The following is a 288,358-nucleotide window of genomic DNA, read 5'->3' as shown; positions in this document are numbered from 1 at the left end:
TACTACTAATAATAATAATAATAATAATAATAATAATAATAATAATAATAATAATAATGCAAATAAAGCTTCTTATCTCTAAAATCTGTTTTCCTCACTTTTTGTCCACCAATTACACTCTCCCTATTTTTCTTTCCATCATATTCTTTATCACAACCTTAATTAGATAATTTCCAATAGATCTTCAGTTTCCTGGTTATTAGCCATCGAAGCTGTGTTTGAATTCAGTGAAATCAAGACGTTTCACTGAAAGCAATTGATGGAGGAACTTAACCGATCTTTTAACCAAATGTGACACGCCGATACGCGACTGCCAGAGCTTACCACGCATATGAAATATGATATGCAGATCGGTGTTTCTAGAGTTATTTCTCATCGAAGTAGAGGTTTGGGCTTCTTTGAGTAAAAACCTCAAATTTGATAGCCAATATAGAACCAAATGTTTAAATACAATGGCATTTCACACGCATTTTAGTTCTACCGTATTCTTTAATCGATAAAACTATAGTCAACTGTACTACTTTCCCCCCACTTCCTCTATTTTTATAGTCGACACGTTTTCCTTCATATCATCCGCTTTCTTCTTTTCTAAACATTTATTTTCATCCAAATTTTCCCACCTTTTCCTCATATTTACTAATATCCAGAGCCGGACTTAGGTTTGATGTGGCTCTAAGCAATTAAAGATAATGGAGCCCTTTATACCACGTATCTCTATCTATCTTTTGTCAGGGACAAATTGCCACTGTACTTGTGTCAGGGTTGGCAAAAACCATGGTTTTTATTGAAAAAAAAACGGTTTTTTGGTTTAAACCCTTTTTTTTGGTTTAAACCAGGTTTTTCTGGTTTAAATAATTTGCTCTATGTATTCATATTACATGTGGACAGAAATAAGTTTGTTTCGCCTTGGTGGTATTATGCAACAACAGGGTTATGCTGGAAGGGGTCACATAAGCTAAAAGCGAAATCCAAATCGCTTCACGGCTTATATCCGAGAGAAATTGTCCTCCATTTGAACTCGAAACCGGGACTAATTGGCCACAAATACGATATGTCTGCCGACTCACTTACGAAGGACTTCTGATAAAAATACATAGTACTGTTCTTTACATACTTGTTAATATAATTGTCAAGTCATTTCAGAAGGACAAAAAGATAAATAATTCCACAAGTGAAACCATTATACAGAATTACATATGGACAATTTCAAAATACTGTCGAGTACAGAACTAATTTAGTCCAAGTTAGTTCACTACGACTTTTATTAGTTCAAGTTAAAGAAATACGACTTAATTTGCATATCAGTAAGAAAAGTGAATAAAGATACTAATTATTTGAGTCAACTTTGGCTCTGACCATTTATACATAAATAGATACCAAAGATGCCTCTCGTGGGATTTGTATGAACCCCCAAAAAGTACAGCATTTCATGTATTTTATCAATAGTAAACATTATTAAAACGAAACAATATTTAGAATTTTTCTTTTTATTGTAATTGCATGACAATAATAACAAACTACAAAAAATCTTCATAAACTTATAAAAAACAAAAGTTGCTTTTGTAGTATAATCTCTTTAAGTAATGAATGGGGAATTTAGGTCTGAATATAATACATACGGGGGTGAAACGTTTTACCTCACAAATGTGTGTTCATCAAGATTTTACGAAAACTTACACTTTTACGAACATTTTTCGTTTTTTTCGGTTTAAACCACCTTTGTTTAAACCAGCCAACCCTGATTTGTGTGTATCCTATATTGTCCGTGTAACCAGTCCACAAAGAACGTAGGTACCCTATATGCAGTAAATAAGTAAACTAGTGATACGTATTTTAGAGAGCAGGCTAGCAGAAGAGGTCTCATTACTTGCATCGCAGGAGTTTACAGAATACAAAAGACTGTTACTGTATGTAGGCTTTATTTTACTTTTTATATTATACTAGCATAATACCCGTTCTTCGCACGGGGAGAATACATTTCATTTTGAACATAAAGGGTTGAATTTGGATTTAAACGGCATTGGAAGTGTCACTGTTCGTGTCAGGGACTTCGGAAACTATGTATTCGACACTAATATTGGTCATTTTCTATCATTTTAAAAAAATCTTCCCCTCTCCACGTTGTGGAGCTGAACTTGGATTTAAATCGGATCGGAAGTGTCACTGTTTACCTCAGCGATCCCCGAAAACTATCGATTCGACACTAATATCGGTCATTTTCGATCATTTTTAAATATCCTCCCCTCCCTTTCCCCTAAGTTTTCCCGTCAAAGTGAAATGATAAAAGCCATCCCAGGCCCGAACCTCATCTATGTAGAAAATTTGATCGAGATTGGTCGTGTGGTTCAAGAAGTACGAACTCACGTACATAGTGACTCTACGCAATTGAATAGATTTTGAAAATGCACAGTCGGTTTTTCCCTTTAAATTTTTTGGGGCCCTAAGCTATAGCTTACTTACCTTATACGTAAATCGGACATTGCTAATATCCTGTTAAATATGAAAATAGTAAAGAAAAAAACTTTGAAAGTACTGTTAATATTAACTATGTGTATATGTGTGTTTGTGAATATTTATGGAAGTATGTTTTCATTTTTTTAATTGTATATATGTCTTTTGAAGAGCTGTAATAGGCCTTCTATCCAATTTTCTTATAAAACACACAGCATGATAATCCGTTGCTAAGTTACCGTAAGGCTTCTTGCTGCTCTTACAGAACACAAGAACTTTCTAAGTTGGAAGGTTTCTTTAACAAAAAACTGTAAAGTAATATAAGCGGTAAAATCTTCTACCGTATAGATTTATGTATTTTTATTATTATTTTCCTGTAAAACTCAGTAGATTTATGAGCTCTTAAAATCTTAGCATAGGCCTACACTATTGTAAGCATATGCCCAAGGATGCAAAGAAAGACAAAAAATTCAATTCAATTTCTGAAATTAGTTAATCACGAAGCTATGAAGAAAGTGATAATGCATCTATCTATAAGAAAGCATTGATTTTGTTTCTTATCATTTAAAAGAAAAGGAAACAATATTGTTTTAATTCTCCGTTCAGTTATAAGATTTTACGTTCAATCAGGCAACACAAATTGAAATGTGGCTCTTTTGTTTATATTATGAGCAGTACAATCAGGGTTGCCAATTGCTGATAGACCAAAATCCGTACTCGAAGTACAAAAATTTACTATATTTCAGTTTGAAGAAAAGTATGTCTGTTGTTTATTAACTTGAATATTACTATTAAAGGAACACCAAATTCATACATACCTCACAGACAAGAAGACCTATACATCACAGAAGCATATAGCTTTGATGCACTGATAGTGGGAAAAAACTATGTATATATCGCACACCCGGTGTATATAAATGTAGTATCTTAATGTACAGAATTTTTGGGGGAGTTTGTGGCAAATTTGGATAAGTGGCAGTTGATACCAAATCATTTTTTTTTCTTATAATGCCATATCCGAGTACGTCTCATTGTGGGTCTACAAGCTTTCGAAGTTGCCAGCTTGCATGTGTTTCTCAGTCATATTAAAGCAAAGCGCCTGAAATGTCCATCAACGCGTGGAAGAGTGTTACAACTCTAAAAATGGAAATTTTGAGTTATAATCGCTCAAAAGAGAATAGAGAGAGAGAGAGAGAGAAGCGAGCTCTACCTGGTAGTATTTTTGCATAAAGGTAACTAAACAAATTAATCCCTAGATGGCGGAAATACCAGTTCCAAGGAGCGATTTTGATAGAATAACAAACTTTAAAAATCATGTTCCCACAAATGTGTAATTTTGGCTTGTAATAGTCTTCCATCGGGTGTGCGATATTAAAATGCTAGAAAAGTTTATATGTTTGTGACCAATCCTTTCGACAATGAGAACTCGTAAACCACAAGTGCTCGAAACGTGTCATTTCCGCTGGGCGATTACAAATTTTATGTAGATTTGGCAGTTCTTATTTATTTTTTTAAAAGTATTTTTCTATTCCACATTTTAGGCGTCCTTTTGGCCCTATTAGTTTAATATTGCAATTAGGTTGATACCCTTGTGAAAGGCAACCGGTAGAGTAACTACGTATAGCGGGTTGATGGACATTTCAGGCGCTTTGCTTTAATCTAAATGATGAAACCTATTGCAATCTGGCAACTTCGAAGGCTTGTAGACCCACAATAAGGCGCATTCGGATATGGAATTATAAGGGGAAAAAATGATTTGGTATCAACTATCACTTATCCAAGTTTGCCACAAACTCCCCCCAGAATTTTATATATTAAAATACTATATGTATATGTTTGTCTGTAGCAATTCACTCCCTTTGAGAGCTCCTTCGTGGCTAAGCGGTTAGCGTACGCGCCTTTGGCGTGGAAGACCCGGGTTCGATTCCCGGTTGGAGCGCATGTGGTTCAGATTCCATGTTAATCAGTAGGTCCCTCTCCTATAGCCTCTCTGCTGAAAGGGACATTAAACTCAAAATCAACTCAATTCAACTCAACTCACTCCCTTTGAGAGTCGTCCTGTTAGTGCAGATTCAGCTAGTACTGAAATAAGATAACAAAAGAAAACGGTTCAAACCGTATTACGATGCTTCCAATACCGTTAACCATACTGAAGTTCTTTGGATAGCATAGCATTTAAGAAGTGGTGTTTACGATGGTACAGTATTGTTTGTTGTTTCGTTGTCTATTCTAACATTTTCATGCGTAACACCACAAGAAGGCAACAAGGTCCCTACAGAAGAGAGAAGATCCAATTTTCTTTAATGAATTTTGAGCAACATTCTACTTCTTAAGCTAACAGAACTTCTTTTTGTAACTGTAAATGTTTGTAACATCTAGTGGATAATAATAATTAAAAAAAAAAAAAAAACTATTTCGTAATAGCGAAAAGTACTTGTCACTATAATTATCATTTTGGGCACTAAAACACAATGTAATATTATTATTTTCAAAAGACCCAAAATTCCAAATTTGTAGCTGCTTCAAATCAGATTAACTTTTCTAATTTTCATTAAATTAAGATATTTTTAATAAAAATCTATAATTTAAATATTGGAATTTTTAATTAATATAACTTAAATATTGGATATAATCATTCAACGATATACTCTATTTACATGGTTTGAAGTAAAAGAATTGATGGATATTTTATGTAAATTACTGTGGAAGTGACGGTATGTTAATGTTGTGTTTTGCACTATCTTCTTTTACAACATTCACGCAATTCTTTCATATTTGTATTCTGGCAACACTGCCAATCCTTGTGTGAAAAAAAAAGCACACACATATGTGTAATACATTAGCATTTCCTTGACATCTCTGAGCCATGTATGCATAATCCATGCACAAGTGGGTGGAATAATTTTATAACTTTCTTCATATTATTTATTTGTCGTATTTTATTTGCTGAAAAACTGACAATTCCCATATATAGAGACCAAAAGTTGTATTTCCTTTACAGTAGTCTGTCTGTATGCCTCCCCCTGCGTTTTCTATTATGACTATTTTCCGCTCTTAATTCAACAAGCCCCAGACCGACCGTCCGCCTACAACTGTTATATGTGAGCAGTCAGTTAGGCACTAGAATGCACACAGTTACACTTCCAGAGTTCAAACACTCTGCAAGGTCTCCAGGGTTAGAAGGTCATGGGTCCCTCTCTCATTATCAATGTCAAAATAAGAAACAGAAAAGAAAAAAAAATAGACTAGATATATCTAGTCTAACCTTCATTTGATATTCATTATCAAATGTTATAGTAAAAATGAAAAATAAAAATAATTAGAATAGTAGCACTTTTTTAAAAAATCCAGAACTCTGTGCGGCTAAATGGCTCGTTTCTTTCTCTTTGGTGTGGGAGACTGGATTTTATTCCCAACAGGAGAACATCTGGCAGATTCCTGCCTTACGTAAGTTTGGTGCGAAACAGACTCGCACCTTTATAAATACTACACTAACAGAAATTACTACTTTACACAGGAATAACAGTGAATCTGAAAGGGAAAGGGGACACAAGCCGTTCCCAGTGCCTACCTTTGCCCATTGTAATATTTTAGGAAGTGCAGGGACGCCGTAGATATTGCCTGAAATTGGAGATGGCATCATCTCACGTTTCCCCTCATTTTTACCCCCGATTTTTAAAACTCAACATACACATAAACACTTGGATTTGAAGCTATAACATGTAAGGAATTGCAAACTGCTATCAAATAACTACAATAAAATTTCGTACTGTACAATGTACCATAGGAAAGCCTTTGGTAATATCCCGCCTTCGATATCTCGCATTAGTTATTTCCGAATTGCAATCCAATCCTTCAAAGCACGTAACGCTACGTAGAGTTCCCGTAGTTGAAACAGGAACGCACCCACGGATGAGTCTAAACAAACCAGGGCTGGATTAATCTATCTGGAGGCCTGGGGCTAAAAAAAAAAAAAAAAAAAAAAAAAAATGTTGCTCTGCTGACTTCACCTAATACATTTCTGTGAAAGTACAGTAGAAAAGTTAAGGGAATATTTTTTATATTTTTGGCCATATTTTATTTTTGAATGATGATTGTATCTTCATTATTCTTTTTAGATAGCCAGTTGAGATTTTGATCAGAGTGAAGAACCCTGTTCACCTGGAGGCCCGGGGTTATAGCCCCCTAAGATCTCCCTTACTCCCGCCCTGAAACAAATTATTACGCAAACAGTGTAATCTGTTAAATATTTCGGATCCCAAGCTTATCATTGGGGAACTCTCTAAAATATTAATATGTTCTCCACACTGAAGGATCAATCAAAATGCATCTATTACTATTACAAACCTTAGAATTTTGATTTTTCATTTAACTTCAGTTTTTTAAATATCTATTTTACACAATACATTTTGTTTTTCGAATTTAAAGTTGATTTCTGTTTGTTTAGAGTTTAATATCCCATTTTAGCATTAAAGCTAGAGACATTTCAATAGAGCTGAACGTGGGATCCGATAAAAACAATGTTAAACTTGAGTTGAGTTGATTTTGAGCTTGACGTCCCTTTCAGCACAGCAGCGAGGGTATATGAGACGGGACCTACTGATTAACGTAGAATCCGAACCACATGAACTCCCGCCGGGAATTGAATCCGGGTCTCCTACACCAATGGTGAGTACTCTAACCGTTTAGCCATGAAGAAGCTCACAATGTTAAACTCCAAATAAGCAAACACAAAAAATGAATTTCAAGGCTAATACAGTATTTATCGGAATCTGAGGGGGGGGGGACTCTGGAAGACAAAGTGTGTCAGTAGTCCCTATTACTTTTGATTCACGAACCGCCACTGTTAAAAAATAAAAAAAAACTCAACCGGATAATTTACACCTAAAACTAGTACATAGTTATCTTATTCAATTACTGTATGTTAAAAGACAACTAGCGCCTAGCTGTCTCTCTTATTCCTTGAGTACTCGGCCTTGGAGTACATCATGTGACTACAGACAGAGACTCTCCTCCGACAAGTTTCGAGAAAAAACCAGCGTGAAATGTGTGCTTACAATGCGGCAGCAGGCATTTCTTTAAGATGAGACCCGAAAGACGCTGAAATCACTTTACTTTCTCCACCTTCTAAAATCATTTGGTTCTCCTCCCTTCTTGTCTTCATTACACACACATATAAGCTGGCATATATAATGATTCTATTTTCTCTGATGCTTCCCCCTTCTTCTCTCAGAACCCTTATACGGTATCTGTAGTCTTGACTCAGTCGCTGATTGGTCGGTAAGTTTAAAAAAAAAATGAATGAAGAAGAATTGTATGACTGCCTGTTTTGAAATCCAAAAGAAACAAATGACAAGTCAGTATCATAGATTGTATTCTGTTATTTAGTATTCTATTGGCGCGTCCTCCCTCACAAAAAAAAAAAAAAAAAAAAAAAGGATGAATTGAAATGCATGGTTATATACATACATTTTTTCCTTTCTTTTAAAAGGCCATTTAAAAGGATAATTTTATATGCTGTTACCTCGTACAAATAGACAGATAGATTTCCGCTAGGAGATATCTTTGTTTAAATTTCTTCCTCTCCCTATTAATAATATGATATCTTATGTGTTTGTTTGCTGCATACATAAAAACACAACTGAATTCTACTGACACATTTAAGTGAATGGTTTAATGAAACGATTGAATTTTAGTGTATCCAGATAAACTATAGACTTAAATGTATCAACATATGACTGTTAGATCTGGAATTGTGCCAACTTATGCACTTCACTACATCATCGTCAATTGATAATATTTAAATAAAACTACAATTTACTAACTTTTAGAAAATGAAATGAAATATTTCGAGTTTTACTTTCCATGATGATGCCGCCAAGCTATAGGAGAGGGTGATGATGAGAAATGAATGAAATTGTTGTAATGAAGAAAGTGGGAGGAAAACGGAGAATCTCGAGGAAGCCCAAGCACACGCTGTTTGTCCACCATGTCCTGCTCATTTAGCGGGACCTGGGATCGAACCAAGGAGCCCATGCACCAGAGCTGAACTTTCTACCACTGAACCACCGGAGCTCTACTAACTTTTTAAAATTAAACGCAGTATTATAATTAAATTTGTATTGAAAACAATGTGTAGTACATTTACACCTTGGAATAGCTGACCGCTTTATTTATTCATGTCTTCCCTTTTATATATATATATATATATATATATATATATATATATATATATATATATATATATACAGAAAGGATATACAGAGTCGGAGACAGAATTTTCTGGCGGGATGTGCACCAATAACTACCAGTACATTTGAATTAAATTTGTTTTTTATAAATGCTTTTATCATCTGTGGTGTGTGGTGTGAATGAGGAATTATCCTGGAAATACTCAGTGTCTTGTTTCAAGAATCAAACCCACCACGACTTCCCAAATACAAAGCCAACTGAGCCATGGTCGTTTTGTATCAATATAATTTTCAGTATATAATTAGCTTGCTGCTTTAGATCAGGAATTTCTTTAATCATGGACACTTGGAATATAATGGACACTTGTATCGTACAGAATCCTTATGAAAGTGTTGCTATTTTTACTGTCAGCTTCACATTTTAGATACTGTATATTTGCAATGAAGGGGGTGCACCCTACCTAAATCCGACCTTATAACCGCAGCAGCATTTCAGGTTTTCTTTTGAGAGTGGAGCGGAAGAAGACTCTCGAATAAGTAAAATTTCATATTTTTAATTACTTTATTACTATATACGTGATGTATGTTCGAAGTAATTGTCCCTGATATAGAAGGAGTTGTAAAAAATATTGTGCTTGTAATATGTTGTATTCTGAAACTTCAGGAGTATGTGTGTGCCAAAGTACAGGGCAATGTCATTGATACTGGTTATGTTCTCTGTGCTTTTCAGAACACAAGTGCGTCCGGATTGTGGAAATGAAGAAAACTGAAGTGTGTGTAGTTACCAAATATCTCCAGATGAAAGGCCTAGCACCGATAAATATATACGCTATCATCAGTGTGTTGGGTGATAGTATCTCCGCTACCTGTAATTTAAAAAAAAAAATGGTCACGTGAATCCCGTTGTGACAGGCCAAGAAGCAGTGAACAAGCCGTGGAGCAATAGAGAAACGCTATCATTTTTTTCAGGGTGTAACAGCTCTCGAACTGGTAGATTAAGTGGATTTCTGTAATGAGTGTCTGTGGAGAAATAAATTTTATTCTATATCAGGGACAATGTTGAAACACCCCTCGTATATATGAATCAAAAGTCCGGGGCCCATAGGTCAATTCCATTATGAATAAAGATAGGAAAAAGTGGAAAGAAGAAGAAAATGTTGGAAATAATGTTTTTCGATCTAAAATGATGTTATTTTTCCTATCGCACCAGCCGTGTGGGGCACCCAATGTTAAATGAAACAACGTTTCCAGTTTAACTAGCTGCTCGAAGAGAACGTGAGGGCATCGCAAAAATGACACAGGGGACGTGTTTATTGTCGTGTGAGGAATCGTTTCGAAGCAGTGCTATATTGTTGGTACGGTGAGGGTCCCAAAGAAGAGCCTGCTGAACTTCTAACGCTGCTTCTTCATGGACACAGGACACCTTAACAGTCTGTAGCCCAAATGGCTGCCGCGACTGAAAAGAAAATCATTTTAGATTGAAAAAAAACACATTTTTCCAACAACTTTCTTTTTCCGTTTTTGATATATTTTGGATATATATATACCCCTGAAGGCCCAAAAGACGCCCCTGTAGCACGGTTATCCTGTAGGAGTTCAATGTAAATGCTCGTGTCTGGAAATACACATGTTGATAGTTTTCTTGTTCCTTCCCATAATCCCATCGCACAAATTCTTTCATAAGCATCTCGATTGGGACACTCGATCGAAAAAGTGTAAAAGTTTTTTCAGGCCAGCCATCGTCAGTGAGGTTTTCCCGGGTTTTTCTTATTCAGACCAAGGAAATGCCAGGATAGTACCTAACATATAGGATTCAGACTAATTCCTTCCTCTCCTTTCCTCGGATAGTGTGGTGGCCTAGGGATACGTGACAGGCTACCATGGCTATAGATGCCGAAATTAGAAATCTAATTCCTAATCCTAATCTTTCATAAGCATAAACTTTCGTTAATCATCCGTCTCCTTTAGCCTAAAGAGGCACCAAATTAATCGACATTTCACCTATTTTTACCTACAATTAAACATACTGAATAATAATAATAATAATAATAATAATAATAATAATAATAATAATAATAATAATAATAATAATAATAATAATAATAATAATAATAATAATAATACCAGATAACACCTATAAATGTTATTAAGAAGTTCCTCATCACCATTTCTTGCTTATTTTTCAAAAAGAAAATACTATTACAGAAATCAAAACATATTATTAATAATTTCTCTGCGTAAGTTTCTGTCGAGTTCAAAATATTACTCAGTAAACTAGTCAATGGTTTTGAAACGTTTTCTTTGAAAGTAATAATGACTTTCCTTCACTCTCCTTGATATTTGAAGATTTCTTGTTTGGACGTGGTGTACTGATGTATTATTTGCATACATAGGGCTTGCTGCATATTTTGGTATGTATCTAAACAGATTTACGTTCATTCTAGTATTAGATAGTTTCTACAGTAGATCACGGCTCGGGAAGTTAAAAGTATGCACTCTACGTAAAGCGTCTTGAGAATTTTAGACCAGATATCTGAGTATACAATGGAGTCAACGACACGTGGCGGAGTCTACTACATGCGACTAGTGTCGTCATTTACCACATTAATTGGGAAGTTTCACTGAATACACATCATACCATGACAATTAACTTACGTAGTACTTCTGAAAATGCCTTCATGCTTTCATACGTACTTGCTTTTCGCTTGAATCTACTTGTAAGAATATTTTATTTCAACCAATTGCGTAGTGAAGAACGGTAAGCAGCTTTTAATGCTTCATCCGAAACTACAAAACATAATTGCTTAATTATCCTCCCTCCCTCTCGAAGAATGTTAAGTTACATGTAACAGCTCGTATGATAACAATAGTTTCATAATCCACCAAAGATTCCCCCATGACTCACCAATAGATCACGACCCCCAGGTTGAAAATCATCTTCTTAGAATGTAACACATATTAAATTTAACACTTCATCTTCAAAGTGATGTGTCTTGGAATATTAATAACTCATAACGAAAATAAATATCTTGGATTACTCTTTTGAGTAATTTATGTAACGTCAAGTGATACCTACTTCCGTATAAAAACAAGAAACACCTGCAAACGCTTGCCTGGAATGGAATGAATGTAGTAGTTAAGTTACTTTTATGCATTCTCATCAGGTAGAGAGTATATGGAATGGTATGGAGGTTTATTTAGCATCTATCATGTTACTCAATATTTTCAGCATGACTCTTCGAGCTTTCACTTGCCGTTATTACCCAATACTTTCAAGGACGATTCTTTGCTGCCTTGACCTCCAATTATTATCAACATATCCGCGCTTAATTATAACTTATGAAGCTCGCTTTTAAATTGGCTTGCAATTAGATATATAGTACAATAACACTGTGCATATTTTTTTTCCTAGTTAAATCATTATCCCTGGTAGCATTTGACCGAAAAAAAGACGATTAAATCACATATAACAACATTGTAACGAGTTGTTCACTTCCGATAATATACGATAGTGAGTTTAATAGAGACATACCCTCTATTTTCTTACCACAAAAAGTATACGTATATCGATTTCTGTCTAGGCTAGTCGTGTCATGTTAAAACAGAGGTTGGAAGTAGTGAATACATCAAAAAGATCGTTTTCCTTTCTTTTCCCTCACAATGATTGCCAGTAATGAAAATACCAATAATATTATTTTCCTTTCTCTCTTCCTTCCACCCCCAAAGGAGATTGGAAGTAATGAAAGACTAATAACATCGTTTATTTCTTTTCCCTCCTCAGTGATTGGAAGCAATCAAAACACCATTAAAATCATTTTCCTGGCTTTTTATTCTCTCTACTCCCCCATAGTGATTTTAAGTAATGAGAATACCATTACGATTATTTTTCTTTTTTTCTATTTTTCCTGCAGTGATTAGAAGTAACGAAAATAACAGTAAAATAATTTTCTTTCTTTCTTTCCCCCCAAAGTGATTGGAAGTAACATGTTTTCCTTTTTTCTTTTTGTTCTTCCTATTCCTCACAGTGGTTGAAAGTAACGAAAACACTATTATTTTCCTGTCTTTCTATTTTCCCTACAGTGATTAAAAGTAACAAAAATACCAACAAAATTATTTTCTTTCTTTCTTTCTCTCCCTCCCCAAAGTGATTGGAAGTAACAAACTTTTCTTTCTTTTTGTTCTCCCTACTCCTCACAGTGATTGAAAGTAACGAAAACATTATGTTTTCCTTTCTTTTTATTTTCCCTACTGTGATTAGGAGTAACTAAAATACCAATAAAATTATTTTCTTTCTTTCCCCCCAAAGTGATTGGAAGTAACATGTTTTCCTTCCTTTTTGTTCTCCCTACTCTTCACAGTGATTGAAAGTAACGAAAACACCATTATTTTCCTTTCTTTCTTCTCTTTCTACAGTGATCAGCAGTAACGAAAATACTAGTAAGATATATATATATATATATATATATATATATATATATATATATATATATATATATATATATATATATATATATATATATATATATTACTTTCTTACTCTCCACACTGATTTTAAGTAATTTGAACGCCAATAACACTGGTTTTCTTTCTCCCTTAGAGTAAGTGGAGTTAATGCAAACATCAACAAGATTTTTGTTTGGATAAGGAGGTAAACCAAACTTTGAATATGCCTCACTTATTTGGAACACTTCCGTGAAAACACGTAGATAAAAAAATAGAGCAGATACAAAGCAAATCCATACGTTTTCGCACATAGAAAAGGACAGGACACTACGCAAAATACGAACCGTATGACAATTTAATTGATAACCTTACACTTCAGACACTCGAACAAAGGCAGACACTGAACGACCTCCTTTGCTTACATAGATTTTTACACAACAAAATAGACTGTACAGACATAATTGCAATCCTCAAAACACGCCAGGGAAATCGTGGACTTTTCTACTGCAAGAAACCACGTGCAAATGCACTATATATGTCAACTTCATTTGTCCTACTTACAATAAAATCAGTAAGAGTTATGAAGATGTAGATATATTTCATTGTTCTGATTCTTCTGAAAAGTCATTATAAAAACTAATGTTGCGTATTTTGTATTAAAAAATGTTTAAATAAAAATTATTATTTTATATTCAAGAATCAGCATCATTATAATTTAATTTTTGTATTCAAGTTTCACATTATAATCTAACATTATGTATTCAAGGTTTCTAAGTAGACACTATAATTGGACAATAATGCCCGTTGTATTAATAAATAAATAAATTACTAAATTCTTTCTTTCTATTTCCCTCTCACACAGGAAGTAATAAAAACATCACTTAGGTTATATTTGTTCTTTTTCCGATCTAACACTTTACACTTTTGTCTCTTCTGTTTTCATGAAAGCTTGCAATCAATATAGTTTACCAACTTCTATTGATTTGACTTTCTTATAATTTTTTTTGTTATCTTATCATTGATAGCAATACAGTTTATCATGTCCTAGATTCAACGTTCCCACAAAGAAAGGAGGTCATATGACGAAAAATACATTATTGAAATTTCTGGCAGAGCGGGGAAAATTTGAGGCACTCATGATTTTAGATTTTCCCTGGAAGGGGGACTTGTAATACACCTGGACTATAGTACTACGAAAGTTTACAAAATATTAGGGGTGGACTAGGTGGGCAAAATATTAGGGGAACAAAAAAACTGAAAATTTCATCTCACTTTCGTTTCCATCTTCAGAAGGTATAGGCTACTGGCAGAATCCTTGTTCTTCGCACGGGGAGAATACGATTCATTTTGGAAACAAAAGGGTTGAATTTGGATTTGAACGATATCGGAAGTATCACTGTTCGTCTCAGCGACCCCGGAAATTATGGATTCGACACTAATATCGGTCATTTTAGATCATTTTTAAATATCTCTCCCCTCCTCCTCTCCTAAGTTTCACCGTCAAAATGAAACAATAAAAACCATTTCAGGCCCGAACCTCATCTATATTGAAAATTTGAACGACATCGGTCTGGTGGTTCAAGAGGTACGAAATCACATACACAGTGACACGTAGACATTTTTATATATATACATAGATAGATGTATACTGTCTGAATGATTACTAACGTGTATTTTTTTTAATTCAAATTAAGTTCAATGGTTGCTAATTATGTTGTCAATCAGTAATTGCTAAATTATAGAGAAACATGACAAAATTAAGCAGTTTAGTGACTCATTTCATTTAAATAATTATTGATATAATTCTTATATCAACAGCATTTCTTGGAGATTATGTATTGCTGTAATTTTAACAGTAATATGATGACAGTGTGTTTTGTCAGTGTTTCTTATTTAATTTTACTATAATGCTCTACAATAATATTTTCTTGTGCAGCAATAATATTGTAAATATCTCTTGTTTGAAATCACGTGGCAACATTGCGAAAAAAGTTCTTTTTTTTTAAAAAAAAATCGCTTTATTTGTCTTCAGTGATTCTACAATATTTGGTTTGGAACTTCTTGAACTTTCGCTTGGGGGACATGGATCACATGACATACTTTACCTCGCTTGCCTCACTCACTCACACTCTCAGAAAGCGGTTGCAGCCCAGAGAAAAGATTTACCTGGAAACAGCTATAGTAGGCCTACAACAAAAACTCGCTAAAGATTTATTTCGTCAACAAATTTGGGATAAAGAGAACAGGTATTTAGTATAGATACACTCATTCATGTTTTCCAGGTCCATGACATTCCCAAGCTCTTGAGAAGTGGCAGTTTGTTATGTAATTTTACAGGTTCTTTAAGGTGAGTTATAGGAATACCTTTCTTTTTTTCTTTTTTGCTCCCTCCTCTCTTTTTTTCAGATGACCCAGGAACACTTTCGCCTTCGTCAAAAGACCCTCTCTCAACAAGCCGGTGCTCTTTAGTCAAGTGTTGTAGACTCACGAGTCGCAAAATCCACTATTCGTTAATGGTAAAAGTACCAGATGGTAACGTATACAAGAACTTTTGCGCTCTTTAAATAAATCACATATATCTCCTAAACTTATACAGAACATTTACTTACATATTTTTCTTTCTTTTGTGTTGTTTGAACGAAGCGTTCACTGTGAGTTATGCAGACAAGTTTTAATAAACAATTATCTCCCCTCTCATTTCTTTCACACAAACCTCACCATCTAACTACGCTACGTTCTTGTCTCTCAATAACACTATCAAAATGTCCAATTATAATTAAGTATTCTCCATCATTTCTTCTTTCTCGTTGAAATTTCTTCTGTTTTGCCATTTTTGTTCAATTCTTCTATCATGCGCCAGAGATGGTCTCTTGGCAATGCGGGCTCGCGCTAGCAAATCTGTAGCCTATTTAACTCACTGAGGTTCGCACTCGCTAAGGGCTTGGGTCACTATTGTCAATGAGGCTCGTGTTTCTACGGACTCATAGTTTGGCTCGCTATTCACTTATAGCGCTCGTCCTGGCACGTGCTTATGCTCAATTAATAAGCCCAAATGCCGGACTCAGTTTGGTACGCGCCACTATGAATCAGCATTATATTAATCACATTTCTTTTCAGGTCATTGTAACCCTGCGTAGCGTTGTCCCTAACGCTCTCGTCTTTGGTGTGAGCGGTCCTGGGTTCGATTCCCGGTGGGGACACTCGGTCGGAAGATATCTAGAAGCATTTTCAGGTCAGCTATCTTAAGTAAGATTTTTCTCATTCTCACTAGGCAAATGCTGGGATGGTACCTAACATACAGGTCTCAGGCCACTTCCTTCCTTCCCTTTCCTTGGATAGTGTGATCGCTGAGGGACAATATCCCTCACACGTGACCACGTACTGTGACGGTTAATCTTGAATGATGGTTTCCGCACTCACGAACTGCACCATTTGTGGTTTGGGATTTATGTTAATAGCAGACTCCATTCTCCATAAGCTCCGTATTGCATAAAGAAACTCTACAAGCTCAAGAACTATACAATTATAGCTTCAATACGCATGCATAATCACTTGCACATGTCAGCACTCACGATGATTTCCTCTATTATCCGTTCCTGCTTACCTCTAATAGGAGATGAACAATATAATACATATCTTTCCGCTGTTCAAAACTGTGATTGGTTAGGTGCATCGCTCCTAGTTTTGCATGGAATACTTGCACCAAGAGGAAGGGGGCAGGATCGAATAAGGTTTAAAAAAGAGAAAAAAGAAGAGACTCTGAAGCTGCTTTTCATCATTACGACACATCGCTTGTGTTTCAGCACAACACTAGCGGAAGCAGGACTGACCTCAGCCAAGCATCTTACCTGTACACAGTTGGATTATCTCCATAATCTTACCACTACCTTAGCTTAAGTGTAATGCTATTGTTGTTTTCATTAAGCATACTCGATTAGAGTATTATCAGATAATCTGTATTGCATGTTTATCACTTTTAACAATGAAGTCGTAGTTTTATATGCTTGTTCACAGTGAAAGTAATGACTAAAAGTGGAGAACTTCTTTAAGGGGGAGTACAATGTACAAATCAGCTTGCTTATCGCGATTTTTTAAAGGTAAGGCAGAACAGATAATGCGACAGCATCGAGGAGGAAATCCTTTACAGAGGCAGGATTGATCATGGAATTCACTAAATCCAGCATTATCCAACATTATCTTTCGATCATTTTATTTCACGTATATTTTTCGCAAGTTGTAGAGTCTGAAAAGTGAGATGGTTCAACACTTAAGGTCCCAGATGACACGCCCCATGCTCGTTATATATAAACGCCTAATAGTGCATTAAATTTACATAAACAATTATACATACTACTTCATTCTTAGTTTTAGTTCCTTTAAACGGTCTTTTTATAAACATGTTTAAAGAAATAAAGTACACTTTCTTTTTTTCTTGTCCTCTTTTCTGCAGAGTAATTATTCTTTTGCTTCACAGATGGTTCTATAATTAACTTTTCCTTAAGCAAACATGTCTTTCGACATTTATCACCAAAGAAAATTATCCTTGTCATCTCTTATCTAGTTGTTGGAACTCCCACACGACGTACACATATTCACATTTTTGTGCTTAGTTATCTCTTGTTACAAAGCCTACCACTTCCTCGCAGCCTCAAGATTTTAATAGTTAGTAGTACCATATATAAAGATTCCGAACCCATTCAATGATCTTTTACAAAAATTCTGATAAGTAAACTTTTCCACAGTCCGAAAATAGATATAGCAAAACTGAGCGAGCGGCTGCCTAAAACGAACCTTGATTTCAAGGAAATCCACGGGAAAAAGTGAGGGGGAATGCGGGGGAACGTCTTACTCCACTTCCAAAAAATATATAAGGCGTCCTCCCACTTCCTAAAAAATTACAAAGGCCATAGATAGGCACGGGGAACGGCGTTAGGGCGTGCGTCCGACTATCTTTTCAGACATTGTAGTGATTATGAGACCTTCTTACAATCAATATGTTTTCTTTCTTGACTTACATACGACTACAATTCGAATGTTGATTATTGAAATAACAGAAATCACTCTCAAAACTAAACATTTAGCTAATTATAAATTTCGCTACTCGTTTACCTAACTATAAATTTTGGTACAAGTTTAACTAATTAAAAGTTTCGCGAATGTTTCTAAGTCATTACGAGTTTCGCTAAACGGGTAGCTAATTAAAGACTTCGCTAAGACGTTAGCTATTTAAATGTTCCACAAAATAATTAGCTAATTAATAGTTTCTCTACACGTTTAGCTAATTGAAAATTTTACTATCATTTAGCTAATTAAATGTTCCACAAATGTTTATTAGCTCATGAAGAATGTCAATAAACGTTTAGCCTATCAAACATTTTTCTTAAAATAACTAATTATACGTTTCGTTGTTATTCAAACATCATTACTTTCTTCCAACAACAATTGATAGTATTCCAATTAATATTATTTTGTTCAAAATTCAGATAATAAGTTTTCGACAAATGCGTTGTTCGAATGTTGTGATTGAGCTTAACAGAACATTCGGTACTGAAAACTACCACACCTTCTATTCCAACTCAGTGGCGGCTCCAAGTACATCATCAAATAAAGAATAAAGAATTCAAGTACTTCGTCACATGAAGAATTTGGACACATTCGTTTATCCATACGCAGTAATGGACGAATTACAATACATTTACATTATTCCCTTAAAACTCGAATCAAACTACCTAGAAGTTTTGAACAACTCAAAACCGAACAATATCAGCAAAGTCGCCGCCTAAACACAAATTCAGAAAAAGGTTATTTTGAAATTCGGCATTCTTTTACGAAATGCATACGTAGAAATTTGAAGAGAAAAACTAGCAGTGTCATAGTGTACACCACGTAAAGGATTTGGTTTTGTTTTTGGTAAACCAAACTCCTTAGCAAGCTAAATTTTACAAAGTCTAAGGTTAAATATATCATTTTACCTCAAATTAAATGAAGTATAATTTAAGATGAATGAATACTTGGAAACATAATATATTTAAGTGTTTTTAGATTTTAAGTAGAAAGTAATTTAGTTTTATTTTAGTGCTATATTTCAGTGTTTTGCATCCTGAGCATTATACTAACCCGCTCATCTTAGTAGCATTGGGGGTAGTCTATCAAGCAAGGATTATATGTATAACCACTCTCATGGGAATAAAATACTAATCAGAAACTGATTTTTTGGTTATCCATATCTTCGAATCAACAGGATGGATCATCTCCATTAACACACCCAATTTCTAACTTTTGACCGTGTACACCCTGGCCTAAATTGATGATGATCCGTCAAGTAGTTCCTCAGATTTTTTGTCTCCCAAATAAATACGTAAAAAAGTTTTTTGATAAACCAGACTCCTTAAAAATCACTAGATATGCTGGAAATGACGGGTATTTTCTGAAGATGTGCATAGCAGAGATGCCCATCCTCATGCCCCTTCCTACCCTCACTCATCCGGTACTTTCTGACTCCTTACGTGAAGATTCTGGCTCATTAGCACCATATGAAGTCAGCCTGTTTTCTATTTCAAGGAATATTAATTGGCGTGTGGGTAATGAATCTGTAGTTTCATATGCACAATTCCTAATCTTAATTCTTACCAGTTTCCTCTACTCCAGCTCATATCCCTCTTTGAGCCTCAGAGGAAAGGAACTGGCCACCCTATTCTGCTTAACTAGTTTAGTGGCATCACCCAGCTACACATTAGGGCATATGGGATAGAACATGTGTTTGGGTAGAATACTCTGACCGACAGATAATAATAGTTCTGACTTCCAATCCCTTCTCGCTCGGGATAATTTTTCTATCCCTTTCCAACAATTTCAATGACGCTTTCTTGTGAATGCACGCTTTACCTCCAGTTGAACTGATATGACAGTTCGTATTTCTTCTACACATTCAGCCTGAAAATCTTCGACCAACAGTGGAACAGGAATGTGTTACTATTTGGTCTAGGAATTAATTCGTGCGGGTGGACAAGAGATGGCGCAACGAACGGAGCGTCCCACAGTTCCGTGTATCCACACATGTGTTGCAAACCCCTGTCATCGCGTATCGTTCGTAGTATAGGGCAGTGGATTAAAGCGTCAACAACACCAGTTTGTAGTTAAGTGAACATGGCGCAATTTGTGCCTGATAAAGTGTTTTTGCGGGGTGTCCTGCTGCATTACTTTAACATGCAGAAAAGTGCGACTGAAAGTCATCGTATTTTGGTGGAACTGTATGGTGACCATGCTCTAGCTGAGCGAACGTGTCAGAAGTGGTTTGCACGGTTTAGAAGTGGTGATTTCGGCTTGGCAGACCAAGAGCGAGCTGGACAGCCAAAAAAATTTCAAGACGAAGAATTGCTCGAGCAGGATTCGTGTCAAACGCAGGAACAACTTGCAGCAGCATTAGGCGTTGATCAAACAACAGTCTCCAAACGCTTGAAAGCCATGGGAATGATTCAAAAGATGTCACATTGGGTTCCACATGAATTGAAAGACAGAGACGTTGAAAGACGAAAAACCATTTGCGAATTGCTGGTTCAACGACAGAGCAGAAAGGGGTTTCTGCATCGAATTATTACGGGTGATGAGAAGTGGATCCATTACGAGAACCCTAAACGAAAAAAGGCCTGGGTGAAACCAGGTGAACCAGGTCCATCACAACCAAAACGAGATATTCACTGTGCAAAGGTTATGCTGTGCATATGGTGGGATATGAAAGGTGTGGTGTACTATGAGCTGCTGCAACCGGGTGAAACTATGAATGGAGAACGTTATCGACGACAATTAATGCGTTTGAAGCAAGCTCTGGCCAGAACACGACCAGAATGGGAGAACAGACATGATAAACTTATTGTTCAACATGATAACGCTCGCCCACATGTCGCAAAACCGGTCAAAACCTATTTAGAAAATGTCGGATGGGAAGTTTTACCCCACCCGGCGTATTCACCAGACGTTGCTCCTTCGGACTACTACTTGTTCGATTGCATGAACAACGATTTGATTGGACAGCGGTTTACTTCTTCACAAGATATCGAAACACGGGTCTCTGACTGGATCGCTTCCAAGGATGAGGACTTCTTTCGCCACGGAATCCGTACATTGCCTGACAGATGGGCGAAAGTGGTGGCTAGCGACGGACAATATTTTTCTTAAGGTATTTATGTATTTTGTGTTTGTACTACAGCTTCAATGTGTGCGTACCAACCGCACGAATTAATTCCTAGACCAAATACTTGATGTTCGTATGCATAAAAGCTAATGCAGTAGGTCTTCATTAGATTATGCGAGAACTCATTTACTGAAAAATCGAGAAATAAAACCTACATTCGGAAGAAAGAAAAGAAACACAGCTTAACTTAGAAGCGTTTCAGTGGAGTTTCGGATCATTGTATTTCACGTCCTTTTAAAAGGCCTCATCACAGCGACATTAAAATATAGCTAATTTTACAGTAATTATGTGATTTCTTCAAATAGATAAAAGATAATCGAAAAGTGGAATAAGAGCTCGCTAAACAATATTATTTTACATGAGATACTGTTGTCATGACTCACTTATCTGCTTTCGATTTCCAGCCATTTAGAAAATCGGCATTTATATTCGTGTTTATAAATGGCTGCAAACGGAAAGCTACTATAGATATACCACATTGACTTGACACCTAGTCTTCCGTACTAAGCGCTGCTATTGGCTGAAGGAGTTCCATCCCCTTTTAGTGCAGTCGCTTGGTACAAATTTCAATAAGAATATTTCTTTTCTGGATACCAGAATAAAATTTGGCATAGTTATTTAGATGGAAATACACAATAAAAAACCACCGGGACACAAGTCATAGGAGCTTCTATAAAAGTAGGGGAGGGGGATAATGATTGCAATTAAGTTCTTTGGCAGTAGGGTGATAAATAGAAAGTAAAGGGAGCATTTACTAAATTATTGCGTTGAATTATTGCGTATTAAGATAGAATATAGTGTCCCCGGTGGATGAGTGGCTTTACTCGTCGCCTTGCAGTCAAGGGGTTCCGAGTGCGATTCCCGGTGGGGACACAAGCGGTTCGGACCCTTCGTTAAACTGTAGGAGCCGTCCTTAGAACGTCATCTTCATCCCATGGAAGGCAATGGCAAGACCACCATGGATTCACCTTGCCCAGGGACCTTCGGGCCAACTACCTGCCCTCGGACAGAACATTCATCATCATTCATCATCATCAAGTAGAATATTAAAAATAAAATTATATGTACAAAAGTGTGTTTCAAATCTATTCTTTTTTATTTCGAAAATTGCTAAAATAAGGATGTAACCTTAATGAGTATTCCTTCCTTCCTTTCTTTTTTAAAAGAAATTGCGAACAATTTTAAAGAGTACTATATTTTAATCGTTCTGTACTAGAGATGGAATGCTTGTCTAAGTCTCATCTATCAATAACTCACTCATTGTATACATTGTCCATCACAAGAGCATAAGGCGGTACACTGCATGTTCAAGCTTTGACATTTGCATTTGTTCATACACATTGTTTTGCAGTGGCAGCAGGTTAATTCCGAACATTTCATTGATACTTCTGGAAGAACTGTCCATAATGGTGTAAGCCATCGTGGGGAATCTGACACTTTCCATCCCCAGTCGGTAACATCAGGAATATCAGGCTGACGCTGTAGACACTGTCTCCAAACACTGGCTTGAAACATTGTTCTTTTCAAGTGATATCTTAGTATCTTCTTTTTAGTATCTTATAGTAGTAGTATAAAGCATCTTCAGTAGGGGGTATATTTTAAAGGGATCTATTCTTCTGTGTGAAAAGTATTCTTCTGCATCCATTGACTGTTTTTGTTGCGCTGATTGTGTCATTCAGAAGCACTGTAAAATACTGTATCATATCAAAATCATCATCAGATAAGTTGAATGAGGTTGACAATCGAATAAAGACGCCCGTTAGTTCTGGCAGTGTCTTCCACACATTCCAAGCTTTAGTTTTACTAACCCCATGAAAAGAAGATACTGTGTCACAACCCGTGTATGCATGAAAAAACGGCAATGCTTCACAAGTTTCAGGACATAAATTTTGTAACATTTCACAGAGTGAAAACTGTTTTTTGTTTTTCCCAACACCGTAAATAAAGTACAAGTTCTGCAAATCGAGAGCCTGCAACTCCTTCAGGGCCGCTGCAGCAATTATTATTACATCTGAATCTACTGTTGAAATTACAACATTTTTGTGGACACATAAAACTGTATCTTTCACATGTAGAAGAATTGTTGTATCTGCTTCTTCATGTGAACAAGGAGACAGTTGGTTGTTGTTATGGTAGGATCCTACGCAAATTATGAGGTCTTCATCAGTGCAATAACAACCTTACAACCAACTTCTACTGATTCAATTTCAGAAGCAAGTTAAGTGGAAAAGTTGCTTTTTATTTTCATCAACTTGCAAACATTTCCTGGATACTCTTGGGGATGGTGTTGTTCTTTTGATTAACATTTTTTTCTCCAGAACCTCGTTTCAAACGAGTGTCAGCCTTACGACTTCTTGCCAAGTATCTGTCAAATCAAATTTCTGCAGGTGATATTCTACGGCAGGTCGAAATATTTTGGTTGCAAATACTCCAAACGTGTTAGATGAACCTGGAGTAAGAGAATGTACAAGGGCAACACCATCTATAACAATAGCTAGCAAAATGAAATACTACAGTCACTGTCATGATCCTCACAAACATCTGAAGATAAACAGGTAATGATGTCAGACTTTCTTGATGGTTTGCGAAGTTTGCCGAACTCGCTAATAGAGGGAGGATATGGGTGAGTTTCGTGAGAAAAAAATGTTGTACCGTCAGGTTGACTAATCTGACTCGCTACATATAATTTGCATAATATATTTGCGTCCTTTCTAAGGACTGTTGTTCGCATTTGAAGTTTAGTCATTCTGTTGTTAAATAAGACCCTAAATTACGCCTTTTAATTTCTGTATGAATTGATGTTTTCCCTTCAATCAACCTCTCTTGTACAAAATTTTCATACAGACATCTTCCAAGATTCCTGGCTTCTCTGACCGACTTCTCTGTATCTTTTGTTGCACATATTTTGCTAACTGTTGTTGTTAATATATCTTCTTCAAATGGGTTACCATAGTTTCTAAAGGAAGCTACAACATCTAAAACGTGTTCCTTATATCTCTTTTCAAAAGCTTTGCTGCTTTCCTTATGCTGTCATTTTCATGATCTGCATCTTCTTCACCATCGAAAACTGAAAACTGTTCTTCAAAGTCAGATATCATTTTTACAACATCTGGCCCTGCAACCATCCATTTCAAAAATGCAGCAGGTTTGTCAAAAAGTCCTACTGCTTCACCAATTCCTTTAACTTGTTTGTTATTTTGCTCATGCAAATGGTCATCCGCCATTGTTGAAAATGCTCGATTGCTCTTCTGACTTACGAATTTGCCTTTCATGAATTCTTTATATATAAACAGATGGCGCATCTCCAGTTCTTTCAGTGTTTTGATGAAAACTGGCAACCTGCGGGCATAGTTTGTGTGATCTAAAACAAACATCCAGGGACATATATCTTCCAGAATAGTTTTGAATTGTACAAAATTTCCTTCACGCACACTTTGTAAGAAAGCGAGCAATAGAATCTGTAGTTCCAAAGTTATTGACCAGAAAATAGATTGCGGAGATTCTTCATTGCGTAGATTACACCATTCGTTAAAATCTAAATATGACATTCCTTCAGAGACATTGATATATTTATATGCTTCGTATGCTTCTGTTTTCAAAATATATAGTGCAGCCACTGTTACTTGGTGAGCACAGCGAGCGCGCTTGACATGAAAGCACGATAGAAGCGATTCAGCTCGTCCAGTTGATATTACTCTAGCATCAACTAATATACCAGTCCACGAGATTGCTGAGATTACTTAAACAACATGAGATTACTTAAAAACACATAGTTAAGACTTAACTACAATAATACTTTTGGATATAAGGTCTGAACACGTCATTCAAAATTTTAAAAACGATTTTTTCGTTGTTATTACAGTAAATAACATGTTTAATTTTGCATTAAAATGGATGTAAATATGCCATAATTCTTTATATTTGTAAATCTATTACCTTAATATTTTTAAAAGCGCCTTATTTGAATTTAGCATGCCAATGAACATATAAACTGGCCCGAAGAACGGGAAATTGGAGTATTTTCAGTTTGTGCCACCATTTTGGACGCCATCTTGAATTCTGTCCGACGGGGTTATCATCGGTTTTGTGTCCCGGCGGATTTTCATTCAACATGTTATAATTAATAAATGTGCCAAGTTTCATACTGGTATCCAGAATAGAAATATTTTTGTGCCAAGCGACTGCACTATTTCGTTATCCGCTCTGTCGTTTAGCAACAGCTGAACCCTTATTGGGTCAACGCGTTGATGTGTCTAGGGTGTGAGTTTTAGTTCCCATTTTTGAAACGGATCAAGACATTTTGGCAGCACTATAGGTAACTCCTGATAACGGTACCTCATGCAAAATAATATTGTCAAGGGTGCTCTTGATCCACATTTCGATTACATTTTATATATTTGAAGCAGGGGTGGACTGGCCATAATCAAGTACCGGCCCGATGGCCGCTGCGCCCTCCTCACATCAGTGCCTTTGCGCCTTCCGCGGGAGGGGCTAAGACCCGTCTTAGCCTCGGGAAGGCGCACAGTTTCCTCTCTGAACACAATTTTAAAAAAAGCTACATAATTATTTTATAAATTTGCTAGCCTTTGGCCAGCCAGGGCTCCACCCCAGAGCCTGGTATTTGCTCGGCCTGTGGCCTCGCTCTTTCTCTTTCTGGGAATGCTATTAATGATATTAGATTTACCTCTAAATATATAGATTTGACTCTAATATCGGTCATTTTGGATTATTTTTATATATCAACCCTCCCACCCCCACTGCTCCGCCCCCAGTTCCCGTCTTTACTCGGCCTACGGCCTTGCCCTTTAGCCGAGTTTGGGTGTTTGTATATCTTTCTTTGGGCTTCTCCAGGAAATTCAGATATTTTTGGAAGAATCCCAGAAACGACTTGAGGTGTACTTGGAACAAAACCCAAGCATCCGTCTTGAAGCTATTAGGATAACTCGATGGAGAAGTAAAAGCAACGCTGCTGTAAAAATATTTGAACACTTTCATTACTGGGCACCCGACCAAGGATGCCAGACCAAGAAAATCAAAACCAGTATATGTGGAACTCGTAGCAGCTTTAAGTGTGATTGGCAACTCGCAAGAATTCAATTTCAAAGTCAGACATGATGCAATGTCTCTCATTCAAAAGTTGTGCTCCTTTGAGACTATCATTGTGGCTATGATTTTTTTTTTAATTGATTTTTCAGCATACCACACCTTTATCAGACTACTTGCAAACAAAAAACTTAGACTATGTCCAAGCATGGCGCCTGATATCCTCAACTCAAAATAGGTTGAAAGAAGCTAGGGCTCAGTTTGACAAAGTCTACGAAGCAGCAGAACACTTTGCAACAGAAATGTCAAATAGTATTGAAGGACTCATTACTGATGTTCCTAGTCTAGAACAAGTTATTATAGAAACAGAATTGCCTGAGGTAAGATGTAGAAAAAGAAAGAAAATGGCAGGGGAACCAGCTTCTGATGAAGTAATTGAAGACTGTAAATACAGATTTGAAGTAACCGTTTTCAACTATGTTCTAGACCAAATTTCTAACAGCATGCAGGAACGATTTGCTGAAAATCAAAGCTTGTACTTAGATTCAGAGTGCTTTGATCCTAAGAAGTTCAAGAGTTTAAGTCTGGCTTCGTTGTCACTGAAAAGAATCACAGAATTAATTCCTAATTGTGAAGAGGGGAAACTTAAAGAAGAGCTTCTTTCGTTTTCATCAATGTGGGAATAGTTTTCAAAATCCCCTTATGAGAACCAAGAAAAGAATCGAGAAGCTGTTGAGGTTCATACGATTGAAGATTCGATTGAAGAGGACAAGTTTTCTGAAGATTTCATGGAGAATGACGAGGAATATTTGGGGCCGACTGACGATATTGTGGCTTTAAGGTCTATAAAATGTGATGGAGTGAAGTGCAATTCTTGCTTTAAGTGCGCCTTCGATGTGATTCTGCAGTACAATATATACTCAAGACTCTACACAGAATTATTCAAAGTTTATAAGTATCTCCTTACATTACAGACAACATAAGTGTCGTGTGAGCGAGCATTTTCAAAGCTCAGATACATAAAAACAAGACTCCGTTCAAGGCTTACAGGTGAAATCTGGAATCATTGTTCTTGGTGAACTCAGAAAGAAACATTCTGACCAACATAAACAACAATCTTATTATTGACAAAATGTGTGAGAAAAGCAAGGAGATGCGAAGGCTCCTTCAAGCATAAAGCAGTGACTTTACTTCCATTTTCCAGTTTTGTTTTTGAATTTCTTTTTTCGCTAGGTAGGTATATAATTCTAAATTTACTTTTGTTAATTTGTAATAAATGTTTCATGTATACGTTTTATCAATGATTTTAAAAATAGATGAAAAATAAGTTAATGTTATGATGAACATAGCTTTAAAAGGACAGAAGTATGCAAAATAGCATAAGCCCCAAACTTAACTCAAATCTTCAGTTATAATTAGGCTGTTAACAAATGTAGCCGAAGAATTTAAACAATTGGTGTGATTTTTGTAGTCTCAGTTAAAGTGTGCAGATTTATATAGACCTAATATATTTAGTACTCAAAGTCTCTGTATTTGTTTATGAAAATATTGAATTTGTATAATTCTATCGTGATTAACTACAATAGCTACTTAATCCTTTGTTGTTTTTTGTGTACTAATTTTCCGGGGAAAGCCCCCCGGCACTTCCTTTTATTAGGAGGGGGTATTCCATATACGCGAAAGCCTCGGATGGACGGCGCCCTCCCAGAGTATGTGACCGCGCCCTTTTTACATAGCCAGTCCACCCCTGATTTGAAGATATCACATAATTATTGCAAAATTAGCGGTATTTTAATTTCGCAGTGATTAAAAGAAGAAGAAAGACTGGCCTGTAGCTAAATCCTCATATCTGAAATTCTATACACTGGAAGCATATATTGCAAGTCATGCTCCCAGGGGCGTCATTTAGGACGGGCAGGAGGGGCAATTGTCCCGCCCCAAGAGTTTAAGAAATACATATGCTTTAATCGGTTGGTTACTAATATACTAGTACAAAACGTGAAAGTCTTATATCGATTGTGCTCCTGCCCCCCAAGCGAAGTCTGAAATGACGCCCCTGCATGCTTCTCTATTTACCCGTCACTCAAATTTTCGTTCCAGTGCACTCGAAAATATCGGAATTCTACAATCTACACTGTTTCCAGACAGCTAGCATAGTATCATGCCTCAATTTTATCTATTTTACTAGAGGAATGAGTATTAAAGTCATCTTGGTGGTGGGATGGGACGTTAAACTCCCACAACTGCGCAACCTACTTAGAAACAGATGGCAAACTCTGCAAACTTCACTGTATATTTCAAAACAGTTTCATGTACGTTCGTATTATCACGCTACTAAACACTACAGCAAACAAAATGAACAACGCCGGAATTTTGATGTTGCGTAATATGAGTTACGTATGTATATATCTATCTGTGTCTGACTGAAGTCTATTCATAGGTCAGATAGTCCCTAAGCCGCTTCTTAAATAATGTAAGCGCATGTATGATCGTGTGTAAATAACTAGGGAGGGACATGTTGGTATTAACACATTCAAGTTAACACACAAACGATTTAACGGCAAACCGAGATTGTATGTCTACAGCACGACCTTGGATAGAAATGAATGTATCGGAGAATGCACATATATATTGTTGTTAGAAATGAGCCGTCGAAAAAGAATTTATACGATGTGCACGAATATCAAAGTCACGATTAGGCCTATTTATTTATTTATTTGAGGTAAGTCGAAGAGATTAGTAGTGGACATTCAGAAGATTAGAGAATCTTCTCAATTTCAGCAAATGATCAGCTGATGATGGAAGTATTTCAATGATAATATTATATTCAGTTACAGGAGTCATTCTAACATAAAACAATCAAGTTTTTACATATATTTTTTAAAAGAAATATTTACACCAAACTCTCATAATACTAATCCATGAAAAACCATGATGTGAAAGTCGTCTCCTTGTATCATTACATCTTTTACTACAGCATTCAGAATAGCTATTTTTTCTTTACTTTAAAAGCAACGAATGAACACGAGTGCCGTTGGTTTACGTGGTCGTGTGTTCGATTCAAGATGGGAGTATAGATTTTCTCGAAATATCATTAAAACCAGGCGTGCCCTTCAAGCGGGTTTTTGGACGTACCTTGTGCAAATGAAAATATTTCATGGGGGCATAATTTTCAATTCAAAATGATATAATGAAACTGGATAGAGAAATAAAGGTACATTTCGAGAACAGAATGTGAATTTTAGGGGAAAGAATACTAAATTTGGGGAGAATGGCAAATTTGTGAGGTTACGCTCAACCCACTGGGGTGAGATGCAGATTCCTGACTAGAACTAAGGGGTGTGGGTATGAGTAATGTGGACACATCTGTTGTTATATAATGCTTAACGCCAATTTAACCTTTTGAAAGTGAGCTTATATTACTACGTGCGGTTCGCTTTTACTTTATATTTTGAAATGTCCAAATTTTGCGGGGGAGAATACGTAAGTTTTATTGAATATATCTGAAAGGAATATTACATTTTTTAAAAAAAATATCATATATATTTCAATTCAATTTGCTATGCTCAATAGAGCGCTTACCTCTCTCTGGTGCGTGGGGTTCCTGGTACGATTTTTTCGAAAGCCCGATGTGAAAAACATTTAAAAAAAAAAAACGACAGAATCATATCAATATCTCAACAAGTCACAGGCACACATCATGCGTCAAAATTTAGAAATGTCCTCAAGAAGTTCTGTTGTATATTTTGAAAGTGTTTTGTATAATTTGACGTCCCACCATATAATATGTTCTTGTTAGGCGTAAATTGGAAGGTTGAAAATTTTCTTAAAATTCCATGTGTCCAGCTTAATTCAGGACAGTCAGCAACTCCACTTAGCATATACATTTTTGACATCTGAGCTAAGAAAACAAGTGCTAAAAATGTTCAAAAAGTCATCCCAAACAATTCAGTCGTTTTCTCAGTAAGTGGTGACGTACACTGTCTTTTTTATTTTTATATAGAGAGATTACAGTAACCAATTACACAAACTTATATATAACCATAGTTAATTTTTACGTTAATTACGAGCAAAACTTGAAAACAAATTCAACCTTTCACCTCTTCAAGTCTCCCATACTTCCTCTCATGAGTCATGAATGCTATTTTCAACTAAGGCTATCTGCCGACAATAATTTGTTGTACTTCAGTTGCTTTTAATTATATCAAAAACAAAACTACAAGTAAAAGCAGTGGCGTACGCATAGAGGGGAGCCTCGTTTAGCTATCGTAATAGTGTTTATTCTTTTCCTAGAGTACCACACTTCTGTGTAGTATTAACTTTCAACAGGGAACACATTTTGGGACATGATGTCAACAATATAAGTCAAATATAAAAAGAAATACTGATGCAGCGTGAATTGCTCAAGTTAAAATTTCCATTCACTCGAACCTCTTTGAGCTGTCAGAAACAAACAGGAATTTGAATCAAAATATTATACAGGGTGTTCAGTAACAATACAAAAACTATACTTCAACGTGTGCTTACTGAGAATGCGAAACAGCAATGGGGTAAAAATGTATATAAAATTCGACACAGGTAGTTAAACACAGATCATCCACTGATTTCCAATCAATCCTTCTTAGATGCTTAATATGGCACATAAAGTTAAATTCGGTAAAGAAATTCGATATTCTGAGGCGTTATACGGGATGAGGCAAAAAGATGTTAACATTAAATGGGTGTTCTTTTTGTTTTGCAGATTAAACCATGGCCTGTCGAAATTCCATTAAGGAATAAAGGAAAATAGCTGCCTGGATGGAGGTTTTCCAGTCCCCAAGCATCGTACAAGAAAAATTCACGGCCTGGACCGGACAATTGTGTCATCTGGGAGACCGAACACCCGCAGGAAGTTCGCGGCACATGCGGGATTTCCCCAAGGTGAAAGTTTGTTGTGCAGTGAGCAAATTTGAGTGATTGGACCCCCTTTAAAAAAAAAAAAAAGAAGAAGAAGAAGAAGAAGAAGGGACCATCAGGGGAGAAAATGGTCTTGCCATGCTCAGCACGTTCATGGGGTAGGACGCCTCACTTGCCATTCTCCAGAGAGGCTATTTTCAGCAAGACGGTACTCATGCCCATTACAGTGAGATGGTTCGGGATTACCTGAACGTTCGGTAAACTTTGGATTGGTAGAGGTGGTCCTGTATCATGGCCAGCACGTTTCCCCGATCTGACGCCATGTGATTTTTGGTCGTGGGGCAAGGTCAAGGATCGTATGTATGACAGGAAACCAACTTGAACGATATGTTGTACCGCATCACTCAGGTCATTGCTACTATCCCTGCCCAAATGGCCCAGAGAGCCATACAATCAACAATGAACAGACTCCATAAGTGTATTGAACGGGATGGGTGCCAAATTGAATCCCCGTAACCAAGTCCCTGCCTTGTAATTTCACGTGAATAAACTCTCATTTAATATTGACATCTTTTTGTCTCATCCTATACAGTAGAATTCATAAACTAATAATGATAAGTTTGAAGGAGCCGCGAAAACGCAGGAGAGTAAGTGCCCATGCGAATACACTATAGTTTGATGATTTAGTGCTGTCACCTTCAGTATGAAAGTACCGGGTTAGATTTTTGGTGAGGGCACGTACGGTTTAGATCTCACGTCGATCTAAATCCACGTTTCATATAATCTCATGCTGATGAGGGTTGTTACACTGTTAATAGTAGCCAGGAAGTGGGATGAACAGTTACACCAGTTTTTCCCTGTATGAAACAGTTTCATTAAGAGGCCTCATCCCGGCAAAATTAAAATACCGCTAATTTTACAGCAATTAAGTGATATCTTCAAGTAGATAAAAGATAATCAAAATGTGGAACAACAGCGCCCTAGACAATATTATTTTGCGTGAGGTACCAACCGTTATCACAAGTCACCTAGTGGCTTTATATTTTCAGCTGTTTAGAAACGCGAAAATAAATGCCGATGTTCAAAATAGCTCGAAATCGAAAGCAGATAAGTGAGTCGTGATAACGGTATCTCATGTAAAATGATATTGTCTAGGGCGCTCTTGTTCAACATTTCGACTATCTTTTATCTATTTGAAGATATCACATAATTACTGTAAAATTAGCGATATTTTAATTTCGCCGGGATGAAGACTCTTCACAGTAGTCTATTTAACCTTGAGTTTTCTTTTGTTTTACGTTCTTATGCAACACCGCGGCGATGAAGGATGGGTCTTACTATTAATGTGGATTCCGAAGCACGACAGGGGCTTTTAATCCACTGCAGTTGGCAGGTCTGCAGACTTCCATGCAAGATTAACCCTCACAGCACAAGCCATTTTTCACCCAACACTATCTCCCATTTGTGCCCATTGTCGAGATTTGTCGACAACCTCTGACGTCGACATTTGTGAGGTTTCGGAACCTCTGGAGCTGAAATAAAAATCGGGGTAAAGGGTACAACTTTTTCTAGTGTCGGTTGGTATCACTGCCTACGATTAGGTGAGCGACATCCCGCTCCGTGTCACTTGGTGTGTATTTTGTAAGAGATATAAAAAATAGAAACAAATATTTCGAAAAAATAATTTGGGCAGAAATGGGTTAAAGGATCAGACTATCGGCCCTGCCTTAGTAATATTTGGAACTACGCTAGTAAGTAAATAGCCAAACTTTGGAAACCATTTCGGAGGAAAGGTAGCAAATGCCTACATACCTTATCGACATTTGCCAGTTAAAATTAAGCTAAGGACTGTAAAAGTCTAATTCAGGATGGTTGCTTACATGGTTCGAGAATCCAGCATCATTTGATTTGAATCGAGAATAAACCATTTTCTTATTCACATTTACTAAAGGAAGGGTTTGGGAGGGGGAGCAAGGTGGCTCAGTGGTAGTACGTGGTTCCATTCCCAGACAAATAAATTTGTAGGGGACAACATCGTGTCAATGGGTTTTCTCGGGTTGCTCCTGTTTCCTCCCAACTTTCTTAATTTACCAATTTTCCCATCATCATTCACTTCCTTTAATCAAAATCATTGTCCCCTTAGTCTAACGAGCGTAATCTTGGGACGTTAAACTGAAAGATTGTTTTACTACAGGAATTGTTTAAACTATTGGCCTTTTTTTGTATGGTTAGGACTTCCCGCTGATCTAGTGTCTAGCGTGCGCGGTTTTGGTGCACGGTGTCCCAGGTTTAATTTTCAGTAGGACAACCTCAAAATTTGAACACATTACAGTCTTTCGGATTCCACCTTAAACTATAGGTTCTCGATGCTGAAAAGAACGCTTAAATTCAATATAACCGAAATTTCTCTAGTTTTAAATGGCTGGATTGCAATTTAGCGTTCTGTTCGGCAGCAAGCCAAACAGTGGTCCCGAATCTCTCGTGCCAAAGATGTACGTTAACCACATAGCCACAAGGAAACTTTTTTTTTTTTTTTTAAGTTTTATACCTTATTGTTTGTGTCCATATTGACTACACGTTTCTAGACTTCCAGACTATGCTATGTATAAGTGTCGGTTGTCTTATAGAACGGCTTTCTACGTCTGTCTGTCGACAGGTATCAGAGCGAAAACGGCAAGAGGTATCAAGATGCGGATATTTTGCAATCGATTCAGCGTCCCAATGATAGGTTTCATCTTCTCTGTTAACTCTTTATTCAAACCGGAAGCGGTTCAAATTAGTCCTTTCCGGTTTCAACGTTTATCGCCAAAGAACGTACACGATAACACATAGGAAGAAGCGGGTTTTTGTAAGCGATTCAGACAACATATCACGACTGTTCACAGCACTTTACCAAAACCGGAAGTGGTTCAAATTTACTATTACTTCCGGTTTCAATATTGTTTTCCGGAAAGCAACTGTTTCTTGCAATTCATTCAGCGTTCCAAGACTAGGTTTCATCTCCTCCGTTGAAGCTCTTTTCAAACCGGAAGTGGTTTTGAAATTTGCCATTTCCGGTTTCAACGTTTAATCTCCACAGAACAAACATGGTAATAAAAATAGCAAAAAACGTTTCGTGCCAACGATTCTGCGTTTCGAGACAATATATCATGACTATTCACAACACTCTACCAAAACCGCAAGTGTTCAAATTTCCTTTTATTTCGGGTTTCAATACTAATTTCCATACAGCAAAAACGGCAAAATATATTAAGAAGTGGCTTTTATCGAATCGACTCAGTGTCCCAAGAATAGGTTCTGTTTTCTTCCTTAATTGTTTATTCAAACCGGATGAGGTTGATATAAACGGTTTTTGGTTTTAACCTTTATAGCTATAAAACAAAAACAGTAATGGATAGCGAGTCTTTTTGATATGTATTCAGTGCCCGATGAACAGGTTCTATCTTTGACCCTATTACTCTGTTGTAATCTATTTATACATGCACTACTTCAAGTATTCCAAAATCGCATAATTTGGAAGTCTTAGTTTCAAATTATGAAATGATACTCACTTGATATATTATTGTTGCGTTTCTCATATAATTGATGTATTTTTTTAAGTTAAAGGGCAACACTGTTCAAGAAACTACCAGAAATAGGATTAGTCTTGAGAGCAGAAAGGGGAAAAACGATTGTGAGGTGAAGGCAACCAAATGATAGAAACACCACAGCAGAACAGACCTGCTACACCTCAAATACGATGAAAAAAGAAAGAAAAGAAAAGAAAAAAGAGAAAGAAAAGAAAAGACTACTCTTTTTCTCTTTTTCCCTTTCTTCTTTCATAAACACTGATAAATCCTCTCTCTCTCTCAAATCTTCCGTATGAAAAGAATGTAGCTGTCGCTCAGAGTTAAAAAACCACAAAAATTATCAATGCAGTCAAGCGGGAAGGCAACTAGTATAGAAGAAGGGCTGTACATCTCCTTGTCCATCCGATTACAATCTTGCCCTTGTTAGTCTATTTACGAAGGCGCAGGTGTTTGAGGAGGTGAAGATATAATACTGGACAGGAATGCATGACCACAGCGGGTGCGGCGCAAGCATTCTTTCTGATTAGTTAGTGTGGTGGTACTTCATATAATTATTTCCCGGCGCGTAATTAACAGCCGAAAAAGAAAGAAAAATGTGTTTAAACGAGAAGCTAAATTTTAAATTCCAAACAGAGCGGGGAATATGGTCAAAGGCCTGTTATATAATATATTCAGGTGTAACATTTTACAGCATAGTAGTATTACTAGTAGTAGTGCTAGTAACATTAATATCATAGTAATAGTCCTTGTAACGAAACTGGTAACGTGCAAGGCTCTAGCATGCGTGATTTCTGGTTCGATTCCGGTAGGCGCGGATCCAAATGGGGGCTATAGGGGCTTTAGCCCGCCTTTGACGCTCAGGTATTCACTGGATAAAATGGGTTTCAATCCTGCTTACACTGGATAAAGCTGCAAACTATGGTTAGCCCCTCCCTAGATCATATCCTGGATCCGCCACTGTATATGTATATATATATATCAGTGATAAGAAGCGATGTGTCTGTCGACCACTTCTGAAAAATTATGTGTCGAAAAATTAAATTCGTCTAGCTGCTCTTAACAGAAAATAATAATTAAAACTGTATTATCGGTTATGGTAAATTACAAATTGAACGTATTTTAAACTCACACGACATATATTGGAAACTGCTAAAGTTCAGATTTCGACGACCAAAACCGAAAGAGTGAGCTTCGATTCCCCATCACACCATATGTGATAAAAATAGGTTCAAACTTTACCTCTGTTTATACTGTTAAAAGTGTATTTCCTTTCTATCAAATAAATCAAAGACTGAAATAGAGACTAAGGGTACTCTACGCATACATTTATACCAGCTTTACATTTTCAGTAAGCATCGCTTATCTACTGTACACTAGAATATATGTGCAGCATAAGAGTGCACAGAAAGGCCACCAAGTCATAACTGGGGTCATTCCACGTTAAAAGGTGCTAAATTTTTAATGCTCTGTGTTATTGGATAGGATTTTGCAACTTGTCTTGAATATGCAATTTCCTTCTTTCTCTCTCTCTCTCTCTCTCTCTCTCTCTTTCGTGCTCATGTGCAAGATCTTAGAGCATCAGCTTGTATTCAAAGAATATGTGTCTGAATCCAAAGTAGAAAAAAAAAAGCTGTATTCCGGGTTGTATTGAATCGAAACATGCCTCAGGGACAAAACTTCCTCAGCTCATTCTGCATCAGACAGGCAGAAGAAATCTAGAAATGACTATAATTTTACATCAGATGCTTACATCTGATGTAAAATTATCTCTCAAGAACGTCCAATATTCAGTCTATTTTCTTACTCCAGTTCCCTAATTTCCAATTTTTCATATACTCTTAAAAAATAAAATAGAAAGAAATTGACCACCCTCTTTACCGAAATCTTTACTGAAATGTTTACTATGCTACTATTTATTATAGTTCTGTTACGCAAAGAAGCTAGTTACAGCCATTTCTAATGGAATGCTCTATGATATCAAAATTAACTGCTCACTTTGTCAGTAAAGGAAGAAGGGGAGGAAGTTAGCTGCTCACTTTGTGAGCAAAGGAAGAAGGGAAGGAAGTTAGCTGCTCACTTTGTGAGTAAAGGGAGAGGGGAAGGAAGTTAGCTGCTCACTTTGTCAGTAAAGGAAGAAGGGAAGGAAGTTAGCTGCTCACTTTGTCAGTAAAGGAAGAAGGGAAGGAAGTTAGCTGCTCACTTTGTCAGTAAAGGAAGAAGAGAAGGAAGTTAGCTGCTCAGTTTGGGAGCAAAGGAAGCGGGGAAGGAAGATAGCTACTCACTTTGTGAGTAAAGCAAGCGGGGAAGGAAGTTAGCTGCTCAGGTTGTGAGCAAAGGAAGTTAGCTGCTCACTTTGTGAGTAAAGCAAGCGGGCAAGGAAGATAGCTACTCAGGTTGTGAGCAAAGGAAGAGGGGAAGGAAGTTACCTGGTCCCTCTGTGAGTAAAAGAAGAGGGGAAGGGAGTTAGCTGCTCACTTTGTGAGTAAACCCAACTGAAAGAGGGGAAGGAGTTGGCAGATAACCAGACATCGATAAAAGACAAGGTAACAGGCGAACAAGAACATTGATTGCATAATCCATGGTTTTGCAAACATTGTTCTCGTAGATCTATGACTAGACGCTATATGAGACTAAGACCTACAACTTACCGTGTATCCAAACCACATGAGATTTCACCAGGAATTGAACCCGGGTCTCAGAAGGGCAATTACCTCCCTCCTGCAGCCTTAAATCATGCTGCATTGGAAATGATTATGGTACAGTTAAAGGATTCTGGCATCTGACAGATGGCTGAAAGTGCTGTAAATAAAATGATGGGAAACGTTCGCTAATCACTGCGGTATTATTTTACGCTGTTTCTAGGCAACCAAAGAAACTCACCACGGTGTTGTCAGTATTTGAATGTTAAGTGTTCTAACAAATATTACAATACTATTATTTTTGTTATTTGCTCACTGTCATATTACTAGGATTATAGAATTATGAGCTGTTCAGCTTTCTAACTCTTTAACTGCCACAATGTATTAGCAAAAACTATATCCCTGGGGCCAAAACGTAATTTTGATTTTTCTTATTTTATTTGAACCGATTCTGCGTACTGCCTATATAATCTTCGAAAACAAACAAGTGTGAGGCATCCATAAGTGCCACGCGGCACAAATTTATAAAAACAGTGAGGCATAGCCTCGTTGATGCCTCATGGCGGTTAAAGGGCTAAGTTTGCACAGCTTCTGTCTCCATTGTTGAAGAGCCTTTGGCAACAGCGTTTCCCACGGAGCCATATGTTTTGTTCAACTGTCAAAAGTCAGCTTTTCTTGGAGCTGCGAATCCCCCCCCCCCGAAAAAAATCTTCGATTTTACTCAAAAAAGTTTACAGAATTTTCGCAGTACTATTTTAAACCCCTGTAACCTAAAATCCCCCCTCCAAGAATATTCTGAAATCATCACTGGTTTAGAATGTAGAAAATGATTCACAGAGGTTTATAACCCCCTCATTCTTGAGCAAGTCCTAGATCCGATCCTGCATGAAAGAAAGGAAAGAGCTTAAAACTAATTCTAGATCAAACATTGGTTGTAGATATTTTTCAACTGAATCACTCTCAACGTCTTTTTTTTTTTTTTTTTTTTTTTTTTTTTTTTTGTGGTGTTAAAGTGAATGGAACAATAAGTGTATTTATCTGTCTGTCTGTGTTTGTATATGTCCATATGAGTATTAAAATTGCGCTATTGTACGATTCGCAAGAGTCGAGAAGAGGACCTATACAATTAACTGTTTCTTTCTTCCTTTGATCCAGAGCACGGCGCCAGACACATCATTCCAAGATACTACAGAACAATATGAAGAGAGAGAGCAGGCAATATGTAACATTTATCTTCAGGTCAAAAGTCTCTGGCATCGTTCCAGATAAGAAAATAATACACTTTGTACGTATAATACACTTAAAAAGCAAATAAAAGTTCTGTTAATTCATACGTGTTGCCCTGTGATGTTCTCGTACTCTTTATCTTCATCGCAGGTCCACAATAAAGATACGAATATCACATACCCAACTAGGAAGGAAATGAAATCATACAGGTGCACGACACCAATATAAATCATATAAGGTTTTTCTTGCTGATATTAATTCGAAATAATTTTTATCAGCAACAACCCTAATCATAAAGTTAGCAAAGCACGTGTCAGCTGGCAAGTAACAACCCACTCTCACCGGTACATGAACAAAAATATCACTATCTATGGAGTACACAGGTGGGGTTTACGACCACCTGCTCACAAGAGGAAACAGGTCTGGCGATCTGTTGTTTTGAATATCTGGCTCTGATTCTTTGAAACTGAGAATACGGTGTTCTTACCATTATGATGCGAAATCCAGGAGGAGATGGGAAGATTACAAAGTTTCCCCTAGTAATAAGTTACTGGGGAGTGAATATTGTCAAAAGTCTGCAAATTAATTACCAATATACAGTATACCATATGCAATTTTACGACAGTTAGCGCAGGAATCCCTAATCTTCCTACAAAGTTTAGATGTTAAAAAATGTGAATTCTGTATGGTGAAGCATTCTGGAAGTGTGGAAATAATCGTTTGTGGAATAACTTCATCGGATTGTAAATTCTGATTAAATATGGATCTACGACAATCGTAAATAGTCAGGACAGTGATTGGATTGTAATCAATGTCCAGAACAATGTCTCAAGCCACCCCTAGACTTGCAGAATGTGCTCCTGCTGTTATGGTGGGTGTGATTCATCATGTCGAAGCAAAACCATCACGGCGGAATGTTATAGTTCTCAATTCCATGAAATGCAGCTTAAATATGTCCGCAAGCAATAGACAATAGACATGATGTCCTCATATTGCACAATAATTCATGCCCACGTACCACTCAAGGGACGTTACAGACTCTCCGCAAGTAAGTCTGAAAACCCTCCTAAAACATTGTATTCTGCTGACCTCGACGTAGCTGATCTGCTGAACTTTCTGACTACTACCTCTTTCGGTATTTCGGTCACTTCTTGAAGGAACTCTGGTAGTTATTGGTGTACCCCCGTCTGAAAATTCTGAATCCGACCCTGGCTACGTGTATTCCCAAGAGTAATTAAAACAAATGAATCGAAAAATTAAATGAGATATGAGTCTCTCTTTTCATGAAATAACATAGTTTTAATGTTATTTCATGTGTGGAAGCCAGAAAGGAGCAGATGATGATAAGCCGGATGATCTTTGCATTTCAACTGGTTCATGCAACTGGTTCACATATGACTAACGTATTGAAGTAAGCATGCTTCAGAACGTAATTCAGAGATTGAACCCATAATAATAATAATAATAATAATAATAATAATAATAATAATAATAATAATAATAATAATAATGCAGATGATAGGTAACAAAGTGCCTGGGATGAGTGACTACCGTGTCTTAGATATGGTGATTCGAGTTCCATTTGTAAAATTTGAAAAATGAAAAGAGAAGGATCCCGGTGGTGGTTGCTTGTAGCGCCAGGTTTTGTAATAATAAAAAAAAATGAGATGGCGGGTTTTGGGTTTATATTTTGTTTGTTACTATTTATTCCCTGTGCACCACCGTTAAAGTTTCCGTTCCCCGAACTAACATGGTTTATGACTCGATAAGGATAGGTTTTACGGTTAGGAAATCCTATCTCCCCGCGGTGTCCCAGGGCTTTAGGAAAATAAGATTCCTCTAAAACCGTGTAAGCAAATGAAACTTGATATTATTTGCATACGTATCCTGAATTTACATGCTGCAACGCTGAAAGAGAATTTTGCTCTAATGTTTGGTTTGAGTGGACGAACTAGACTAACTTTCACTTTCTAAGTGGACTGAATAATAATGGTAGTAATAAGAATAATACCAGAAAATAAACGAATAATCTAGAATTTAGAATTTAGTTGAAAATTCTGAAAATTAGTTTAATCCCCACTATAGTTGAGAAATGCTAATATTGCTTAATTTGCCTAACAGATTCTTTGGAAACCAATGATATGCTTGAGGTTTGGGATACAATTTGTTTATGAAAGAAAAAGCTTACGAATTTGATTAACAATGTAATAAAAGTTTTAATGAGCAAATGAAAACAATAACAAAAAAAAATGTTTTCTAAAAAAATTAAGCAAGCTGAAGGTTAATATTGAATTTTGGGTTTTCTGACAACAAATGTTCAGAATAAGGCATAAGGCCTTAACACAAAAAAAAATCAATTTAAGTAAATTACATTGAACTATGTAGTGAATGAATTGTTATAATTAACCTGATAATAATAAACAATCTGTGGAATTGATGTTTATAACCAGTGCTAGATGCAATTTTACATTGTTTACATTTTATATAGAGCTTTCCTGATTTACATAGATATCATACCAAACTGGTTAAATTACAATTTTGCATTTGAAAAATACCTAATTATTTGACATCATATGCTAAGTATATAGTTTACGTTGATCAGCTGATATGTTTTGACTATAACCTTTTTAATATTTACGAGATTAAGATATTACATAGCTAGACGGAATTTTGAATATAATAACCTATATTTTATTCGGGTGAAAACTAAGTATTGAAATGATTTAAAATGAGTTAAACTAGTTGAAGTAAGTGGAAATGAGTTGAAGTAACTTGAACTAAAATAAAATAAATTGAGAAACAAGTCATGACTTTGATTTGAGATTTGTGGGAAGTATGAAAGAAACATAGAATGATTTAAAGGAGTTAAGTAAACCTACTGCCTGACTGTTAACCATTTCTAATTATTTAAATTAATAACTGAGAATGAGAATAAGTGCAATAAATATGCAATTTGACATTTACCTAACAAGCATACACTATTAAGTACATAAAATCAATGAGCGTAGCATTATCATTTCGTTATGCATAAAGGCTACATATATATATACTCATATTAACACAAGTAGAAAATTAATGGACACAAACATATATATATATATATATATATATATATATATATATATATATATAAAATCATAAGTAAATACATGCATACACACATAAAAATCAAATAACACATGAATATAAATAATAAATGTCAAGACGTCTCTCGAGATTTCTTTAATCTGAATATATTGAGTTTTTCGTGATTTTTTCTTTATCACTAATAGGATTGGTATACGGCCGGACATTTTTATGTATTCCTCTATGTTTGTTCGTCTAGTTTATGCGCATAAACGTCTGATCGCTCGATTGTTAGAGGATCAGACTGACGTAATAATTGCGGCTTTATTTAGCCTACTTCGTATTTTTCATCCGTATTTTACCTGACTGTACTAATGTCGGTTCCGCTTTATTTATGGATTACGTATCTCTAACCAAGAAAATGATTAATTGCGAGACTAGTCGCATATACATCATAGTTACTAATTAATCCTTTAGCTCTCTTACGTAACATATTTTTGATGACTCATTACAATATTATTTATTAGAGTTTTACTAGTATATAGATTGAAATAGACTCATTTAGTACATTCACTTCTATGCAAAATTACTTTACAATCACTATAATCTTTGGACAATTGAAGCAATGTCTTGAATATATTTTCTAGGAATATCTATTATGTCTTGTTCAAAATTATTTTAAAGTTTTCATATTACATGTACATAGCGCAGATGATGCATTTTTACTTCATACAAATTTCCATATGTTAAAGTAAATACTTCTTTTATCGTTAAAGGTCTACAACCCGTCATTCGATCTACTTTTAAATTAACTTTCTTTATATGTTATCAAAAAAATTTAAGTGACAAATAGAGTAATGACCTAAACTAGTATAAAAACAACGACATATTTACTAAAGTTACAGAATGTATATATATAAGTATCATTAAAAAAAAAAGTATTTCTATTTTAATAAGCCTTGCTCAAAAAGAAAAAAAAAATTCTAATTGTTTAGCAATTACAGTTTGAGTTGGAAAATTTTTTCTCCACGCGGTGTAAATACATTAACAGTTTTTAAATAGTTCCGACTTTATATTGCGAACGTCTTGCATTTTATTCAATGACGAAAATTTCCCTTTTGGAATCAACAAAAAATAATTTGGATGGGTCCTACCTTTCGCCGTACACACTGCTCTCACCACTAAGCTCACCACTAAGCTCAGCACACACATACAGATGTCCCTGCGTTTACTGGCTTCCTTCTTTCGTGCGAAGTGTCCTGGATTCGGAGTTCCTCTCTTCGATTCCCGCTGCGTCCTCCTCTCAAACTGGAAGGGGCGTCGCTCTTGGGCGTCTCCTGATCCATCAAGGTGGGGCTTTTGTTGGTCCATTTCTGATAGGATGCACTCTCACTAAAAGCACTTTCAGACGTCACACTGCACCAACATCACTCTCGGTGTTAAAAGTGTAGTGTTACACGGATAAACAGTGTTTATTGTTTTTAAGCATTGTGTATAATACTTCAAAAACTGATTATGTATGATTAAAACTAGTTCAAGTGCTTTCGGTGCGTATGTAGGTTATTTTAATTGTCTGTAATAGCTCGTGATTACGTTTATAAGTACGAAACTCTGTCACTCAAAAACAATGTTTGTAGGCGTTTCGCGATCTATATATACATATATATTAGCAGCGTTACAAAGTTTATATATATATGTTTATATATATAAATATATTTTGAAGAAGATCAATGTGTAGGTTACTATGCTAAGGAAAGATTGTAATTTCGTACACTCGGCTTCGGTAAGTTTAGCCGCACATTGTTATTGTGAACTTAACTTTTGATTATGAATGTAGTGTGTGTGTAAGTTCCGGGTATGTTTTTGTGTTGCGGTGGTACGCTGTTTCCCGGTGAAGAATTATTTTACGACTGACTTGGAGTTTTGAATTTTTAACCTGCCGAACTTTTTGGATACGCCTCTAACGGTGTCTTCGATTTCGTCTCTGCTCTCTTATTCGTTAAGTTATTTTGGTGTCCTAAATTTTGATTTTCTTGGTCTCCGCCTAGTTACGGTGTTCTGGCGTCGTTTCTCTAACGTACGTGCTTCCTTCAAATTTCACATGTTATATCGAAAATTTTTATGAGAGTTGATTTGGCACCTAGTCGTCTCGTGCGTGGTTTTGGACCATTTCACAGTTTTATGTTAAAATTTTATTTTGGTTCTGAGTGGCGACATATGGTCTATGCTGTGATTTTGACAAATTCGCAGAGATTATATTTTTACTTGGATTCTATTCAACGTGTTAGGACTTTATTATTTTTTTCAATTTCACAAAAAGATGCTAAAAGCTGTTCTGTTCTTCTTTCTTGGGTTCACGCCGGGTACTCTGTTGTGTGTGGTTTTCTACGTGTGTGGCTTAGGCAGTGGTATTGAGAGACAATGGAAGGGTCTTTCAACTGTCCTCGCCGCACGGACAGGTATACAGAAAAAAAATAAAACATCTTACTTCTCGGATAGTAAGGGAAAATAAAGAGAATGTTCTTTGGCTCTTTAAACAAACAAAAATGAAAATGAAAATTATATTCACTAATGTCCATAATTATACGCAAAATTGAATTTAAAAGATTTATTTAAAAATTAAATAAAAATGGTAATGATGCAACTGTCACACATTTATACAGCAGGTCTTGTCTCATGTAGCCTCAGCTCTAATGAGGGGCGTGCTTCAATCATAAGGAACAATACGTTACCGACAATTGAGCAGCTCCAATAATGCTAGCGGGAGCAAAGTGGTAGAGCGTTCACTTCTCGTGCGTGGGATTCCTAGTTCGATCCTAGCTCGCGCCGAATGGACTTTGTGGTGGACAAACACCATGTACGTCGATTTTTCTCAGGGTTCTTCCGTTTACTCTCACTTTCTTCATACCACCACTTCATTCATTCTCATCATCACCGCCTTCTTCTGCCTAAACGCCATAATAGTGTTATGTAAAATTAAAAGATTTTATTTTTCCAATGCTAGCAAGACTCGAACGACAAGGTAGATCTTGCTTTGCGAAGTCCTCCGCACTGGTCTGGCAGTGTTGCCAACCAATTTTTTGAAATATCAGAAAAATTCTTATCCAAAATCCAGGAAAAATCCAGGAGATACAACTTAATATCTAAAGATGTTAATTAGGATGATGATGATTATTATTATTATTATTATTTTTTACAAAGCAAACAGTGAACCCATCAATGATTATACTTACCAATAAAAGGCTAATCATTTATCTGCATACATGTCAATATTGACTCTGCTGGTCAGAGAGCAATTCACAGGGGATCCTAGCATGAGTTGTTAGAAGTGAGACTTCTTGTGTGCAGCAATCCTTGCAAAGTTTGGGTATCAAGTCTATCTGTTTCCCTTTCATCAAATTTATGTTTGAAAACACTTTTTTTTTTTTTTTTTTTTTTTTTACAGTGACACTTGAGGAAGGCAGAGCAAAGACATAACGAATGTGGATAAATTCGGAAATATTAACTGGTTCGACTATCTACTTTTTTTTACTAACAAGCATCGGAGAAGTCATTTAGGGTGGCGGAGAGGGGCAATTGCCCTCCCTGAGTTGGAGATTTATAATGATTCTATCAATAGAATAGTAGTGAATCTATTGCGAAATTTTACTTATATCAAAGGGTCTAATCCCCCTAAGCAAAATCTGAAATGACGCTCCTGATAAGCGTCCAAAAATCTTAAACAGAAACTTCATTTTCAGTTTACAAATCTTTGTTTCGCAATAACCGCCATTCTGTGTCTACTTGTTGCAATTTACTCTATTCTATATCATTAGGAAAGTCAGCTACGAGAGGGGCAATTGATTGTGCCGATTTCTTTATCTCATTTGATAAGCTAAACATCTCTAAATGTTTCATGACGGGATCATGAAGCGTATCTCTCCCTCGAGTTGAGTTGGGTTTAACGTTCCTTTCAACAGCGAGGCTATATGAGACGTGGACCTACTAATTAACGTGGAATCCGAACCACATAAGGTCCCACCGGGAATTGAACCCAGTTATTCCACGCCAAAATCGTGTACTCTAACCGCTTAACCACGGAGGAGCTTATATCTCTTTCGAATTTGATGTACTGCTTCAATATATAATTCAAGACTCCTGAGTTTAAAATCTTGCAGTCCATAATTTGGGAGATTTTTTTGATGCCATGGATAGGGAAACTTTTGCTGCAAAGTACATTTCATCTGCAGATAAGAATTCCTTTTGGTTTCTAAAGTCTACATTTTCTAAGAGCTTTCGGATCATGCGCGAAACCAGGAGTTTTCAACATTTTTTAAAGAAAAATCAGTAGACCAGGAGATAACTTGAAAAACCAGGAAATCTCCTGGAATATCAGGAGATCTGGCAACCTGGTCTCCTGCTTCACACTTATATACTGTGTATATAGAGCTTTATAAGTAGCCTCGTGGGCGGAGGTGCGCGGCAGACATGAAATTTTGATCCGCATGTCGTGAACGAACAACATTCTGCCGTCTCATAGGGTTTTCAAAATAAGCAGGAAATGGGTTCACTCAACGCCTGAAAGTGTAGTACTGCCGAAGTGCCTAAGTTCAAAATCTTAGGTTACCAAACTAGATAGCATTACGTCTTTCATGAGCGTAGTTCTGCATTCGATTCTGGGTGAAAAAATTTACAGTTCCCACATAATGCTGTGGACTTTCCCATAGGCATATATCATCGATATTCAAAAGAGACTATTAAACTCCAAATACACAAAAACCCTCTGTAAATGTAGAGGGCATTGAATTTTGCTCCATTGGAAAACTATCGAAATGCAGCTACATTTGGAAGATAATTATATTTCTCTATTTGACTGATTCAAAATGTTATATCGTATTATTCCACTTGTCTCCAATGATTGTGTAACTCAGCACCATGAAATGAAATGATTTTTTTCAGTTTAACTTCCCACGAATATGTCCTTTAAGCTTAGGCAGACGATGATCAAAGGAAGTGAATGATAATGGAAAATTTTGTGGAATGAGAAAGTGGGAGGAAAAAGGGAGTATCCTGTGAAAACCCACAGATATAATGTTGTCCATCAAACTTACTAGGCTGGGGATCGAACCACGGATCGAGCACACCAAAGGTAAGCGCTCTACCAGTGAGCCACCGTGTCCCGTAACTCAGCTCCAAACAGAAAAAAATGTGCTATTTCTAAGAAGTAGAAGACAAGCTAAAAATGTATTTATTTCTGTCACTTTGCATAATTTATTCACCCTCCATTTTTTATCTACTTATTAAAATGCTAGGTTTATATAGGCCTATTTGTGGTCAAGAAAAGTTTCTATGTTTGAGGGCAATACTTTCAACGATCATATCTCGAAAACCACAAGTGTTAGAAACGTTTCACTGGTCGATTCCAAATTTAGTGTAAATTTGCCAGTTCTTATTCAAATTAAAAAAGAAAAAAAACTTTGTCTTTATTTTTCTATTCCACATTTTAGGCGTCCTTTTGACCTTATTAGTTTAATATTGCAATTAGGTTGATACCCTTGTGAAAGGCAACCAATACAGGAACTAGGCCTATATAGCGGGTTAATGGACATTTCAGGGGCTTTGCTTTAATTTGAATGACAAAACCCATTGTAAGCTGGCAACTTTGAAGCATTGTGGACCACAATAAGGTATACTCGGATATGGAAATATAAGAAAAAAATATTTGCATTTGATATCATCTATCACGTGCCTAAATTTGCCACAAACTCACCCTAACATTCTATATTTTAAAATACTACATTTATATGTCCGTCTATAGCAATCCGCTCCCTTTGAGAGTCTTCCTGTCCTTTACTTGAGTTCATTAAGGGACTTCAAGAGATATAGTGACAAGTGGGGAGGAGATTTACGCTCACATTAGAACTGTGCGCTGTATAAATAGCGCAGGTTAAGCTAGTAATTAATTAGGCCTAATTATATCCTATGCTTGGAGCTTATTAAAAGCGACTCACGACAGTCTAATTTCTATCAATGGTACAGCGCTCCCCTTTGGCCTGTGAGGTCAGTAATTCGATTCTAGATCCTCTCAAAGTGAGCTTAGTGGTGGACAAACACCATGTGTGTGTGTGTCTGTGTGTGTGTTCTCTCGATTCCTTCCACTTTCTTCATTCCATCATTATTATACATCTCACAATCGCCGTTTCTCTTAGCCTTGGTGCATAAGCGTTGGATGTTAAATTTTAAGAAAAAAGTCTAATTTCTTATACTTTACCCTCTGAAAACAAGAAGCAGGAGTGAAGTGTTAGTGGCCGAGACCGAGAAACTGAATGCAGTTTTCAGCTACCACTGAAGTTGCTCATGACCACAGAAGTTTCTATAAACATCCCCATCCCGTATAAATCATGGAATGCCATGATAGTCAGTACTAATTACAATACTAATTTATTATTATTATTATTTTAACAATCAAACCGAAATTTCCTGTGCTAAAATCGAGGAAAAACAAAATAATGTCTTTTTCTCTGCTCTAGATGCGTTCATAAGTGTTCCGGTTCGATCCTGGGTGGAGGAAGGAAGATGATCCAAGCACCGTGAAGTAATTGTTGATCTACTTGTGTTTAAAAATGTAGCGGGCTCGGACGTCAGTTCGAGCGTCAGAAATTGTACGATGAGAACCAATATATACTTAACCATAGATTACATCATTCACCCAGATAAGCCATCTAAATAAGGCCCGCCCACAGGAATGAGCGAACACAATTATAACGCGAGCCACCAACAGTGTTAGGTCAACAGTCTTAAGAGCATTACCAAAGACACCGTGCTTACAACCTAAAATTATATTAGGACGAGGATTTAAAAAAAAAAAATAATAAAAGCTTACTGATTTGTCTCTTTACAACAATAAAGCTATACGAGACAGAATCTACTATGTATTAAAAATCAGATCCGAACAACAATTTTGTCATTTATGTATTCGAATTATGCTCTCATTCAGGGGCGGATTCAGGATTGACTTCTGGGGAACGGTGGATTGTAATACTGCTATTTAGAGCTACTTTTAAGAGCTCCACAACTCTGGAATGGGTTTTATTTATACATAAAATAAGGAACACTCCTCTTCGGGAGGAAGGGGGGCGATTGCAACGATCGCCTCCCCCTGGATCCGCCGCTGCTCTCATCAAGCTACGAACAAAGGTCCATGAAATGTGTAGTTTCACATACAGTTATTTCTTGTATGTTAAAGCAAACGGATGATTAATTAAAGTGGATAGTTATGGTATAATTGGTGGAATGAGAATGTGGGAGGAGAGAAAGGATGAGAAAAGTTCACGGACACTATGCTCACCAGCATGAACTCACGTGGTCTGGGATCGAACTGCGGACAAGCGTCGAATGAGAGGCCAGCGCACTAGTATACTATATTACTAACGTCTTCCCTTTCTCCGCACAGAAAGGAATAAATATGTTAATGCTAAATCTATTAAAACATAACACATTCCGTACAAAAGCGGTGGGTCGGGTCTCTTTTGAGTCCGGCCCCTCCCACTTGAGTGATCTCGTATCTTCATAGTTTCTGGCCTGAATTATTTCCTGTAGCTCCAAAGAGACCTTTACATTTTCAACTCTTGGATTTTTCTTTATGTTAAGGCCAACTAATATCAAAGCATATAAAGACCTTGAAAATAATAATAATAATAATAAAATAATATCACTTACCTCTAAAGCACTGCTAATAGTAACTAATGCGTTTATTGTCAATACGAACAGCAGGAACAGCGACAAAGATGACAGTGTTGACGAATTGTTATTGAAGTTCATCTTAGTTGACACTTTCAATGATCTTTTATTAGTATTTTTACTATGTTCATGCCTCCGATTTGGACTAGATATATCTTGTAGAAGCCTATTGCTGTTGTTACAAGTCCCCGGCGAAAAATTAACCATGTTCCACGGAGAGAGAGAGGGGGGGGGTCACAAAATCACGCAACACTGCTGCAGCGGGGACTTAAACTTAAAAAATAACTGTACCAAACAGAAGTAGTAACAAATGAGAAACACAACTCGCACTTGCGATGAAAACACAAAATGATAAAAAGCACACAAAAAAGGAACACCAAGCACTCGTGATATTTTTCTTTCTATCTTCCAGGTAAAAATAATAAATATATGTATTTTTTTAAAAAAATAAAAAGTGTATTACGGTTTTTCTATACCGTAAATTCCTTCTTACGTGATCACATTAGTTCTTCTTTCTTGATTTCTGATCGGAAATAAAACCATTAAAAAAATACAATTTGCGACAGAAAATGAACTGAAAACCAAGAAAAAATGAAGAAACGTTTCTTTTTTTGTAAATAATTAACAAGGCGGGGTGGACAAATGGTGACTTTCTTTCTTAGTTAACATTGGCCAGCGGCCACTCCTCGGGTGCACGTGTTTCTTCTTACCACTCTCGCTTTCTGACACAAAATGCCTATCCCACACTACTACCTAAGCCAAGCCTGCCGCTGCTCCGTTGCTGGCTGAGGAGAAGTGGTACACGCCTTCAAACTTCCTTCACCAGAGTCCACCACTACCACGCTCACTCAGTCTCAAAGATCAGCGTTGATCGTCTCTTTTGTGTGTCGAAGCAAAAGCACACCAACTCTTTTGCTACACCAGAGTGCGCCACGGTACTACTATTACGATCATAATATTCCGTTCTTTCTTTTCTCTCTTTCTGTCTGGCAGTCAGTGGTAAAAGTCAGTCGACAAGGAGAAAATGAGAGAGAGAGAGACAGAGAAGAAATAAAAAAGAAAAAAAAAACTTCTCTCCCGGCCCGCCAAGCTAACAGAAGAAACTTCCCACCTACGACATTAGTTGATCGCTTTTGCAACCACGGCGACATCTGTACCAACTTAAAAGAACTAAGACGACTATGATGTTTTGGTTACTCTCTCAGTTTCTGCTTTCAAATCGCACATCGCTTGTATTGCTGTTGATTGGAATAAATTTTTCAAAGAACAGTTCATATAGTCACCACATCTCAGAATCGCTTAAGAGATATGTATTGTAGTATATAGTTCAAGTGATAAAGCAGTACTTTTTTTTTCAGATATGTTAGAGGGAGAAAGTTCCCCCTAAACTTCTGGACTTTCCCCCCAAATTTTTAAAGATATAGGTCTAGTATGTAGGTAATGGATATGATCCCTCCTAGAACTTGATTTCCCCCCCCTCTCCTCCTGAAGGAGACTCAATTAAAGGAAGAAAAATGTTTGCCACATCCTGATGTAACTGGGGTACTTGTTGTTGGTAAGTAAAAATGGATATCTACCCCCTCAATGGTTCATGACACACACATCTAAAAATTCTCCTACTGACTTGTACCCTCCCCAAAAATCAGCACAGCGTTCCCCGCTAATCTAGTTTTTAGGGTGGGCTTATTTGGTACACCGAGTCCCGGATTCGATTCCCGATGCAAACGGTCCCCGATTTTATCCCTGGTGAGAGTGGTCCCGGGTTCGATTCTGGCAGGGACACTCATTCAAAAAGATATAAAAATCTTTTCAGGCTAGTCATCCTGAGTGAGGTTTATCCTAGGTTTTTCCCTTCACACCAAACAAATGTCGGGATCATACGAGTATGTACCTAAAATTAAAAAAGAAGTCTCAAGTCGCTTCCATCCTTCTCCATTCCTTTTTGTCTATCTTCATTTCCTCGGGTAATGTGATCTCTGAGGATCGTCATCCCTCCTCTGTGGCGAGCAAATATAGCTGTAGATGATGAAAGCCTAAAAATCTATATATTAAAATGCTAGGTTTAAATGTTTGTGATCAAGAAAAATGATGTTTGTGGACGTTTATATGTTTGTGGCCAATCCTTTTGACAGTGAGTTCTCGGGCACAGGCTCTAGAAAGATGCCGTTTCCACTGATCGATTTCAAATTTTGTATAGATTGTTCAGTTCTAATTTAATATTTCTTTTTTTTTTTTTTTAAAAAAAAAAGCATGGCCGTTATTTCTTTATTATATTTTTAGGGGTACACTGGAAGTGTTGAAATTTAAAAATAATCCTACGAGTTATATCTACCAACACCACATATTTGCATATGGGAGTAGTATATCTCTCAGGCGTTTGTTTCATGCCCAAATGATAACAAAAAAACGAAGAATAACCATTTCTCCAAGCTAAGATGAATTTTTATTGTTTGGAGTGTTTTGCCCAATGAACATCATATATCACTAACATAATTAATTGTGTGTGTAATGTATTTGCTTATTATATACTGCATGCAAGATGAAAGAAAACACTGATCATATATGAATTAGAAACTCCAACCAGAAGTAGGCTAAAATCTTGCAAATGGTGCGAAATATTGAAAAAGTAATCGAAAAAAATTCCCCCTTTATGGTACTACTTGCCGATTTTTATCAAGATGTATTTCACTTGTGTTCGTAAATTGACATGTACAGGTGTTGTGAGGAATTCCAAGGAGATTCATGCTCATATGATGCGCTGTGTAGATATCGCAGGTTCAGCGAGTTTATATATTAAAATGCTAGATTTAAATTTATGTTTGTGGCCAAGAAAAGTTTATATGTTTGTCTCAATCCTTTCGACAATGAGATCTCGAAAACCACAAGTGCTAGAAACGTGAAGTTTTCACTGGTCGATTCCAAATTTTGTGCATATTGTTCAGTTCTAATTGAATATTTAAACAAACAAACAAACAAAAAAAAACATCGTTATTTCTTTATTACAGTTTTTAGCGGTACACTCGAAGTGCTGAAATTTTAAAAATGCAAAGCATCATATCCTACGAGTTAAAGATTCCAATACCATAAATTTGTATACAGAAGTAGTATATCTCTCAGGCGTTTGTTGGATGCCCAAATGATAATGATAATGAGGGCCCACATGAGCTTTAGGGGGCCCTTCCCCCCAGTATCGGCACCCTTGGCGTAGAGCATCACTATTAAGGATAACATGGCACACAGCATACTGTGGTAGTTGAATACCATCTTTATCAATGAACATAAAACCATACCTGATGTAATCTTCATTAAACAATTTTTTCTTTGAATTGGAAGCTGCCATTTTCTTCACATATGTACTGACACAAACGAGAAGTTACAAAGTCAATACAACATTCACAACACCAAAATAAACTTCTCAGATCAGAACTTCAAAATAAGCAATGAAGGCTTTTGGTATATTAATTGATACCAATAGTGCAGAAAATAAACACTAGATATTGTTCTGCTCTCTTTACCCACAACTCTTCGTATTTAAAACTGTTTTAACTGTCGCAAGGGTTGTCAGTATGTTTGAAAGTACAAAAAAAATTAAAAGCGATATTTAAGCAATTTATAACTGAATTACAAGGAGTCAAGAATGTATCCTAAATTACGATTTTTATTATGGTTATTGAACTTATAAATATTATACCTATCTACAGTAAATGATGAAACAAAGAGGTGTAACGTTAAATATCGTACAAAATGAAAATAACTATTAAGAACTGTGGTTTCATAAAGACCAAGTTTGATAATAATAATAGTACCGTTAGCGTACGCACTTTTGGTGTAGGAGACCCGACTTTGATTCCCAGCGGGATATCTGGTTCGGAACCCATGTTAACCTGTAGGTCTACGTCTCATATAATTTTGCTGTTGAAAGGGACACTAAACTAAATAAAATAAAAGAACAAAAATAATAACAATAATCTATATATTAAAATGCTAGGTTTAAATGTTTGCGGTCAAGGAAAGTTTATATGTTTGTGACCAATCCTTCGACAATGAGATCGTTTTCGCGGGTTGATTCCAAATTTTGTGTAGATTTGCCAGTTCTCATTCAAATTTTACAAAAAAATAGTCTTTATTTTTCTATTCCACATTTTAGGCGTCGTTTTGACTCCATTAGTTTAATATTGCTACTTGGACGTTGGGGGTTGATATCCTCATGAAAAGCAACCAGCAGCGGAGCAACGTATAGCGGGTTGAAGGACATTTCAGGAGTTTTACTTTAATCTGAATGACAAAATATATTGCAAACTGGAAACTTCGAAGGCTTGTGGCCCACAATGAGGCGTACTCGGATATGAAATTAGAGATAAAATATTTACTTTGGTATAATTTTCACTTATCCAAGTTTGGCACAAACTCACTCCAAGATTCTATATTAAAATATTCCATTTATATGTTTGTCTATAGGAATTCACTCCGTTTGAGAGTCTTCCTGTCCTTTACTTGTGTCCATAAAGGGACTTGCGCAGATACAATGAGAAGGGAGAAGGAGAGTCACACTCATAATAGAACTGTGCGCTGTGTAAATACTACTACTACTACTGCTACTACTACTGCTACTACAACAACAACAACAACTACTACTACTACTACTACAACTACTACTACTGCTGCTACTACTACTACTACAACAACAACAACAACTACTACTACTACTATTACTACTACTACTACTACTACTACTACTAATAATAATAATAATAACACTGTACTACAATGGTATGCAGAAGTCTTGCTGGAAATAAGTGTAAACTCGTGAGAATACATATTATTATTATTATAGAAGATTTGAGAATTCAAAGGTGTATGTGAAGTCGCAGAACGGGGAAGCCAAAAACGACATATGACCCACGAGCAAAACGGATGGTGGAGAGGAGGCGTGATTTATGAAAGGTGGCGACAGGAAAACAAGGTTGTGAACCACTATCTTAGACAAATAAACAAAACTTTTAATCCATATTAGCTCCTCTTCTGCTCCCTTTTAAATAAATACAATCAATGTTGTTTAAAGACTTGAACAGTTTGTATTACTTTTATCAAATTTTACAACGACTCACCAAAGGTAGTCGTTAACCCTGGTTCAGTTATATCTTCAGTGGCGATAATCGTTTTCACCTTAAAATATCTTCTGAAGTTATATTCACTAGTATGCTCAACTTTTCTACTGAAATTACAAGTCCATGATGAATATTAAATAATTTATTCTTTGATTCCCTTTTAATGTATATTCACACCAACTGACTTGCAATCAAACATGTTAACTGAGTATCTATAAACAACGACATAGCAACCAACTAGACAATAATGTATATTTCTTATATATTAAAACATTCTTCTTTTATTATTTTTAATTAACATTATAACAGGTATAGTGCTTGTGTAAAAGCACTTTCTGCCCGAGATATATGTAATTATGGACCGATACAAAGTATCTCGTTATATAAAATGTCGCCCGATAAAGGGACTAAATATAAAAGTTACAAGGGAGCTTGACTTTTATATTTAAGAACCACTGATCCGTTTATAATAATGACATGATAATAATTGTGTTCTCTACATTTTGATCGCCCTTCATATATAACTTCATTAAGTTTCCTTCATATAAATACATTTATAATAAAACTTTTATTCCATTATTATTTATCTTTTATCATTAAAAATGTCGTCGCTTACTAATACAATCAACGAAGGATGCGAAATCAAAAGCGTAAGAGATAATTACATTTTAAAACACAAATTACAATGATCAACGATTTCATTCATCATTAAAAACGGTCATGGAAAAAAAAATGTTTGCTCTTTCCAGGGCGCATTATATAACAATTACGTAAGATGGTATTTTAAAGTATACATCATATCAACAAGGCGTCATGATACAAAAGAATCTTATCCAAGTATCATATAAGGTGACACATGAGTACAGTCGTCGGATAATTAGCTTAATAGAATGAACCTTCTACTGAATATAATCTTTGACAATAAAGTTTCAACATAAATCAATATAATATAAATAACCTTTGTTTTTAATCAATAACAACACAACGATTCGCCAAAGGTAGATATAATAATCTATGCTCGAGTGAACGAAAAGAATGAATTAAATTTATTTTCACACATAAATATTCATAAGAATCAATAGCTGATATGGGTTTAACCCCTACCACATCAACTGCAATCAGTTTAGATTCGTACTTGTATATGCTTCCAATAAAGTACATTGTACCGCACAATCATGATTATGTCCCGCATTATTATTCTGTACATGAATTGCGTCATTGTTTTGATTTTGATACGAAGTGCCATCTCTTAAACTACGATTACGTCTATCACTAGGGTTTACAGTATTTCTAGAATTTTGCCACGTATTTCGTCTGTTTTTGAATCTACTTTGGTTAAATGGTCTGACATAATTATTGTCACGATTAGTTAGGTTAGGTGTGTTCCCATCATATCTTTGCCTATTCTGATTGTTCTGATTGTTTAAATTTACTCGATTTAGGTTATGTTCCGTATCGTCTATATTACGGATATTTAGATTCCGGACTGGTACTGATCTAAAGTTATCTGAATTGTTTTTAATTTTGCCTATTCCCGCTTGATGATTCTGTGCCTGGTATTGCGTTTCATAACATTGAACAAGCATCAATAGATGATTAAAACTCATGCATTGCGTAGAAAACAGGATTTGTTGTAATTTAAACGGTAGTAGATTTCGAATAGATGCGATCACTCTAGATTCAGATTGTAGTGGATTTACGATTTTTAATTCATTATACGTATTCACAACAAAATCAACAACAGATTTGTGCAAGCGAGGATTAAAAGGTTGATTTCTAATCGTAGCGTCTCTGTTTGCAAGTAGAAAGTCATTCTCATAATTTGCAATCAGCGCTGCCTTGAATTCCTCATATGTGTTGACGTGTTCCCGTACCGCTTTAAACCATAAAGAACACGGTGGAAGTAATAAATGAGGGATTAGTTTCATATATTGAGATTTATCTATACACATTATACTGCATTCGTCCTGAAATTTTTCTAGGAAAGAAGTAACATTTTCATTACATCTACCACTAAACTTACTCATAGCACGTATTTCGCTCATTTTTACACTTAACTTTACATTTCTTTCACCGTTTCGTGTTCGTGTTGAGTGAAAATTTCTACCTACTGCGTTATGTGTGGTTCCACCATCTCTTTTCCGCCCATCTGTATTCCTTGGTTGAATTCTTTCCAAAATAATATCCTCATCGGATGGGTTACTTGAAGAAGAGATAACGCAAGGTCCACGTCGATCTACTGCGGGTGAATGCGAGGTCGTCTCTTGTGAATGAGGGAACTCCAATCGATCATTAACCATGTTGTTGTTGTATGCGTTGTCTTTAATCTGTAACGTCCTAATTTCCTCCTGTAAGGTAGATATCAATTGTGTATTTGCACGTATTTGGTTAGAATTATCTGTCACCTGAATCTTTTGCTGACGAACAGAAGATTCGATTACTTCAAAATCTTTTTTTATAATATTAACTTCTTGGATTACATGATTGTAATTATCCTTGCAATCTTCAGATAATCTTTTTAACTTCTCGTCGAATTGTAACGTGATATCTGTCACAGCTTGTATTACAGATTGTTTCGCTTCTTCGGACTTTTGTTCTAATCGTCTACCCAATTCTTCATACTGTGTTTTTAATCGTCCATTCAATTCTTCGGATTTTTGCTGTACCGTTTGTTTTAACTCTTTGGACATCTGAGTTAAATTTTGTTCTAGTCGTTGTCCCTGTCGCTGTAATGCTAGTAGAATTCTTTCTTCTAATGTCAACATTCCGGGTGCAATAGGAGCTATATTCTGCCCGTTGTTAGCATCTTCAACAGTTTCATTCTCTACTGTCTCACCAATCATGATTTTTCTTGTAATTACTCTACCACTTCTAAGAATAGTTGAATTCGTATTCATGAACCTTCTTACTAAGGTAAATTCACCCTTACTTAGACTTCGGGATATGAATTTACAAGAGTCCCGGGTGAGGTAAACCAAAAATTTTACAACGACTCACCAAAGGTAGTCGTTAACCCTGGTTCAGTTATATCTTCAGTGGCGATAATCGTTTTCACCTTAAAATATCTTCTGAAGTTATATTCACTAGTATGCTCAACTTTTCTACTGAAATTACAAGTCCATAATGAATATTAAATAATTTATTCTTTGATTCCCTTTTAATGTATATTCACACCAACTGACTTGCAATCAAACATGTTAACTGAGTATCTATAAACAACGACATAGCAACCAACTAGACAATAATGTATATTTCTTATATATTAAAACATTCTTCTTTTATTATTTTTAATTAACATTATAACAGGTATAGTGCTTGTGTAAAAGCACTTTCTGCCTGAGATATATGTAATTATGGACCGATACAAAGTATCTCGTTATAAATTCCAACTTTCCATTTGTATAGATTTAATTACTTACACAAAAAAAGTAAACGGGAACAATAACCAAATATAGCACATTAATTTAAAAACATGTGAAATAGTGATTTTTAGAACCGCTGCTATGTTTCTTGATAAAACATTCATCTTATCTCTATTTAACGAAACTGAAACCAACGTAATGCATACTCTTTGGTATTCATTCGATTAGGACAAAATATTATACATGTATGTCACTTCTAATCTTATCATCTGATTACGATATCGATTACATAAAAATATTGCTGGTATTTCTTCAAGGGAATGTTGGCTTTTAATGTGGATCATATGACTGGTTTACAAATATCACTATATACACAGTTCATTTAGAAAATATATTCCGAATAGCCGAATCACTGTTATAGCCTACGTGCTTTTTGTAGGTGTAGCCCTGTGTTCGGTATCTAGAGTAGAATATACTGAGAACAGAGGATGAAAACTCATTAATATTACAATATACTTAATCACAACCTAGCAACTGTAAATAAGACATAATCGAGTCCCTATATAAAGTATGTATATACCTTTGATGAATCTTTGATCTATTCTGCTCTGCTTCTTGTTTCACGTAGTTAGACCAATTAGAAAATAAGACACTGAAATTTGAAAATAACTCTTTTAAAACCAATGATAATAATAATAATAATAATAATAATAATAATAATAATAATAATAATAATAATAATAATAATAATAATAATAATAAATACTTTTGGTACCTATAGTTCTTTTTGTGAGCCCTTAAAAATCGTAAATGGCGTACGTAAAAACGTAGGTTACATAACGTAAATCTTTTAGTTTCTGGGCTTAAGGCTGGTGTAAAGGGACAAGTTTTGCCAATAGATGTCACTACAGTCTTCGTATCTCTCTCATGTATTTTTTTACCTTTCACGAAAATTCACGATTTCTCTTACAAATTTCAAGCTAGAGGTTTCAAATTTTTTAGAGAAGGAACTTCATAACCTATCGAAGGCAACAATCCGTGTCGATTTTTTATTTACAATTTTCTTCATTGTTGAAACAGTTATATTGTTAAAGGTTTGGATATCCCTTTCAACAAACAAACCATTTCAACAATGACGTCTAGAGAGATAGGAAGACTGTAGTGACATCTATCGGCAAAATTTGTCCTTTAAACTACCTTAAAGTACGACTATATAGGCTATAACATCCTGCAGCAAACGTACTGTATAACTGAAAACGTATGTTTTATAATACTGTCGGTATAAGTGTTCCATCTATACGTACTTTCCGTATGACTGTATATAGGCGGTAAGGATCTCATACAGATGAACCTATATAACATATAGCTGACGTATGTAATATATGGAAGGCTGTCAAATGTCACATCCTGCAGCTACATGATGTAACATCTAAGTGGGTAAAATACAGTACGTATTTAGCATATGGATGTTTATGCTCCATACATATTTCCGTACTAAACATATGGATTCCACACATTTGTACAATACCGCTGTCCGGATAACGGATTTTACTCAGTGTACAGTACACAATATATTTCAGATCAGTCGCGAATCCAGGGGACGATTGGGGCGATCGCTCCCTCCCAGAAGAAGAAATTTTCTTATTTTATATATATAAATAAAACAGAGTTTGGAGCTCATAGAAGTAGCTCTAAGTAGCAGTATTACAACCCACCGCCCCCCCCAGAAGTCCGTCCTGGATCCGCCCCTGTTTCAGACGGGCAAGGAATGGGTTATTCGTCTCTTATGCTTCTTGTTTATCCTTTTTAGAATCAATACATTTAATTAACAGAGCAATAGCAACCAGAATCAAAATTATTTATATCATCACTATCATAAAAGTAAGTTATTTCTCTCTTTTGAAAAGTATGCGTGTTCTCATATTCTATGGTTTGCACTGAAGACATTCTAACCTACACGCAATGTTTATATTCATAATCTTAATTAATACGGGAGTTAAAACCCAGTAATACTCTCTTCTCCGTGCGCCATTGGGAATGAGGAACAACCTTTAGACAAATATTTGAGCTTGAAGTTAAGGATCGCGCTATGGGAATTTGAAGATCACTCCTTTTCAACCTTTCTTGATGACCAAATTACCTTCTACCACAAATGAAGATTGAAAGAAACCTTTTGGTAAAGTTTCCAAGTAGTTCGTCTCCTTTTCTGTCCTTCAATTTCTTTCCACTTCTTTCTGCAAAGATCTGAAAATAGCCATTTTTGCTTCATTTCTTCAGGAAGACAGCTTTCGACGCCATCTATCTTCATACTTATCACACTAACTTTTGAACTTCCTCATTTCTAAGATATCACTCATACGTATCAGAGGTGCCCATCCCCCCCAAAGCTGATGGCGCACTCCCCCCAATAAACTAATAATCTCTTTCCTCCTCAAAACTCAAGTCCTCTAAAAACAATTGCCCAGTGTAGCAGTAGTTTTTATAGTACTAGTAATTGTTATTTTTGTTGTTGTTTTTATTTCCTGTAGTAGTATTATAGAATGCTTGTAGTAGTAGTAGGGGCAGTAGTAATTATAAAAATGGCATTACTTTTATTAGTAGTCTTGGTAGTGTACAATACTAAATATGTTCTATAAGGATATTGAAGGGTATAAAAACTTCTACACACTGTGTATGGCACAGGTATTTTTTTTTTTTTTTACAATTAGTAGTATTATTTTTTTCTTTACAAAATATTGATATAATTCCCTTGTACATGAAAAGTAAGACGCAAGTTACAAGTTATTGAGTTTGATACAAAAGAAAATGTTATCCTCGAAATTAGCCTACAAAAAGAAGTGATATCTAACAAAAAACATTAGTGTAAAAGAGCCAAGTACGAGTAGCCTTAAAAAGAATTGAAATCACAAAAATAGGCGCCAAGTTCTGGTGGACAACAGTTACAAACACTCACTGGCTCACTTCAAATTTAGATTTGAAACTTGGCTGTTGTCTGTATGGTTACCACTAGCTCACAATTATGTCAAACTACTTTATAATTTTCAACAGACAACATAGGCAAGTTTCAAATCTAAATTTGAAAGTGATTCCTTGAGTGTTTGTAACTGTTGTTCACCAGAACTTGGCGCCATCCTTTCATATAGCAACTTGCGCGGTACTTCATTCATAGAGTTTCTAAGCAGGGGGTAGGGGGATTCATTCTCGAGATTAAAAAAAAAAAATCGCATCGTGTTCCAATGTTATTCTGACGACAGCAAAATTACTTATTCGACATTAGAGTAAAATTGTTCCCCAATTTTTTTATTCCCCCCAATTTTTTTCTCGATGGCACAACTTGCGCCATTCATCCCTCCTGTGGGCAGCCCTTCTCTCTTAAAACAAACCAACCTTTCCTTTCATACGACTACTTGCGCGGTACTTCATTCATCGAGTATCGAAGCAGGGGGTACGGAGGTTCACCCCGGAAAATTTTTGAAAATTAGCTTCTCAAAATTGTGTTTTAATGCTATTCCGACAGTAAAATTGCTAGTTCGAAAGTAGAGTAAAATCCCCCCCAAAATTTTTCTCAATGGCGCACCTTGCGCCATACATCCCCCCTGTGGGCGGCCCTGATACGTATAATAGATAAATGTTAAGTATCTTCATCTTCAATGGAGCGTGGTTAGCTATTTGTCGGTTCCAAAAGCTATTGACAAGTATATATATTTTTTAAAAAAGATAATTCAGTACTCAAATTAGTAATTTTGCAAAATAAATAAATAAATAAATAAAGCCGTACAGATTAAGAACACGACAAGTAAAACAGGTGGCGTGTGTAAGATTGCCACCAGGGTTCATTGGTTTAACTCAAAGTGATTTTAACCGAATGATTTTATATATATATATATATATATATATATATATATATATATGCTTTAAATCAGATCTGGAACACTAATCGAATGTAAGTTCGAAAGTCGCTGCTAATTGGTATGATGATAGAATTTTAGTAATCGACCATAGGAAGCTTAAACGAATTATATCGTTTTTTAACATTACAATAATGGCCCAAGAATTCTGAGAATGTACTTATTTAATAATTTCATATTGCAGGGGTGCCCACAGAGGGGGGATATGACGCAAACTGCGTCATTGAAATATTTGGGGGGGTCAAAAATCTATATAAATATGTTTGAGGCGGTGTAAAAAATAATCGAAAAGAAAATTTTATTCATGGAAGAGCACTTACGGATAAACAATTGGGGGGGCGTCATGGACATAAGGGGGGTGGGCACCACTGCATATTGTACGGAAAGTTTGAGCAGAAAGCTTGAATCCATTAAACAGTAAAAATTCACAATTTTTATTTCAGATTTCTATTATGCCAATACACATCATACCTTCTCTTCGTAAATGGAATGTTTACGTATATATGTGGGTAGTATATATAAGCTGTAAAATATTATTTTGCAAGATACATTTATAAACTATACCTAAATGTGTAGTGGGTTCTTCCTCACCTTTCCACATAATTCTCATTGAGATTCAGGCATTTGTCTCACCGTTGTACCAATTAGGGATAGCTGCAAAATACCGGTTCCGGTGGAACCGGTTCTTGAAGATCCGATTTTCAGAATCGGTTCCGGCACCAGTTTCAGACCTGGATCCGAAAACCCGGTTCCAGAACCGGGTCTTAGGAACCGGTTCCAGCCTGGATTCGAAAATCCGATTCCAGAAGCGGATCTTAGGAACAGGTTCCACATCTGGATCCGAAAGCCCCCAAAAACCCGCAAAGGAGGCACAAAGTTCACCTTCAAAACACTACAAAGAGGACCACGCGTTTGTGCCCTCCCCGCCCAGACTCGCTTGTGCACCGCAGAAAAAAGTTTTGGTCCACCAGTGGGTGTTTAGCCAAATGAGTTTGCCAGTTACCTAGTTTGTTTAGTCAAATGAGACAAGCGGCCGCTGATTGGGCGCCTGCCTGTCGCTTCCACCATTTCATCTAGCACACTGTTCACAGCCTGCCAGCCGCTCGTGTTTAGCGTAGGGATAGCCACCGGAACCGGTTCTAGATCTGGATCCGAAAACCCGGTTCCGGAACCGGATCTTGGGAACAGGTTCCAGACCGATCCGGAAAACCGGTTCCGGAACTGGATCTTCTAGAACCGGATCCGTTCAGAGTCGGAAACCGGTTTCACTAGAAACCGGTTCTGGCCATCCCTAGTACCAAGTTGATGAAGCTCTTTGCAAAAAATCCATCCAACACAAGACCTTCCATACAACATAAGACAATGTCAGACAATCAGTTTATTTAAGAAGTCTTTCGAGCAGATCCTCCATAAGTCTATCAAGGCTTACTAACATCTAAAATGCTGATTTTTATTGTTTCTACCTTTTATTTGTTCTTTTTGTTCACTAAATGAATGTGACTATATTATTTAGTTATTTGTTATAATCCATGTGTGCCGGTGATGTGATGCATGTGTGTATGTGTGTGTGTATGTGTGTGTGTATGTGTGTGATTGGGAGGGTTTTATATATTTTATGATTATTGTTGTATTATAAATCATGATCATTGCATGGTCAAGCGGGAGACAAAGCGTGATTAGCCTTAACTTCGCCATGTAAAATAAGACTAAATAAATAAATAAATAGAAACTAGTGATGGGCAAAACCGGTTTTTATAAAAACCGAAAACCGGTTTCTATAAAAACCGAAACCCGAAAAACCGACATTTCGGTTTTCTCCAAAACCGGTTCGGTTTTCACCAAAACCGATTTCGGTTTTCTCCAAAACCGGTTCGGTTTTCACCGAAACTGGTTTCGGTGAAAACTTTTAGAAAACACATAAACTATTTCTCTGGAAATGGATTCGGTTTCCGGAGAACAACGAAACACCATTCTGGTCAGAAATAGAACAAATTTTGAAGAAAACCGAAACCGGACCAGGTAATAAACCGAACCGGTTTTGGAGAAAACCGATAACCGGTTTCGGTGAAAAACCGAATCGGTTTTGAAGAAAACCGAAACCGGTTTCGGTGAAAAACCGGTTTTTGTGCCCACCACTAATAGAAACTCAGGGCTCTGGCTATTTTGCATTCCCCTCACATTTCGCTTCAGTCCTTCATCTGTTTTGAAACGTTCACCTTGCAATGCAGCCTATAACATCGAGAAAAGATGGAAGTACCTGGACACTAAATTGAGGCTGTACGCATTCCCATCCTAATTCTTGATTTTTGTGTCTTGTTTGCATGCGAGTGGGGATGGGTATTATCGTCAAAAACAAGAGACCAGGTTGCTTATGCCTGGCTTATGCCAGGTTACGTTTTTCTGAAAAAAAAACACAATAAGTAATAAACAACTAGAAAAGACAATTCAAAAGGAATCAGTAAGGACCTGGTTGTGGTAAAGCGATTTTGACTGAGAAACTGATTAAAATATTTTCCTGAAAGTTCATCAAGGTCATATTTAGCCCCTTGTGGGTTCAGACATTCAACATTAAGGACATTTGGTGCCTTATGAGTTCGGAAATCCAAAATCAAGGTCATATTTGGGCCTTTTAATTCCACGAAAGATGAAAGTAGCTTCCCTTGCCGTACAACGTTTGACTGGTGGTACCACTGAGGAAACAAAGAACAATCTGTAAGAACTTTATGCACAGGAATCAAACGTGGAATATTCCAAACCTGACGTGATGCATTGTTTTAACTTGAAATAATATGTCTTCTCATGTAGCATTGCAATACAATACATTGTAATATCCATTGGTAATTTCATCTTTTATACTTACAGGTTCCAGTATTCCATGTGTCTATCAGTATTAGGGAAAATTTGGAAGAGGGAGCAGCACGATCAGCATGAGCTATTGCTGATGTTAAGGAGAATAACATTCCACATGCAACTGCTGCAAAGAGGCATAATGTACTAAGAAACACTCTACAAAAAGGGAGGAATCTCTCTAGGATAAGGGACTGGCATTAAATCCAAATGGTGCCTTAACACGTACCATTTGATCTGGGATGAGACGGGAGCATCTCGACATGTTCGCGGCACCTCAACGCGGAAAGCGGTAGCCATTGAATGATAGAGGTAGGCAGAGCCGGGAATGATCAATCCTCGTTGGGTTCGCCTGGGACTCCCGGATTGGGATGGACTCTACCGGCCTGCGGTCAATAGCTAGTGTTCGCACTGGTGAGAGGTGAACTTGCCTTCTAATGCTCGGACACCATGCCTGCAGACCATGGAAAGACCTGACTCGCTAGCAGGACCAACTCGACCAGTAGGATAAACTGGTAAGTACTCAGGACTTCGGTCTGGACGTGCAGTTCTCGTATCCGAGTCCCTGGATGTGAGACTGGAGTTACATCGCTAAAACAAAGCAAGGTCGAGGAACAAACCGTGAAGGTGCACTTCTGCACGAGGATAACCGTAGTCCAAGATAGAGGAAGTCATAACTTGGATGGTAGTAGGTAACAGTCTATTAAATTAGGCCGCAGGACGTACTTTTGACGTATAAACCACTCCACCTCTAATGTATTAGAAAATAAGAATACATTTTATCCATATGCCACAAGCTTCTTTTTGTTTAGCACCCAGATTACAATAGCATTAAGCACTACTGAAAATTGCGTTTTTATTCTATTCCAGTCCATGCGTACAGTTATGGGGTCAAATTATAATTACATTATTTGAAAAAGAACTTCCTAGTTTGAGTGTAAATTTAATTGAGAAATGAATGAAAACTTACATCAATGAGTACATATCATGAAAGAGAATTCCTTCAAGTGTGGGATCCATTTGTGACCCTGTACACGTCGAGACGATATTCCACTTGAAAAACTTCTTTTCTTGAAAGACTTTAGCCAATGATGGATAGTTTTTGCTGTAGGTGGTTCACCACTATACTGACATCTAAAATTACGTTGCACTATTATAACTGACTCAGTTTTCACAAGCCAAATAACATACTGCACTTTCTGTTGCGAAGTACACATTGTTTCTGAATTGCTCTGCACTGCACGCCTGCCTGGACTGAACTGAGGAAACAGAGGGAAAAAAAACAACACTGGTGCCGTCTCAAGGTCAAGCAGACCTGCCAAATGCAGAGGAGCCAAACTTGGAGAGTTGATGAATCAAACACCACAAACTAGGAGAGTATATGTCACTTTGTACAGATTCTAGGACACGTAAAACTAGGAAGTTATTTGTGGAACACACTGTAGAGTATTATTATAGTCTAATTAGAATTAGATTAGAAAACTGCTTGGAGAACTGTTAATATTAAAGGAAATACTTCGAACTTTGTTAGCAGACCACTATGAGTATTTAGATAGCTTACAACTTAAATATAAACTGAAATATAGTTGTCATTAGTAAGATTTGAAGCTTTCCTGGCGGCGTATATTATAAAGTTCTTCTCGGGCAATCAGCCAGGTGAAAACTGGTGGATAGGCCAACGTTTCGAGAGCTGTCATCGTTCTCGTCATCAGGGCAATTATGTAGAGATCAGCGGATATAAGTAATATATACTCTGGGCTGGAGAAAATGCTGGTTCCTGATTGGCTGAAAATGCTGGTTCCTGATTGGCTGGTTCAATTTGAAAAACTGGAGCTGTGATTGGCTGGCTAAGTTCCGTAGTCCGTGCTATTGATTGACTGAGGGTTATCTGAATGTTTGTGTGTCGTTTTCTTTGCTGGCCAATCACAGCTCCAGTTTTTCAAATTGAACCAGCCAATCAGGAACCAGCATTTTCAGCCAATCAGGAACCAGCATTTTCTCCAGCCCAGAGTATATATTACTTATATCCGCTGATCTCTACATAATTGCCCTGATGACGAGAACGATGACAGCTCTCGAAACGTTGGCCTATCCACCAGTTTTCACCTGGCTGATTGCCCGAGAAGAACTTTATAATAGTTGTCATTGTAGGAACTAATTCTGTAACGCAGTGCCAAAGTAGCAATAATAATTTTCAAATAATTGAGAGATATCTATGAATAAACAATCAAACTGTCATATCTAAAAATACTTGAAATGTCATCCAGTCATAACTGTGTAGTGTGTCTTTATGCAAGTACATTATTAAAAACGGCATGAGAAAATGAAAACAGATAAAAAAATATGGAGACAAGAAATTTAGAAATTTTTGGTGAATTCTATTACTTCATAATAATAATAAAAAATTAATTAATGATCATTTGATTTGATTTGATTTTGAGATTAGCGTCCCTTTCATCAGCGAGACCATATGAAACATTGATCTACAGCTTAGCGTAGGATCCGAACCATATGAGCTCCTGCCTGGAAGCAAACCCGGGTTTGCTACGCCGAAGGCGCTCATTAATATTAATAATAACACTACCCAACAAATAAAAACCTTTTTATACCTCCGCGATTAAAATAGGTGATTCTTAAGGAAACGGTCACGCTGATTTCGAAAATCACCATAAGGATGCCCTGTCACGTCAGGTTCAAAAGATATGAACAGATTTATTATTCTCATTATATACAGCATAACCACGATTATCCGACACAGTTTTCGGGATATTTCTCAACCCCTATTTAACCGATTTACAAAAAATGTTAAGTGTAATCTTCTAGGGCTATCTAGTTGTGTCTCCCAAAATTTGAAACAGATCGGTTGAATAGAGGATGAGAAAAGCCCGAAAACTTTGTCGGATAATCTAGGTTCTACTGCATTATACGTACATTAAAACGTTTCGGTACAGATTGTTATATGATCACGCCATTTTTTTTTTTTTTTTCATCAAACCAGTAACGTCTGTACAGAAACACACATTCTCCTCCATAGCTAAATAATGTGCAAAGGATTGATGTGTCGAAACTCAGAAACTTTTGTACCAGGAGCAAGTAATTTCCATTGCTTGAGCCTGGAAGTTCGGATGCTTCTTTCGACAAATTTAAGTTACGTGCTAAATCATTTAAGTCTTCCTGCTCTATTAAACGTATATCATTGTCAGCATGTATTGATTTAGTCCGGATCTTTTAACGTAGAAGCCACTGGTTCCGGTGAAACGTCAGGTTCATTCCAGTCATCTTCTATCACTGTCCATGTGTCAGAGGGCACAGGTATTGCTAAATCGTCACTGTGAGACACAGGTCGTATGGCCGAAGGAATATCAGGATACTGGATGACATGTTTACTTTTTCTACACATGCCGGAGATCTTAGCCATGCACACTGAGAGAAATGCATACTCCAGTCGGCATGTAAATGCTGTTTTTACCAGGTTACGCGCGTCACCTCATTAAGTAATGTTGTTTCATCCGTAGTACGATCTACACCACCGTCCAGCGAAAATTTTGTATTGGGGGACCACCATTTCAAATCTAGAATTAACGCCATACCCATTCCGACGGTGGTAACTTACGTATATAATGTTGTTACCACCTTCCCACGATTGTTCCCTCCTGCTTCTTTCTAAATCTGTGACTCCCTACCTTATGAGAGTAATAGCTTTTAACACGAAACCAATCATGTGAATAAAATTATCCAATCACAGCGAGTCTAGTTCGACGCCGAACTCCAGACTTGGCATGGTGTTCCTACTTGCTATACTTTTATACATGAAATTACATTACTTAAGGAGCGCACCCGCGTAAATACGAGTATCCACACGGAAATCCTAGTCCTTTTTTTCTCAGTGCAGAAGTAGCAGTCATTAAGGTGGTTTATTGGTATCCTCCACCCGATCGGTACAGCGAATAGTGATGAGCAAATGCAAGACCAAGACCAAGACCCGGGTGGTCTTAGTCTTGGTCTTGGTCTTGGTCTTGTTCTTGCACATGCGGTCTTGGTCTTGGTCTTGCACTGGAACCCTCGGTCTTGGTCTTGCACACCCAGTCTTGGTCTTGCTTGCAAGAGTCTTGCAAGTTTTGCTTTTAAGAAATCTATGCTTGTCATAAGTCAATTTTACTCTGGATATAAGGGAAAATAAATCCTACATTGCGTCAATGGTGAGGGAAATACAGTGTATGTTTCTAAATGTAATATATTTTACCTTCGTGTAAGTGTGATGATACTGTACAACATAGGCGATGGCCTTTACTTTTTTTTTTTTAATGGGTAATCACGCTTCATTACTTATAAGATAAATCACAACATTTCGTAATATTTTTATATGTTTTAACAGATCCAATACTCCACTGGTTCCCAAACTGGGGAGGCTACCCCTGACAGTGCGCATGAAAGAAAACCAAGACGGCACAAATACCATAAATTGCAAAATTATTTTTACACTCTAAAGGCGTCAGATTTTTTTTTTATTTACAATCACGATTAGCTCATCTTTGTATTGAACAAACTCCCAATTAAATATTGAAATTTTGTTTTACTGATTCTAATATGTACTGTATGGGACAGAAACAAGGACATTACGCAAAAATAATGAAACAATTAGACTTTCGAAATGTGGGCATGGAGAAAAAGGAGCGAATCAGCTGGGTTGAACGGAAAACGAATACGAAGGTTTTAGAAATATTAGCAGTAGGGAAGAAAAGAATAATTTTAGATGTAATGAAGAGGAGGACATTGGCTGAGGAGGAACTGTATTATGAGGGACGTGCTAGAGGGAGGGGGCGAAGGAGATTGTAGTTGAAGAAAGATATTAAGACAGAAAATTGCTACGTTAAGACGAAGAGACTAACTGAGGACCACAGTCATCGAAGCTTCTCAGCTGCAGCAAGTGACCTGCCAATAATGGCAGAATAGCTATTATTATGTCGATGATGATATGTTTTGCAATATTGACCAAAAAAGAGAGAAAAAATTAAAATAATAATAATTAAACCTTTTAATATTTTAGAATATGAAATGAAATTAAATTTGTGAGTTTTACGTCCCACGATTATGCCGGCTAGGTTAAAGGAGACAGTGATGATGAAAAATAAATGAAAATGGTGGAAAGAAGAAAGTGGGAGGAAACGGGAGAACCCCGAGGAAACCCACGCACACGTTGTTTGCCCACCACAAAGTTTACTTGGCGGGGGCTGGGATCGAACGCGGGACCCCAAACACCAGAGCTGAACGCTCTACCACTTTTTTTTTTAACTTCCTGGCTTATTTTCTACTGCAACTACTGTTCAGGACTACTAGACACGACAGGGACACGAACACAGAAACATCGAGGACAGTTAAAATTCCACCCTTGCTACTACAGAGGGACTCGAACCCCCAATGGGCTTCACCTAACAATCATCAGCCTAACGCCTCAGACCGCTCGGCTACACCCACCGGCTTCCACTGAGCCACCACGGCCCCAATATTTTAGAATAATTTGAGTGAAAACTGAAAACGACTCAACTGTCTATGTCTTTTGTGTAAATTCAATTTATATAAATACTTTTGACCTACATTAGAAATACATAATAACGGCATAAAACTTCAAGTTATGTGAAATAAGTACGAAATCACTCTCAGTTGTGAATATAGATTATTTATTGTTGTATAATGTTATATCGTTGAATCTTAGATATGCCGTATACCTAAGGGGGCTATAAGTTATATTGATAAACAATTATTCAACGTGTAAGCATCCACCTATGAAATCAAACTTGCGGTCACATGCGCTAAGTTTCTGTCAATGTCATGAAAATGTTATTTCAGTATTAATTTTATAAGTACGCATTAAAAATTTCCAACGGATGCTTGAACCTCAGAGCCAAGGCCATACCCATGTAGTCGGCACCTATGGTGTACGGAATTGCCGATGTCCAATACTACATTTCTTTAGTTTTGGAAGAAGAACACCACTAATATGTTTTGAAATGAAATGAAATATCTAGTTTAACGTCCCACGATTATTACACTGAGGCTAAGGGAAACAGTGATGATGAGAAATGGTGAAATGAAGAAAGTACGAGGAAACGGGAAAACCCACGCACAAGGTGTGTTTGTTCACCAAAGAAGCTCACATAGCGCAAGCTGCAATCGAACCAGGGCTCCATGTACCAGAGGTGAACGCTCTACCACTGAGCCACCGTGGCCATAACATTTTCTAGTTTATTTTTACTTATCCACTTCTTATGGACACAACTATTGTTCGTATGATTTCCCAAAATCAATCATGGGCCGTCGTGAATGATCAAATGATGACCAAAGTAAATCAGACACTGAAGTTATTATATCTTGTAACAATTCATAGAATTATGCTTTCGGTCGTCTCGTGAACAACCGATTCAAAAAACGACATACTGTAGCTATATGTTACAGGAGCAGATCGACTCACATGGATTGCATAAACTTCTGGGAACATATTCACTCCGGCGGTATTTTTACTGGAGCCAAGAAGTTCACGTGAAAGATGTAATGATTTCCCCCTTCCTTTTTACATTCTATAAAAAATTAAGTAGTACCATACTTGTGCAAGACTCTTGCGCAAGGGTCTTGGTCTTGGTCTTGGTCTTGCAGGTATGGTCTTGGTCTTGGTCTTGGTCTTGCACCCCTTGGTCTTGGTCTTGGTCTTGCATCGGGATTCCTGGTCTTGGTCTTGGTCTTGGTCTTGCATGCAAGACTCTTGGAAAAACTGCAAGACCAAGACTCTTGCGCTCATCACTAACAGCGAAAACGGGTGCACTATTTGAAATGAATTTTTGAACACAATACTTGAGCTGACAGGTTTTTATCAGTTCACTTTGATAAAAATGCATATTCTTAAGCAGTGGTTCTCAACTTAATTCCTATGACGACCCCTATTTTGTCACACTCTCTTGCTGGCTGGTTTGTAATAAGTTTGTGTGGTATTTTTAATATACCTATTCTGGAGACCTCACAATATCGATAGATTTCTATAATAGAGAATCCATCTATTTCTGTAATAGAAGAATCCATTTCTTGTATATAATGGATACAGCAACTTCCCTAAAAAACGAATGGATTAAAACCAAATTTTGTCTGGTTCATTCATTTTTCAGTTATCTTCGCGACCTCCAGAAACCCTCTCGCGATCCTCTTAGGGGTCGCAACTTCCAGGTTGAGAAACCATGTTCTAAAGGAATTTAAATTGGGTCAATCCATTTCAAATCCCCCAGGCAATGTTGCTCAACATTTTTTATTTTCCTGTTTTTTTTATAGTGAGTTCCCTATAGGTAGATAGTCACAAAACACTGTTTGAAAAAAATTATTTGCCATAGTTTCTTTTTCTGGCAGCTATTTTTAAAATGGATGTTTTTATATCATCGTTTTTTATCATCACTCTTTCCTTTTTCCCAATTCTGAACGGTTTGTATTTTATTTGGGTGTTTCCATATTTTTGGACCACCCTGTATATTATTTCTAGTTTTAAATCAGTTTTCATTATAAATATAAGGTAGGCGTAAATAACAAAATATAAGTTAATTGTTTTGGGGAAAACTATTTCTTCAAGTAATGAATTAAACAAGTCCTAGTTTGCTATCTTGGCACTGCACGAGCGTGCAGAAAGGTAGCGCTTTTACTGAAATTCACTGTTCTATTACTCTAAATGTAGTTGAGTCTCAGTCAATTTTTTGTGAGATATTCCTATTTGTACAAAGAACACTCTATAAAATTTTCAGTTATTTTCATTCAGTCCCTTTTTAGATATTGACCTGAGTAAATTGCCGCTTTAAGGTATTCGGCCATTTTGGAAAAGTTCTTAAAAAAAAAGGAGTGAATTTTCAGGACTGAAACTTAACTTATACTGCAGGTACTTACATAAGTATTCAACACAGAGACAACATATCATTAGTGAGTCTCCTTTTCTTTATAAAACTAATGGTCTTCAAAATTAACGATTGATACATTTTTTTTCGAGGAGTTTTTCCAGTAAAGAATTTGACTGACTCTCTTGCATGATACAAAAATTAAAATAATGTATACCTTTCATTTCAGGCTGAACACACTGGTTTTTGAATTATTGTGATATCTTTAAAGATAGCTTGGCAATTAAAGTTTCCGGAAACCACGTTTTTTATTAAAATTTACCCAACCTCCATTTTAAAATTGGCTGCCAGAAAAAAACTATGGCATGTAAATTTTTTTCAGTGTTTTGTGACTATCTACCTATAGGGAAGTCACTATAAAAAAAATCAGGAAAATAAAAAATGTTGAGCGACAATTTTGTTTAAAATTGGGCGATTTGAAATGAATTGACCCAATTTCTCGCAAGCAATAATGCCATAAATTTATTCTTGCCGTACGAAGAACGATGCTTTACATAAGCAGCCCCTAGGCTGAAGAATAAGCTCATTTGTCTCTCTAACATCACCTAAAGTGTTGTATTGTGTATTGCACTTCGCCTCATATTTCATGCTTATTGACATTTTGAAATGTTTTGTATTATTATTTCTATTCTTATATTTCACGCACATTTTTCAATGCACGTTTTCACGTATTTCTAATTATTGTGTTATTTTGTATATTTAACCTTGTTTTTTCACCTCAACAAATGTTAAGGATCAAAGTTCCTTAAGTCACCATGTTACATTCATTTTGACAATTTGAAGTTAATAAATATTTCATGAAACACTTAGCCCAACAACAGTAAACTTAGCCTATTTTATCACTGCACCTCATTCCTAACAGAGGGCATAACCCTCTTAAAGGTGGCTAGCCTTTCTGGCTAACATGAAAAAAAATGCTTTACATATTTTTAAACAATAAACTGAACTCTCCTATTCGTGATATTAGTAAACTCATTTTTACGTAGCATTGTTAAAAGATAAATTTATATATCAATAATATAGTAAGGAGAATATGTTTTTGCTGTTATTGTAACGTATCTTTTAAAGTAGAATTGTTTATAATTTTAAACGCCTCTTTTTCTTTTTAAACTAATCTTCTTCTTCGGTTGCATTTTGTCTCAGAAGACTCATTCGTTATCAAATGTCACTTCAGCGCCATCGATTTCGTCATTAGCGACCTCTCAAGGTGATTTTCTCTCGTATGAAACGCGGAAGAAGAAGATTCAAGTAGACTCCTTCTAATAGCAATTAATTTATTCCAGTTACTCGCCTGTACGCCTAATTTCAATGCTACTGCTAGCATAATGTTAATACAATAGAGTAACTATGCTTTCAAACATTAAGAAAATAATATTTAAAGTTCTATCGACACGGTAAAAACTAAAAATTGCTTTAAAAACATCCAAAGAACACTTATACAGGATGGTAAGAAACTATATGAACAAATTTCGGGAATTGATTCCCGACACCGAAACCAGTAAAAAAAAAAAAAAAAAAAAAAAAGTCCTCTGGAACTTCGGTAAGTGAGGGGTAGTTTTGGCGACAAAAGGTGCCGAAAGCGTAGGGAAATGAATTTCAGAGGGCTATAATTCGAAAACAACTCAACGTAGAGAGTGCGGTTTAGATTATGACACTCGAGGTCATACCTGCTCGATTGAAAAATGTATGTTTCAAACCTCCGCAAGATGTGTGCGACAGATTCCCCAAAGGAAGGTAGGGTTTATTTGCTAGGTTATATAGAATCCCTACGTTCCTTTGGGGAATCCCTCGCACACATCTTGCGGAGGCTTGAAAAGTACAATTTTCAATCGAGCAGGTATGACTTCGAGTGTCATGTTTTAAACCGCACTCTCTACGTTGTTTTCGAATTACAGCCCTCTGAAATTCATTTTACTACGCTTTCGGCATCTTATATCGCCGAAACCATCCCTCACTGACTAAAGTGCCACAGGTAGTGTTGTAAATAAAAAAAAACCGTTCGTATTTTTTCTGAAATGTTTTTTTTTAAAAAACATTGCCTCTCGTTTTTTTTTCTAAATTTCGTTTTTTTTAAATAGTCATTTGTAATGCATCTTACGTCTATTTAAGTATGAAATATTTTTATGTAGGTGTAATCACCGTAAAATGCAACATAAATTAAACGCTAGATACTAATACGCTACAAATATTTTACAATTTACATGAATACCATACCTATTAACAATTCAGGTTTCAGCAGTTTTCATCACTATCAACTAAGAAATAAAAGTAGAAATGAAATTTTCTTTTTTCGTGAAAGCAGGTCTAAAAAATAATTTACGAAAATGTCACGAACAATATAAAATTCAAATAACTTGTCTAAAGGTAAAAACTAATACTAATTTCCCTAATAGTATTTTTCCAAATATCATATATAAATAATCTGTCGACTAGATATATATGATATGCAGAGCCGGCCCTACCATACCTGTAACACGTGCATTTGCATGGAGCAGCAAGTTTGGAGGGTCCGGCAAAATCTGTTATAAGTAGAGACCGGATGTTTACGCACTAAAAACTTAGGCACTAAATAGGTAGGCAAATAGGCACTTAAAATTTTAAAAAATAAACAGTAAAATACGCACTAAATGTAACTCGAAATAATGAAGATAAATACTCAATACAATTTAAAAAATAGATTCGTCATAAATAGTGTTCAAAGAATGTAGCAACATAACTGTTTGTTAATGTCTTCTTTCATTCTATATGTAAAGAACGAAGCTTGATATGTATTTCATATTATATATATATATATATATATATATATATATATATATATATATATATATATATGAGAGAGAGAGAGAGAGATTGTAATGTACCATGTGCTTGTGTTATTTACAGTATATAAGTTATATATATTTCCCAATTAAATCTTATTTCAAAGAAAATGCATAGAATACGCAACTTTAGACACTGAAGCAATTATTTAGGCAGTGAGGGGCAAAATAGGCAAAATGAAGTTGGCTTAAATCAAAACTATAATCCACGATGTAAACTTTAAAACGTTATTTTTGATCATATCTTTAGCATTAAAGAACATTAAAGAACATTTTGCCTAACATCCGGTCTCTAGTTATAAGTATATTATTTAAATTAAATATTTCTTGTTGCAAACAGACTTCATGATGATAGTAGTTACATTTACTAAGCTGACCTATTTGAATATTACATTCATAAATTATATTTAGGTTGCATTAGTTTAAGGTTACATGGACAATGCTAAAGCAAATGGTCGAATCAATCCGAGCACAAATTGCTTGATTGTTTTCAAATGCAAGAATTCAATTCTTGAATAGTAGTGAATATCTGTTCCATTTAGTAAGTTATCACAGTTCTGATATGACAACTAGTCTTGTTTTTGTCAGAAACAAGTTCCTTATCATTGAAGATAGAAACAAGTTTTTTTTTTTTAATGTTAACAGATGTAGAAGAAAAATCAAGAAATTAAGATAAAAGAACTAGTTGCACTGTAATTGCAAACCGATACATTGAGATTGAAGCTCGATATTGAACTCTATAAAAAAGATTACCATCTTTCTTCTGCAGGTGTGTTTGCTTTATCCTTCACTAACATAATAGATTAATATTTAAAGAAAAAAAGCAGACACAACGGGATTGCATTTTTTGTAAGTATTTAAGCCTTTCTGAGTGCTACTACACTTACCCTCCCTTCGTTGTTCATGCTGGAGTAGCATACTTAAAATCATGACTTTTAAGATTTGTTCTTTCTGGAGAAAGGGGGAGGCGGCAACTTATGAAATTGCATGGGGCGACAAATTGCCTAGGCCTGGCCGTGTGTATGATGATGAAAGTTAGTAATTGATAATAATGGCACTTCTTGTATATATATATATATATATATATATATATATATATATATATATACAAGACATGAATATAGGATGACTCAATTTGAAGTAATGCAGGGAGTTTCAAAATTAATATTAGGGTTTTGAAACTTTGTAGTACCTATTACAATTAACTTACAATTATAAATATTATATCAAATGAAAGAGCAACTCAAACAGTTTTGTACGCACGCATGTGCAAAGACTTAAATCCCCGATATTCATTTTGAAACACCCTGCATTTCTCACCAACAGTGTTGGAACTTAGATGTAAAAAGGAGAGAAAATTTTCCTTATAAAGTTATTGTTTGCAACAAAGATATTATTATTAGTCGAGACTATAAGTACAACAACAACACGGGTTAGTAGTCAAAAAAAGTAATCAAATGTACACTACGTGGCCAAAGTGGCACACACGGGTGTGTCACGTTTTTAATCCGCTCCTGTGTGGACACTAATTAAGATATCTGGATATTATTCTTGCCAAATATGGTTGGACCATAGTTTATCATATTAATTTCTTTTTCTTCTAGTGTCGAATTTCCTTCTCAAAGTTCACCCGTCAAAAATTCGAGAATTTTCTAATTTCGAATTTCCTTTCCTTCTTTTTTCCCTGTAGCTTCTTTCGTTGTAGAAAGACCTTAAGAGTTGCCAGATAGATACCTCGGATGGATACCTAACTGTTGACATCAATTGGGCGGGCTGTTGCCAATTAGGGAAATTAAAACTTCCCTAAATTTGGGCAAAAAATTCGAGATTTTTGTTTATAAATCCGTACCTATACGTCCGAGTGCAAGTCAACTCACTCCAATCGAACATTTGTCCTTACTTAATAAACGCAAGCACATATCGTTACAATGGGGTAATTAGGGGGCGCACAAAAAATTCGTATTTAGGTTCTAACCCTTGATTTTTCTAGTTTTTCCCTTTTATGTTTACCGTAATATATTTTTGGTAATTAGAAGCTTTGTTCCTTAAATACCGCCATAATACTTGTTGGATACATTAGTGGTGTACCAATGTTTAATTTAAGAAGTTTGTGTCTGTCTGGTAGCAGTGTTGCCAGCTACAGAAAATATTAATTCCAGATTTTAGGGGGAAATTTTGGGAAAATTATCTGTTTTGTCTCTATTATTTCCCACTTGTTGGTTACATCGGAACAAACGTACCAGTATCTGGAAGTCTCGTCTTTGTCCCACACAACGCACTATAGAAAGTTTCAATAGGATAATTAGGGGAAGTACAGTTGAGGTTTACAGTAGACCTTGTTTTCTAATTGGAAAGCTAATTGTGATTTTTTAAAGGTAGAATGAGATATTTTTTATTGCCATGCTTCTTTATTAGATATTGTCACAACACTTGTAGGATACTTGTAGGATATTGTCACAATACTTGTAGGATATATTAGAGAGATACCAAAGCTTATTTTAAGATAGTTTGTGTGTGCGTGTGTCTGGTAGTAGTGTTGCCAGCTACAGAAAATTTTAATTCCAAATTTTAGGGCAAATTAAAAAAATCCCTTTTTGGTTTCTATTATTTCCCTCTTGTTGGCTACACTCGAACAAAACGTACCAGTGTCTAAAGGCTTCGTCCTTAGCCTACACAGCGCACCATAAAAAGTTTCACTAGAATAATTAGGAAAAGTACAGTTGAGGTTTATAATAAACCATGTTCTGGAAATGATAAGAAAATAGTGAATTTTTGAGGTAGAATGAGATAATTTTTTTTTAAATTTCATGCTCACTTTGTTAGATATCGCCATGATACTTGTAGGATACTTGGAGTACTAAGGTTTAATTTCAGATAGTTTTTGTCTGTCTGATGGCAGTGTTTCCAGCCAAAACAATTAATTCCCTATTTTAGGTGAGAAATTCGGAAAATTTATCTTTTCCCCTCTATTATTACCCTCTTGCTCGCTCCATTGAAACAAACGTACCACTACCTGAAAGCTTCCTCTTTTCCCTACACAACGCACCATAAAAAGTTTCAGTAGGATAGTTAGAGAAGCTGTAACCCCGGCATATCTGTTGATTTTTGCTTCTGAGGCGTAAAAAAGTGTCAAAATTTCATGTGTATGATGTCAGAGAATTTTTTCTTTCCTTGTTTGAATGGAAGTCAGCGACTTCAGGATTTCACTGTACCTTGTCAACACACCAAAGATTTTTTTTTTAGGTGTCTTGAACCCATATAGCACCAGTGGTGCTAGATACAAAAAAAAAAAAAAAAAGAAGAAGAAAAAGAAAAAAGAAAGAAAAAGAAATTCGGTTATGGAATTTTTTGTAAATTTCGACCCCTACATTTACGTCAATAATTTCCCACCCGTTGGCATCAGTGCAATGTAATTTACACCAAACAATAGCCACATCCATTTTTTTTTTTAAATAAGTCACTAACTGAAAATGTAGGAAAACGCCAAAAATGACCTGGGTCCGAAAGGAATAATCATACAATTTTGCTCGTATAGGTACAAAGAAACAAACGATTTGTACGTTACGAGGACTTCGACTCAAGTTCTGTTGATTATTTCAATAATCTGCAACATAAATCAATAAATAATAGTTGTCAGAAAAAAACAGACATTTGAAAAAAAACATGAAAAAGAACAATGTTTTTTATTAAAAAAAACTTCACAGAAAAAAAAAACAGTTTTTTTTACAACACTAGCCACAGGACTTCTGTGCTGGTTTCGGCGTCGGGAATCAGCTCCCGAAGTTTGTTCAAATAGTTTCTTACCATCCTCTATTTTAAACTTTTATATATATATAAAGTAAATTCATTTGTGTCCTAACAAACGTAAAATAATTTGTGTCCTCTTCGATGTATTTTCGTGCCACAAGTTCGTGTATTACGAAAATCATCAGATACTGAATATCAATGATTCTCAAGGTATGGTACAGAAACTATTTTGAACAGTACACATGTGTAGTGCCCAGGGGTATCACTTGAGGAGGGCAGGAGGGGGCAATTGCCCCTCCTGAGTTAAAGAAATACATATATTTTAATAAATTCAATTGTATAGTAATATACCAATAAATAAAAATATGAAACTCTCATAGAGTGGAGTATCTTGCCTCCTCTCAAGCAAAATCTCAAATGACGCTGCTCACAGTGCCGAAGAGAAATGGCAAATGTACTATATATTTATACTATGACAATATATAAAGACTATGACAATACCTAGGTATATATGCTAATTGGCAAATATGACAATATATATGCCAATTCTCGAAGCATAGGCCTCTACATACCTCAATGAACACAACAGCTCCGCAAACAAGTAGTACAACCCTAAAAATTAATAGGACAGTAGCAAGATTTTAGTAACAACATAAAGTAGTAATTATACAAAGCGCCATCTTTTAATATTGTAATGTTAACGGGTAGAGTCAATGATGGACCGAGAGATATTCCTTCACCAATTTTATTATAAAATTAATTGTTTTGTGTCTACAAAAGTTCTTACAACAAAATCTCTTTATAATGACCAAGGTTTATAATGTTCTGTACGGGTAACCCCTTAGCTTCATAGCAGCCTCCAGGGTTGTTCAAGGATTCGGTTTAGGAAACCTCAGCTCATGGCAGCCTTCACGAGGTATGGTTATGTGTAAGGTGAACTCCTTAGCTTCATAGCAGCCTGCAGGGTTTAGGATAGGTTGCAATCAGTTGGTCGACTGATGATGCCAGGTCCCTCGGTGGTCTCGCTTTTATGTGTCCTCCTCGGGTGGCTCGTCCTCCTTCGGATCCTTTCGTGTGCTCCGTCTTCTTTCGGTTTCCTTCGTGTCTTTGTGAATCGTCTGCTTCTTGTAAAGAATGGTGCGTGTCGTCATACATGTGCTTTTGTTGTGATGTGGGGATCCTTACAATATTACCAATGAGTGCCCACGCTTGTATAAATAAATCACAGCGTCTCGGGTCTTGTACCTACTTTTTATTATTATTATTTTAACAAATCTAATAGATAAGTTGTTCTTAAACTTGAGTCCTAGTGCTATTACCTATTTGAGCTTTGTATTGAACAAACCTCAAACTCAATATTGAGATTTCATTTTTGAGAAATATTGGCCAAAAAAGGACACAGAAAAATCTAATGGTTACTGAGCACATTAAAAAAATCTCCTCTAGTCCTCCGGAATACTCCTCTAGTCGACTCCTATAATTATACCAATACAAATCCTCGAATCAATACTATCAGACTAGCTTGCATTAGACTATAGCAGGGCTAGCAAGGGATGGTCTCTGAAGTTTCTTACCACATGCAGAGGGACAATACAGCCCCTACTTTAGTACTACTGTTACAGACCATGGTCATTCTGTCTTACACCATTAATTAAATTGCCACTGAAGATACACCAAGAAAAGCCTTGGCACGTAAGTAGTGGGAACGTCACTGCAAGCTGTCAGAGACCTTCTCTTGTTGGCTCTGCTATAATAAGTTTAATTAAAGTAAGTTTCATTTTGTACTTCAGTTTCATACTCTATGTTTCATTTTGTCCTTTGTAAAGCATGGTTAAGTACCGTACGTGTCCGTTTGTCCAGTGACAATTTTGAAATTCAAAGGAGAGCTACAGCTCCAAAGTCCTGAATGTGAAGCTTAAAACAATAATCATGCCTGTTGTGCTGTATGGTCGCGAAACATGGTCGCTTATACTCTGAGGGAAGAATGCAGACTAAAAGTATTTGAGAATAAAATTATGAGACGAATATTCGGACTCAAGAGGAACGGGAATGGCGAAAACTTCATAACGAGGAATTGCACAATTAAACTGTTTACCAGACTATTGCTAGCGTCATCAAGTCTAGGAGGCTCAGCTGAGCAGGTCATGTAGCCAAAATGAAAGAAAGTAGGAACATTTTCGAAGTGCTGACTGGAAATCCAATCGAAAAACGACCACTAGGAAGGCTTAGACGCATATGAGATGACAATGTTAAGATGGATCTCTCAGAAATAGAAATACAAAGTAGAAACTAGATCCAGTTGGCTAAGGACAGAAATCAATGGAGAGATTTTGTGAACGTGGCATTGAAACTCCTGGTACCATAGGCCATAGAGTAACTTTCTTGGTGAGTATTTGGAGACCATCTTATTGTTGCAGGACTTCCTATTTTTAACATTGCTGTTCTTTGACTTGTTAATTGTTAATTATTCCCTTTAAATTGTTCTCGCTGTATCTAGACGTGAAAAATAATTAATTCATTAATTAATAATATCCGCTGATTACGCTTTAGTAAAATATTCTTTAAAAATTAAGACATTTGGATTTAGATTTCTGGCCTTTCGGCATCTATGGCCATTTAGCCCGTCATGACGTCCCTCGGCGAGCACACTGTCCGGGAAAAGGGAAGGAAGTAAGGATTGGGGAAGGAAGGAATTGTCTGGGACCTATATGTTAGGTACCACCCCGGCATTTGCCTGGTGTTAATGGGGAAACCCCAGGAAAACCTCATTCAGAATGGCTGGCCTGAAAAAGCGTTCTACACCTTTTTGACCGAGTGCCCCCACCGGGAATCATTAAGACATTTGTACAAATTTTGATAGCTTTGTGGAATTTATTTTCTTGTTTTAAAGCTCGATTGTCCCGCCCGTCCCCCCGAGAAAGAAGGTTAGGCTATCTATAAATCCAGAGATGTATGGTGAGAGTTGATAAGGTGAGCATGATAAACCCGTGACAGCAGAAAACTATATAGTGTCACGCCGTGGAAAATCAGCGCCCGGGGCGAGAGTATACGACGGCGCCCCCTTACATATGAGTGAGGTCGACAGACCAGCTGCGAATCGCCACCATGGTTGGCGCGAAACGAAGCGTAAGAAAATTTTCAAAAATAAACCCTGCATTTCTTTCATTTTGAGCACTTTCTATTACTTTTTCCTTCCCTTTTCCATTTACCTTCCATTTCTTTTTTTCAAATATTTGACCCCCTTACTTCGGCGTCCGGGGCCGTCGCCCCGCTCGCCTCCTGACGGCACGGCACTGACTATATAGGAAGCTATTACAAAAAAACACTGCTATCATCTGAATAAACAACGATCTCTTTAGCTCCCCTATCCTTTGACGTTTATAAGAGAGAGAAACTTCAGAATTTACAAAGATGGTAGTAGACAGTATGACGTAGTCTGTGTGAAAAAATATATTAGTCATCGCTTGTAGGGCCTGTTAATAATTTTCCGCCTCGTGAACTTCTGCATCACATTATTAGGTCATCACTGCCCTCTTTCAGACAAGATGTAAATATTGTATATATAGTGGCTTTCTGTGCGAGCTGACCTTCAAGTATCGTTTATAATGGAAGGTCAATTGCTCTAATGCAAATCTGGTCGTTTTGCACACGTGCAATCTATGAATATGAATGAGAAAAGAAATAAAACTTGTAAGGGTTACTTTTTCAGACTTCTGAATCTTTCTCTCATCGTCCATTACATACAGCCATGGCACGCGCTAACAAGTAAGTCTTAACAGCTAGAAGACAAAGATGATGCAGAAGTGAATACACTTTGATTGGGATGCTTTTAAAGTATCATTAGCTTCTATTGCAGCTGCTTTTTGTGAGTGGGAGAGCTTTGTTGGATAGACCTATGACAACTCTGTGATAATGTCAACTAGTCGTGTTGGAAGATGTACTGTAGACCTCTCTTGGGAAAGTCCATAGTTTTTTTAATAGATTATATAAATACAAAATATTAGTTTCTTTCATGGAATGAGGGAATCTTTTATTACTATTTTTTGTATCAGTGATAATGGAAGATGATTGATTGCCCCATTAATCTTAAGCCATCTTGTAAAGCCACTTAAGGTAGTCCAAATCAGTGATGATTTCAGATAACCCCCCTGAGGAGGAATTTTCAGTCCATAATGTATGATCAGTAATACTGCGAAAATAATAGCAGCACATGTTGAGCACGAACGGAGATTCTGCTGAGGGATATTTCGTAGCTTTTGGGAAAAATCCCCGCGAGTCTATCTGAAATCTTTACTGGTCCATTTAGTTCTACTTAGTCATTTTCAGAGTGTGCGATAATAATAGATCAGGTTTATTCTAATAATCTTGAATTAAATACTATCCCGTAAGAAAACCTTCAGAACGGATTGCTTGGCCTATTTTTCAATACAGTCCCGTTTCAGAACTACGTACTTTTCCCAGCCTTTGTTCTGATCCCGGTTTTATACGATTTTTGGGCCGGGGAAAATTCCAACAACCCTGATACGCGTTCACAGATATCGACTTGTCTGCTGGAGGGCCATCGCGAACATGATGCTGAACATGTTCGATGGGTGACGCATCAGGCGGCCGTGCAGGCCAGAGAAGCAACGGCATCAGCTGTTACTCAAAGAAGGTTTGCACATTATCGAATACATGTGGCTAGGCATTGTCCTGCCGAAATATGGCAACCGGATTTATCAGAAAGATGAATACGACCATGCTATCTAGAACTTCCCTGATGTAGTGGTCACTGACGCGTACTGGTCGAGATAGTCTGTTGTATCTAATGGTGCCTCACATCATCACCCCTGTGATGTTTGAGAATGCACACTGAGAAACTGCAAACAGCATGATAGCGTCTGACTCATGACTGACCAAAATTTTTGATTCACCTCAGAGTTTCAAAATCTTTGACAATCTATCTGTGTGGGATTGTCATAGGCAGTGTGCTTTCATTTTCTTTAGTTCACTTTTAGAAGAAAAGTTTTAGACTTTTACTTCACTTTTAGGAGAAGAAGACTTATATTTCTTCTTTTGCAAACGGGAATAATGCCTTTCTTTATCAGAGCAACAAAAGCGTTGCACAACACACATACATTTATCCTTTGACATATCAAACAGGAGACAGTGTTTTAATTCTTCATAGAAACGATATGTTTTAGTCCTTATATTCGAAATCCTTTTACCTCAATTGAAACTCACTGGGAAAAAAAATTAATGTAGAATTTTCTTTAAGATAATATTGCTTTTTCTCAAAACTTTTGCGATCTACCCAACACTCAGCGGAGATCGACTGTTTGGCCACTCATATAGACCTATGTGGCAATCTCTAGGACAGCTTGAAGCGGGAATCGTTCTGAAACACAATTTGACTGTCACTGAGTAATTCAACGACGCTGTTCACGCACCCATTATATCATCAGAAGTTTGCTTGTGATTCTGGATTAATAGAAGCCTATATACAAAGGCATACGCCAATCCATCGTTCAGCAGATGCTGTCAAATAGTCGACACAGGTAGGCCAACTCTCTCCATCTCCATTAATGTGATCCAGCGTCATCGAACTAAGATTGTTCACGTCACTGTAAATTGTCACGGCCATGTAGATAAGGTATCTATCTCCCATGGTGTGGCTCCTTGTGCCGTCTTTTGTCCGGTCGTTGCTATGCGTGGTTCTCTTCTATCCATTCTACCGCACATACAGATCATTGTAGGACACTTTAGCACACTCTTTTCACAAGAAGAAAGTGATCAAATCAGGATACGTCGGTTTACACCCCCACCAGGGAGTGATGAGCCCCTAGCTTCTGCTATTTTGCCCGTTGCAATATGTAGTATTTTATAGAGATGATTTATGTGAGCAGTGAACATATCCCCGCAGCAACATCGAAGGAGTCAGTGAAAATTGTTTGCATTCAGTCAGTCCATGTTCTTTTAAGATGACTTCTCTAATCGTATTTGAAAATTAATAATAAAATTAAATAAAAATCACCTTATTGGTTGACTAAAATCTCAGGTACACTAAATTATATTGATGAGCTTTGATCAATCAGAGATGTCATTACTTGTTTCTACAGAGAAATATTCCTTATCATTCTGTTTTCAGAAGTTTAGAAACATTTTTAGTTTATAATGATCTTATCTTTGCCCTAAAATTTGTCAATGCTCAAGCAGTATTCCGACAATGCAATGTAACATACAGAGTGAGAGGATGATTTGATTTCTTATCCGTAGGGAACTTTTCTCACTAGCTTTTATTCTTCGAAATGCCATCTAAGTTTGTATTTTTACATTTAAATCCGCTCTTTATTTCATTTCTTGAATAGTGGGTACTTTGAGAAATACAGGCAAAGGTACAAAGAAGAAGAAGAATGTATTTGTAGATAGGATGATAAAATACAGGGTGGTCCAGAAGTAGGTATACACTCCTGCATTGATCAAGTACAGTCCTGCATTCTAGCTTATAGATTTATTTCCTTCGGCTGTTCTGGGCTTAAGATATAAGCATAAAGACATTAAGAACAAATAATAAAGAAACTAAGTCTACATCATGGATGACAATAAGAAATTATATTAAAAACAAATGAGTTGATCAGTACGGGACTGTATACCTACTTTCGGGCCATCCTGTATAACAGCTACAACCAAAACAGGAGACCAATTCATAATTTTTGGTAAAGAAAATGGAAGCAAACAGGAAAGTTCTAATATCTTAGAAGAAAATAAGTTCGAAACAATTCTGCACATTTCCGTTGCTTGCAAGTCACACTTTAGAGTATAATTGCTATCCTTGCTTGCATTATATATAGGTAGTAACAAATAGATACGCTAAACAATAAAAATCACACCAAATAACCAAAAACCAACTGTTTCCCTTCAATTCACTTTCCCGCATTTCAGCTGACAATGTCAGCATTCAAAAGACTCTACGTTTGGAAGGTAGTACAGAGGATCAAGCAGCTCAACAGTTGCACAACATTGTGTGGTTTGAACGCCACAAATCAGAGTTCAGACAAATACCCCAAAGACATGGTAATAACACTAAGCGAGTTGCCTAGTTGATTCTTTGGAATGTAATTTAATTCATTCAAATTAAATTATAGATGCAAATTATTTATGCTTGTTAATGTCCAAATGTTAATCTTAAAATATCTTTAGTAAGGATATTGCATAATAACAGTCTTAGAACAACCAAACAATTGCATGGTTACTTTTCTGTCCCGTGCGTAACGGTGAGTCGAAAAAGAAATCATACTGTGAAGCTAATTAAATTCTATTTTCCAATTTAAAAATATAATGTACAGTAAGGAGAACGAATGTAGAACATAAGTGATAGCATATAAAATGAAAATGCCATAAATCGCAGAGAATGTCCAATGAAATTGAGGTTGTCAAATGAGCTTTTTGTCTGAGTCCCGTGCGTAACGCTTAATTTTGGTTTATAACTCAAATTTGCAATTGTTTTGAGTGTTTAATTTTATTTAACTATGCACTAACAATTTCCCCCCTAATTTTGACATACTTTTTATTTTATTTGAAAATACATTTTTGTTTAGAAAAGCAGTTTTTGTGTACAAATGTCACGTGCGTCACGCTGAGAATCGCCCACTTGTGTTGGAAAACACAAATTTTATAATTTTAACTTTATTCTCTCTAAATTTACCTTCTTCTTCCCTTGTATGGAGTCATTCAGTAGGTTTAACGCCCCAAATATGACCCCCCCCTTCGTAACTGTTACCAATAAAAGATGTATGTGATTGAGCGTCTTTTTTATTTTTGCACATGTACAGTAGACATGCATTGGCTGACGCCTTGCTTAACTTGGCAACACTGTTATTATAGGTCGTTATGTGTTGGATAAACACATACATTCAGGCACGTATCATAAGAACAGTTTGCTGTATGCTGTTTCTCTTTCTTTTGCTCTGAATATATATGATACGTGTGTGTAAGCTTAACAGAAGGAACCAGTCATATTGTTTAGGAGAATGAATCACATTCGAAACTTTATTGGTCAGCAAATCTTGAACTGTGAGTCTCCTTTACAAACAGAGCATGTAAGAAAGCCTTAATACTAACAATAAGAAAAATGCATGTGTATATGACATATGGCCCGTGGCTTGCACAGACTTCCCAAACGCACAATGCGTGTCATACGAGATTCGTTATCAGAAATAAGTATGACGACATCAACACGATGTGAGGGCTGTGCTGTGAACATATAGACGAAAAAAGTCCCACCATCGCAGGCTTTGAAAGATTTATTACTACATACATACTTGCAAGCGTGTAACATTTTAGCGTCGACAGGGTGTGGTGTTTTTTTTTTCTGTATCTAAATTACTACATACAATTCTATATCACTTGAGCTGTACTTCATTTCATGACAGTACAAAGATATAATAACAATGCTTCCACCAAAAACTACGCATTGTCTTCCAGACGATTTTTTTTAAATGTAACTGATGAATACTATAGTAATTTGTGGGTTTTTGAAATTCGAAGAACAGAAAACAGATTACATCATCGATTTATGCATAAAATAAGAAGAAGAAGTTGAAACAGGCTGTTGCTCCCTCTTGACCCAAGTGGTTAATACAAGTGCTTTGTGTGTGTGCGTAGTTTTGAGTTCGATTCCCCGTGAGTTTATCGTCACGGTATAAAACGTCTTTCCATCTGCGTAATTTACTAGCTCTGGTACTGGTTAGTGTTAAGTATATTATTTGAAATTAGGCTATATACAAAAATTTAAGAGACCAAACTTTTTTTTCTCGAATAAGTACAAGTCTGCTGAAAACTGATTCCATTACATACAATGTTGTGTACGAGCTTCATTAGATTGCTATTTATAATTATTCGCATTATTTATTAAGTACAAGTTTGTACTATAGATAGGTTCAATTACAAAATACACGAAAAAAACACGAAAAAAACAAAATCGTATATTTTTTTCCATTTAGTAAAAGCTTCCCCTGAAAATACGTTCTATTAAAAAAAAATAATAATTCTTTTTTTTCCCACTAGGTTCAGATCAGTGTTTCTTCCAGACATGTATTTTGGGGGGGCACTGCCCCCGGAAGAGACCAAAATAATACGTCTATAAATAGAATAGTACCAGCAGTGCTCCCCGGAATACTAAGTGTGCCCCCCCCTGAACAGCTTTTCTGAAAGAACGACTGGTTTAGATGCAAGCCATTTATGACAAGGATAAGTGTTTTTTTTTTTAACACAAAATACATATGCCCTTATGTAGCGTATAGTTTGTGAAAGTCATTCCTCTTTCCTTTACAAAATACAGTCTTTTAAAATATATGAACAACTATTTTAACCGTTTAGAGTGCAAGGCTTTTAAGGAAAACAAGGCTTTGTTGAGTTTTCTCTCACTACTCGGAAGTGTCATATATATGTTTTGCTACATAAAACATTTTACAGGACAATGCACATGATTGCATCCCCCCTCCCCCATTAAACTCAACTTTCCGCTGAAGACGAGTTCCGATACGTAAAATATTTTATAAGAGCTAGGGTGACCAGACATACTCTTTTTAAGAGTATTATACTCTTTTTGAGGTTCATATACTCTATACTCTTTTTTCTTCCTAAAAATATCGAATTATACTCTTTTGTGGTATTTTCAATTTCATTTAACGTTTAATGCATTTTCCCATTGAAAATCGCATTTCTTTCCTGTAAAAACTCGGACGTTGACAACAATGTTTAGTACTTCGTAGTAGCAGACCCGCTGCGCTGTACTGCGTTTCTCGTCCTCATTGCATTTGTAGAGTTGCCAGATTTTCTTTTTGCAAAAGAAAAAATAATAATATAACTAAACTGTTTTTATTAGTTAGTACTAAAACTATAATAAAGACAACAAAATTAAAGTGATCGATTTATCCAAACTTTCAACGTTTTAATTATTAAATTGTTAATTAAATTGATTGAGTACCTGGAATGATTTATATTTTCGGAATTTATATCTGGTATTCCTACAGTTCATGGCACGGGGTTTTGTTTTCCCTTCAAAGTGAGTTCCCAGTTCTTGGTAGTGGGAATCGCACAGTGATTATTATTCTAATTAACGTGCGTACGTACACTCAATCAATTATATTATTCGAGGATTGGAAGGATTTATTTTATTAGCAATGTCGCGAGGAAAATGTCAGTATAATCAAGCATTTGAAATAAGCTATCCTAGCTTTAAAAGGGCCCGCAGTAACGATGTTTATAAAGCATGGTGCACTAAATGTAAGAAGGAGTTCTCTATAAAAAATAAAGGGAAATATGATATAGAACAACATATGAAATCTAAGTCGCACACTGAATGCTCATCAACTTCCGAAGCAGGTAAGTTGGATAGTTTATTCACCACAGAATCTTCAGAAGAGCTAGATTTAATTCGACTAGAACTTGTGTGGTCATACCATAATGTTAAACATAACCACTCTTTTAGAAGCATGGATTGCACTAGCAAACTTTTGAAATCAACAGTGAATAAAAAATTTGCATGTGCGAGAACGAAAACGGAGGCTTTAACAAATGTGGTGGGAGTGTGGTCAGAAAATATTTTAAGTTATAGTGTTAAAAAGACTCCTTTCGTTGTTGTTGCTTGTGATGCTTCCAATCGTAAAGCAACCAAACTCATGCCTGTTGTAGTGCGGTTCTGTGAAGTAGATACTGATATTACTGTAAAAACACGTCTTCTAAAAATTCATAGCATATCAAATGAAACCTCGGAAACTGGTCGAACGTATTAATGGATACATTCGTCAGTTTTGTTTGGAAGATAAGGTCATCGGTTTTGTAGCTGATAATGCACCAGTAAATTTTGGAAGCATAAAAAATAAAACAGGAAACGTGCAAAGCGAACTAGAGTGCAGGTTGAAGGAAAATGTTTTGCCTATCGGGTGTGGGACTCATATCCTTCACAATGGAATTTCTGTGGCGTGTTCGAGAGTAATAGTACCGATCGATGTTGAGAATTTGGTTTTTAAAATATACAACCATTTCAGTATTTTTACTGTAAGGACAGAAAATTTGAAAAAAACTTTTGTGAGTTCATTGGCTGTCATTATGAGGGTCTTTTGTATCACTCAAAGACGAGATTCTTGTCTCTGCTTTCATGTGTAGAAAAAATTATACGTGAGTATGAACCACTTAACGGGTACCTTTTGAGTGATGAAAATGCTCCAATAGCTATAGTCAATTTCTTTCGAGACGAAACAAGTAGGTTGTGGCTGTATTTCCTGCATGCTCAGCTAATCTTGTTCACTGAAACAATTACAAAAATTTAGAGGGAGGATATAACAGCGACTGAATGAACTTCTGAGGAAATACAAAGATAAAATAGAATTCAACAAAACTTTTTTCCGTTTTCTGCTAGAAATTTACTTACGAAACTTGTAAAAGAAGGGAATATAAAAGAGGAATATGTCTACTCAGTGTCAAGAAGGTTTTACTTTGAAGTGATAACATACTTAGAGATGTGGTCACAACGTTTTTTCGGAAAAGTAAACAAGATGAAACATTTACTACTTAACACATCAGTTACCTATGAAGAATTTCAGGAGTCGTTTGCATATTTCTATGAGCAGGTAAAACATGTAGACAGTTCGTTGGAATTCAGTGATAATGATATTTTTGACACTTACTGTGCAATATCCAGATGTGTTAAAGAACACCTTGAACAATGGGAAGAGAAAAGAGAGACAATGATGGGCAAATTGAAAATAGTGTACAAAGATTTATTGCGGACTGGGTCAAATTTAAAGGTGATTGTGCCACTCGTGCAATTCTTGTTTATTTTACCGGGCACTAATGTTGATTGCGAGAGGCTCTTCAGTGCTATTAACACTTACTGGAGAGAGGAAAGTAGTCAATTCACAGTGTCGGCACTGGAACAAGTGATGAAAGTGAAGTTCAATATAAGCATGACCTGTGAAGAGTTCAGACTAGCAATAAAGGATGACATTAACTTACTCAAGAAAGCAATGGATAAAATACTGTAATTCATATTGTCTTCATACTTACTGTCATTTTTTTATATACTCTTTTGGATTTAAAAAATCTGGTCACCCTATATAAAACAATACACAAGATTGCATTTTCCTCCCATTAAACGTAACTTTCCGCTGAAAACGAGTTCTGTTACTTAAACATTTTACAAGATGATACAAAAAATTGCATTTTCCTCCCAGCTTCTCGGAGTTCTGTTACATAAAACATTTTATAAGAAAAATGAAATGATTTTACGTCCCACGGTTATGCCGGTTAGACTAAAGGAGACGGTGATTATGAGAAATGAATGAAATGGCGGAATGAAGAAAGTAACCTTCATTTCTCGGTTCTGAAAGTGGGAGTAAACCGTTGCAATTACTTACATATATTTGCAAGAACTCCCTTATTGGGTTATTTCCAAATGCAACTATTGCTCTAAGAATCTTACTAACTATTCCTGTAAGTGTAGCTTCAGCAGAAAGAAGTTTCTCCAAGTTGAAACTTATAAAGAACTACCTACGATCAACGATGACGCAAGAGCGTCTTGTAGGCCTTTCTATGATATCTATTGAATGTGATGTTCTGTGTGAGCTTGACACTGATACTTTAATTAAAGACTTTGAAGAGAAAAAGGCACGAAAAGTTAACTTTACTTAGTATTGTAAACAAGTCAAAGGACAATTTGCATTAAAACTGTATAAAGATATAAAATTATATTACTGGTTGTATTATTTGTATTACGAAATCTTTGTACAATGCTGTTACAAAATATATTTGTATGTTCTTTTGTTCATATATGTGTTCTCTTTCGCAGTTAACAAGGTTGTTTATGTATATATGTGTAAATAAATGCTGTATCGCATCATCAATCTTAATTTTATATAAATCGTTGTTTCTTGAATCGTTCTGTAAATTTCTAATCAGTGACGTAGAATATTTTGCATGCTCACGTGTAAATAATTGTTTCGTATATCGTTAACCAAAACTTACTCTGTGTATTTAACTGACAAAAGTTAAGATCTTACTCAGTTTGATAATTGATTCTTATAGTTATAGTTATAGAGTTCAAGGAGTTATCCTTTAAAAGCAGCTATCTGTAAGGTAGCATAGCAAATTTAAACTCAGTAATACCAATGGGTTGTAGGGGGCGCCATATGGATTCTTTGCCCGGGTGATATTTTCCCCTTCCGCCGGCACTGCATATATATATATATATATATATATATATATATATATATATATATATATATATATATATATATATATATATATATATATATGGCTAGCTCGGGCTCCCGAAATCCCCACGTTTGCACGGTCTACGGCCTCGCATCTCCACATCTCCTATGTATCACTTTTGCATCAAGAGTGAATCTTCCAATTCCAAGAACCTAAAATCTGAGATTATAGGTACAAAAAAAAAAAAAAAAAAAAAGGCCCATTTAACTTCTTCACGGATATGGCATCAAATGATGCTACACATTTATCGGGAAAATAATGTACTGTACTTTAGTGCACTGAAGTAGTTAGTATCCATTCCTGCACATTGGCAATGCTTGTTTGCCAGGGTGAATTGTTGACGCGCCACTCGATGGCTGGACCAATCATAACGTGTATAAAATTTTGGCGCGGTTCAGAGACCTGTTTGTTTAATCACGCTGTGTGTCACTGCGGTTTTGATTCTTTTTTTCACGAAAAATAGTACGAACTGAAGGTAAGTACAAATTATATTCTGAAGCACTAGTATCTTCTTTTTCAAATTGTTGTGTATGTACTTACTGTATGTCATTATGTCGATCCTTTCGAAAATTATGAGCCAATTAAAAAATGATGGTATTTACGTGATAGTTATTTTGAAACTGAAAATAATTTCTAGCGAAAATTATGTAACAATATATATTTGAAACAATCGCAGAGGTACATGAAATGTAGCCTGAATTTGTAACACGGGAGGGGGTTTGCCTATGAATCACAATAAAGCATTAGTCATATGTGCTTACGACTTTTCTCCACAATAATCACATAGAAACATGAGAATGAGGAAAGGACGGATGGGAGGGGTGTTCTGGGGAGTCCAAACTCCTGAAACCTAAACTTTATTTGAGAAGTGAGTCTGATTTTAGGGATCATTTTACATACCGGTATACCGTAATTTACCCTCATATTAAAATTGCCTTGCGCCAATGATCTTTGCTGCAGTTCTTGGTTCACGGTAGTTCATCACACCGCAAAATTAGATTATCATAACAGATTACAAGAAATAAAATATTTATTTTTATTAGGTTAAATTCTACACAAGTTTTGGCAGTATTTTGCTCAGTGGCGGATCTAGCTCGGGGCCGGGGAGCTAGGCTGCCCCTCTTCTCTTTGGCTAAACATTAAATCAAGTTATTATTCATATATTTTTTCAAGTATTATATTAGAAAATAGTATATAGGTGATGATGTGTCACATGCTCGAATAGTCTGCAATACCCCCTTCCAACTTTTGGACTTCCAGATTCGCTAATGAAATTTGCTACACATGTATTAGTATACGGAATAATCGTATGTTTTCCTACTTGTATTTGAATATTCATTTATTTTTTACAGCATCTCCATGGCTCAAGGGTTGAGGCAGGGTGAAATTACTCCATCCATCAAACTAAAAATTCCATCAAACTCCGAGGCCAGCTTCTGCAGTATTGATGAAATTGACTATCCGCCCAACGATGAGAGTTATCACACTTCTGAGGAAGATCTTCTTCATTCACGTAAAGATGACAGAGATCCTAATGTCTCTGAAGTGAGTGACTCCCAGATCGATCAAGGACACGAGAGAAGTGCATACCCTATTGTCTTATGCAGGTGCCCAGCCAGAAGATGAGGTACAATGATGGGACTGTAAGGAAAAGTGTCTTACTCAAATGCCTAGGTCATTCGCTATTCTGAGTACAACAGATTTAATGGGGGCGTAGATCTAATGTACAGAATGATTGCACATTATTCTCATGGATTCGAAAACAAGAAGTGGTACCTGAGAGTGTCCTTTCATCTCCACTGTAGCATCTTTAACGCTTGGATATGCTACAGAGAAGTGTCTAATGTTCCATTACTTGAATTCAAAGCCGCTATTGTTTCGACACTCATATATCTTGGAACGAACAATGATAAGAAACGAGGGTGTCCACCAATCGAAGAGGAACCTCAACCAAAGAAGAAAAAATCTTCAAAGCACCAAATCCACTCCGATAGGATGGTATAAATCATTTTCCACTAAAAGTGAGGGTCAATCAGACTCCTAGATGCCATGACCGATTATGCTGCAAGAGAACCAAGTACATTTGCAAGAAATGTGATGAACCTGTGTGTCTGGATTGCATGGTGAACTTTCACACAGGACAGTGAAGTAAAAAGACTATGCACGAGTATCGGTTATGTAGTACTCTTGTGTTCCTTTTCAGTGAAGCCATTTTTCTATACAAATGGATTGTGTTCTGTGTCATCGTTATGTAGCTGATTTTTTTTTTTAAATTGTAATATCCCTAGTAAATGTATTTTTTCCCAATGTAAATAACTTTATTATTTATGTGGTCACATTCTAAGGACTTCATCATCTACATCCCATGGAAGGAAATGGCAAACTATTATGGATTAACTTTGCTCAGGGACCATCGGATCTAAAACTTGCCGTTGGGCAGAATACCACATCATCATCAACACTTAAGAGGAACATTGAATATTATTTCATTTTGTTCCAGGGATGTGGCATCACTTGATGCCAGGTCAAATATTCCTCAATTGCACGCTGGCAACAAGTGATGTCAGGTCCCTGGGACCCACTAGGACCCTCACAGAACAAAACGAATATTTTTCTGACTTATACGTCTAATCATTAACCTGAGTACAAAATGCCGATTTTTCTTCACACCTAAATCATATAGCGTGCACAAAGAGGTTAAATAACAGGGAATTTCTTCATTCTCCATTGGACTCCCTAAAAATTAAAAATATTTACTTTTGGAAATGTTATTGTTAGTCCCGAAAAGCTACAATCATGCCAAAATTTAATCATTGTAGCCCTACAGGAAGTACCCAATTATTTTAGGGTGTAGAAAATGTCCCATATGAATAACATGAGGAAGATTTTTCAGTTCCCCACGAAACCACTCTAAAGTTGGAAATTTTTATTTTTAGCGATTTTGTTAAATAATCCCATTGAAAATGTACAAGCATACCGAATTTCAAGTTTTTATTCCAATTCCAAGTTCCTAAAACATGAGACTATAGGTCCAAAAAAATGCCTATTTAAATAACATGGAGAATGTCTTCAACTCCCTTTTAGACCCCTTAAAAATTTAAAAATATTCACTTTTGGCAATTTTTCTGTGGGTTAATCCCGGAAGGCTACAATCATTCCAAATTTTATCATTCTAATCCTACCGGAAGTGCCTAAACATTTTAGGGTGTAAAAGATGTCCCATATAAATAACATGGGAAAGATTTTTCAGTTCTACATAAAACCACTCTAAATTCGAAAATTTTATTTTTGGTGATTTACTTAGGTAACGCTAACGAAAACATACAAGCATACTGAATTTCAAGTTTTCATTCCATTTCCAAGTACCTAAAATAAAGAGTCCATTTAAATAACATAGGAAATTTCTTCATCCCTCCTTTAGACCCCCTAAAAATTATAAATATTCACTTTTGGCAAGTTTTCTGTGGGTTAGTTCCGGAAAGCTACAATCATGCCAAATTTCAACTTTCCACGTCAACCGGAAGTACCCCTTATTTTATGTTAGTTCATGTAGTTTTATATATAGTTAGTTGTATATATATTCTACATGTATGTATACATTCTATGGCAATCAATGGTTTAGTAACCGAAATCAAATATGATAGATACTAAAGAAATGTCCATAAGGAAATGCCAAAGTACAGCTTAGTATCTTGAGCATAAGAGAAATTACTCTCACACGGAAGGATAACAAAAAATTAAAAAAGAAAGAAAGAAAGAAAAAGAATAGTTAAGAAGGGGGAAGAGCTTGCATAAGCCGTGTTTCTTCTCATGCTGTGCGTGTCTTAGAGTAATTATCTCCATGAGCACACTTGCACCCATCTATCCACCCACACTAAAGAAAGAAAGAAAAAAAAACTAGACAGACGTGGATTTTTTTTTGGTCTTCAGTAAATTTGTATTTGTAGCATCTGTTCTTTCATTTTCTTTTTCTTTTTTTACGTCTCAAATTCAACGATACAATCGAGAGAGAGAGAGAGAGAGAAAAGTAGAAAAACAAAGAAGCGTTTGGTAAATGAAAAGGTAGTAAGTATTTTCCCAATTTCCTAAGCTCCGTTATGATGCATGGTTGTTTGTATAAATCCTAGAGAAATCCTTGCAAAAACATTTAAAAAAATATTTCTTCAAAAAGTCTGCCGCGGGAAAATAAATTTACCCCCAAATAATAATAATAATAAATTTGAGTGTGATCCCTTAAAAATAATCAACTAATAGAATTACAAAATAAAAGTTAAACGAAAATAAACATAATAATCATTACAAAGCAAGGGAAATCAGTTTTTTGAGTAACACTAATCAGTGACGTAGCTTGGGGAATTTGGGGGAGAGGCGATGTATAACTTTATGACCCTGTTTCTTTGGATAATTGGTTCGAAAATCTAGACCATATACTTATTTTTAAATACTTTGCTGAAGTTATTATGCCTCTTTCCCCTTGTGTTCTTTCACAACACATTCTAACTAGTAAAACATTGTATATTGCATTTGATCGCTTTAATATAGTGTTGTCCATATTATTTTTCCACTTCTTGAAAGTATTTGATTTCAACCAACGCTAAGTATGAAACACTGTCTATCACACACACATCTCTTACGCTGTCTATCACACATATACAGAAGCAGATATATACAGCACATATATACATACACATACATACATACTAGGGTGGAACGAAAAAGTCGAAGTTGTCCAATTAAATAGCACTAAGTGTCAAAAGTTGTGTATTGACTAGTATAACATTCGTGAATTTTTTCATAATTTTTGTACTTCATTCCCCGCAAGAGCCTTAAATGTTTGCAATTTTTTATGAAAATTTGATTTTTTTGTTGAAAATATTGGTTTTCTTTTTTTAAAAGCTGCCCAATGAAATCAAACTAAGTGACAAGAATTGCATAATGACTTGACTACACCATTCATGATTTTTAAATTAATTTGCATCTTCATTCCTTACAAGGGCCTGAAATTTTGCAGTTTTTATGGTATATTCTAAGGCATATTCTAGAACTTTAGATGGCGCAACAGTGGGTATTCAAAAATTTTCGGGAACTATAGGAAAAAAAGTTTAACCAATTGTGAGGATTTACCAATCGTTAATTTTCAAGGAGACCATGGGCCAAATACCTTTTGTACCCTAGTTCAGTATTCCAATAATACGCTATACTACTCAGGATTACATTGACCTAATCAACTGGCAGGAACGTCAAGTAACCGATCCACCTCTGACGAGCCATTTGTCGCAGGAGGATCTACAGAAATGAGTAACAGAAGATTCATCTGTCTTTCAGCCTGATTTCCTCTTGCCATGTCATACCCAAGCAGTCGAGAGGGGCGTTAAAACTGATACCGAAGCTTCGTCTGAAGTGTGTGGTGTCTTAGCTTGAGACGGATTTTTCAGAGCAAGACTTTTGGATAGATCATGCCCTCATTCAAAACAATATCTGAATACAAACCAAGGAGTTAAAGAAATAATTTCCAAAGGTAGGATGAATGGGGTGAGCGGAATTCTACATGCAGCCACCTCCTTGTGGTGAGTTCTGTGAACCTGCAAGTTAAATTTACATAATGTGTCTTAATATTACCCTCAATGTATTTTTAGATAATACTGTGAAACTGCACTTTGAAACTTGTTGTAAGTAACGAAGATGAAGGAAAAAGATTTAAAAATCATACTAGTCACGCACAAGGCTTGACATCTAGAATAGTAGGATATTATTTGATAGTTCTTGGAAATTGTCAGTGTCTTCAATGAATTTTGAGATTTACCATATAAATTCGAAAACTTTAAGGCCCTTGCAGGCAATAAGATAAAGCACGAAAATTGTTTCAAAACCGTGGGTGTTATGGTAGTGAACACAATTCTTTCTTAAGCTAGTGTGAAGTGAATTGGTAGATTTTAAAACTTTTTTAAAATTCTATGTTAAATTTCGAAATTTCCCATAAAAACTGCAAAATTTTAGACCCTTGCGGGGAATGAAGATGCAAATTATTTTAAAAATCATGAATGGCGTAGTCTATCCACTCATTAAGCAACTTTTGTCACCGAGTTCGATTTCATTGGGCAGATTTTTTTTTTAAAAAATCAATATTTTCAAAAAATTCAAATTTTTATAAAAAAATGCAAAATTTTAAGACCCTTGAGAAGAATGAAGATGAAGCACAAAAATTATGAAAAAATTCATGAATGTTATACTAGTCAAGACACAATTTTTGACACCTATTGCTATTTCGTTGGACAACTTTTTATAATCGACCCGCATTTCGCTCCGCCCTAATGCATACATAAATGCATACTATACACATAACAACTTATAGGAAATCTTATTATATACTGAAATGCCTTATTGAATTTACTTAAAAGCAAAATAATATTTTCCTAATGATAACTTATGAAAACATAACTGTTCAAAACTGTTTAACTGTTTTTTTTTACTGTATTCTAAAGAAATAAACTCACAACAGAAACAACCTGTGCTCCTGTTACGAAACCTCATGAAAAGGGGAACCTATTTTCATTTACTGATATACTAATACAAAAACATAACATTAAAAATGTAAAACTCCATATTTGGTGTATTTACAAATAATAATTTAGTCATGGTTGATCATCAAAATAGATATTTATATAGTAATAAGATAAGCTTGCTAGTGTCTTAAACTTTTACATTAGGGGCTACAGATACATAGTACTACTAATCAAGTTCTCGATCATCTTTCCTTTCTAAAACATAACATAAAATTTGTCCGGAACAAAAGGAGTTTGCATTTCACACGTGCGTCCTCTCATAACACTTACACCGTCACAAATCCAGGGGTGGATCCAGGACGGACTTCTGGAGGGGGCGGTGGGTTGTAATACTGCTACTTTGAGCTACTTTTAAGAGCTCCAAACTCTGGGATGTGTTTTATTTATATATACTAAAATAAGAAAGTTTGCTTTTCTGGCGGGATTGCCCCGTTCGCCCCCGCACCCCCCGCCGTGGATCCGCCACTGCACAAATCTAAGAGCCACAATATTCGGTAAGTGCTTCTAAATTAAATAAGGCATTTAAGGCCACTTTCGATGTCAGGAACATTCCTGATTTCTGAAAGTGTTTCAATTTTACAAAATACTGGTTTACATTATTTTACACATCTTACACACAAATACACTCACCAAATTGTTTAGTGATGCTTGCCATTAGCACCACGCATTTCGTCAGTAGTATCACTCAATTTCGCAGCTATATTAAATTTGGTGATACGGTTATTATAGCTAGAACGGAAGAGGGACTACGGATGATTGACAAAATAGTTGACACTGAAAACTATAAGGAATGAAAATTAACATCGAAAAATTGAAGGTCATTAGAATATCCCGTGGAAACGTGACCTTACGGGTCAGAATAGAACAAAGAGAACTTGAAGAAGTCGATAATTTCAAGTATTTGGGAAGTATTTTGACGAAAGACGGTTACTGCACCAAAGAGATCAGGTCAAGAATTGCCATAGCCAAAGAAGCATTCAATAAGAAAAAAATCACTCTTAATCAATCATCGATTGATTCCTTGTTCTATAATTTAGTACTCTTATACTTACATTTTCTAGGAAATATTCGCTACAGTACTTTATTTTCTAATACGATTTTTATAAATGATTTATCGATTAATTTTCTTGTCAAATAGACTTTGGAGTTCCCAATAAATTTAGTTTAGCAATTTATAATTACGAGAGTAATAATTCTGTTTTCATTTTGTAACAATAAGTTACTACTACTACTACTACTACTACTACTACTACTACTACTACTACTACTACTACTAATAATAATAATAATAATAATAATAATAATAATAATAATAATAATAATAAATGCACGATTGAGTCAAAACTGGCGAAGAGCAACATTTTGCCATTGAAAGAAGGGAACTTACGGACAAATATTTGAGAATTTTTGTGCACTAGTAGCATGGATTCCTGCAAAATTGTCGATGCCGCCCATGAATTTACGAAACATCAATATAGTAATTATAGTAGTAGTAGTAGTATAATTAAAGTATTTAAATAGTAGTATAACATAAGCATACCTATGTTATCAATAATATAATTAATATTTAATGCTATGAATATTTCCATGAAATTTAACGCAACATTTATAAAAGAACTAATGTAATTGGTGACATATACAAGTTCGAGCTAAGATGTAAGTCATTCAACGAAATGAAAATTGTAATTTAACGAATCTCATAGGTATATAATTTAGGCTAAAGGAGACAGGTGATCAATTAAATTGAATAAATATGACACATTATTGGAATGAGAATGTGGGAGGAAACGAAAGAATCCACACAAAACCCACCACCGATGCTGTCCACCATCATCTCACATAATCTAGGATCGAACCAGAGGCTGGCGCTCTACCAGTCACCATGATCCCTAATCTCTACTACGACTCATACAATCATGGATACGATAATAATAAAACACATATGCACAAAGAGAGTAAGTGTATGTCATTTCAAGGCTATAATAACATCTTTAAAAGGAATGGCTACACCAAACTTCTGTATTTAATGTTTTGACAGTTGTCTTCCAACATTTTTAAAAAGCAAGTTCTTTAATATACATAGCATTTGCGGTTAACGCATAACAGTTGAGTTTCGTATAGGATCTAAACCGCAAAGTTTAAAAGCGCAATCACCAACCATACAATACGAAAATGCAATACAAGACAGAACATAAATAGCCGTATTTTTTTTTTTATTTCATATTACATCATACATGAAATACATTCATGTAGGTGTATGTTTCTAACGCACAGTTTAAAATAAACACTAATATTTCCTTATATGTATATAATACAAGAGCTTAAGATCACACTTGGTGTCTGTTTTCTTCATATGATGTCTCTTTAAATCATATTTATACCAGGAATCCCCATGAGGAGGGTCATGATGTCAATCGGTTATTCCTAGTCCGTTGCCGATGTTGCGTAACTCTTCCCAATTGTCTCCAGACTTCGGGGTGAATGCCAAACCATCAACCATATGTTTTCCCAGCGGCTACCCACCGAAGTACTGACCAGATCCGGCAGTATTTCACTTCGACTTCGATTATCTCACAAATCAAGAATCGGCAGATCAGTGTGCTTAGAGCGTTAACTCACACGTTCGTGAATAGCTGTAGATCAGGCCGATATTTGCGGACAGGTCATAGGGTCAGACCCAAGGCGGTGAATTTCTAGGTGCGACATATTAAAAAAATAATTAAAAAAAAAAACTCGAGAAAAAGGGAGAAAAATCGAAATTGTTCACGAGAAAAAAGTTAAAGGGTGATCCATACTGAAAAATAATGTTAGAACTACAGCGCGATCGAGTTTTCTCATTACGACGACACTGGCGCTAGAAGGAACTGAGACTATTGCTTACTGGCTGCCGGCATGCATTTCCATTTGGTTCGATACATCCGTTCAAGTTGCTGGTAGCTCAATGTAAAAGGCCGCATTGCTTGGGCCTATACTGAATACGAACGAATACGAATACGAGGATGGGCGTAAAATTTTCTTGCACCCGGAGGAGTAAAACACCTAAATGCATAAACAACTATCGATTTGTGGGTAGACGTATGACAAATAAGTCAGGTATTTTAAACTACCCTATCCCCTGCGTTATAGGCTACGGTATAAATATACTTAGATTCCATGGAATTGACGAATTACATGAAGGTGAAAAGTTGTGTGACAAATATAATAGTTAAGTATTTTGCCTGTCTGCAGGTTCTAGTCATCCGCATACATGACCTTGTTAATGATCTACTCTTCATCTTGAAATCTTTAATTTCCATTAACGTTTCCTTTATTAAGCATTCACTTGGAGTGACATACTACATTCTTATCTGACCTCCTCTCTCAATCCCTACACTATTGGTTTCTCCATGATTCAAGCGCAAGCTCCATCTTTGTCCTATGTACAGATTACGAATGAGTTGTCAATCCCTCCAGTTGATTCCGATTTTTAAAGTATTTTCAGAAGTTTGGTCCAATTCATCCGGACCAAAGCTTTTTAGCCAGTCGATGAAACAGAAGCACAACTCCCTCACGTCAAGAACTCGTTCTGATATAACCCTAATCAATCAAATAGCATCTCTGATGCGTTCTCCTTTCCGAAATCCAAACTGATTTTCCTCCAACATTTCTTCTATCTTACTTTCCAACCGCCTGTTCAGTATGAGCGTGGTATTTGCAGTTTGAAAAAAAAAGGCTAAAGGTTCTATGATCACTGCATTTCTTTCCCTGTTTTTTTTAAATCAGATAATGCAATCATTGTAACATCTAGAAAATTGTTTGGTCATTCTCCACTCAGGTAAATCTTGTTAATAAATACAGTCAATACTTTGATTGCATTGTCTCCTAATCCCTTGAGCTAGTCCGATGATATATCATCGCCTTCAGTGGCCTTCCTCCTCCTTCGCATGTCTTTGATGGCCTGTACTATTTCACTTTTCCATATACTAGGTCCTTTTTCTTGTTCATCCACCTCTTCCTCTGCTTCGATCGCAATATCTCTTGGCCGGTCGTATAGATCCTTTATGTATTCCTCCCAGATCGTAAGGGTTCGTTATTGGTCAGTGGCTGCTTGACCTAGTTGATCTTCGATTTCAAATGTAGACATATTTTTGTTAGCTTCCAATATCAATTCCTATGATTTTTGATACATCAGATCGTACCTTCCGCGACTTTGGAGTTACGTTAAGCTTTCTGTACTCTTTGACGTCCATGTTTCTCGCCCACGCCCTTCTACATCCCTTTATCTTTTTAAGCATCGAGATATTCTTGGTAATTGTCTTCATTGTACCAATGTTCTTGCTGAGATATAACTTTTTCCTAGCTATTTTCTACACTGTCTACATATCGTCCATTGCATAGTTATTTTTCTTCAATTTCTTCTTTCATATCACCGACGTTCGAAATTCAATTTTCGAATTATTCTCCCATTTTTCTTGACTGACTATAACAAGATTTGCAAGTGAACAAAAGTCGCGTCAGTGGCACGGTGGCTAAATGATGGAGCAATTACTTCTGGTACTCTCGTTCAATCTCAGACCATGTGAATTTGTAGTGGACGACATTGTGTGCATGGAGTTATCGAGATTCTCCGGTATCCTCCCATATTGTCATTCTACCAGTTCTCTCATAATCATTCACTCTTCAGGCCCATCTTATCGGGAGCTCAAGTCCTACTGAAGTGCATGGCCACATTGATAACTGTCCTTGAAGCTTTTGTTAAAAAAAAAAAAAAAAAAAACTTTTAACATCGCACGATTATGAACCAAGATTAAGGGAGACGGTGATGATGATGGTGAAATGAAGAAATTGGGGAAAACAGAACCCCGAGAAAATTCATGCACACGGTTTTTGTTTTCTACAAAGCCCACTTGGCAGGAGCTAAGATAGAACCAGGAACCTTACGTGCAAACGTTTAGTGGTCTACCATTGAGCCACTGCGGTTCTTTGAAGTTTCTGAGTTCGTTATCTCTGTCACAAGGGTTAAAGAATAAAACAGAATAAGATGACCAAGGAGACAAAAGGTTGGTTGGAACGATTTTTTTTAATAAAGCAGTAGAGCGCTCTGCTTTACTGCGAGAGATCCTGGTTCGGCAGGTTCGATCCCGGGGCGTCAAAGTTTGTGTGGACAACGTTGTGTCTGTTGGTTTTCTCAAGGTTCTTCACCTTTTCTCACACATTTTCATTCCACCAATTGTTTATAATAATCATTCAGTTTCATCACCCACCAGTCTGTTTTAGGGTAGAATGCATAACATTTCGTGAAATTTCAAGATTTTATATCATTTTTCATAAACCTTTGTCGATGAAGTTCACGAGTCAGAAGAACATATGTTTCAAACAATTTGCATTAACATTATCTGTTAGCTGGTAGAAAAAAAGGCACTTTAGCTTGTATGTAACAGTACTGTACATTATGGTAAGAAAAAATCATTACAACGTAATTGTTTTTCCTGTCTTGTTATGTGGTAGAGGAATAAAAAAAAAAACAACACTGAAGCGAAACAAAATTTGCGTAATACGGAGAAGTACCTAATAAACTAAACTCATCATGAGCGAAACAAAGGTTAGGTAAGAGTGAATGAATTCCGTTACGGGGGAAAAATGCCAGAACAAGAAAAAAACCATATATAGTATACGCACAATTACTAGAGGGTTAAGTTAACGATGTAAAGGCAAGTCAATAAATCAATTCGAAATTACATATGTGAGAAGTTTACGACTCGTGTTCAGAACTTATAATGTTTACTACTCAGATAACGCCAAATCAAGAAGAAAAGGATTTTCAGAAATTATTTTGCAAGCGACCAGCCAACCATGTTAGAAAACAATAATAATAATATATATATAGTAGTAAAATGCTAAGCGGCAAAGCTGGTAGGCTATTTACAAAAATGGGACACGAGAGACAGTTTTTCCCCTCTATTTTGTGAAAACAAATTACAGTTCTAAAAATACCTACTAAATTGTTTATAGAATATTAACATTTTCCTCTCAGGGGTGTCGATTGAGCTTCAGAAATCCATACTTCTTAATCGATTGTATACTAATATATTAATAAAAAACGAAATACGTATGTTGGCGAAGCGTCTTGCCTCCCTCTTCCTCGCAAAATCTGAAATGACACTATTCTTTCCACTGGGTCAAACTGAACATTAACGTGTGCAATACCGAGCTGTGTGTGGTTTTACACGAATGTTTCCAGGGAAAGTAGTTATATTTCCAAAGAAATGTTCATATTCGTCTAGGTGAAGTCTGAATTCTCCAGCGGGGAGAATTATGCAAACCTCATCATCATCATCAATTGGAACTCTCCTTCCATTTGCACTCTCGTTTGTTATTTCTTCCCCTATTCTAACACTTACTTGTTGGTTCATGTATAAGTTTCTTATGAGTCTTCGATATTTCCATTCCAACCCAACCTTGTTTAGGACTCCCAACAACGATTCCCAATTCGCAGTCAAAAGCCTTTTCTAGATCAGTTGTACAGCGGGGGACACTTCTAAATGGTACAGCCATATGGAGATTTACGGCTAAGGTGTACCATTTAGAAGTGTCCCCCGCTGTACAACATACACCTCTTTTCCTTTTTCTATAAACTTTTCACTGACTACCCTTAATAATCCAATTGCGTCTCTTGTGCTCTTGCCTCTCCTGAACCCGCACTATTCCTCCTCAACTTTTTTTTATTTGTTCTTCCATATAACCTTCTATTTAAAATTCGAAGCAAGAGTTTAGCTGCGTGAGATATAAGACTAATAGTTCTATAACCCTCACATCTCTTTGGGTTCGATTTCTTAGCCATCGGTATAATGATCGTCTTCATTAAGTCTTCTGGCCGCTCTCCTGTTTCATATATTTCATTGCAAAGTCGTAATAATTCTTTCTTGCCCTTGTCTCTCATATTCTTAATGAGTTTGATTGGTATATTATCTATCCCGGTTGCCTTTTCATTCCTAATCTTGGATATACCTTTTTCAAACTCACCCCGAAGAATACTAAATCCTTTATCATCCTCGCCTACTTCATCTTCTACTTTAATATCTATTCCACATGGTCTATTATACTTCATATAAGTCTTCAACACATTTTTTCCATCTTCCTAAGACTGCACTTCTCTCGCTGACTACCTTCCCATTTTTATTTTCTACCACCATCGTAATACCTCCTTATTTCATCCGAAGTTTCATAGATTTCACCTTCTCGTACATTTCCTCATATTTCTTAACTCTATCTAATTCTTCTATGTCCTCGCATTTTCGTTTGTAAAACTCTTCCCTTGCTCTGTCTTTTCCCCTTCGCAACTCATTGTTTAACTTCCTGTACATCTTTCTTCCTTCTTCTGTATCAACCTGTTTCCACGTCTCCCTTTCCCTCATTTTCCGCAACATCTGTTTTGTATGTAACACTGATCACAATTTAAAAATGATTGTTTAATTAACCGTTACCAGTATAAGTTATAAAACAAATTGTACTGACGCCATTACAAACTCTGCATAAATACAGTATATCTAGCATTTTCATCGTCCTTCGCTCTCTTTCCATCCCATTTTGTCGATCTCCTTTCTTTTCCTTACAATATCTTCGTAATTCCAGTGTTCAGAGCTATTTTTTGATACCCATATTGTAGAGAAAGAAAAAAAAAATCAGCTTAGGCATAATGTGGGCTGACGTCTATCATATTGTCTTTCTTGTGACGTCACCTATTCTATTTTACTTGATTGTCACCATGATTACAACGATACCTCATTTATTGAAATCGGTTCCGGTGTTTGAGTTCCACAATGTAACTAATGGATATAGATACATACAAACATATATATGTACCCATATACGGACATATCAAACACATTGCCCTCCATGAATTAAAAGGAAAAAATATACACTGAAGTTTCACTGTAAGATACTGTAGCCAAACCACAACGAATTACACAGACCTGCATTATTTCGGTTATGTCATGTTTTTCAACATTGGACGATGGATTCCTATGTATCTTGGTGAGCTTAATCCAAAAATAATCTTAGTTTTTGTCCATCATGTCAGAATTGTTTGCAAATCGTAAGTGTCACAATGTGTTATGTGTCTAAAAGCATCACAAATATGAAACGTATGGACAGATATCAGGACATAGGAAATGTTGCCATCTGTTTGTTTATGATAACAACGAATCGTTTTCAACGTAAACCGGCAGATGCAGCACTTGCATAATTAAACTACAACTGTTAGTGTGCACTACAGCTGTTAGTGCTGGTGCAACCGTGTATCTCGCGTATTTCGGTGTACAAGCAAGACACCGAAACAAAACTCGGGCACCCCATTGTGTTTGCTATACATGTGTTGAAGGACTAAGACGGTGGTTAACGGGAGAACAACAGGCTTTTAGATTTCGGGTTCCGATGGTATGGCGCGAGCCACAAAAACACAGTGCTGATTGTGGCATTTGTTCAACCAATGTTTACGGTTTCAATATCAAGACTAAAAGAAACATTGTCTCTCCAAAGTGCCATCGGCGTCATGTCCTGTCCCTCATATTCCAGACGTGCCCGTGCTAGTGCAACCAGAACGTTTGCCTGATGTAGATGGTTCCGAAAATGAAATCGCCGACGAGAACAACAACTCTTTCGAACCTGGCACGTCTGAACCACAACCATTGACATAATCGGAACTGAACGATGTAATTCGCGACTTACATCTCACCAAACAGGGGGCAGAACTACTTCGTTCCAGGCGAAAAAACGAAATTGCTAGCAATTGGAACTTCGTTGTCCTGGTTCAGGCACAGAGAACAACAATTTCTTCCAGATTTGTCGAAAGGAGGAGACAGCATTCTGCAATGATGTGTGTGGACTGTTTCAGACATTCAACGTTCCGTACGAAAGCACTAATTGGAGACTATTCATTTATTCGTAGAAACGAAATCTAACAGTTTGCCTGCTTGACAACGAAAACAGGTATGCGTTAATACCCATGGGACATTCTGTACACTTACAAGAACGTTACGAAAATTTACTATTTGTTCTCCAGAAAATGAAGTATGACGATTATCAATGGGTCATGTGTGGCGATTTTAAGGTAATATCGATTATACAACTATGCCATTAAGTCGCATATTTGTGATATTTTTCGACATATACTAGATTTGGTACATTGGCATTTGCAAACAAGTCTGACGGGATGGAAACAAACTAAGGTCCTTTTTGGATTAAGCGCATCAATATACATAGGAATCCATAATCAAATGTTGAAAAAAAGAACCATTGCAGGCTAGTGTTATTGGTAAATCTTTTGTCATGATATCGTTCCTAATTGTTAATCTTCACCCACATCCTTTCGTTTCTATCCAGCGTGTGTGAATTAGTTATTGATATTGGGAAGAAGGGGGATAAAATGGCCTGATGGTGCTAATAAGCAACTCTAGAAGTGGATGCATATGAATGTAAAGCATAAAGGTTGACTCAGACTAGCACTTGTAACATGTTAACAGTCGAACACCTGAGTTCTCAGTGAAAGCACCAACGGCCATCACTTAATGAAAATGAAAAGAAGTCTTGACACTTATGTACCTAGAAGAATTTCCAAATTGAATAAAGTGTTGTAGGATCCAATTACACAACGCTGTTCATCTCATCACTCACGAACTTGAACTCACGATCAAGTTGATATAATGTAATTATAGTTTTGTGTGTGTAGTTTTTCGAGGCAGAGATTTGACTGGAGAGTTCGTATTATAATCACTTCCTTCTCCATCATTGACGTGAAGTTAGTGTCGTGCTTGCTGTTATTATGCTCAGAATCAGAAATATCCACTTTCTCAAACCTGGTATCGGAACCCTTCTAGTGACAACAGTATTTGTAAATGCGTCGTAGAATCTGTTGCAGTGTTTGAACATTTTGAAGTGTTTGAATTAGGCCTTTCGTAAAGAAATATTAATTAAAATAAAATGTCTTCAAACTTTCGGAGTTGAGACAAAACAACATATGATATTCCTAAACTTATCTCTTTACCACCAACACCAGAAGTTTCGAAGTCTTGCCTTTGGACGAGTAAATACTTATAGCATAACAAACAGTGATCGATATCTGCTTGTCTTTCAAGAGAAACCTTTACCATATTTATTCCACGTTCTAGTCATTGCAGGGATCGCTATGGAGTTACTAGGGAGTCGAGGACCAACGTAGTTCGGGAAGTCAACTTGGGCCAGCTTACATGCCCGTTCTTGATTAAACTTGGCTTAAGTGTCATCTGAACTTTCACCAATTAGCTTAGCGACGCGGAAAACTATGGATTCAACATTAATGTCGTTCATTTTGGACATATCACTTTCTCACCCTCATGTCGATGGGGGTGAACTTACCCTTAAGCGATATCGATAGTGTCACTATTCATCTCAACGATTTCAAAAACTATTGGTCCAATAGGGCCTACACCCACTATTTTATGTCACATCCTCATACCACTTAGGAATGCTAGGAGTGTCTTGTCCTCACAGTATGGTATCGGTAATGTCACTATTCATATCAGCAACCCCGAAAACATGGATTCAACAATAATTTCTTTTTTTTTTTTATTACCACTTTCCACCTTCTAGGAGTGCTAAAGGTGTCTTACCCTCAATGTATAAGTTTCTAGATTGTCACTGTAAGCCATATGTTTCTAGATTGTAAACCATAGTTCTAAACGATGTATTTAGTAACCACTCTTTTAACTTACATTCAGTAACGTATTTTCTGAAATAGCACTTTTTTAGTCTCCATCTGTGTATGATTTTCAACTCGACCAGCCGAGTACTTTTCGCCGCAGCGAAGTGCAATTGTTACATTCATTATTCCCTGGAAAGCTTCTATTGCAGTCGAATGAATTAGGATCACCCAAGTGGGCCTTTTAAGATTGTAATGTTTGTACGTACGTATGTACGTTACTCCACACGAACACTCTTAAACGAAAGAGTTTTTTACATTTTTTTGCAATAGATAACTAGAACGATTATTTCGGCCGAGGTCGTTAGTGGATCCAGTCCGTTAACCGCGTCTCCAAGGGTAACCGTGACTTTAACTGTGACTATCCATATCCTATGCATTCAAAAGTATATGTTCTTCGTAACTCACGCAAACATCAACACATGTAGGAATTACGGGTTGCATAATCATCTAGACGAAAATAGTTATTCTTAACTTCTATTGGTTGTCTCTTGTAGCGTAGTTGCTAACGCTCTCGCCTTCGGTGCAAGCGTTCCCGGTTTCGATCCCGTTGGGGGCACTCAGTCGAAACAGTGTAAAAAGCTTTTTCAGGCCAGCCATCCTGAATGAGGCTTTTCTGGGTTTTCCTCATTCACACCAGGCAAATGCCGGAATAGTACCTAACAGATTCCAGGCCGCTTCCTTCCTTCCCTTTCCCCGAATAGTGTGCTCGCCGAGGGACGTCATCCCTCATATGTGACGAGCTAAATGGCTATATATGCCGAAACCCCAGAAATCTAAAACCTAAATCCTAAATCTTAATCTCTATTAATTATAAACGTAGGTGTAATCATTCATAAATGTACTTTTTGTGTGATCTTTACTGACTATAGCACAGTTGATTTTTATTGTGTTAGATGAGGCGATAAGGGGAGGCAAACTCCCTTTGGCCTAGGGGCGGAATAACATTAAAATCTGGCCTTGTATATGAACAGTATAAGACGTTTACAAATGCATAGATGACTTCATGTGTAGCGTCAACATTCAAATTCACCTCCGAAAATAAACTGAAGAGTATAAGGATAAATTGCAAGTGACAATTATAGGCACAATGCAATAGTTAAACTAGACAACAGTGATGTGGTAGTTGTGTGAGTAGAAGAGGCCAAAAATGAATAGTTTCGGTCAATCTCTCATTTCGGAACACAAGTAGAAGATTAAAAAATAGCTACATAAAAGAACAAACAGCAATGAAATTTGATAATATATTCTCACAGTTCTAACACTGACATTGGTTGGGAGTATAAAAAATTAAGTATCCCCAAATGAAAGCTTCATTTGGCTTCTTTGTGGAGATCAAAATTTGACTGAGGGGCAAATCTTCCTCAGGACATTGATAATTCGTACCTTGCTTCTATCCACCAACGTTCTGTGAGAAATTCGAGTACATATATACCTATACCTGAAAGATAGTTTACCAAAATACAACTTTCTTCTTGACACGTGAACTACGGTTGAAATGTTTTTTTTTTTTCTAAAGTGCAATTTCATTCCCATCTGAAGATGAGCGGCCCGCACAAGGTAATGCCTTTTCTTGGGCCATGAGTAGTTATTTGTAGTTTCATTTGGAGATGGGTAACATGATTGATTTATTTATTGACATGTTTGGCTGTTTACAATACAAAATTACAAAATACAAAAATACTGAACAATACAAAATAAAACAAAAAAATCTTCCTACGACAAGGAATGGTGTTCTGAAGTGCTGAAAAGTTTATTGACTATATGGTAATAGTTCAGAGAAGAAATCAGTGAGGATGGTGAATTTGCTGAGCAGATCTGGGGCGGTTTTCAGCTTTGGCATGTTGGTGCATACTATTTTGGTCAGATTTAAATCCTTCAGAAGTTGAAGAAATTCTTTAATAGTTTGGATGATGTCTTCAGAGGATGTTATAATCAGGAGACGTCTTCGTTGTTGAAGCTGCGATAATGTATTTTATCGTAGGCTCAGGTCTTGTAGCAGTGATGTTTCGAAGAGATGCTGAATGTGAGATTGTGCTTGCTGGTGATGTTTTCCTTTTGGCTTGTAGAAGTTGTTGTATTCACGAACACCCAGAATAATTATCAGGATGAGCACATTTCGCTGGTGTGTCTCTAGTCTTCTTTTCGCGTTGGTACGTCCAATATGAGTCGGTGTACTTAACGCACAAAGGCACAGCTTGGCAAGTTGCTTGCGAATGCTCAAATCTTTGGCATTGGAAGCATTGCAAGTAATGTTTCTTTGTAGTGGTTCTGTTACTTTCTCCGAACTTTCCGGGTCTCCGAACTTTCATGTGGAGCAATAAGTCTTCTTTGAAGATTCAAGTAGCTTGTTAAATCTTCTTCAATGTAATCAAGAATAGTGGGATGGAGACGTTCCCTTCCCCGCCTTCATGATTGGCATTTGTGAAACGGACAATATTGGGTAATCCTTCTCCTTGAGTGCTGTTGTGATGTCTTCAATGCTGGTATCAATCGGTAGGTGGCGAATAACCGTTTTGATGGTCTCAATTTCGGTGGCATGAACGACTTTGTAATTTTCTTGAAGCTGTCACTTAATTTTTGTGTATCCTATCATGAATAGTAAAGTAACTTCTTTGCTGAAATCTTTAGCTATTAATTGTTGTAATTCACAGACCCGGATTATATATAAATCATATATGGAAATCAAGTTTTGATCGCGTCTGAGGCAATCTTCATATCATCTATTTTCTCACCCCTCGCAAGTTCAGTGTTTGGAGTGGAAGCTTTTTCTATGTTATCAGTGGCTTTTGAAAGGACCTCATAGGATTTTATGTTGGTATACACGCACAGGCGTTTGAGATGACCTCAGCTTTCTCCTTCATTTGAGTGGCATATTGTAGTTCGTTGTAAGAACAAATGATTTGGAAGACTAATCTTCCTTCTTCTTCTCTTACTTGTTGGCAGTTGCATAGAATCGTGTTTTGGGACAGTGTCACAATCAAGGTTGAAAGGAGTTATTAACAATTTATATTAACACACGTAAGAAGAAGACATGAGAATTAAATTAATATAGCCAAAACAGCTACTTTGTAAGCAAAAATAACTAGTAAGGGAAAAGAGTTTATTTGCATTGATAATAGGTACAAAAATGCACTAAAAACTTTGGAGAGACAAGGCTTTATTTCTAATAATTTGCTTCCTTTCTTAAGTCATGACGCATTGGACATCTATGTTGCGTCGTAATCTTACAATTGTGTTCCATTTTGATATTCTAGTAACATTTTGATTTCTTCTATTTTTTTTTATTATTATTCTCTTCTCTTAATCAACAATCCTTTCTTCAAATCTTTTCGTACCTTTTTTTTCTCTCCCTCAGTCAAATATGCTTAGTTTAATCATTTTTAAGGGGAACTTTACTGACTTCTGACACTTCCCATTTTCTTTGGTGCTTCACAGTTATCTTAATTTCGGTAATAGCGCTACCAAGCTTTTCTTTTTTTCCTTTTGCTAAAAATAAGGGATATCTTACAGCATTTATAGATGACTAAAAATTATTGAATACAAAACATTTCATTACACAAACCAGCTATGAAATTACTGGCGCAAATCCCGGAAAAATGATGGGGACAGGTCCCTTCCAATCTTGGAGCTGGGGGGACTGCCCCCCCCAAATAATCCGATTTAAAATGTGATTTTGGAGGAGAAATGTGATGATTTGTGTCCAATTGCCACAAAGGAAAGTGAGATGAAATTGATGAACTCCCAGAATAAGCCTCAAGTCTGCCTGCCTTCGATGATTCATTCCCGTTCTGCCTAAAGGCCCTCCAGCACTTTGTAGAAAATATTTTGAATGATCTTATCTTTAGGCAGAACGGGAATTCCCGTTCTACCTACTTCCTTAAGGAGGGATTTCTTAAGGAAATGCAGCACCGAAAAAATGCTTGACTCCTAGTTCTTTTTATGCAGATTGAAACTCATGTATATAATGGCTTTAATAACGAAAGCAGAGACAATTTCCAAGCTGTTAAAAGCCAAGGAAAATTCTGACGAGATGGAAAAATACAAGAAACAGAATCATAGGGGAATATATTGGATGTACCAGTGCACACCCTGTATGATTATTTTTCCCTTCAACTGTCATATATTCTAAACTGTTATCTGTAATTTTTCAATTTGCTGAAATAAATTTTTTTAAAATAATGAAAACCTAATAAAACCAATATAATAAAAGGGTAGATTGGCTTTAATTACTTTCACACACACTCATATGAAAAGTTCTGGGTACTTCTATTTATTATACATATATTACATTTGAAATACTTTCAACATATTACTGTAAGACTATTCATTTACATTACAAAAAGTAACTGTGATGTTATTTGATTTTTTGAAGACTTTCATTATTACGCTAGGTAGCATATAACAGTTTTTTGAGTGTTGTATAAATATTTACTTATTTTAATTCTGAAATATTGATCAACTTTTTTAAAGTAAAGATCAAAATATGAAATATATAGCTACTTACTAAAACAGTGTTACGTGTTTTATTGGGTGTTCAGTATTTTAAAAAAAAGTGTTATTTCACTAAAGTGAAGAATTACACATTTTACATGCTTGAAAGTTGAGGAAAATAATAATCATCCTTTTATTAGGTCGCGTCTATGGTTCTGTCCCTTGAATGTTGTCCATTCTGTCAGAATTTTCCTTGGTTTTGTCCTGTTAGATATTTTCCTGCGTTCGTAATAATCTGTTTAGGAATTCTTACAGATTCTGTAAGAAGAATAGCTATATCTTCTAATTTCATCATAAATTTAGATGTTATTTTATTTATTCTTCTCGAAAAAAATGACTAAGATACACTTCTGTTATTAGCAGTGTTATTTGTATCTATTTTACAAAAGATGAGTATGATTTTAAAAAAAAAATACCTGCAAGGAAATGGAAAATTGACTCTTTGCAAGAAAACGATTTGACATTGTAACTGAAACGAACACAACAATAACTTACCTTGGTCTAATGTCAAGTCATTTCACAGCAAAAATTTATTCGGATTTTCACTAACTTATTTCTAGCATACTAAGGCTCGCAGTATTTAAAATATACTACAGTTTATATGCTCAAGATATGTTTGGTCATATTTTTAAGCAAACAATGTAAGATGATCCACAAGGCGGCCCTTAAGAAAGTCTTAGTCCCCTACATCACAACTCCTTTTTCGGTATCACCTTATCAGCTGATTTGTATTCTGTATGTAGCAGCAATACAAAATATCAATATCACATATTGAAATACTTGTATGTTTTAGTAGACTTTCAATCAAATCAAAAGGTCAGATAATCGGAAAGGGAAAAGAATTTGTGAGATTTTATTTGCCACTTTTGAAGGTGATTGCCTACTGGGTTCACTAGTAGCAAATCAGCGCTCAGAACATGAAGTTTCTATGTTAATGTTGGAGTTAGGAAAGAAGCCGAAGGAACCGAAGCTTAAATATAGGCGAGTTGAACAGAAAATCAAATCATTCAGAAGGCTGGAATCACGTGTAATAGGCTTAGTGGCTTACATAGATGTGGTTGCATACTGTTTACATTTAGAACAGCGATGATGAGATCTTTATTTAAATTGTATTGGCTATATTAACGATATATGGTATTTAGTATTGTTAGTATTTACATTGACAGTATAAATGAAATGAAATGAAATCTTTAAGTTTTACGTCCCACGATAATGCCGGCTAGGCTAAAGGAGATGGTGATGATGAGAAATGAATGAAATAGTGGAAAGTGGGAGGAAACGGTAGAACACCGAGAAAAACCACGCACACGGTCTTTGTCCACCACAAACCTCACCTGGCTCGAGCTGGGATCGAACCATGGACCCCATGCACCAGAGGTGAACGCTCTACCCCTGAGCCATCGCGGCCCCATTTTTTTGACAATATAAGTAAGACGTATTGCGTGTAGTGCAGAATCATGTATAGAGGACAAAGCACCTGATCATATATAGAGGTGATGCCGAAAAAAGAGCTGTGATGTAGAAGACAAAGGCTCTTTTCAGAAAAAGAAAACAGACGGAATTATGCATCCTCTTGCATTGTGTGTTTAATATATGGCCAAACATATCTTGAGGATGTGAACTACCTCTCTTAACTGTAAAAGGATGTGAACTGTAAAAGGAGATAGCACTTTTACGTACTGCGAGCCTTAGGATGGTGGAAATGAACTACTGGAAAACTGAATAAAATTTTGTTGTGAAATGACTTGATATTAGACCGAAATAAGTTTATTTTATGTTCGTTTCAGTTACAATGTCAAACGACTTTCTTGTAACTGAGTCAATTAATTTTCCATTTCTCTGTAAGTATTAAAAAATCACATTTTTACTAAAGTAGACGTGAATAACGCTGCTAATAACAGAACTGTACCTAGTCATTTTCCCGAGAAGAACAAGTAGAATAACATCTAAAATATATGATGAAATTTGAAGAAATAGTTATTCTTCTTACAGAATCTATTAGAATTACTAAAGAAAAATTCCCTAGAAAAGATCCCTCACTGCACAGAATTCTCCGTCTCGATGGATTATGCAGAACGGGAATTCCCGTTCTGCCTAAAGATAAGATCATTGAAAATATTTTCTACAAAGTGCTGAATGGCCTTTAGGGAAGACACCATTGTGAAGCTATATCTATCTAAGCCGAGTAGTTAAGAAGAGGGGATGCTGACTGGATTCTTCAATGAGTTCGCCTTCTTACATATTTATAAATGTCTTCCATTTTGTCAACAAATCATTGGAAAATGTGTTTACACTGTTTTGTGTCTGCTCTTACACCCCTTAGGCATCTGACAATCACTATTTTTTTTTTAAAGTCCCATTGTTCATTACATTTCATGCATATCCATCTGTCTATCTTATCAGACAAGAATTAGCCGATCATATTCATGACAGGAAGCAAAGAAAAATGAGTAAACATAAATGAATTTCAAGTTATTTTTTATAGCCAGTCTTCTGTCTTCTTAGACTCATCTTCTGGAATTCAGCTGAAAGCAAGGTTTAACTACAAAACAAATACTGTACATTGTTTACATGACTTGTCTTTTGTGAGTTCTGGTAGCAAGTAAAGGGAAGGAACGTCAATATTGGAATTTGAACATCGAAGACGTTTAACGAAATTTGATTATTATTGAAAACGAAACGTTGCAGAAAATGGCAATTCTTTAACCTATTTACCAATGACGTTTAATATAATATTTTGCATTATGTTTCATTACTCGTTAATGATTTATAAGAAGAGTGATCAACATGTCGACCGCGGTCTACTAGTCGACCGGCAATTCGTAAGAGGTAGCCCGTAGTGTTCTGTGCCGTGATGCCAATCTGGAACTTTACCGAGCGAAGTAGCTCAAGTGATAGAGTGTTGGCTTCGCACTCGGAAAGTCGTGAGTTCGATTTCCGCTGCCGACCATCCTAACTGGATTTTTCCAGGGTTTTCTTCAGTCCTACCAGGCAAATGCCAAGATAGTACTTACTAAACAGGCTCTGGCCAATACCTTTCCAAATTCTTTCCATGGTTATTGTTGTTGTTAGATATCCAGTATAGAGTGGCCTCTGAGCTGTATCTGATGATTGTTAAATAAATAAAATTCTACCTCGAGAGGTACAAATTCCCATTTTACTCTCGAATTTCCCGCGTTCTATACTAATTACAAAATTTCCGAAAACTTATAAAGTAAGAAAATTGACAGTAGGCGAGACCGGGACTGGTTGGCAGCAGGGACTGGTTGACGAACTGCATATAACTCCTAATTAACATAATGAGCTGTTGCTGTTATCATAAAAGAGCGACCTATGGATGCAGTTGCCACCTTCATACGGAATTTGTAACTTACAGATAATGGCGTCTATTAGATAAAGAGTGTTTTTACTATTTTGAAGTATTTTTTCAGTTCTCCGTTACAATGTCACAGAATCGTCACTACTTGGAATACAGAGGTAAGTAATATGGCATTAGTTAGATCTGAACTTTATTTTTATGGATATTCAAACATTAAAACGAAAATGCCAAACAACTGCTAAGTAATTACGACTTTGTTGCAGAACATGTGCTTGGGGTTAGTTGGCGTATAGCATTTAGGGCTGGTTCGCAAGTGTGCTAGCCAACCCCGTGTGAAATTTTATTTTACTTTACTTTTATTGTTACATTGTTTGTTTTATTGTTAAGTTGTTTACAATTCTATCAATCTTTTACTTCAATGTTATAGAATAACATGCACGTATCGGATTACTGTCAAAATTTAGATTTTCAGATAGAACTGGATTTCGGACTCTGAATTTTGTGAATAGGCCTAATTCTCAGGATCAAGAATAATTTGTATGTGCTCTTTTCATACAAATATATAGGTCTAGCTATTGCTTTTTCTTTCTTTGTGAAAAGTTGGAAATAAACTACGTTTCTCGATAATTCAGTTAAAAACTATCTTAGTTTTTCTTAGCTACTTTGTGAACAGCAAGAAACAATGTTTCTAGATAGTTCAGTTATTTTAATTACCTTTTGAAATAATATGAAGAATTAGCCTACATCACATCCTATTAAAACTGGTGTGGTTTGATAATCTTGTAGCTTTCAATGTCATGACAACCAAGCTAGAATAAAAGAAATAAGTTTTCATATTTCATAATGCTGATTCTTTTAAATGTTGTGAATAGAAGTTATTTCAAACTTCAAATAGCCTACTTCATTGCAATATATATATAATAGAATTTAGGAAAAATCACGTTTATTATTAATAAATTCAATTTTTGTTTGTGTTTTGCTACATTTAGAAAGTATGCCAACTAGCCCCACAATACTAGCAAACCAGCCCCTTACAAGAGGTCGGTTGGAATACCCCATTTTAAAAGAAAGAAAAAAATATTTCTCGAAAACCGTAAGCAACAAAGCAAAAACAAAAATTGGATTCATTAGAGGAAACATTGGTCTGTCCGTACACATCTATTACATTGCAATCACATCTGCTCATTAAAAAAAAAAAAAAAAAAAAAAGTTTGCCTATTAGCCCCGGTCTCCCCTACTGTATGTTGCTTTCTTCAATATTTGCGTCAATTATTCGTAAATTCCGATATTCCAAGTTTATCACCTTGTTAATGAGTAAATATTTTCCTTAATTTAAAAGAGACTATTGATGGAAATAAATACATTTTGGTGTCAGAATTTAGTATTTGCATCACACTTTAGTGCCATTGTCTCCCACTGAACGTAACGAGACTGGGCAAAATTTATTCTCCAGGCATTTTATGTGGAACGCTTTAGAAATTAACTATTTCTACTTTAGTATTTTACTTTGTTCCGTTATTTTTTTTAAAAAATCCAGAGCACAATTTACTTCCTAGCCGCCCCTTTTTTATATTTACAAGTTACTACGTAAATGTCTTTCACATTAGAATGTACTTTGCTGTACCAAAAAGAAAAGAAAAGAAAGCACTGGTAGTTATTAAAGGATGCCTACCATCAGTCCAGGAGTCAGTGAAATAAATATATGAAAAATCCCATAAATGCTGCCAATCTCGAAAAGACTTCTTTTCATCTCGAGTAGAGACATTATTGTTTTTTAAAAATGGGATTCTTCCCACAGCTTGGCATCATTGGCTCTGTGGCATGTAAAATTTGGGGGGACATCAAAGAAAATGATTTAAATGGTACTACCTAGCCCAACTTGTTTATTAACTTTGATTCCATTTGTTACTTTCTGCTTATCTTCACGGAACCCCTGAGGTATAACATTGTTATAATTGTTTCACAGCCTGAATATTATATTCTAAATTAATATAATTATTCTGTCGTTAGTAAATAAATTAAATTAGAATAAAATATGGAATATTTTGTACTTCAAAATATTGGAGAAGACCACGCAAGCAATTTGCACATTTAAAACTGTTATGTCTATTTAAATGTAAAATAAAAACTGCATTTGCCTTAAATCTAATTATTTCAAAATAGAGTAAATTGTAGTGTAAACAGCGAGCCAAAGGCTTGGGTGTAATAATTAAAAACTTGTAACGCAGAAACGGCTACAAGAGAATTGTAGTACACTAAGTAATTTATTCTGTAATGTGTAAAACGAGACACTCGGACTTATTCATAAACTAATCAGGCTCCAGCTTCCTACATCATACATCCGTCTTATCTTTAACTTTCTCTCAGGTCGTCTTACTTATGTTGCCATCAACGAACATCTCTCTCATCCTATATTCTTACTATCCGGAGTTCCACAGGGTTCTGCCCTCTCCCCGCTGTTGTACATTCTGTTTGTTGCTGACATGCCACGTCTCCCCGAACAAGTCTATTCTTTCCAGTACGCAGATGATACTGCCTTTCTCGCCCTAGGAACATCCATCCAGCATATAAATAATATCCTACAAACAGCCATCACAGATTTCAGCTTTTGGTGCCGGAAGTGGAAACTCACCATCAACGCTACAAAAACACAGGCTATCATCTTTCTACCGCCAAAGAAAACAACTAAGGTTCGCCGCAATCGCCGTTGCCTATCTCTTCACGTGGACCAGGTTCCACTACGGGCTACTAAGGCAGTCACCTACCTAGGCATCACATTCGACACACACCTTACCTGGACGCAACATCTTAAAACAGTTGTGACCAAAGCGCATAATCGTCTGAACTTACTTAAACGTCTCGTAGGAACGACATGGGGTCTCAAATCACACACAGTCTTAAACACCTATAAAGTATTTCTCCGTCCTAGTCTCACCTATGGTTTCACAGCTTGGATTGCAGCATCAGACAGATTCTACAACAAACTTCTTATTCTCGAACGTCATGCTCTCCGCATTGCATTTCGCATAAAATTACCTAGCCCCACACAAGACTTGTATCAACGCACTACTTTTCCTACCTTGCAATACCATCTTGAGTCCCTTCGACTCTCCTACATACGACGCCGATTCCAAACCCAACATCCACTACTTTTCGATACAATGCACTACATAGCCCTACCTCCCACACCCACACGGTATCTTCACACGTCATTATCTCTTCTATTTACATTATACCATTACACGCTTCCTCCTGATGATCCCTCACTCTTGCTTCTGAACGATTACGTCACTCATGTTCATTTACCTCTCATTTTTCCATCATTTCATGCACAGTAATTTTCTCATACTAACTTGGGTTCATCATGTCTCTCATCATAGCCTAGAGTCCCCCTAGGCAAGAAGATAACTGCATTCGTCCACTAATATGTTCCTATGTGTTGTCCTGTGCTTGCACCTCATCTCATACTTCATCCTCATTAATTATATTACTATACTACTGCGTTATTATCACCTAGTTTCTATTCTCCTGATTATGTTTATTGTATATGTTACCTAAATAGTGTTCCTCATGTATTGTAATGTTGATCTTTGTTCATATTCATCTTTCATAACAGCTATGTATGTATGTTTATGTTGTCTATATGTATTTGTCTCTTTCTTCACCTAATGTTAAGGAACGCAAAGTTCCTTAAGTCCATTCCTACTATGGAAGAAATTCAATAAAGCACTTAGACCAACCAGAGATTCACAATCCTCAATTCCTTCACATCACTTCCCTAAAAGAGGGCGTAACCCTCTCAAAGGTAGCTAGCCTCAGCTAGCAATGTAAAAAAAAAAAAAAACGAGACAGTAAACAAAATCATGTCTTCTCAAATCTTTTCAGGCAATGATATATGGAGTAAGAAGTCTGTTTTTCTGCATATTATACACAAGAGCTGTGGATAGCGCTATTGGAATGAAGAAAGTGAAAGGAAACGGGAGAATCCCGAGCAAATCCACTCACACGGTGTTTGTTCATCACAAAATTCCCTTTGCATGAGTTTGAATCGAACCAAAGACACCATGCATCAGAGGACAACGCTCTACCACTGAATCACCGCGGACCCTGGGGGCTCTATTGTTTAGCTTGTAACGATTAAATTATTCTTATTTTATACACTACATTCAGCCCACTAACTAACTAACTAACTCTATGGCCTATGGAATCCGGAGGTTCAGTGCCGCGTTCACAAAAGCTCTCCACTGACTTCTATCCTTAGCTAATTGCATCCAGTTTCTACTTTGTATTCCTATCTCTGCGAGATCCATCTTAATATTGTCCTCCCATCTGCGCCTAGGTCTTCCTAATGGTCGTTTTCCTATGGGTCTACCAGTCAAGACTTTGAAAGCGTTTCTACTTTCTTCCATTCTAGCTACATGACCTGCCCACCTAAGCCTCCTAGACTTGACGACCCTAACAATGTTGGGTAAACCGTATAAACTATGTAGTTCCTCGTTATGAAGCTTCCGCCACTCCCCATTCTCGTTCCTCTTGGGTCCGAATATTCTTCTCAGGATCCTGTTCTCAAATACTTTCAGTCTATGTTCTTCTCTCAGAGTAAGCGACCATGTTTCACAACCATACAGAACAACAGGCATGATTATCGTTTTATATATTTTAAGCTTCAAATTCCTCGACAGAATTCGCGACGACAAGAGATTTTGAACCGAATAGTAACACGAATTCCCTGCTTTTAGTCGACATTTAATTTCTTCGTGAATATGATTTTCGTCTGTTAATATTGATCCTAAATATTTGAAAGTATCCACATTCAGCCCACAGTTCGCGTAATTTTTAAGATATGTCAACACGAGCAAATTACATTAAATCAGACACACCTTGTATTACTATTACCTTTTATTTCTTTTCACATCTCCATTAATAGTAATTTTCTTTTTCGGTTGTCATAGATATTTTAAATAAACAGCTATATGCTGTTACAGTAACTATGAGTACAGATTATACATATAAAACCAACATATATTTTCAGTTACTAAGATTAAACCTTATTTCTTTTTATTTAGAATCAACAACATATATATTTTTTCTTCTTCTGCTACCCTACAGGTTGTGTACTTTTAAGCACCGTTGCCCAAAACCAAGATACAAAATAAAAGAAATTCACAAAAGGAGATATACAATATCGTTGTAAGCTATAGACCTAAAGTTCTTTTTTTAAAACTTTAGTTACTTCGGATTATTGACATTAGAAAATACAAGAAGTATCCAAGTCACTGTCAGTAGAAGCATGTGTGTCACTGTTAGGAGTTCGTGAGTTATCGTTATGAGAAGGGATTAACAACAGTAGATAAAATCTGCTATTTAATATTGTGTTTTCTGTTACATACCGTATACGATACATAAACACACAATCTATTCTAGTAGAATAAAAACTGTCACTTGTATTATTTGTAGCGACGAAAGACATACTTCTTAGCGCCCCCAAAAATTCATTTTTCGGTTTTCTCGAAAACTACGCATGCTATTTTATCCTCAAGCATTCAAGCATTCGAAGTGATCAGCTCGACTGTGATATATTTTATCTTTGGACAATATTTTAGTTAAACATAAATTAAAATTTAAGATTGGGCTAATTAATATATTTTCAGGATATAATTAACCGTACTATGTATTGTTGCCGTGCTATTGTAATAATGAAGAGCTTAAGAAAGGTACACTTCAGTATTAACTTCTTGTCAGTAACTGGCATGGTTGTAGAGCGTTTACTTCTAGGTTTACAAAGAAATGTATTTTCCTCCATTTTTTTTTTTTTTTTTTTGAAAACTACACATAAGCTTTCATACTCATGCTTTCATATAATTTTGTTCGGCCCAATAAGATCAATTAATATCTATATGTCTAGTGTTCGAACTTTTTGTTTTTCGTTAACTGCTAATAATATTGAAAAAAAAATATTGTTCTCCTAGCCAACAATCTCTATTCTCCTGGTAGAGCTCCCTCGTGGCTAAGCGGTTAGCGTACGCGCCTTTGGCGTGGGAGACCCGGGTTCAATTCTTGGCAGGAGCTCATGTGGTTCGGATTCCACGTTTAATCAGTAGGTCCACGTCTCATATAGCCTCGCTGCTGAACGGGACGCTAAACTAAAATCACCTCACCTCTATTCTCCTGGTGGAGATCAATATGCGGGAAGAGGAGGTATTTTAATTCCCGAATCTTTTGGTCTGTGAAGGAACATTGTCTATTGTTTCCTATTTTGCTGACAAACTAGTGAAAATGTGTGATAGTATCCAATTACATCTCACAGCACAATGTTTTGACCATTAAGTCTTATTATACCTAGAACTGAGTCCACTGACATGGTTCGCCATATTTCGTCTGGTTATTTCTATTTAAATCACTTTAGGGTGGCTGACTCTTCTACTAGAGCATTCTGCCAGTAACATTGCTTGTAGATTCTACACGTTTTAGCAAGGTTATTATCTCCATACTTACTATCCAGTGGTCGAAGTAAGACGGTATGCGATGATATGCCATACCGCCTCTGGTTTATCAGTGAAGAAGGCATACCATCTCTGGTTTTTCAATGATGAAAATATACCGTCACTGGAAAGTATATGCTAAATACTTTCAATAAATCCATTTGTATACACAGTAATTGACTAATAGCTTTGCACGTAAAAAAAAAAAAAAATGTATTTCTTATGTAGTAATAGTTTTTAAGTTGTCAACACCTCATTTTTATTATCTTTTTCCTACCTTTTGTTTTTAAAATGAGGAGTCTTCAAAGAAATTCACCTAGTTTATATTTTGATGTGCCATATTGAATTGTTTTTTTGTTATTTATGTGTGTGTGTGTGTGTATCTTCTTGCCTTAAAGGATACAAATGCCGTGTTTAGAGCATGGGTAGATTTAAGGGTTGTCTGCTGTGTGGGTGAATCTTCCGGTGGTTTGATTTGGTCGTACCTTTCAGTCGCGTGGAGGGTCCGGTAATTTTCCCGCAGGAAATTGTTAATATCCTCATTCGGTTTTTGAGCATTTCCATGTTTAATTGTCTATAATACAACGTAAAGAAATATTTTTAATTTTCTTACAAAGTTCTTGGCGAGGATCAAAATCTCTCCATCTCTCCCCCCTCCCCCCCGTTATACAGAGAGGCTCTCCAACGGTTTTCAGAAATTATGTAAATATAAATGCAATCTTTTAGGCAACATACCCTCACTGGGTTTCAATATTTCGATAGCCGGTATGTCTAGTTAAAATCGTAATAAAACATACCTCCTCTGTTTTTTTTTTTTTTTTTTTTACTTCGAACACTGCCACTATCTTCTGGAAACGACACAATAAGAAGGGTTTTATGGAGGAACTTTATTTTATTCTTCAGATAAATTCTTTGTAGTTAACAATATCTTCTCTAGATGGCAGCAAATGCTTTCTGAGTTGCACAAAGCCATCTATTGAGTAGCAGTACAACTATTCTTGCTGCTTTCGTTGCAGATGAAATAAGTTGCCTCTTACGATTTAACAATAACTTTCGTTACCATGGCGTAGTATCGTTTTTGACCGCTTATTTAGGTTCTATAACAGGTATTTAAGCCGGTTTTTCTTTATTGGTCAAGCCAAGGATAGAGCAAAGAACACCCCAGATGCGCTTTGGAACCGGATGGTCAACTTGGCGGTGCCAAGTGGGGATGGAGGGACGCGACTCTTTTTCTTAAGGCAAATTAAAAAAAAATCACGCCTTTAGTTTCCAAGATATCAGATTGAAACTTTGCATACGGATTGTGTGCACCTTTGAGTATTTCTCAAAATGTTTTGAGATCCGTACGTGAAACCGGGCCCGGGCCCGGTTCCGAGAGAATACATTTTTTAGAAAAAAATCCGCCCCCCCTCCCGATTTTTCTGGTTCAGGTGTATGATACGGACATGTGAGTGGAACCGTTATAAAGGGTTTGTTATACTGAAGAAAATGGCGTTTGAACCATGACTCTAGGCTAAATAATAATGCGCAGTAAAGGGCGTGGGTGGATAAGTATAGTGAAATGGCCCCAGATGAATCTTGGGACAACAAGTGGGTGGTATATAAGTATACCACCCAAAATACATTAATCCCTCACGTTTCAAACCACAACTATCATTGGTCCTTCAGAAATGGCGCCAAATCAAAAAAGTGGGATTAATTTATTTCTCAAGAATGGCTATATCGATTTTGTTCAAACTTAAATGTATTTATAGGCGTATAAAAGGGATTTGTCTGAAAAAATTAACAGCTCCCCCCGACCATTCCCCCCTCAAAAAATTCGATTCGATATTTTGAATCCTTTTTGACCTATGATGGTAGCACAATTATGAAAAAAAATAATTTTAGATGTCGCTTTATCCCTACACTCACACACACACACACACACACACACACACACATATATATATATATATATATATATATATATATATATATATATATATATATATATATATATATATATATTCAAAATTGTAACGGGTACGCCATAGTCAAAATTAGCCAAAACCAACCATACTACACTTATGTGCCGCTGTTGTGCCATCAGTTGTAGCTCAGAATACTTATTAAATGAATGCAACCAAATGGGGATGAAACTGATGCACAACACGGCGCTTAACTGTAAAATTGTGGTTGAATTTAAATAAAATTCAAATGTTTCTAATTTGAAAAATGACTAGTTGTGGGAAAGAGGTGAGAGAGAGAAAAGATATAGTTAAGAAATAAAGGAAGAGCACTAGCCTGATAATTCCAACGAGGCTGGCGTCGTCCTGGTCATCTGTAACGATGAAGGGTTTGCCCTGGAGGAACCTGGATGTTCTGGTAACAGCCAACAACTGGAACTGAATCCTGCTGGACTGCTAGGGGCGTCGAACTCTCTCTCCGATACTTCTCTGCAATAATGTGTCTTTAGGATGTCCTCTTACATCTTCATTCCACTAGTCTCAACTGGCAAACTCAAAACATGTCTGCGGCGATGAACCGGCAGAATGGTATCCTCGGGACATGGAGCTGGATGTTCTCCAACGGTGCGATCCTTTTCTCTGGTCGATCATGCACCTTCCTCAACTTCGCGTCGAATACCCCTTGTTGTGTCCTCCGCGGTTTTGTTCGGCTGAAGAATGATGACTTCGGAGTTCAAAGAATCGGGAAGTATCAGGCTATGCTTGAAGGTATGCGGAAAGGCAATGAGGAAACTAGTCGTGTTTATTAACAAATATGCATTTACAAAAGCTGTCTGAGAATGTACAATCTTGATCAAAGTTTTCTTCCGATGAATTTTCAAAAGTTCATGATTCTGTCGTTGATAAATGCAATTTAATAAAATAATAGAAATTAGCGAATTAAGTTAGGAGTTTACACCATTATCTCATGGTCACTTCACATCTAATACACAGTTACTTCACACTTGAAAGGGGGCAGTTGCAAAACGAACAACTATTGATGTAACTTTAACATATTTGCTATGTGACTCTCAACGAACAACATTTGAACAAATTTGTCAAGAATGTATGGAGATGTGCAAAGAAAATGGTCTTGAAATTCCAGAGCCAGAAAAGATATAGAAAGTTTCTCGTGGAAATGAACTAGACATCTGCCATCGAAATATGACAAAGTTGTTCTTCCTGCTTCTTCCTCCTGCGTTTTATGGGCATTGCACCATTGTCTTCGTATAGCAGCATTGTCAATAGTCACGAGTGATTTGGGAATTGCAGATTTGCCATAAATACCCTGCTTGTGGATTCCTCTTCTGACTGTTTTGATGCTAACAGGGTTTGTAAGCAGAGTATTCAACTCAGCTGTAACTTTTGGCGCTGGGGCGATCTTCTGTTTGGTCACGATCCTACCCAATGTGCGTCTGTCTTTGTCACGCAGCACACACTAGCACCCACTCTGGTGTTTCACTAATGCGGTTTTTTTCTGAAACACTCGAAGGCAGTCATTATCTTCGAGACTGTGCCTTTTGGTACAGGTACACCAAACATTTCTGCTACATTCGTCAAGGAAGCTTCCATCATACGCACGCCCACAATTTGCCCTCTTTGAAACTCTGTCAACTCAGACACGATTCACGATAACCTGCACGGACCCATCGCTGAACTCTAATTGGCCCATCTGTTCGATTGTTCAGGTTGTATTCCTCAGAGGATGCACCGGTGACCATAGCGACACTTTCCATTCAGGCGCAAATCATGTTTAAAATGGCTACCTCTTTTCTACAGGTTTTTCCATATTTTTGTCCATCCCATATATATGAATCAAAAATTGATTCAAACAAATTTAAATATTGTCTGAATCAATTTTTCATTCATTGAACACGGCCCCTCAAAATTTTCTTGGGCCCTTCATTGGCCCCTCCTGAAAAAAAATCTAGCTACGCTACTGCATAAACACCATCTTATATTTATTTGGGTAAGTGTCCTGTAAAGACGTAGTGATGGAGTATCATGAATGACAGATGTCTAGACCTTATGCTGCTAGACATGAAACTCTTGAAAAAAGCGAACTTTTGAATTCTGATTTTAGTAATGGATAGCTAGAATGATTAAGTTCGTTAATGGAAACCATTCGTTAATATCTTCACGGTGACAGAGATTTTAAGAGTATCTATCCATATCCCATTCATTCTTAAGTATACGCTTAGTGTGATCCTCTTTATCGTCTTTAGCAGTTAATAATAATAATAATAATAATAATAATAATAATAATAATAATAATAATAATAATAATAATTATTATTATTATTATTATTATTATTATTATTATTATTATTATTATTATTATTATTATTATTATTCGCCTCTTTCTTTTTCTTCTCTTGTTTTTAATGTTCCAATACAGATATTAATCTGCGATTACCATTGGTTCATACAATTCTTTCCGCATACTTCCTGTTAAGACAAATCTATTTTTGTATAGAATTATTCTCATTGTACTATATATTGTCTTTGTATTCACAATAAAATTCTCGAAAGTAATCCTAATCCAGAATCTAAAATTGTAGTTGATTTTTTCACGGCTCATGCGTACTTTGGAGCTCCCAAAGCTCCCATATCGTCAACGCAACGCAAATTTGTATTAGCTTGCGATAATAGATATAGCAGTTATAATTGATTTTTTTTTACAAGTTTTGCGTTGTGAACACTCCGCAATTTTTGCGAACGCTAGATCCTTTCTATTTCAACTGTACCCTTGCCGTTGCTATTGTCGATGTATATTTTGCCCTAACTTCCCTGAAAGAGGAGGAGCAATTTCAATTATTGAATGTGGACAGCATTACCACAATGAATTATTTCACGAACTTCGTTGTGCACTGTCCTGTTCGCCATTCTAAGTAGCCTGCGATTTTCACTCGTCAAGATCAAACAACTGAATGACAAATTGGCAAAACAACCGAGAGCAAAGGAAGAGTTTCATCAGTAAGAGGTTGGCGCAGTTGGGACCGAAGTATGTTTCACATATTTTCCGAGGGTACATTTGAAATAAAAAGGCTCTAGTACGGAATAAGACCATAATGTTTTATTATTATTACTCAGCGGTTTGTGATTGCCCAATTTTAATGGAATTTGGTTTACCATAACTCCTCTATATATTTATCTTTTTCGTTTGTCCGTCTAGGAGACAAGAAGTCTCGAAAATTACTTGATCAATCACCACAAAATTTGGTCAGTATGTAGAGGTCGAAAGCTATGAATCGAGCCGATGTTCCAACCGAAAGTGAAAGCGGGAATTAACCATTTCCGATTTTAATAATGATCGCTATACAGCAAACACAGTAATAGATGAAGATAAATGGTTTTCTGTAATCGATTATATGTCTCAAAAAATTTATTGGGCCGTGATTAGAGTCATACTAAGGGTCTTTAGTATGACGATAATCACGCGTCAGAACGACTCTGAATACAACTGATTCTGTCTCTACTTTAATTTCTCTACTAAAACGAAAGTGACAGAAATCAATCACTTCTGGTTTTAATATAGAGTCAAAACGGTAATAGATAGTGCGTAGCGGTTTTCTGCAATCAATTAGGCGTCCCAAGAATATATTCCATCTCAGCTCTAACTGTTGTATTAGAAGCGGAAGTGGCAATATATATATATATATATATATATATATATATATATATATATATATATATATATATATATATATATATATATTGCAAATTTTAATACAACTTATCCTCATATTGAATTTGGACCCCCCTGAAAACCTCTGGACTCCCGAATTAAATTCCTGAGTACGTGAATTGATACAATAATGGCCTACTTAACTACTGTCAGCAATTAGCTTTATAAAATAATTGAATGTTAGAATTGAAATAAGAACATTTCTGATAATAATTAAAAAAAAATAGTCATGAAAAGAAGGGTACAAAACAGGCCGCTAACCAGCCCAAAAATGTAGGGAGACCCGGCTGCCCTAACAGCACAATTACATAGCATATGCCTATAATGTTCCCTCAGCTACTTAGCAATGTGTCCAGTATGTGCCTTATATATATCTGAGAGAGAAATCACATGGATGGCAAGTGATAGTCACAACCAATGTCCGCCCCTAGGCATATGCCTGACACGTACCTGGGGAACGTGCCTAGTATGTTCTACGTATGCTCCCCATGCCGTAAGCGAAAATGAACCACAAAATTACTCACTCAAAATATGTTAAATTTCCTATATGCGTAATGTGTTTACATTAAGCTGAGTCTAAAAATCACTTTAAAAAAGTAAAAAAAAAAATAAAATAAAATAAAATAAATAACCCAGGGTGGGTGCGAACCACCAACCTTTGAATTACTAACCGCGTGCTCTTCCCACTATTTATATATATATATAAACTTCCTGACTTATTTTCTACTGCAACCACTTTTCAGAAATACTAGACACGACAGGGACACGAACAGAGAAACGTCGAGGACAGTTAAAATTCCACCCTTGCTACTACAGAGGGTCTCGAACCCCCAATGGGCTTCACCTCGCGATCATCAGCCTAACGCCTCAGACCGCTCGGCTACACCCACCGGCAACTTGGCCACAGAAGCGATGAAGAGAACGTTGATTCTAGAGGGATAAATTGTTGAGGTCTTTCGAATTTGGCTAATCAGAGTGCTCCTTTAACCACGTGTATTCGACGATAACTGTTTGGGATGACATAAAATCTGCTCGCCATGTAATTTTATAATAAAATGACACACGTTTTATTATTTTCAGATATTTGAATACTCGGACGTTTCAATACTTGAACTATCAAATCTTCATGAATAATAATAGTAATAATAATAAACTAATAATAATTATTATTATCTCGTAGAAGATTAAAAGCTAGGAGCTAATTATCGCTCAGTTCATACCATTACAGGCAGAAATGTGACATTTGGCAAGAATATTTTGGTTTTGTTTAATGTTGCCCACGAGAAGAGGAATTTTTCATCTCGTTTCTAAAACAAACAAAAGGAAATGAGAATTAACAATTTACATTCGAGACGGGACAAGGCTAATTCAAATTATCGTCTCGCTTTGGAGATGAGAATTGAGACAAGACAAAAAGTATCGTAAACATTTCTTGTCTTGTCTCGATTCTCGAAATAGTGTATGTCCATTCTTTAAGTAACAATTGCTCTGTAGACTAAATCTTATAGGCTTTTTGTTACTTTGTATTTCAGAGCTCATTCAACTATGGTCTGTGTAGATATTTTTGTAGCAAAGGTTTTATAATTACCTCTGCATATACTAAAAATTAGTTTATTATATGCCTTACTGTTGAATGATATTCAGTTATTTTTACTACAGTTATTTTCTTTAAAACATACAGTAGAATACTTTTTACATGAAACTTTAATGTTTGACTCTCTTCCACCCAGCTCCCGCCTAGTGGGCATTGTGCTGAACAAACACCCTGTGTATAGGTTTTCTCCGGGTTCCGCTTCCTCCCACTTTCTTTATTCCAATATTTCTTTCATTTTCATCATTGACGTCTTCTGTAGCTTAGCCGGCATAACCATTAATTAAAAACTAATTTTCTTACGGCTCTTGTGAGGTCTGTATCCACACTTTCTACATGAAATTTGCCTCGAAACTCTCGGTTATAACATTTAGCTAGTTGTAGGAACGTATGCAGAGGATATGTTCTGATCGTAATTACACTTCTCTCCAATCCCAGCTATTTTGTAACTTCTGCCTAACGCTACGAGCGAATTTACAGATTTTAATACAGTGTGTCCTCATACAGAATTTGTTTTCAATATTATTATTATTATTATTATTATTATTATTATTATTATTATTATTATTATTATTATTATTATTATTATTATTATTATTATTATTATTGTATATTTGAGACATTAAACATTGGACATTAAACGTAAAGATTTCATTTTCAAGCTGTTAACCCAAGCCAATCCGAATCGAAATATTTTGTATTGCTCATTAACGTTTTTTCACAAAAAATATGTAGAAAAAAACATTGGGAATCGTAATTCCATTCAAAAGTGAAACAACAGACTCATAATACCTTAACCTAAAACGAAACCATTACATTGCGTTTGGAACTTTTCCAAAATATATACGGATATTCTGAAAAGTGGCAATATAGTGTCTATTTTCAAACAAAACTAAACCAAATTACGGTTCGTTTTCTGAAATAAACGGACGCATTCTGTTTCAAGTTTAAACCGAACCCAAACCAGTTAACCCAGATGTGGGGTGGGTCAATGAAACCTTGACCCACAACCTACTGACCCAGCACCCACCGTGACCCACGACCGACCATCCACCTGACCTACTCAGACCCATGACCCACCGTGACCTACTATGGCCCACCACCCACTATGACCCACTTCGACCCACCATCCACCATAAACCATTGACTCACCAAATCACATCGTCATCAACTGTGACATGATCCACGGCCTCTTTACCGACTAAAGAGTTTATACTTGTAATACAATCAGGTTGTGAAATTCTAACAATTCGGAGTTTGAATTTCTACCGTCAATCGCTCAAGCACCGCTCTTACAATAACGATGGATCTGACCTTTACGATATAAAATGGTAAAGTGTTTGTCATGGGTAAAATTCCGAAGAATTTCAATTAAATGATCATGGTCTAATTATTTCCTTGTTGAATTATCGATACTTTTAAGTGGGAAAACGGATGAAATTTTTAAGTCCCAATTCAAGGTCAGTAAACCAACGTACAGAAGCTTATATTAGAAATATTATGTCTATTTTTCTCACAATAATAATAATAATAATAATAATAATAATAATAATAATAATAATAATAATAATAATAATAATAATATAGAAGACAAATTCTGTATGAGGACACACTGTATTAAAATCTGTAAAATCGCCTGTAACGTTAGGCAGAAGTTACAAAATACCCGGGATTGGACAGATAGGGATGCGCTCGAGTCGAGACATGTCTCGAATCTCGACTCGACTCGACTCGAATTCGAGTCGAGATTCGAGTCGAGACACTCTTTGTAAAATTCGAGACGAGTCGAGACAAACGTATTTCTCGACTCGAATTTTCGAGTCGAGACTCGAGTCGAGTCGAGACAGCTGGTAAAAATCTCGACTCGACTCGAATGTCTCGAAAATCTTTCTATAATTTTTAATAATATTTTGAAGAAAGTACTCGCTCAGAAACACTCGGCACGAGAATTTTGGAAACTGCAGGACTTGTCAGGTGTTCGAAGAGTGCTGTGGTGATTGTCTTCAACAAGTGGCGAAACCAAGAGGAAAAGACGTCCAAATGTCGAGGGGTTGGGCGCCCCCTACTTCATTAAAGATGTGGAGAATAAGAACGAGGACAGAAAAAGAGAAAGAGAACACTGACCGTTGGGAATTATCCCTTGTTGAAGCGATGGTTGGAGTAATAAAACCAGTTAGTATTTCCGCTGTTGTATTGTTGATTTCACAGAAATGTTCAAAAATAAGCAAAACGTGACTCTGCACAAGATGTTTACTTACCCATAGTTTTATTATTGTCAACTGAACCCTGAGTGTCTGGGATGTTTCTGTCCCTTCTCACTTTACAACTTGAGAGGGGAGGGGGTATTATCACCAGGGTACCACTAGTAGTACACCGCTAAAAGAAATGCTTTAGTGCTGCATCGGAAGCGGCATGTTTTGTATATATTTCTTAAAATGTTATCCATTCATAAAGTATAAATTCCCCCACCCTCCCCTCATTCTGTTTCCAATACAGAGAACCGACTCTTTAAATGAAGAACGAACCCTGAACCTTCCCGGAAATGCTAAAATGATTGATGCGTACAAATAAGAAATCTGTGGATGAATCAGAAAATGCAGATACATGAGAAGATACTTGATGCAGTGCAGTCCAACACATGTAAATAGATTTGAAGTGTTCATATTTGTGTATGTATACGTGTGTATGTGCTTGTTTCTGAGTATTTATATGCGCGTGTGTCTCGTAATTGTTATATTAATATCCACTGGATTAAGTGAAAGTATAAAATGGATTTGATGACTGCCAAATTGACGTCACATTGATAAGTCATTATTTTTTAATATTAATAATATTAAATTAGATTATAGTTTAGCGTCGTTTTTAGGAGCAAAGCTCTACAAGACGTGAACGTACAGCTTAATGTCGGATTTGAAACACATGAGCTCCTACCATGAATCAAACCTCGTTCGAGAATGGCGCATCGCTAACAACATAGCAACGGGGAGCTAAACATTTAGTAATATGTATATTAAGTTGTAAAATTATATTCGTTTAATTTTCACTAATATAATCTTCACAATGTAAAGCATTCGCTAGACACGTTATCTTGTTTAAAAACAAAAAGCCTATCTCTTATGTTTCCGTCTCGGGGTTGGAATGCGGGATAATAGAAATCCGAAAGAGATGTTTTTATTATATTTTGTACAGTAGATCTGCTCCTTCATAATCTCCGTGTTTGATAAGAATGAACCTCCCTGGCTCACGAAAATGTATACGTAATATAACAAACCATTCACATTAAATGCCAGACTAATATAGCAAACATTGAAGATGTTCCCCTTCGGCCGTTCATGTTTGGAGGTACACAATTTCGCAACTCAGTGGATACGATGTGGATGTATTCAAAGTCCACTGATTTACCCATCAAATTTAAATTTTATAAAAATATTATCAGTGAATACTAATCTGAGGAGAACTATTTTTTTTTTTTTAATTCGAACGCAAAAGCAGTTTTTTTTTTCCCACCAGGTCTCGGTAATCATCCGGTACGAAAACTGAAGTTTGTACAAGTGTTTGAGAAAGGGGTCCTCCAGGAGTGTTATTTATGGGGTAATTCCTGCGTTTGTTATATACATATATAGATATAAATATAGATATACTGTATACATATAAAGATAAGTAGGAGCGGGTCTTTAAAATTAGTTCGGAAAGATAATATGAAAATCTGGTATAATTTCCAAGAATCTATCTAGTCTAATATAAATAAAATAAACAGTTTGTTTGTGAGTTTGTCTGTCTGTATGCGGCCTGGGGACCAGACGAGTGGACCGAGAGTTACCAAATTTTGGTCAGGGGTACCTTGGCCTAGGCCCGAGATCAAGACGAAAAGTTGTTTTCAAATTTCGAACCAGGGGAGTCTCATGGGGAGGCGTTTACCGGAACCGGCTTGGGAACCAGACAAATTGACCGAGAGTTACCAAATTTTAGTCACGAATACCTTGGTCCAGGCTCCAGACCAGAGTTAAACGATTTTGTCAAAATTCGAACCAGGGGGGTCTCAGGGGTTGTTTACCGGGACATGTAAAAGTAGTAGAAAATAACAGATATGAGTGTTGAATTCATAGTTTTCGCGGTCGCTGAAATCAATGGTGAAACTCCGATCGCATTAACTTCCAAATTCATGCTATGCGGCACCGGGTCGGGGGTCAACGGGAAGGGGGAGTTGAGATATCGAGACATATAAAAGTAATCCACAATGACCGATATTAGTGTCAAATCCATAGTTTTCGCGGTCTCTGAGATCAATAGTGACACTTCCATTAGCGATGATTTGCAAATTCAGCTACAATCGCATGTGGGCCGGGAGTCAGCGGGGAGGGGGGAAAACCGAGACAAGTAAAAGTAATCCAAAATGACCGATATTAGTGTCAAATCCATACTTTCGCGGTTGCTGAGATGAATGGTGACACTTTCATTAGTGATCACTTGCAAATTCAGCTACCATTGTATGCGGGCCGGGAGTAAGCGGGGGCGGGGATACCGAAACATGTAAAAGTAATACAAAATGACCAATATTAGTGTCAAATCCATAGTTTTCGTGATCGCTGAGAACAATGGTGACACTTCCATTAGCGATATTTGCAAATTCAGATACCATTGTATGCGGGCCGAGAATCAGCGGGGGGGGGGGGATATACCGAGAGATGTAAAAGTAATCCACAATGACCGATATTAGTGTCAAATCCATAGTTTTTGCGGTCGCTGAGATCAATGGTGACACTTTCATTAGTGATCACTTGCTAATTCAGCTACCATTGTATGTGGGCCGGGAGTCAGCGGGGGGGGGGGATACCGAAACATGTAAAAGTAATTCACAATGACCGATATTAGTGTCAAATCCATAGTTTTCGCGGTCGCTGAGATGAATGGTGACACTTTCATTAGTGATCACTTGCTAATTCAGCTACCATTGTATGTGGGCCGGGAGTCAGCGGGGGGTGGGGATACCGAAACATGTAAAAGTAATCCACAATGACCGATATTAGTGTCAAATCCATAGTTTTCGCAGTCGCTGAGATGAATGGTGACACTTTCATTAGTGATCACTTGCAAATTCAGCTACCATTGTATGCGGACCGAGAATCAGCGGGGAGGGGAGGATATACCGAGACATGTAAAAGTAATCCAAAATGATCGATTTAGTCTCAGATCCATAGTTTTCGCGGTCGCGGAAATGAGGGTAATACTTCCACAGGCCTTGACTTCCATGCGAAGAATGGGTATATTTATCTAATATATATCTACATCTATCTATCTATCTATCTATCTATCTATATGTATATATATATATATATATATATATATATATATATATATATATATATATATATATATATATATATATATATATATATATATATATATATATATATATTGATCAAAAAAATTAGGGAATCAGATGAAAACACATGTAAAACTTCTTACGAATAATGTGAGAACACTGTATCTTGTCCAGTTCAGATTAAAATCCTGAAGGCCCAACGTGCAAACGAACCGTTTGAAACATCTGTGCACGTGATCAGTGACGTGGCTCTAACAGATATAATTTTGTAGTGTGGCGCTGCCAATACATTCCAGCTCCAGGATACCTTTGTTTTCATTGTGTTTAGTGCGTCACAAATCTACGTAGTGAAATTGCGCAACAACGTGATTTGCCAGAATCGTTGGCATGGCGAGCTGTCGGCAGGTTGGAAGCTGGTCAGTTACAGCGGGAGGTGTCACATGCCATAGGAGTGGCACAAAGTGTGATTTCCCGATTGTGGAATCGATTACAAACAACTGGAAGTGTTCGAAGAAGACAAAGACAGAGCAGTCCACTAGCAACCAAAGCCAGAGACGATCGTTATCTCTTGTTAACAGCCCGTCAAAACCGGCGTCAGAATACAACTCTGCTCCCGCAAGCCTTCCGAACAACAACAGGACGCACAATATCCACTCAAACGGTCCGCAATCGCCTTCGAGAAGGTGGTCTCTACGCACGTAGGCCTATGGTGTGTGTCCCATTAACTGCACGACACCGTGTTGATCGAAGAGCGAAGGTAGAGGAACATCGTGGGTTGGGACGCAATGAATGGGGCAATGTTTTGTTCTCTGACGAATCTCGATTCAGTGTGGAGCCTGATAATCGACGTGTTTTCATCTGGAGAGATTGTGGAACACGACAGAATGCCATGTTTGTGCGAGAAAGATCCCAGTATCATGGTGGTGGACTGATGGTGTGGGCAGGAATCAGCATTGGTGAGCGTACTGAGCTCCACATCATCCGAAATGGCTCTTTGACGGCTCTCAGATATAGGGATGAGATTATGAAAACTCTTGCTCTTCCCTATGCTGGTGCCATTGGTGATTCATTCCTTTTCATGGATGACAATACTCGTCCTCACAGAGCTCGGTTAGTGGATGAGATGCTGGATGCTGAGGGTATCGCTCGGATGAAGTGGCTAGCATGCTCTCCGGATCTCATTCCAATTGAGCATGTCTGGAATATGCATGGCAACGAATTGCCGCTAGGCCAGTAAATCCATTAACCATTCCAGAGCTGGAAGTCGCTCTTCTGGATGAGTGTCACAACATTCCCCAAGAACTCATCGATAATCTGATTGAATCCATGCCACGCAGGTGCGAGGCTCTGTTGGCTATTCGAAGTGATCATATGACATATTAAGGAACAATCAGTGTTGTTGCCTTGCCTGTTTGTGAGCAGTTCGAGAGGTACACACATATAACCGTCTTGTGTCATGAGCGATGTGAACAAGGTTTTCCGTGCCCCAACACCAGTATGTGCCCCATTTTTCTAGTGTATCTTAAAGCATTCCTTTTTGTAAGATATATATGAGTCAAACACAAGCTTATTCATACACTATCTTAAGGTCTTGTGTGATGTTTCAGCTGAACCCCTAATTTTTTTGAGAATTATATACAGTATAGTGGCGGATCCAGGATATGATCAAGGGAGGGGCTAAACCATAGTTTGCAGTTTTATCCAGTGTAAAGCAGGATTGAAGCCCATTTTATGCAGTGTATACTTGAGTGTGAAGAGAGGGGGGCGATAGCCCCCTTGGATCCGCCTCTGTGTGTATATATGTATATATATCTACCTATATATACATACATGATCTAAAATGGCCTCGAATCCATACTCGCTGAGATGAACAGAAGATGCCGTTTAAATCCACAAATTCAGCCCCATTAGTACTCTAAGGGGGATGGTGACATGTAAAGATAATTGAAAATTATCGGTATTAATGTCAAATTCATAGTTTTGGGGCTTCACAACTTCATTGGGGACAGTTTTGGTGCCCTTTGCGTCCAAAATGAAACGTATTCTCTCCGTGCGAAGAACGGATATTCTGCTAGTCTGTAATAATAACTAACGGAAGTTTCACTTAATATATTTCTCGCTGCTCAAATTTACTCACTTGTGCGGTATATGTGTGTAAAGTAGAACTAAAACCTGTTGCTTTAAGTATTTTTCCGTTAGCGAAATACATTGCATATATAGTAGGACGTCGATAATCCTAACGTCAAAAATCCGAACGCGGTCCCTAGAAGCTTTTTACATTTTGTCTTAACGCGAGAAACAAACAATATCGTGTCCATCGACGTTATGTGAAGTCAGTGTTTTTACAAAAGTTCATTTATATGTAATTGTTCGTCATGTATTTTTATTTTTTTTATTAGGCCTATAAATTTTAAGTGTGACTTACAAGAACAGTGTTATTTAGAGTACAAGCAGGTTCTTCAGAAACATTAAATGTAAGTAGCCTTACGTACGGTATTGTAATTACTGTATGTACTGAATAACCACTGTATCGATAGAAGAACATACCGTACAGTATATGTAAGCCTAAATGGCATTTTCTTGGTCATTTTCGAAAATCCGAACAATTTGAAAATCCGAACTACCTGTGGTCCCAATTAGTTCGAATTTTCGACTTCCCACTGTATATGTTGCAGACATGTTACAGCAAGTAAGATTACTAGCATCAGACCAACAAATAGTTTTTAAACTATATTTTCCTGTTTTTGCCAATATTTCCGAACAAATGATTTTTTTTCTAATGGTTTCAAAATTTCCGGAATTTTACATACAACAATGAAGATATCTCTATGAAATATGTTTGATTTAACATATTAACTAAAATGATTCTGTGATTAGCAAAAATGATGATTCTGATAATACCCAAATTTTCCGTTTTTTCCCCAGCTCGGGAAAACCGTAAAAAACTGTTTTTTTAACCCAAAATTTCTGTTTTTTTCACAGACCTTTACAACACTAGTCTGAACACACGGTGCACCGAACACTCCTACCGATGGCGAATGTTAACACCACGACATCGGCAACTACAACTGAAATGAATACGTTACCATCGCCACTAGAGCTTGGCACAATGGCAGAGCGTTGCATTATCTGATGAATCCCGATATCATCTTCATCATGACGATGTGAGGGTGCGAATCCGTCGTGTTCCAAGGGAACAGCTCCTTGACATCTGTACTGGGGGGCGGAGACAAACTGGCTGCGGCTTAATTATTATCTGGGGAACATTCAGGTGAGCATCCATGTGTCTATTGGAGCTCGAGGAAGGCACCATGACGACCGAGGCGTCACACGCTGCTTGCAGACTACGTACATCCCTTCATGACGGCCATGTTTCTCATCGGTAGTGGCATTTTTCGACAAGATAATGCACCATGTCACAAGGCCAGGAGTGTGATGGAGTGGTTCGAGGAACACAGGAGCGAGTTCCAAGTGCAAACTCTCCGGATCTGAACCCAATCGATCACATCTGGGATGTGATTGAACGTGACCTGAGGGCGCATCACCCCCTCCCCGGAATTTACGGGAATTAGATGACCTGTGTGTGCATATGTGGTGCCAACTCTCTCCAGCGACCCACCGAGGAACATTGCGACCACGCCAAGACGCGTTGCCGTTGTTATTCGTGCCAAAAGGTGGACATACTAATAATTAGGTAGGTAGTCATAATGGTCTGGCTGATGTGTGTGTATATTTTAACTCATATATTTTGTCTCGACTCGAATTTCGAGACGTCTCGACTCGAATTCGAGTCGAGTCGAGACAGAGACTGTCGAGTCGAGACACGAGTCGAGACAGCAACATATTTTCGAGTCGAGACACGAGTCGAGTCAACATTTTCTCGAGTCGAGTCGAGACAGACTTAAATCTCGACTCGACTCGACTCGAATGCATCCCTATGGACAGAAGTGTCATGACCATCAGGACATACCCTCTGCATACGTTCCTACAACTAGCTAAATGTTATAACGGAAAGTTTCGAGGTAAATTTCATGTAGAAAGTAGGGATACAGAACTCACAAGAGCCATAAGATAATTAGTTTTTAAGTAATGGTTATGCCGGCTAAGCTACAGAAGACGTCAATGATGAGAATGAAAGAAATATTATAATAAAGAAAGTGGGAGGAAGCGGAACCCGGAGAAAACCTACACACAGGGTGTTTGTTCAGCACAATGCGCACTAGGCGGGAGCTGGGTGGAAGAGAGTCAGCCATTAAATTAACATTTCAGTAATAATAATAATAATAATAATAATAATAATAATAATAATAATAATAATAATAATAATAATAATAATAATAATAATAATAATAATAATAAATAATGGTATTAAAAGTTTTAAAGTTGCCCTAAAATTTGGCAAAACTTAGTTAAACGTAGGGATTTCGGAGAAGGGGTTCCGTACCTTCAAGACACACCTCTGCAACTACCCACTTTTTAAACAAAAGCTTTCCACTAAAGTTTCATGTAAAAAGTATTCTACTGTATGTTTTAAGGAAAATAACTGTAATAAAAATAACTGAATATCACTCAAAAGTAGAGATGCAAGGGCTCGAAAAAAAACCGGATTTTTTGGAAAAAAAACTCGGTTTTTTCTGCTTCGCTTTTTTGCTTGGGAAATTTTGGGCTTTTTTCAAAATACTGCTTTAAATTGATAAAACAGACTTTGTATCGCTTCTCTATAACACAAAAAATCATTTAATTAGTGGTTGATGCTGATAATAATATAAAACTTCGAAAATAAACTATGAATTTTGAAAAGATATTTCAAACAATTTTTCTTCAACATATTTACATTATGAATTCCACAGGATTAACCAATGTATATAATAAGAATTTTTTAACCTCCTATATACAAAAGTAAGCAGAGTTGGCAAGAACCGTGGTTGTTTTTGAAAATGCCAAAAATCCGTTTTTGGGGGGATGTTTAAACCAGGCTTTTTTAGTTTAAACCAGGCTTTTTTGATTTAGATTTTTTGCTTTATGTATTTATATTACATATTCACAGAAATAAGTTTGTTTCGCCTTGGTGTTATTATGCAACAGCGGCGTTATGCCGGAAGAACTCCCATAAGCTTAAAGAAGTCCGGTCAGTAAATTTCTTAAATTGAGAATCTCCCGCCCTAGCCATTGGGAAAATCCCGTCATTACTTGAAATGTAAGACAATAACGGGAAAATTCTGTTATTGCTTTGCATGTAAAATTTAAAGGTCAACGTACCATAATCAGTACGCAGAAACTGAGGTATTAAATTACAAATTTAGTACGTAGATATCATTGAAAGTCCAATCCAAGCTAATGTTGGAAGCTACGTAGGCAATCGATAAATTTTGCCAATTTCTATCAATATATTTAAGCAATCTTGGCTTCTTTATAAAACAACACGCATTTAGGCATGCAGAAATATACAATTTGGTTTGTTTCGTATATTTAGGCTTAACATCCTTACGAAATACCGAGGTTATCAAGGAGAAGACTTTCGCTTAAACTGACATCCGAACCGCTACTTGGGTTACGCATGAAAGAAGGTTTGTGGTTCGACCGAGAATTGAACATGGGACACCTTGATTAAAAGGTGAAAGGGAAATAAAACTATTGCAGGTGGTTTGATATCTGGAAACGTCACCATGAAGTTCACACGATTCGCATTTTTCATTCTTTTTATTTTTGTGGTTTAAACCAGTTATTAAAAAAAAAAGTTGATGTAAACCAGCCAACCCTAAAAGTGAACACTTCTTTTAAAAGAATACACAAATAACTAGCAAACTAGTATGTAGTATTTTTACTTCAAAATATTCCATACCCTCTTTTTGAAACAAAATAAAATTAAAATAAAACATAAGAGAAATACTTAGATTTATATGATACACTTAAAGGCTGCACATCTAGAGCTTTTGGTTCTGTATATTCTTGAAATTCTACAGTTAAGTTTTATAGAACCACCATTACAGTTTACCCAATCCTCAAGTTTTCTGAATTTCTAACAAGAGGGATTCAACATATCATTACGGAACCCCCCCCCCCAAAAAAAAGGACTACGGAATATATTTAAGTTAAGCTAAATACAACTGCACAACAAACATGACTGAGTGATTAGCTTTTGCGCTTCTATCGGGAAGTCCGGGATTCAACCAGCATTCGACCATTCTGACAAAGCTTTTCTTCATTCCATCTGTGAATGTAGAAATAGTGCGTATACTGTGAGTTGGCCGACTTCCTTTCTTATTGTTTTTAAATCGTTATTATTACTAGTTACCAGCAGTGACGGTTTTGCGAAGGTTAGGGGAGCGGTCTTTCGGACTGAAGCCCGTTCCCCAAAGTTACGGAATGTCTGCAACAAACGAAATATCTATTATTTATGCCTTTACTCATAAACTTTAAGCTCCCGTCAAATAAAAATTACGAATGTTTAAAAAAACTAAACATTATTAAGAAAAACCCTTCCCAAAATACTTTTCTAAATCCGCCACTGATTCTCAGTATAAAATGATTTTTAAAGTTATATCCGGAAGATTATTGCTAAACAATTAAACGAAACGAAATATTAGATATGCCTGTACTCATAAACTTCAAGCACCTCCCAAATAAAATTAGGACTTTTTAGGAAACGAAACAATCAGTAAAACCCCTCCTAAAGTACTTTTCTAAATCCGCTACTGATTATTTGTATAAAGTGGTATTCAAGGTTGTGTCCGGAAAATTATTGCTAAATCACTTCACAGCTACAGTATAACATAAATGTGGAAGTACGGTTTGACGGATATATTGAAAAACGTACGCTTTGACCTATAAATAGAAAAATGAACAAGTTTAACTTTTGCGCTAGAAGCTAGAGTACTAAAAGCTCTTAGAAATGAAACACGGATGACAAACTAGAGAAGAAAAAAGATGTCGATAACTCAAAAGTTAAAATAAAGTTAAATAGCCTCTAAAATTACCATCAAATACTACATTCTTCATGTTAGCTTTAATTCGAGAAACATGTGCTCCATCCATCTTGATGGTGAATTTCAGAGCGAAATATCACATTCAGGTCATGGAATTCTTATCTAACTATAGAATATACTATAAGAAGGCTATTTAGATAGAAAAATCATGAAGTTGAAAAAAGCCAAAATTTCCAAAATTCTCGTTTTTTTCCCAAAAAAGCCGGCTTTTTATGTGAAAAAAACCATCGATTCAAAAAAGCCGGCTTTTTTGCATCTCTACTCAAAAGTAAGGCATATAATAAACTAATTTTTAGGATATGCAGTGGTAATTATAAAATCTTTGCTACAAAAATACCTACACAGACCATAATTCAATGAGCTCTGAAATACAAAGTAACAAAAAGCCTATAAGATTCAGCCTACAGAGCAATTGTTACTTAAAGAATGGGCATGCACTATTTCGAGAATCAAGAAAAGACGAGAAATGTTCACGATACTTTTTGTCTTGTCTCAATTCTCATCTCCAAAGCAAGACGATAATTTGAGTTAGCCTTGTCTCGTCTCGAATGTAAAATGTTAATTCTCATTTCCTTTTGTTTGTTTTAGAAACGAGATGAAAAATTCCTCTTCTCATGGGCAACATTAAACAAAACCAAAATATTCTTGCCAAATGTCACCTTTCTGTTTGTAATGGTATGAACTGAGTGATAATTAGCTCCTAGCTTTTAATCTTCTACGAGATAATAATTATTATTATTAGTTTATTATTATTACTATTATTATTCATGAAGATTTGATAGTTCAAGTATTGAAACATCCAAGTATTCAAATATCTAAATATAATAAAACGTGTGCCATTGTCGATCAATCGCCATCAAAAATTCTAAAGTAAAAAATACCCGACATGGATTCGAACCACGAACCTCCAGATTACTGATCTAGGGCCTTGACCACTGAACCACGATCACTACGCAGAAAAAAGTTCGTCTTTAGGCTCGTTACTTTAGGTTTCTTTGCCTCCGCTTGCAAAGTTGTATTTCTTCGTTTCAGAACGTATTTCTTTTATGATGATATAAGTGAATAATCTGTTGAAAAGTTTATATTAATAACTTGAGTTGTTCTTAAACCTTTGGTTCACAAGTTTGTTTCTTCTCCACACGAAACCACAGATATGACTGATTTAATTCTCATACTATGCATTTGTTTCAAAGCAGTCGCCATTACCTGATCAATGATTTATATCCGCCACGATACACTGGAACTAAGTTACAAGAGATTTACGTCCTATCTGAACGGCGCATCCACCGAGTCAACTTTTGGAATATCCCATTAAGTTAGCTTTCAACGTAGCTAAAGAAATGTATGTAATGAGTACATAGAGTTCTCCGTAGCAGAATGGATGAAGTCATGGTTCGATGACTAAAAGGTTCGTGGTTCGAAACCCGTGTCGGAAGTTTCAGATTTTTTAAAATTCTTAATTCCTAAGTTCTCAAGATCTTTCTCTGCCTTCGTAATCATCTGATGCTCTAAAAAGAGTTCTCCATCTTAATTCGACAACTGCGTAATGTGATCCTCGTAGTTCGAAACCTTCTGTTTCACAAAATCTCAATTTTCGTCATAATACGAATGCTGTCCGATTATTTTTCCCCAATTCTAAATCTGTGTATATAAATCATCCCTCTCTGTCTCCATACTTGAATCTCTCCCTCTCTTTCAGGAACTCATATGGCTTGAGATCAAACCTTCGACTCTTGAAACCAAATGTAAGCTCTCTAGCAATGTGCTATCGTAACTCTATAGGTTTTTTGCTAAAAGCAATGTCTTTTAGATTTTATTCGGGGGGGGGGGGGATTCTCCGCCGACATAAGATTTTCACTTTTTTTTACTAGTGTATTACTATACATTTGATCAAACAATACATATTTATGAAGCTCAAGGGAGGGGGAATTACACCCTCCTGACCCTCCCAAATGACCCCTGGAACATTTGCTTGCAATTACTGAAAAGATATGAAATGGACCATTGAATAACATTCATTTCTGTCAGTAGATATTTTAGAGCTCTGTGCGTGCATTACATACTTTAGGAAGCACAAAACCTACTGCCGTTATTGGCAATTTCCATAGATTCCTTAGGGAGCATCTTACTAGCTTGTAGTCTTTAAAGAAGGGAAAGAATGAAACTAAAGGTTTTTATAAAGCTCTGGGAACATTGTGCGACTTTTTTAAAATTTAGGCTCTTAAAAATATTCCAGAACAAACGAATGTAAAAGACTGTTGTAAACTTGATTCCTGTTTCTTTTTCAGCTGAATGGAAAGAGTGTACTACGTCACACTCACTGCTTTAGACAAGGAGAAGTGGAGGAGGGGAGGAGTTGTATTGAATACTAGAAGCAACTAATCGATTGAGACATGTATTTCTGGTTGCATAAGGAAACGGGGCAAAAGCTTATTATTAATTTGAATTTTTGTAACAATTTCTATGCCGCGAACTGTACATAGTTGCAAATATCAATTAGGTGTAACAACTACCTAAAACTGTAGGTAGGTGAAGTACATACTTAGCACATGAATATCATATGTGCCAAGTGTCGGATACCTAAAAAGCAGCTGGGACAATTAAATGGCACATGTCTAGCACATCTTGTGCTGTTAGGGTGAAGTTAGGGGAAACGATCCAACCATATTATAGTTCATCACCATATTATAGTTCTTTTGCAAGCCTACCGTGAAAATTTTAGGGAGCCAGCAAAAATTTAGGGGGCCCAGCCTCCTAGACCTCCCTGAATATAAGCCTGGTAAAAAATATGTCTGTATATTCCAGAAATATTATTATTATTATTATTATTATTATTATTATTATTATTATTATTATTATTATTATTATTATTATAACTAGGGCAAAAATATACTTCACTACCAATTTCTGTTTTAATTTAGGACCTGATTATTTTCTCTTTAGTGCCTCTGCAGCTTCTTTTTGATGTACCGTACCCAAAGCCATTTTAAGAACAAATCCGTTTTGACTTGCAGAAATTCACTCTACTTACGACCATTGGATTAAACATGGTTTGCCCAAATCCAATTGGAAAATCGTAACTTTTGTTAAGAATAGTATAAAATTTTCCACACAATATCAAAATTCAAGGACTTTTAGATATGTAAATGAGCCTTCCTACTAGACTACAATATAAATAATCTGTGAAAATACAGACTACAATTGCAATAAAATACTTGCACTGAACGTGACGATCCTACAACTGCTGAGAATCAAGGTCGTGTTTACGCATGTTCAACCGGCTATATTCACAAGGTTGCCAGGCTTAACTTCAAAATTATTGCATTTTTGAGAATTTTGATGAGTTATGTGACCAATATCTCTTTGATTCGGAAGGAAAATCAAGACTCATATTTCGTAAGATCAGTGCCGGATCTACGAAATATTGCGCCCGAGGCAAAAACATTTTTCTGGCGTCCCCTTCCTCCCAAGTCTACATACCTTATTATTAGGGATTGGAACAAATCTTAGGTTAAAATATATATTTTTTTTAAAAGTATACTGCTTTGGAAAAGTTTAAATCATTTGTCATTTGGCCTTTTATAACTTTTACTGAAATGTGTTTCCACGTGACCGATTTTAGATAGGGAGGATATACTGTATATGTAATACAGCTATGCAAAAAACAAAATTTCTGTTCGGCGAACCCCATCAGTAGCGTACGCAGGAATTTATTTCGGGAAGGGTCCAACTTCAATATGAGAGTATTTTATATTAAAATGCCTAAAATTAGGCTAAATTTAGACAAAAGTCAAAATTTCGGGAGGGGGGATCCGGACCCCCATGACTCACCCCCTGCGTACGTCCCTGAACCCCATGATACGGATTCGATGTATTTTGTTACACAGATTCCAAATTTCGAAACCACAGGAAGATCAATCGTGTCAATTTTATGTTATGGGCGAAAAACTTGAGCGGTTTTGAATAGGGAAGATACACGTTTTTCGCCCATATCATAAAATTGACACGATCGATCCTCTTGTGGTTTCGAAATTTGGATTCTGTGTATCAAAATACATCGAATATATGCCCTGGAATCCGCTGCACATATTATTATTATTATTATTATTATTATTATTATTATTATTATTATTATTATTATTATTATTATTATTATTATTATTATTGCATAGCTGTATTATGTGTATCCTCCCTCCAAAATCACTCAAGTTTTTCACCCGTAACAAACAATTGACACGATCGATCTTCCTGGATTTCGAAATTTGGATTCTGTGTAACAAAATGCATTGAGTCCATAGCCTGGGGCCCGGTAATTTATTTGTGTAGCTGTGTTATCGATAAAACCTTCTTTTTATCTTTTTCAACACCGTGTGCGTGGGTTTTCTCGGGGTTCTCCCGTTTCCTCCCACTTTCTTCATTCCACCATTTCATTCATTACTCATTATCACCGTCTCCTTTAGCCTAACCGGCATAATCGTGGGACGTAAAACTCAAAATTCAATTTCCATTCCATTCCATTTTTCTCTTTTTCTGTTCGAATGCATTATTGAAGTTCTTTGTCCACTCCATTGTCTAAATTGAGGGAGGTCAGAAGCACTTCCATTGCACAACAAATTTGTTATGGGAACCGAATTTTCATGATTTGGTATTTTTTTTTTCATATACTTTCTTCCAATTTTCAAACCCAGAACTTACTGATTTTGATATGGCGTTAGAATACGAAGATGTAATCTCTTTGGAGTCAGAAAATAACTTATAAGGAAAGCCAAAAAGAGTATTTTAACTTTTTGAATACACGAGCCAGGATGTGCTGGGTTTTGTCCCCATTTTGTACTACATATGGTGAATTAATCGCCTTCTTTCTCTGGTTGTATAAGAAAAGTCTATGTTGTCTGGATTCAATGACGAAACCATTAAATTTTGTACGAAATAATGCTTTTTGTTTGTCTGAAATTTCGATTGGACAAGTACTAGGATCTTCAATGCACATATCAACTATTAAAATGAAATGAAATCTTTAAGTTTTACGTCCCACGGTTATTCCGGTTAGGCTAAAGGAGACGGTGATGATGAGAGATGAGTGAAATAGTGGAATGAAGAAAGTAGGAGGAAACGCGAGAACCCAGAGAAAACCCGCGAGCACGTGTTTGTCCACCACAAAGTCCACACGGCGCGAGCTGGGATTGAACCAGGAACCCCAAGCACCGGAGGTGAACACTCTACCACTGAGCCACCGGCTCCCCCATGTCAACTATTCTTCTTGAGTCTTGTCGTAATTTCTTATTGTGGTATTTGACTATGCGCAGCAACTGTGAGAACAGTGTGCTCCTCTGGTTCAGAAGAGCCGTCACTATCATGGCAAGAAAACAATTTAGGAAGATTGTCTTTATTTTTTACAATACTTTGAAATGCTCAATCAGTCATTTTCAGATTTTTCCATATTTTTGGAAGAGGAATCATCGAAGCTGCGAGAGTCATCCTTTTTGTCTAACCACTTTTTCATTGTCATTTCATACACCTTATTTCTTCCTCTCTTAGTTTCTTTTCTTTTTTTTTTCTACTCTCATTGCCAGAGTTTCATTTTTCAAGACACCGGACGTTTCGTGGACGTTTCTGTAACCCACAACACAAAAAACAGTTGTCACTTTCTTTATACCCAGTCACTGATTTTTCAATTCAGTCACTTCATTCAAAAATTTTAGAAAAATCAAAAGCGACTATAATACACCATCTAAGACTTTATATACCGGTATACTTTTTTTCTATATTTTTTATATTCCTTTCTTAATTGTGAAATAGTAACGTTTATATATTAAAATATAATTAAAAATGTGTTTAGCATATTCAGCTACCTTTATTATCTTGATTAAATAAAAATAGAATCGATTACATTTGACAAAATTTAATCATTACGCGTCAAAAAGTAATATCAACCAATTAAGAAAGGAAAGCATGTCTTTTCGGCAGTTTTCACAAGACCGATTGATTTATTTTTGGCCTGACAAAGTATATATTTATTGAACTAATTCCAGTGAACAAAGTTAATGAATGTTAAAAACGTGCCTATACGAATGTTAAAAACGTGGGTTTTCTCGGGGTTCCCCATTTCCTCCCACTTTCTTCATTCCACCAATCATCCCATCATCGTTCATATGGCCTGAGCCAACTTTCCAGAATTAATCTTGCATCGAAATAGCGCCCTTACATACTCTCAACCAGCTGCGCCCCGGGGCTAATACCACGAAATGCCCCCTCTAGATCCGGCCCTGCGTAAGATACATTTTTGTTTCTGATTCAGTGAATTAAGAATTATGTCGACTACAAAAAGCAAGGAAAACTTATTTCTATCTTTTATATGTTAATGGATTATCCTTCTGCTTTGCTGTAAGATGTGTAAAATCACATTTGACGGCAAATTGAAGTGTACAGGACCATACTACAGAAATTACAAGCTTGTTTCACGGATTCCGGAAAAAGGGGCGCTGTTTATTAAAAAAAAAAAAAAAGGAGCAAATATAAAACAAAGAGTATCAAGCATCAGGGAGGAAACAGGAAAAATATGTAGGAATTACACAAGCAACTGAAGTTTTCTAAACCAATTTTTCCGACTACGTCTGAATGAAAACAAAAATATATTGTGGCTGAAATATTGTGACAGCAAGAGGCGTAACCAGAGGACTAGAGTCCCCTCACACATAAGAAATGATATTGTAAAGTTTGTCTTATTAAACTATGTTTTGGTAGATGAAAAAAAAAAAAGTTTCTTGCTATTTAAATTTCTTCACGCGTAAATGCGGAGCGATACGAAAGTGAAACAATTATGATTTTAACTACATTTTTTGATTCAAGGAATCAAGATCGCATTGATTTCATGAGAATAGCCGAGGAAGGGGGGGGGGAGGACAGGGAGCAGGCTTCTCCCAGGAGCAATGCTAAAAGATATAAATAACGTCATGCTCCCCCCCCCCCTGTGTATGCTATACGCTTAGTATAACAGAAATAAAAGTGTGTAATTTAATATTTGATAATATCGATGCCTACCTCTAAACTACTATTACTACACAGATACTAAAATTTAAAGGTGTAGACTCCGCCACGTGTCTTAAAAATAAAAGAGAAGTTTGCACCTTGTCTTAAAAATAAAAAGGGGGTCCGCAACTCTGAACTAATTGGGAAGCACTAAAATAATTTTTAATCATTGTGTGTATTAATAATAAAAAGTCGAATTTATTATTTTAATTGCTACTGGTGAATATTTGCTACTGAATTTTGGAGCCAGACATTCAGGCCACTGACTCTGATATCTCTGTGGAATTTTTACAGATTTTCAAACTATTATTATTATTATTATTATTATTATTATTATTATTATTATTATTATTATTATTATTATTATTATTATTATTATTATTTTGTGAACGTTAAGCTGTTTATTATTAGTAGGGTTACAAGAAGTAGGATGCTATGTCAACAAGTGCATGGAATTGAGTGCTCTGCTTGCCTCACAGGGCCTCTCTTATCATGGGGTCCCTCGAAAATTTTAAATTTTAAGCTACAAATTGATACTTCATTGAAAAATCATAAGAAAAACAACTTTCGTTGGACGAAGTTTATCTTGTGGGGCACCGTTTACGAAGTGGACCTTTTAACTGTGAATTTTATCTGACTATAAAGAATTCAGAAGTCAATAATGATAACTGTTCAACTGTGAATTTTATCTAACTATAAAAAAAAAAAAAAAAATCAGAAATCAATTGTGGCAGCTTCGTAAACGGTGCATTACACGACAGATTTCCCATAATCCTTTCAATGGTGTATAAAATTTCGTACTGTGCAATTTAATTCTTTGGATGCCCTTGGGGCCTCATGATAGGATTGCAAATGATCGATATTTTACCGTATGATCGGTATTTTTGTTAGATCTAACTACATATTTCAAAGTTTAAAATACAATTATTCATCTGTTTTGAGGATTATGAGAGCAGTGTTTCTTCCAGACATGTTTTTGGGGGCACTGCCCTCCCGAAGATCTGAGAGTGTCCCCCCGAAGGAGACCAAAATAATACGTCTATCATATAATAATAAATAAAATAGTACCAGCAGTGTCCCCCCGGAATACCACATGTGACCCCCGGAACACTTTTTCTGAAAGAACGACTGTATGCGAGGGTGTTGTAATTTAATTTTTCAAATTTGTCAACCCTAGTGACTAGAGACTTTAAGATTTAAAATGCTTGTAAGCTATAACCATGTTTACCAGCAGTTGATAATAACGATGCAAAAACAACACTACACTAAGACGGCTCAATGAATATTACAAGAGTTGCATAATATTTGCTGCAAAACGTTGAAAATTTTACAATCACTTTTTTACCCAATCTAGAAAATTTTACAATCTAGTTTCTACTTAATCTACGTTTACCAAAAACATAGAACAAACAGAATATCCTTTATGTGTACCGAGTGTTTCAGATTAAATGCCCATTGCCTTATAAATCAGGAAAATATGAGCGCGTATCGAATGAAATATTCTGCTTGTCTCTATCGTAGGATTCCGCCGTATCTTTTCAAAATTTTAAATAACAAGGTATGTAATGTTCCATAAATCAATGGTTCTCAAAGTAGGGTCTCAGAACCCCAGGGGGTCCGCGACACCTAAAATTGAAATATGTTGTAATAAAATGGAACTCACAGCTGTTATGCAAGAAGTGTTTTTAAGATTAAGAACCTACAGCTGTGGGCAGTACAAGTACAAAACAATAACTATTCATCATTTCCAGTGCTCCAGGATTCCATTGATTTTTCAGGTGAAAAACTCTGCTGAAATGCACAAAACACTTGTAGGACACTTGAGAGCACTAGCTACAAGTTTTTGAGAATATTTTCCTGTCTCACAACCTGGTAATGGTTGGATTGAAAATCCTTTCACTAATATAGAAATCCATGAAATACAAGGTATGAATCTCTTTAACACAGAACAGGTTCCGCAGAACACTTTCAGAATGAACAAGGGGTCCGCGTTATAGGAAAGTATGAGAATCACTGATTCTATATCATTGAAAAACAAACAAATTTTGTAGAAAAAAAAAATTCGCGGGTGCATCGTTTACGAAATAGCCACCATTTAATTGTGAATTCCTGAACTGTAAAATAAAACGTCCAATGGTTGTAAATCACCAACGGTTGGAGATAAAAGGATGAAACGAAAGTAAGGTAGAGACATTTCAGAAGGTGCATCGAATTGAGTGCTCTGCTTGACCCCAGTGCAGAGGCACACCCATGGGCTCATTCGGGTTTGAACCTCCCAATACTTTATAACTAAACATACATTTTTACACTTTCTTCATAAAACTATAATTATTTATCAGGGAAATTATTTATGTAGCATGAAAATTTGATCATGCACTTCCTTTGTACTCTTTCTCTTATAAAATAATCTAGCCTTATCATATTTCATTTCTCAAAATCCTTTCACTGATGTATCAAATTACATACTATGCAATTTAATGTTTTGAATGCCCCTGGACCCATGATAGGAGACCTAGTGGTACAAACATACCACTATTTGATGCGCCTTCAACCTTTTCCTATCTTACTTTTTTTTTATGATGAGGATTGTAGACCACGAATACTTAGAATATTACAGATGATGAACTATTACAGATTTTGACTTTATTTATTTGAGATGTAGGTACGACTTTGTTTTTAGTGCGTTGTAACTTAACGAATATAAATTTATTCTTACTGTCAATCTTAGAGATGATGAATTTTATAAACGTGCGAGATGCGGGTCCATCCCAATTGAGCACATTTTTAAAAAAATAGTACCAAAAAATGTGCTTCATAAAATACAAAATTTTTTTAAAAAAAATGTGCTCTTGAAATTAGTAGACTAATTTGGGTGGGGCTAGCATCACATTTTCTCAACAAACTTTTAACACCAGCAGCTCCTGCACAGAATTGTGAGATATCCAAGAGCCGGGAAAAGAAAAAGTATACACATTCTTATCTGAAAACATGACAAGTGGTAAATAAGTAAGTCAACAACAACATTCAATATTGCACTACCAACACTGAAACACTAACAGACCACTTGGATACTGCTTTTGGTCTTCTGTAGATACCAAGCCCCTCAACAAGTAACCAATCAGGATAAAAGTTGTAATGACAAGAAATTCAAGGTTACACAACACACTCTGCTGGACGGGAGAAGAATCTACTCGTAGAGGCGCGGCTATCACATAGATTTTTCGTCTGCTACAAAACTTACAACAGCAGAAGAAACAGCTATGGAAAAGATAGTGGAATGTGTTCCGAATTTTTCAGAAGGGCGTAACAAAAAGGTAAAGTAACAAGTTATTTTTCATTTTGTAGTAAATTCATAGCATGTTTAAGTTATAATATATTAATGCAACGATTATTGCTAAAGTGTTGTTCTAAAACTACTAACAATTAGTTCTGAATTAAAATTCACCTCTGAAAGTATTCATAAAGTATCACTAACATAAAGTATCAAAACATTTACCACCTGTTATGTTTGTATAAAATTAAAATAGAAGGTTTAATATTGTTACATTAGTCTTCCCTGTGCTGTGTGCGTGTCGCTATGTGAACGAGTGAAGTAATATCGCAGATGTTATCTGTTGTATATCACGTGAGTATACTGTACGTCAGAAAAACGTCATATCAGGAAGTTGCTGCTGTAAAGCTCTTTTTTTTAATGCTTTTTAAAAATGATGTCAACTTTTTAAAGTGAAATCATCAAGGACTTCGCGTTAAAAGTTCAAGATCTTTTTATATGTAATAAGTTTGACAAGTGCAGCAGAAGGATCTAAATTTTTAGCGCTGGAGAGATCTTGAACTACACCCCCATGAAAAACAAAAATATTTACATGATGCTATTACCTTAACCAACCAGTGACGGCTTTTCAGAGAAGCTGCATTAGTAAAAATTAAACTTTTAATCGCTTTAACCAAAGGGAAAAGAACTTACATATTGTTCTAATTAGTATACAAGAAATAATACAGTAAAACCTGTCTTAAGCGGAATCGAGTGGGACTGGCAAAAATTTCCGTTAAAGTCAGGTTTCCGCTTAATGGAGGTAAATGTTGCCTTTAAAAAAATACATGCTTATAACGGACATACAGAGAAAATATTGTACGTACGTTGTACGTACCTTTTTTCAATTACAGTACTTCTTTTTTCTACGAATTAACACACAAAAAGTTTAAAATTAATACAAAATATGCTATGCATATGCTTTCTTTATTTTTCCCAGTAGTCAAGCAGAGTTTTCTTGATACATTGCTGCTTGGCTGCTCGACTTTCCGCACACACTTTAGCCTGAGAAATTACACTAAGTAAATCAGAGTAATTTTTTTTTCGCAAGGCAAATTGTTGCAGTTCCTTTAAACTTCTGAGAGCATCTTGACGTCTTTATTCTACACTCTTTTTCGAATTCGGTACCGTATTCGTCTTCTTCTTCCATCTCGTCTTCACCTTTCCGACTTTCCATATGATTCTTGATAAAGGTGAGGGGATTAAGGACAAATTGTGGGGGTGAATATGAGTAGTGGTTGGGGAAGGTCAACAATGCCCAGAAAGATTTAACAAAAGAACGACGAATTTATCACAGACATGTAATATATATATTTACCCTCTTATAGAATGTAATGTATATATTTACCCTCTTACAAAGTTCTAAACGCTGCAGTCTGGAACTCAGAATTTTCCGTTAAAGGTTTATTTTGCTTTCCGTTGTCCGCATAACGCAGTTTCCGCTTAATGAAGGGACTTTTACACGTTTTGCACTCTAAAATTCATGGGACCATGAAATATTTCCGTTTAAGACAGTTTTCCGTTTAATAAAGGGTCCGTTGAAGGCAGGTTTTACTGTATAAGGGTCGTGGTAGCTTAGTACGAGAGCGCAATAAATCTGGTTCGTGTGGTCACTGGTTCGATCCCAGTTCGTGCCAAGTAGTCTTTTGGAGAAAGAAAAACACTATGTGCTGATTTTTTTCGTGGTTCTTTTCTTTCCTACAACATTCTTCAATCCACCATTTATCATCATTATAGTCTCTCTCTCAGCCTCCGTGCATATCGTGGGACTTTAAACTGTTTTTTGAAAGAATTAGTAGATTAGACAATTTCCTCCCTTATTTTCAAGAGATTAAAGTTTAATACTTTTCTATGTGACTTCCTTCAAGAGGCGCCACTGAATGTGGCCTCCTGCTGAAAAAAAAAGCACAACTATAGATATGTCTACATTCCTGTGGTTGAATCAAGAGTAGGACCCATAAAATGCTTCGTGTGGAGTAATGTGCTGGATGAGCAAAAATGATGAAAAACGACTGAAAGCTTTCGAAATGTGTGAGTGGAGAAGAATGAAGAAAATTAGCTGAGTCGAGCAGAAAACGAATGAAAGAGTGTTAGAAATGGTGGGGGAGAAAAGAACAATTTTGGGTGTTATTAAGAAAGGAAGAGAAACTGTTTGGGACATTGGCTAAGAAGAAACAGTATCATGAGGGACATTTTAGAGGGTATGGTGGCAGGAGAGAGAGAGAGGGGGGGCGAAGGAGACTACAATTAATGGACAATACCAAAACATAGAAATCGTACGTGAAGACGAAGAGGTTAGTGGAAGATCGTGGAGAATGAAAGCTTCTCAGTTGCAGCAAGTGACCTGCCAATAATGCTAGAATATCTATGATGATGATGATGATATTCCTATGGAGATGCAAATGACGGTTAGTCAAAAGTGTGAGTGTAGGGATAGTTTTGGAAACTATCTAGGGCGTTGGTCACGACCTAATACTTGGCTCGACCGTTGAGATTATAATCACAAGTGACAATCCTATGCAGGAAACCTTCTTGGTTATTTAATAGGCCTACGTTCAGAGAATTGTATACCTCCAGATGACGATTCTTAATGGTCGGTGTCAGTAACTTGAGTGACATTCATGAGTTCAATTTTTTTCATCTTACCGATTTCTTCATCAACAACAGTCGTATGATGTATGCAACTCGTCCTCAATTACTCACTGCCTTTGAATATGTGATCCCGGGTTTGATTCCTGGCGTGAGTGCCTTGAAATTTGAATGCATTATAGCGGTTTGGATTTCATTTTAAAACAGTGGTTCTCAACCTAATTCCTATCACGACCCCCATTTTATCACATCCTATTGCCAGCGACCTCCTTATAATTTCTGGTTTGTAATAAGTTTGTATGGGAGTTTTAATATACCTATTGCGGAGAGCTCGCGATATCCATCTATTTCTATAATAGTAGAATCCATTTCTTGTATACAGTGGACACAGTACGGTAACTTCCCTAAAAGCGAATGGATTAAAACGAAATTTGATAAGTTCATTCATATTACAAATATCGAGTCCGATCCACCTTTCTTGTTTCTAAATGGAGGCCGTGTGAAAATCTTAAAATTTCATAATTCCATTTATTTTGAGTCACATGATAAAAAATAAAGTAATTTCCACTTTTTGTTAAAAAGCATGGACAGTTGTTTAAAAAGTTATCGATTATTTTAATTTTCAATAGAGCGCCACTCTCAGTTCCCTCATATTGTTGTGAATTTGGTACATTGTTGTGTATGCATTCAGTATCACCAAAAACTGTAAAAAAAACAAATTGTTTACATTTAAAATTTAGGAAACAAATAAAACCCCCACACCAAAAATATACCTTCATTGGGGCTAGCTTATTGAAAAAAAAAAGACTATTTGCACACACATATATGTGTACAATTCTGCAAAGAAAACAAAGGATCCTAAACAAAAGCAATCCCTTTTATTGCCGACATAATAACTTGTCCATTGTTGATTTGTCAACAAACACAACACAGCTATTGCGGATTAGTGTTTCAAATGCACCGCCCGCTGGAGTCACTCTTCTCTCGGAGCGAGAGGAGTGACTCCAGCGGGCGGTGTTCAAATGTTAATTGTATTTCATTATGCAGGTTTAGTTGCATTTGTATTTTTCTGTTTTTTCAATATGCACATTAGTTTCATATGGTACCTCTTTCATTTAAATTGATTTAAAAAAAAAAAAAACTGCACCTGCTGAAAATGTTTAGTAGGCTAGATCTATTTTTTGTTGTTCTTAACAGCATTTATAAAAATATAAATATGCTATCAGAACAAAATTCAAAATTATATTTAAAATATTTTCCTGTATTAGATTCAAATTACATTTATCTCTTCCGCTTATCTTTGTGCCCCCATGAAAGCCTCTCGCGATCGCCTAGGGGTCGTGACCTCCAGGTTGAGAAAGCCTGCCGTAAAATTAGAGATGCAAGGGACGAAAAAAAACGGCTCTTTTTTAAAAAATCGGTTTTTTCTGCTTCGCTTTTTTGCTTGGGAAATTTTGGGCTTTTTCCAATATTTTGATTTAAATTGATAAAGCAGACTTTGTTTCGCTTCTCTACAGCACAAAAACTCATTTAATTAGTGGTTGATGTAGGTAATAATATAAAACCTAAAATAAACCATGAATTTCGAAAAGATTTTTTTAAAATTCTTAACAAACACCGTATTTACATTATGAATTCCTAAGGATTAACCAATAGATGTAATAATTTTTTAACCTCTTATACACAAAAGTAAGTGCTTTTATTTTTTTTTAAATGATACACAAATAACTAGCAAAATTGTATGTAGTATTTTTACTTCAAAATATCACACACACTTTTTTTGAAACAAATAAAACATGAGAGAAATACATTTATATGATAATCTTAAAGGCTGCACATCAAGAGCTTGGTTTCGGGTGGTTCTACACATTCTTGAAACTTTTAAGTTTTAACTTTTTTACATTGTATGGATATTTCGAACAAATGTTTCATTCATTGATCACATACGTAATAATCTGTTACCACCTATCAGGTGCTTCGGATCTGCAAAATCGGTAAAATTCCGAATTCTATAATGCACTGACTGTTCCTTAAGCTTGTTTAGAATCAGGCAAGTACCGAATTTTGTGTTCATGGATCATATGCGTAATAGACCGTTCAACTGATCGTGTGGTTTCCTAGGCTTATAACCACCATCACGGTTTACCCAGTCCTGAAGGTTTCTGAATTTTTAACGACAGGAATTCAACTTTTTTGTTAAAAAATAAAATAAAAAACTATGGAATACATTTAAGAAGAGTGGAAAGAATCAATCACTGTTTCAATTCACAAGAAAGGCGACAAAACTTATTGTAATAATTAGCGAGGCATTTCTCTTAACATTATATTAACAAGATTGATTCTATACGCAGATGAAATTATTGGAGATTTAGACGAAATGGATCAACTATCGACCAGATATTTACTATTCGATAAATACTCGAAAAGAAATGGGAATATATTACCCAGTACATCAGCTGTTTATTGATTTTAAAAAGGTTTACGACTCGGATAGGAGGGAAGTATTGTACAATTCTTACAGAATTCGGAATACCGAAAAAGCTAGTTAGATTCATTAAAATGTGTTTAAATAAATCCCAGAGTAAAGTCCGAATAGAAAAATTCTTATCAATGAGCTTCAACGTCGAGAATGGTCTGAATCAAGGAGATGCGTTATCGCCATTATTATTCAGCATTGTTCCGGAGTACGCTATAAGGAAAATTAAAAGATAGCAACCAGGCCCTAGATATGAACGGTATTCACCAGGTTATGGCGTATGCTGATGTAAATTTAATAGGGGATGATACGAGAACAATAGAAAGAAATGCATAGGCCTTACTAAACGCTTGCTGCGACATTGGTTTAGAAGTAAATGCAGAGAAAACTAAATACTGTACATAGAAGTTCACCGGGATCGTAAAACGGCAAATTGTGGATGCGTTAAAATATCGATTAATACTTTCGACAAAGTGGATACTTTCAAATATCTAGGATCAATATTACCAGACCAAAATCATATCTACAAAGAAATTAAATGTCGACTGAAATCAGGAAGTTCGTGTTATTATTCAGTTCAAAATATTTTGTCGTCGCGAATTTTGTCGAGGAATTTAAAGCTTAAAATATATAAAACGATAATCATGTCTGTTGTGTTTTATGGTTGTGAAACATGGTCGCTTAAGATGAGGGAAGAACGCAGACTGAAAGTATTTGAAAATAAAATCCTGAGATGAATATTCGGACACAAGAGGAACGGGAATGGGGGAAACTTCATAACGAAAAACTGCAGAATGTGTATGGTTTACTAAACATCGTTACGGTCATCAAGTCTAGGAGGCTCAGGTGGGCAGATCATGCAGCCAGAATGGAAGAAGGTAGGAACTCTTTCAAAGTTTTAACTGGAAATCCAATCGGAAAATGTCCATTAGGAAAACCTAGGGGCAGATGGGAGGAGAATATTAAGATGGATCTCGCGAAAATAGGAATACAAAGTAGAAACTGGATCCAGTTGGCTAAGGATAAAAGTTAGTGGAGAGCTTTTGTGAACGCGGCATTGAACCTTATGCAGGTGTCCAAGGACTTTTGACTCACCCTGTATTTAAGTTAAGCGCAACTGCACAACAACGATGAGTGAGTGGTTAGTTTTTGCACTTCTATCGAGAAGTCTGGGATTCAACCCCGAATTCGAGCATTTTGACAAAAGTTTTTCTTAATTCCATCTGTGAATGTAGAGATAGTGCATGTACTGTGAATCCTGGCCGACTTCCTTTATCGCTTTTAAATCGTTGTTATTACTAATTACCAGCAGTGACGGATTTGCGAATTGGGTTAAGGTGGGGATGTCTTACAGATCGAAGCCTGTACCCCGAAATTACGGAATTTCTAGAACAATAGAAATATTTGTTATGCCTTTACTCAAACTTGAAGCTCTCCTCAAACAAAAATTAGGTATTTTTAGAAAAACTAAACATTAATATGGAAAAACCCTCTCAAAATATTTTTTCTAAATCCGCCACTGATTATCAGTATAAAATGTATCCGGAAGATTATTGCTGAATACAAACAAAACGAAATATTGGTTATGCCTATACTCATAAACTTCAAGCTCCTCCCAAATAAAAATTAGGAAATCTTAGAAAAAACAAACATTAAGCAGGGAAAAGGATAGGAATGGCGAAAGAAGCCTTTAAAAGAAAGAAAAGTCTGTTTTGTGGGACCTTGAACAAAGAGTTGAGAAAAAGACTCATAAAATGCTTCGTGTGGAGTGTTGTACTGTATGGGGCGGAAACGTGGACATTACGTAAAGGTGATGAAAATCGACTTGAAGCCTTCGAAATGTGGGTGTGGAGAAGAATGGAAAGAATTAGTTGGGTCGAGCGGAAAACGAATGAGAGAGTGTTAGAAATGGTGGGTGAGAAAAGAACACTTTTAGATATTATTAGGAAGAGGAAGAGAAACTGGTTGGGACATTGCCTAAGAAGAGATTGTATCATGAGGGACGTCCTAGAGGGTATGGTGGCGGGAAAGAGAGGGAGGGGGCGAAGGAGACTACAATTAATGGATGATATTAAAACAGAAAGATCATACGCGAAGACGAAAAGGTTAGCGGAGGACCGTGGAGCATGGAAGCTTCTCAGCTGCGGCAAGTGACCTGCCAATAAAGGCAGAATACTTATGATGATGATGATGATGATATTCACACTATATATTTTGCGCTGTTGTATTGTACTGCATTCAAAACTGTATTGCATTCTTCTTCACAATACATACGTATATATACACAAATTATATTATAATTTTATACTCAAATAATAAACTAGTAAACTCATAATCTACATTTTAAAAGCACAAAGCACCAATGTTCCCAAATAGGAACATGACGTATGTCATACATGCAAAACGGTTTTTGTAAATAAAAGCACATGAAACTCTAAATTAACTTCAATTTAAAAGAAAACAATGAAACTTTTATTAGACATTTACTTCCTTCTTAATTCGGCAGGTAAACGGTTAATACTAGCTGAAATGACAGGTCTTCGTACGGGACGGAATGCGATAATGGAAAACACGTATTTGAAAGGTATACTTGTATTCCTTCCGCCTCCCCTTTAGGATGAGCATTTTCATCGAAGTGAAATGATACAACCCAGATCGCCTCAAGTAGGGATGACAGACATCCCGGTTTTCAGTGAAAGAATTAACTGTCCCGATAAAGGCTTTCGGGATTGAAAAAAAAAACAACCTCCATGAACTAGAATGTCTCGCCTAAAAACGGAAGGTTTGCGGAAGATTTATGTAGCCAATTAGTTTTACTGAACAAACAACAGGGAGTTCGAAATCACATCCATTCTTTCGTCCTATGGGTTGTTTAGCTTCCAGACGGGGCGAAAAGGATTGAAAAAAAAATAAATAAGAGGAGACATATGTTATGTGAATAATTTCTTGAATATTATTTTTAATAATAGAAAAGTATTTTTCCCTGTCGTTGGGTTTAACGACTATTTTACACTTTAATCGGCAGCGTAGAACTGCTTTAATATCAGCAATGGCGATACTGCTCTAAGTCGCTGCATGCTAACCGCATTTAAACTGTTTATTTTGTCCTGTCTGCCGTCTTCTTAGGCATAATTTCTTCTGTAGGGATAAATATTTCTAAAGATGCTGTGGACGCATTCAATAATTTCGGATTTTATTTTTTCCTTTATCTGATAAAATTTTCAGGCTAAAATTTCGTAACAACTTACTCCAGCATAAGAAGTGGCAGTTAAACACGTAAAGATGTGTGTCTTGTTTAATTTTGATACTGGATTTTGTTTTCTACGAAACTTTTGGAGAGGCTGCTTAAGTCTTTCAAGAGATTTAGTTATTGTTTATTGTTCTGAGTTTAGCGTAAATGTATTTTTTCTTGCTAAATGCTAACTTTGTATTGCTTTTAGGACAATGTTTCTGACTCAGCTGATGCTGCAAAAAGAGAATAGTATCTCTTCAATAATAAATAGGAGGGTGTCGTAAATGATTCCATGTCAGAAGGGCCCGGACAAAAGGGCGAGGACAGAAAGGCCCGAGTCAAAACGGCCCACGTCAAAAGGGCCCGGGTCAAAAGGGCCCCGCGTCAAAAGGGCCCCGGTCAAAAGGGCCCCGCGTCAAAAGGGCCCGGGTCAAAAGGGCCCCACGTCAAAAGGGCCCCGCGTCAAAAGGGCCCGGGTCAAAAGGGCCCCGCGTCAAAAGAGCCCGGGTCAAAAGGGCCCCGCGTCAAAAGGGCCCGGGTCAAAAGGGCCCGTGTCAAAAGGGCTTCGCGTCAAAAGGGCCCGGGTCAAAAGGGCCCCGGTCATAAGGGCCCCACGTCAAAAGGGCCCCGCGTCAAAAGGGCCCGGGTCAAAAGGGCCCCGCGTCAAAAGAGCCCGGGTCAAAAGGGCCCCGCGTCAAAAGGGCCTTGCGTCAAAACTGCCCGGGTGAAAAGGGCCCTGCGACAAAAGGGCCCGGGTCAAAAGGGCACCGCAACAAAAGGGCCTGAGTCTAAAGGGCCTCTCCCTCAAAACGGCCCCGCGAGAAAAGGGTCCGAGTCAAAAGAGCCTCATGTCAAAAGGGTCCCGCGAAAAAGGGCTTGAGTGGAAAGAGCCCGGGTAGAAATAGTTCCACGGCCAGAAAGCCTGAAATCAAAACAGAAGTGGAAATCAAAGATGCACGAGTGGATAGTGCCACCTTAGTAAGTAGAAGTGATTGTCTAATAGAAGGGAGAATATCAGTGGTTATTAGAGACAGAAAGGAAACTTGAATGGTGATCTTAATTTTGTTTGGTTGCTGTTTGTTCTGCAACAATCCCTATCGCTTAAGTCGTTTCTCGATGAAAGTTTGCTTTCAACCGCGTCTCTCTGAGTTTGTAGACGTGGAAGACCCGGGTTCGATTCCCGGCGGGATCTCATGTGGTTCGAATTCCACGTTAATCAGTAGGTCCACATCTCATACAGCCTCGCTGCTGAAAGGGATGCTAAAGTGAAAATCATATCATATCATATCTCTAAGTTTGTAGACCTAGCCCAATCAGACTATCTATTAATGACTGTTCCCTTAGTTCTAAAATTCAATTTCTGCCCCTGAATCAAAGTAGAAAAATACGTATTATATGAATAATATTATCTTGAAAACGTTTCTTTAATTTTGGTGTAAGAACATACATGTGGATCTCCATACAGGGTTAGTCAAAAGTATTGGGACAGAACAATAATAACGACACGCGTGGACGGGGGAAAATCAAATGTTGCAATTGGTGTTATTGCAAAAACTGCATTGGCTTGGAGTGTGTTCACCGTGGAAGCCATTTTGAATTACACTATATTGCGGATCGTCAATTTTTTAATGGAAAAGGCTATGATCTTACACTTCAGTTTAGGCTTTATATTTCCACAAATGTGAAGGTGAACTCATTTTTGACACATTACCATTTGTTTATGAGACAGGGTGACATATGTATCTAATAGAAAAAAAAGTATCATGAGAGGGCAGTAACAAAGAGACAAATGGACAAAGGAAAAGTAAATGTTACAGGTTGGTATTGGTGTTAAAACTGCGTTAAATGATCATGGCACCCAACTTGAATTCCGCATATTATATACCATAAAATATTTTCAAATAGACAAAGGTACTTGTGTCATATAAATTTAGGCTAGAATCTGGCTACAAACGATAATCTGAATTAGGGATGCGCACGAGACAAGATTTGAGGCTGTCTCGTCTCAAAAATGTACTGTAAATGTGATGTCTCGACTCGAAAAATGTGCATTTTTCTATTGGAAGAGCTGTCTCGACTCGGATATTCTCAGGAAAATTCTGTCTCGACTCGTCTCTTGCGCATTCCTTACTGAGTCGACTTTTGACCGATCTCTATTCATTTACGCGATAGTGTGTGCTAAGTTTGACATTTGTTTCTAGTAGAAGAAAGTATTTAGACAGGTAACTAATAAATAGTACTTCATTGTGTTCTTAACGTTTCTGTTCGTTTGCTTACGTTTGTAAAATATTGAGAAGTTACCACGTATGTATAACATATTTTAATAGTAAGTATATTTGTTATTAATTGTTACTTTACGACTATAAATCAATAGAATGCTTTAATGTGCAGTTTCGAATATTTGGTAGAGCTCAACAACGTCGTTCAAATAGTAGTGGGTGATAACGATGTTTCTTCTGGTCAGTGTGTTGTACCATGCAGAGTTAATACGGGAAGGATATAATGGTAGAATTGCTAGAAAGAAACCATGTATACCCAAATTAAGAAATATAAGATACTTAAATTTTCCAGAGCTTTTGAAAATAAACTCAAAAACTGGTGGGAATGTTTTTTTCGGCGAATTTAAGTTAAACCTGCATGAATATGATGGTAGAATAATAGTGTTTTGACAAGTAAATACAGAAATAAATGTCAAGAACTTCCAGCCTGCTTTAAAATACAGAAGAAATATATATCTTAACGTTCTTAGAAGGACTTCTAATTTTATCAAGATATTGATCCCAAACAAAGTATATGTTGTAAAGAAAAGATTGCTTTAAAACTGCCCAAAAGTTCGCTAAACCCCACCACACAGTACCGGCTTTAATCCCATTGAGAATCTTTGGAGCGAATTGCAACGTAAGGTCAATATATACGAGTTACGGTGAAAGAAGGTTTGAGAAAAGCATTACATACAGATTGGAACAATATTTCCCCACACTACACCAAGAAAATTGTAACAACGATGCAGAAATGCTTAAGGAAAGTTATAAATCATTGTGTGTTTGCTATTAAATACTAACTGTATTAACTTGGAGGAATAAAATAATTTTAGAGGACATTTTATAGTAGTTTTTTAATAATATCTGAATATTTATGTGATCAACAGTGTCCACATCCCCATTCAATGTTGTTTTTACAACAGCACACACTTGCAACATTTGCTTTTCCTCCTCCACATTATTATTTTATTGTCCTGATACTTTTGTCTACTACACACTAATGTCAAACATAGCACACTTTCCTCGTAAAAGAATGAGGATTGGTAAAGAATGAATCATATTCTCGTTTGTAGGAAAATTCAATCCTAAATTGATGTGCTAAACATACTCCTTTCCATTTAAAAATATTATGTGATATCCAATATGGCGAATCTAGGATGGCTGTCATTATGTCCACGCCCTCACTCAGTGTAGTTTTCGCATCAACCTGCAACCTTTTACTTTTCTACGTCTACGTGTCTCTTTGCCTGTCCAGATACTTTGGTCTACTAGATACAAATGTCAAACGTAGCACCCTATCTCGCAAACGAATGAAGATAAATTTTAAAAAATGAGTTCTTCTTCTCATCCGTGGGAACATTCTAGCCTAAATTGATGTGTCAAACCCACCTCTTTCCATTCAAAAGATATTGAGTGATATCAAATATCGCAGAATCCACCATCTGCAATATTTACTTTACCTCCGTCCACGCGTGTCGTTATTACTGGTCTGTCGTAACATTTTTACTAACCCTATATTTTTTCCACATGTATGTTCTTTCAACACAAATAAACAGGTATGTCCACGTAATATTTTTCATCTAATAAGTATTTTTATACTTCTGAAGTTTTGCAGGCTATATCTCAGATTTCTTGACATGGGGCCTTTTTGTTAGGGGAACCTTTTGACCAGGGTCCTTTTGACTCAGGCCCTTATGACTGGAGCCCTTTTGACTAAGGCCTTTCTGTCCTCGCCCTTTTGTTCGGGCCCTTCTGACGTGACACCGGTTATAGGATAGGAAGAGATCATATACAGAGGTACAACAGTTATTTAATGCTACATTTTCCGACCATAACCCAATTTCGAAGTCAACTGCCTAAGAGACCATTAAATGTTTTGCAGAAAGGTACCGCATGCGATCAGGAAGGCCGAAACAATGTAGCAATTTGGCAGTTTCTTTTAATTTACAATCTTTTGTGGAAATTCCGCATTCATTGATAACCAGAGTTGCTAACAAGCTAGGTGTTTCCCAGAGTTCAGCGCAATGAATTTTTGTACACTATGCTCTTTATGTAAAGTCATTCTGAAGTATGATTAGTACCATACTAAAGAGTTCGATTAACATATGTTAATTGCAGTAGTCAAACCTTTAGTATGACGCTAATCATACGTCAAAACGACTCTGCATAAGGCGGTATAAATTGAAACCCTAGGAGAATGCGTTTAATGCATGAAATAACGGAAGACGACTTTGATCACCGCATTGAGTTTTGCGAAGTAATGATATGAAATATCGATGACAGCAATATTGTCGTAAATGACATGGTATTCTCTGGTAACTTTCAGACTGTCAGTTTAACGTCCCACATTATGCCCTTTAGGATGACGATGATTAAAGCAAGTGAATGATGATGAAAGAACGGGTGAAATCAAAAGGAAACGAGGGTACCCCGGGAAAACTCACCTATACAATATTGTCCACCACAACCTTACTTGGTCGGGAATCGAACCAGTAGTCCTACACACCAGAGCTAAGCGTTCTACCACTGAACCACCGTGCCCCTTCCTCCGGTATTCTTTGATGAAGTGATATTTACCTTATATGGTCTGGTGAACCGAAAAAATTATCACTATTGGAGCGATGAAAACCCACATTGATGGGATGTTATTTCGAAGAACAGAAGTGCAGAAGCTACTGACAGAAATAAACTACATTCTTAATTAGAAATATTACGAATGATATAAGAGATATGTTAAATTAAAAGTAGGAATGCAAAATATTTTTTGAATACGAACTGTGGTTTAATTAGGAATACAGCTGGTAAATAATAATATTGGACTACAAAGGTATTCAGAAGTCTTGCTAGAGAAAATATAAATACATTGAGATTATTATTATTATTATTATTATTATTATTATTATTATTATTATTATTATTATTATTATTATTATTATCGAATTGAAAATTCAATGGTGTATCTAAAATCAGGTAAAAGATCAGAAAAAGTACGTGTAGCCAACAAGCGGTAAGAAATGTGTGAAGTATTAAGGGCTTGCATTGAGGGTGCCAGGTAAACATGATTGGGAGCCACTGATATACGATATTGCATTGAGGACGACCCCTTCTGTACACGTCGTTCTTTGTCTAGGCCTTACTGACATGGAATCAAATAAAAAATAATGAAACAAGTATATTATAAACAAAAAACTATTATATATATTTTCTCCACTAAATCTCATCAAATTATATATATAGATATATATAATATTAACAACTTGACTTCGGTGAACATTACATTATTCTTATTATATATTAACGGTGCTAACCTAACACGAAGCCTTATAATAGGGATTTAAAAACAGCTGAAAGACAAATGACAAACATTACAAACAAATAGCATTTGTTTGTATTTTCTGTTGCATCTGATCAGATTTTATACGTATATAATTATTTTACATTACAGTATATTTTTTGAACAACTTGACTTTGATTAACATTACACTATGATCATTATATTTTAGAAGTACCAATCTTGCATAAAGCCTTACAGTAAGATAAAAAGAGTGAAAAAAGATATTACTAACAAAAAGTATTTTTGAGATAAACATATTACATTTATTATATTTGAAAAGTACTTACTTAACATGAATCCTTAGAAAAAAAATCTTCATATCTTGTCGATTAAATTGGGTCTAAAAGGGCCAGTGTCACTTGTTGGCAAAAAAAAAATGAGATGTTCGTCAAATTTTAACGCCTATAAATGGATATTTTCTTTTGCAAGAAAAGCAAATGTTAATATGAATAGTATATATACTCCAAACTACTTTGTGTTGACATTAGCCCTTTTAGTCCCAAGTCGCAGATATATAAAGTATGTGAACTTACATTGAAAAATTCTGGCTACTTTAATGTTTTGAAATTCTTCCAACTTATATTGGACATAAGTTTATTATCATTTTTGCTTAACTTTCCAAATGCCAAATACGATTGACATTTGTCTCAAACTGCTTGCGTGGATTGCAAATTAAAATTGTGAACCAAGCCACGAAGATATTTCTCTAAAAGTCTTTGAGTATACTCCTGTACAATTGTACGTACTCGACTTGCAGTTACTCTGTATTTTTTTCTGCCGGTGGTCAATACTTGTCTAGCAACTTCTATTAATTTGATCAACAGAGTGCTCCTTTAACCGTGTATATTCGACGATAACCGTTTACGATAAGATAAAATTCGTTGCGCCATATAATTTTATGATAAAATTACGCGCATCTCTTTACTTTATTTCATAGTTCTATCATATTCACTTTTTAATATTCGGCGACAGTTGCCATCGAAATTCATAGTTATACGCAAAATAATAATAATAATAATAATAATAATAATAATAATAATAATAATAATATAATAAATAATAATAATAATAATAATAATAATAATAATAATAATAATAACAGAATTACAATATCAATTACATAAACAATACCTTCGAATAAAGAAAAAAATAACTGTCACGCTGGGATTCGAACCCGAGTCACTGAAATGGCAGTTCTCTGCTTTCACACTTGATACAAAGATAATAAAGTAAACTAGTAGCTATGTTACATAAACATAGCACACACTATTTCTACACGTGTTGATGCAATTCAAAGAATGCGAAAATAATGTCTGCCGGCTTTTCTTCTTTAGAAATTAGAAGTCACGGTGAGGAAGAATTGCAGTAATATAAATCGGGACCAGTTAAAAACAATGAGGTAGCCTCATCTTGAAGAACGCTTCGCGATATTTTCCTCATTGACGAAGGTCTATATCACTTGTTTTTGAGTTAAAGAAGGAAACCTCGAGTAAGTCATTGTGACATTCATAAGGAACACCTCCTTATACGAGTATTAGTACGGGTATTTTGTGTATAGTCTTACATGCAATGCTTTTAACTAGTTAATAGTTTAGGCGGAAGATGAAGTGACGAGGTGGGTAAGTTTTTAACGCATTGAACTTATATTCGGCGGACCCGCGTTCAAATCCCGGTCATTTTCTAACTTTTTCAAATGTTTCAATTTCAATTTCAATACATACTCAGTGTGACAACCAAGATTTTCTCTCCTCCAGAAAGAAAAAAAAATATTGGAATGAGGAGAATTGGAGAAGGTCTCTCAATGAAGGCAATCATTTACTAACTTATTTCCAGCAGTTGCTCTAGATTTGATATTTTCGTCTACTTTCAAGCATTTTCTGATTTATGTGTGATCAGTGCTTTTATTTCTTTGAATATACAGTATATAGTGAAATAATACATTACATACACAACAATATTGAGATTAACATATGATGTTCATTGGACAACACGCTCTAAACCAGAGAGGTTCATCTCAGAATGGAGAAATGTTTCGTGCGTCATCTACTCACAATTTTACTTGCATAAAGACTGGATTCAGTGCTACCAACTGTTGTCAGTGCCGAGAAAAGTTACGTGTAAATTGGGTTGCATCTGTCCAGGCGTTCTATCAACTGCAAATTACCTGGACCCCAAGTTATGGAATTAGAGCACTTAGGGTGGAGAGACTTTTGTTGTTGGGTGTACATAGATTTTCCTAACACGAGTAACACAATCTGCTATTGATCTAAATTATTCCAAGTATTTTTTCCTCTTTCTCTTTCTTTCCTTCTTTCCTTTTATTTCTTACTCCCGAATTTTGCGCCACCTTACTTCGGCAGCCAGGGTCGTTGCCCCGCTCACCCGCACCATGACACGGCACTGATCAATACCTACCTCCAACACTTTTCTCTGTTCACATGAATCGTAACTGGGCTGTTGTAATAACTTTGACTAACACTGTATACAGATATACATGTACGTTCATTCAACACAAAGCAGGTGGTGTCCACTGAATACTTTTAATCTAATAAAACGCTATATCTCAGGCTTTTTTGATGTGAGGCCCTTTGATCGCGGGGTCCTTTTGACTCGGGGCCCCTTTTGGCTCAGGGCCTTTTTGACTCGCGCCCTTTTGACGGGGACCCTTTTGACCCGGCATCTTTGGACGCAGGGCCCTTTTGACTCGGGCCCCTATGACCGGGGCCCTTTTGACCCGGGCCCTTTTGACTCGGGCCCTTATGACCGGGGCCCTTTTGACGCGGTGCCGTTTTGACTCAGGCCCTTATAACCGGGGCCCTTCTGACGCGGGGCCCTTTTGACTCGGACCCTTATGACCGGGGCCCTTTTGACTCGGGCCCTTTTGTCGCGGGGCCCTTTTGACCCGGGCCCTTTTGATGCGGGGCCCTTTTGACGTGGGGCCCTTATGACCGGGGCCCTTTTGACGTGGGGCCCTTTTGACTCGGGCCCTTATGACCGGGGCCCTTTTGACGTGGGGCCGTTTTGACTCGGGCCTTTTTGTCCTCGCCCTTTTGTCCGGGCCCTTCTGACGTGACACCGTCGTAAATAGAGCAATATTTAGGACCTGTTAAACACAACAAATCGGAATTCGGAATAAGGGACCCCAGGCCGTTCTTCTTATATTATCGTTTTTTCATTCTTTATACAGCCCTTGTAGGATTTCATTTGTGTTAACTATGTAAAGTATGAACTGGAAAATTGTGAGTAGTAAGCGGGGAAAGACAGGCAATTAATTGACTCTGAATAGTGTGAGGGTGGCGTCCCGGTTTTTCGTTTAGAAAATCTGGCAACCCTAGCCTCAAGTGCTATAACTTTGTTCCATTTGAAACTGCAGCTATTATTCTTTATGAAAAATTCAAATAAATTCCTTAGTTCTCCACGTAAGAGCGCATTTTATACAAAGTGTAATGATGAAAATTCAGATTAATTTAACTGTTACGTCAAAAATAAATAAATAAATGGTTCAACACTTCAGTAATTTTATGAAAATAAATAAAATTTCAAAATCAAAATATAGAAATTGTCTCCTTCTTCTTGTTAGAAGCGGAATTTTCGAAAACACTGGAAGAGGTGTCCATTTTTTTTTAAATGAGGATTTTTTATTTCGAGTTACATCTCACTAACTTGAGGGGCTTTAATGTTCACTATTTTTGGCATAAGTTTTAAACTCCTTTTCAACCAATAGGAGGCAAATTTTAATCATAGTGACAATCACATTACTTTTTTCCTTTAAGTAGTAATTCCAGGTAGAAAATGTTCCAAAATTCATTTCAAGCAAGTCAACGATGTGTTGTTATTTGTTGAAGCTTAGCGTTCCTTTTCAGCACCAAGGCTAAGTGAGACATGGACATACACTTTAAGATGGAATCCAAGCACTAGAATTAATTCAAATGTCAATACCCTCTCACTGAGAATTGAACCCGGGATTCTGTACACCATAGGCGCGTGTCACTCTTGGGAACGTCGTCCCGTGTTCAATTCCCGGTGGGAGAACATATTGAACGCATTGCGGTGCTTCGGAATCCACCTTAAACTGCAGGTTTTAATATCATATAACCTTGCTGCTGTATCATCATCATCATCATAGGTATTCTGCCATTATTGGAAGGTCACTTGCTGCTACCGAGATGCTTCCATGCTGCATGGTCTTCAGCTAACCTCTTCGTTTTCACGTACGATTTCTCTGTTTTGATATCGTTTATTAATTATAGTCACCATCGCCACCTCTCTCTCTTTCCAGCCACTATACCCTCTAGTACATTCCTCATCATACAGTTTCTTCTTAGGTAATGTCCCAACCAGTTTCTCTTTCTCTTCTTAATAATATCTAGAATTGTTCTTCTTTCCCCCATTATTTCTAAAACCCTCTCGTTCTTTTCCGTCCCATCCAGCTAATTCTCTCCATTCTTCTCCACACCCACATTTAGAAAGCTTCCAGTCGTTTTTCACCATTTTTGCGTAATATTCATGTTTCTGATCCATATAGTACAATACTCCACACGAAGAATTTTGTAAGTCTTTTTCTCAACTCTTTATTCATGGTTCTATAAAATAGTACAAGTATTTTCTCCCTTCTTTCGCCATTTCTATCCTTGCTTTTATTTCACGTTCACACTTCATATCATTACTAATAATACTACCCAGTTATCGAAAACTAGTCACCTATTCTATTTTCTCCCCTCCTACTTCTGTATTTGACACCTTCGTTTCAATAACCATCGTTTTGTCTTTCTCACATTTATTTTAATCCATATTCTTCACAGCCCTTCCTCAAGTTTTCTAACATTTAATTGATTTTCTCTTCAGATTCTGCAACAAGCACCATGTCATCTGCGTACTTAATCATTCTACCATATACATCTATTCATTCTACCTCTATATCATCCGCAAACGTAATTATTCCCCAATATACACGTAATCGTTGTATCTCCTACTGAAATGGCGTCTTCATTTTGAAGACTTTTTCACTATCTCTTCTCTTTGAAAGTTAATTAATGTTTTCGAGAGACAACATCCCTGTTGAACTCTCCTTCCAATTCCACTCCTCACTTTCATTTCCTCCCCTATTCTAAGATTTACTTGTTGGTTCATGCATAAATTTCTTATAAGTCTTCCATATTTCCAATCCAACCCAATCTTCTTCAGAACCTCCAACAACAATTCCCAATTCATGCAGTCAAAAGCCTTTTCTAGATCAATAAATACCACATACATCTGTTTCCCTTTTTCTATAAACCTTTCACCAATCACCCTTAATAATCCAATGGTATCTCTTGTGCCCTTACCTATCCTGAACCCGAATTGTTTCCTCTCAGCTTCTTCATTTGTTCTTCCATACAACTTTCTGTTCAGAATTCGAAGCAAAGTTTTTGCTGCATGAGATATAAGACTAATAGTTCTATAATCCTCACAACTCTTTGGGTTCGATTTCTTAGCCATCTGTATCATGATCGTCTTCAGGAAATCTTTTGGCCACTCTCTTGTTCCATATATTTCATTATTGCACAGTCGGAACTATTCTTTCTTGTCCCATTGACTACTGTCCCATATTCTTAATGAATTCGATTGATATATTATTCATCCTGGTTGCCTTTCCATTCCTAATCTCGGATCGGACGCTAAATTTCATCGCTCAAGATCAAAATTATGGATGGATTTTGTGTATTGTGCAAGTGATGGATAAATCTCAAACTGAAGGACATGCAGATAATAAAACTGAAAGATTAGTTAGTGACTTGGGTTTACTTCATTAATAAGACCTACATTTTATTGTAATGTAATGAGTTTTAATAATTCTTCGAATCCTCGCACATTCTTGCATTCATGACGATTTAACGCAGAGAGGATGATGTATTTCATTTAATACGCCTTTGCCAAGCGTTGAAAATGTATATATCGAATCTGTACGTATAAACTATTACGGAAGCTGAAGATTTCCATCGGGAAATTAGAATAAAGTTTAGTAGCGACACGAGATCTTATTATGAATATAGTCAGCATTTGATAAAAAAAAATGTTGACCTGAGCTCTGATAACAGAAGAATGCCTTTTCTTTACATAAGATAACAGGGGGGTTAAAAACACTTTACGTCACATCTGGTGGAAGTAGTAGGAAACGCGTCAAGAAGTAGAAAAATCTGATTAAGCATTAATATTAAATGAGGATCACTTCAAAAGTTTTTTAATTTGGAGTCTTTTGGATAAATTTGTCTTATAAATGTTAAAGGCGATTCAATCTTCAGTAATAGTACACTTGCGTAGTCTCTGTTTTTAAGAGTCAAAATCCTAATGCCGCTCTGTGGCAGATCAAGCCCGGGTCCGCGGGGCCTATGGCCCCCACCAGCTTTTTAAATGACAAAAGTAATTGAAGCTGTTATTTATATATATTTTTCAAAGTTTATAGTAAATTCATGATACATCTATCTAGTCTGCGTTCTGGCTATCCCTTCCCCCAGTTTTTACCTTCTAGATTCGCCACTGGTGCTACTCTTCTGTGAGAATCGTGTTGAAAAATTGGATTATTCCAATTCAACTTCGTCCTCTGAAAGAAAACTTTCAAATGTTTTTAGAGCTTTTTAAGGCAACCAAATGAGGTGGGCATGTAGAATGATTAATTGTTGTTGGCATAGAAATCCTGATCTCTTAGAGAAGAGATAGTAGGTGGTATTAAAGAGATAATGTATGAGCAGATTATTTATTGCTCGGAACATCTTTTGATAAATAGCTACGATTAGACTAGTGTTAACGGAAGATCGTTACGTATCGGTACATGACTTTCTTCACTGCTCGCAGGGCTGTAGTCGAGGGTATACGCCGTATACCCTCTGCTTAATTTTAGATATTAGAGTGTACCTTCTGCTTCAAACTCGTATAGTACTTTCTATTTTCGTCTCGTTTATATTTATTTAAGGAACAAAAACACAAAATTGTTACTTTTAGGATGAAGGGATAGATCGATGTAAAATGGTGCATTTTTGTTCTGAGAAGATATCAAAGTGTTTTGAAGGTCGATGGCTGTGACATTTTAAGAGTTTAAAATTTTATTCCCTGCTGAAGAGAACCAAACTTGTGGGATCTTTTTTAAACTAAGGTGTGCATATTTTCAATATCACGCCAATCTTACACGTAAGTTTGAGCAATATAGAAACTATTAATTGAAACAATATTTTCATGTCTTAATGATTTTATAGAGTTAAATTTGGCCACAATTTCCTTACTTTTTTGGCACATCGGCAGCCTTTTTTTTTTTCATTCCTTCTGGGAATGAGTTGGTTCCTTCTCCATGCCTACACTCATTTATGTTGTTAACAGTATGATTTAAGTAAGGAGTGTCATCAAGAAAATAGCATGAAATGCTTTTAGAATATAAAACAGTAATGTATCCTTTACATTTTAATGAAATTAGTACCAAATTTCACAAAATTAAATCCCCACGTTAAGCGGGTTTGCATATCCAAGCTCCTAACTATGAAAACATTTACGCTCACTCCAACCTCAATCATTTCACGAATTCAACCTGTTTTACGTATGTTATTAGGACATAACATCGATTGTGATTTATTCTAAAAACACTTTTATACATTGCAAGAGCTGTAACGTCCAAATATTTACTGAGAACTCATAGTCGTATCTGAATAAACAAAAGCGAGTATGAAACAGTAAACTGCTTTCACAAAAGGCAAAAGAAGATGTGCAAAGGCATACAAAACGGTCGAGTGGTTTGGATCGATACACTATTAATCACATGTTTGTGTGTTCAAACCCGGTAGCAAGTTGTTTCTTTTTTAAGTGTCTTCCTATTTTCATCCGGAGGCTGAACATATTTCTTTGAGTAACTCATTGAAAACTTCTTTTGTTTCAAATTTGATTAGAACGGAACATTATATGAATTGCGAATCTTAAATCCATAGCTTGAAAAGAAAATGAAGTATACTCACTACTCCATTATCCTCTGATTTGTAACGAAAAACTATTTATAAACAATGGTGACTTCAGAAAATTATCCTCGGGGGGAATTTCAATATTCGGGTGGATTGCAAACATTGGTAGTCCACATTGAGCACGATCGAATATATGGTCCTGAAGGCGGAAATTTCTTAGCTCGAGAGGGGTCTCAAATTCTCCCTCAGATCACGTCCTCAAAGCATCATTGCTTAAAAGCTTTTCGTAACAAATATAATATTACACTTGTTCCTCGTTCTACATTTAGAATTGGTAAAATCATAACTTATAGAGGATTATAATAAAAGCATAAAAATTACAATACCAATCATGTATAAATTATCCTGTAAGTTACCAACTTTGGGTCAGATTAAAAGTCAAATATTTCTTTTCGGATTGCACTTAGAAGTAAGTCCTCTCTATATAATCCTGATTGGAAAGCCATGTATAATTCTAATTAATTAATCAATATTTATACAAATATTTTTTTTATTTTACTATTACTATTCAATATTATATACACTTCATTTCCAAAATCAAAATCTCGAAAATGTATATTGTACGAGTGCAGATTCGCAAATAAATGATTATTTATCATATATTCGAAATTCTATTTAATCGAATCCGACAAGAACACAGACAGAACAGGTGAAAAAAAAGAGAGAAAAATTGGCGGGGACTCGAACTTAGTTCGAATGGTGCTTTATAAGCCGAACGCCTTAGACCACTCGGCTATGGTAACAACTAGTGATTGTAGTAAAGGCTTCGAGTAGTAGTCTTATTATAGAATAACATTTTCTATTGCCTAAAATTTAAACCTAATTTACTTTGATATAATATATCTATTAATTTGTTTCATGAACACGTTTTCGTTACTTTGATGAATGATATATGTTGTTGATATAGATTCTATTACACGTTCTTTCGTAAATATTATAGAAGTATCAGGGTTATTTATGATCTTTTATGGAAATTGACTGGCGCATGCGCAGTACACAGACAGTTCAATTGGAAGGCAAAAAGGAAACGCTAACACACTGTTAGAATGTTTCATCGCTGTGAAGTATAAAGAACAGCTAAAATGTATTTTACGCTTGAAATTGCGTAAAGAATCACCAGGTTAATGTTTGTCCAAGTTCTCATTGATGAACTGGACTCATGAAAAATAATTAATATTGTCATTACTGCAGAATATGAAGAATAAAGAACGTAAATTACACCACATTGTTCTGGAATTCGAACTTAGCTAAGGAAGGGACAATAAACAAAATGTGATTTATTCATTCGAATTGAGATAATTCAGTGAAACTAGAAATTACACAATAAAAAGGAAAAACATCGTTACAAAGACAATAATACTTTTATCCGACATGTGGAATGAAGTTATTAATTAACTGAAATGAAAGTAATATTGGGCATGATATAGAGTAAGGAAAAAAAGTAAATGTATTCTTAGAAACGTTCAAAGTAAATTCACAAATACTTTTTCAAGATATACTACTCTTCCTTTACGTTTTAACGAACTAATAAGTAAACAAGAAAAGGAAAAGAATGAAGAACGAAAGTATTGCTCTTGAAAAAATATAATAAATAAATGAAACTTAAATAAATGTTTACACAAAAAATAACACACTAGTACTTCGTGTAATCACCTCCAGAGTCAATAACTTCTTGAAGTCTGGAGGGAATACTAGATACAAGTCTCGAGCAATATGACGGTGTGTCACGAAAATGTTGCCCACAGTTCCATAACATGATTTTGAAGAAACGTTTGGTCTCTGTCTTCACGTCTCTCTTCCCATTCTTGCACCATGTAGACCCACAGATGTTCAATTGGGTTCAAATCTGGGGATAGAGGGGGCCACTCAATACAAATTAACTCTGGATGTTCACTTAGCCACTCTCGTGTTTGCCGGGAAGTGTGAACCAGAGATGGGCATTTTTGCTAACCCTCACTCACCCTCACCCTCAATTGACTCCCTCACCCTCACCCTCAGCCACCCTCACCCTCAGTTGGCTCCCTCAAAGTCATCCTCATCCACCCTCACCCTCAGTTGACTACCTCACCCTCACCCTCAGGCACCCTCACCCTCAGTTGATTCCCTCATATTCGCCCTCAGCCACCCTCGCCCTCAGTCGACTTCTTCACCCTCACCCTCAGGCACCCTTACCCTCAATCGACACTTTCACCCTCACCCTCAGCCACCCTCACCCTCAATCGACATGTTCACCCTCACCCTCAGCCACCCTCACCCTCAGTTGATCCCCTCACCCTCACCCTCAGACACCCTCACCCTCAATAGTCTCTTTCACCCTCACCCTCAGGCACCCTCACCCTCAATCGACACTTTCACCCTCACCCTCAGCCACCCTCACCCTCAATCGACATGTTCACCCTCACCCTCAGCCACCCTCACCCTCAGTTGATTCCCTCATATTCGCCCTCAGCCACCCTCACCCTCAGTCGACTCCTTCACCCTCACCCTCAGACACCCTCACCCTCAATCGACTCCCTCACCCTCACCCTCAGCCACCCTCACCCTCAATCGTCTCCCTCACACACACCCTCAGCCACCCTCACCCTCAATCGACTTCCTCACCCTCAGCCACCCTCACCCTCAACCGACTCCCTCACCCTCAGCCACCCTCACCCTCAATCGATTCCCTCACCCTCAATCGACTTCCTCACCCTCAGCCACCCTCTATCAACTCCCTCACACAGTTTCTTTCATGTACTAAATAAACAATAAGTAAGGGTTAATATGATTCTTATTCAAATGATTGAAATTTATCTATTGTAATATACGTAGATATACATTATATCTACGGTATAATATTATTTATATTTCAGTAAACAAATATATATATAGTACATTTTGTGAAACAGTCACATATATCATGTTTAAACATCTGATAAACGTAAAAAAATATCTATTTCATCACACACTTCTACACCTAGCACTCAATTTTCGACAACGACAAACACACTCAATGTTACCAGAACACAGAACAGGAACTGGAGACCACAGTTTAGCACTATATATATATATTTTTTTTTTAAAAGGAAGAAGTCCGTAAGTTCAATATCTTAGTCAAATCTTTTCGGAATTAGTGATAAAAAATTGAAATAAGAATATAATACCAGCGAATAAATATAAAGGGAAATAGAACGGATTTACTAAATAAACTTAGAATTTATATTTCATATACTTGTATATATATATATATATATATATATATATATATATATATATATATATATATATATATATATATATATATATATATATATACAGTGTGCGAATTACATAATCTATATTGGGTGGGATAAAATTAGGCCACAGGACATAGTCTGAAGGTTCAAATTTCAAAATGAGACAATAAATGCCTTACCCCCCATATATATGTAAGTGTGTGTGTGTGTGTGTGACATCTGTAATAAATAAGAGATTTATTAATTTAATAAATCTACCGACAATAACTATGCACATATATATTGTCTGACATACACACACCCCACTAAACCTTTCCGAACGTATTTTAATGTTGTACTTACTCTTGTCCCCGTAGCTCTCTAAGGTTTATTTAGTTAATAATTCGCCTCGAGCGATAGCCATGATCACAAGCATATGTTAATTTTTCCACTCATATTGAAAGCTTCCACTTTGCATTAATACCTACAGGTTGCGAAAAGAAACCTACTTCAGTCTTGTGAAAACCACTAAAATTATCAGTTAAACCGGACATTTTTTTTAAAAAAAGAAAATCTAGATATTAGCCTATCAAATAAGAAATGGATTGTTGCTGGTCCCGATTTCTCACATCAAGGTCAAATCGAAGGCCAAATATTTAAAATCTCTCAATTCAAATTTCGAGCTTGTGCTTCTACTTCCCGCTAAAGCTGTGCTCATCACGACTTTTTTTCTCCAAATATCGATTCCGTGATGGGCACAGGAAGTCAACACCTAAAAATTACTTTACTGTTAGGTTGAAGATGAGTTGATTCACTATGGGCTACGTTATTCAAATAAAGTAAAACATTACACTGAAGTTTTTCAGACAACATTAATTGCGTGGACAGCAAACTGTACAGCGAAAAGATGGAAAAATGAAGGGTTAACTTAAAAAAAAAAAAAAAAAAAAAAACGCTTCAGTTCAAATGCTTATACAGACACGGACAATGACACGGAGAACCAGTCGTATTAACAAATGCTGAAACAAATCGTGAATTATTCGCTTATTCACCTAAAAATCACCTTCATTAACATGTCTGCTCACTAGGAGCGTATCCCCCAGCGTGTACGTTAACATATACTTACGAGAGAATACCTATATCTCAGATTTTGAGTACAGTTTCAAAAGTTCATTTCCGTAAACTGTAAAAGCAGTGATTACTATGCTAATTATTACAAAATTAAATGCAACTTTTGAGTTGCATACACACAACCTACTAGGGAATGAAGGCCATGTGCTAACAGCGAGTACACTGGAAAATGAAATAACATGTTATAACAAAAATTAAAATAAGATGATAATCGATACAAATATAGAGGATGAATATGACATATCCGAACTTCGCCAAGTATGGTAGAAGAAGCTATTTGTTTACTTCTTCTTGGCCAACCGCTAATAACATTTATAAATCTATAAGTGGCTTTGTTATACGCAATTAGTACATTCAAATTCACAAACAATGACGAACGGAAGGGTACGAAGGTACAGTTGCAAGTAACAACCGTAGTCATAATAATATAGTTCTACCAAACAACGTTGAAAATAGTGGGTAATTAGGTGGTAAGTAGAAATGACCAAAACTGAACAGTTTACATCGATCATTTCGAAATACAGCCGGAAGATTAAATTTACAAGAAATAACAAAAATCAGTGAAATTTGGAGTTATACTAAGCATAGTTTGAGGGGGAAAGCGAGCATCCCCGGTGGGGATACTTCAGCTGATTTCTTTGGGGGGGGAACAAAATGTGATTGAGAGGGAAAATCCCCCTCATTCCCCCGGTAATTCGCACCCTGTATATATATATATATATATATATATATATATATATATATAATGGCCATTTTGCACTGTGATCGCTCGCGCTCGGGTTCACCAAGACAAGAAAGAATATCAAAGGGTCGCGGACATAAGCTCACTGGATATAAGCTCACTGGATATAAGCTCACTACTAATAATATAATTACATTATAAGATAATTCATGCAATAAAGAATACAATAATGATAACTAAATACATTTATAGGTTAACTAATTTAATTGCAAAGGAAAACAAACCTGAATAATAAAATATTTAAAAAAAAACAACTGAAAAGTGGCAAACAGAAAATATGACAAAAATGAAAACCAGATTTTGAATGTTAATATGAAGAAGATTTTGAATATTAAAAAATAAATTGAAAACGGATTTGGGCAAACAAAAGAGTACTACTTCCTTTTACTGAAGAAAGTAATCCAACCCCCTGCTCTATGCTGAAACTTTCGGTGCAGGAAATTTTGCAGCACAGGAATATTGGTAAACGAAATTTTGGTGAAAGGGTGTCTCCTTATTATGTTTTTTTTTTTAACTATGGCTGAAATCAACTCAGAAATATAACATTTTCCTTTAGAAAGAAATGAAATGAAATCTTTTAAGTTTTACGTCCCACGATTATGCCAGTTAGGCTAAAGAAGACGGATGAATAACAAATGAAATGGTGGAATGAAGAAAGTGGGAGAACCACGAGGATACCCACGCACAAGGTAGTTGTCCACCACAAGGTTTACTTGGCGGGGACTGGGATGGAACCCGGGATCCAAGCACCAGAGGTGAAAAATCTACCACTGTGCTACCGCTCTCCCCGTTTAAAAAAACGTATGATGAGTATGAAGAGGTAATAAAGCCTAGACTTTGACTAGTAGTAGACCTAATTCAGTAGAAAATAGAGCTACTAATGCTATATATCAGTTGTCATAGAATAAAATAATAAGGATGTTGCAGGGTTTAACGTGTTAAAAGTGAGTTGACTTTGAGGAACTTGTAATAAAATGCTCCAGATATTTAAACCTGGGCTTTGACTACTTGTAGGCCTACTTTCTCAATAGAAAGTAGGCCATATAACTAACGTCATATAGGAGTTATCAGACATCAGAATAAAATATTAAGAATGTTGCAGAGTTCAAGGCTGTTATTATACTTGCAGACCAATGCTCATCAAATGAATCTCTTTCTTATTTTATTTATTAAGAACAAAACAACTTATTAACCAAAAGAAAAACCTTTGTGTTAGTAAATAAGAAAGAGATTTCTTTGAGTGTTAGGCTGCAAACACGACGACAGCACTAAGAAGCAAGGCCTAAATACATCTGAGTATGATGAATTCGTATAAAAAAATCACAAACCAGAATCATGAATCCCGTTAAGTAACCAGATTCTATTATGTAAGTATGCATGCCTAATCATGAAAATATTTTAATGCAGTGATGAATTGTCCGACCTATAAGAAAAAATTGGTTCCAAAACTTCCAGGGCAAAAATTACGCCTACTGTAGCCCATGCTTAATACATTAAACTTGCAACATCCCTATTTAATTCTGATATCTGATAACTGCTATACAACATTAGTAGCTCTGCTTTCTACTGAATTATTAGGCCTATTTGTAATTGTGGTCAATGTCTAGATTTTAATATCCAGGGTATTTTGTTACAAGTTCCCCAAGGTCTGTCCACGTCTAATACAACGCAATTCCCCAATTTTTTTTTTTTACACCTGATAAGTGATATAAGATACTAGCTCCATTTTCCGGTTAGGAAGTAGCCAACGCCTAAATTTTAATACTCGGTGAAAAAAAAATGAAATGAAATTTTTGAGTTTTACGTCCCACGGTTATGCCGGTTAGACTAAAGGAGACGGTGATGATGAGTAATGAATGAAATGGGGGAATGAAGAAAGTGGGAGGAAACGGGAGAACCCCGAGAAAACCCACGCACACGGTGTTTGTCCACCACAAAGTTCACTTGGCGGGAGCAGGGGTTGTTAATACTCGGTGGATTTTATTAAAAGTCCCTGAAGGGAGCTTATGTTTGCTATCGGTGAGCCGTTGTCCGCCCCTGTAATATAAGACTACACTGAGAAAAAAAAATGTAGGTGGCATACTTAAAAACGTAGGTTACATTCGTAATTCCTGTAGTTTCTGGACTTAACGTACAACCGTATATAACATCCTGCAGCAAACGTATAGCTGAAAAAGTATGTATTATACGTACTGTCTGCACAAGTGCAATGACGTCATTCGTGTGACGTTATCTGCAGTAACAAGTATATACGGAGGTAATATCTAGCTTTGTGACGTCAGGGTCGTATGTAGCATGTGGGTTAATAATGACGACATACACTGACTATCAGGACGGAGCATGATTTCAAGAAGTATGCAATATACGTTCTGTACGTATGTTTCTTGCGTTCAACCCCGAGACAGCATCTATATTGTACTTGTGCCCCATACGTACGACTAGATACAGTATACGTATTGTACGTATGTATTATACAGATTTTCCTTATGTCGCACACAGCTTGTCCAGATACAGCATACAGAATATCCGTATGCACCATACAGAGTGCATATATGTAGCTTACAGACTGTCTGCATGCAGCATATAGATTATACGTATGTCGCGTACAGGTTGGCCATATGTAATGTATAGATTGGATGTATATAGCTAATAGGTTGTCCATATGAAATATACAGATTTTACCTGTATCGAATACGTATTGCCTTCTTGTAATGTATGGATCGGACATATGCAGGATCTAGAGTGTACGTATAGTGCACCATTATTAAAGTGCTGCAACATACTGCAAAGTGCATGATACATTCTTACTGTAATGTTGTCAAATATTGTTTTACTCTGTATGAAAACAAAAATAGCTTAAAATATGGTTGATCTCCTTTGTGCCAATAATAATAAAATTAACAATACTACACTTTTCAAATCTTAGTTTGGAGCAGTGAAACTGTCCAAAGAAATGTATTTACCTGCAGGGTGTCCTATAAGTTTGGGCTTCCTGCTAATTCGTTGGAAAGCTACTGCAAAGTCAAGTGTTGAAAAGTGACACAAGCGTTAATTTTAAAATTATGGGCACAAAGCAGGGGCGGATCCAGGACGGACTTCTGGGGGGGGGCGGTCGGCGGTAATACTGCTACTTTTAAGAGCTCCAAACTTGTTATGGATGGGTTTATTTATATATAAAATAAGAAAGTTTCCTCTTGTGGGGGGGGGCGATCGCCCCGATCGCCCCCCTCTGGATCCGCCCCTGGCACAAAGGAGGTTAACCATATATTAAACTATTTTCGTTTCCATACAGAGTAAATCAATATGTGACATATTACTGTAAGAATTTATCATATGGTTTGCAGTTAGTTAGTTGCAGCACCTCAATAATAATGCAAAATGCACAGCCTTATACAATCCTATATTCAAACTCAAACAAGATTTACGTACAATCATTTATTAAGCTGTTATCATCCATTGCTTGTACGATATAAAGATTATTTTACCTCATTCTTTTCCTTAATAGTATCTTCTACTAAAGTGCAGTTGTTACCACAAGAGGCCTGAATAGAATTTTCCAGAAATAACTTCTCTGTACATTTTAATTAACAGTTTTTTTTTTTTTTTTTTTTTAAATGTCGCAATAATTAAAAGTGTGGTGTCAGCCGGAAACGCATTCGCTTACAATATTATTCCTACTCAGTACTCGCCATTAAAAATGAAACACCAAGAAGGAGACTGGGTAGATGCGCCAAAGTTCCCAGGCCGATACCTAATAGTAAGTGCAGAATACTCTTAAACGTTCGCTGTATTCGCTGTGTGACAACGTGGTGACAGCGGAGGCGTTGTGCAGCCATCGACTAAACATATTTATTCTTCCCTGCTATAGACATTCTGCAAATTTGGACTTTCCTGGATGCATCCTTCTTAGTGCAACATTTTAAGGAAAGAGCAATTTAACAGTCTCATACATTGCTTAAAGAAAGAGCAATGATTCTCAGAATTACTCGGAAGATATATATACACAATAATTTAAAACGGTTATTTCAAACTTTGCAATTCAAAGCACGAAAAGAACTATAGATAAAGGAACACTGATTTTAGCCAAATAGTAATTAGTAAACTCAATCACACTCAGTACCATTAGTTGCTTGGTGTTATCCGTAAGTCAGAGATCACGGTATCTCATTTCGTATAGATTTTTGCATTTGTTTAACGCCAGAAATGTATTTTATCGCTAATTGAACCCAGTACCATATATATACCGACAGGACGTACCTTAGTCACAAGGTGACATGAGTGAAACACTAAACTATTCGATTGACACCTGCGGCCTTGTCAACACTAGAGAAAGTTACAAAGTGATTAAGTAAATACGGAACATAGTTCATACAAAGTATAGCGATGTATGAAGTCTCCGTTTCATACGACTTGGATAAAGGATACATCTGAAATAGCAACAAAGAAATATATAAAGATTTCTCTGGATAATTTGGATTAGTCCAGAATTCGAACACACACACGCTGGTAAGTCCAACATTTTTTTTTTTTTTTTTAACTTCTTTCTTCGGATTCCCAATAAAGTTGACTACTGAAAAGCTGAGTTATAGATTCTGTATTAAAACAACACCTTCGCTAGACATGTTCAGTATACACATTGTCTTACATACAGAACAATACATTAGTTATTAATGCATGTCTGAAATAATAGTGCTTCGTATAGAATTTTACTTCATCCAATCGCAATAGCACAAAGATAAAAAATATTGCTAGGGATAATGTTCTTATTACAGAGAAAAAGAATTAAAATGACTTAACATTAACAATCATTTTCTTTAAACAGAGATAATATTTTATTATAATTTATGGAAGAAAGAAATAATTTGTAGTACAGTATCTTTATTAGGGTTATATATTCGTACAAAATAATGTAAGTACAACTGAGTCTGTCTTCAGAAAGGGCGTACTTTTAGCCACAACCTACACTGCTTCTTTTGACTGTCTTTCAAGCAGAATCCTGGTTTGATGCACGAAATACCTGCAACAAAAATCAGAAAATATTTAAAATGTTATATTCAGTGTGCTTAATTTGGTTGTACTTAACAATACAAAGTATCTTAACATTTTTGAGATTAAATGGACAAAATCTGTTAGGTCAGGTATGGACTTTTGGGTTGCACGTAGAAAAACTATGAAGTGTTTATTGATGCTGAACAACAACTCAAAATGTATTACCATTCAAAAGTAAGTGGGTACCTCAATGGTGTTCGGGCTACCATGGGGTACCTAATGTCTGTATTTTTTAGATATATGAAAATATATGTCTCTAAAATGTAAGGAACTGACATCTGTTTACCGAAAACCTCAACTCGGTAAGCCTTATGGATATCGAGATATGGGAAAATAAAGAGCGACACTACAGAACTGTGGAGTTTGCGTACTAGATGGTGCAGTTTCGGAAACGTAATTACGAGGGCTTACAACAACCTCAAAAGTAGTTTCAATTAAATACACTACACACACGCCCTGATGGGGGTTTTCGGGTACCATGATATTCCCAGAACTCTCATTTCTAAATATTCTAAAATATGTCTTAATAACGTTTTAAAGAACGTTAGAGGTGTGTGTTTACCGAAACCGCAAGTCGGTACGCCTAACAGTTACCGAAATATGGTGAAATAAAAAGCGACACCATAGGTACGTGGAGCTTGCATATTAGACAGTACAATTTAGAAAATTAATTAAAATATGACTATCAAGATATTGTCAAATAAAGGGAGGATCCATATAGTTATGGGGTTTTCGTGTTAGGTGGTAAAATTTCCGAAACCGGTCATGTAAAGTTAATAAGCATCAGTAGCAATTTCATCTTAAAATAATTAGGTATTTCCATGGAGTTTAAGAACATCATGGGGTCTACCAAGATTAAATTTTAAAAGTTTTGTAAAATATATTTTGACATTTGTAAAGAGTATTAGAAATATGTATTTACCTAAAAGTTCCAGCTAGTACATCTAGCAGCTAGAGAGACACCATACAATAAAAGCGTACTAGATCTTGAAATTTCAGAAAACAATTATTGATCCTAACAAAAGTTAAATAAGATGGTACTTATATGGGTTAAGTGAGAACCTCAGACTCGTCAGTACAATTTCGATCGAAAGATTAATTCAGCTCTAAATTTTCTTTGGACAATTCCAAGCGTTCATCGGGCTCTGAAATAAAGTGAACATTTTTTGTCAATATCTAATATAGCAAGCGAGATATAAGGAATTATGTATTTTATGACGTCGTAAAAATAGAGACCCACATGGATTTGTACTTTTGAGTATTTGCTGTAAGAAGAAGAAATTTCAGAAAACAACCGTATATACCTTAATAGACAATTAAATGGGCGGGGGCACAGTGGCTTAGTGGTAGAGTGCTTACCTCTGGTGTATTGGGTTCTTGGTTCGATCCACGGCCAAGTCAGTTTGTAGTGGACATCGTATTCGTGGGTTTTCTCGGGGTACTCTCCTCCCACCTTTGCATTCCATCAATTCTGTCAACAACATTCACTTGCTTTAATCATAATCTCCCTGAGACTAAAATGCATAATCGTGGGTCGCTACACTGAAATATTTCCTTTTATTTAATTTTAAAATTAAATAGGGAGTTAAGTATGATCGTATTTCTATGGGTTAAGTGAATACTCCAATAGTTTCTGCAAAAAAAAAGATTAGTTAAATACCCTACCACTAAGCTACTGTGTCCCCGCCCACTGAATTGTCTATTAAGGTATATACAGTAGTTTTCTGAATTTTTTTCTTTTAGGAAAGACCCAAAAGTACAAATCCATAAAGATCTCTATTTTCACGTCATAAAATATATAATTCCTTATATCTTATTTACTATCTTAGATATTGACAGCGAATTTTCATTCTTTTGCACAGCTCGATGAACCCTTGGAATTGCCTGAAGAAAACCTAGGACTGAACTAATCTTTCGATCGAAATTGTACTGAGGTACTGATTTAACCCATAGAAGTACCATCTTATTTAATTTTGTTGCGACCAATAATTGTTTCCGAAATTTCAAGCTTTTATTTCACAGTGTTTCTCCAGATGTTAGATGTACTAGCTGGAAGTTTTGGGTAAATACATATTTCAAATACTGTTTACAAATGTCAGATTATATTTTCAAAAGCTTTTAAAATTTAATTTTGGTAGACTCCATGATGTTCTAACACCCCATGAAGATATCTAATTACTTTAAGATGAAATTGCTACTGGTGTTTATTAACTTTCCATGACCGATTTCGGAAATTTTAGCATCTAACACGAAAACCCCTTAACTGTGTTGGTCCTCCCTTTATTTGACAACATCTTGATAGCCGTTAGTCATATTTTAATTCAATTTCCGAATTGTAGCGTCAAGTATGCAAGCCCCACATACCTATAGTTTATTTTCCCATACCTCGGTATCCATAAGGCTTACCGAGTTGCAGTTTTCAGTAAAAAAAAAAAAAAAATCAGTTCTTTACATTTTAGAGACATGTATTTCCATATATCTAAAACGCAGAAATTAAGTACCGCATTGGAACTCCATTGGAGTACTCACTTACTTTTGCATAGCAGGGTAAAAACGCCAGTGGTTCTCACTTTAAGGTTGAAAACATACTATTTTGTCTCTTCTCTGAGCATCGTGAATCTGTCGGAGCTGTACCATAGTTGGAAAGACTCACTGATCCTTCCTATAATGACCATGTAGTTAGAATTAAAAAAGGAGTAGCCGTTGGAGGAAAAACAATATTTTAAAATCCTTGCACCAGTAGTCGTCACCTTAAAATCAAAATGTTCCAGTAGTAGTCAGGATTTTCTACCAGTGTTCGTCACTCAAATAACTTGACATAATTTATTCAAAAACGCACTGTGTATCAGTTTAGGGTTAAGAATACAATATAAAGTAGTAAGCTTAATAACTTTGCATCACTTTTAGCACTCAAGAAATAAAATAAAAACGTTTTTACATACTTTTTAAAGCAATTTCAGAGAGAAAAATGTCAACTGAATTCAAAAGTTAACTGTATATCACTTCCACGTTAAGAGTACAATATTAAATACTATGTTTAATAACTATACGTCACTTTAAACTCTCAAGAATGAAAATAAACGTTTGTACATACATTTTAAAAACAATCTGAGAAACAAAATAAGTTAACTGAATTCAAAATTTAATTATACATCACCTTAAGCTTGAGAATACACTATAAAATACAGAGATTAATAAAAAATGAAATCTTTAAGTTTAACGTCCCACGATTATGCCGGTTAGGCTACAGGAGACGGAGATAATGAGAAATGAGTGAAATGGTGGAATGAAGAAAGTGGGAGGAAACGGGAGAACCCCGAGAAAACCCACGAGCACGGTGTTTGTCCACTACAAAGTCCACACGGCGCGAGTTGGGATCGAACCAGGGACCCCAAACACCGGAGGTTAACACTCTACCACTGAGCCACCGCGCCCCCCTGAGATTAATAATAATGCATTACTGAAGAATGAAAACAAAAATGTTTTAGCTACCTATATTGTATTTACATGTTACCGGTATTTCTCATTAACTTTTTTTTTTTTTTTTTTGATACCTCATGATCAAGTGTAGGGATGCGCAAGAGAAAAGATTTGAGATTGTCTCCTCTCGAAAAGGTGCCACGAAAGTTATGTCTCGTCTCGAAAACTGGATCCGTTTCTATTGGAAGAGCTCTATCTCGTCTCGAATTTCGTAACAAAAATTCTGTCTCGTCTTGTCTCGTGCGCATCCCTAATCAGGTCCATAGCCAAAAACTTCATTTCGGAGGGGGTTCGATAGGGCTTTGGGATATCCGAATTTAGATATAGATAATCGATATTGACAAACTATCGAAACTTGTTCGAAATATCGAAAAATACAGCAATATCGAAATATAAACAATATCAAAAATCGAAAATATAGAAATATGAAAGAGATCAAAAATATGGATATATCGATCAAAAATGGATATATGATCTTGGAATACGATTTGGTGGAATAATGAGGGAGAAAAATAATCATTGATTAAATATTAAATTGAAAAGAAATAAGAGCCTGACGCTCAAATACTTATCTATCCGGCACCCATCTTGATCCCCATAAAATATCATGAAGTGCTTGATTGATTCTAAACCCAATAATAGTAATAGTAATTTAACAACAAACACAGAATATATAATTTACGCACCTTGAAATGTAGAAATTAATGATAGTAATCCCCAGCTTTCCAATAGACGTTTGATTTCTCCAAATGAAGATTCGGATATCTTGTTTCTTCTCAAGCAATAATGGGTTACAATAATCAGTTGCAGTCCAAAGCCAAGTCACTAAGTTAAGCATGAAAATAAAGAATTCATTAGTTAGATGCATACAAAATCCTACGCATATAAATCCGAATCTACTTGTATTAAATTGTAAATTTAAACAAACTAAATTATACTACTTACTTTGGAAAGCGTCTCCAAATATAATGTTTTCATTCTAAAGTGAAGGAATTTTTAAAATCGGATGACCCGTTTGCGCTGTACACTCGCTATGCGTCCAATGTGAAATGAAAATGCAACATTGCCATTTACCTGGACCCACAACGTAAGTGAGTGAAGTTACTGTCTTTTACGCTAACATGTCGATGGCCAGCCCCCGTTTCAAACAGTAACTTCATTCACTTATGTTGTGGGTCCAGGTAAATGACAACGTTGCATTTTCATTTAAAATTGGGTGCATAAAGAGTATACAGCACAAACATCTCGTCCGATTTTTTTTAAAAAGTGTTCACTTTAGATTGAAAACGTCATATTTCGAGATGTTTTTCCTCTTACATTTTGTTGTAACTCTGATAATAACAGAGTTATCCTATGTCAGGGAACGTTTGAGACATCCTGTATACATCATAAGAAGTTCCTTTCTAAATTCTACACGGATGTGGTTTCATTGAATGTGAGGTGGGTGATACACATTAGGCCTTTTGGGAGTACGTCACACGGACGACCGTAATTTTGTGTTCAAAATTTTTATGAATTGATGGGATATGTGATACATATGGCCACGGACTAGAATTTTCTCAGTATGTCAAATATGCAATCAGATTTCATGCAGCTTAATTTGGTGAAAAGCTATTGCCAATTGAACGTTACATTTACCTCTTTCTTGCAGATGTTGAACCATGCCGTTAGCACGTGAGGAATGGATCGAAATAATCAAACTGTGGGGCGGGAGGAGTATATGTGCAGTGGTTGCCGATTGCAGTCATCCACAATATGACTCTGTGTCACATGTTTCAGTGTCACAGTAATTAACTAAATTTGAGAAGACGGGGACATTCGTGAACATACATCGTAGCGGTTCAAACTCGCGGAACCTTTTTCCTTCCCCATTTTGAACCGGTACATGAAAATGCCATTTTCTCCATGTTTGCCTGCGCCGATTTTGAAAATTCCTTCACTAATCGATTTCTCTCGTCGAGTACTACAAGAAACAGTTAAAATCTCGCGGGCCCTTTTTTCTTCCCCATTTTGAACTGATACATGAAAATGCCATTTTCTTCATGCTTGCCTGCGCCGATTTTGACAATTCCTTCACTAGTCGATTTCTCTCGTCGAGTATTACAAGAATCAGTTAAAATCTTGCGGCCCTTTTTTCTTCCCCACTTTGAACCGGAAAATGAAAATGAGATTTTCTCTATGTTTGCCTGCGCCGATTTTGAAAATTCCTTCACTAATCGATTTCTCTCGACGAGTACTACAAGAATCAGTTAAAATCTCGCGGAACCTTTTTCCTTCCCCATTTTGAACCGGTACATGAAAATTCCATTTTCTCCATGTTTGCCTGCGCCGATTTTGAAAATTCCTTCACTAATCGATTTCTCTCGTCGAGTACTACAAGAAACAGTTAAAATCTCGCGGGCCCTTTTTTCTTCCCCATTTTGAACTGATACATGAAAATGCCATTTTCTTCATGCTTGCCTGCGCCGATTTTGACAATTCCTTCACTAGTCGATTTCTCTCGTCGAGTATTACAAGAATCAGTTAAAATCTTGCGGCCCTTTTTTCTTCCCCACTTTGAACCGGAAAATGAAAATGAGATTTTCTCTATGTTTGCCTGCGCCGATTTTGAAAATTCCTTCACTAATCGATTTCTCTCGACGAGTACTACAAGAATCAGTTAAAATCTCGCGGAACCTTTTTCCTTCCCCATTTTGAACGGGTACATGAAAATGCCATTTTCTCCATGTTTGCCTGCGCCGATTTTGAAAATTCCTTCACTAATCGATTTCTCTCGTCGAGTATTACAAGAATCAGTTAAAATCTTGCGGCCCTTTTCTCTTCCCCACTTTGAACCGGAAAATGAAAATGAGATTTTCTCTATGTTTGCCTGCGCCGATTTTGAAAATTCCTTCACTAATCGATTTCTCTCGACGAGTACTACAAGAATCAATTAAAATCTCGCGGTCGCTTTTCTTCCCCATTTTGAACCGGTACATGAAAATGCGATTTTCTGCATGTTTACCTGCGCCGATTTTGAAAATTCTTTCAGTAATTTATTTCTGTTGTCGAGTACTATAAGAATCAGTTAAAATCTCGCGGGCCCTTTTTTCTTCCCCAAGCCAATATTTTTGTATATTTTGAATGTATTCAAGTATGGAACAAAAGTATTATATAATTCCCTTAGTAGGTTTCTCAACTTCATATTTTTCAACTTAAATTTTATTTATTTTAATTATTTATTTTCTTGTGACTCAATATTTAATTGCAATCGTTCATTGGGGAGAAGGGTGGCCATTCTCAAATATATAAATATAGTATTCTTAAAATTTATGTGTTCTCGTACTATTAGTTTCTTCCACTAGACCTGGAAATTGAAAAATTAATACCTGGAAAACCTGGAAAATTCAGGGAAATTGAGTTCCATATTTATATATGAACACTGCTATTTACAATTTTTTTTTCGAATAGGGAGAACTGTACAAAAGGGTGTTTTGGGAATGGTATAACAATAGGTTTCTGGGAGTGTTGTTCGAAATGAAATCTTTAAGTTTTACGTCCCACTATTATGCTGGCTAGGCTAAAGATAACGGGGTGTTGTTCGCAGTGTTGAATTCAGACATTTACACCCGGGGGGGAATGTCAACTGCTCGGGGGAGGGTTATTTTTCTGTATTTTTTTCAAGAAAGCAGCATATTTAACAATTCCATTCACATACACATCTTACCTAATATTGAGACTAATTGCTGATAAATATTCAATGAGATTATAATTTTAAGAAAACAATCGTTTGATTTCATCTAAAACATTAAATAAAGACTGGCAAAAATAGTTTAGACTAAACTTTAACTGCTATTTACAGTAACTATTTTTATTATTTCCTATATTCAGTAATTACTGTTTGTTACTAATGTAAAAATTTTTAAAAAGATTTAAATTAACTGAAATATTTTTTCTCCTAAAACAAACATACTTAGGAATATCTTAATAAAAAGTTATCATTCTTTCTCACACTTCTGATTCTAAATCAAACATATTAGCCTTGGTTTCTTCACTGCATATACATCAATAGTTTAGTTGACGAAATCTTCAGTAGGATTAGTGCCGTGTCGTGGAAAATCAGCGCTTGGCGCGAGAGTATACGACGGCATCCCCGTATATATGAGTGAGGTCGACAGACCAGCCGCCAAAGGTGGGAAAATTTTAAAAAGTAAACCCTGCTTTTCCTTGATTTTGAGCACTTTTCATTACTTTTTTCCTTTCATTTTATATATGTCCACATGTATTTCATTCCTCTGTTTTTCTTTCCTTCTTTTTTCTTTTTCCCTCCCGAATTTTTCACCCCTTACTTCGGCGCCCGGGGCCGTCGCCCCGCTTGCCCCTCCCCCATGGAACGGCACTGAGCAGGATCTTGGCCACCTTCAATAGCAATCTTTCACTTATATACTATTATCATATTGATAAATTCTATATAAGTCTCTAATCAAGGAGGGATAACTGTTCCTCCCTGATCCCTCTAAATGACGCCCACTGAATCTCACCCTTTAACTGAATTATTTTTAATTAAAGAAAGATGTGTTTACTTTAACAATCGTAAAACACATTTACGTCTGTTACTTCCGATGCGAGAAATGGGATTTAGGCGCCCTATTTCAAATAATGTAGGAACTGTATATTTTCAAGAACTGAAGTCTGCTGACATGAGAGATTATATGGAATGATCGAAAGATCTTCCCTATCTTTCCTTTCGTATCTCAACCTGTGCTAGTGCTACCTACTAATATATAATATAGGGCGAGAGTATAGTACCTACTAAAATACAAACCTTTCTTCAACAGTTAACAATTTCATGTTCTGCCAAACTCAGTCATAGCGTTAAGAAATACAAGTTTTATTCACTATTTGGTATTCTATCTTAGATGTTACATGTTAACATTTATATAGAATGGGTCTGCGTCATTTATATGTATATTGAGAGATCGGATTTCGTCTGCATGTACACGGACAGAAAAGCAAATAATTGGGTGAAGTAATTTCTACATTTTGTGACTGAAATTTTGGGAGTTTCTCCGGGGGGGATGAATTTTCTTCGGGGGGGAGATTCCCCCCGGGCTACCCCCTGAATTCAACCCTGGTTGTTCGGTGGGGGTCAATGTTGCCAATTTTGGGTAAAGTCGCTAAATAAGGGGAATTCGACCTCAACGATAGCGTAGGTTGACCATAAAATTTTCAGTTAAAAACGGGACAGGTTCTTGCAACCCTAGACTTTTAGATCTACCTTTGTTCTTATCAGTGCCTTGATATCAGATTTCCTCCTCTCTCTCTTTGTTACAGAACGGGTACTTATGAAAAAGGAAAGACACGTTGAAATTTGTTCAACACACAACCAACTGCTAAAACCTCTGCTGCCTTTCGAGCAGTACTGCGAACTATAGAGTATGTTTAATATAGGGAATTTCAGTTCAATTTTTGCCTCTTTGTTATTATTAATTATTAATACTTTTAAAAGGAGTAAAGATACTGGGTTTGTTATTTACTTCTTTCATTTACATAGAACGGGACGAATACTACTTTTTCCATCTACTGACGGGACGGCCGGGACACGCCACTAAAACGGGACTGTCCCGGTCAAAACGGGACGTATGGTCGCCCTACGATAGCGACAAAAAATATTTTTTTCCGATTGGAGACTTTTTTGGGTGATTTTTAAATGACGATTTACCTACTTACACATTTAGCGACTTTCTGCTCCAAACAAAATGTTCATCTGTAGAGAAGCATTATTAGTTCAAAACAGTTTTTACGTTCTTTTTTTCTGTTTGTTTGTTTTAATCAGCGCAACTGATGAAGAGTTTGGAAATACAGCATACTCACTGCCCCACAATCCTGCATTGTTATGTTACCCTTGCCCTCTAAGGAAGAACAACTACAAACTTGATGTCCTTTAGTTCGCAGAGTTTCCGTTGAGAAACACACGTAATACATCATTACCGATAGCAACAAGATTAGCTATAGATTGCGTGAATAAAGGCGAAGAAGATGTTTGTTATATTTGTCCTTTGGGGTCTTTTAATTATTCTGCACTTTTTCTTTTACAAAAAAATGATCCCTGAATTAAAGGATTGGTTGCGCCCTATTTACAAAGATGTGAGTAGAACCAGCGGCGCAAATCTGTCTTCAACATTGGGAGGGGGGGGGGGGGTAAGACCGTTACCATACTTTTTTTTGACGATGTCCAAAATACTTATGAAGTTGAAAAACAATGTTGTGGAGGATCAGAGTTGTTTTCAGCGTTGGGAGGCTGCAGATTTGAGGCTTATTCTGGGGGACATCTATTTTATCTCACGTTCCTTTGTAGCAATCGGACAAAAATAATCAAATTTCTCCCAAAAAACACATTTCAAATCGGATTATTGGGGAGAAGTCCCCCTCAGTTCCAAGATTGGAGGGGACATGTATCCGTCATCCCCCCCCACGGATTTGCGCCAGTGAGTAGAACATATTGTTTAGTTTACATCTACAACTTTAAAATAATGCTTATAGACAATGAATTTCTCTATTATTTTTTATAGCGACTTTTCACCCAAAATTGGAGTCGTCATATCCCGTTTCGCAAACTTATTGCCAACATTTTGGAAACTGGTTGCGAAGAGAGCTACAATGGATGAGTCGAGTTATTTCGTCGCTTCCGCTGTGAACCTAAGTACAAGATTCCAAAGAGATTAAGAAAAAATGAAATGAAACCTTTGAGTTTTACGTCCCACAGTTATGCCGGTTAGGCTAAAGGAGACGCTGATGATAAGCAATGAATGAAAGGTGGAAGGAAACGGGAGAACCCCGAGGAAACCCACGCACAAGGTGTTTGTCCATCACAAAGTTCATTTGACGGGGGCTGGGATCGAACCCGGGACCCCAAGTACCGGAGGTGAACGCTCTACCACTGAGCCACCGCAGCTCTTAAGAGATTAAGAGTCACAAACATAGTCACTTTCAATTTTGTAATATATATAGGTCTATATATTGCATCACTGACTAATAACTAAAATCCTTGGATTGTATATATAAAAGTCGCCCCCTGCCCGTAAAAAGCTTCATTCGAACTCGGAATCGAACAATTGCATCTGTAAAACAGTGCTGATTTGATTTTAACGTTCCTTTCAGCAGCAAGGCTGTATGAGACGTGGACCTACAGATTAACGTGGAATCCGAACCACATAAGCTCCGGCCGGGAATCGAAAAAATGAAATGAAATCTTTGAGTTTTATGTCCTACGGTTATGATGGTTAGGCTAATGGAGACGGTGATGAGTAATGAATTAAATAGTGGAATGAAGAAAGTGGGAGGAAACGGGAGAACCCCGAGAAAACCCACGCACACGGTGTTTGTCCACCACAAGGTTCACTTGGCGGGGCTGGGATCGAACCCGGGACCCCAAGCACCAGAGGTGAACCTTCTACCACTGAGCCACCGCGGCCCCCGGCCGGGAATCGAACCCGGGTGTCCCACGCCAAAGGCGTGTTCACTAACCACTTAGCCACGAGGGAGCTCATCTATAAGGCAGTGTAAGCAAACAAAAAAACGCACACTGGATGTTTGCGCAACTGAGGATCAAAACATTCTCAATGGAGTATGAGAAATAGTTAACGCCAATCAAAGTGTGCTTTTGCTTATTTATTACTTCGTTAATACTTAATTCCTTCTAGAAATAGTGAAACTATACTATGAAGAAACACTAATAAACTAATAACAATTACGTTGTATTTCTTACCACACCACGACCATTTTTACCACCCATAGAATTTGAACCTAGTACTATACTGCATTAGTCACGCCGTAACGAAAGATGAACATCTGGCACTCGTAGCTGTTGAAGCTACCTGTATATCACGCGGCCTGCGTTGGTACTCCTCAACATAAATACCTCACAGCCCAAAGCCAGGAAACATCACAGACAGAAGACAGGGGCACAAGCAGTGCCTGACACTTCACGAACTCTAAACCCGCCAAGACTCAACTCAACATGACCTTCAATTACGTTCTAGAAACCAAACCAATGCTAAGGCACAAACTTACCAACTTCCTATATGAAAACACAAGAAAAAAAATCTAACTTTTTTGGTTCCAAAGTGATGACATAACAATAATACTAAAAAGGTTTTAATTTTCAGTAACCCAAACATTAATTAACTAGGGAACATAACAAAGCAAAAATAAATAAAAATAAAAATAAATTAAATTAAAAAATAAAAATCTGACAAGTAAACTCTCCCTGACTACTTTTTTTTTTTTTTAATTTCAGTGAGGCTGTAAAATATGTTAGTATCTTCGTAAAATATATATATTTCAATGTAAACAAGTTCTTTAAACAAAAGAAAGCTTTGTAGTAAAGCGCTTACCTCTGACGCGTTAGGTCCCTGGTTCGATTCCTGCTCCCGACAAATAGCCTTTTGGTGAACACTGTAGGTGTGGTTATTCTTAAGACTTTCCAGTTTCCTTACATTTTCTTGATTCCACCATTATCATGTATCTCATTGTCACCTTCTCTCTTACATTGATGTACAATCATGGGGCGTTAAACTAAAAGAAAAAAAAAAAATTGCAAATATCCTAGTAAAAATGAGTTTTCTAGACTACACAAGTGGCCCCGCGTAGGGTAGTCGCTAGCGCTCTCGCCTTCGGTGCGAACGGTTCCGGGTTCGATCCCGGGGGAGAACTCGGTCGAAAAAGTATCAAAAGATTTTAAGTCCAGCCATCCTGAATGAGGTTTCCTTGGGTTTTCCTCATTCACAGCAGGCAAATGCCGGAGTGGTACCTAACATATAGGTCCCAGGCCGTTTTCTTCCTTCCCCAATCCTTTCTTCCCTTCCTTTCCCCGGATAGTGTACTCGCCGAGGAAAGTCATCCCTCATATGGGGTAACAAGGCCATTGATGCCGAAAGCCCAGAAATCTAAATCCTAAATCTTCACTACACAAGGAAATTTCCGCGCTGAAAACGGTTTATTAGCAATTATGTTAAGCAGTCCTGTAGTAAATCTGCACCAAGTAATAAATCGTCACATATAAAATGGAATGAATAAACACATAACATTCATTTTGCTACCTTGAAACATAATATGTTTCAAAACATTAATATTCAAAGTTTTTTCAAAATTCAGATTCACCCATTCCATTCTCCTCAATCATTTACGAGTTACAATAGTAAGAATTGTAGTCATAAACTACATTACTTACTTAGTACTATATTAAAGCAAGTTACACTAAAAGAATATATAATTAATGGGAATATTTAACTAAAGTAATAGTTAACTATTGTACTTACCCAGGCTTCCCAGGTTTCCTTCCTCTCTTCTGTTCCGTTTGTAAACAACCTCGTTTCGCAAGCAAAAGACGGTAGTTCAATGACGTCAGCCATGGCGAAAGAAAGAGTGTCTATAGGCGGTCTGGATCTTACACACAGATGGACGTATATAACGTATAGCTGAAGTATTTAACATACGTATACGTATGTAAAATACAGAAGATTGTTAGATATCAGACATCCTGCAGAGACATGATGTAATATCTAAGCGGGTAAAAGGCAGTACCTATGTAGTATATGGATAAAGTACGCTCCGTACAGATTTCCTTAGTAAACATAACGAATCCTTGTATTTGTACAATATACCGCTGTCCGGATAATGGATTTTTCTCAGTGTACCGCTGAGCTTATGTCCGACGGGCGGCGGTAATTTTGTCACCAAAATATTATCATATAGGTAATTTCGTCACCAAAAACTTTGTCACAATAATTTCATCACCAGTGTCTTTTAGAACATAATACAAGTACAATGAATGAATCGAAAAAGCTTTTGAAATTGCTTTCTTTAATCTTCAACTGAAGCAAATCGAAATATAATAATAATAATAATAATAATAATAATTATTATTATTATTATTATTATTATTATTATTATTATTATTATTATTATTATTATTATTATTATTATTATTATTATTAAATAAATAGTTACATATTTTAGATATCGTATTTGAGATAGTAAGAGAATCCCAAGTTAAGTTGTAGTTCACATCTGATGTAGCCTCGCTGATATATTCGAAAGTGACGGAGCAACAGACATTTTGCTTGAGATATCATCGGCATCGAAAACCAACATTGAACCAAAATCAATTAATTCGAATCCTTTTCATTACATTATTCTTGACTAGCAGACAGAAAGACAATATACTACTAGCCAGAGCATGTGCCTTTGGAGCATAGGGTTCCGGGTTCGAATCTTGGGGGAAGGTCATTGCAAAGTTTCAACGCATAACGGTAGCTCTCGTATAGCTTCGATGTTGAAAGGAACGCTAAATTCCAAGCCAACCAACTATGCAATTTACATCTTGATATTTTTAATCGATTCTCTTGTTTAACCAGATAATTTTCCTCTTCCCTTGATCTTGCCTTATTCTGAAATTCCTACTCTCTACTAATTTTATTCTTAGCTTCAGAACAAAGTTAGTACAACACGAGCAGTTCCAGTAATAAATAAAATAAAATAAACATATCTTTCGAAGGAAAATTTCTAAGCTGCGTGAAAAGAAATGTTTGAAAACTGAAAAATTATGTTTGTTTTACAAAACTAAGTTTCGTAATATTTTGGCAATGTAGTTTTTCGGTTGTTTCAAAGATTGGAAAGAGAATAAGATATATTGAATCCCAATTTAAATTATGTGTTGTTTAAAACATTTTCGTTATACCTGATTACCTAGCTATTAGAGGTGGTATTTTCTCCCTCTCTCCCATGCACACGTCTATGACTTAGACCGTCAAAGGGCAATTCTTCCACCAACTAACATATAAAATAATAGTAAAAAAAAGAAAGAAAGAAAATAAAAGAAAAAAAGAAAGAAAAAGGGCAAGGCATGTAATTTCAGTAATTTCTGTTAATATTCGCCACGAGACCAAGAATTTCGAGATTGAACTTGATCTTGTCTCGGCATATCTCGAAATACAACTGTCGACCTTTTCACAATTCTGTTTCAGACTCTCGACTAAGGCTTGATATGTTGGTCTCATTTCGATTTACTAAACTCTGTCTCGAACTCATTTTCGTCTCGAAATTTCAAGACGAGAAACAAGATACTTGAAGCAGTCTCGGTTTCGGTATCATCCCTAGAGTATGTTGTGTATAGTCAAGCATAATTCTGGGACGGTAGGAGCAATTTCAATCAAGTTTGATACACATATGACATAAAATCAGAAAATAATATTGTAGGAATAAGACATCTCCAGTCCCCCTAGCGATGGATAGAAGGAGTGACATTTAAAATTAATCAAGAACGAACTATATTCATGTCGAATCCACATTTTTAATAGTTGCTAAGCTGATTGGGAGAGTCCAGATGGCATTCAAGCTCAGGTTTAGTCTAATAGAACAACAGATCTCCGTAGAACCTTCTGATAACTTTTAGAGATGAATAGAAATATTGAACCTACCAGAAGATTGTGAAAACAAACAAATATCTCTTCAAATATACATTTCGAATATTTTGAATAAATCTCTTATTCTTCCGTGTGTACAGTTCAAAGACTAAACCATAGGTATATTCGATTGCTCATTAAATAAATACAAAATAAAAAAAATCTTAATTTAACGTAGCACTATTATGGTCTTTCGGCTGAAGGAGATATGGTTAATGAAAGTGAATGATGATGAAAAATTAAACTGTGTGCTCTCCTACCGGGATTCAACCCTGGAACCACGTACAAAGAAGAAAATACGAGCTAGCCACTACACCAGCAGATAGGACTGCTTATTGCAATCGTGCTGAGCATCCCTTTGAGTATCAAGGTCATGACACGGCGACCTTCAATTTAAGGTGGAATCGTAAGCAACGTAATACGATCAAATTTCAAGGCTCTTCTAATAAGGAATCGAACCCAGGACACGGTGTAAGCAAGGCGCACGTGGATAATTGTAAATATTTTGCCGTAATTTAAAAGTAAATTATTTGGAGTATTTATATAGTTTTTGGCTAAGAAGAAGAAAAGAAAGGTTATATGCTCTTGTAGTTTCATTCATTGCTTATAGCATTGTTTCAAATTAGAAAAAAAAAATCCACTGAACTCGAGCTACATACTATATTCATACTATCCTTCGATATGGACAACAAAGGAACAAAACCATGTGGAAAAATGCTGCTGCTCTGTGACAATAGGTAGCAATTTCCAAGAATTCTCTCACTCCCCTCTAAGCAGTGTGCTTTCAACCGTAAAATACAAGCATCACATGATCTCTTCATCTTTAGGAATGATGGGAGAATTTTGGAAACGATAAGTCTCATACGGAGCTTAGGAAGTGTCACTCTCGTTTGAACCCGCGAAACTCAAGTGAGATAGTGCCACGAAGAACGTATAATGATCACTAGATCGTTCATTGCCTTCGAATAGTAGTGACGAACTGTTTTACGCTTTGCGATTTTTTTTTTTTTTTTTTTTTTTTTTTTTACTTGAACTTCTATGGGATAACACAGAAGAAATATGTCTGACAATAAAATGCAACAAATCATGAAGAGCAACCTGGACCTACTGGAATTTCAGGAAGACGCCGTCCTCAACAACGTTCCACCGTTACTGAAAGTCATGAGGAAATATATGCAAAGAAAAAGAAGTCAAAGGAGTATATTACAATGAATTACATTCTAAACGAACGATTAAAACATCACTATAGCACATGTAAAAGGAACGAATATTGAGGGAATTGAGGGAATGGAATTTGATTTGACAATTATCTTTGTCGCCAAGTCTAGAAGTAAATTCAGATTTCAGATCTCGCAAATAATGTTCTTCTGTGAAACAGGCCCGTATCCACGGGGGCTAGGGGGGCCGGGACCCCTAAACTTTGTCTGGTCTCCTAAACGTTTCACGGTAGGCTTGCAAATGAACTATAATATGGTGATGAAGTATAATATGATTGGGTCGCCCTCCCCTAACTTCTACCGTTCCCCCCCCCTAAATTTTTGGGCTGGCTACGGGCTTCCTGTGAAATGCATAGACTACTAAAAACAGTCCCATTTTTAAAGTTTATTTTATTTTTATTTTACATGCGTGGACCCACTGTTTTACAAGAAGAGAGTCCTTTGGAAAACTGTGGTGCATAATGCCTGTACTTTTTGTTTTTCTATTATGATTGCTGCACTTGCTACAGTACAAGAGGACATTTAAAACATACACGCATGTAGTAAGCTCAGCACACTATCTTGCAATATTGTTTTCGGAGTTTAAGATTTTACGAAACCACACACGTTTGTACAGTCAAGCCCACGTAAAGAATATATCATCTTCCGAGATATTAGCTTTTTTTTTAACTATTAAATTACATTCGTCCAAGTAGTCAAAAACATACGACAGAAAGATTTTCCCACAAAAATCTGCTCTACATAGGAAAGCAAAAACAAATCGAACACAGAAGAAGTCAAAAGTAAATAAGGGGTTGTTTGTCTTATTAGTAATTCCTCACGCGAAAAGCGGACGACAAGCTCAAGCGTCTCGGTGGTGACGTCACTATGAAGAGAGCGTAAAAGTAGGTTAAAAGATAGATTCTGCACATAGGTTAAGAGCCGCATCTGGTTGAGTGGGACAAGTAATATCTACTGTACATATTTATGGCAATGGACAGGGGTTCATAACGCAGTTCGTAGATATATTACTGTATATAGACAACAATTATTTTAAAGTTAGTAGTCTTTCTTTCTAAAAATTTTATCCAAGGATGGAATACACAATAGCCTACATTATTGGTCTGAACTTCCAATTTCCATAACATTCATTCAAAGACTGTAGAAACGCACAATGCTGTAATATAATAAAATTTAAATGCATTAGTACGATAGAATAAGATATAATCAAAAAGAGAGAGAGAAGAAAAATAAAAAAAGAGTCGAAAATAATCAACGAAAATTGGATATCCAAATTTCGTATATTGTATTTGATGATAACTATTTAGGCGGAAATCGATATCTTCCAGATATCGCACATTTTCTCTGAAGAAAATTAATTTTAAAAATCAACACTCTCCAGGTTTCCCACGTGTTATATTTTATTTAAGAAAGGGAATTATCTACTCCAACACAGTCTGTAAAATAATAATAATAATAATAAAGTGATTTGCAGGCCGAGACAATAATAATAATAATATACAATTGTAATAAAAGAAATGGAAACAACAAAACTCCAAAACACAAGAAACGAAACAAGAATACCCAGCGCCTTGTCAATCACTCACTTTACCTAAACTGTAGAAATGTATCTGGTAGCCAGGCGACATTGCCGGCCGTGTGTGCAACCACCCAGAAGGAAGCATTGCCTTCGACAAAGCCGGTTTCGGTGATAACGCCGGCTGCATTGAAAAACAATCCTGTGGAGGATCAGGGAGCAGAACTGTCTTCATCTTCAACATTGGGAGGCGGGCAGATTTAAGGCTTATTCTGGGGGGACATCAATTTCATCTCACATTCCTTTGTGGAAATCGACACAAATCATCACATTTTTTCCTAAAATACACATTTCAAATCGGATTATTGGGGGGACAGTCCCCCCAGTTTCAAGATTGGAGAGGACATGTCCCCTCATCCCCCCGGGATTTGCGCCAGTGAATGCCGGTGCGTGTGCAAGCTAAGGTTTCATTACATTGAAATCATGGCCGTCACCGACATTGCCGCAGCTGGCGCCGGCATTACCGGTATCGTGTGCAAATGCTTTTGTGAATGCCCAGTTGTTTTGAATAAATCACTTGGATCAGTTGAAGGCAACCTACAAGTTTTTTCCGCTTCCAATCTATATATTGTCCTCAATACCGTGTTTCCGCTTGCATTTTTCATCAACATTTCTACCAGCATGGGATGTTTCCTTTTGTCAAGTACATCACTTTTTCTTGGAAATCTGTTACCAAAGATTTCTCGCAGATTGACGCATGGTTGAGTGCTGGGGAGGGATCAAATCTTGCCTTTCGCTGTTGTTCTATGAACACTACGAGGAAGATTAGAAGACATCGGAAGGGCAACTATGAGGCTGTGTTTTTGCCCCTCTGGCAAGTCGCCACCTGCGCATTCAGAAAAGTTCGCTTTTCCCTAAAGAGACTCCTGCTACTTGGAATACGCTCCAGGCGAATTATTTAAACTTGTTTGTTGCACACCAACATCTGGAAGGGAGAGTTGATAGGGATCCGTTCTTTTCCAGTTCTTCCAAAGTGAATCTTTTACCATTAACATATAGATATTTGAAATTAAATTAGCACGTTTTCCATCCTTACGTGGTTCTTGCGTGTAGTGGCGGAACGTGGACATAAGCTTACCTATATTGATGCAGAAGCGGAAAAAAGCTAACCGGACATAAACTCACCGTAAATAATACAATTATGTTACTACAAACTATGTTATAACAATGATAAAAAATATGTTTGTAACAACCTAATAATAATCAGCGCCGTTGCTACAGAGGGTCTGAACCTCTAAACTCTCTAAAAAATCTATCGTGGTGGCAAATCTCAGTATGTCATAGAAAACAGCATGTCAAACAAAGGCACTAGTGTTTTTATATTATTATTATTTATTATGAAATGATAGAGAGTACACACTCCACAATATGGGTATACATGATTTTGTATTGTACACAGTTCAAAATACATTATTTCTATTACATATATTAAAATACTCAATTGCAGCAGCACTGTCGAAGTACTGCATAATACATATTTTTTATTAACCTGTTTGAGACTTACTTTTTAGGTAAATTTAGACTTTCAGTCAAGCAGCTATTTCGTCGAGACTATTTATCGCAGGATTATGGTTCATACCAGAGATGGGTATTTTTGCTAACCCTCACTCACCCTTACCCTGAATCAACTCAATCACATTCACCCTCAACCACCCTCACCCTGGTCACCCTCAGCCACCTTCACCATCAATAGACTCCCTCACACTCACAGTTATCTTCATGTACTTAATAAACAATAAGTAAGGGTAAATATCATTCTCATTCAAGTGATTGAAATTTATATATAATAATATGCATAGGTATACATTATATCTACAGTATATTATTATTTATATTTCATACATATAAATTAAATAGATAGTCATTTTGCACTGGGCTCGCTCGAGCTCAGTTCCTTCAGTTGGGCTCCTGCTCCGGTTCACTTCTCTCAGTTGGGCTCGCACTCATTTCGGTTTGCTCTGACTTATTTTATTAGAATTCGGGCTCGCTCTTGATTATTGAGCCGAGCTCAGTTGAGTGCGAGTGACGAGCTCGAGAGTTTGGACACCTATGTGCTAAGCCAAATTTGTAAAAAAAAAAAAAAAAAAAAAAAAAAACTATCTTTAGTATCCTTGGATATCTTATGACCCGTTGCTGCTGACAAGTTTTTAAAAAAGGAGACAGATGCCAATAAATATCATAAGTGCTGTTCTTGCCTTCATTAATTGGTATGGTAGTACAGTTGGAATTTTTCTTTTCTTCTGGGAACAATTAGGAGCATTTCAGATTTTGCTTGCGGGGGCAAGACCCCTTGATATAAGCAAAATTTCGCGTTTTTCACTGATTTATTGCTATTCTATTGATAAAATCTATACACATCTCAAACTCGGAAGGGGGCAAATGTCCCTCCTGCCCCCCTAAATGACTCCCCTGGGAACAATACGTGCCTTCGCACTATATTGCACCAAGCTTTCCTTATGCAAGTGTATATATGCAAGTGATTTGGGAACCTAAGACTCCGCAATATTGTTCCGAATTGTGCCCCTCACCTTCTGACTGGATCAGATTATCTTCTTTCTCTTACTTTGAGGCAAGAAAACTTTGATTCTATAACTGTGTTCCCTCAAGAGCAGCCTCCGAATTTAAGAATAGAAAATTTGAAAGGGCTAGTTGATTATAGCCTGTATTTTGCTAAAAGAACAAAAATTGAAGTTAATGAAAGCTTAAGTAAGATGTTTAGGAGTATGAAATTTACCTCATAGCACCACATTGAGTCTAGAAGTTATGTGTAATACATTTGAGAATTGTAAGCATAATGTGGTTCTACTTTTCGATCCATCTACACATTACTTTAAGTATATAAAAGCCGGTTCTTAAGTTGCATAATATATTACCTGACCAGGATAGCAGTGTTGTTTTGAAGGGATTGCGCTGATGATGTGTTTACATCAGTTCCAGGGCAAGCGCGGTGGGACAGGAGAGCGGAGAGTTTCACCCTGTAGTGTATTCAACGGTTTTTAAAAGTTTTAGTTTAGATGTTATACATAACATAATCTGTTTACGCTTAATAAAGAAAGCCATAAGTTATGTAGTTGTAGTGAACCATTCCTGCAGTAATACAGATGTATTGTGAATAGTGATATATGAATGGAAATTACCAATTTAAGAACAACATAACACATTTGACAATTCAGTGAGCTTCTACCGTGTATTAAGCAGATTGTATAAAAATTGATTACGTTTTATTCGATTTCATTATAAAACAGGATCAACCTGTAAAACGAAGGAATGACAATGTCAATGACTAAAAGGTTAATTTAAGGTTGACAGCTTAGAGTTTTGCGAAATACCTTGTAACTGTAAGTTTAAATCAAATTAAGCTTAAGGCTCACGATGCTTGTGTTTGTTTTAAGTGTATTTTATCGGTTGACAAATAAATTATTTTCTCGAGTTTTGGCCAGGGAAGAATTCCGATATGTTTCCACTCGAGAACTGTGGAACTCCTCTTCGTTGGTCTATTGGTTAGTGCGTGTGCTTTGACTGTACGTGGTTCTGGGTTTGAATCCCAGTGAAAGACCAAAATTTAATTTTACAATCCTTCACTTTCATTAATCACCTGCGTCCTCTAGCATAAACAACATAATCATGCGCGTTAAAATAAAGAAATTTCATTTTCTTTAGAGAAATGAATCATTTGAGGGAAAAGGAGGTGAAGAAATTTTTCCTTCGTTTTTTAAAGATTTATGGGATTGGATAGCTTACCTTTCGGGATTGATTTATAAAATTTGATTCAGTATATCCTTAATTTAAGATCATTATAGAAATCCAGCCCTTCGTAGTTTGAATAAAAGTATTGATAAAACATCACTGTATGGGTAGTGTAAGCGTAAGTATAACTGCTTCAGTACATAATAAATTCACAACTTTTATTTATAAGGAATGAAATTTCCCCTGGACTCCCTCTGAATTTCTCTCAGGTTCTAGTTATCATGTGACAAAGAATTAAATCTACTATCTGCTTTCACACACAATATAAATTTAAAAATTGGGAGCCTAGTGGTATCTTTGTGTCTGTAGTATATAATAATACTGATACGTTGTTTTCTTTAACATTTTAATGGCATTTGTCGATTGACTTCAGAGGACTGAGTTTAGCCTATAAGCACAAGCTGTTTATAGTTAAAACATATCAGATGTACGGTCTTGTTTAATAAAACCTTCCCCTCCTCCTCTTCTATCTGATAAGCCCTATATTGTTATTCATATATGAAATCCAAAGACAAAGGCAATCGTCTTTATCCAGTTGTATTTTTATTTTAAGTGTAAGTATTAAAATGTGCTACACATGGTTGCAAGAGATTGGGTGCCTTTTTTTTTCTTTCTTGTTTTCTTCTTTTCTTTTCTTCTTTTCTTCTTTTCTTTTCTTTTCTTTTTTCTTTCTCTTTTTTTTTTTTTTTGTTAATACTGAACTTAGCTACCTAATATTGGGAATCATGTTCTTCATGAATTGATGTAAGAAGCGGCCGCGTAATTTCTGGCCAATTGTTTCATCACTGGTATCATGTGTAATGAGATAACAACAGTGGAAGAAACTTCGTTCTTCTCAAACTTGATACTTTGAAAAAACTTATGAGAGGGGTTTCGTTATTCAAATACATATTCATTCTAATCAGTTTCAGAAGTAGAATTAATCTTATAATAACGCAATGACTGTAAGAGTTGCCTTGAAAATGTATTTTGCATGTTTTCTTTCTTTTTCTTTTTCTTTTTTTTTTACGTAATTCAGAGATTTTTTCTGAATTTCACTAGAGTTATAAGGAACCTTCAATTATCGGGCACCCCACTTTAATCGCTCACTCTCCGCTACAATGCAACATTGGGAATATTTGCCGCTTAGTGCAGCTTAAAGGAACATGAACGTACATATTTCATTTCTTACTCTCTTGCTCATAGCGTTGCCCTCGAGACGAGATGAGAATTCAGGTTTTGTCGTCTCGTGTCGTAAATGTTTTTAAAAGTCTCTTCTCGAATCAAAATTTCCTCGTCTCGTTTTGTAAATTTTTGTAAAAAAAAATGTGTCCTAATTTCCGTCTTAGTTTCATGTAAAATTTATCAGAATTCTTCCAGGTTACGACGAGTCCACGAAAGATTGATATAACAACATTTAAATCATATTTATTATTGAAGTAAATTGTGTAATGAGTTGCGTATCTTTAAACGTTGATAAATGGTTAATAATTAGTATATATATATAATGGCGCTAAATTCGTTGTACAAAAGCAGAGGAGTGATTCCTGAGAGTAAAACAAACAAAAAAAGTTCCAATAAACATAGGGCGAAAACCCCGTCGTTAAGTGTTATAGGTTACCAAAAACATGAAAAAATGAATTTTAAAGGTCCATAGCTCCAAAACTATGGGATCTACTGTAGTCGGGTCAAGACTTCACTTAGGAACTAGTATGTGTTCTATCCAAATATACATATTTTAGAATCCTAAGGTACTCACCTAACAATTTTTATGGAGGTAGTTGGAGAGTACTTTATATCATAAGCCCGTAGTCAAACTCCCTCTTTAAAAATTGTTGTGGAAGCACCTCAAGATTCTGAAACACGCATTTTTGGATAGGGCGCATACTAGTTCCTAAGTGAAGTCTTGATCCGACTACGGTAGGTCCCATAGTTTCGGAGCTATGGACCTTTAAAATTCATTTTTTCCTGTTTTTGGCAGCCTATAACACGTAAACGATGAGGTTTTCCCCCCTATGTTTATTGGAACTTTTTTTGTCTCAGGAATCACTCCTCTGCTTTTGTACAACGAATTTAGCGCCATACTATATATATATATATATATATATATATATATATATATATATATATATATATATATATATATATATATATACTAATTATTAATCATTGTTTACTAATTACTAAACAGTGTTTGAAATTGAGATGTAACATTTGGGTGAACTAGTCATACCTACAAAACTCGACAATTTTCTTGACTCTCCTCGATTCACTTCTCACTTTATATTTACGAAAGAAGGAGCATATACATGGATAAGCATACCCTATATTTTTGAAAACGGGAGATCATACGTCTACCAAAAGTTCTAGTGTTTCTGGTGAGTACTCTACAATTTGCTTCCTCCGATGATTTTTTGTCCCGAACTTTCCTTGAATTTGTTCCTATGCATATTTTATAGACTTAAAAATACTAGAGACAGTTACCAGAAAAATAATGAGTACACATCCTACATATCCTCTCGTCAAAAATTTCGGAACGAGTCGAATCGACCAATTTTAATTCGTTTTCTTTCCCACAGAGAGCATCTGATCCTTTGTACAATACTGAGGTCAGTTTATTCGCAAGTTAATATGGAGGATGTATGTATTTTTCCTTTTTCTTTGCTTGTTACTTAAAATGTTCTGCAAATAACTTCAATAACTTTTGAAATTGTTAATCTTTACTTGAGCATATGCGTGAAGTGGTTTATTACGAACACGACAAAAAGAACTGTGATAGATTAATTACAGATAATCTGCTTAGAAACACTGCTGCTTGCATTTTAGTTCCAAAACCGGCCGCCTGCACTCGTTCGCTGGTCAAGTAATAACGGAAAAATACGTAGTACATTATATAAAATGAGTTAATATAATGGAATCCATTAAAAGAGAAATGCAATGGTCAATTTACGAAGCTATCGTGAAATTTAGGATGTTTCGTGTTCATTTGGAGCTAAATATTTTTTCAGCAGCGAGATTGTATGAGACTTATCCCGAAGGCGAGAACACTCACCACTTTTTTTTTTTTTTTTTTTTTTTTTTTTGCAAGGGTTCAATACAAATATAAGTTCCCGCAACATTAGCTGTTTCGTCAGATATGTGTTAATCTTTACTGGAATAGGAATCCTCAATAAAAATATTGTGACAAACAACACCAAAATCGAGTTGTGGGAAACGACACGCCGTTGTTTCAGAGTAGCTTTCGAAAGAAGACTTTATATAAATTTCCTACCTTGTAAATTCAAGAGGTTTCCTTACTCTATGATGTTTATGTTAAAAAAAAAAAAAAGATGCCCTGGAATTTGTTACTAAAACAACAAATACAAATGCCAGTCTCAAACACCACTCATGGCAATATATGGTAAAGACATTTCTATCTCCAAAACCAGCCTGAAATGTCACACACTCTTCAAGTGGATAAATATCACACATTACAAATAATAGTAAGAGACGTTCTATTGGTCCCCAACCGGCTTCATTTGTACTCAAGCAGAAAATTTACCCTAACCACCCTCGTAAATAACACTCCAAATAAGCCATAAATGGCATGTGTTTTCTGTCGAAGTGATACGTTGTTGCCATCGCTAAACTTATATTATCAATAGATACATTATGTAATAATAATAATATTATAATAATACAATCATTAAAGGAAATCAATATAATAGTATGGACAGGGGCGGTCAAGGACGGATTTCTGGCGGTGGCAAGGAAAGATTATATATTTTTCTCATCAGGCTTTTGCGGCACTGATGCCTTACGTGGAGGGGGGAAGGAAAGGGGCAAACCACTTAACATGTTTGGTTCGTACAAGCGTTATAGTTGTGGAAGTTACATAATTTTAACAATATGATATATTTAAGAGTAAAATAAGCACATATCATGAAACTAATGATTGATTTCTTTTTTCTTGTCATTAAAACCTATCCAAATTGAATTCAAATTAAATGAAATATTTCAGTTTAACATCCCAGAACTATGCCCTTCAAGCTACGAGAAACAAAAGGAGGATGCAACGAAAACAAAAGTAACGAAAAATCTAGATAAATCTGGAGACTACTGAAAAATCAGTAAGCAAGACGGTAAAAATTGCAACATCACTTTCTTTTTCAGCAGGTCAACTGGAAGGTCACCCTCAGTTCAAAGGACCCCTCCCATGTAACTGCCCCTTCTCATTCAGTCACTGAGCGACGTCACTTAGTTGCGTCACTGATTGTGTAAAGACAGGCAACCGACTAGCGATGAGGAGGGTTAGAAAATAAGTAACAGTAGTTTAAATTTGTATTAGTTAAAGTTGAACTAACCCCTAATTATGTTTCTATATTGGAGTGGCAAAACATGATGTGTACTGTACATTTAAGCAGGCAAACAAATCTCAAACTTATCAATTAAATTTAAAATACTTTAAGTTCAGTGGTGAAAACGAATATATATATATATATATATATATATATATATATATATATATATATATATATATATATATATATATATATATATATATATATATATATAGAGAGAGAGAGAGAGAGAGAGAGAGAGAGAGAGGCTAATACGTCATTCTATTAACTTATAGATCATCCGTTACAACGAATGTTATGACGACTTTGGAGATTGACACGTCTTACAATGTATGCTTTTCCCAGAATTGCAGAATTTCTGTTACCTTTGCATCCCTCTCGAGCCTCTATAGTTTGCTTCTGACAAAAGGAAAGTTTTCTGCACCAATAAGTAACTATTCCAAGAAACAAACTGTGTGATTCTAACGACTGCAAAAATGTTTTTGATATGTTTCAAGTCAGATATAAATGCCTGTTTTTGTTTCGTTACATAAAATACGTTATTATCTTTTCTATCTATATGACCACTTTAAAAAAATACTAGAGAGAAGAAAAATGAATTCCTTCAGGGAGGGAATTACATTTTTGTCACACGGAATATCCCATTCACCATCCCCATTAATTCGTACACTGTACCAGCTAATGTTTTATGACCTAATTACGTCACTCTGTGCCAACTAGGTTGCTGCTCTATTTGGAGTTCGCAGGGAAGTGCTATTTGAACCATTTCCCAAACAAATAACTTTCAAGCAAACATCCTTCAGGAATTCATTCTGGTGATGGGCATTTTTGCTACCCCTCACTCATCCTCACCCTCAATCAATTCCCTCATTCTTACCCTCATTCACCCTCACCCTCAATCGACTTCCTCACCCTCATCCACCCTCACCCTCAGTTGACTCCTTCTCCCTCACCCTCATCCACCCTCACCCTCAGTTGACTACCTCATCCTCACCCTCAGCCACACTCACCCTCAGTTGATTCCCTCATATTCGCCCTCAGCCACCCTCACCCTCAGTCGACTCCTTCACCCTCACCCTCAGACACCCTCACCCTCAATCGGCACTTTCACCCTTACCCTCAGCCACCCTCACCCTCAATCGACATGTTCACCCTCACCCTCAGCCACCCTCACCCTCAGTTGATTCCCTCATATTCGCCCTCAGCCACCCTCACCCTCAGTCGACTCCTTCACCCTCACCCTCAGACACCCTCACCCTCAATCGACATGTTCACCCTCACCCTCAGCCACCCTCACCCTCAATCGACATGTTCACCCTCACCCTCAGCCACCCTCACCCTCAGTTGATTCCCTCATATTCGCCCTCAGCCACCCTCGCCCTCAGTCGACTTCTTCACCCTCACCCTCAATCGGCACTTTCACCCTTACCCTCAGCCACCCTCACCCTCAATCGACATGTTCACCCTCACCCTCAGCCACCCTCACCCTCAGTTGATCCCCTCACCCTCACCCTCAGACACCCTCACCCTCAATAGTCTCTTTCACCCTCACCCTCAGACACCCTCACCCTCAATAGTCTCTTTCACCCTCACCCTCAGACACCCTCACCCTCATCTACCGAAATGAGGGTGAGTGAGGGTGAGGGCGGCCCTCTTGAGGGCAAAAATGAGTGAGGGTGCCCATCTCTGGTGTGAACAGCGCTGTTGTCATGCATAAATATATATTCTTCCTGTTCGGGGAAGTTTCTTTCTAAGGACAGTAACAACGTATTTTCGAGGATATTAATGTAAACACTGCTGTTCATTCTCTCAGGCACAGCAACTAAATCTCCAGGACCAGCAGCCATCATGTATCCCCAAAAGTGTGCTGATATTCGCCCTGAACAAGAAGTTCTGATAATATTTTGTTCAGCATACCTGGTTCCGCGCGGTCTATACAATATAACTCTGCCTTGTTGGTTAGACTTGAAAACATTCTCGTCGGTCCAGATGACTAAGTCCCAATATGACTGAGGTTGGGTTATGTTATTCTGTGCCTATTCCATTCGTTTGGCCTTGTGAGTTTCAGTCAGGAGAGTCTTCCTAGCGGGTCTTGAACAGTGTGAACCAGCCCCCAATAATCTTCTTCTTATTGTTTCGTGAGAACAATTATATTCTCTGGCTTTATCCAAGAGGATTGACGTGTGGCGTAGAGGTCTGTTGATTACTTCTGTAACTAAAGCTTGATCTTGAGCTGCAGTTGTCACTTTTGGCCTTCCACTTCTTGACCGAGACCTGAACCATTCACCACCTTCTTCATGTCGCTGAACCCATTTCTTGATCGTTTTCTTGTCACATCCCAGATCTCTAGCGATCTGAGGCACAGTTTGTCCCATTTTTGCTCGGCCTATGATTTCTCCTCTCAGAGCAACAGACAGTTCTCCACAACCTTTAGAGCGAGGCATTTTCAGAACCTGTTAGAAATTTGCGTTCTGGCGTGTATGACAAATGTCGGTAAAGTGCATCTTTCTGTTTCTACTGCGCATGCACCAGTCAGTTTCCATGAAAGATCATAAATAATCCTGACAATTGTTGTAATATTTATGAACGAATACGTAATAGAACCTATATTAACAACATCATTCGTCAAAGTAAAGAATACCGTAAACATAAAACAATTTCAACAGACTATTACATCAAACCAAAATAGGCTTAAACATCAGAGAATACAAAATAAATTTCATACTGTAACAAAAGATTGAACATGAAACACGCTTCCTATATTTTCAACTTGTCACATTAGCTGAGTGGACTAAGGCATTCGGCTAGAGATTCTGAGGCATCATTCAAGAGTAGTTCGAATCCCACCACAGTACAATTTGGTTTTACCTCTTCTTGACGTTTCTGTTTGTGGTCCTGCCGGATTCTATTAGATATAATTTCGTAATACGCTAAAATATACGTAATATTTGAAATTCTAAACCTCCCATTTTTACATTTTTCAAGCTCTGTTGAGAAGAAAGAGGGAAAATGAAAGTACAAAGATTTACAATAGACTACTTAGCATTTACTGTCATTGTAATTGTGGATATTTTATTTATGAAAATGTATAATGAACTAAAAATATATTTAGTAGGTCACATGTCTCAATTTTTCGATTCTAACTTGAAAGTTACAGTTAAGGCGGTGACATATCAAAGACCCAGGGGGTTGACGGGGTTGTAACCCCTCCCATTGAAACTTTTATATTCTATTGAAATAAAAAGGTTTTCAGTTTATAATCTTGGAAAAGCAACAATCTCTGTGTGTGGAGGACGGTTTATTTATACTACGATTTATCACTTCCAAATGTGTAGTAGATGTGACTGGATATTGTGCATAATCATTCAAGAAATATAACACAACGAAGGGACTTCGTAAACCCTTCACGCCACCCCAGGAGGAGAAAGTGCGTCGCGCCGTCCCTCGGTTGGGAACTACTGCTTGCGAGGGAAACATTCTAACAGCGTGTTAGCGTTTCCTTCCTCGCCTTCCAATTGAACTGTCTGTGTACTGCGCATGCGCCAGTCAATTTCCATAAAAGATCATAAATAACCCTGATACTTCTATAATATTTACGAAAGAACGTGTAATAGAATCTATATCAACAACATACATCATTCATCAAAGTAACGAAAACGTGTTCATGAAACAAATTAATAGATATATTATATCAATGTAAATAAGGTTTAAATATTAGGCAATAGAAAATGTTATTCTGTAATAAGAACTACTACCCGAAGCCTTTACTACAATCACTAGTTGTTACCATAGCCGAGTGGTCTAAGGCGTTCGGCTTATAAAGCACCATTCGAACTAAGTTCGAATCCCCGCCAATTTTTCTCTGTTTTTTTTTCACCTGTTCTCGATGTTTCTGTCTGTGTTCTTGTCGGATTCGATTAAATAGAATTTCGAATATATGATAAATAATCATTTATTTCCGAATCTGCACTTGTACGATATACATTTTCGAGATTTTGATTTTGGAAATGAAGTGTATATAATATTGAATAGTAAAAATAGTAAAATAAAAAAATATTTGTATAAATATTGATTAATTAATTAGAGTTATACATGGCTTTCCAATCAGGATTATATAGAGAGGACTTACTTCTAAGTGCAATCCGAAAACAAATATTTGAGTTTTAATCTGACCCAAAGTTGGTAACTTACAGGATAATTTATACATGATTGGTATTGTAATTTTTATGCTTTTATTATAATCCTCTATAAGTTATGATTTTACCAATTCTAAATGTAGAACGAGGAACAAGTGTAATATTATATTTGTTACGAAAAGCTTTTAAGCAATGATGCTTTGAGGACGTGATCTGAGGGAGAATTTGAGACCCCTCTCGAGCTAAGAAATTTCCGCCTTCAGGACCATATATTCGATCGTGCTCAATGTGGACTATCAATGTTTGCCCTCCACCCGAATATTGAAATTCCCCCCGAGGATAATTTTCTGAAGTCACCACTGTTTATAAATAGTTTTTCGTTACAAATCAGAGGATAATGGAGTAGTGAGTATACTTCATTTTTTTTAAGCTATGGATTTAAGATTCGCAATTCATATAATGTTCCGTTCTAATCGAATTTGAAACAATAGAAGTTTTCAATGAGTTACTCAAAGAAATATTTTCAGCCTCCGGATGAAAATAGGAAGACACTTAAAAAAGAAACAACTTGCTACCGGGTTTGAACACACAAACATGTGATTAATAGTGTATCGACCCAAACCACTCGACCGTTTTGTATGCCTTTGCACATCTTCTTTTGCCTTTTGTGAAAGCAGTTTACTGTTCCATACTCGCTTTTGTTTATTCAGATACGACTATAAGTTCTCAGTAAATATTTGGACGTTACAGCTCTTGCAATGTATAAAAGTGTTTTTAGAATAAATCACAATCGATGTTATCTCCTAATAACATACGTAAAACAGGTTGAATTCGTGAAATGATTGAGGTTGGAGTGAGCGTAAATGTTTTCATAGTTAGGAGCCTGGATATGCAAACCCGCGTAACGTGGGGATTTAATTTTGTGAAATTTGGTACATGCGTTTTACATTGTGCATTAAAAAATGCCTTATATGTCTTTTATGACAATCATAGATGATCACAAAACAGCGTATACCCTATGAAAATTTTAGAACCACAGCACCGACTGCTCGCCTTTGTTTGCCTTTTCGGTGTTGGTGTGGCTTCATCTTCATGCATCCGTAGACGGCCTTCTGGTTAGTTAGTGCGCAGGAGATTTTAACATCTCAAGATTTCATAAGCAATTCTGACTCTTTGATTTTTGGAAGTCTTGACAATTGGTAGGGTACTATCCAGAGGTTACATCTTTATTTTTATCTCTGTAAATAAAATTGCGTACACTGACGAAAATCAAATATCTAAGGTCTCTTCTACTAATACATATGCATATCTTTGATCTTTGGAAACCATGTTTGCACAGCAGCAGTTGCTTGGTGGTGGTGTACAGCTTGGATTTTCTTGACAAAGTTTATCGTCCCAAGGTGCAAGGTCCATTGAAGTTCTTTGTTCACCTAAAATCTATCGCATGTGAAGGGATGTCATGCTCGGAAGCTAACCTTAATGCTAATAGCAGTCTTTGTTGTTGTTGAAACCAACAGTGAAATACTAGAAAATAAAACATATGTAATAATAAAAAATGTAATTAATAAAATAAAATATTAATGGAAATACTAGAAAATAATAAAATATATGTAATAATAAAAATATAATTAATAAAATAACATATTAATGGAAATACTAGAAAATAATAAAATATATGTAATAATAAAAATGTAATTAATAAAATAAAATATTAATGGAAATACTAGAAAATAATAAAATATATGTAACAATAATAAATATAATCAATAAAATAAAATATTAATGGCTCAAAATTATTCTCGTAACTCCGTTCTGAAAATACCCTCAGTTTGATGACGTGGCTGGTTTGTGTACAAATAACGGGATTTTGCCTATTTTTTCTTGGCTACAATTTGATAGAACTCTTAACATAACAAAGTAAAGAACGTATTATCTTACCCATTACACATTTTAAGTATTGCAAAATTTATGGAGTGGCTCTCGTACATGAATTAATTATTCTCGTTAGCCTAGAGTTCACCTGTAATGAAGAGTGACGAATGCTTAATTTAACGATATATGGGCTATCGATAATTTCCATGTTATCCGTTAGCACCATAATTATTCATTTACATTTGTTAATCATATTATAGTGATCACGAAGAGTCGTGAGGCTTGACCTAGATTGACCCATGACATTTTGCCAGTGTCGTCTCTCGCACTTAGGGATGCGCTCGAGTCGAGACATGTCTCGAATCTCGACTCGACTCGACTCGACTCGAATTCGAGTCGAGACACGCTTTGTAAAATTCGAGACGAGTCGAGACAAACGCATTTCTCGACTCGATTTTTCGAGTCGAGACGCGAGTCGAGTCGAGACTGCTCCTGAAAATCTCGACTCGACTCGAATATCTCGAAAATCTTTCTATAATTTTTAATATTATTTTGAAGAAAGTATTCACTCAGAAACAGCCTTGAAACCAATTGCAGCATTTATTACTTTAGAAAATTATAGAACGCATAAACTTAATAGTTAATCTTTCGAGATCAAGATTTAATTTTCAAATCAATTCAGTTAATTAAAACTAATGTCGTGATATTGATTGTACTTCAAATATAATAATAATAATTGATTATCTACTTTGCATAAAACTATTATCCGTAGCCTATATGTAGTTTGTATAAAACTATTGTGATAAAGTGAACTTAATAAATTTTCTGAATGAACAATTGGCAGTCTATAGTAATTTATCATAGTTATAATTATTGTGTGTTCGTTACCATGAACGCAATAGGACTACATAACTTCTGGATTATTCGCTTTCCTAACTATTTTGAGGCTTTAATGTGTTGCAGCATACCACGACTTACGATTATTATTATTATTATTATTATTATTATTATTATTATTATTATTATTATTATTATTATTATTATTATTATTATTATTATTATTATTTAGGTATTCTGCCTTTCGGCAGGTCCTGGGACTAATGAGAATTTTTAAATTCAATTTTAGATTTTGACCTGGAAATGTTTCTTCCACTTTTGTCGATCTTCAGCTTCCTCTTTTAACTCCCAATATTTTCTCCTATCTTTCAAATCTTGTATCAGCTGTGTTCTTCTTCTTCCTATTTCTCGCTTCCATTCCATCTGTTCTTCTATGGCGGTATTAAGAAGACAATTTCTTCGCAAGATGTGTCCAATCCAATTGGCCTTTCTACGAAGAATGGTGGCTAGAAGTGTTCTCTTCTCTCCTATCTGTTTTAAAACATTTTCGTTTGTTGCTCTCTCTGTTCATTTTATCGTCTCCATCTTCCTCCAACACCACATTTCGAAGGTCTCCAAATATTTCTTCTCTAACTTCCGTAATGTCCACAATATATAATGTAACATTTGATGTATATACATCACATATTATGATACGAGACTATTTTACGTGGTATATTACAATAAATGGACTGCTTGGATGCCAAGAACTAGTAGAGATAGATACTTTTCACTTCTATAGATAGATATTTTTTTAAAAGGATTTTTGTAAACATTAAGTCATAAAACAATAAACTACATACAGTAGTTACGGTTTTGGTTTCCAACATAAAAGAAACATGGATTGTCCATGAGATATTGAACTTCAACTTTCACTCCTGGAAAATTTGAATTTCGGAGTTAGGCCACTTGGCATCAAAGCAGTTCATTGTAAGATAAATACACTCCACACTTTACTCTGGTAACATAGTTGTTCAGGAGCCTGGGATTTCCATCCTCTCAAATGAGAGCTGAACGGTTGCTTGATACATAGGAGTAATAGTGTATTAAGTTTTCGAGCTTTGGTGCGTCTCCGTATTTACACACTGATATAACTTTTAATATGAATTTATTTAGCTTCCTTTTGTTATTGACTTAACACTGACTTCTCTCTGTTATCATGGAGGTGTTCATTCGCTAGATATTGATTCTGCGCTCTGCTGAAGGAGAAATGGGTTTAGTAATTTTTATTTTCCGAAATTCACGTCCGAAATGTATTTCACTTACTTACTAATCTTTTTGCAACGCTATTTGCTTTTTCTTTCTTTCTTTCCATGACCAAACTTAATAGTTTTGTTTGGTGCTGAGAGTATATTTTATATTCACCTAATAAAATTACGGGTTTATTTTGTAATCAGTTTTAAATTTACAGAAACTACTAAGTTCACAATCAAATCGCGCTAATTGTTTAATGCGTTTCGAAGGCTTTTGTTTTTATGCAGCTCATTAAGGAAAATCTGTTTCATAATCGTAACATTCATTACTTTAAATACTAAGAAACTATAAAGATAAAGTGGACTCGACCTAGCCCCGGGGCCGCTATGACTCAGTGGCACAGCTTTCATCCTTGGTGTATGAAGACTCTGATTCGATCCCAGCTGGTGCCAAGTGGGTTTTGTGGCATAGAAACAATGTGTTTGTGGACTTTCTTGTGATTATTTAGTTTCCTTCCACTTTCTTTATTCCACCATTTCATTCATTCCCAACACCACCGTTTTCTTTAGCTTATAAAAGACTGTTTACTTGCCCACTAGTTTTATTATTGTGAACTGAAACTCAAATGCACAGTTATCTTGGATACTTCTGTCTCTTTTTACTTTACAACTTGAGGTGGGATGAGGGTCAGGATAGATCTTATGATATACCGCTGAAAGAAATGCTTCAGTACAGTGTCGGAAGCGGTATGTATTGTTTATGTTACTTACAATGTTACTTCCCTATAAAATATAAATTCACCCTTTCTCCCCTTCCCTTATTCGAATACAGTAAACCGACTCTTTTGCTGAAGAAAGATGCTAAGAGAAAATGGAACTATCTGTGTCTTAAAACTTTCTTTGAAATGCAGTCCTTTGTATTTATAAGGTTTTGCGAGTATCTTTTCACATCAATATGAAAAGATAGCGAGCCAAATGTTTAACCATGGACTCCTGCTGCGAACTGACCGTGACTAAACACTGATCTCGCTCTGCTCATTTTCTCTCGCACACGTGAAATGGGTTTGTTGTTTCCAAAACAAATGGAAAGACAGTTATCTGGTGCTTTTGGGTATTTTCCCCGCACACAGGTATCATTGCTATGTTTTAATGATCAGAAGAAATATCAAAACCATCCGATACACATGATATGAAAGAGCGAACAGAAGGAGGCAAAGATTATAATAGACCAAGTTTTCCGCGTGGTACCGCGTGGTAACAATACTTCATACTTCTATCATTTGGTGCACATCTCTATGAAGTTGTTTTCCACATAAGTATAGCTTACTTCTTTTCAAAATAGCTCCTTCGTGTCACAGCTGTGTTTAGTTTTGTTTCGTGCTAGAATGAAAGGGAGAAATGCAACATTCGCTTCTCGGTGAACTTATATATATTATTAAGATGTGCGGTAATAAGCGAGGTTTAACAAAGAGTGGCTTTCGGATCTACAATTTAACGTGTAGTTGCAGTCCGTGTTGAGAATCGAACCAAATCTATGTAAGACCTGTTAACATTGAGCTCTTTTGTGGTAAAAGTGAACTTCAGAAACACACAAAAGACTTGAAATATCAAGCTAATGTAAAGGAATTGCAAAATATACTGCATCTTTTCTGTGGCAAGGAACATGCAGTGCACAGCAACACAAGAATCCTGTTAAGGCCAATATTTTTTTCTTTTTGCCGAACTTATTATCCCCTTCCATACCATAAAAGAAAATATAATGTTTGTTAAAAGAAAGTGCACCTAATATTTTTAAATTTTGTTTGTGATCTTATCATGCATAATTATATATAATGCCTTTCATACACCGAGAATGAATTCAACTGTACGTCATAGCCCCTCTAAAGCGATATTTTTCAAACTTATTTATTGCTAGATATTGTAAATTTACGGTATTTATCTTAGTGGGTGGGAAATTTAGCGTCTAATCGGAAAATTTCATGACTTCGGACAGGAATTCACAGTTACGAAATTTGCATCACTGTCTTCTGAAAGGATGTCTAGAAAAAATACTACTGGAAAATAACTGAAAACACAAGATGGATTTGATAGTCAAATTTACGTTATCTTGGTGCATCATCATTTTTCTTTAAATACTTGTATTTAGTATTCGATTAGAGTTTAGTATACGTTTTAGCATCGAGGCTATATGAGACATGAACTTACAATTTAACGTGGAATCAGAACCACAGGAGTTCCTACTGGAAATCAAACCTGGGTCTCCCGCAACAAAGACGCGTATGCTAACCGTATTAATACAAGGGGGTTCAATATTTGGTAATATGTACATAAAGTTGTAGAATTGCGCTCGTATAATGTTAGTAGTTCTACCTAGGTACTAACATAAATTTTCACAATACTCAGCTTAATAAAGTATCTTTAAAAAGAAAATGTCACTCTATGTTTCAGTTCCTGGTTCGACTGAAAGATGGTACAAATTCCAATGATTTTTTTGGGGGGGATACTACTTTATGCAGTAGATCCATCATAAACTGGGTGTTTGATACGGATATAAACTAAAAACTTACAAATATAAATTTTAGTCACATTCAAAAATCTTTAAACTGAAATTGAATGTATACATATGATGTACCATTTACTAATTCATTTTTATCGTTTGTGTAAGAGTCATGTTAGTTCTTTAATACAAGTACATGAATACAGTTAGCTTCTCTTAATGAAAGCAAGTGGTGGCTGGTCTTTAAAATTAATGTGGAAAGATAAGTAAAGAATCTAGCATAATTTAAAAAAATCTATCGTAATTCAGGCAGGTGTTTCGCATCATTGATTATCTCAAGTGTAGCAACCCTGACTTGAAGCTTTTGCTTCGAGAAAGATGGATTCTCTGTTTTATATCAGATATATAGTCTCAAGTTGGAGCAGTATTCTCTATGACAAGCTTTGAAGCAGGCAGTGTATCTGTTGAAATAAGTTATTTCTGAGTGTATGACTGGAATTAAGAACTATTTTGAGTCAGTTCGACTTGTTTCTAGTTAAGACTAGGTAAATCAATCCTCAGATAGAGAAATAGATTACTCTTATGTTATTTCTTAGCAGGGAATATCTAACATTTTCACGGGAGACGGTGTCTGTTTATGGACATTGACATTTCCACGTTTATTTAAGATTGCTAGCAATACCTGGTTTCCATCGTAATGGAGCAAGTCGTAGGGATTTTAGAGTGAGAGCGTTATTTGAAACGTGAGCAAGGAGGGTCCTTGTTTACGAGGTTCGAATACCTTTTTTTTTTAACCGCAGTCTGACTGCATTCAACTGAGTGCGAATTTAAAGAATACTGGACTCAGTTTTCGGTGCGAGAACTTGACGACTGTTTTTGTAGAAACTTAACCTCAAACAAAGATTCTGCTGAAGGCGCTTCACTTCTCTGGTGAGAGGAATTTTCTTATATTCAACCAACTCAATCCTATAAGTAACAGAATTAGCCATCTGTTAACATTAGAGTCTGTTTATAGACATTCCATGTTTAGGACTTTAGGCCAGACAGTTTTCTGATTAATGAAATTGTCTTTAAGATGTTGAGGGAGTATGATGTAAGAAAACACATGTTCTGCTCTCTCATGATTAAAGCACAACTTAGCTGCGTTAAAGAAAATCGGTTTGAAGTTATGATTTCATGAAGTCTTAAGTAGGCGACTTCAATCCGGACTGAAAAGTTGGTCTGTTATTTCATGACAGTTAACTTAGAGAAACTCTTTTCAAATCAGAGTACCATTCTTAAGCACCAAAATATCCTGTATGGACTGTAGAAATGCTTTATTTATCAAAGTTTCCCTAAACGTGTGGTGTGTACTGCTCTGTGCTTGTTAATTACCCTACACACACTTACCGGGCCGTTCAAATTTTTACAGGTAAAGAAGTACTATCAAATATCATTGGGCACCCCCACCTTATTACAGATGTCGTAGGCTGGGCAGACTGGTAAAACAAAACAGGCAGTGAACTGTGGCGGAACAAACATCAGACTTTAATGCTGGCAAAGTACAAGTCTGTCTGAACACACAGTGCACCGAACACTCCCAACGATAGCCCTCCGCAACCGACGACCCATTCATGTGCGACGGCAACTACGTCTGAAATAAACACGTGACCATCGCCACTGGACCTTGGCGCAGTGGCAGAGCGTTGCATTATCTGATGAATCCCGATACCTTCTTCATCATGACGATGGGAGGGTGCGAATCCGTCGTGTTGCAAGGGAATAACTCCTTGACACCTGTACTGCGGGACGGAGACAAGCTGGCGGCGGTTTAATTAAGCTCTGGGGAACATTCACGTGAGCATCCATATGTCTAGTTGAGCTTGAGCAAGGCACCATGACGGCGAGGTGTATCGCACACTTCTTGCAGACTACGTACAGCCCTTCATGACGACCATGTTTGCCAACGGTAGTGGAATTTTTTAACAAGATAATGCACCATGTCACAAGGTTAGGAGCGTAATGGAGTGATTCAAGGAACATAGGAACGAGTTCCAAGTGATATGCTGGCCCCCCAACTTGCCGGATCTGAACCAAATCGAACGCATCTGGGATGTGATTGAATGTGACGTTAGAGCGCATCATCCCCTCCCCGGAATTTACGGTAATTAGGTGACCTGTGTGTGCACATCTGGTCCAACTCTCTCCAGCGACCTACCAAGGATCATTGCGTGCATGCCAAGACGAGTCGCCGTTGTTATCCGTGCCAAAGGTGGACATACTGACAATTAGTCATAATGTTCTGGCTGATGTGTGCGTATATTTTAACTTGTATAGTTTGTCTCGACTCGAATTTCGAGACGTCTTGTCTCGAATTCGAGTCAAGTCGAGACAGAACATGTCGAGTCGAGACTCGAGTCGAGACAGAAACATATTTTCGAGTCGAGACACGAGTCGAGACAACATTTTCTCGAGACGAGTCGAGACAGGCTTAAATCTCGACTCGACTCGACTCGTGCGCATCCCTACTCGCACTACACGGATGTTGTTGTTGATGTTGATTTTAGTTTAGCGTCCCTTTCAGCAGCGAGGCTATATGAGACGTGGACCTACTGATTAAAGTGGAATCCGAACCACATGAGCTCCCGCCGGGAATCGAACCGCACTACACGGAGAACATCTCCTGAGGGTGCAGTGTTGTTGGATAGACATTGTTCCGTTCTGTTGGTATTTTATATTTTGTGCTATTATTATTGTTATAGTTTAATTCGAATATTGTAAGTGTTTAGTTATAGTCTGTAAGTACTTTTTCCCCTATTTGTTTGCCATGTTCTCTAAGTTTGGCAACTTGTTGGTGCACTTCTGCTGCTTCACTTTTTCTGAAGTGTGCGTTCGGAAGGCAGCTTCACGAATCGTACCGAATTCTTCCGATGCATTGAGGCAGAGCAATTCTGTCATTGGTGTAGAACCCAGGCTTCACGAGCCGTCGCGGTCACTATAGTGTTGTCTTCACTTTTGTTGGTAGCCCTCCCCGCTGATCTAATGCCTACTGAACTCACCTGTTTGGAACACGGGCTACCTTGTTTGATTCCCGGTGGGAGAACTTTGAAATTTGAACGCATCCATCCTGGTGGGTCGGATTCCACCTTAAATTATAAGTCCGTGTCTGATAGAGTATCGATATTGAAAAGGTACGCCTAACATTGAACCAACTACCAACTTTTGTTTGCAACTTGGAGGAACCGTAAAGTTTGAGATTTGACGTACAGAAAGCATAGAAAAGCATAATATTTAGTATAGTTTAAGATAATTTTGCTTCTATAACACAACCAGCGAACGAGTGCGGGCGGCCGGTTTTGGAACTAAAATGCAAGCAGCAGTGTTTCTAACCGGACTACTTGTAATCAATCTATCTCAGTTCTGTAATTAATCTATTACAGTTCTGTAACCAATCTATCACAGTTCTTTCTGTCTTGTTCGTAATAAACCATTTCACGCATATGCTCAAGTCAGGGGCGGAGCGATCGGGGTCTTGAGTAAGAAAATTCTTTTGCATTGACATCATATTCGGATGTACTTCAAAAGTTTGGTGAGAGAGAGAACTGATAATCTTTCACCGCCACACTCCTAACCGTCTCCTCAGGGATCCTGGGTCCACCCCCTGATTGAGATGGTACATAAAGATAATTTTGTCTAATCTCTGTCATTATTTAGCATGGTTTAGTAATTTTAAAAAAAGATATTTCTGCCACATTTTGAAAAATTTCAAATAAAGTTTTCAAAATGTGGCAGAAATATCGTTTTTTTTTTTAAATATCGTGGACCCTGGGGAGACGGTTAGAAGTGTTGTATTGACGGCGGAGGAGGGGGAGAGAGATTAAAATGGGGTGCCTGATAATTGAAGGTTTCTTATAACTCCAGTAAAATTCAGACAAAATCTCTGAATTACGTAAAAAAGAAAATATACAAAATACATTTTCAGGGTAACTCTTACAGCCATTACGTTATTCTAAGATTAATGTTACTTCTGAAATTGATTAGAGCGAATATGTATTTGAATAACAAAACCACTTTCATAAGTTTTTCAAAGTATCAAGTTTGAAAAGAACGAAGTTTGTCTTCCATTGTTATCTCATTGCTCAAAGATACCGGTGATGAAGTAATTGGCTGGAAATCAATCGCCCGTTTCTTACATCAATTTATAAAGAAGATGAGTGCGAATGTTAGATATGTCAGTTCAGTATTTTAAAAAAAGCCACCCAACCTCTTGCAACCATGCGTAGCGCATTTTAATACTTACACTTGAAATAAAAATACAACTGAATAAAGACGATTGACTTTGCCTTTGAATTTCATATGTGAATAACAATATAGGACTTTTCAGATAGAGGACAGGGAGGAGCAGGTTTTATTAAACAAGACCGTACATCTGATATGTTTGAACTATAGGCAACTTGTGTTTACGGGCTAAACTCAGTCCTCTGAAGTCAATCGACAAATACCTTTAAGATGTTCAACAGAATAACGTATCAGCATTATTATATACTACAGACACAAATATAACACTAGGCTCCCAAGTTTCAAAATTATATTGTGTGTGAAAACAGTTAGTAGATTTAATTCTTTGTGACCTGATAGCTAAAACCTGAGAGAAATTCAGAGTTAGTCCAGATGTAATTTCTTTTCTCATAAATAAAATTTATTGTGTGCTGAAGCAATGATACTTACCCTTACACTACCCATACGCTGATGTTTTATCAATACTTTTATTCGAACTCTACCAAAGATTTGGATTTCTATAATGATCCTAAAAGAAGGGTGCACTGAACCAAATTGTACAAATCAATCCCTAAAGGCAAGCTATCCAATCCCATAAATCTTTAAAAAATGAAGGAAAAGTTTCTTCACCTCCTTTTTCCCCAAAGGGTTCACATTTCTCGAACAAAAAAATGAAATTTCTTTATTTTAACGTCCCATGATTATGTTGTTTATGCTAGAGGAGACAAATGATTAATGAAAGTGAAAGATTGTAAAATTAAATTTTGTTCTCTCAATGGGAATCAAACCCAGAACCACATAGAATAAAAGCACATGCGCTGGCCAATAGACCAGCGGAAAGGACTTTCACAGTTCTCGAGAGGAAACGTTTCGAGATTCCTCCCTGGCTAAAACTCGAAAAAATAATTTATTTGTCAATCGATAAACATACACTTAAACAGCAGCATCATGAGCCTTAACCTTAACTTGATTTAAACTTACAGTTACAAGATATTGCGCAAAACTCTAAGCTATCAACCCAAAATTAAAATTTAGTCACTGACATTGTCAGTGGCGTATTTACGATTTTATTTCGGGGAGGGCTTTGCTAACTTTCGGGGGGGCTTTGCCTGAAAATGTGAAAATTCTGCAAGGTATTTCGTATACTTTACTATAGTAAGTAAGATTTCGGGGGGGATTACGCCCGGAAGCCCCCCCTAAATACGCCACTGGACATTGTCATTCCTGCGTTTTACAGGCTGCTACTGTTTTATAATGAAATCGAATAAAACGTAATCAATTTTTATACATTCTGCTTAATACACGGTAGAAGCTCACTGAATTGTCAACTGTGCTATGTTGTTCTTAAATTGGTAATTTCCATTCATATATCACTATTCACAATACATCTGCATTACTTCAGGAATGGTTCACTACAATACATAGATAAGTTACGGCGTTTTTTATTAAGCGTAAAGAGATTAGACTATGCATAACATCTAAACTGCAACTTTAAAAAATCGTTGGATACACTGAAAAGTGAAACTCTCCGCTCCCCTGTCCCACCGCGCTTGCCAAGAAACTGATGTAAACACAACAGCAGCGCCATCCTCCCAAAACCGCACAGCTATCCTGGTCAGGTTATACCTACATATAGGCTATATGCGTGGGGCGTTATTTCCATAAATAATTGAATTTTTCTCTCGTTATTCAGACAATTGTTAATTAATTGCAATTAACAATGAAATTAACTGTTCATTTTACAAATAATTACAACGTTTCTTACAGTAACAATGTTAGAATTTTGAACAATAGCTCGTTATTCTAATAATAATAATAATAATAATAATAATAATAATAATAATAATAATAATAATAATAATAATAATAATAATAATAATTTGAACAGTTATTCGTTATTTGACTAATATTATTTGATCAAAAATGAAATATTTCAGTTTAACGTCCTACGATTATGCCCTTTAGTCTAAGGAAGGCGATGATTAGGGCAGGTGAACGACGATGGAAGATTTGCTGAAATGAAAAAGTGGGAGGAAACGGGAATACCCTTAGGAAACCCACGTACACGATGTTGTCCACCGCAAACTTACCTAGCCGGGTATCGATCCAGGGATCCCACGCACCAGAGATAAGCGCTCTATCACTGAATCACCATGCCCCCCTATTCGATCAATTTTTGTATATTCTTATAATTCTCCCACAGTTCTTGGTTATCCGAATAATATTTGAACAATTTTTGAGTATTCAAACATATGGTTGTTATTCGAATAGTTTATTCGAATAATTGTTGGATGTTAGTCTCATTATTATTATAGAAATATTTGTTTCTTATTCGAATATCATTCGATCAATTGTTTGTTATTCAAACATTTAGTCGTTATTCGAATATTTTTTGGATATTCGAGCAGTTGACCGTTATTTAATTAATAGTTGGGTATTCTAATAATTATTCAAGCATTTGGTCATTGTTTGAACAATTGTTAGGTATTCGAATACTTATTTAAACAGTAGTTGCTTATTCGAATAATATTTGAACAATTGAAGAATATTCGAACATTAGTTGTTCGTACAATTATTGAATATTCGAGTAATTATTCTTACATCAGTTCCTTATTGGAATAACAACTGAACAATTGTTGAATATTCGATTAATTGGTCGTTTTTCGAACAATTGTTGGGACGTAAAACTCAAAGATTTCATTTCATTTTTTCATAATTTCCCTCCAAAAGGGTAATTATGAGACACCGGATGGGTAATTATGAGACATCTATTATCCCCAGCTTTCTGTAGTTGATATTGAGGTATTAGGAAGTCAAATAGTGAAACAAAGAAATTTTCGTTATTTTGTGTTTATTACATAAAGATATACAAATATTTGGCTGAGTTACAAGAAAATAACTAAGAAAGAAACCGGAAATAGCTACTGACGTTTGTCTAACATTTTTGTGAGTTGACTATAATAGGCCTATACGGTAATAGCCGATATTAGATAGTTTCAGGTTACAAAACAGGCTTATGAAACGAACTTAGACCAAGGTCTAGGCTGTTCACTAAAAACAATTTAGGCTACTTCTATTTCTTTATGTTTTAGAATGTTGATATGAAGCCAAGGCTATTTTCAACAAAATAATGTAGATGTAAATTATTGATAATTTAACAGCATACAGCTGGAATAAATGAGATGAAAACATTAATGTAGGTATAAATCAGTGGCGGCCGGTGGATTGTGGTTTCGGGCGTTGCAGTACGAACGATAAGAGACAGAAGATATAAAGTTGACTCATTGACTAATCAGCATAACTTTAGATGCAAATGCTATGTGACATGTTAAATTAAATTAAATTCTGTTTTTAAAAAGTAAAAAATGCAGAACATTTTATCCAATTAATCACCTTAATTAATTAGTAAGTTCATTACCCTCTCTTTGATTGAGCAAATCTAATACATGCTAATTGAACTCTGGTATTCTTATTGTCAGGTCTTTTTCGATGGAAAGCATAACCAATGGTGATAACCTTTCTTGGGACATTCAATTCCTTGAAAGTGACAATTCTTTCTCATGTGTGGGGCCGCGGTGGTTCAGTGGTAGAGCGTTCACCTCTGGTGCATGGGGTCCTGGGTTCAAACCCTGCTCCCGCCAAGTGAACTTTGTGGTGGACAAACACCGTGTGCGTGGGTTTTCTCGGGGTTCTCCCGTTTCCTCCCACTTTCATCATTCCACCATTTCATTCATTACTCATCATCACCGTCTCCCTTAGCCTAGCCAGCATAACCGTGGGGCGTAAAACTCAAAATTTCATTTCATTTCACTTTCTTTCTCATGTGGAAAAAAACTTTTCGTCTTTTGCTGACGCCATAGGTACAGTTAATATTAATTTCAGAAGCTTTGTAGATTCACTATAAATATTTTTTCTAGATTATTGCGAACGATTCATTCTAGCAAACTCAGTCCCTGACAGTGATCCGAATTCCTCTTCAGCGTTGACTGAAGAGAGTTCGTAGCAGAGATTAGTGTTATATATATATATAAAAAAATGTACATTGAACACACTTTATTCACAGTTTATTCAGGAAAATTTAAAATAAATTGAGGAAATGTATCTGGTGCAAACAACACTACTGCCATAAGATATCCTGTAAATTTAAACTGGATTTTTTTCGAACACTTTCCTGAATTGCCCTTTGCTTGTTTTGTCTAAGCCTTAATTGCAAATTTTTCCTCAGTTGAGAGCTGGTCAATGTTTTTTGTAAGTTAATTACAGAAGTCATGGTATACAATTCAATCAGAATTTGTAGGTTATTTACAGAATTAAAGCACACACAATAAAATTAAACCTAATAAATTAAAAACCAAAACAGCTGATACAAAAGAGGTACTGGTATATGAATTCCGAATTTCACATGTTCATACATCAACTCACACACATGTGCGTAAAAGAAAAAACTACATTCCAAATCATTCGTCTTGGTTGTTACGCAATGCACGATGAACACAATATACTTCCACATGAGGCGAAACAACGCTGACCAATGTGATATGTTCTGGAAAGCAAATCTCGAAACCCGCCAGATGAAGGATCAGCATGTAAGAAAAGCCAAAAATCAAAGAACGTCAAAACAAACAGCATTGCCAGTTCTACACCCAGAAATGTTAACTGGGAGGGGTCCAAAGTATTTGAGGGAGGTCCAATACATCTACATAATATGGAACCTATCTTATACTGCACCCGAAAAGATGATAAATAATTCTTAATTACTGTCACCTATATTTTTAGAAAAAAAAATGATAGAACGATTATTTTTATAAGAAAAGAAGAGTACATGATGAAGCGTAAAATAAAATATTTAGCCTACATCAATCACTTCTCTGTTAAACAAGTATAGCTCGTTAAGAAAGTCTACAACTGTTAGTCAAGTTTCGAAATTTTTTGGAGGTCCGGGCCAGGTGGACCCTCATCGTGGCTACGCCCCTGAGCATTGTTAACTAGTCCCAAATTCAATGTGGCGTTTCCCATCATATAGTTTTATGTGGAAATTATCAAGAGTATAAAATATATTTATTTTATAAAAGAAGTATGTTTATACTAAAATACTATCCACAGAGGAGGGGGGAACGATTCTACATACTGACTTATTAATATTTGATTCACAAATTGCTAAAAGAAGCCTTCATTATCAATATAAGCTAAGAATTAACTTGTAAATGCGGGTCTACTTTAATTTGTTTTCTCCTCTACTAGATATTTTCTTTCTTATTTTGTAATTCTGCAATCACTTTTTTAATTGTCATTATATTGACTTGCTTCAGTATGGTTCCGTAATTTAAAAATATGAATGCATAAAAACAAATCCATTTGGTAATTGATAGTGAAAGAAAATTCAGAAATCTTATTTAGCGCGAAAAACCTTCTCGTTCACTGGAAACCGTGCTGTGTTGCAGAAGCACTGCAACGACCAGTCCCTTTAACTTCTGAGATAGGGGAAAGGAGACTTAACATTTGCTCCAATTCCCGCGCTGAAGGAATGTGGTCGTTGTATGCTCGCTGCAACACAATATAAATTAGAGACTCTGTGACGGATTATTTTTCGCTTTTTAAAACGGATTAACGGAACGGACAGTTACAGAAGTAAAAAACATGTTATTTAAAGTGTATATATGCGAGCATTAAAAAGTATTTTTTCTGTTCTTTACTACTATTGATAATATTTTTTCTTGAAATACTTTGGTCGTTGCGCAACGCTGCAACACTAACATTAGCCGCCACTGGTATAAATTATTGGTGATTTAGCAGCTTATCTGGAATAAATTAAATAAAAAACATTAATCTAGCATGCGTCTCATAATTACCCTCCATATAAGCTAAGCAAAATGAGATACAACAACAAAAAAGTTTGTAATTTTGAAACAAAAGCCCAAGGGACAAATTCAACTATAACTGCTGACCTACCAGGCTTCCACCAACACCCATTGGTTTCACAATGGTGATATTACTGCACGAGTAGATATAAAAGTTAATAATAGAATTTCAAAGTTCAAAACAATTTTTTTTTTTTTTTGAATGAGTTTGTTAAAAAGAAAGTGGTACATCCAACATTTTGTAAACTGAAACTTAAAAATGTAGACAGAGCATTGTAAAGCATGATACTAAATGCCTGAGCTCTTAATTTGTATTTATCCTCCAGTGATCGAAGATCAGCGAGGGGTTCCTCATAATTACCCTTCATAGGCAGTGCTTCATAATTATCCTCATTGGACCCTAAGCGTTTTATTTATTCCCTTATGTTTTTGAAACTTATGTTAAAAAATGTTTAAGAGGTTGCCTACAATATAAGATTGGTTAATGGGGCCGTCTTTATAGAACTGCTATTTATTTGATTATGATAAGAAAGGGAGAAATAATTAATTCAATTTTCAGCAAAGTACCATCCTCTCATTCATCCGAAATTAAAAGGAACAATGAGCAAATTTTTAAACAGTACGCCTCCCTTCGTCTAATATTACGACTGGCTTTTATGCAGTTTTATTGATTAAAACATTTTCTTCTTAAATTTCAGGTAATAGAAGCCATCGCTGATGCCATAAGAAAGACTGACGGTGTAAGCCTTTTAGATGTCGATCCCGGGCCTTCCACAAATAGGACTGTTTACACATTCCTTGGCCACCCCGATGCTGTGATACAAGGCGCTCTGAACGCAGCTATTGAGGCCAGTAAACTTATTGACATGGCTCAACACAAAGGTAAGAAAACTTCTATTTCTAATTAGGTTATTAACTTTGGTTATATTAAGTTATTCCTTAATTTTACTATTTGAGTTATTATTCTTAGGTATACACATTTTTTTTTCAAAGTTCATATAGTGCTATCTGGAGGACTCCAAACAAATTTTTAAAATTTTCCAGGTGAGCAAACTTGATGATACAGTGATCGAAAAGTCTGTACATCAAAGAAGCAAGTAAAATTTGCCAGTTTCAAGCACGAACTACCAGGTATATAGTACGTTTTAATAATATTTATTGCTTTTACTACATAGAAATGCAAAATCGAATAATGTCTTCACAATATATGCTCGAAATGTCTGTCCTGTTCAATAGTTCATGTATGATCTCTTTTCGTACCATCATTATCATTAATCTCACTATCATCGAATTGTTAGACACTGCCACATCTGGATATTTCAGCCTAAACTCGTCTACAATACATGCATAAGATGGTAATAATGAAGATTCGTTGCTTTTGAGAAAACAACATGCTCCTAGCAACGCAGCCATAGGTCTACTGAAGACGTCATAATATGGCCACTACACGACAGATGACGCATAGTTAGTGGTTCTACAGTGCATTTTAGCGATAGGAGATAAAAGTATTATGCAATTGAATTTATACATAATCATACGTTTCTTTGATTTATGCAACTTTTTGTGCGTATACGAATATTTCTGCTTATATATTTATATGCAAGATTCCCCACTATGGATTAATATTTCCGGAACTATATTTCCAATGCCATTTTCAAACAAAAACAGTTTCTAATCTCTTTTTAAAATGCAAAGGTCCACATCGTATACGCTTTCATACTCTTCAGGTGTCGATATGTACTGTATATCAATCCATTATCTAAAGCAAAATACCTTCGGGTTATAGGTGACAGTGATGCCAACCCGTAGGAAAAATCCGGCTTTGTGGGATTTTTTGACACTAATTATTAGGAATGGGATATAGAGAATTTTCGTCGAAATTGGCAACATATATGGAATTTTTCACTGCATGTATAATCCATCCCAACAAAATTCTCCATGAGCGGAAAATAAACGTAATGTGTCATCCATAAGCATGTCAATGTTGCCAACTTTTAGTCTGAACTCTTTTCTTTCTTATCGGCAAAGTCTATGCTAGTGAGGAGTGAGTAATCTTACGTGACTCTTAAAAATCAATTACAAAGAAACGAAATTTGTAATTTATAAACGGAATTTATAAACGTGGAAGATTATTATTATTATTATTATTATTATTATTATTATTATTATTATTATTATTATTATTATTATTATTATTATTATTATTATTATTATTATTATAACTTGGGAAATTAAGATGCGAAATGTGAGTTTTCGCCTCTGGAGATGGTATATTATAGCGTTTCAGGTTGGCATCAGTGATAGGGGATAATAGACTTAAAATCTCACATCACATATACACAATATCTCAAGTGTAAATCACTTAAGAGGTTTAATGACTGCGAAATTAAAATACCACTAATTTTACAGTAATTATGTGATATCTAGTATCACATTTTACGAGTCATCTAGTAGCTTTCCGTTTGCAGCCATTTAGAAACGCGAAAATAAATGCCGATTTTCTAAATGGCTGGAAATCGAAAGCAGATAACTGAGTCGTGATAACGGTAGTTCATGTAAAATAATGTTCTCTAGCGAGCTCTTGTTCCACTTTTCGATTATGTTTTATCTATTTGAGGATAACACATAATTACTGTAAAATTAGCGGTATTTTAATTTCGCTGTGATGAGGCATCTTAATGTTATGTATCATTTCAAGTCTTTTATCAAAAATTGTAATATGTCACCTGCGATCATCAACAAATTCTACAAAACCGTCATCCGACGTAGTTTAACATGTTGAGCTCTTCTATTTCCTCGCAGTAATATTGGCTGGCTTACCAAAACTAAGAGATGCTGGCTTACCAAAACAGAGATACACTGACTTCGACTTTCAGGTTATGAACACCAATCGATTTACCAGCTATATCGCCGCAGCTCTCTATCTCCACTTCCAGAGTATTTCGAATAGCTGAATCTTAAATTCGCTGCTCGCTTCATTAACTTTTCATTATACGAAGAACGCTTTATTGATCATGTACTTATCCAAACTCCTGGAATTCGCCAAGCCATCATTCAAATTATCAATTAAAAACAGCATAAATATATCTATCTAAATACAAAAATAAAAAAAACAATAAAAATAACTAAATACATAATAATAAAAAAACAATAAAAAACCAACTAGTTTCCTATGGCAAATCTTGAGATTTTCAGCGTGAGTGGGTTCTCAGTGGGTTGCCGTGTAACCTGGATCCCCTGGACTAATTTACAAGTTTGCTTTCGGTCCTTCTTTGCTGTATAATATTCCCTTCCACATTCTTCTCTTACTTCATTCTAATTTTCCTATTTTTACACAAATATATATAAAACTCACTGGAAAGTAGTCTCGGCTAGACATCCACCCTCTCATTCGTGGGGTTAAATTTACTTTCTAGATAGATAGGAGGAAATAGAACTATAAATTTTCACCTACACATAAATAATGAGATCTGTGAAACATATTCTGAAGCGATCCTGAAACTGAACTTTGATTAGTCATACAAATCGTTTGGAAACACATCTTGTACCTTATCATAATCCATCAAGGCTTGATGTACTGTATTTCTTCCGCATTATAGTCATTCTTTTCCTGTCCTTTATCGAAAAGTAAACACTAGGGACTATCTTCTTGTTCACCCCAAACATAGATTGGTGAGCAACATGGAAATTTTAAAATCTTTTCTCTCACTTGGGAGAGCTGTTTTATACTTTGATAAGCTCTTTTCTTCGTAACTGTATCTAGATATTCTATCATTGGTCTTCCTAGTTTTCCTTCTGCCTTTCCCTCTATCAGCACGATGATCCAATCGGAGTGTCGAATAAGATAACCAAGCATGCTGTTTCTTCTTTTTCCTATTATCTTCATGATCTGTCGTCCTCCATTAGCTTCTTTTAGTACGTCTTCGTTCCTTTTCCTTTCGGTCCATGATATGCGCAGCATTCTGCGCCAACATCACATACCAAATGCTTCCCACTTGGATATTTCAGCTTTTCCCAATGTCCACGTCTCTGATCCGTAAAGCTAAGGACTATAGCTAGGTAAAATTAAGGTAAAGCGCATTAGAATAAAGCTCCCTTCATTGACGTTCATATAGTTGATTAAAAGGAGGAAGGCGCTTTGTGCTGGTACAATATCATTTATTTATATAATTGTATGAAATATGGCACCGACTTCCTTCCCTGGGAATCAAATATACTACACTATGGCACAGAAGTAGCTATTTTACAGATTTTAATTCAGTACGTAAATAGAGCTAAACACTTGAATGTGAAATTATCACATCCAAAAAATGCGAAGTATTACTGAGTAGGCAGAATAAAACGGGGAAAATGATACATTAAATAGAAGTAAATAAATAAATCAATGAATACATTGCTGAATGGATTTGAGTTTAGCGTTGCTTTTAGCAGCTAGGCTTATGTAGCTTCAGTGCTGAACGGAACGTTGAACTCCAAATTATCCAACCAAACAAATTTATTTACGGGTGTAATCCCACTAGTCAATCAATCTCATGATATTCGGTTTTGTGAGTACTTTCAGTTAGAGTAGTTGAGCGCCGGATTCATGCTCGAAATTCCGTTACATAAAAATGTTTCATCACTCATCTGTGCTGGCCCAATAAAGCGGTAGACTGTGCTTAAGTTCGAACATTTTAGTTTCCTGTTTCTCGCTAACATGATTTAATATCTATCGAGAAGCGATAGTGAAAATGGGCCTACATAATGGAGACACTATTTCAGTAGGAGATACAATGATTAGATGTATACGATTTGCAGATGATACGGCGCTTATGCAGAAACTGAAGAGAAAATCAATAAGATGTTTGAAAACGTGAGGAAGGGCTGTGAAGAATATGGAATGAAAATAAATGTTAGAAAGACAAAAGCCATGGTGATTGGAACGAAGCAGTCGGTGTCAAATACTTTGTATAGAAGTAGGAGGGGTGAAAATAGAACAGGTGACTAGTTTTCGATATCTGGGTAGTACTATTAGTGATGATATGAGGTGCAAACGTGAAATAAAAGCGAGGATAGCAATGGCGGAAGAAGCCTTTAGGAGGAAGAAAATATTATTTGTGGGTCCTTGAATAAAGAATTGAGAAAAATATTCATAAAATGCTTCGTGTGAAGTATTGTACTGTATGAATCAGAAACATGGACACTACGCAGAAGTGTTGGAAAACGACTGGAAGCTTTCGAAATGAGAATGTGGAGAAGAGTGAAGAGAATTAGGTAGGTCGAGCGGAAAACGAATGGGAGGTGTAACAAAATGGTGAGGGAGAAGAGAGCAATTTTAGATATTAATAAAAAGAGGAAAAGAAACTTGTTGAGGCATTGGCTAAGAAGGAACTGTATCATGAGAGACGTGGTGGGTTATAGGAAAAGGAGGGAGGGGCGAAGGAGACTATAATTAATGGACGATATGCAAACAGAAAAATCGTACGTAAAGACAAAGAGGTTAGCGGAAGACCATAGGGCATGGAAGCTTCTCAGTTGCGGCAAGTGACCTGCCAATAATGGCAGAATACCCGTGATGATAATGATGATGATTATCCTACTTACCTAAAAGTTTATCGTTTTGCTGTTCCTGGACCGTTTGTCTTTTAACCCATTGATTTAAATAAGATTTTTTTTAAAAATCTAATTTGAAATGAACCGGAAACTCAGTGGTTTGATTTTACTGATTACTTCTTCAAATCTGCATAAATGACCTGTATTTTCTGAAAATTAAGCTCTGTTATGTAAAATCTTAATATTTATCAATTAAATTTAATTTAGTTAAGTATCTGGTTCATGTTAGCTTTGCTTTACTTCAGCAACTTCACAAAAGGAATAAAAATCTCTGAACAAAGTAAGTTTTAATTTGAACATAATAATTGTGTAACAGTTTCGCCAACTAACTAAGCATTTTGGCTTCTGTGATATTCAAAAAGTTCTCTCTCTATTGTATTGTACTGTCTTATGAAGTCAAGATATTTAGTTAGTTGGCGAAAGTGTTACACAATTATTATTTTTAATTAAAATTTGCTTTGTTCAGAGAATTTATTTCTTTTGTGAAGTTAATTAAGTAATATCGTTTTATGTACCGATATAATGGAACTCTATTTTGATATAGCAATGATTATTTAATTAGACTTGAAGCAAATATGAGTAAAATTAAACGTTAAAACTCTTAGTGCACTTCAAAGAAAACAATACCACCTCTCCGTATTGCTTGTAATACGATACAATACAGTATAAATATGGCGCATGTATTAACTAACACCAAGGGTGGAAATGTAGGGGGACACGAGGGAATGGCATCTCCTTAGTAAAATTTCAAGAAAAACAAATTAAAGAAAGACAGGAAAGATGATTAGAATCATGTAGATACAGGAAGAACATTTTTATTGTATTCTTTGTTTCTTTCTCTCTCAGAACATGATGACACCGGCTCTCAACAAAATGATTACGATCACAAAACAGCCCAAAGCCAGGTTAATATGGGTTTTTGAATGCTCGATAAATGAAGTAATTATCACGAAATTTCGATAATAATGACACATTATATTAGGGATTTTTTAAAGTATGATTTTCAATAAGATAATACTCCACTACTTCACATTAGGGATGGCCAAAAATTTTCGGATCCGGATATCCCGGATCCGGATCTTGCCGGATCCGGACCTAGATCCGGATCTCGGATCCGAAATTCGGATCTCGGATCTGGGTCCGGATCTCGGATCTGGATCCGAAACTCAGATCTCGGATCTGGATCTGAAATTCGGATCTCGGATCTGGATCCGGATCTCGGATCTGGATCCGAAATTCGAATCTCAGATCTTGATTCGTATCCAAACCTGCATCTGAAATTGTGATGATAAAATTGAATATCTAAAATTCGTCAACACTTTTTTCAGATTCACTAATATAGTAGGTTGCTGTGCTTTTAAATGTTTCCATAACACGTTTGTGCTACCTTTGTTCTTTATTTTATTTTAACCTTGCAAGTTGCAATATTTACATCGAAGTCTCTTTAGTAAAATATTTCCAAGTTTCCCTTCTTCTCATTTTTCAGAGTATACTGAATTGTCTGAAAACTGATGTGAATGGTAACAAATCCTTCTGTTTAGCTTCTCTTCAAAAATTAATGTTAACTTCACATTGAAAATATTTATTTTATTCTTAGAAAATAAACTTTCTTATTTTCTCATATACAAATGAAATATCTTTTAGATAGACCCTTCTAATCACAGGAATACTGGACAAAACAAACTCTTTATTAATAGTAGTTTCTGACTTACGAGAGTCCAACCATCAACAAATGTAATAATGAATATCTTTCACTTCGAAGGTACAGCAAACAATATAGACTGGTTGGCGTCAGTAGCGCCATTTCTGATTTTGCTAGGGAGGGAGAGGGGCAAAAAAGACCACTGACACAGGAATTTAACCTTTTTATTAGTATACTAGTATACAATTTATTGGTAAAAGTAACATACAATTTATTAAAAAGCATAGTGTTTCTTAAACTCAGGGGGTGACAATTGACCCCATGTCCTCCTCTGTGTAGAATAGTTACTTGTTCATAAATCGCAGTTTAAATTACCCACTAACTAACAGGAAAGGAAAGGAAATGAGAGAAAAAAAGAAGAAAATAAGATAGTTTGGAATAGAAAGTGTAGGGAAAAAATGTCCTGAAGAAACTATTGAAGAAAGGAGGAGTAAGAGCATACAGGAAAGGGAGTAGGAGAATATTAGACAATTGGATTATGTGATTATTGGAAAGTAAAAGAAGAGAAACGGAGATTCGACAAAGTGAGGAAGGAATAGTATATAGAATTAGGTGCAAAGAATGCGAAATGAATTATATAAGAGAAACAGGAAAGAAGTTAAAATAATGGATTAAATAACACGGTGGGTACACCTCTGAGCTAGATACTCTACTTGAAACCCTAGCCTAAATCGTCATGTATCTTAATTTCTGTGTAACCAGTCGTGTTGATTGTGACGGAGACAATACGCTCGGCTGCTGACATTGCGATTAAACCATCATCATTCATTCACTCTGAATTCCTGTCTAGGGAGCACGGTGGCTCAGTAGTAAAGTGCTTACCTCTGGTGTGTGGGGTCACTAGTTCGATCCCCGGCCAACATCGTGTCCGTGGGTTTTCTCGTAGTACTCACGCTTCCTCCCACATTCTCATTCCAGCGTTTTTCCACCATTCACTTGCCTTAATAGTCGTCTCCTTTATCCTAAAAAAAAAAGACATAATCATGGAACATTAAACCGAAAGATTGAATACTTGTTTAAACAATCCTCTCCCCCCCCCCTTCCCCCGATTGAATTCTTGTTTAAACATTTGTGATATAACAAATATTTCTGTCTTTTGTTGGTAGGTGAACATCCTCGTCTGGGTGCTATGGACGTGTGTCCTTTTATTCCAGTACAAGGAGTAGAGATTGAAGAGTGCATTTACTGCGCCAAGAAGTTAGCAGAAAAGCTGTCTGTGGCGCTAGCTGTACCGGTGTATTTGTATGGTCACGCCTCTCAGCGGGAATATCGTAAAACAGTTCCACAGATAAGAGCCGGGGAGTACGAAGGTCTACCAGATAAGGTAAATATATATTTCTCCCGAATAACTAACATATTCCTGTTTGGTTTCTTTTCTTTTCCTGTTTTCTTTTTAGTTTAAGTATTAGTTTATATTAGCGCATGTTACATTTATATATAATTGAACTCAGGGCCGAATTTAACATTTTGCCGTCCAAGCTATTTAAAAAATGCAGCTCCTTCAGTATCAATAAATACCGGTGTAGAAAATTTGAGTCAGTGAAGTGAATAGTCAATACTTAAGTGTACAGTAGAACTGACATTAAATAAAATGATATATAACTTTGTTTCAGTTAATAAAATTATGGCTGATTACTCATCAATGCCGCGTCACTGCTTGAAGAGGCTTCCTTCATGCTTTCTCATGGAGGAAGATATCCGTTATATAATCTTGAACAATGTATTTAAAAATATCACTTTTGGTACAAAGAAGAGAAACATCATATTTACACATATGCAAATTCCATATGCGCGTTGCAAATTCCGAGCCGTATCCACATGTGCGCGTTTGTAATTTTTTTCCCCTGAAATTTTCAGTACTGGAGTACGAAAACAAAATTGAATCATGAAAATTTATCAAGCCCCAAAACTATTACCTACATTGTTTCATGCATAAAGACGACCCTGATTGTACTATTTATTACAAATTTGTCTTATCTGAGAGAAATTCTGAGTTAATGCGAAGAATTAATTAAATATAGCCTGCTGGCATAGTCGAGCGACAATGCCATTTGGCCGGCGATTGTAAGACCTGTGCGTCGCGGGTTCGAACCCCGCTCAGGATACGGATGTTATGCATTGCTCTTTAGCCTAAAGGTCAAAATCATGGGACGTAAAATAATACAATTAATCAGTAGTATTTGCAAGAGGGGTTTCGGGGTTTCAACTCCCCCTTGAGTAAGATATGCAAAAATAAATATTTACTATGCTAAGATATAGGGTCTATATATCATAATGCTTTTATAGGTAGAGTCTATATGATGGTCCGGGCGACTGTTCCCTTCTCCAAATTTTATTACAAAATATAATAAATACAAAGTTTCTAATTCAATGTCTCCTCTTCAATGACCAAGTGAAGGAATATTAAATGTTTTGCCGGGTGCCCCTTCCACTCATGACAGTTTCCAGAACACTTAGCAGGTTGTAGGTTAGATTAGGATTATAAGTTTAAGATGGGATCCCTAGTCCAGTGCGACATGGGGTAAGGAAGAGGTGCTCCTAATTCACAACGACATAGGAAGGTAATGGTTAAGCGATCAGTTGGTCGACTGATGCTGGGTGGTCCGGCTTTTATCTGTCCTCTTCGGGTCCTTCCGTGAGGTCCGTCTTCTTTCGGCGATCCTCGGTGTTTTTCGTGTCGGCTTCTCTTCTGCTATGTTGTTTACAATCAATAGCAAGTGTTGACATGTGCCTTTGTCGTGATGTGGGGATCCTTACAATATGTATACAAACATAAGAAATCAGATAAACTTGAAAGCTTAAATTCTCCGCCTTTGTCTGACTTCTGCTCATGCCATTGCAATTAATCAAATAATGTAACGAATATTTACAAGCGTCTGCAGACTTTTTGATTAAAGGGAGAAAAACTTCTCTATAGAGTCATCGCTGTTTTTGGTCTTCTAGATCGACGTCTATTGTGTACTGGCACCTGATTCTTTAAATCGCTTAAGCACACTAGCAACACTAACATGTGACGCTGACGGCGTAAGCGAATGCCTTTGATAGAAGTCATTAGTAGTCCCATGAACTCCTTTCAGCGGAAATGAGGGTTTTCTCCTCACTCCATTTCCTTCGTCACTTACACCTACAACAAAAGAGATATGATATCAGTTGTCGTAATTTCCATACGTTATCCTAAGTTATCACTTATTCAACATTGCATCAAAGAAATTAAAGATGTGTAAAAACTAACCTCATATTCTTGCTTCTGGTGACATTCTAGCCTAAAATTATGTGCAACACATATACCTTTCTATTTTTTTTTTAAATGGCCTCAACCCAATATGGCGGATACCAAGATGGCTGCCGGCATAGTCACTCACAGCAATCAAATTTCTCCCTACCCATACAGTATTACTATATCGTCAAATAATGCCAATCTCTGAACTACACGTCTCTAGCACGACTGTTAAGGGACTTCTGGGACACCCCGTAGATTATATATATATCTTTAATCTGAAGACGACTGTTTGGTTTGTGCTTTTCTCAAGATTTGTGAGCTCGTGCTTGGTACTTTCCTAATAGTCAAAATACAAAGATACAAAAGAATGTTTTAGCACTTTCTTCCACTACCCGTTTTTCCGAGTGATTTATGTACGGTCGATGTATACAAAGAAAAGAAGGAACCAAGACCATGTACTTCCTCTATTTACGGGAAACGGTTGACGGATCTCAAAGAAAGAAATGCTTACTTCGGCAAGAAGAAGAAGAAAAAAAAAGCTATCAAATAGATGTAAAATAATTTATGTTATTTAAAGCCACATTGTCACGTTAGAAGAACTTGTAGCTGTCATAAAGAAAAAAAAATCTTGAAACCCTACTATATTTCACCGTGTACACATAGTCTTGAATGGGTCATAAGACATTTTTTCCATCTTGCAAGGAGTTGAACGATGCGCAACTTTCTGGGACGTCTTGCTTGCTACCTGCTATCGCCCTCCCGCTGACATAAAATAAAAACCAGTTTCGCCGCTTCCGAAACAGCGGATTCTTTTGGACAGGGAGGGGAAGAGCGCCAAAATACACGTTTTTAATGTGGAGGTTCACTGTTTGTCCACTAGAGTGCAGTGCTGCATGTGTGGAGAAACCTTTCTTGCCTTCAAGAAGTTGTAAGAAAGATCGGGTTGAAAGTTTTTTTTTATTTTTTTTAATGACAGCTACAAGATTCATTTAACGTGACAATGTGGCTTAAGATACATAATAATAATTTCTCTGTGGAGCGAATAGTTCATCGTTCTATTGAATCTTAACACGACGAATCTGTCAGTCACATCAAAGATTACATACACTAACATCCTCTTCAATCCTGTGGCCACATAATCTAATTTTCTCCTACCCCTAGCTGAAACCTCTTATTCTCATATCCTTCCTCTATGCATGTGATGTTGACATGCGGGTTGATCCGTTTCATTACTTTATATACAGACTCTATATATGTTTAACTTACATTGTGACTTACTAAAATTGTTTTCAGCATATTTCACCTACTAATGTGTTCTTTCCTATTTCAGCTACAAGATTCAAAATGGCAGCCTGATTTTGGTCCAGCTGAATTTGTACCTAGTTGGGGAGCTACAATGGTGGGCGTCAGAAAATTTTTAATTGCTTATAATATTAATGTTTTAGGCACTAAAGAACAAGCGCATAGGTAAGAATAATTCGTATATCATTTGTTTTAATTGAAACATTGTATTTGTCTTGGAACTGATATTTTTTTCGCCAAATGTCGAGTTGTTCCGGATTTATAGTTTTTAAAGTTTACTCCCCCTTTCCGAACTCTTGAAAATGAAATTATATATTCAGTCAGTTTTATTCCAAATCCGTTATTTTGACTCTGGAACCATCTTGAGCTTGACTCCGGTTTCTTCTTCACATATGAAAAAGAAAAAAAAATAATAAAATAAACGAAAATAAAAAATAAAATTTCTTTATGTTTATATTCTGTAAGTTCTGTTGCAATCCTTTTTTTTTTTTTTTTTTTAATCTTAAACCCAACATCTATCCCTAACTCTGGATTCCCTAATCGGAGTTACGTATATTTTTCAAATTCAAGTAGCTCAAATTGAATCACGCACGTACCAGGTTTATTACCTAGAAGTCTGAATTTGGAACATGCACCTTAATGCATATACTTAAAAGCATGCACCCCAATAATTCATATGTCAGCGCAATGGGAATGGTTTGTGACTTTAACCTTCCTTGAGCAAGACATTATGAACAAATATATTTACAATATTAAGATACAAAAGCGCTTGAACCTCTTTTGATGAAATTCTGCGTACGTCACTGTATAAAATACCAATTGACAAATAGTGAAAATAATTAATTGATCTCACGAAGAACAGTTAAAACAATACTAACTTCGTTAACACCACTATATTTACATCAGAACTATCTTAAAAGTGCCATTAGCTTGACATAGAGTACTTTGGTTTTTTATTCTTAACGCAAAAACCCCAATGAATTAACTGACGGACTAACTAACTAACTAACTCTATGGCCTATGGAACCCGGAGGTTCAATGCCGCGTTCACAAAAGCTATCCACTGACTTCTATCCTTAGCTAACTGCATCCAGTTTCTACTTTGTATTCCAATCTCTGCGAGATCCATCTTAATATTGTCCTCCCATCTGCGCCTAGGTCTTCCTAATGGTCGTTTTCCGATTGGTCTTCCTGTCAAGACTTTGAAAGCGGACATTGAACATTTAATTGTATCTCGAGAATGTATATTTTAAGGGTATTTTCTGCAAGCGGTTATGCTCCCTCACATTTAAGGAGACTTCAGGGTATCTGGAATTTTATTGGATCCTTAGGTAAGATCCTCAGTAAAATATGGACACCACCACCGAAACTGCCGAAGCAGATTCGCAGTAGAGGATGTCTACTTAACAGGAAAATACGGTATCATCGATCCTTCACTAACAAATTTTGCTAATAACTTGATTATTATTATATGTTGCACATAATTTCATTGAGTACTTAGTAGGACCGTGCTAGAGTAATAATAATGTATTACTCTACTTTACTCTATTAACCTATCCTACGCTTTTTTTTATTATACTCTACTCTATCCTAGCACACGTCAGAGAGTACCGTATTGCATGAATAATCGTTTTCATGTCACATCAATTCGTACCCATATTATCAATCTGTATACAATTATTTGTGCATGCACCAGGAAAATAATAATGCAGAAGTGTCTTAGAGGAGTGATGGACAAACTACGCCCCACTGACCAGATTTAGTCCCCATGAAAGGATCTATCCGACCCGCCGACATGATTTATAATCTGACGAATAAAAAGAAGAATAAAACCATTTCGAAAGAGTTGTACCATTAGAAACATATTGACTCATGGACATTAACCTCAGTTCTGAGAATTAGTACATCACTTTTTGAACCAGATTATTAGTAACTTCAGTCATTAAAGTGCTTAGTATTAGAAGAACTAAGTAAAATGTATCATTGTTATTTTTAATACATTACACTGGCTCACGTAAAGTTTTAGTTTTTTTCATTGACCCTCTCCTTAAAAAATGCCGATCACTGTCTTATATAATCATTAAAGGCAGAAAAATGACGTTTTTTTAAAAAAATGACTATCTATTATATATATGCGTACTGATTTTTTAACAATATATTTGAATACTACTTGATTTCTGAAAATTAAATTCTATGATGAATAATTATAGCATTTATAAGTGAAATTTACTGTAATTTTAAAAAATAATGCAAATGCATTGTGACGTAGAAAAGAATATTTAATTAGACTTCAAGAGAAAATCAGACTATCAGAGGTCTAATCACTGCGAAATTAAAATACCGCTAATTTTACAGTAGTTATGTGATATATTCAAATAGATAAAGATAATCGAAATGTGGAACAAGAGCGCTCTAGTCGATATTATCTTGCATGAGGTACCGTTATCACGAGTCACCTAGTAGCTTTTCGTTTGCAGCCATTTAAAAACACGAAAATAAATGCCGATTTTCTAAATGGCTGGAAATCGAAAGCAGATAAATGAGTCGTGATAACGGTAGCTCATGTGAAATAATATCGTCTAGTGAGTAGTGAGCTCTTGTTCCACTTTTCGATTATCTCTTATCTATTTGAAGATATCACATAATTACTGTAAAATTAGCGGTATTTTAATTTCGCCTCTTAAATCTCTGTATTTTTCAAAGAAAGAAAAAAAATAATAAATTTCCGCATAAATCAATCGATTAAGAAGATGGCACAGGCATTAGTGAAAAAGTATAAGATTCTTATTCACGCAATTTTTTGGGCTCTTTGAAAAAGACTCGTTGCTCAGTAATTTGTTTTTTAATAGGTCACGTTGTTCTATATTATAATATATACATTTTATCTTCATATGAATTGTAAATAAATAAATCAACTCCTGCAAATAAGTTTAGAAAATGAACAAAAGTTCTCTCGAGTACACATCAAAAACAAGTATTATTGAACTTCAAATAGGTTAGTTATGATCTATCGTTTAATTTCTTTATATAAACTTATGTCTTGATTAGTTTCGGAACAAGCAAGGTAAAAAGCAATTATGGTTAGAGGAAATGAGAATCTATATAAACTTCTAAATTAATTTGTTCTTGTTGTTGTGTTTTATAGCTTGAAAAAAAAAAACTTTTATTTAATCATTCATTCAGTATATCATTATTTCCACATCCTCGGATCAAAAAAAAAAAAAAAAATTCTTTCACATTTTATTACGGAAAGGATCCTTCTCTTTTTAAAATAATATATCTCAAGCGTTAAAGTGTTAAAAACTTTTCCAATTATCTCTCTCTCCTAATCTTTCAATTGCTTCCAATTTTTAACCTGAACAACTTTAATAAAGATGATAGCAAGCAAGCGTGCTCCTGGAAACTAGAAACGGATGTAATTTTAAACATAATTTAACAGGTTAAATTAGTTTATTGTAGGACGAAACTTGCTTTCAACTACATTATTTGCAGTATTGTCAATTAAAATTATCATATGATAATATAAAAAGAGTAAATAGGTTGGAAACACACGATCTAGTGGCAACATTTTGGGTAAGATTTGAAAAACGGGACGGTGTGCTACTTTTATGCTTAGGTTATTAGGAAGTTAGCATCCCATTCAGAACAGAAGCTATACGAGATATGAACCTTCAGTTTAACGTGGAATTCTAATCACAAAAACTCCTTCCGAGAATCGAACCCAGGTGTTCCAAGCTGTAGGCACATATGGTAACCAGGCCCGAAACCAACCACACAGGTTTGAGGGGGACATTAATATGTTAGAGGGGAAAAGTCATTAAAAATTATCTTCTAAATATCTAAAAATGTGTTTTTTGTATTAATAATAGCATTTTATATTGAAGTCTGGAGGGACTACGAAAGGTTTAGAGAGGGCCAGGTCCCTTGACCCGCTCTGGTTGCGGTCCTGAAACCATATGACCACGTCGGAGTTCTTGGGTTACTTTTGAAATGTAAGTTTTTACTTCTGAAGATAAAGGATGTTATTTGAGTCCCACCGAATTTTAGAAGATTTCAAACAGAGAGTCTCATAAGCATTATTGTATGAAATAAATTGTGAAAGATTCCTTAAGCTTCAAATATTGACGACATCTGACGTAAAATTGTTCAACGCGTAATCTCTGCTGTGCTTCTTTGAATTCCATACGCTCTCATAGCCGTTTCTGGAATCCTAAAATTCCATGTTAATGATCTTTAATTAACGTGTGTTCTAAATAACTATACATTTTTTAATTTTTTTTTGGGGGGGGGGGGGACTTTCAATCAATAATAGACGAGATGAACGTATGATAGTCTCGAGAATTCAATAGATTTACATGGTTTATAGGCATTGCATGCTTTAAAAAAGTTACTTTTGGAGTCTGCCTTTGTTTGTTGGTTTGTTTTGACATGTCTGTGTTCACCTAAAGGATTTTTACCATAACAGGATCAAATTTTAAACATAAAGGGCGTTATGCAGAGTCGTTTTGACTAGTTATTAGTGTCATGCTAAGGAGTTCGACTAACACATGTTTCCTGCAGTAGTCAGGCCTTTAATATGACGCTAATGATACTTCAAAACGACTCTGCATAAGGCCCAAAGTTTTTATAAGATTCTCCAGGTGAGTTTCTCGAATTTTCTTCCTACCATAAGGAAAATTTACTGAAGAGTGAAAATTAAATAATAATAATAATAATAATAATAATAATAATAATAATAATAATAATAATAATAATAATAATAATAATAATAATAATAAATTTCTTAAAAGCTGTTCGAATGATTTTGTTCATATTTCATAAATAAAGGTTTCATTAACGACTTTAAGGTACAATATGGCACGAGCTATTTTACATGAGAAAATCCACAAGGACAAGTTTACTCTTTAGGATATTAGTGAACTTTGTGGTGGACAAACACCGTGTGCGTGGGTTTTCTCGGGGTTCTCCCGTTTCTTCTCACTTTCTTCATTCCACCATTTCATTCATTACTTATCATCACCGTCTCTTTTAGCCTAACCGGCATAACCATGGGACGTAAAACTCAAAGATTTCATTTCATTTCATTTCTTTAGGATATTATTATTATTGCAGTATTATATGCAGTGGAGGTGGATGAAAAACTATATTTCTGAGAACAATAGCCTGGTATTAATATAAATAAATTTTTATGTAAAAGGCTTATTTACATAACCTACCTATATGGATACTAGTAGGAAGTAACCATATTAAATCTACCTTTCCAAAAAGGAAACGACTTCTCTTACGAGATTTATCTGGTAAATTAATAGCAGTGAGCATACCTTACTTACAAACTTTCATTTATCGTATTTTAGCGCCCCAGCGTTCCTACTTTTCTCTACTAATAGGGTTATATGTTTTTTTGAAGTTTAGGTCCTTTTTCAGCACTGGGGCTGTAGGAGACGTAGATCTCCAGACTAAGGCGGTATTCAAACCATATAATGTGTTCAAGTGTTAATGCACTCTCACCGGGAATCAAATCTGAAACTTCGTACACCTAAGTCCTCCTCTCCGGTGTCCTTACATAATTGCCTAACGTGTCTATTAAAATATCATATAAGTTAATTTAGGTCATCCTAAACATGCAAGCTTAATATATTATTTCACAATTTTTATATGTTTTAAACATATTCTGGGCACTTAGCGCTTTACAGATATTAGATCACACAATATTTTTTGACTCTTTCGTGCTCAGTTGCTCAAAAAAGTATCAATTTCATTTTATTTTGTTCCCATTAAAGTTTTAAATCAATAAAACATTGGCTACAAAGGATCAAAATTGGAAGAAATTTCACTTAAGAACTAGGATGTCTCCTATCCAAATATTTATGTTTCAGAATCTTGGGGTACTTCGGCAACAATTTTTATAGAGGTAGTTGGTGAGTACTTCAAATTATATGCCGTAGCCAAATTACCTCTATAAAAAATGTTGCGGAAGTACCCCAGAAGTCTGAAACATGGGTATTTGGATAGGGCACTTATTGGTTCCTAAGTGAAGTCTTGACCCGACTACGGTACGTCCCATAGTTTCTGGGCTATGGATCTTTAAAGTCTATTTTTTTCATGTTTTTGGCAGCCTATAACTCCGAAAGGAAGCGTTTGTGCACCCAGGTTGGTCTATACTTTTCGTCTTACCTTTGTGCCAGGAATCGCCCCCTAAACGTTGTCAGTGTTGTTTGAAACACCCTGTGTATATTATATATACATATCATATACATATATATACATATCGTATATATCATATATATATCATATCTCGAAAATTAGGTCTCTCTAGTTTGGATGTAAAGGTATTACATTGGCATTAAAGTGTTGCTTCACCTTTAATGTGAATCTTCCATGTTTGACTCAAAGCGAACGCAGACTTCTTCTTTATATAAAAAAGAGAAACTTTGTCTTGTCTTATTGACATCGCTTGGGGAAATGCCTCGAGTAAACGAAACTAAATTACGATTTAGAACACGCCGAACACGAGATTACAAGTTCTTCTTCCGTTTGCACTTTCTCCTCCTGAGAACGTACTCCAAGATGAGCTAGAAGCGCCGTTTCTAATCCCTGAAGGTCATCAGTTGATTAAAGATTGGGACTTTTTCTTCAGCGTTTCGGAGAACTACTGTATTTCAAAATTCAGTTGACCTTTTGGCAACTTTGACTTTTCTTGCCATTTCAATAAGTAGCAGATCAGATGATTTCATTCATCGTTGATCGCAATGATTAGGAAATGCTATCTGTATTGTTCAACCACAGAGATTTGTGTGTTACAAGGAAGGATACCTTATTATTCTCCCCCAAAAAGCCTCTGGTTGTGCATACAGAATCAATTATACCTATTATTTTGGACCAGAAGAATATTTTGAAAAATCTCCTTAGAGACTTTTAAGTCCAAAATATCTTCTAACTTCGTTCAACTCGCTTTCGACTTTCTCAGGGGCTTCTGGTTTCTTAAATATTAAAAGCAAACCAAAAGTCTTCTTTCAGGATATGAAAGCATTAATAACTTACTACAATACATATATATTACACATCTACATACGTAATAATAATAATATTTTCCATATACGTATATATAGGTATATATTTTCAGTATGTGTTACCTTTTTGAAACATGGCAGTATGTGAAATTAGGATCATAGGTTGTAGGGGATGTACGAATAAGTTTTTTATAATGAAACAAAAAGTCCATAGAAATCCACTTCTTCATGTTTACGGACGTCCGTTAGTTTCACTGCGTTTATATGAGTATAAGTGGTTGAAAGAACTCAAAGAAAAAATAAGTTAAAATTCACTGTTGTGCAGTAGTATAATCTTAAGTTCTTAAATGTGTGCATCCAGTTACGAACAAATGAAAGTAACAAAGTGAATAAGTAATTTCTCTTGTTTTAATTATTTTAACATGTTTACATGCGTGAAAATGTACTTTAACATTATTTTACATTCTATTGTAAATATTCTCAATTTGCGGTAAGTTAAATAAGTTTAATAAACATACAACAGACGAATTCCATTCGACGAGGAAGTTGCGAAAGATTCTTTGGTGGGGCGAGGCCTCCTATTTGGCGCCCGTGGTTACTCTTCTGCTTCTACATAATTGTAGTGCCCGTTTAGAATTAGAATTAAAAATCTACACTGTTTGCTTGACACACTTCTAGGTAATTATATTGAAGTATGCCAAGCTAGGCTATTCCTCTTTTTGTTATTCAAAGGACATAGTATTCGAAGGATATATTGCTGAAATAACGAATACATCCGAATATGTGAGTAATGAGTATTTGAATTGTCTTGGAATATTCGTACAGAAGGAGTTCCTTCGTAGTAAAATAGTAACGAGGCGGGTCTTTCGACGCGGGCGGCCCGAGTTAGATTTTCCATGAGAGCTCATGTTCGAAGCCCACGATAAGCTTTAGATTCAGATATCATATATCCTTGATGCTGAAAAAGGCATTTAAACTCAAAATCGTGTAAGCGACATACGTAAGTAATGCTAATATATGCATTACAGAACTTCTGGTAAAAATCACATAAAGTTTGATTGCAAAGGCGGGAGGAAGAGCAAAGTATGGATTCATCACAGGCGAACATTCTCTTAAGATGCTTCATCCTGGCGAAACTAATATACCGCTAATTTTACAGTAATTAAGTGATATCTCCCAATAGATAAAAGATAATCGAAATGTGGAACAAGGGCGCCCTAGACAATATCATTTTACATGAGATACCGTTATCACGACTCACTTATCTGCTTTCGATTTCGAGTCATTTTGAAAATCGGCATTTATTTTCGCGTTTCTAAATGGCTGAAAACAGAAAGCCACTAGGTGACTTGTGATAACGGTATCTCATGTAAAATGATATTGTCTAGGGCGCTCTTGTTCCACATTTCGATTATCTTTTATCTATTTGAAGATATCACATAATTAGTGTAAAATTAGCGGTATTTTAATTTCGCCGGGATGAAGACTCTTAATGCCTGGCCCTGATTTTAATAAAATTAAAATCCAATGTTTGATTTTATTTGCAGGATAGCACTTAACCTACGAGAACAAGGCAGAGGTCCACAGTCTCCCGGAAGATTGAAATGCGTTCAGGGCATTGGATGGTGGCTGGACGAAGGCAACATGGCTCAGATCTCGCTCAATCTCACAGACTATGATGTCACGCCGATACATGTTGCCTACGAGGAGGTCAGTAGGTGATACAGTATATTGTTTTATGATAGTAAATTGTGATAAAAATATTTGATTTTAAAAAATGTGTTACAAGCAGGAATGAACACGAGGGGTAACGCGAAGGGATGACATTCCCTTATTAAAAGCTTAAGAAAGAGTAGGAGAAAGAAGGGTGAATCACAGGAAAATGTAAATACGGCGTTCTCTAAGTTCTGAGATTCCATTTCCATCCTGTGATTTCAAAAAGTATTTGCATTATGTTAAAAGTATGTGTGTTACTGTCACGTGCATGTGCTTTATTGTTAGGACTATGTGTATCACTGTTAGGACTTGTGTATTACTGTTATGAGTATGTGTGTCACAGTTAGGATAAGATAAGCGACAATAGACACAACATGCTACATACTGTAATAGTTTTTTTTTTTTTACGTTAACTACATAAATAAATAATATTGTAATATTTTTTGTACCAGATGTTGATAGAGACAAACGGTATACGGGTCATAGTTTTTCTTACCCTTTTTTTATTACAGACTTGATAAAAGGTCTGTACAGACATAGGGTTGCCAGATTTTGTAAACGAAAAACCGGGACACCAATCTCAGACTATATATAAGGAGTCGTTCACATATTACGTAACGTTATTTCTTTTTTTTACCAATTTTTATCCCCTCCCTCCCGCTTGTCACACTTCGTAACGCAAGGCCGAACATCTTCTCCTCTTTGTCACCTAACGCTTTTTGCCTCTTTTATATCAATTTTGCTTATTTTGGATGTTATTACAATAAAAAATTAATTTTAATGGCAGAACTTTCCATTACAAAATCTTTGTATTCTGAATAAATTTGTCGTTAAAAAAAAAAAAAAAACAAATCAAACAAATGGTAGTTCTCTAATGATATTTTAACTTCATAAGGCTGTTTAATTAACCAGTCCTAATTCTTCGATATTATCGTTTTTCCAAGAAAATGCGATTTCTCCAAGAAAATTCAAATCCAAAACACAAAAGTTCAGTACGAGATGAATATCCCATGAACTTAGTTTTCAGTATGTTATTTTACATTGCAAATCGTAAATTGTTCGATTGCATGAAAAAATGCAAAACTCCTTAGAAGAATAGAGGAAGTAATGATTCAAATCGAAAGTTTTGAATCGTATTCTCAGAAATAGCGATACGAGTGGGAACGCGAGGGTATTTTTAAACGGTGGCTACGATCACAAACAACTAACTCCAGAAAAGTTTCGTGTGCCATGCAATGCGGCAATACAAAACGAAGTCTTACACACAGGGTTCGTCACCGGTCATGCTGGTGCCTAGTAGCATCTTCGAATCTGTTCTGCATGGTTCATTTTATAGAGGTTCATAATTTCCCAAAACAATAGCAATATTTATTTATAAAAAAAGAAAATGACTGAATAAAATTATTTGTTTGAAAGATTGCATGTAAACCCGAGAATAAAAATAAAAATTACAGCAAAATATATGCATTACGTAACGAAAACGTAAACCACCACCCCCTCTCTTGTCACATTTCGTAGCCCAATGCCGAACCCCTCTCCCTATCTTGTCGCGTTACGTAATATGTGGACGACCCCTAAGGTCAGGTTTCCTACTCATTTGGCCAGAGTAAATTAATTAGCTTTCTTTTCCCGGTTACTACTCACAATTTTCTGGTTCATTCTATACATAATTAACACAAGAGATTTATAAAGAATGCGAAAAGGTAATGTAAGAAGAGTTGGTTGGCGTCCCTTATTTCGAATTTCGATTTGTTGTGTTTAACGGGTCCTAAATATTCGCCAATTATGACAAATCCTCCCACTTATGATTGAAGAGATACCCCATGGGGAATTGCCGCCGTTGTCCGTCTCCGCAGCGAAAGGGCCACCCGCGACTGTCCGATTCGCGGAAAATATGCTACGAAATAGGGATGCGCACGAGACGAGTCGAGACAGGATTTTCCTGACAAAATTCGAGTCGAGACACGGCTCTCCAAATAGAAAAATATACATTTTTCGACTCGAGACATCACTTTTACAGCACATTTTCGAGACGAGACAGTCACAAATCTTGTCTCGTGCGCATACCTACTATGAAAGTAACCGTGCCCGCACAATAACGTCAAACAACTTCCCAGAGGTTGATTTTGGGTCGGCAAAGGCATGGCAAACCTACAACATTGATTATAAAAAGTCGTGGGAAAGACAACATTCTGGCGGTTGATTGACGGTCGACAAAACGGCAACGCACAGTGGTCGGAAACAGGGAAAAAGTGGTCAAAAATCGATTTTGTCAGCTTCGCCGCCTATGAAATCGGTATTGATATTTGATTAGATCTATAAGTATCTCTCCTGCTTCCAAACCCGGAGTTTCAGGATATAAGAATATTTTCGCTGTCCATAAAATGCATGTAAACATGAACAAATAAAAATACCGAGAAATCAGTAAAAATTGAATCGAACAATATGATATGTTTTAACCATTTATATCGTTTCTGAGGTCGATAAAAGTGGTTGAATAATACATTGGACTCAAATACTGCGTGTCTAGTGAAGAGTTTTATTTGTTATCCATTGCCATATCATTTATATGATAGCTTTGTTAGTGTTACCGAAGAGTTACATATACGCTGATATTAGTAGCCCTGAAGTGTAAGCTTATCCTTGCTTATCTGCAAAACAAGGTTTATTGAGTTGACCATGAGTAGTAAGTACAAAGGTTGAGCATTGGAACTAGCCGCAGCCAAGTGCAGCTGAATGACTCAGCCCCATCTAACTGGAAATGCGTGACGAGTAATGTTATTGTGGTTGCAATCGAGATCCGCTATCTGAGCCTAAAATGGGGAATGACATATTGTCTTGTACGTAATTTGGATTGCCCTTCGTCCCTGAATCAAAAATGTAGTGAAAGCCTCATACATATTGCAGTGATATATACGACATTCTCATATCAGTCATATAGAGCTGCTGTATATTATACGTCACTGCACTAGTATATAAGAAGATTCTATACTGAATCTTGTAATCTACCGAAGCAACGTAATCTTGAACTAAAGTACATTCCAGTAAGTATTAGTGTTTCTTCGAAGCTGGTGTGAGTACAAAACCGCGAACTTTAATTTTGTATTCTAAGGCCACACATACATTTGTTTTACACATTCTTTTTATTAGCTGCACATACAATTAGAGAGAGAGCACATTGAACCTGTAACCGCCTCTTGGATGCATATTAACACTTGTCATAACTTCGTACTGGCTAGTGATGCCCAATTCACATAAGGTGTCAATATGTTGTTTCCAATTTATAAACTGTATATATGGTTGACGATGGTGGATTTCAAGATGGCGGCTTTCATTGTTCTGTGTCCTCCTCAATTTCTCTTCACATTTATTATTCCTCTACATTGTTCCTTTGGTTATATTTTACAGTATTTAACTTTGTGCTGGAATACGCTATAAGGAAAATCAAAGATAGCAACCAGGGCCTAGAGTTGAACGGTATTCACCAGGTGATGGCATATGCTGATGATGTAAATTTAATAGGGGATGATAGGAGAACAGTAGAAATAAATGCAGAGATCTTATTAAACGCTTGCAGGGACATGGGTTTAGAAGTAAATGCAGAGAAAACTAAATACATGGAAGTGCGTCGGGACCGTAATACGACAAATTGTGGGGGCGTTAAAATATTAAATAATACTTTTGATAAAGTGGATACTTTCAAATATTTAGGATCAATATTAACAGATGAAAATCATATTCACGAAGAAATTAAATGTCGACTAAAAGCAGGGAATTCGTGTTACTATTCGGTTCAAAATCTCTTGTCGTCGCGAATTCTGTCGAAAAATTTGAAGCTTAAAATATATAAAACGATAATCATGCCTGTTGTTCTGTATGGTTGCGAAACATGGTCACTTACTCAGAGGGAAGAACATAGACTGAAAGTATTTGAGAACAGGATCCTGAGAAGAATATTCGGACCCAAGAGGAACGAGAATGGGGAATGGCGGAAACTTCATAACGAAGAACTACATAGTTTATACGGTTTACCCAACATTGTTAGGGTCGTCAAGTCTAGGAGGCTTAGGTGGGCAGGTCATGTAGCTAGAATGGAAGAAAGTAGAAATGCTTTCAAAGCCTTGACTGGAAGACCCATAGGAAAACGACCATTAGGAAGACCTAGGCGCAGATGGGAGGATAATATTAAGATGGATCTCGCAGAGATAGGAATACAAAGTAGAAACTGGATGCAATTAGCTAAGGATAGAAGTCAGTGGAGAGCTTTTGTGAACGCGGCACTGAACCTGCGGGTTCCATAGGCCATAGAGTTAGTTAGTTAGTTAGTTAGTATTTGACATTTATGAGAGGGGTTTCCACACTTTTGTATCACCCTGTATGTACAACTGCACGTATTGCCACACGGGTTCTTCGAATCACTTTCGCAGTAATTGCAATCGATTTAGAAAGGACAATTACATATAGAACAATAGAGAGAGGTTCGTCAACTTGCATTGTTACGGAATACACTAACTTATTTTTGTCCACTTTTTCCAAGTTTCCGACCACTGTGCGACGTAGCGGTAGGCAGTATGACGTTTCGAAGGCTGATTTAGGGTCGAAAATTAGGCGGCCTAGCGGCTAAGTCGTCTCGAAAACGACGGCGACACAGAGACTCTCAGTTTCTTCGGCAGAGAGTCGGATCTGTGACCAGCCCTGCAGCGATGTCGCGTCTCTGCCGACATACAGTCGACAAAGGGTCGGAACAGGGTCGGAGGCTACCTGTCGCCTCTGATCCGAGGCGGCAAAAAGATTTTTTTATCTATACATAGTCGTACATGATCCGTACTGGCAGCCCGCCACCGTTGGCTGTGGCCCTCCCACTTTTCGACCGCGATTTCCCCATGGGGATACTTTTTTCTTTGTTGCGTCATCACCTGAGTCAGAAACACTGCACTAAAAGAAATACAAGTTTAGTATTTAGCAAGAAAACCTATCTTTACGCCAAATTCAGAACGATAAACAAAAACTAAATCTCTTGAAAGACTTGCAGGCTCTCAAAAAAAATTGGCAGAAAACAAAATCCAGTATCAAAATTAAACAAGACACATACCTTTATGTGTTTAACTGCCATTTCTTGTGCTAGAGTAAGTTTTTACGGAATTTTAGCCCGAAAATTACTGAAAATTTTATCAGATAAGGGAAAAAGTTGTAAATCCAAAATTATTGAACGTGTGCACATCTTTAGAAATATTTATCCATACATGGGGAAATATATTAAGGACAATTCAGTTCTCAGAAGAATTTGTGCCTAAGAAGACGACAGACACGAAAAAATAGACAGTTTAAATGTAGTTAACATGCAGCGACTGAGAGCAGTATCGCCATTGTTAATTAAAGTTCTAACAATGAAGCAGTTTGCGCTGTCGATTGAAGTATGCGTAACTAGTAGTTAAAACCAGTAATATGAAAAAATACGTTCTTTTCTATCGAAAGTGATATTCAAGAAATTATTTACATAACATATATGCCCCTCTTGAATGTTTTTTTTAAATCCTTTTTTCCCCTCAGGAAGTTAAACAACCCATAGGACGAAAGAATGGACGTATTTGTTGTTTGTTTAGCAAAATTAATTGGTTACACAAATCTTCCGAAAACCTTTCGTTTTTAGGTGAGACACTATTCTTGCAGGTTGTTTTCGAATTCAGTGTGAAGAAGGAAAACTGGGACAAACAGGCATCCCGAAAGCCTTTTTCGGGACAGTTAGTTATTTCATAGAAAACCGGGACTTCTGACAACCCTATACAGAACAGACTATAATACAATTTTCTGACAGAAAAAGATCACGGTTTTTTAAATGTCCTTTAATATAATTGTTGTGAGGTAAGAAGTATTTAAAAAGGAATCTCTCTGCCCATAGCAGCTGAGAGAGGTTAAGCTGGGGAGGAAGTTGTAGCGTATAACAGCTGAGACAGGTTATTCTGGGGAGAAAGTTCTAGCCCACAACAGCTGGAACAAAGATTTTCAACCCATAGCAACCAAGAAGAGTAGAGGAGTCTAGTCAACAGCAACCGGAGAGGCTAAGATAATTATCAGCCCACAGCAGCCAGAGAGGGTTCAGGTAGCTTTTCATCCCCCAACAAGCGAAGAAGGTGAGGTGAGAGTGACTAGTCTCAGTAGTAGACTGATGGGTATCCTGCAGTGTTGCCAAGAAGTTGATACAAAAAGTCGCTAAATAGGAGATGAAATGACTCCAATTTTGGGTGAAAAGTCGCATGTATATAATGTGTGTGTGTGTGTGTGTGTGTGTGTGTGTGTGTGTGTGTGTGTGTGTGTGTATAAAATACGTGATCAATTCAAGCCATACACTGTGATCTATATACGCTAAAAGAACGTATATGAAAGACTTATATGCAGGGTCGGATTTAGGGGGTGCAAAGGTGCACATGCACCCCTCTTCGTTGCAAATAAACACTAAGTAAAGTGAGAAGGTAGCAGAAGAAAATAGTAACACTTTCCAAAAAATTCTGCTGTCATGTTTCCGTTTGAGCTTAAAACAAAGGGAAGTTTTGCAAAATTGATAGTTTAAGTCAATTTTCAAAAGTTGAAAGAAAAGGATTTACTGAGAACAGATACTTAGCCCATGGCTAATCATAAGCGTTCGCCACGCGTTTTTATTACTCATGCGTACGCTTGAAATACTCTGACCATGTATTTAAATGTGGGTGGCTAATCACAAACGCGAAAGCAATAAAAATGCAGAGAAAACGTCAGCTGGAGCGTATTTGGTGCGTATAGACCGCCTGCTGTTTAAAAGATGTCTAAAGAAAGGAAAAAAGGAAAGACGTGTTGCTAGGCAAGGGGATTTTAGCAAGAAACAGCTGCTTGTAAGATGCTTTGTGCAGAGTATTGGAACTCTACTATTATAGACCTGGACCTGGCAAAAAAGATATGGAAACTCTGACTGGTTCGCAGTATGTTTTATAGCTCTGGAGAAAGTAAACTTACCGAATAGCCACCATGGTCGCGTTCGCTACGGGTGCTAACGTTTCGAAAACACATTCACAAGTAGCCTAACCCTTAGCATTTCCAGGGCATTTCCTCACTCACACTACAGATGCCTAAAGGCATTTAAAAAATTCCAACTGAATTCAAATGTACTGGTAGTTATTGGTGCACTCCCCCTCAGAAAATCCTAGATCCGACCCTGATATATATATAACTTTATGATGAATTTTGCTTCAACAAAGTCAAAAATAATTTTACTTCACTTCTACTCACGCCTCAACAGATAATCTGTTTGCTATCGTAAATGAAATATGTGTGCTTCTAAACGGAAGCTCTCTAAACTAAAGGATATTAAAAGCTGGAGTTGGTCCCCGCTAGAAGGTAAGAGATAACAGCAATCAAAGCGGGAATATGGAGATAAATGTTATGTACTTTCTCAGCTCGTCAATATCTGCACTGGTTCAAATAAGCAAAAGGAAAATAAACATATACCTAAACTGCTTCGAGTTAATAGTACTTATTTTATGATAAGTTGTTCGCTGTACAAAAGTCGCTAGATTTGTAAATAAGTCGCCAAATCGTCATTTCAAAATCACCAAAAAAGTCGCTAATCGGAAAAATTATTTTTTGTCGCTATTCTGGAATGCGAATCCCCTAGATTTAGCGACTTTTCCCCCAAATTGGCAACACTGGTGTCCTGCGGCTCCTGGAAGTCCGGCTGCCCTCCGACTTCCCGAATGATGTCGCTACTGTCCAACTTCGAATCACGTGCTAGTACGTTGATGTTTGGCGCGCTGCCTGTCTTGATGTTTACGATTAGGGATGCGCACGAGACGAGTCGAGACAGTACTTTCCTCATAAAATTCGAGTCCAGACACGGCTCTTCCAATAGAGAAATATACATTTTTCGAGTCGAAACATCACTTTTACAGCATATTTTCGAGACGAGACAGCCACAAATCTTGTCTTGTGCGCATCCCTATTTACGATGAACCCGTGTTGGTGATGAGCACATTGTGAGGATATTACAAAATGTTCTAGTAGAATGAAAATCATTAGTAGTTGTTGTTGGTAACTAACGACATTCATTTTGACGCAATATAAAACATTTTTCTAAATTTTCTCGAAAAGTATGCATGAAAATTTACCGTCGAGCAGGTCATTTTGCTTATTTCGATGTAACATATCAATGGATGGATAATATTATAGTTAATCACAAATTAAAGTTTAAATGCCAATCATAGATTTGGGCTGTAGCTCATTAACCGTATTGTTGTATACTATCGTCTTCCTAGTGCCATAATGAAAAACTTCATGAGGTTAGGCTTTATCATCAGTTTCATCTAAATAGGTCGCATGGTTATCATATCGTCACATGAGAACCAGAGGAACATAACTCCATTTTCGTAGGTTTACAGGCGGGAGAACAAAAATATTATTTTCTTAGAAAGATGTGTTTTTAATAGGATGGTAACAGTGACGACGCCAGCTTTAATTTCGTAGGAGGGAAAAGGAGGGGCAAATATATATTTTTGGGGGGCAGCTATTTTTCATGCCAAAAATATAATATATAGTATAGTTATATTATGTTTGACTTACATTACAGTATAACGTGTATTTCGTTGTTGTTTCCAGCCCCCGCCAAGTGAACTTTGTGGTGGACAAACACCGTGCTCGTGGGTTTTCTCGGGGTTCTCCCGTTTCCTCCCACTTTCTTCATTCCACCATTTCACTCATCTCTCATTATCACCGTCTCCTTTAACCTAACCGGCATAACCGTGGGACGTAAAACTCAAAGATTTCATTTCATTTCATTTTCGTTGTTGTTCATTATCAATTACAGTAAAAAAAAAAAAAAAAAAAAATGTATGAGACTTCTATGTAAAATGGGTTCTACACGTAGCATTACATTGTGAACGGAACTCATTACTATGGTTGTTTTCATCACTTACAACGGCAACACTGGAAGAGCTGTGTACACAAATGGACTTCGCATTGTCCTCACATTTATCCTCGTCTTTTCCATTGACAGTCTTGGGATGCTACTGTAAACTATTGTGGTCATTTACAATGGAAATTTTCGAAAACACTACGGACACAAGTAAACATTACACCATCCACACACATGCATCTTGTTTTTCTCTTGTATGGAGAATCCTTGTGCTCGAACATTTGGAGCTTCTTTCCGATTATCGCGATAAGTCTGGCTAATTCGTGGAATCGAAGAGAAAATATTATGAGTCAATTGCAGGTAGAAATATGTAAGTAAAAAATTAATTACGCTTTTTTTTACTGGATAAATATAATATTATAACCTAGGCCTGCACCAAGAAATTTTTGTTCCAAGCTTTGGGGTGTTCCAACACTACAAGCCACTACGTCTATGTACTATTAAACGTGTATTATTCTGTACCCGAACAGCCGATAAGTAGCTGTAAAATACTTCCTATATTTTTAGAAATATTATAGAATTAGATTTTTTTATAAGAGAAAGAGTACAGATGAAGTGTAGAATCAAATTTTCATGCCGCATCATCATTTTCATGTTCAACAAGTAAAGTTTTATTGACAAAATTTAGAAATATATGTTGGGTTAGGAAGTTTTTTTTTTGGGGGGGGGTGGACTTCACTCGTCTGTGCGCCCCTACTACAATCGGCATTGTCAAATTTATCTACATTCGCTCTCCACAAACCAAGTAAATTTATTATCATCAACAGAGATATTTATAGCCGAAGCCGAAAGTAAATAAATAAGTACCACCATTTCATACCATTACTACGGAACTTTTTAGTACGTACTGAAAACGTTCCTAGCTGCATGGAAGCCTCATTTAAGGTTACAAGTTTAAATAGCATAAAAAGTATCATTTCTAGTACGTACGATAAAAACAGTTATAGACCGCTATTTTTGAATCTTTAGAAATATAAAACTATTTTTTTCCCTTCGGATTGTTTTCCATTTTATCAAAACTACTTCAAATAAAATAGCAGCTTGAAACCAGTAAGGAACGCATGCTCTAAATGCATAACATTGAGTAACATGGGGATAATACAGTACATTCCATTTTGCGAGCAACTTACCTGAGGCCTTCATGGATCCGTGGAAGAAAAATCTCGTAACATCGACTAACTTTGAGATGTTAGAAATATAAATAATATTAGCGCCTCATATGAAGTTGTTATGCACGAAAGGGTTAATAATGAAGTTCTTATTGCGTTTTCAGACCTGTCTGAAATGATTATGTGTGCCCAACCAGCGAACTTTAAGAACATCGAGATCACAGCTCTCATAAAGAGGTAAATTTATGAGGAAACCAGTGAAACAATATGGGACTCTCTTCCGTTATACAAAATGGTGAAAAAATAAGTGGTACAGGATTTAAAAGTGGTGATTTCTCAACACATGATGCTTTACATCCAGGATAACCAAAAGCAGTGACTGTCCCTGAAATCATGGATGCAATTCGTGACATTATTCTTGAAAATTGCAAATATTTTCAGCACAATCTTTTGATTGTGTGTCAAAGATTGTGGGCATTTTTGTGGAACATGTCTGTAGCATAATTCATAATGACTTGGGCATGCGCAAGTTCTCGGCATATTGGGTTCCCAAAAAAACTATCAGGAGATTAAACGAGTGAAAGAGTGACGACGTCAATGGAAATCTTCTCCCATTTTGATGATGATGCACATCAACTTCTGTCACGAATAGTAACCATGGACGAAATGTGGTTGTTGTCGGTTAAAAGTGGAACTGAAAAGGTAGGGGGATGGCGCATAACGTCACGCCATCAACTTTGTCTATCATTGCCCATTGTAATTCTTTTAGAAAATGGGGGGACGCCACAGATATTCTCTGGAAGCGAGGGGCGAAGTCACTCCGCGTTCCCCTCTCTTTTACCCCTGGTTGTACTGCTACGATTCTGAAACAAAACAACAGTCAATGGAGTGGTAGCATAACATTTTCCCTCGCCCCAAGGAGTTCAAGAGACAGAAGTAGGTTGAGAAAGTGTTTATAGCATTCTTCTGGGATAAGGACGGAGTCGTACTCATAGATTACCTGCCCAAGCGTCAGACATTTAATGCAAAATCTCAGCATTACTCACAAAACAAAGAAAAATTGAAAATACAACGCCGCGGAAAATGAAAAGAAAGCAATTTCGTTCCTTCAGAAGAATACACCTTTTCATCAAACACTGCAAGCACAACTGACCTTGAATGATCTAGGATTTCAAAGTCTAGATCATCCTCCTCCTTATTCCCCAGATTTAGCTCTGTCTTACTATTACTGATTTCGCAAACTGTAACACTCGAAAGGATGCCATTTTAGGTTTCATAAGGATGATACTACGAACAATGGTGCGAGAAAGTTCCAGATTTTTTGAACTGGTCTGCAAAAACTGGAGCACTGTACAAGGAAGTGTATTGAACCTCGGCGAAAGTATATAGAATAACTAAAATTTTACTATTCCACGTACGAATTCTCTAGCAGTTCCTCGTACATTTCTACTCAATAGGTAGACGTTACATCAGTGTTTTGAACCAAATCACGTAAATCTGTGATGAAAGTCTCTATATACAAAGGTTACTTTTAGATCATGTTCGAATTGGCCTCATAAAAATCCCAGAACAAATCTCCTGAGAGTTATTTACACATGAATCATAAAAGATTCTACCCATTTGAAATTCTTGGGGGCGCGGTGGCTCAGTGGTAGAGGGTTCACCTCCGGTGCTTGGGACGCTGGTTCGATCCCAGCTCACGCCGTGTGGACTTTGTGGTGGACAAACACCGTGCTCGTAGGTTTTCTCGGAGTTCTCCCGTTTCCTCCCACTTTCTTCATTCCACCATTTCATTCATTTATCATCATCACCGTCTCCTTTAGCCTAACCGGCATAATTGTGGAACTAAAACTCATAGATTTCATTTCATTTTTTTTTTCATTTGAAATTTTTAGTATGTATTAAGAATTATTCGATGAACAAACCTTCACCCTAACCACCTGGCGGGGAAACACAAAATAATATAAAATAATTGAAAATCGAAAACTGATTCGCGATGGCAACAAGTAGGTTAATGAATTTTCTATTTTTGAAAAAAAAAAAAAACATTTATGGAAGAATGTATCCATATAAGAATGATACATATAAGATACTTTTTCTTTCTTTGATAAATTTACTTTTTTCGCCTTAAATAAAATTCATGTTTTCTATAAAACTGATACTGTTCACAATTCACTGAATGTAATAATGTGCCACTGGTGTTAATATTATTCATATTACGATATTTTTAGACAAAGGTGTCGTTCAGGTTAGGTCTACTGTATTAACAAAATATCCCTCTTTTAATCACTTTCAAGCTATGAATGTCATGATAGCAATTGTTATAGTTTATTATATTTTTCATCTACTTCCTGAATTGTTAATTCACTATGGCTATGTTAATATCTTATTTAATACATAGAACAGAACACATTTCTAGAAACATATTTCTATCATATGAAACATAAAATAGATCAGAGATTTGACACTGAGAAATTCGTAAGTAAACCTGAGGTCTTGTTAGAGAGCAATTCTGCTTCCATCCAGTGATGCCATTTATCTGTAGACTATAAAATAAAATAAAATTTTAAAAGTACATTAAATATTTAGATATGTTATTCAAGCAATAAAAGCATGTGTGGAGCATGAAGTACTACATACGTAGTGACAAGGTGGAATAAGTTTACATCTTTTGAAACTGCCAATTGTCATACAGGTATTGTCATCCTCTCCATTGTATTTTATGGTATGCTTGAGGGCATCAAGTATAGATGTCACGTAGATTAATGTGTCTCCGCAATTAAAAAAATAGGTACAATTGCATCCATAGAGTCTTCGCCCCGCAATACAAAAAGAGCCTTCCTCTTTATGTAGTGTGGAAATCTTCATTTCTGCAGTTAAATAGACACTTAATTATTATTTTTATTAAAGGTTTGTGGAGTTTCAAAGGTAGAATGAACAGCATTCTTCATTTATGTAATTATATGTACAGACATTATTTATTAAGATAATATATAAACATATGGACATTTGCATCTTACAATTATTGATATCTTATTACAGCTATTTTATTCAGTGTTGTGTTACCCCACAGAACTCTTTGAAAATTATACTTAGAAGATATATAGTTTATTAAGTCAAAATCAACTACTATAGTTTGATGAGCTCTTGGAAACGTAAACAATCAAAAGTAGGCTAACAAGAACATACACAATAGACAAAGAATTTGAGACTTTCCAATGAGACGCAACGCAACCTTTTGTATTTGAGTACTGGAGTATAGCACTAGCAAGGTCCTTCCTAACTACCTTTCTGATTGATCTTTCCAGAAACATCAGAACGCATTCATGAATATATCCTTTTATGCTTCGAAGAAATAAGAATATACTTCAATATACACGTATTTTCCAGTATATCGTTCCCGATGGCGTACACTAGGAGCATAGGAGTAAAGTTAATTACAATATAAGGAAGTTTCAAGCTAGACAGGTGACTAAATAAACAGGTTTTACTTTATTTATTATTATTTTTATTGGTTGGGTGGTTATTGAAGTTTAGCGTTCCCTTATCAGCACCGAGGCTATGTGAGACATCAATATACAATTTAAGGTGGATTCTGAATCACCGTAGTACGTTCAAATTTATCAGTGTTCTTCCACTGAGAATCAAACGCGAGACCCCGTGCACCTAAGGTACGCGCTAGCCACTAAATCGGCAAGAAGGAATATTATTATTATTGTTTCAGAGTTTCCATGTTTAGTGTCTTATAGGAAAAAGAACTGATATAAATACAGTAGAACCCAGGGGCGGATCTAGGACCGACTTCTGGGGGGGCGGTGGGTTGTCATACTGATACTTTAAGGGCTCCAAACTTTGGGATGGGTTTTATTTATATACAGGGTGTTTCAGATAAAACGTCCAGTGCTTATAAATCCGAAACGGCTGAGAAAAAAAAGATGAAACAAAAACTGAGATAGGAAAATGTCATAGGGCGCATCACATGGTGTTGTTGTGGTGACCCCCAGGGCCCTCCTTCAAGGGGGCTCAGGGGCCAACTTCAAATTTTCAAATAGGAACATGTATCGATTCATACCTCATTCAATAGTACTTGAAAAACGAAACAACTTTTGTAGGAAACAATTTTCGATTTGGGCCACCGTTTTTAAATGGCCGCAAAAAGTGGGTCCTATATCAGATAAAACGTCCATGCTTATAAATCCGAAATGGCTGAGAATAAAAAGATAAAACAAAAACTGAGATAGGAAAATGTCATAGGGCGCATCATATGGTGTTGTCGTGGTGACCCCCAGGGTCAAATTTTCAAATGGGAACATGTATTGATTCATACCTCATTTAATAGTCCTTGAAAAACGAAACAACTTTTGTAGGAAACAATTTTCGATTTGGGGCACCGTTTTCAAAATGGAAGCAAAAAGTCCTGTGTCAGTTTGAAGTTGGCACCAAGGCCCCCTTCACTGAGTTTCCTGAAGGTCACCACAACAACATCACTTGATATGCTTTATCATCGTTTCTATCTCAGTTTTTGTTTCATCTCTGTATTATCCGCCGTTTCTGATTTAGGCCTATAAGCACTGGACGTTTTATCTGATACAGAACCCACTTTTTGCGGCCATTTTGAATACGGTGGCCCAAATCGAAAATGGTTTCCTACAAAAGTTGTTTCGTTTTTCAAGTACTATTGAATGAAGTATGATTCAAGACTTGTTCCTATTTGAAAATTAGAAGTTGGCCCCTGGGCCCCCTTGAAGGAGTGCCCTGGGGGTCACCACAACAACACCATGTGATGCGCCCTATGAAATTTTCCTATCTCAGTTTTTGTTTCATCTTTTTATTCTCAGCCGTTTCGGATTTATAAGCACTGGACGTTTTATCTGAAACACCTTGTATATAAAATAAGAAAGTTTCCTCTTCTGGGGGGCGATTACCCCCTCCTGGATCCGCCCCTGGTTGAACCCCTCTCGTTCGCCCTCGGCTGGTCCGCCAACTCCGCTTGATCCTACCGTGCTTGAGCCGAACTTCTCCCGGCTCGTCTCACGACGCCCACTGTCGTTTAAGCCACATTGTCACGTTACAAGAACTTGTAGCTGTCATAAAAAAAAAAAAAAATCTTGAAACTCTACCACATTTCACCGTGTACACATATTCTTGTAAGGGTCATAACACATTTTTTTCCATCTTGCAAAGAGTTGAACAGTGTCCAAGTTTCTGGGACGTCTTGCTTGCTACCTGCTATCGCCCTCCCGCTGATATAAAGGAAAAACTAGTTTCGCCGCTTCCGAAACAACGGGTTCTTTTGGACAGGGAGGGGGAGTGCGTCAAAATACACATTTTTAATGACTGTGCCAAAATACACGTTAATTGTTTGTCCACTAAAGTGCAGTGTTGCAAGGGTGGTGATACCTTTCTTGTTTACAAGAAGTTGTGAAATCTAAACAGTAGATGGAAAGATCGGATAGCAAGATCTTTTTTATGACAGCTACAAGATTCATGTAAAATGGAAACGTGGTCTTACTGCCGTCGCGGCATTGTTATTTACTTGCTGTTACCGCTTCTTCGCTTTAGTGCTTCATCATCTATTGTATCTTTTTTTCGTTGTGCGTTTTTTCTATACAGCACTGTATGGTTTTTTTAGTGCTTACTGTTCGTTGGTTTAGCGCTGAAAATAAGCATTTTTCTGTATTTTCTAATAATCCGACTATTTTTTCGTTCCGACCATACTCCCAGTCCCAAAGATGACGGATTAGAGGAGTTCTACTGTATATTCATTTTTTCTTTTGCAGGCAAAAAAAGACGCAACGGAATTGAATCTCCCAGTTGTGGGTTCCGAGATCGTTGGCTTGGTTCCTCTCAACTCCTTACTGAAGGCAGCTGAGTATTACATTTCGAAGGAAAACCTTTTCGTATTGGAAGAGGATCAGAAAGTTCGATTGGCTATTGATAGGTTGGGTTTATCTTCTTTTCATCCCTTTGACCCGAAGTAAGTGCAGTTTATTTTTTTAGAAACCAATATTACTTCTTTCTATTGCTTTTTTTTTTCATAATAAGTTTATTGTGATTCAGATATTGACTTGGAGGCAAGTATTATATGTACAGAGGGATTCACGGTGTTGAGTACCACTTAAGGCCATTTTTATTTTATTTTTTATCCTATTGAATTATATGATGGTTTTTTGTATTTTCTTTGAAATGAGCTAGAACATTAACCTCTTGCATATCAGTGACATCCATGTGGCTGTCATAAAATACTCCATTGCGAAATACCACTGGCATCCATGAGGATGTCATGAAAACATATCCTTTGTTAAGGGTCGTATTAATTCTGGAAATGATGAAATTTGTTAGTGGATGAAAGGCAAGACTTAGTTCTACTATTTCTCCCTAGGTGACAGCACCTTACTGACAGAAAAGACAAAAAAAATGTTTTGTCTGAGTAGATGACAGGCCTAAGGGAGCATTCAATTACAACACACACATGTGTTTATTTTGACGATAAATAATTAATAAATTCGAGATCGAAAAAAAGGAAAAACACTTTATCTTTGATCTCCGGTCAATGTTGTCAACATGAAGTAGCTTAAAATCCCTTCACAACATCAAAATTTTCCTTTTTCAGTCCAAATGTTCCACATTGCAAAAAATATTTTCTTTTAATCAGTAATATGAATACCCTTCTCGCGCGTGCACAATAACTATGCCCTATATAACGGGGTCTAGACAGTCTTTTAACAATAAATGATAATCTGGTATCACAGCACACACACACAGGAAAATGACACCTGGAACACAAGGGTTTAATGATGTAATTTAAGTTATTTCTTCTTCAAGTCAGGGGTAAAAATGTGGGGGAACGCGGCGAGAATTCTTTTATTTCTTCAAGTCTAGTTAAATAAATATCTTTTGGTTTATCAAAATTTATTTGCATTATAGAATCATTTATTATTATTATTATTATTATTATTATTATTATTATTATTATTATTATTATTATTATTATTATTATTATTATTATTATTATTATTAAGATCAAATTCGATTTTAAAAATGTGAAGATTATAGGTCGCAGAATTTAATTTTCACAAAACAATTGATATTTCAACCGAACTTTTAGAAGAAATCAATGAAATCAAAACATTAATATAGGCCTATCTGTTCATTTCGGAGAAAAGAGAAAACTACTTTTATATATGAATCAATGAGTTAGAAAACAAGGATAGTGGTAGTCCATAGAGTTAAATTAAAATAGTGGGAGCATAGAGAGAAAACTGGTTGATCCCTACTAATAGAATTTCATACATCGATGTGGGAGACCCGGGTTCGATTCCCGACGGTAGCTCATGTTGTCCGGATAGCACGTTCAGCTTAGGTCCACGTCTCATATAGCCTTGCTGCTGAAAGGGACGTTAAACTGAAAATCAAATTTCATACAGCATGGGATAAATTGATTGATTAATTATTTAATTTATTTTAACAAACTTGTTTCATCAACGAGCCAATTTGAGACGGAAAACTATTGCTCAAAGTGAGACTCATTTTTTTTAATTATTGATGCAAATAGGTCCATTGGAGATCGAATTCGAGATCACACAACAGAAATCACACACGTTAGTCATTTGCCCACTGGCTTGGAGCGAAACTGGGGATCCTTTCTGGTAAAAGTAAGCCCTCTCTTATTGAGCTACCGTGTCACCATGGTAAACTGGACTTGGAGTTTGTTTTAAATAATATGTATATACAGGGGACACCAATTCTACCGTGATACGCCCTTGTAACTTCTAAACTAATATGTAAAAAAAAAAAAAAAAAAAAAAAAAAAACTGAAATTTTGTGCCGTGTAAATATGAACAGGAAGACATTGTTTGATATCCTCTACAATACCACTGAGTTAACACTGTTGCCGACTCAAGACATTAAAATACAGCGTCACGGATTTTTTTAAATCATCTTTTATGTTTACATTTCGACCTCCCGTAATTTCCCCCCAAGCCGAAAAAAAAAATATTTATCATCGTAGGCGACAAAATTTGGTGGCTCTGAGTGACTCTATGCGAAAAGCTGATGACAGACAGGCACACATACACATTATTTTATTATTATTATGATTATTGAATATACTCGTATCATTAAAGATGAATGTTACTACTAAAGTTAGTTCTAAGGTTTTGAAATGCGCTGTTGTTTTTGCTTAGTTTGTATTTTGATTTTTATATCGATTCAAAAACATTGTTTTATTTTATATACAGTAGGAAGACCAAAATCCAAACTAATTGGGATCACGGGTAGTTCGGATTTTAGAAAATGACCAAGAAAATGCAATTTAGGCTTAAATATACTGTACGGTATGCTCTTTTATCGATACAATGATTATAGAGTACAAACAGTATTTACAATACCGTTTGTAAGGCTGCTTACATTTAATGTTTCTGAAGAACCTGCTCGTACACTAAATTACAGTGTTCTTGTAACTCACACTTAAAACTTAACTTGTATAGGGCTAAGGGAAAATAAAAATATGTATGAGAAACAATTACATATCAATGACCTATTGTAAAAACAATGACTTCACAGAAAGAAAATTGGATTAGTGTACTGTCACTAGCTTCTAGGGACCGCGTTCGGATTTTTGACGTTCGGATTATCTACGTTCTACTGTACCCATAAAAAATCATATAATAAGATTTGATACAAAACAAAAATGTCAGATTTCCACATTATGTGATTAGATAAAATACTGGACAAATGTTTATATTTGTTTCGAGATGCCAATCGATAATGTTAGTGATTTGTTGTTCACAGGGAAAGGATAATTGAATATAGACTGCCAAACTCTAAACTGAATTCTTTGAGCAATCTCTCCGTGGAAAAGTTTGTTCTCGAAGTAGGGGCTCGATCGCCAGCGCCTGGAGGCGGTTCAGTAGCAGCTATGGTTGGTGCTATGGTAAGTATTTATTAGTAAACATACAATGAATAGCCAGAACGTTATATAGTACTTACCTAATATCTAGTATGTCCATCTATAGCTCTCAGGATAGCAGTAATATGGTTTGACAATGGAAGCAATGAGACTTGGGTAGGTGGCTGGAGGCATGGTGCACCATATCTGCACGCACACCTCACTTAATTCCTGTAAAATCCGCGGAGTCCGGCGATGAGCTCGAATTTGAGGTTCAATGACATTCCAAAGGCGTTGTTGAATTGGGTTAAGATCGGGCGAGTATTGGGGCCATTGCAGTAAAATTATAATAGTAGGGAGATGCTTCAATCACACAATAAAACTCAGGTAAAGTGGAAAATAATTTTAAAAAAAGACTCAACAGGCAAAAGTATAGTAGTAAATAAGTAGCATAATGTATGAGGGTGTAAATATGATAAATGCAAAGGGCATAGCAACATCATTTAATAAATATTTTACAAATTTAGGACAAACTCGTATTAAAGACAAAGAAACTAGTAAAACTAACTTAATGGAACTAAAAAAATGTGAGAAATCGATATTTTTAAGGCTAGTAACAGAGAGTGAAATAACCATCATAATAATACAAATGGAAAACTCAAATTCGGCTGGGACTGATAAAATGTCTAACAATTTGATGAAAAACTATTGTTGCAAATACTCAATGGTTTGAGTTTAATAGCTTTCCATAATGTCATCCTCTTTATTAATTTTTAGGCGAAAGCAAATTATAACTCAGCAGGGAATTACCGTTTATGGGCACAATGCAAATTCTGTTATTTTTCTTCCTAAAGCAGTAGAATACTACTATAGTCCGCGTCACCTGAATTGGCGTATGGCGTCAGCCAATAAGCTGGCAGTGCGCTGATTCCAAACCTTCAGTGAGGAATTTAATCTTTCCTAGAAGCGCTTGGAGGATAAAGGTGGTATGTAACAAATTGAATATAATGGGAAAATTGACTTTCACAACTTTGTCTGTTAACATACCACCTTCATCGTTTCTAAATATCTGCACTAGGACGAGGACTCACCCAAATAATGTGTTAGGTAGCATGATAGCATATAACACGTGCATGAACAGCCAGAATGCAACATTTCGAAAAATGTAACATAACACCTTTATCCTCCAAGCGCTTCAATTGATTTTATTCATTTTTATGGTCAATTACGAATGATTAGATACCTTACTGAAGGTTGGCAACAGCACACAGCAAGTTTATTGGTTGACGCCGTACGCCAATTCGAATGACGCGGACTACAACAATTAACTGTTTATATATAGTTTTGATGTTGCAAATGAAATTATATTCTTTAATATACTATAAACACATGCGAAATTTTAGATATGTATTTGTCTTTATTCCCCACAGGGTGCAGCACTGGGAACAATGGTAGGGCAGATGACATATGGGAAGAAACAATGGGAATCATTGGATAGCACGATGAGACGCCTTATCCCGAGTATGCATAAGGCTATGAAATCTATTATTCCACTAATAGATGCAGATACTGCGGCTTTTACAGACTATATGGTAAGTGCCTTTTAAGGTTTTCTTCCACTATTCCACTCTTCCTGAGGTATTAGATCCTTTTTTTTTCTTTTAACTTTTAAACAAAAGAAACAAAGAAGTATGTGATAGCAATACTTCAATTTAAATTAATTTACCAGTATTGGAGAAGCTCCTCTGGAGAATCACTTGAAAATCTTAAGTTTGAATTTTGGTTCACATATGTTGAACGGTATGGCCTTTAGGTGAGTGTACATAAGAACGAACAGACTGACAGATGTCGAAAAATCCCTCTCTTTTTTTGCATACATGGACCATGAAACGTGTAAATCCGTTGAAATCTTTTCACGATCACCATACTTTTTGTCCTTTCGTCACTTAAAGCAAAAATATGTTATCTCATTGAAATCTTACAGTATTTTCAAATTGAGGAAAGTTAGATAGATAGGATTACAGGCTACTCGTACTGAGTAAAGACTAAAACCGTAAAAATAAATAAAATAAAAAAATAACTTGAACCTGCGCTCTCTACACAGCGCATTATTCACATATGAGCATGAATCTCCTTGTCATTCCTCACATCTGTACATGTCCCTTTACAGACACAACCGAAGGACATCTTGATGAAAATCGGCAAGGGGTATTATAAAGGGGAGATTTTTTTCAATATCGCGCACCGTGTAACGTGGGTTCCTGTCACCACGGCATGACTCGTCTTCAGGTTGCGGATCGAGGAGAAGGCCTCTAGATATAGAGGTTAGCTGCGAATATACTGAATAAGCAGTCGCGAACAAACAAGGAGTGGTCCTCAAGCTTGGAGGTTTGGGTAAAGCTAACAACCTCATCCTATAAAAAAAAAATAATAATAATAAAGGCACTTGTTCAGAAACATTCACAGGAAGCCTCGGACAAGGACTGATAACTTGGCACGACCTCAGCAAAAGAAAATGGACATGAGATTTGGAACATGGAATATTAGAAGTCTTCATAGGGCAGGCGCGTTAAAATCCGTAACGAGTGAGTTAGAGAAATACAGGATGAACCTAGTAGGAGTTCAGGAAGTTAGGTGGGAAGGAAATGGAACTGTAAATTCTGGAAATTTTACGTTCTTTTACGGGGAAGGAAATAAAAATCACCAATTAGGAACAGAGGTTTTCGTTCATAAACAAATAATATCAGCAATTAAGCGGGTTGAATTTGTTACTGACAGACTTTCTTTTATTACTCTTAAGGGTCGGTGGTGTGATATAATTATTTTGAATATACATGCCCCAACAGAAGATAAGGGTGACGATATAAAATAAAGTTTGTACGAGGAAGTGGAATGGATATTTGACCAACTCCCGCGGTACCACATGAAAATGCTATTAGGGGATTTCAATGCGAAGGTAGGACGAGAGGATATTTTCAAACCGATTATAGAGAACGAAAGTCCGCATAAGGAAAGTTATGACAACGGTATTAGACTCGTGAACTTTGCAACTTCCAAAAACCTTATTGTGAACAGTACAAAATTCTCACACCACGACGTTCATAAATGCATTTGGACCTAACCAGACGGGAAAACACACAATCAAATTGGTCACGTTTTAATAGATAGAAGAAAACAATCTAGAATAATTGATGTGCGGTAGTTTAGAGGGGCTGATTGCGACACCGACCACTACCTGGTAGCAGCGATAATACGAGAGAGGTTATCGTTGAATAAAGGTAATATTCAATGTCTGAAAACGGAGAGATTTAATTTAAAGAAATTAGAAGAGAGCCAGGTAAGAGAAGAATACCAGATTGAAGTTTCGAATGGATTCTCGGCTTTAGAAGATTTGGGGTGTACTAGTGTTGACTATACTTGGATTTAAATTAGAGATAGCATTAAAATTTCAGCAAAAGAAAACTTGGGACACGCAGAAATACGTAGGAACAAACCATGGTTCGACCAGGAATACATTAAACTAGCAGAGAAGAGAAAACAGGCAAAATTACGTTGGCTACAAAATCCGAATGAAATAACTACATAAAATTTCGTAGACATTAGGTGGGAAACTTCCAAAACTTTTAGAACAAAGAAACGCGATTTTTTGAAAGCTAAAATTAAGAAACTTGAAGATAATAGTAAAAATAAAAAACATTCGGGACATGTATAAGAGGATCAACGAATTTAAGAAAGGGTATCAACCTCGTGCTTATATATTAAAGAAAGCTGACGGAACAGTTTTCACTGATACGGATAGCATCTTAAATAGATGGAAAGATTTCTTTGACGATTTGCTTAATACGCAGCCAAAAACTAATGTGTGTGGAGAAAGTGAGATGCACACCGCAGAACCGTATATTCCAGAACACAACCAAATAGAAGTAGAAAACGCTATAAAGAAATCAAAGAAACACAAATCTCCGAGTGTAGACGAAATTCCAGCTGAGTTACTTTTAGCTGGAGGCGAAAAATTGTGGAACAAGATACACAAATTCATTCTCCTCATTTGGAACAAGAAATAAGAGTGGAAGCAATCAATCATTGTTCCAATTCACAAGAAAAGCGACAAAACTGACTGTAATAATTATCGAAGCATTTCTCTTCTGTCAACATCCTATAAAATTTTGTCAAACATTGTATTAGCAAGATTGACACCATACGCAGATGAAATTATTGGAGATTATCAGTACGGATTTAGACGAAATCGCGATCAAATATTTACCATTCCCCAAATACTCGAAAAACAGTAGGAATACAATACTCCAGTACATCAACTATTTATTGATTTTAGAAAGGCTTACGACTCGGTTAGGATAGAAACATTGTACTACGTCCTCACAGAATTTGGAATACCGAAAAAGCTAATTAGATTAATTAAGATATGTTTAAAATAATCTAAAAGTAAAGTCCGGGTAGGAAAATTTTTGTCCACGAACATTCACGTCGAGAATGGCCTGAAACAAGGAGATGCGTTGTCGCCATTATTATTCAACTTTGTCCTGGAATACGCAAAAAAAAAAAAAAAAAAAAAAAAAAAAAAAAAATCAAAGATAACAACCAGGGCCTAGAGCTGAACGGTGTTCCTCAGGTTATGGCGTATGCTGATGATGTAAAATTAATAGGGGATGATAGGAGAATAATATCAAAGAATGCAGAGGTCCTACTAAACGCTTGCAGTGACTTGGGTTTAGAAGTAAAATGCAGAGAAAACTAAATACATGGAAGTGCGTCGGGACCGTAATACGGGAAATTATGGATGTGTAAAATTATTAAACAATACTTTTGATAAAGTGGATAGTTTCAAATATCTATGATCAATATTAACACACGAAAATCATATTTACGAAGAAATTAAATGTCGATTAAAAGCAGGGAGTTCGTGTTATTATTGAGTTCAAAATCTCTTGTCGTCGCGAATTCTGTCGAAGAATTTGAAGCTTAAAATATATAAAACGATAATCATGCCTGTTGTTCTGTATGGTTGCGAAACATGGTCGCTTACTCTGAGGGAAGAACATAGATTGAAAGTATTTGAGAACAAGATCCTGAGGCTACTATTCGGACCTAAGAGGAACGGGAATGGGGAATGGCGTAAACTTCATAATGAGGAACTACATAATTTATACGTTTTACCAAGCATTATTAGGGTCATCAAGTCTAGGAGGCTCAGGTGGGCAGGTCATCTAGCTAGATTAGAAGAAAACAGAAACGCTTTCAAAGTCTTGACTGGAAGACCAATCAGAAAACGACTATTAAGAAGACCTAGTCGCAGATGGGAGGACGATATTAAGATGGATCTCGCAGAAATAGGAATACAAAGTAGAAACTGGATCCAGCTGGCTGATGATAGAAGTCAGTGGAGAGCTTTTGTGAACGCGGTATTGAACCTCGGGGTTTCATAGGCCATAAAAGTTAGTTTTTAGTTAGTTATCTCGCACCGTTTGCAATATTTGAGCCTACTTCCGGTTGGAGTTTCGAATTCATGTATGACCAGTGTTTTTTTTTTTTTTTTTTTTTTGCATGTAGTATGTAATTATCAAATACATTACACACACAATTAATTATAATGTCGGTAATATTATGGTGTTCATTGGACAAAACACTCCAAACAATAAAGATAAATCTTAAACTGGTTATGCTTCGTTTTTCATTATTATTTGACTAACCCCATATACAAATGTTTGGTGTTGGAATGTATAACTCGTAGGATATGATGCTTTACTTTTTAACATTTCAATACTTCCAGTGTACCCCCTAAAAATGTAATAAAGGAACAACGGCCATTTTTAAAATATTCAATTAGAACTGAACAATCTACACAAAATTTGAAATCGATGAGTGAGAACGGCATCTTTCCAGAGCTTGTGGTTTCCGAGATATTGTCAAAAGAATTGACCACAAACATATAAACTTTTCTTGACCACAAACATATAAATGTAGCATTTTTCAGAAAATAATGAAAAAACAAACAGTGGGATAAAATGTTGAAATCAGATTAAGACTACAAGCATTAACTGCTCTCCCTAAGGTTAAGGACTAAAATTTTTGTGTAAGAGACGTGGTACGATCGCGTCCAATTTCTAATCTTAGTTATTATGTTTTTATTCATTTTACCCCAACAGAGGTAAATAAATAAATACAATACAATACAAATTCTCCTTTCTTCGTGCATTTTATAAAAGCATCATTTTTATTTTATTATTTCACTTTTTAAACAGCTTATTTTCATTAGAGTATTTTATAATGAATATTTTCGTTTCAAGGCTTCACTACAATAAATGTTATTTTATGTAATGAGTTTAACATCCCACGTTAATATCTTATGATGTAAGAGATGCTAATTGCGAATGGCGATACTGAAAGAAGACATAACTTGAGAAAGTGAAGAAAATTGGAGATACCCAAGAAAATCTATTAATATAATATTGATTTGAAACTCTTGAGACTTAGAGCTGTCCCAGTATATTTTCTTAATGCAGAATATAGAACGCTATACTAATGAATCCCGTTAACCCCATCTTATGAGTTGAAACAGAATTTAATTGATTCAAATTAATCCTATCGATAATATCGGAATCACATTGAAACTATAATTCCGCACCAATTTTTTGGTAGTTGTGATAACATGAGGTTAACACTTTGCACATTTTTGCATAAAAATCGGTTCATTTCTATTTGAATTTGACGTCCCTTTCAGCAGCGAGGCTATATGAGACGTGGGATCCGAACCACACGAGCTCCCGCCGGAAATCGAACCAGAATATCCCACATCAAAGGCGCATGCGCTAACCAGTTAGCCAGAAGGGAGCTCTGTATAAAAATTGGATGTTAATATTGTACAGAATTAATCTAACTATTATCCCTGAATGCGATCGGATTCCCATAAGGTTGAATGAAGTGAATGAAATAAAATGCCTAGTTTTGCTTTTAACGGTTAGCCCTGTAGGCTACAGGAGACGGATGATTAATGACAGTAAATGATTACTTAAAACTTGGTAGAATAAAAATCTGGAAGCAAATGGAAGAATCTCGAGAAAGGCCACGGACACAATGTTGTCCACCAGACAGTGACATGGACTGGAATCGAACCACGGACCACTCGCACCGGAGGTAAGCGCTTTACTACTGAGCCACCGTGTCCTCTTGAATATAAATTATTATTGTTTTGTTTTCAGTGCAGGACACCTGGGTTCTTCTCCCGACGGGAGCTCGTTTCCCACGATAAAGTATAAGCCTACGTCTCATACGCACAACGTTAAAGTTCCTTGATTTGAAACTGAAAGTTAACTCCAAGACAACGATACAAAAAAGTCCGCAAAGGAGGTGGGCTGATAAGGGCCATTTTTCGCCCATCAGGCCCGAGATGTGAAATGCATGGTTTCCAATAGTATACCTCATAAAAATAAGAAAACAAATATATTTTGATGGAAAGCGCTATAAGTGAGAGGTAAAAAATAAAATAAACAAAGACGTAAGTCGTGTGTTAATGAGGAACGTAAACACTAATGTCATGAGTTGGCATCCGAGAAAGCAACAGTAAATAGAACACTAACGGCAAGAATAAGAAGAATTAAGTCTACTACGACTATGAGATCAATATATTACATCGGAAATAATCAAGCATAGATAATAATCAGATAGCTGGAGACACTTGTAGCTAGTTTGCAGATTAGGCATCGTGCTTGCTGTCGTCATCCGAATCGCCACTGGACCATCCTGCAGCGGCATCTTGTAGTGTATGAGTATATTCTAGACTCGGTTTCTTAACTGCGGTGGAATTGTGGCGCTAGTAATCCAGAAACCATAGTACGGAAGCAACATGCCCACAACATCCGAAGACCCGTGCGCCTACTTTACATTGACAGTACCACTGAACTCGGAGAACAGAAGCATCGTCATGATGTATGCACAAAGAGTACATACCTTTGTCACTTAAGTGCTCGTGAGTGTAAGGATCGGAGACATCAGGTAACGATTGTTGGTCGTTGTTTTTCATCTTTCCCTCAGTATTGCAATATAACGTATTAATGACTTCCCACCGGTACTTCATTGACGCGTGGTATGTATGATTCTTCGATATATATATATCTATTGCAGAATTTCATGCCATTCTGCGACTGGTTTTCCTGCTCGCACTTTTACTCATACCACTTTCAGAAATGACACGCCTTCTCAATACTCCATAACGTGCTGTCTCTATTTTTGCTGCCCTACACACATATCCGCGCAAACAATACATTTTCTTTATATATCTTATTGACATGCTGAGCATGTATTTTCAGTCACAATCGGTAACTTACATCAGAGCTGGAGTATCCAGTTGAACTCGTACATTACAGCGTATAAACGGTATTCATCGCTCTATCCTCTCGCGCAATACATTTTGTTCTCTAATAGGTAGAAGGACACACTGAACCAAAATCAGTTAGTACTCATATCAAAGGTTACACAGTGTTATATTATGACGAGTCAGATTTATTTTGGTTCATCGACTCCTTCTTCCTATAAGCCTCCATCAAAGACAGCAAACATTACCAAAATGTCGCAAAACGCTGAAACGGACTCTTTTTGGGCACTCATTTCTATGACTTACTATTTTCTTTATCACGTATCTATTATTTTTACATATGCAACATATCTTCTAGTATACAAATACATTGCAAACTTGTCGGAATCGGACACTTCATTTTTCCGTTGTCTGATGGGCGAAAAATGGCCCTTATCCGCCCACCTCCTTATCAATTAGATTCTGTCTAAGCCAATAAAAATTAATTTGTGTTTCTATAAATGATACGAGTAAGTAGATAGTACTCGTAGTAAACATTTACCTGCAAATACACATACTTATCTGATATGCACAATGTAATTTCATTCTTATATTAATCCAAGAAGAAAAGAAGAAAAAGAACTTAATTTCAATCAGTTGATTTCCGTTTCCCACGAAAAATACAGACAAATGTGCTTCTTATGTTTGCTAACACAATTATCTATTAATAGTGCAATCTCTCGGCGTTTCGAGAACTTAAGAGGCCCCATCACGGTGAAATTAAAATACCTCTAATTTTACAGTAATTATGTAATAGACAAAAAATAAATAGATAAAACATAATCGAAATATGGAACAAGAGCTCGCTAGACAATATTATTTTACATGAGATACGGTTATCGCGACCTACTTATCTGCTTTCTATTTCCAGCTATTTAGAAAATCGGCATTTAGGTGACTCGTGATAACGGTACGTCATGGAAAATAACGTTGTCTAGCGCGCTCTTGTTCCACATTTCGATTATTTTATGTCTATTTGAATATATCGCATAATTATTGTAAACTTAACGGTATTTTAATTTCGCAGTGATTAGGCCTCTTAATTTGTGAGACGTAGTCCTACAAATTGTGATTGAAAAATCCTTATGTTATACTTGGGTAACCTTACTTCTAAGATAAGATAAATATTTCAATAATTTCGAAAATCGAAGATATTTATTTTATTTTTACAGGAAGCCTTAAAATTACCAAGAAGTACTCCAGAAGAAGTAGCAGCGAGGGAAAGCGCTCTTCAAGCAGGATTAAAGAAGTCAATTTCTGTGCCATTACAACTTATCAGACTTGTAAATAGCACATGGCCAACGATGGTAGAGTTGGCACAAGTTGGAAATATTGGGACTATGTCTGACTTGCAGGTAAATATAACTTTCGAATGACATTAATGGATAGGGTTTAAGGAACCTAAACAGATAATATGTGACGAACGTAAATAAAAGAGGAATAATCAATCTTGTTAACGGAACTTGAACAAATTTTAATCAAGAGCGAGAACTGAAATAAAATAACATTTCTAATATGACACCCCACAATTATGCCATTCAGGCTAAAGGAAAGCAATTAATTGAGGTGAATCATTTTGATGAAATTGGTGGAATGAGAATGTTGGAGTAGACGAGATAACTCACGAACACGATGTTGTCAACCAGAAACTTCTATGGGTCTGGGATCGAATCAGGGATTGCTCGCACCACAGATGAACACTCCCAACACTTGATACACAGATCACATGTTACTCTTCCAACGAATACTAAGTAAGTAGGGTTTCTTACGATTAGTTCAAATCGGATCCCATTTTAAACAACAAGTTTCGTCCTAGCAACTGAAATGACTATTACTAGATTTACATACAAGATGAGAGGAGACAGAATTATCGTGACGAGACAAAAAAAAATCCAATAAAAACGTATATTTTTAAAACAATACATTACCTTCACGATACATTTTCGAGACGAGCAGCTTCAAGTCTTATTTCATGGAAGAATTCCTAAGAAAGTTTACAGAGTTCTTTCGTCCTTCTGAAAATTTTTTCTTCTCTTTTAACCCTTGGTATGGAATTAGTTCCACGAACGAAAGCCGCATTAAATAAATTAGGATTGAATACATGGAGCTACCGAATATTTTGTACTACATATGGCGGATCGGTGTGTAAAGTGCTTTAAGTCAACAATTAGTTCTAAAGAAATCGCATTTGAGAGTTCAGACATAAGTCCAAAATCTGGCTTCGGAAAAATGATTAGCTCTTGTAGGTCTTCATGTTAATAAGACTTGTGTTTTTGGATTTATATCTAAAACCCAAATCCAGATTTTTGGACTTATATCTGAACTTTCAAATGCAACTTCTCTAAAACACTAACTTTTGGCTTAACGCACTTTACATACCCACCCGCCATTTGTTATGAACTTGCACAAAGAACAGATTAGGTAGATTACATATCACCTGGATTGTTCCCTTTCTTCAGAATTTCTAATGTTGTGTTATCATATGAAATCTATTTTGTTTAGAACTTTATTACATGCATCAAAATAGTCACTTACCTCCAGATATTTTTTTGAAAATGAAATTAAATATAATTTCTAGTTTTATGCCCTGTAGAACAGAGAAGTCGGATGGCTAATGAAAGTGAATGAAATACTTGATGGAATGGTAATGTGGGAGGAAACTAAAAAGCTCCAGAGAACCCACGTAAATTATGTTGTCCACCACAAATTTATATGGCCTGGGGTCGAACCAGGAAGCTTTCGTACCAGAACTGAGCGTTTTAGCACTGAATTCCGTGCTCTTCTCCTCCCCTTCCAATACAGATATTTATTATTGGTCGTAGTAATTTCCATGTGTATTTACATTTTGAAATTCTGGGAGAAAAATTGCTAAACTTCTTGCAGCACTATGACTCGTGAATTACCCTAATTAAATCTCATAATTTGTTGCATATGCGGTCACAAGAGTTCTTAACAGATGAAACGGGTAATAGAACTAATACTTCTTATACTAGAGATGAAATAAAATTAATTAATAAAATTAGATCAGTAAAATTAGAAACCAATAGACAGACCATCAATTATTATAGATCAGAAAGTTTTAAGGTACTGTATCCTCCTCCAGATCTTTATTGTAGGTCAAGAAATACTTAAACACTACAGAATAGAAAATTAAAATATCATGAAGTTGAAATACTATTTTAAAGTTTTCCTTCGGGGATCCCTCGTTCGATTCCCCGTCCAAGTAAGATTGTGGTGTACAACATCGTGTCTGTGATTTTCCCGGGTTACTCCCGCTTCCTCCCACAGCCACATTCCACTAATTCTTCCATCATCATTCACTTACTTTACTCATCTCTCTCTCTCCTTTAGCCTAAAGGGTATAATCGTCGGACGTTAAACTGAAAGATTTCATTTCATTTTTAAAAATCTTTTTCATACTTAAACTTTAAAAAAAATGTATTAAAATATTGTAGTATTTTCAAGCTCTTTATTATTGACAGAAAAGAGCAACAATCACACTTACAATGTGAAGATTCGCTTTACCCTTAACTTAAAATCATAGACTGGTCAGCTTACGCCCTTCGGAAATTTCCGTTTAGTTTACTCTTCTGCATATCTTTATTATAGACCCAAAAATATTTTAAAATACTCATACTTTCCGAGTTCTTGTTATAGAAAAATATTATTAAAGTATTGCTAGAAAAATATTATTAAAGTATTGAATTTTTCTCTCAGCTTTTAACAGAAAAAATATGACAGTTTCATATGAATACTAATGAAAAATTACTATGGGTTAAGTCAGGGGCGTCATTTAGGGGGACAGGGAGGGGCATTTGACCCCCCTGAGTTTGAGATGTATATAGATTTTATCAATATAGTAGTAACAAGTCAGTGAAAAACGCGAAATTTTACTTATATCAAGGGGTAATATATGCCCCCCCCCAAGACAAATCTGAAATGACGTTACTGGGTTAAGTTTATCGATTTTAAGAAAGTCAGTTGGAAAGATTATTTGTGAGTTTCGAAAAGTTAATCTAATATTTATTGTTTTATTTATACAATTCTTTTGTTTCAGGTTGGAGCCCGTTGTTTGGAAACTTGTGTATGGGGTGCGTACTACAATGTAAATATCAACTTGAAAGATATAAAAGACGAATCTTACCGGACGGCCGTAGAGAAAGAAGTAGCAAATTCTCTTTCAGTGGCAGGCGAAGGCTGTAAAGAAGTGTTAGGGGTTCTAAGTGGAAGAGCGACATCTAATGGAGCTAATCAATAATGAAGACAGCGGATTAAAGACAAGAAGAAAAAAATCTTGGAACTCTTTTTTTTTAAGTCCCCATTTTTGTACTTGCTCCGTTTCTTCATTAAAGTTCAAATTAGGTTGTAAAAATTAGGTTTTGAAGGTGAATGAATGGTACGAAGCAAGAAGCGACTAGCATAATAAATTTTGTAACTTGGCTGAGAGTTTTTCATGTTAAAACAAATCACTGGAAAATATGCTATAAGTGGCGTAGCTAGGATTTAGTTAAAAGAGGGAATGCATCTCCTCCACAACATAACATTTCCATACTATGTATAATACAAACTAGTAATTCTACAATATTTCAGCATTATGAAGTAGTGTTACATTTTGGGAATTCCGGAAAGTGTATTTCGGTTTTGTGTTCGTCCTCTTCTGAATGATTCGACTCATCTCGAATCAAATTTTGAATGACCATAAGAGTCGCCTATCGCAAAATTTAGAAAAGAGAAAAATCTAGAAAACTGAAATGAAATCTTTTAATTTTACGTCCAAATATTTTGCCATGTAGGCTGAAGGAGACGGTGATAAGATTAAAAGAAATGGTGGAATGAAGAAAGTGGGGTGAAATGGAAGAACTCGGAGAACACCCACCCACATGGTGTTTGTCCACCATAAAATCCAGTTGGGATCAAACCGGGGACTCTACACACTAGAATTTAGCGCTCTAACAGTGAGCTAAGATAAAATCTAGAATTGCACGTGCCACAGAGAAGTAAATCTCTCAATCGAATTAATGGACATCTAAACTTGCGCAATCTCTTATTATGTATAACTCCAAGGATTAATATGAAGTACACATTGTTACCAAAATAGTGGAGACGTCTGGGAAAAATGAAATGAAATGATATCTTTCAGTTTAACGTCTTACAATTATGCCTGTTAGGCTAAGGGAGACGGATGATTAAAGCAAGTGAACGTTGATGGAATAATTGGTGGAATGAAATGTGGAAGGAAACAGGAGAACTCCGAGAAAATCCATGGACACGGTGTTGTCTACCACAAACTTACTTGGCGGGGATCGAACCAGGAACCCCACACACCAGAAGTAAGCTCTCTATCACTAAGCCACCGTGCCCCTGGAGACATCTGGAGAAAGTGCAGCTTACCTGAATCATACTGTGTGGAATAACCGTTACCCTGGAGAATATTTGTCATTCTTCATACAATGGAGGCATTTAAATACTTGTCTCCAGAGATATATTGTACAATTCCCCATACAGTGCAACATAGAGTTACGTCAGCGAAGATCTGAGGAGGATATCTGTTCCGAATTCTGAGTTTCAGAACTGATTAAAGGTGTTCGATAGTATTAAGATCTGGGAATTAAGCGAGCCAGAGGAGGTGTCGTACTTAATCCCGATGTTCATGAAATCATGCCCGTACAGTTCCAGCAGTGTGAATTAAGATAAAAATGTGTCAGAGGCCGTAAGAAAACATCTCTATTCACTGTAGGACTCACATTGTCACGTAAAGTATCCATATAGTCACTACAGTAATGCGCAGTATAAACGTAAGCTCAAGACAGTGCCCACAGAACGTAGAGCTGTTCACTTTATTTCACGGAAGTAACGAGATATTTCGGAACATAAACTTTTTCGGCCGTCCGCTATATATAGACACTGTCTATTGTGGGAAATGAGGTAAACGGTTTATCAGATAATATTGCTTGTTTGCAATCTTCTGCGGTCCATTTTACGTGTTTTAGGCGCAATTTTTGTCACAATAAAGAGTAGTGATAACTGATAAGCGGTTTGGAAACTGCGACCAGACCGTGGATGTTAAGGTTATGCAACTAGGGTTGAACTGTGATTGTCGGAATAGACTATTCCAGCTGCCGATTGAATACGCAGTCACTTTCTCCGCATTCTCTCCACATTCCTTGGTGACAATTCTCTTTAATACACGGCGATCTCTGTCAGTGATTCTTTTCTTCTGTCCACTATTATTAATCTTCGCTAGTGTTTCGCCAGGAGCTCCGGACGTACGTAACTCACTGGCTACTTTCAACACACATGCGCCAACTAACCACGCACTCACAATTCTGACTGTTCTAAAACTCAGTATGCCGAATAATATCCCCTTGCCGATATTTGCATGGTGCAAAATTTTAGCGTTTTTGCCCATTAGTTTAAAAGTTACAAGGGTGTATTGAGACAAATGGTCCATCCTCTGTCTGTCTGTCTCTTTCTCTCTCTTTGTATATATATATATATATATATATATATATATATACAGCATATTTTCCGTATAATCAGAGAGCAATGTTATAAGACATGTTTTATATTGTTTATGAAACGTAACATTCTTACGAAAGTGTATACATGTGTAGTTTAAATGAGTAATTTGATACACATTTTGTAAAGATAAATTTATTATTTTTAGAATGTGCAAGTTATAAATCCATTCAGGTACTGTGCCGTGATGGATGCTCAAAATGCCGTTAAATAAATAGAAACAAATGACTACTTTTACTAGAAATTAGGAAAAAAAATGTTAATAATTTCATGAATTGATTTTACTGTAACCAATTTTAAATGACTGTAGACGTGTAAGAATGCAGCGGCTGTGATAAAATGTAATGTATCTGCTGAAGTTTTCTGTAAAACCATCAGTTTCATTGAAAGGTAACCAACTTATATAAAATAAATATATTTTGAAGCAAAATTATTATAGATTGTAACATATATCTTTCTATTAATTTGTGAATTTTTCTTAGGATTATTGTAATTTTGTTCCTCATCAACATACTAAATCTTCCACTGATCTGACTTGTACTAAGGTCGTCATTTTGTAAAAATGGCGGATGAGGTGGCACCTTTATTTTATTTTTTATTTATTTATTTATTTTATTTTATTTATTTATTTATTTCTTTGCTAATTTCTCAAAAATTTCGAATGTTAGAGAGAAAATAATTTGGACCAGTTTGAAAGAGTAGAACATTTCCTATCAAAGAGAGTTTATAGATTTTCCCCAAGACTCGCCATTCTTCAGAAATGGTCACTTTACATAAAATTGTATATCAAACTACCTTAGAATTGTCAATTTTATCTGAATGTTGGAATAATTTTAGGGTTAATGGCAGTTATTTATCTTCAGATGATGTTTCTATTATGAAAGGTGAATATTTCAATGAACATAACAATATAAAGTAAGACGTTTGAAAGTGTGTGTACATTTAAATATTTAGGATATTTAATAGATAACAAAAACAACACAACAATAGCAATAAAAGAACGAATACAAGTAGGAAACAAAGCTTATATCACGCCAACAACATGTTGCTGAAAAACAAGATAATAAACAGTAGCACAAAATTAAAAATATATAGAACCCTCATAAGACCAATAGTAACATATGCTTGAGAAGTATGGGCATTCACCAAAGAAAACAAAAATAACCTACGCATATTCGAAAGAAAAGTAATAAGGAAGATATATGGCCCTGTTAAAACTGGAGAGGAATGGAGAATACATAGATAAATAGTAGAAATTCTGGAAAACAAAGACATAGTGCGATACATAAAAGCGCAAAGACTAAGATGGCTGGGTCACGTGGAACGTATGGAAGAAGAACGCCTTCCCAAAAGGATCATAAATGAGACCAAACAGAGATGGATAGAATGTGCAAGTGGAATTCCGGATATTGAAAGTGGCTAACTGCAAACAGACAGCCAGAGATTGGAAAAGATGGAGGCAACTGGTGGAAGAAGCCAAGCCCCATATCGGGCTGTAGACTTGTGTGGTAAGATAAGTAAGAATATTTTTCCTTGAGGATCAGAGAAATGCCCTCCCTCCCCCCCCCCAAGCAATCAAATTACCAAAGCTTCACTTTGTGTTTCATCATGTTCATCATTGTTCTTTTAAAAAAAAATGTTCGTATG

At 36.2% G+C, this 288,358-nt stretch overlaps 2 protein-coding genes and 1 long non-coding RNA gene across 29 annotated transcripts in view; 2 read left to right on the top strand and 1 right to left on the bottom strand.

Moving 5' to 3' along the window:
- trol (terribly reduced optic lobes) overlaps nt 1-50,423 on the bottom strand; it is a 1,284,884-nt gene extending 1,234,461 nt beyond the window's left edge. For 15 of the 26 annotated variants that reach the window (XM_081736787.1, XM_081736791.1, XM_081736768.1 and 12 more), the window contains exon 1: nt 49,415-50,423. In XM_081736787.1, the coding sequence (XP_081592913.1) occupies nt 49,415-49,642 (228 nt within the window). In that variant the 5' untranslated portion in view covers nt 49,643-50,423. The remainder of the gene's footprint in view (nt 1-49,414) is intronic. The other 11 variants (XM_081736790.1, XM_081736774.1, XM_081736771.1 and 8 more) reach the window with 1 other exon arrangement.
- Nucleotides 1-65,443, top strand: part of LOC145668699 (uncharacterized) — an 867,338-nt gene extending 801,895 nt beyond the window's left edge. The window contains exon 4 of one of the 2 annotated variants that reach the window (XR_014128072.1): nt 64,676-65,443. This is a non-coding gene — a long non-coding RNA (uncharacterized LOC145668699). Of the gene's footprint in view, nt 1-9,372; nt 13,068-64,675 lie in introns of those variants that run through there. The other variant, XR_014128071.1, reaches the window with a different exon arrangement.
- Nucleotides 65,444-153,692: 88,249 nt separating this feature from the next.
- Nucleotides 153,693-287,157, top strand: LOC145668693 (formimidoyltransferase-cyclodeaminase-like). The gene is made up of 10 exons (XM_081736767.1): nt 153,693-153,890; nt 233,044-233,227; nt 240,746-240,963; nt 244,190-244,326; nt 252,719-252,881; nt 268,715-268,911; nt 271,728-271,869; nt 273,255-273,416; nt 281,365-281,547; nt 284,250-287,157. Exons 1-10 carry the CDS (start codon nt 153,837-153,839, stop codon nt 284,448-284,450), a joined length of 1,641 nt encoding a protein of 546 aa, XP_081592893.1. The 5' UTR covers nt 153,693-153,836; the 3' UTR covers nt 284,451-287,157.
- The last annotated feature ends 1,201 nt before the right edge of the window (nt 287,158-288,358 follow it).

The sequence above is a fragment of the Thermobia domestica genome, chromosome 13 (genome assembly GCF_964235325.1).
Source record: "Thermobia domestica chromosome 13, izTheDome1.hap1.1, whole genome shotgun sequence".
Taxonomy (NCBI): domain Eukaryota; kingdom Metazoa; phylum Arthropoda; class Insecta; order Zygentoma; family Lepismatidae; genus Thermobia; species Thermobia domestica.
This window is presented reverse-complemented; position numbering and strand designations above follow the sequence as displayed.

Excerpts from the sequence above, each read along its gene's own strand:
- LOC145668693 (XM_081736767.1), top strand. The coding sequence starts at position 153,837 with ATGGAAAAGATAGTGGAATGTGTTCCGAATTTTTCAGAAGGGCGTAAC. Across the intron at positions 233,228-240,745 it reads TGACATGGCTCAACACAAAG|GTGAACATCCTCGTCTGGGT; the intron begins GTAAGAAAACTT and ends TTTTGTTGGTAG. Across the intron at positions 271,870-273,254 it reads CAGCTATGGTTGGTGCTATG|GGTGCAGCACTGGGAACAAT; the intron begins GTAAGTATTTAT and ends TATTCCCCACAG.